This window comes from Macrobrachium rosenbergii, chromosome 25 (genome assembly GCF_040412425.1).
Source record: "Macrobrachium rosenbergii isolate ZJJX-2024 chromosome 25, ASM4041242v1, whole genome shotgun sequence".
Lineage (NCBI taxonomy): Eukaryota > Metazoa > Arthropoda > Malacostraca > Decapoda > Palaemonidae > Macrobrachium > Macrobrachium rosenbergii.
Genome location: NC_089765.1, coordinates 41188629 through 41452912, shown reverse-complemented (window position 1 = coordinate 41452912; position 264284 = coordinate 41188629). Strand labels below are relative to the sequence as shown.

The following is a 264284-nucleotide window of genomic DNA, read 5'->3' as shown; positions in this document are numbered from 1 at the left end:
ATCTAAATGGGCTCAGGATAAACCAGAGAGAATGCAGAAGCAAGAACTCCTAAACCTCTTATGTGGGTGGTAGCTTCAGCCAAGGAGGAAAATTATAACTACTATAAATTTTGCAGGTTTCTTCAGAAAAAGGTGGAAGGAATAAAGAGCGGTGATATTTCTCGTTCGGGGAAGAACACTGTTCTTATTCATGCCAAATCTACAATCCAAGCTTATATACTGACCTTGTTGGACATAAAAAATGAAGTGATTACGAGGATCAAGCCCCACTTAAGCTTTAGTTACGGGAGAGGAGTACTATTTGATAAAGACCTTTATGACATTACAGAAGAAGAAATTCTAGAAATGAGTCCCACTTCAGTTTGGAGAGTGAAAAAGGCAGCTATTGCCAACACGATCATTTTAACCTTTGTAGACGCTGAAGTACCTTCTCTTGTCATATTTCAAAATGAAAGGGTACGAGTGCGTCCTTTCCAGCAAAGACCAGTTCAGTGCAGTGCTATCATTGTTTCAGGTATGTCCACCCATCAAAAAACTGCAAAAATGCTAAAATTTGTATAAACTGCTCTGGTGTCCATCATGATGATAAATGTAATAGAAAAGTAAAATGTGTTAACTGTCAACTGGAACATAAATCCAATAGCAAAAATTGTGAAATTTACAAATATGAAATGTCTGCACTAAATAAAGCAATGCAGAGCATATAAGTATCAGTTTTGCAAGAAGACAATTAGGACAACAACCTAGGAACTATGCTCAAATTCTTAAGCCACAACCCCTATCTACCACTAGGGGTGCAGTGGCAGCACCCTCTAAATGTAGCAGGTGCATCAACCCCTGTGGTAGTGGCCCAGCCATTGGGGCCAGGTGCTCTGCCTGTTGAGGCTAGAGCACGAGCCTCCAAGGAGGATAGGATGGCACTTAACCCAACCACCTTGAAATTGTTTCAGGCAGAGTCTCTGCCTGATTTAATGGAGACTGAGGAGCAAAAGCACCAAAAGAGGAGACGCTCCCCCTCATCCTCTCCTCCAGTCAAACATGCATCACTTAGTAATAGATACGAAGTACTAAGCTAGATGCAAGAACCCCAGCCTGAATTTAAACAAATTGACAAGAAGGGAAACAAAATAACACCAGTAAATCAAGAGATAATAAACCAAGCCTGTCAAGACCATTCTTTTCCAAATCATCTCTTGATAATACTCATACACAAAAGGGCCTTCCATCAAGCCCAAAAAATATTTTTCACGTCAATACTACAATGGAACTGTAGACGACTTAGGGCTCGAAATGAAGAGCCGAAGGTACTGCTCCATGACCATAGCCCAGGTATTGTATGTCTCCAGGAAACTGAACTTGGAAGCACACAATATAATCTTGGGTTAAATTACAGCATATATAATTCTCCTCCACCAATTGGAGAGAGCACTAAGGGAGGTGGAGCAATTATTGTGCATAAATCATTCCAACACTCCTTGCTATCAGTTAATACTAACTTCAAGCTGTAGTAGTAACTTTCATTTTAGACAAGCAAAGTACAGTTTGCTCCATCTATCTTCCTCCTGCTTTGGATTTCACTTATAATGATATTCATTTACTGATCAATCAGCTTCCTACTCCTTTCCTCCTCCTTGGTGATTTTAATGCTCACAACCCTATATAGGGTGGGAACACGACAGATGCCAAGGGTAGGATGTTGGAGGGTATCATGGATGATCATAGTATCACTATACTCAATAATGGAGCCATGACTTACCATAACATCTACTCCAATACTTATTCGGCTATCGACCTGAGCTTTTGCTCATCTATTGTTCACATTAATTATGAGTGGTGAGTAGATGAATATCCAAATGGGAGTGACCACTTCCCAATTCATATAAAAACAGTTAAGAATCAGCCCCCTGAGTCACCTCCCAAATGGAAGGTAGATGAAATAGACTGGAAGAAATTTAGTGAGTCTGTTCTCATGGACAAGAGTGTAAAATCATTTCCATCCATCTCGGAGGCATATAATTACTTCAGTGACACCACCATCAACAGTGCAATTGCCTCTGTTCCAACAACAAAAGGGAAGCCCTCTAGACCAGCAGTTCCTTGGTGGAACAAAACCTGCAGTAGTATGAGAAAGATCACTAGAAAATGTTACAAAAAGTATAAGAGGTGTGGAACTGCCCAAGCCAAAGTTATTTATCAACATGCTGTGGCCAAGCAAAATAAATATTTTAAAAAAGCAAAAAGAGAGTCATGGATGTACTACATTAATGGTATTAGCTCAAAAACACCATCCAAAATGATTTGGAAGAAAATTAAGAAACTAAATGGCAAGTTTGTCCCTGAACCTCTGCCTACCCTTAAGATAAATGGTGACCTAATCACCCAACCAGAGGGCCGCAGAAAAATTAGAACATTTCTTGAGAATATCGAGTAGTGAAAACTATTCTCTAGAATTCGAAGACATTAGAAATGCCCAGATTTCTCTCAATTTAATTGAAAATAATTTTGAACCATATAATGCAAAATTTACACTGCAGGAACTCAAAGATGCCTTGCAGAATACCAAACCATCAGCCCCTGGTGAAGATAAAATACTCTATGAAATGCTGAAACATCTCCCAGAAAAGTCAAAGAAATTTCTTTTAGATATAATAAATGAAATCTGAGAAACTAGTATTATTCCTAAGAGATGGAAATTATCATTAATCCTCCCTATGAAGAAACCGAAAAAGGATCCTGCTTTACCCAGCAGCTACAGACCATTAGCTCTCACCAGTTGTGTTTGTAAGCTGATGGAAAAGGTGATTAAAACCCGACTTGTATGGCACCTAGAAACAAGTAAATTGCTTTCTCCATTCCAGTTTGTCTTTAGGACAACTAGATCTACTTAAGATCCTTGCTCAGGCTCTCAAACCAAATACAACAAGGTTTTGCTAAACAGCCACACAATAGGAGTTTTCTTTGATTTGGAAAAGACATATGACACCACATTGTGTTATGGTATTATAATAAAGTTGTATAAGATGGGCATTAAAGGAAAAATTATCAGATTTATAAATTCGTTTTTATCCGAAAAATATATTAAGGCAAGAGTTGGGAATCATGTATCACGGTCTTTCTTACAAGAAGAGGGAGTTCCCCAGGGTAGTGTCTTTAGTGTCACCCTCTTTGCCATTGCCATTAATGGAGTATTAGAAAAGATATCACCACCAGTAAAAGGCTCTTTATTTATAGATGATTTGGCTTTCTACTGCACAGGGTATGATGCAGCATCTACTAGCAGGTTCATGCAAAGAGCCATCGATAAAGTAAGCAAGTAGGCTAATGAGCAAGGGTTTCAATTTTCTGAATCTAAAACTGTCGCTGTTTGGTTCTGCAGACACCGAACTAAGGAAACCATTCCAGCTCTTACCTTAAATAGAATTACTTTACGTTACTCTACCAAAATAAAATTTTAAGGAATGGTCTTTGATGAAAAGCTCACTTGGAATGATCATATTGACCAGTTAAAAGTGAAAGTGAAGTGATCACTAAATATTTTAAAAGTAGTATCTAATTTTAATTGGGGTGCTGATAAGAAATCGTTGTTAAGCCTTTATAATGCAGTATTTTTATCTAAGTTAGACTATGGCTGCCAAGTATACTCTTCTGCGTCAAAGACTAAACTTAAGGAATTAGATGCTGTGCATAATATGGGTTAAGGATCTGCACTGGAGCTTTTAGAACTTCACACATTGAAAGTATTTATGTAGACTCCCATCAGCTACCACTGGACTTGAAGAGGCATGAGCTAGGTCTGAGACACACCATGCGGCTGAAAAGCTCGAAGGAGAATCATCCTTTTGAGATCTTAAAACAGTGTTACTCAAGTGTTTTTGGATCTAGATCTTCAATACAGTTTCATAGACAGCTGGGTGAACTGGAGGATAAAAGTATAAAAATGGAGAAGATCCTACAAGTTAAACATCCTGCTATCCCTCCATGGTTTATTTCAGCAATAGATGTCTGCATTAAAGAGACAAAGAAGAAAGCTTGTCTGGCAGAAGTCAGAAACAAGTTTTTTGGAGCATGATGAGAGGCATATAAATGACAGGAAAATCTATACTGACGGATCAAAATCGGAAGATGGAGTAGGATGTGCAGTGGTGTGTGAGGGGGAATCATATATGAAAAAGTTATGACTCCTCATCCATATTCACTGCTGAAGCAACAGCCATAGTTGATGCTTTAAATCTTGTATCTGATAAGAAATTTAAATCCACAGTAATACAGTATATAGTTTAACCCTACCCATCCCTTAATTCAAAAGGCTCAGGAATGGCTTTTTTATCACTCTGTTTGCCACAAATCATTTAAGTTTTGTTGGATTGTGGGGCACACTGGTCTAGAAGGGAACGAACTGGCTGATAGTAAAGCAAAGGACACTGCAAGATGTGATTTGTTAACTAATAAGGTGCTACATTTGGATATGCGTCCCGCTATCAGACAATGCATTCATACAAAATGGCAGCAGAGATGGACTTCCCCCATTTTATCTGCAAATAGGAAGTACAGAAACAATAGAAAAAGTATCGATTTTTGGAGTTTGGGTTTTAATCTTTACAGTAGATTTGAGATCATCCTAACACGGCTTAGGATTGTCCATACCTGCTTCACTCATAGTTATATTTTAGAGGGAGCCAGTGCCCCAGTTTGTGCTCACTGTGGTGGTCAGCTATCCGTTGAGCACATGTTGGTGGACTGTCCTAAATTTAATCGCCTTAGGGCAAAGTACTTGCTAACTGGGAAGACTATTTTAGAAATTTTAAATGATGACGTTGAGGTAGATAACCTTATGAGTTATCTGAAAGAATCTGATTATTTTCATGAGATATGATTTCAGTATATTTAATAAAGATTTTAGTCATATTTATTCTTATACTAAGTACAGTACTCTATATATTTTGAATATAAAAGTTTAATGTATACTTTTTTGTTGGTTCTATCTAATACCATTATTAATTTTTTACGTTCATATTTTAACACCATATTTTACTAGTACCTGTATATCATCATTCACCTATTCATTATTAATCATATCATTAATTTGTATATTTCATCGATCAATCGGTCAATTATTGGTTCTTGTTGTTGAAGAATATGTATGTTTCTTAGATGGATCTTGAATTCTTCTCACTTTTAATTCTAATTTACTTCTTTAATAGACATCCCAGTTCTTTCTTGTGAGATTTTCAATTCTGTGTTTTAGATATAGTACATACATTCTTTGGACCTTGCATGATGGTCTTGCCCACCGTTTATATACTTTGGCTCAATGCATTTCCATTGTGTGGCATGTTCTTCAGATCCACAATATGCTCACACAGGTTCATTTCTACAATATTTCTTTGCATGCCCATATTTACTACAAAATTTTGACACTGTAGTGGCTTTGGGATATAGAGTATGGTCTTATTTCTCTGTTGTAGCCTAATATTTTTATTTTTTTGAGGTAGATCTTGACCTTCATATTTTATTTTTGCGATTTTTAACATTTCCTTATTTCTTTGCATACTCGGTTATTATATACTTCACAATCTTGGACTCTGGGATATCTTTTTTTAAGAGAGTCCAAGAGAGTACTCTTTTCAATTAGTTCATCACTGTTCTCTGGAAGCACAATAGTACCCTGAATGGTATTCATAGAGTCATGGTTTTTAATTTTTACGTTCATATTATCTATTGTCGTTATAGACATATACAGTACAGTGGTCTTCAGACTGGCTCTTTGTTGTGGCTTTTATAAGCTACGTCTTTCCACTTATCTGTCTGAATGACATTTCTGCCATCGAATGTGTTTTAGGTAATTTTCTAATTTTAGGGCTGAAGTTTCCCATTCTGTTTCTAAGGTTAGAAACCTTGACCAACTTCCATTCCCAAAGAGGGAGTCGAAGTGAGTCAAAGACGATATTTACTTCCTTTGGGTTTGTTTTGTACTGGAGCATAAGGTTCCAGTGTAATTATATTAAGATTTTTTTCTTTTCTAAAGAAAGGTTGTTAGAGGAGAGAGGAGATTCCAGCAGTTGTCAACTGTGCCGAGTTGCTACCATCAAAGGGCCCAGGGGTAATTAAATCTTTATAACTACCACTCATAAAGATTGAAATAAAATAAAAAAAATTAAAATAAATAACCTGAAAACCTTAAAAAGATATCATCAGCCTCTCATGGAGTTTATTCTTCCATCAATGGCACAAGTGAGAATCAACTCCCAAATGTCCTTGTCCCTATCCTATCCAACAGGGGATGGCACAACATGATTAGAGTGGCCCAAGTGTAAGTAAAACCTACTTGCTAGGACCGAAGGTATTAGAATATTATTATCCCCACCCTAATCATATTATGGCCACACCAGCTAGAATGCCTGAGAGTCCTATCCCCAGAACCAGACCCACCCCATGGCATCCATGGTGACTCCAGCCCTGCAGAATAGTTCTGCCTTTGAGATGCCAATCTGATCAGGTCCAGACATTATCAGGCAGTTGATGGTCCCACCACAGTTCCCACTATTTAGTTTCAGATATAAACCCAATCCCAGCTGATATCTTTTCTTATTTATCAGGTCCAATAAATTTTAGCAAAAGTGGAAAATTCCACAAAAATTAATCCAAAGGAATATATAATCATATATGAGACTCTTGAACTTGAACCCGGGAGCAGATTCCTGGAGTTCAAGACCCCCCAACCACATCAAGGTGGTCTCAAGTCAAGGGGGATCAGTGAATTGAGATAAGTGCACACACCAGCTGAGAAAAAACTCACCAACTTGGGTGTTTACCATCTTATTTCTTAGTATTTTTGTTTTTATAATTTTGCTAGTCAAAAGTGGGTTTTTTTTGAGGTTGGAGTATCTGTAGTGCTAGGAAATAGGGTATATCCACAAAATATTAAAAAAAAAACAAATCTGGCTCAACTGCTTCGGGTTGCCTCCATTATGTATGGCACTGGAAAACCAGTGAGAGCTTTCAGCACTTAGGAAGTTAGGGCACGAATAAACACTTGCTTCACCTGAATTTTGTGATCTTGGGTTGGCTACAGAAGGACTTACTGTACATTGAGGTTGACCCTCAATATTCATAAATATTGTACTGTAAATGCTTTTTAAAATGGGAATGGACCTCCATCCACTGAAGAACAAATTAGTGTCATGGCAGTGATCACTTGAAAGTGTAAGTGGACATTCAAAAATACCACATAAACTGTTAGTTGTTCACTTGTAATAGACCTGAACTGGTTCAGACAGCTATGCAAGGCAGTGACTTGTACGTAAAACAAATTGATTTTAAAAATTAGGGGCGCATCTGCACTGGGATGACTGAATTTGGCTCTGGAGTGCCATTACAAAACTTGCAGGTACTTAGGGCCCATTCCAGTGTATGATTTTGTATTTAGATAAAGTCATTAGATAGAGTACCAAAATTTACTACAAATCCAGGTTGCCAGATTGGTTGATCCACAGTGGTTATCCTAAATTACCAACCTACTGTTCTCAGGAAAATAATGGCTCAGTAGATTCACTGGTAAAAGTTGTCATCTTTTACAGTTGCTACCAAGTATTACACCTGGAATCTTGGATAAAAAATTGACTGGGAAACAGGCACCTTAAGGATTTCTACATGAATTGGGGTAGTTGTTGACCAAGGGGTGGTGATTGCTCTCCTCATAATTCTAAGACTGGATGAGATTTACATTTCCTAGGGGTTGACATTATCACTTCTTTTGTGTTCTATTTGATTTGAAATATTGCTCTTCGTTTCAAGGTTCATCTTGTTAGAGCTCTGTTTTCCTTTCTTGATTTAGGGATATGTGTAAGATTAACTGGCAGAGGCTGAAAATGTTTATTACCATTTTTGTAGCATCTTGTCTGTATGTAAATATTTTGGGAATGTCACATGAATTAAAATTATATAGTTTGATACCTGAAATGAAAGAACAATTATGAATAAAATTTATTTCTAACAAAGACACTGAATTAGGTGAAACTTCATACTAAACATAGAAAAACTATATTTATACATACAATAGTTTCCTTTAATAAATAACAAACACCATTATATGGTGAAATGTATATGCATGCACTGAAATGAGGAACAAAGAAAAACAATTACAAGGATTGCAACAAAAGTAGTACTTGTCATCATTAGTAACATAACACACTGTATTTCATAAACCTTCATTACTATTTAAGGTGTCTTTTGATCTGTTGTAAAAAACATTACCTAATATTTATTCCCACAAAGCATGCCATTACATAGGATAAAGTAAAACACTGCAAACATCATTATTAATATACATTGTAAAGACTATTGCATTTCTTCTACACTAATTCCTTATATAATCTGGGGAGAGTTTAGTTTTGATTTGTTGATATTTCTCAGTCCAGTGTGATTTTAGATGTCTTATTTTATGAGATGAAATGTAATGAACTTTCTAACATCTAGCAAACAAGAACCATGGGAATACTGTGCTCCTGCTTTATTGAAAGCTATTAGTCACATCACAGTTTACTCATGCAGCAGAGTACACATATACAATCTTTCATAAGGTCTATACTTGGCCCATTTAAAGAGCCAGTAATAATTTCATGCATTAACCTTAAAACTTGAAAACCTGTGGGTTGCTCTTGTGTAGATGATATAAAAGAGCAACTCATTAAGAAGTGTACAAACAAAAGGCAGACATTTGCTAATCTCTAAATTTATGAGGTGATGTTCCTTCAGCATTCAATCAATAGCACAGTGATATCAGGGATTTGCTCTTTTATTAGAACCTCCAAAATAAATAATAAGTCAATACATGAGAAAATGTAACAAGTAAAATTTCATATTTTATTTTGCATACTATACACACTTTTATGACATGTTCTATCTTAAAAAGCACACAATAACACCCAAACCCAGAAGAATTTGTGGAATTGTAGAGAAACAGCAAATGAAACAAGGCAAAGATTTTACCTAATGACTGAAAACCGTACTACAGCACTGTAATTGTCAGAACTCATTAAAAAAAATTTATTTACTTTTAGATACAAAATGTATCAGCACTAAAACTCACATAAAGTACTAAATTGCATTTTTTTAACCTCCTTTGCAGGACTGAGTGCTGTAACATCAGTTTACTGTTAAGTTTTATTAAAAAAATTACCATGATCATCTGATCACGTAAATCATTGCATTACGTAATAACATACACATAACCACCAGAAAACTGTCATATTTGGAATTTATAATCAAAAGGCTGATGTAAGGTTACATTTTGGAATTTATTATCAAAAGGCTGATGTAAGGTTACATTAAAATGCAGTGGTGATCCTGTAAGGCAGCAAGGCCTACCTACCAAAATTAAGTCACTCTGTAGTGCAATTATCTTTATCATGAGCAATCTCTCAATTTGAAGGGTCACAGAACACAGTTTGAAACATACGGTACTTCAATTTACCTTAACCTATAGAAAATTTTCAATTAGTGATAAGTTCAAATTATTAAAAGAGTATCCAGATAAATAATTTCTACCTTATGGTTTATTAAGTGCTTATAACAAAAATATTTCTTTTATTAACTATTTTACAGTAGACTCACAATTTATGCAAAGGATACAAATTTTAGGCAAATACTATGCAATGGCCAGGGTTATTTAAGTGGAAACCACAATGAACCAAACCTTTTACTAAATTGTCCTATCAGTGTAAACTTTCTTGAACGCATTTCAAACTGACTTTTGGTGTTTTGTGTTTTGAAACATTTATGATAAAAAATACTCTGCTCTCAGACAATAATTTCTATTTTCTAAATTTCCAATAAAACCCTGTAAGAATTTATATATCTTCTTTCCTACTTCGGATCATACGTTAATAAGTACAAAACTGCTACTAAGCAGTATGAACTTATAATAGTAAAATTATATTTTAAAATAGCAAGCTTGTAATACAGTAAAGCACTGTACTAACATTTCATCCCAACCCTTGTAAACCCAAACCTTTGTATGAAAAGTTGCTTAAATTGCAAGTCTACTGGAACAGGAATGATTGAAAACTAATATAAAGCATAATTGATGCTTGCTCCCTAATGTGAAATCAGTTGTTTGACAATACTGTACATATAAAAACTTGATTGATGTTAGCCAACCTGGTTAAACTACCCTTACTAATCAACTGTGTTCCAACAATTACAGTTTTAACTCAAAAGTAGTTTACCAACAGCATGGATGACAAAATTCTTAAAAGTATGTAATATGATATACTGTAATATACTGTATAGCGCTTATAAACATCATGATCTACATCATATGATCTACATAGATGAAAAACATGTCAATGTAAGCCCATCGATCCCTTTTATTAAAACAGGATCACCACAAGACGATAAATCATGGAAACCCTTCTCATCTACAATATCACAACAACACACGCTCCAATATGTATCATAAATTCCCCATAACCTGAAATTACACACTCAAAAATAATTTCATCTCTGATAGTTAAAAACAATCCTATTAAATATTAGCTATACTAAAATTACCTCTCCCTTTATCCTGATATGAACCAGCTTTCCCCAAAATTTCAGATACAGTACAGTACTCCAAGCCCTGGATACCTTGTGTTGCACAGACGTGCAGTTTAACTATACAAGATAAGTTACACAAAACAGCTAGATAGCTCGTATAATGACAAACAATGGGTGTTCATTCCTTGCTAAACCAATACAAGTTAAGAATGCATAAATTCTTCTCATGATAAACATCTCAAGATTCGAGCTAGTTTTGAGTTTCACATTTTTTGATGATATTTACACTTTCCATTTCTTGAGGTTTCTTGAGGATAACAGCCAATAACAGTGGACAAAAATAAATTTCTTACAAATATCCATCTTAAAAATATACCCTTATACTTTCTATAACCTTCATAAACGTAATATACTGCATTCAAATTAATTTGAGGATTACTTTCATGTAAAAAAGTCCGTCATGTTAGCCATTTTATAACAATACTGAATAACCTAATTAGATCAGAAGTAATAACAGGGATAAATTAATATAACTCCACAAAGTCATAAACTAGGCATAATGTAGCAAAACTGACTCAACTATGGGAAACGAGGCGTTTCTTCTCATTAATAATGTAACTTGAATAAATAAGCAGATACATATACTGTATTGCTAATTTTTTAAGCATTACTTTTAAGCACAGTCCATTCAGCAACAATCACTACTTGCATGCAAATACCATTGGCATTATATTATAGAATGTACAAACAAAGAAATGGTTCTTTTACAAAGACCACACCACCAGTTACTAATCGCAAAAACTTAACAGTGTTATATATGAGAATATGAAAGATAATGAGACCTGAGAGAGTAAATCAAGCAGGTAGGTTAATATTAAACAGTATTTTTATGCTGATCTCTTGTGGTGTTGTTTGCAAGCTTAGCTATTAAAATGGGAAAACTGGAGTAAGAGAACCTGGGTAGTTCTTAAAGGTGGTAGGATACCAAAGGGGATAGACAAAAACCAAAAAGCAGAAAACAGTACTGCTAGGGGCTGAAGTGGTGCCACAACAAACCTTAAGTACTGTCTGTAGTGTGTTCTGTGGGGTATGCTGCATTTGGTCCACTACAGGCAAGGGAATATAAAGTTTTCAGAAGAAATGAAGGGGGTTTGAATGCCTAGCTATAAAGTTCCCCCTCCTGCAGTCCCTGCACTGCTAAGTCCCATTTAAATTAAATGTAAATATACATTATTTCACTAGCAAAGGGATTTGTTCCAGTTCATATGAAATGCATAAATGTGTATTACCCATGTACACCTGTTCAGTTTTATTATTTTCATTTATGTTTATTACTAGTAAATCAGGTGGTAAACTTTAATAATTAATGTATTTAGAATTATAATAAATATATTTTCTTTTTCAGATCATTAAAAAAATATGTTTGGTATGTGGTTAAACTAAGGCACAATGATGGAATGGCATTTAAATTATTGCAATTAATGTACCCCTTTTGCCGATTTTTGGGGCTCATTACTTTTGATTCTGTGATGAAAATTTGCTATCAAGGGGAGCTCAAAGAAGTCTGTAAGCCACTACCATGCCCTAATTCACAGCCTTCACATATTACCTGAATTTTTTTTTATTTCCCCCTGATCTTGTGTCTCTATAGGTTTGATTTTGTTAAATTGTTAACTTGGGCATTTCTGTTCCTTTCCTACTTTGCTTTCCCATATCCTTTTTTTTTTATTTTATAATCGGATATTATCCACAATATTCCTCACAAATAAAAAATAATTAGAAATATATTATATATTAATAATAGCCTGTTCTTTAAAAAATTAGGTTCAACTATTAAGGTAGAACCAAGAGGCCACAGAGGGTTAACATTGTAAAAATACCAAATACCTTACTAGCAGCATATATTCAGACAATGTGGGTAATTCAATGGGTGGGATTTTAATAATCATTAACTTAGCTATAATGTTTGTGTTCACTGGATGAACACAAACATTATGGCCACTGTTATAAATACAGCCATATATGTGACATGTGACAGAGAATTAATTCCAAAAAAATTTACTTATAAAAAATACATTAGACATTCTCTATGATGTTAAAAGCCATTCACCCATGACTCTTCCAAGTTATTTTTGTGGGGAGATCATTTTTCGTTGTAGAGCATAACTTGCGTGATTTTTTATTTCTAACAGTTATGAAATGAGCAGCATTCAGTTTTGAAATGTTGAACTGCCTCCATTTGTTGAGCATTCTCACTTCATGTGGCAAAAGTTCTTTTCTACCAGTTACATTACAATCTGCTATTTGTTACTACAGTAATACCCCGAAATTCGGCGATTCGAGTTGCAGAAATTCACAGACACAAACTTTTCATTGGAACCTAACTAATTGTCATACACGAGTTTTTCACAAACATGCAAGCATTTGTGAATACTGAGAAACCCTGCAAAAGTGTTTAATTTTTTATGTAATACGTTTTCAGGCCTTTATGTGTACATTAAATAACATTAAATGAAAATAATCTCTCTCTCTTACCGAGATGAGAGAATTTTTATGGTACACGTGTATGTTTGTTTATTTTATATGATAAATGAATTTTTTACTTAATAACAGTACTAATTTTCAAATATTAATAAGATTAAATAATAATAATATAACTGTAATTACAAAATTCGTATGTGATACATGTTTTAAACAAATATCTTTCCCTCATCTTTCGTAACTCGTTGAAGAGAAGCTCGAAGGCAAAGCTGTCAGATATGTTAATTTAACTTGACAAGAAGGGGGAGTGTGATAAGTGGGTCAAAAGTTTCGTGTAATTCTCTCTGTGTCCGTAATAATTCATAAAAAGTCTCTCTCTCAAAAAATTTCACTCCCCTAAGTAAGGACAACTTTTATCTCTCTCTCTCATTTGTAGTTAGTGCAACATACATATTTACCTGTACAGTAGATAATTTTAAATTGATTTAATTTTACCTGTACCGTCTACAAGCTGTAAATGAGTCGTTCTAAAACATGGAGACATAGAGCATTTCAGAACAAAGAGAAAAAGACTGAATAAAGAAGTTATTAAAAACGTGGTTGAGAGGACTTCTAAAAATAGATCGTTGAAATGTGGAGAGAGAGATATAGTATAGTAATCTTCACACTCTCCTATATTATTACATCAACCATTTATTTCTTTTTTTAAGGGTAATGTATTAAGCTAAGTTAAATGAACTTACAGTAGCTTTAATTTTAAAAGTTAGTTTAATACTTTGGGAGCACGGTTAGGGTCATATTTGATTTTTAAATTCTAGATATAAGCATTTATTAGCATTTGTAGAGACCGAGCCAAACTTACGCAGAAATTCCCCTGGCGTGAGGGGGTCTGGAACCTAACCTCGCATAAGTTCGTAGTATGTCTATATTGTACTGTGCAGTTTAAAAACTTGTCTTTTGAAAAGATAAAACAAGACATTATCCATTCACAATTGTATTTAAAATTCATTTGACTATGCACTACAGCAGTATTCAATATTTACATAACTTTGACTTTGTTCTTCACTCTTATTAAAGCTTTTCATTTTCAGATCTGCCCATAGGTGGTGCACCTTGCATGGTGGTGTGTAAGCATTACTAAAGGGTGTTTGCAGCATCACCTATCCCCTAGCCTCATCCACTTTTGCTAAACCTCCATTCCCCGCTTCTTTTCTTCCAGCTTACTATCCAACCATCCCAACTCCTCCTTTTCCTGTCTAAAGTTTTGAATGGCTGAAAGGGTCTCAGTGCTTGGCTTTAAAGCCAGATTTTCATAAAAATAAAATTAAATCATTTTCACATCTCTTTTTGACTAGCATGCACTACGTGGATTCAGTAGTACAAGAGTAAAACTTTGGCTCTCCTTCTTTTGTAGTGTTTATTTATATATACATGAGTTTGTGAAAGATAAGAGGTAAAAGAAATAACACATACAGTAAATACAGGGAAATTATCTGTACTAGACAAGCCTTTGTTACAAAGTACAGTACTGTATACTTAGCAGCAAATGATGCATATTTAATTATTCATTAATAATGCTACCCTAAAGACATGAAATTTTAAGAAATTACAAACCTAGATTTTGATTGTAACCCTTTTAAGATTCACAAAGTTAATACTTCTATATAATTATTAAAAAAAAATAAATCCGTAGAGATTACAATTACTTGGACTGCATTACACACAGTACAAGAAACTCCATAACCTTTTGGGAACTTTCATTTCAGTTACCTATTAACCCATTAAATCACAATTTTTTCTCTACACTGGGTAATATTTTGTGAAATTCTGCATGAATAGAAGCTAAATGAGAACAAGAATGAAACATTTTTTCATTGCATATATTAAGCTTGATATAAGCTGTCCCTCATATGAGGACAATGGAATAATAAGGAATATTTTGGAAAAATAATTATCTGAATCACTTATGATGGGTGAAAATAATTATTATTAGAGTAATTGGCAACATGGCCACATCCCATAACTCGAAACATTTTGCAACAAAAGGTGTCTATTTAGGAAAATGATGAAAAAATATATATATACATATATATTAGCAGTTTTGGTGGCAGGCAAAGCTTTTAATTTTAAGTTATATCTATTCAAACTTACATGACTGAAACGTGTTTAATTGCCAGCTGCAAATAACCAAGATTTTTTTATGGTATGGAACAAAGCATTTTAGGCAAAGGTAGTGTTGCATCACATTTAGAACAAAATGTTCTTGCTCTGTCTTGCAGGGTATGTTTTGGCACCTACGCTGCAACTCATTTCTGAACATGGCCTTTGCCATCATAGTGCACATCAGAAATTCTAGTATAAGGCCCCAAAGGTTTATGAGGTTGACCACTGCTACTGCCATGCATGCCACTTTCAGATATGGTACACATACCCATCTTTTAAAGGGTAACAAATCAGCTGTTTCCTTCCTATACACCAAGTCAAAAAATATCCAATCACAGCCATATTTAGTGAGTGAAAAAATGGAACCCAGAACTTTTTTTTTTTTTTTCCCTCTAACTGATGCAGAATATTTATCATCTAAACAGTCAAAAGTTATCTACCCCACCCATACTTTTTCTAAAGTTATAATGGCAAATGGTTGAGGAGTACTTTCCTGTGGTCCTAGAATCGTCTACCCAACATTTGACATTTTCAAGTGGTTCAATTGTATTGAAGTTTGATCCCACTGTTAAAAGTATTAACAAAACATTTAATTGTCAGTTTTTCATTTGTGTCAAATCTATAATCATAGGACTCTCTTTCTCTTTTTCAAATTTTGTCTTCAAGGGACAGTGTGTCAAGATTTTTTCCATAACTGTAGTTTGAAATCCTAAATTTCTCAAGTACTTAAGTAAGTCATAATCTAAATTAGTTGCCAAAATATACAGAATAAGTCATCAGCATTTGTTGAAAACTGCAACACAACTTTTGAACTAAATTATTATACTTTTCTATTGTAGCACTCCTACCACAATAAGGAAAAAATTGCAAGAATATTCTGAGGAACCATAAAGGGTCCAGATCTAATTATTTATCAGTGGGTAAACTGTTTAAATGAATTATGTCTATAGTGCTTTACCATCATTCATGTACTACTAGACATTCATAATATTTCTCACCCAAGTCTTTTATCTTGTTTCACTGGAATAAGCATCATCACAAAAATGAAGAATGTCTTATATTTTGAAAACATCTATACATAGCAGTTTTGACAACAGATACACCAAGATATCCTTCATTTGACAAGAAGTTGTCTCACTGAAGGTAATTTCTGGTAGCCTGCTAAAAGCAAGATCCCCCCATTACAGACAAATGTTCAACAACTACAACAAAGCACCTTTGCAATAACACAATAACAGCCAGTATCCCATTACACAGCTCCAACATGAGCATACCTCAATATCTTCATAGGAGGACACTAATTTATCCTACTTTTTGATAGAATACACTATTGCCAGTAACTTGATATATTATTCATAATACATATCAATTCTAATATTACATCACAAATTACATTATCAATTAATTACTTTGTATTGAATTTCATGTTTGAAAAGAAAATTTATCAAATATATTGTAGTTCATAAAATTTTTGTAGATGCATTATTAACTCTTAAAAAATTAGGTTGTTCAGATAGGTTAGGGATATGATAGACCCCCCAAAATTTGTGGAAAGACAAGGTGGAGACAGTTATAGAGGAAAAAATATATATTTAAGCTGTCCTCAAATGAGGATACTAAGGGATCTAATGGGTTAATATGCAATCTGCTCTACTAACTTGCATTTTTAATATCTACACACACCTGAACAATTGACAAAAATCAATTTCATTCAGCTGCATTGTGTTGTCCAAGGTAAAATAATGCCAAGGACCAAAGTCCCATCTTTTCTAATCTTTCCTAATCAAGCTTGGCCCCTGTGGGCTTGTTTCATATGAATAGGGTTCATCTTCTGAATAACAGTAATAATAAAAATGCTACCTTAAAGGTGTGAAGTTTTAGTTTTTAAGGAACTAAATAGTTACATTTTGACTATAACCTTTATAAACATTACAGACTAAACAGAGGTTTAATAATAATTAAAATCTAATAGTAGTTAGATTACCATTATTTGCACTGCATTACCTAAAAGATCAGAATCTTAATCTTCCATAATCCTTGGTGAACTTTACATATAACTTCCAATGACCAATGGCCCTTGAACACAGTTACCTGTTAATGTGCATTTACACAAACCTGAACAAATTAAAGAAATCAGTTCCACACAAACTTGAACAAATTAAAGAAATCAGTTCTACTGTGTTTTCCAGGTTAGAATAATGCCGGGGTAAAATTCTAACTTTAATAATCCTAATTATGCATACTTCAAAAATATTCCCCACACAGCAACAGTCACATATGACTAGAAAACAATATTCAAAACAGCCTCTTTCCTCATTAACTGAAAACAAAAACCCTACATCTGACACTTCACAGAAACATGACATGATACAATGGGGCAACCTCTTTAGCAACAAATTGTATTTAATGTAAAATTATTAATTTTCAAAGTGGGTAATAAAATACCTCCTAATATACTCATATAATGTACAGTAATTTCAAAATATTTACTCCTCGGCTCAAATCACTAATATTTGAAAAAGAAAACATTCCTTATAGTTTGCCATATTTGTGCCTACTCAGCAAAATTACCCATCACAAACTTCAACGTCTGTTGACCATAAAATGTGACAACTACACTTAAATCTAATCCCTCATTCTTTTACAAATTAAGAGATATATCCCAGAAGAACAAAAAGTACATAAAGTATATCCCGAAAAATAAAAAATACATGAAGTACGTTTGACGTGTCTTAATACTGACCTAACTGTACTGTATACTATAATTTTGTTTAGTCTGGAAGAAAAAAGCTTCATTTTTTCCAGATTAAAAAAGTAAACTATTATTATAGTGCTTTCAATCCTCTATTTAAGGGACACTAGACCCCGTATTTGTAGGTATTTATGGCCTCACACGAAAATTAGAAAATGATCCCCTAAGGTACTATGGTTATTATTCTACCAGTTTTCATGTATTTTGGCGCATTTGCGCACGTGCTAATTTAAGTACCATGGGCATTTAAATGGCAACTGACTCAAAGTGGCACCTGTCAAAAGATGAATGACCAGAAAATTTTTTTCTTTGATTTTTTCAATATTTTGTTTGAGATTCAATATTTTGTTTGTGAGGCTAAGCCTGCTGCAGGGCATTTGTCCTTGAAATGTTTCATACCCATTTTCTATGATCAGTAATTCATCTCTACTCAGTGACTTCATACCCATTTTCTATGATCAGTAATTCATCTCTACTCAGTAACATCACAATATTTTGTTTACATGTGGCTGGATGGAACTTGTCCCATAAAAAATAGTTATTTCTTGATTTTCCTTGCTATTATTGCTTAGAATATTATATATATAATTACATATGGCATTGTGAATATGCAGACCAAAAAACAGTTAAAAAGTAACTGTATTGTAAAGTGGCTTATATAAGAGGCTAGGCCAACATGGAAAAGCTCGAAGCTGAAGCTAAACAAAGATCATCCAGTGGAAACTCTGCTAAAAAAAAAGTCTTCAGCTGTTCATAAACCTCTTTTCATGGCAGATAGTGTGAATATTTCTAGTGCCAAATAAGAGAAGCTAGTTAACTATCCTGATTATGATGCTAGAGCTGGTTAATTAAGCAGAGTGTCTCCAAATACTGCCAAAATTTCACCAAAAAAACCATCTTGACTTTAGGTGTCTTTTTCTTAAAAGTAAAGTTTTACAACTTCAAATTTCTTAGGTGCCATTGATTTTGAACCTGGAGGCAAAATTCTTTTTGTTATTTGTTTCTGAAAGGTTCTAGTTTCTCTTTTGGCTTAGTTAAAGCTATGTTTGCATTACATATTTTTTTAAATGAATTTTCAGAATTTAATTTTCAATTTCTATGTCTATAATAGTCCGCCTAATCAGTTAGTATCAACAGCTAAGAATATAAGAGAATTTGAATAATTTAACCCATTTTACAAACTTGAATGTGTATACAATTTGTGATGGGGTTAGCAACTAATACTGATACGACAATATTTTGAAAGTTTTCAAATTTCACGTGCGACAGGCGCAGGCAGCAGTGTACAGTCAGGCTGTGAGAAAGACCAGATTACAATAGACTAACTTCGTTTCCTCCATCTCTTTATCCCATCTTCTAGTTAAAATAAGTACAAAAAAAAAAAAAAAAATTGTAAGAGAGAATTGTATAAGTATTGTTAATAACATTATACTCGTTGCGTAAATGTGTACAGCCATAAACAACTGAGTGAGAAATAGCTGTTTTGCTATGAACAACCAAATTGGATAACGGCAGCTATTTTGCTTGCATTTCAACCATCGTACGATAGTAAACGATTACTGTAGTTATGTTACAAGTGACATTAAGTAGAACATGACTCATATATTTTTACATTATACCCTTATGTGCTATGAAGAAAAGACTGGCAAGGAAATATACTGCTAAATTTAAACTATAAGTTGTAGCTGAAGCCGAGAAAACAATGTTCAAGCCGCTAATGACTAGAAATTATCAGGCATCAGCAACATGGATGTAACTCCCCTAAGCCATCAAACTCGACTGTAAATAAAACTGGAGAGAAAAGTATTTTAATCAAAACTACATTCCCCGGTTATCGGCAGGCTCAGTTATTGGTGATCCAGTTTTATGGGGGTTGTCTAGCGACAAAAATCGGCAATTTCGAAAATCACTGATTTCCGCTTATCAGTGCCGATACATACCTAACAAAGGCGTTGATTTTCGGTTATCATCACGCTGTCATAACAGAACCCCCACCGATAACCGGGAACTGCCTGTACTGGGCATGAAGGAACACATTTTACTGTTGTTTTCACATTGATAAAAGATAAATACATAAAGCTCATATTATGATGAAATCAAGTGAAAATAGTGAATGAAATCTGTTATTTTTTACACAAAAAACATGCCCCAACACCATTATTAATGAAAAAATAACTGAATTTAGTTCATAAGAAATTTTGACTTAAAAACACTTCTTATAACGAAAAATTACCTTGTCCCATATAAATAGAGTACAGTATCTATAGATTCATTTACACTAACTAGAAGCAAGAAAATTTGCTCTCATCTGAGTTAAATACAGCAAAATAAACTTACATCATCGCCCTCACCTGGTTTCCAAACCAAAACACTGATCACTATGTTTGTATTTTCTAATAAAATAATATGAGAATACATAGAATATTATTGGATACAGTGAAGTAAAGTATAACTTTTTAAAAGATCCATGGAAAAGATGCATATTCGTTATGTTTGTATTTCATAATATGATACTAATAAGTGAACATTACACACGCTAATTTTATCTGAATTAAAGTATAACTTCTTAAAAGACCCATGGAAAAGATGCATATTCGTTATGTTTGTATTTCATAATGGGTTACTAATAAGTAAACATTACATACACTAATTTTATATCTTGTGTATGATGTGGTAAACTCTTTTAATCAAATTTGCTACTTTAACATCTCCCTTCTCTTCCGGTTTTTAGTTATATGTAGCCATCAACAGCCTGACACCATTCAAGTATACTGACGACGAACTGAATCTTGGGAAGTACCCCTTACAGTACAAGTCTGATTCTTGTTTGTGTTATTCAATTTCTTTTTGTACTGAATTATCATATGTCAATCTGCACTGAACCTTCAGAATTAGCTGATATTAATAATTACTATACCACATATGTATCAAGTATACTGTATAGTGTAGGCTAGGCTACCATATATATACACACTACATATACAGTATACCATAGTGTATGCTAGGCTAATTCTTGTTTGTGTTATTCAATTTTCTCTTTGTACTGAATTATCATAAGTCAATCTGCATGAACCTCCAGAATTAGCTGATATTAATAATTACTATACAGTACTGTATATATATAGAGTATACTGTATAGCATAAGCTAGGCTACCATATATGTATAGATGGTACTGAATACCCTAGTGTAGGCTGGGCTAAATTTGGGACACGTTTTTTTTCAACAAACGGAGGGATTTTTGGAACCTAACACCATTGTAAATAGGACAATACCTGTAGTTTTCAATATTACTAACAAAAATGAGATTGATTTCAAAATATATCCTTAGCAGTTTAAAAAATGTAAAATTTTAATTAGAATTAAATGAAAAAAATAAACATATAGGGGTCATAAGTCCCTTATTATACAGGAAGAGCTGCTTTTTCATAGGTGGGGATAGATACTCCCATGTACATACACAGAACCATGTACATACACAGAATCTCCAATTATTACCCAGTTTCTAAAGTTGTGACTGTTGCCAATGCTGGACAAAATATACATGAAGATATTTATCACATCCAAATACAAAGGAAGAGCAGCAAATACATATTCCTTGGGTGAAATGGCATACTTGTGATTACAGGTCCTCTAATCATGAGTTTCGGGTCCACTATTAACTGTACAGGAAGAGCTGCTTTTTAAAGATGAGGATAGATACTCCCATGTATATACACAGAATTTCAACTTTACTACCCAGTTTCTTCAGTTGCGACTGTTGCCAATGATGGACAAAATGTACATGAAGATATTTATCACATCCAAATACAAAGTAAGAGCAGCAAATACATACTCTTCAGGTGAAATGGCATACTTGTGATTACCTCCAATCATGAGTTGTGTGTCAAAAACCAAATAAAAGGAGAAGAGCAGGGCACCTAAGCATGAATACACCAAGTTCAAGATCTGCAAATAGAAAATCATATATCAAAATTCGACTCTAAATAACTACTTTAGTAACTCACATCCTCCAATAAATGTAAAAGATTTGCACGACAAAATAAAAAATGTTATTCTTTATCAAAATTTCCTAATATTACTCACAATAGATAATGTTTAGAAATAAATGTTTTCCACGGAACTTCCATATTAAGGTTTTGATTACATATTAAGGGAGCTGGGCATTACATGAACAATGGAAATTGTGGTATCTTCCCTATAGCTAGGTATGGCATACAGTATATCAACATGAATACCTATATGTAGTATCATACAGTACCAATTTTTTTTTTTAATTTGGTAGTTTTGGGTGATTTCCCACAACCACTATCACAAACTGAAGAACCTGATTTATACTTGGTCAATACTATGTACATGTATCAAAATGATTGTATTTCTCGGTGATAAAGATGTCCTGACCTCAAAAACACACCCAATATGACGAGCTGAAGCTCTGTTTCGGTTGGTGTGGCTTCCACTGCTAGAGCAGTTTGATTATTGTAGATTTTTCTGTTCATCTTTTAAAGAATACTTTACGCTTTTGCTGTTCACTGACTTTAATACACTTTTCTGAAGTTGCCAAATCAGCAAACTGAAAGTTGAACTGATTACATTTTAACAGATGTGGTATAAACTGGCCAGGCAGGTTTCATAAAACTTTCCTTGGCCAACAGTGTCTCAATGCATGCAAATGGATGGAGGTAAAAATGGTACAGTATTCCAAGATTCTGATAGTATTGGATGTAGGCTTTTGCATAATTTTTTAAATTTCAGGTAAATGGATGTAGGTTTATGAATAATTTTTTCAATTTCAGTTAAATGAAAAATTGAACACTGAAATAGAAAATACCAGAAATATGGAATAGCATGGTATTGCATAGTCACTCAGTAAAAACCCCCATGAACATGATGTCACAAATAAAACAAAATAAGTGTTAAGATTAAAATCCATACAGAAATTACAAATAAATTATATTAGAATTTTCAAAACCTTAAAATACTTTTATCACTGTTACATTATGGTAAATTTTACTAATAAGGAAATGAATCTTTTAGACTTGAAAAACAACCTTTTCCAATGATACTTTTACTTGCTGTTTTTACTAAATATAACTGATACTCTTCATTCAGGGGTCACATACAGTAATTCTGGTTACTGTCCCGCAAAGATAACCTTCCTTTTGGGTTAGGATGGGCCTATGAAATTCATAAACATAACTTTTGTCTTCAAGGACACACAGTAATTTTCTGAGATTTCAACACCGGGGAATAAATTTTACTGCAAAAATGAAGCACAGTAAACTTCTGAGACTTCAACACCATGGAATAAATTTTACTGCAAAAAAAATTATCATCAAAAGTGACTATGATACCTTTTTAAGTAGACAGCCAATAACACTGGGGAGCAATCACACAATGTTCAGGCTCCTCCAACTTAAAAGCCAGTATCTCAAAACATTACTTATATTAAAAACTTATTTCTAAATTTTTCCACCAAGACTATTATATCTAAAACTGTCGAAAAGACTGTACAGGCAGTGCCTGGTTAACAGCGGGCTCGGTTAACAGCGATTCGGTTTTATGGGGCTTGTCTAGCGACAAAAATCGGCAATTTTCGGCGCCAAAAATCACTGATTTACCCTTATCGGCGCTGATAATTGGGTATTGGCGCCAATACACACCTAACAGAGGCAGTGATAACCGAAAATCGGCGCTTTTCGGCGCTGATAACCCCCGCAAATCGCCAAAAAAAAAGAGCCGAAATCGCTGATTTTCGGTTATCACCACACCCTCAGAAACGGAACCCCGCCGATAGCCGGGGACTGCCTGTACAGTATAAGTTTTGTTTCATACCTGTGTACAGTATAAGTTTTGTCTCATACCTGTGTACAGTATAAGTTTTGTTTCATACCTGAAAATATCAAATTTGGCAGATTTTCAGTGACATGAAAAATTGATTTTTTCCATAAGCCAAAGTTAAGATTTCAACAAACAGGTTCAAAGGTTATTACAGGGACTTTGTACTCTATCTCATTTGTGGAGCAATTAATATAAGGAGGGTAAGATTTTTTTTTTTTTTTTTGAAGTGGAATAAAGTGGCTGGGCCCTTAAAATGGCATTAAACCACCAGCATTCAATGGACCCAAGAGTATACTGTACAGGATAATACATTTTAATTCAAAATTTCAAGATTTCCCTGGGCTACACACAAACTTCTTTCATGCATGAATCCACGAGTGTAAGAATCTGGGCCCCACCCTGTTCACAGAATTATCTGACCAGAAAATCTAAGCAGCTGTCAAGTTACTGCAATTAGTTGCTTTTCTAATATATTTTGAACTCTGCATAAACCTATTTTGTTCTGCATTTGGATTTGGTGCATACTCTTTCTGATATGTCAATTATTTTTCAGATTTAAATTTGAGATTCTTTACATTTGCTTTGGACAGATGTACTATGTATAAGCAGTCCATTTTGTGTGCTGCTGGTTTATAATTACATTATATTTATAGATAATACAGTAATTTATTTGTTGGGAGGGGGATTTGATTTTTTTATAGAACATTTTTGACATCTACATTTATGGTTCTGGTGATACTGAGATTTCTGTTAGACATCAAATAAAAATCTTCAATATAGCTTGAAGAATTGCAAAATTTATCAATATTCTTTTGTGCAAATTTTCATCAGGTCTATTTTATTTCTTTCACTGTTGAATGTTGACGTTACGAGACACTGTTTTTCAGCACAGCATTGGATTTAAGATTACAGAGCACAGTATTGTATTTAAGATTATAGATATCATCATTGTTACTCTGATGGGGTTTTGTGATTCTCAACACTTGATATTTGAAGTTCTCTTTCCCCATATCATTTTATGACAGGGGTTCATGAAATTTCTCGTGGTTCTTTGGCTTAATATATACTTTACATCTTACAGATGGCCATGGCTTTGGCTTATTGGCATAACTTTTTTCTTTTGGTTTTGGTGAGGATGCTTCAACTGACCTTTTTGGATCTTATTGTTTTCGTTTATGGCCAATTTTTTTTAACATAATTATTACCCTCATATTGCATAGCAATGAGAAATTCATACCAATTTTTAGTTAATATTTCTCCTAGGTTACTGGTTTGCTAACACTACTAACTAATATTTAAAAAATAACAAAAACAGTACACTATTGTCAAACAAACCCATCAAGGGGTACTACTGTACAATATTAGCCTAGTTAAGCTAAACATAGCAAGCAATTGAAAGGAATGTAAATCTATCTTCTTCTCTCTTGTTGGTAGCTACGCTAAACACAGCAAACAGTTGAAAGGAATTTACTATAAATCTATCTTTTCTTCTCCTCTCCTGTTGGCCCCTGTGGGCTTTTCCATATGAATAAGGTTCATTTTCTGAATAATAATAATATGTTGTTACTGTAAAAACTAAATTTACATCAGAATGTTCCAAGTTCACTTGCCAATGACATTTCTGGTGTAGCAATTATATGAAAAAATGTTTCAATTTTTCAATTGTTCATTCCTCTCATAAGTACAGTACTGCTATTTCATTGCAAGTTTTTATGAAGGTTTATGGATCTTAATGAAGATTACACTTTAATATGCTGTCATTAATACTGTAATGTAAATCTTTGAATTTAACTGCAAATATTCTCTGTTTGCAGGCAATAACATATAAATTTTAGCTTCTATAAGTAATTGTACTAATGTGTGTGTTTGTTTCACTCTCTCTCTTTTGCATTGTGTACTATTTTACTCAGGTTTTGATAAAGTTAATACCCTATAATGACATCATTAATCTAATTATTTAATGAGTAAATAAGAGTACATTATATATTTCCACTATATTTTCAACATGATACAGTATGATTTCCAAAATTTAAGTGTAAATTGTGTTTTGGATGGCATAAAGGTTTCATAAATGTTCATAGGCTATACCACAAAAATAGTGTTGTATTACTGTATTATTTAAATGAATAAGCCCTGCATACACACACACACAAAGTTAACCCTTTCACTGTAAGCCTGTTATCACCACCAGTGACAAGATCAGTGTCCTGCTAATTGTGTAACTGACTAATTTTCTCCTTTTCATATTTAATATAAACTTTGATTCTCTGTTATTTCCATTATGGTTATAATATTACACTGGAGGTTCATGGGAGATGTGCAGTACTTTACAATAACAAGATGGTGGCCTCCATAGCGGCACCTAGAGATGAGCGACTGCCAGCATTTTTCAACTTTTGGCAATCAGACCCTGTTCCTGTTTCAAAAATGAGTTTGTGAATCAAACAGTATTTTTACGTGTATTTCTGTTCGTGGGTTAATGTGTTCATGAATCAAGGTCCTGCTGTACTTCATCATCGAGAGAAACCTCCCTCTATAGAATTTTGATGGTTACTGAGGGTCTAGCCCCGTACTTAGATTATCCTATAACCCTTAAACGCCGAGCCTCTATTTACAAAAGTGTCTGCCGTATGCCGATGGGGTTTGAGAGTTAGCGCTGAAGCGGAAAAAAAGTTTTTTTCAAAAAATCACAGCACGCTTAGTTTTTAAGATTAAGAGTTCATTTTTTGCTCCTTTTTTTCTCACTGCCTGAAGTTTACTATGCAACCATCAGAAATGAAAGAAATATCATTATCATACATAAATATTGGAATATATGACAGCGCAAAAAAAAATTTCATATACAATTGTATACAAATCGCCCTGTGAACAAAATGGTTAAAGCTAACGAGTTATTTTTTTTTTTCGTTGTATTGTACACTAAATTGCGATGATTTTGGTATATAACAAATTGTAAAACGATCAAAGCAACACAGAGAAAATATTATCACAAAATGATGCATGAATTCGTAACACACGGACATAAAAAAAAGTTTTTTTCAAAAATTCACCATAGATCGAAATATTGTGCTAGAGACTTAATGTTTGTTGCAAAATGAAGGTAAATAATTGAATATTGCTAGAATGTAAGACTTTTAGCTTATAATTGCATTTTTCGACATTTCGGTCGAGTCAAAGTTGACCGAAGGTTGAAATTGACCGAAGGTTGAAATTTCGGCACTGATCATGATTTAGATGAAAATATTTCAAAAACGATAAAAGCTACAACCATGGGTTATTTTTTTTTGTTTTCTACATGAAATTGTGCACATTTTCATATATAAAACTTTATGTAACGGCTAATATAAAACGGTGCAAAAATTACGACAAAGTGACTGAAGAAATTCTGAGATTTTCAGCTGAGTTACCGCGCGCGGACGTAAGGAAAATATTTTTTTCAAGAATTCACCATAAATCGAAATATTGTGCTAGAGACTTCTCGTTTGATGCAAAATGAAGGTAAATGATTGAATATTACTAGAATGTAAGAGTTTTAGCTTACAACTGCATTTTTCTACATTTCGGTCGAGTCAAAGTTGACCGAAGGTTGAAATTTTGGCACTTACCGTGATTTATATGAAAATATGTCAAAATTGATAAAAGCTACAACCACGAGTTATTTTTAGTTGTATTCTACATGAAATTGCGCATATTTTCATATATAAAACTTTATGTAACGGCTAATACAAAACTGTGCAAAAATTACGACAAAGTGACTAAAGAATTTCTGAGATTGTAAGAGCCTGAAGCCGTCTCTTCCAAATACGTGTTTGTGTGTTCGTCGTCCATCGGAGTGGCGAGACGTTTGGCGTCTTCACAAACAGACACATGCACACAGTTTGATACAGAAGTTTGATACAGAAGATTCGTTGGAACATTATGAGTTCATGATTAGAATGCTTGCATGGCAATGCAAGCAGTGGTGATTGTACATACATCAAGACAACAATGGTTAGGGAGAAACAGACGGAAATATTGTATGGTTGAAATCGCGTTCCTTTAGAGAAAGAAAACGAGACGCTCTCTTTGTCTTGTCCACTCCAATGGACGACGAACACACACGTTTGGAAGAGACGGCGTCAGGCTCTTACAAGATTTTCAGCAAAGTTAGCGCAGACGTAAGGAAAAAGTTTTTCAAGAATTCACCATAAATCGAAATATTGTGCTAGAGACTTCTTGTTTGTTGCAAAATGAAGGTAAATGATTGAATATTACTATAATGTAAGAGTTTTAGCTTACAATTGCATTTTTCGACCATTTCGGTTGAGTCAAATTTGACCAAAGGTTGAAATTTTGGCAGTTATCGTGATTTACATGAAAATATGTCAAAATTGATAAAAGCTACAACCATGAGTTATTTTTTGTTGTATTCTACATGAAATTGCGCACATTTTCACATATAAAACTTTATGTAACGGCTAATACAAAACTGTGCAAAAATTACGACAAAGTGACTAAAGAATTTCTGAGTTTTTCAGCAGAGTTAGTGCAGACGTAATGAAAAATTTTTTTTCAAAAATTCACCATAAATCGAAATATTGTGCTAGAGACTTCTCATTTGTTGCAAAATGAAGGTAAATGATTGAATATTACTAGAATGTAAGGTTTTTAGCTTACAATTGCATTTTTCGACCATTTCGGTCGAGTCAAAGTTGACCGAAGGTTGAAATTTTGGCACTTTTTGTGATTTATATGAAAATGTTAAAATTGATAAAAGCTACAACCATAAGTTATTTTTTGTTGTATTCTACATGAAACTGCGCACATTTTCATATATAAAACTTTATGTAAAGGCTAATAGAAAACGGTGCAAAAATTACGACAAAGTGACTAAAGAATTTCTGAGATTTTCAGCAGTTAGCTGATGCTTTCTTTTGGGATAAGAAAGAAATTCGCGCATGTGCAGCTAGGTCATGCTTGTAAACAAAACAGCAGCGTGATCCGTGAACTCCCAGCATCCCTCAAGACACAATTTAAAATTTTTGGCAAACGAGGCCTATCAGTATTTTTCTGTGAATATTTAAAAAAACTTTTTGTAGTCATCGTATTTTACGTCCACTTGGCACCTGACAGACAATTTTTGTCGACGTAAAATACGTCCAGTCGGCGTTAAAGGGATAAGTTGGAAATCAGATGTTGCTATTTGTCCCTAGATTTAGTTATAAATGATTTGTTTAACCAGACCTCTGAACTCTTTTAGGGTTCTTCTCGGGCTGGGAAAAGAATGGGGGAAAGAGTACATAAAAAATTAAGTAGTTAACTAAATAAATAAATAAATAAAAAAAAGGGGGAATTAGGAAAAAAAAAGGGGGAAATTATATTTCACTTATCAATCCAATTTTGTTTAAGAAGAGAATGATATTATTAATTGAAAAGTTATTACCCTCCGCTAGAATATCCCCTACTGATTTATTTTGTAAATAAGTCCCTCCTTCATGATGCCATCTGGGACAGTCAACCAAGATGCGCCCGATTGTTACTGGGATGTTACATCTCTCACAAGCTACCCGGGTTTGTGTGCGGAGCCGACATCAGATGACAACGTGCGAGTCTTGTTAAAATAACCTCACCGATTCTCCGCTTTTGGGCAGAAGAACGCCACTTTTTAACTTCGTTCTCAATTTGTTTTAGTTTGTTTTGTGGGGGGCACATTTGTCCAATCACTCTGCCAGTCCCCACAAATTAAGGGTCCAACCGATGCTAGCCAGTCTGATATGGGGGCCCCCACAGTAGTTGGGGGGACTGTACAAGCATACTGTAGACAAAAGCTTCTCAAAATGATAAGGGAAAAGTGTTATCTACTACGATCTGCCTAACTAGAACTAAAAGAATGATGATTGAGGAGAAAAGTCCCACATCATAGGATGAGGCCTTTTGACAACTACGGAGATCAGCCCGTGCAGCGATTCATTGGGTTTTTAATGTAGAGATCTCAGTGCTCAGTATAAAGTGGCAGTTATTCACTCAGTCCAAGATGAGTAGGCACTGCACATACAAAATCATATGCAGTGCATAGAGTACTTTTTATTATTATGCTGCATAGATTTTGTAAATTACAGAAACTGCATTAAAATGCAGCTTGCCTTTACCTACAAATTAAACAAAGGTGTGATTTCACAATTTTTGCACAAGTCTTTTGCCTATTCCAAAACATTTTGCAGCCTGCACTTATTTTTCCACCCACAGCTATATCCTGCTGCTTAAATTTAATGCTGTTACTTTCTCAAGACCACCTTCTCCATTGCGTAAAGTATGAATAAAAATCACTTTGAAGTCACCATTGAGAATTGGAAAGTTTTTAATACGTCAATAGCCGTAACTTCACTCTCAAACATACAATAATTTGGTAACTAGCATCAACAAACTGCTGTTCTTAATTCGGTTGTTTATGTCAGTGTATGCTGTTTATGCCAGTGTTTTGCATGAAATACCAATGAATAATTAGGCAAGCCATACGGTAAGCCTGCTTAAAATTATAACAATTTGCATTTAGTCTACTGAACCCTTTCTTGTAGGATTATTAATTAGTCAAACACTAAACATACACGTAATGTGCATTATCAGTGGAATCCACTGAAACTGTGACAGGCATAGTAAGCCTAGCCCGGTATAATTACAGTATATCAGAGATGAAACTTGCCCCACAGCCCACAAGGGGGAGCAAGCTTCAGTTCTGAACACTGAAACACATCTGATAAAGGTTCTGATAAAGGGATTTTGAATGTGTATTAAATAACATGTAGGGTCATTCAGGAATCTTAGGGTTAAAAAACAAAGCCATTTATTTGTGTTATGAGTATCATAATTCTAAACTTACTTCTTTTGGCAACTTCCTTTGGTACTTTCTGTTTTCATATTAGTCCTATGCTTGCATGAGATAGTATTTTGTTTGTTTTATGATGTTTTAGCTCTTGGTGTCAGAAATGATATTCATCATTTGTATCAAGCCTGATATTAATGCTTTAAAGGTTTAGGGATTTTATTATCATACTATTTTATTCCTAGTGTAAATAATGTAAATTTTCTGAGGTGCCATAATAACCATATTTGTCAATATTAGTTAGTTCTTCATTGTAGGGGTGGATAGAGCTCTCGGCTAGCACGCTGTTGGCCCAGCGTTCGACTCTCCGACTGGCCAATGAAGAATTAGAGGAATTCATTTCTGGTGATAGAAATTCACTTCTCGTCATAATGTGGTTCGGATTCAACAATAAGCTGTAGGTCCCGTTGCTAGGTAACCAGTTGGTTCTTAGCCACGTAAAATAAATCTAATCCTTCGGGCCAGCCCTAGGAGAGCTGTTAATCAGCTCAGTGGTCTCGTTAAACTAAGATATACTTAACTTGTTAATATTAGTTGACAGTTTAAATTTTCACCTAAGGTCGTTTCCTAGAAATTTCTTCTAAGTATTTTTCTATACTTGCTAAATACTGTATGTTAAAATTTCATACTTCTGAATTTGTTAAGACTTTCAAGTTCTTAAGCAAGTGTGTTAATGAAAACAACTGGGAAAGTTTAACTCAGTACTATGAAATTCCAGTTAAGAGACACTGAGGAAAAGCTAAAATCTGTAATGAAGTCCTTAGTCAATTGGTAGATTTGGACACATGTTGAATTTGCTTTTGATTTATTTGAGAAGGGTGAAATGAATGCTTCATCTCCACAGAAATTGCAACTGAAGCCTGAGTGTGAAAAAACTATATTAGAAACTAACATATGTGAGACTATGCATAAATTCAATTGTATTTGTTGCACAGACTGATCTTGGTTTGATTAACTCTCCAAATGATGATGAGGCTAAGTTGGATATTTACAAGAGTCAAAACTAGTGCCTTAATTTGATGAGTTATCTAGATTAATTTTTCCTTCCTCTGAGAAGATAACTGTAAGCAGAGGTTGGCCCAAAGAGTATTGGGCTGCACTGAACCAAGGAATTTTGAAAAGTAAGGGTCATTCTTATTAGTCCCAATGTCACTCAAATTTCTGACTATGACACTGTCAAGGACTCCCCAAGCACTATAAAACAAATTTGAGAAATATGATAAAAGGTAAAAAAAAAAAAAAAAAAAAAAAAAAAACAGTATTCAGAATATGCTTATTATATTAAAGCAAGATGTGTAGGAAGTGGATAAATTCTGCAAATAAGTTTCAAGTATTTGGGTTCTGTCATAAGCAAAGAGGGTGGACGTCAGCTTGAGGTGCTGAAGAGAATTAAAGCAGTTTGGGTGAAGTGGAGACAGGTTTCAGGGGTTATTCTTGACAAGATGCCTTTGAGACTTGGGATTAAGATCTACAAAACAGTAATCAGATCAGTGCTGCTGTACGGTGCAGAAATTTGGCCAATGCAAAGAAAAGACAGGGAGCCCCGGACAGGACAGAGATGATGATGTTGAGAAGGATCCTAGGAGTGTTATTGCCAGAGAGAATGAAAGTGAACAAATACATAAAAGTAACAAATAAAATCAGGGAAAGTAGGATGAGGTGGTATGGTCATGCAGATCACAGGGATGAGGATGTTCTGGTTAAGAAAGCATGTGATATGGCTGTGGGAGGTAGTAAAGATAAGCAGAAAATTGGATGGAGTGATGTCAAAGAGACATGAAATCGCTGGGCATGGAACACACAGATGCCCAAACCAGAATTCTGTGGAGAAGGAAGACTTGCGCAGTTGACCCACAGGAATATTGGATCAAGGTCATACAAAGGAGAAAAAGACTGTGATTTTGAATTTACTGTACTGTATTCATAAAGAGAAAATGTAGCACAGCAGAAAATCAAGCAAAGTCTAGTGCAGCAAAAAACATGCCTGGCCTGTGCTAGCCTAGCTTAGTCAGGTTGCTATTGAACTATGCTGTAACTGGGTTATATGGAGGTTTTAGTGTCACAGCAACTGTATTGCTGAACTTTCCTGTTGCTACCCAATTTACAATTTAGGTCAATAAAAGCAAGCACTGATGGAAAAAAAAAAAATGTATACGTAATTGCATGCATCTCTTCTCTTAATATGTTGTCTATGTCCACCAATGTTACTGATTCTACTAATATCCTTTTCCTCATTTGCACTACATTTTAAAGGCAGACCTACTACCTGGTTCTAATAGCCAATTTTAGAAGCACTTATTATTTCTTATATTTTTAAAAAATTATATGTAAGTTATATTCTTTGGTAATATAATTTTCTTGCTTTCCCTATACATACTCTTCTCTCTGTATGTCTACATAAGAATGGTGTAAATACCGTGACTGGAGGTGACATTTTATGTTGATCATATGCTAATCATATCCAGCATTTCTAACTTTTTCTATGGTCCTGATATTTCCTCCATACTGGATATATCTTATATAGATGTAAGTAATGCTTTGTGTATATATTTCCATATTAGAATGGTGTGAATATTGTGAGTAACTTGATCAAATGCTGATTAGAGCAGCAAAGTAGTGACTGTGAGAAGGCGTAATAAACTCACGTTACCTTATGCCATAAAGATGGCTCTTGAAATGTGTCAGCCTTGTTATTTCACCCCACCTTAAAGGTGGCAGCAATATTTTATTCAAATTGCTAATACCATAATACACTGAAATATCAAGTACAGAATGCCAGTACGAGCCTACCTTGTTCTGAATAATTACAGCCAGAAGACCAAACATGAGAAGAACAATAACACTCACAAAAACAAACATTCCACATGTTGTGAAGTCAAACCTGAAAAACAAAACAGCTTTTAGATTTACAATAACAGGAATAAATGACTTGCTAATTTTTCTTTAAGAATCCCTGTCCATTCATTTTTTTCAAATCAAATCTACTTATAATAATTATAAGGGAGGAGACACTTCAAACGCATTTGAAAAAAAAAAAAAAGTGCCGTTTCAGCAGCACTCTTTTCTACGGAACAGAAACTGAATAAGAGCTGCATAATAATCAAGACACTGGTGGTGATCATCTGAGGGACAAGAGAACAATCTGGAGTTTTTCTTTTAATAATGGGAATACAGTAATACCTCGATCTTATGTGCTTTGAGTTGCAGGAAGTCACAGACACATGAACTTTTCATTGGAACCTAACTAATTGGCATACGTGATTTCTTCAGATGCGACATTTGCAAAATCCTCGAGAAACCCTGCAGATGTGGTTGTTTCATATTTGAAGTAATTTATAAGTTTTCATCCTTTTATGTCTTAAATTGGTATAAAAAATTTGTATTTTTTTTATTTCCATACAGAAATACTGTATGACAGAAGCAAACTTCAAGTTAAAATATAGTAAAATCAATCAAAATCACAAAGCAGCTATGTAAATCACAAAGCAGCTATTTTTGTTCTCTCTTTCTCTCTCTGAGATAAGAGAGATTTTTTATGCATATGTAATATGTAACATGTGTAACATGCATGTTTATTTGTTTTGTACACTGTAGTTTTATAGATAAACGCTGACTTACTTTGTTATTAATTATTTCATATTTTCCATGATATAATTTAAAATTTTTGCACTTCTATAGTAAATTTTAAAAGAATAAAATAGATTCCCCAGTCTTTTCTCTGATCCTTTGGAGCAAGGGGGGTTTGTAACCTAACTGTCAATTATCTCGACACATTGACCAATTGACCGCGAAGGGTGGAAAATGTTGCCCACTGCTGCTCTCTCTCTCTCTCTCTATCTCTTTTTCCTTCATAATCATGAATTTTCATCTTTTGATATCTAACATAAATATATCAAACATAAACATAACCTCTCTCTCTCTCTCTCTCTCTCTCTCTCTCTCTCTCTCTCTCTCTCTCTCTCTCTCTCTCTCTCTCTCTCTCTCTCTCTCTCTCTCTCTCTCTCTCTCTCTCTCTTCCTTCCCAACCCAAGTTACTCTTTCTGTCATAATTCATGAATAATTTCTCTCTTGATACTGGCAATCCCCGGTTAACACTGCTCCAGTTTTATGGGGCTTGTCTAGCGACGAAAATAACAGATTTCTGTTTATTGGTACCGATACATACCTAACAGAGGCACCAATAACTGAAAATCGGAGCGTGCTCTCTCTCTCTCTCTCTCTCTCTCTCTCTCTCTCTCTCTCTCTCTCTCTCTCTCTCTCTCTCTCTCTCTCTCTCTCTCTCTCGTCATATTAGGGTTTAAACTATACTGTATATACTGTTGTGTATTAGCATTTGTAGTGACAGTACAGCACCAAACTTACACAGATCCTTGCCTTATGAGGGGTTCTGGAACTTAACCTCACTTGAGTTTGAAGTATTACTGTAATACACAATGGGAAAAAAAAACTATAAACGAAAAATATACACCGTTATTATTGTATCATCTTAATGCAGTAGGGTATAAAAATATATGGATCACAAGCAGGGATATGCTGTAGTTCACATTTATGTGCTGCTCACTGGCAGGAAAGTGGTCACTGTTGACTGGTCATTACATTTATTACCAAAAGGCTGGTGGTTTGCCTCTATGATCTGGTTAGACTTTTGGATATCACTGCTTGTGAGGCATGGTTGAACTTTGACAGCACCATCAGCAAGTGTGGTTCTCTAATAGTGGTAGGTACCTGTAATATGAAATTCTTAGGTGTAACTTTTAGAGATGATTAAAGTTCCAATACCTGCAGCACCTTGAAAATACCCAAACAGCCATTTCCCTTGGTACTGTGTTACAAACACCTGTCCTCATCACTGCTTACTTAAAAACCTATCTGAAATGCTAGAAACGGATCCATGACCCTAATTTCAATAGTTTCACTCAAACTGTACAACCAGCTAATGTCAGAAAAACTGTAGGCTCATCTGATACACTCCACAGCTGGAAATAGTAAGAGGCATTCTGAACACCTACTTTTGGCACCACCAAAAGGCCCAGAAGGAGGAAACAAAAAGGTTATCTCTCAAGCAGGTGATTCCAGAGTTTTGGAGTAAATGAACAAGTGTGTTTCCAATTTCCAAGTACAGGACAAAGTCATGATACTTGCCAAAACACTTCAATGAGGGAAATCAGTTTGGTGAGTGATGTCTTAGTCCAAATTCTGACTCCAGGGCCCAGCAGAGCCCAAGCAGACTATGGGGGACAAGATATTCTTCCCAGAAGCTGAAGCCCTAAGCAGGCAAGACTGATCACAGCTTTTAACTGGCTCTCAGATCTATGTCCTTTGGTCTGAAGGCCTGGTGCAAGGTAGTTAACCCTGTAGGGGAGCAGTGCCATCAGTGCACCTCATGTGGTGCACTGTAGGCATTACCTAAGGTTCTTTGGAGTATCCCTTTGGCTCGTAGCTGCAACCCCTTTCATTCCTTTTACTGTACTTCCATTTATATTCTCTTTTCTTGCATCTTACTTTCCACTCTCTCCTAACAATTGTTTCATAGCGCAACTGCGAGGTGCTCCTCCTCCCCCTCCTTCTCTTACACCTTTAAAAAAAATTTTTTATTCTCAATTTCCCTTTCAGTGATAAATGACCTCAAAGATCCCTGCACTTAGCCTTTCACCTAAATTTTATATTCCATTTCATTAAAGGCAGTCAACCTTACAAGGGCTACAAGGAGCTTTCTCTGACAAAGGTAGACAAGGAGGTCCATGACCCTCCAAAATGGAAGTTCTGAGTCCCATGTTCACACAGAAGACAGGCCAATTACCCTGGAAGGAAAAGGATCACAGGAAATCCTTCTGGGAGACTGCCAAGAGCCATTAGTTCGGGGAAAACCTAATTGACATGGGATCCATGAAGAGCTACCAAGGTGTCTAAGCCAAGGAATGATCCATACCCAGTTGGCAGTCTGGTGTGCCACAGTGGGGAAAAAGGTGTAGGAGTTCCAAATGGCCCAGGCTTACTGGAAGGCATCCTCCAGGGATGACTAGGTAACTAGCACTGGAAAACAGAACCCCCTGTTAGTCATGTGGCAAAACAAATTGATCACTGGTGATTTTGAGCTTAAACTGCCATTCCCCTCAAAAATAGAAGACTACTAGTCTTTACTACAAGCATCTGCACTTGGAGCTGATCAGGGGCACTTCATTCATCACCAAAGTGTGTGCAGAGGGAGTCACTCTTGCAGGACGAGCTTCTTCATGTAAGGGGAGGCTGAAGAGACCCACAAAATCCAAGGTGGCTGACAGCAGATCTGTCAACCACATGTACTGTAAAAGGAGGTCTGTCACACACTAACTCCCCCACCTATATGTGTACTGTCTGACAACCGTATTAACCCTTAAACGCCGAGCCTCTATTTAAAAAAATGTCTCCCGTATGCCGGCGGCGTTCGGGAGTTAGCGCCGAAGCGGAAAAAAAAGTTTTTTTAAAAAAACCACAGCACGCTTAGTTTTTAAGATTAAGAGTTCATTTTTGGCTCCTTTTTTTGTCATTGCCTGAAGTTTAGTATGCAACCATCAGAAATGAAAAAAAATATCATTATCATATATACATATTGAAATATATGACAGCGCAAAAAAAATTTTTATATAATTTTATACAAATCACGCTGTGAGCAAAACGGTTAAAGCTAACGGATTATTTTTTTTCTTTGTATTGTACACTAAATTGCAATGATTTTTGTATATAACAAATTAGAAAACGATCAAGGCAACACAGAGAAAATATTATCACAATATGATGCGTAAATCCGTAACGCGCGGACGTAAAAAATTTTTTTTTTCAAAAATTCACCATAAATCGAAATATTGTGCTAGAGACTTCCCGTTTGTTGAAAAATGAAGCTAATTGATTGAATATTACTAGACTGTAAGTGTTTTAGCTTACAATTGCAGTTTTCGACCATTTCAGTCAAGTTGAAGTTGACCCAGAAGGTCGAATTTTTCTATTTATCGTAATTTATATGAAAATATTTCAAAACTGATAAAAGCTACAACCATGAGTTATTTTCTGTTGTATTCTACATGAAATTGCGCACATTTTCATATATAAAAGTTTATGTAACGACTAATATAAAACGGTGCAAACATTACGACAACGTGACAAAAGAATTTCTGAGATGTTGGCCGAGTTACAGCGGACGTAAGGAAAATGTTTTTTCAAAAATTCACCATAAATCGAAATATTGTGCTAGAGACTTCTAATTTATTGCAAAATAAAGGTAAATGATTGAATATTACTAGAATGTAAGAGTTTTAGCTTACAATTGCGTTTTTCGACCATTTCGGTCGAGTTAAATTTGACCGAAGGTTGAAATTTTGGCAGTTATCATGATTTATGTGAAAATATTTCAAAACTGATAAAAGCTACAACCATGAATTATTTTCTGTTGTATTCTACATGAAATTGCGCACATTTTCATATATAAAACTTTATGTAACAACTAATCTAGAACGATGCAAACATTACGACAACGTGACGAAAGAATTTCCGAGATGTTCGGCCGAGTTACCGCGCGGACGTAAGGAGAAAGTTTTTTTTTTCAGAAATTCACCATAAATCGAAATATTATGCTAGAGACTTCCCGTTTGTTGCAAAATGAAGGTACATGATTGAATACTCCTAGAATGTAATAGTTTTAGCTTATAATTGCATTTTTTTACCATTTTGGTCGAGTTAAAGTTGACCAAAGGTTGAAATTTTGGCAGTTATCGTGATTTATATGAAAATATTTCAAAACTGATAAAAGCTACAACCATGAGTTATTTTCTGTTGTATTCTACATGAAACTGCGCACATTTCCATATATAAAACTTTATGTAACAACTAATATAAAACGGTGCAAACATTACGACAACGTGACGAAAGAATTTCTGGTGCGGACGTAAGGAAAAAGTTTTTTTTTTAAATTCATCATACACAGAAATATTGTGCTAGAGATTTCCAATTTGTTGCAAAATGAAGATAAATGATTGAATATTACTAGAATGTAAGAGTTTTAGCTTACAATTGCATTTTTTTACCATTTCAGTCGAGTCAAAGTTGACCGAAGGTTGAAATTTTGGCAGTTATCGAGATTTATATGAAAATATTTCCAAACTGATAAAAGCTACAACCATGGGTTGTATTTTATTGTATTTTACATGAAATTGCACACATTTTCATATATAAAACTTTATGTAACGGCTAATATAAAACAGTGCAAAAATTACGACAAAATGACGAAAGAATTTCTGAAATTTTCGGCAGAGTTACCGCGCGGACGTAAGGAAAAAGTTTTTTTCAAAAATTCACCATAACTCGAAATATTGTGCTAGAGACTTCCAATTTGTTGCAAAATGAAGGTAAATCATTGAATATTACTAGAATGTAAGAGTTTTAGCTTACAATTGCGTTTTTCGACCATTTCGGTCGCGTCAAAGTTGACCGAAGATTGAAATTTTTTGTAGTCGACGTACGGTACGTCCACCTGGCACCCAACAGACAATTTTAGTCGACGTATGATACGTCCAGTAGGTGTTTAAGGGTTAACACACTGGCAAAAGGTGGAGGCCCTGTGGAACATTTTGAAAGAGGCCCTCCGGACTTTCCCTTTTTCCTCCTACCAGGAGATGGTGAGGAAGACAAGGAGGAGGTAGTGGAAGGACAGCTCTTTCAATTCTCCTTTTAGCTCAGGTATTGCTCAGTTCTTCATTGGAAGGGTGGGTAGAGCTCTCGGCTAGCACACTGTTGGCCCAGTGTTCTACTCTCCGGCCAGCCAGTGAAGAATTAGAGGAATTTATTTCTGGTGATAGAAATTCATTTCTCATCATAACATGGTTTGAATTCCACAATAAGCTGTAGGTCCCGTTGCTAGGTAACCAGTTGATTCTTAGCCACGTAAAATAAATCTAATCCTTCAGGCCAGCCCTAGGAGAGCTGTTAATCAGCTCAGTGGTCTGGTTAAACTAAGATATACCTAACTTTCTAAGGACACTGTAGTGGTCAGTGTCCTGGGGCAACCATATAGTGTGGGTAGGTGAATGGTTGCCTGCCCTTCACTACACCAACCTCTTGCCCAAGGAAGGAGTAGGGAGGCGTTTGGCAGTGAAGAGGAAGTATACACTAACACTTCAAGACTATGTCATCAGTAAGTTCTTCCCTACAATGCCAACTCTCCTAATTCTTTAGCCCAACAGGGGTGCACTCAAGCATGGAGTAGGGAGTGTTCAGCAGTGAGGAGGAAGTGGTATGCTGTAAATTCTGCCTTACTATGGCAACTCTGCTGAATTGCCCAGAGGGGTAAACGTGAGGAAGGAGTAGGGAGGTGTTCAGCAGTGAGGAAGAAGTCTTAGGCTAACACTTCAAGGATACCTCCTCTACTGAAAACTTTCCAACAGCTGTAAAATCTATCCTACAATAGCATCACTGCTGATTCTGGAAAGAGAACAAAACTAATAAACTGAGGATTCACCAAAGAAAAAAGGAGATGGAGGTTCACTATACTCACTATCACCCTCCACTGCATCAAAAATGATTTCTTAAAAACCAAAACTGAAACGAAATACAGAACTTCAACTTGGCAGTCATGAGGAGCACAGCAAAGCATCCTCTTGTGACAAAGAAAATGTGCTTGAAAACAGAAAGTGAGTGAGGGGGTTTTTCAATGCTCAGTCCCCCCCCCATAACCACCAGTTAACCACTCTGAAATGAAATGGAATATAAAATTAAGGCTAAGGGCTGGGACCTTTTGAGGTAATGCAGTTCTGAAAGGAAAATGAGAGTAAAACTGTTTTAAAAGTGTACAAGGACGAAAACCTAGCAGTTGCAATGTGAAACAATTGTTAGGAGTGTGTGGAAAGTAAAATGGTAGAATATGAACAAAAGTAAAATAAAATGGATGAAATGGGTTGCAGCTGGGGGCCAAAGGGATGCGGCAAAGAACTTTACATACTGCCTACAGTGCACCACTTGGGGTGAATTGATGGCAATAACAAACCCTGCCCCCTGCTAAGGGGGTTAACCAGTTTGTTTCCAAGTTCAATAATTATCTCCAGATCACACTGAAGGACACTTCTGAAATAAAAGGCAATGGTGTGTACTTATTTCCATAGGAACAAATTAGAACTGAATTACAAAAAAAAAATGACAAATTAAACTTAACATCTTTCTATACCAATGAAGCATTTCCCTGAGATAATCCATGTATTTACCCTTTCATGAAACCCATATCATCTTCACAACTAGAACAGATCAGTCTTTCATGTATCATTATCAAAGACTTTGTAATGTATTTATGAGCAAGAATTAAACAAACTCATAATTAGAAATTCATATGCACAAACAATTTCAAATATATAATTAATCTATGATTATCTAAAATGTTAGCCAAAGTTTCTCTGTAACCAAGAAATTAATTGCTCTGCAAGTTTTCCTTGAGCCAAATGTAATGACACTACCAAATAGGGCACTGTTGATTGTCTTCTCATAATCTTTTTTATTAAACACAAAACTCCATTATGTGAACTCCACCCAAATAGTAAAAATTATGTGAAATGCACCCAAATAGATAGTAAAAATGTACTTTGCTCCCAATTACAGTTTAAAGAAAGAGATTTCCATTTTTGTATAGAGAATTCCAATCTTCACTACTTGTGGGTATAAAATACAAGACAGCTCAGATACTTACCTTGTTTGGAATGCAAAAATTGTTAAGGAGAGTGTCACTGCAATGCAGATGCCAACTGCTAATAAAATCTCATTACTTGTGAAGGAGGCTGATGCAGTTCCCAACAATACACCTTCACAAATCTACAAAAATCAATAGTATTCTGTGTAAGGATTTAGAATGAAGACACAGTATATTCATACACAATACAGTCTAATTCTAAGAAGTTTTATATTTAAGATAGAAATCACTAAATACAATACAAAGTGATAGGTATACATACAGTAAACCCTGTTCAATGAAAATTAAATATTCTTCAATTGAAAAATCCTGTGGTCAAATTAATGAATATCTTCTGTATAAAGCAATGGCAAAATCTAAGCCTAATATTGCAATTTTTCTTACTGTGAATATTCCAAGGAAGATGTAATTGTGTGGTGTTTTCCTTCTCAGGTTACCACAGCAAGACAACGCAATGATACAGACAAGTGTGCCTGCTAAAGCAACATAGAAGATCGCCACGTTGTTGAAGACGAACGATTTAACGCTTTCACTCAAGGTAAAAACTGCCACAAAGCCAAAAGTCACTGTCAGCTGGGCCATCAAAATCATATATACTTTCCTATGAAAAGAAAAAACAATTACACTATACAGAATCATAGGAAACTGCGACAAAGACAATGTCTTTTGTTATATGTCGTAAATAATGCCACTTCACGTCCTCGAGAAAAATACCATTGTGTCAAATGATATACAGCCAGCCCTAGATTACAAACTAACTAAATTCAATCCCAAGTTGCATCCAAGTCATATATGCATGGAAGCTGGAACAGGTAGAAACTGTTTGTACCTAGCGTCAGTTAAGTCTAATGTCCTTGGTGCATACTATAAAGTTTACCTTTTCATGTACATAAAAGACTTAAAAACTACCGTACGTATTCCCAAACAGTAAACATCTTGACCACAAAAAGAAAAGTAACCTGGTATATACAGTCATATCTGAATTTGTGCACCATATTTACAATGCTTGTATAATATTGTACTGAACTTCAAGTAATATTTAGCCCCTTTTCTTTCACACAAATTCATGATTTTCTCATATTTGCCATGTAAATTATGAGTTCAGAACTTCATGTGATATTCAGCCCTTTTTTCACATAAATTCATTTCCTCATATTCTCTTTGTAAGGTAAGAGTTCAGAATTTCTTGGCACTTGACGATTAGGCTGGGCTATGTTAGGCTACTCTCAAGGGACTTAGAAATCTGTAACAAAAGAAAAGATATATATATAAAAAAATAAGGATGAACAATAAACACTAACGATATTTACACTCTTTAAACACTAATAAAGGCATTCACACATTCTTCAAAGTGATAGATACCTTACAATGAAGCTTGTAACATGGGGCATAAACATTATGAATTTTCAGTGATTTGCAATTTCTTAGGTAAACAGAGCCTTTCTTGTAGAAGCATTCCTCTGTGTGAGATGGAATCGTCGGTGCATTCACAGTCCCTATACAGTTCACACACGACAGGTCCCTGCTCAGTACTCATGGTTACTAAGTTGATTTACTTGCAAACAGTCATGTTGCTCCCCCTCTCATGTGTGGCTCTCCACAACAATGGGTTGCATATGCATGACAATTTACCTTTTATCTGTACCTTCTCTTTGTTTGAGCATTCTTACGGGCACTGGACTGAACCTAGTGACCAAAAACACGAAAGATGACCGACCAGTACAATGGGAGTGCAATGGCATCCAAACCAGCATTCTCCTCTCTCAATAGCCCCTCCTTTTACCCACTCTCCATGCTGCTGTATTTCTGCGTCTTTTCGGCTTAATGGGAGTGGTGTGCACTGATGCCGCCATCTTGTGAAAGTTGCCCTGAGGCAATCCCACCCAGTCCAGAGAAGCATGGCCCAGGGAGACTATGCATTCTACTACTACGACCTGTTTCGAGTGGAAGCACACTCCCGCTCTACCTCACGGAGGCCGCCATTTGCCTCGTGCCACATGACACCACTTCTGGGACCCCAACTCATAAAGGAGTGATCATTTTGGATACCCAAGGTAAGTCTAAAATGTACACGGGAATTCGGCGGCCCATCTTCCTTCAACTATATTCTATTTTCCTTACTTTTTATCAAGAAACCTTCCCAAATTCCCCAGTGGATCTCTCTCTCCCTTTGTAACTATATGTCCCACCTTGGATCCCCTCTCTCTTTCTTCGGCACCAAAGACTCCCACCATTTGCATGTTTAGTTAATTTCAGCTTAGAGAGTGATACCAAGGTGTCTTTTGACTGGCTGTGCCATGATATTGCCGTGTGCTAGACAGACTAAATGATATATCATTAGGGCTTTAATGCATGCTATACCTTTAGTTAATTCAACACCACTCTCTTTCAGAGGGATGTTTTTATTGTGTGATGTAAGACCATCTTAGTTTGTACACCATCACCCATCTGTGCTCAACTGTGTGATAAAACAAAGGACTTTTATCTCTCTATGGCACCGCCAAATATTTATAATTTCACTTCATATACCGTTTTAACCGATGTGCCAGTTGCATAACTTTTTGTGGATTACTGTTATTGTCTGTTAAGTAAATGTAGTTACATTGCTCCACCACTTTTTCACGGGGATAGGTTCCAGACCCACAGAAATACAAAATCCCCTCTAAACATACTTATAACAGCCAAAAGCCCTGTACCCCTTAAACTAAAATGCTTATAACTCTCTACTTTAAAAGTTCACAGCCTAATCTACTTTTAAAAGTTCACAGCCTAATTTAATAGTTCAAACAAAAAATACCTTAAATTATCATACTAAAACAATTATTATCAATTCAAACAAAAATACACCCCAAACCATCATCCCAAAACACCCTAAGTCATCTTAGATTAGTATCCTTTTACAACTGTCACTCTCAAGTATACAGTATACCCCCTAAAATGCTTGTAACAATGATTTACTAATTTTAAAATATTTATATTAATGTAAACACAAAAAATCTATAAAATGTTTAATACATATTAAATAAACCTGTCTTATACAACGTTTGACAACTAATCAAGTTACCCCTGTACAGCCCTGCATAGCCGTTTTCTCTTACAGTATTGAAGTCATCCCGGTTTCCTTTTACATTGGTAAAAACAATTAAAATTATCACTAATTCACTTTTTTTTGTAGATTTCATATTGTGTTCATGACTAAATACAGATTTTTATAAAAATAATTACAGCATACTTACAATGTACTGTACTACTGTACCTGTTAAGCTCATTTCAGGTTGGGGCCCCAGACTGAGCATAACAGGTGTAAGACTCTCTCTCTCTCTCTCTCTCTCTCTCTCTCTCTCTCTCTCTCTCTCTCTCTCTCTCTCTCTCTCTCTAAGGGTATATATAAGATGTGACCTTCATGTCGAGTTAACGTAATATTCAGGTTTTAAAATTTATCCCACGGACAGTAATTCACGTAAATAAACACAGGCACATTCTCCTTACCATTATGTAAAAACACAGGCACATTCTCCTTCCCATTATGTAGTATTATTTTATGTAACTGAGAGAGAGTATTCTGTGATGGCCAGCCAGCCAAAAAATCTCCCCCTTTACCTTGTTTAAAGTCACACAGGTTAAGGCTTTCTTACAGAATTTCCATCCAGTCTAGGACGGAATCTCTGCTTAAATAGGGGCTATCTTACTGGCACTAGGCTTAACCTCTTGAACGAATTTACGTAAGATGGCTGACCAGTACAATGGGAGTGCAATGGCGTCCAAACCAGCTTTCCTCTCCTCTCTCTCAATAACCCCTCCTTGTACCCACTCTCTGTGCTGCCGTATTTCTGTGTCTTTTAGGCTTAATGGGAGTGGCGCACACGGACACCACCATCTTGTGAAAGTTGCCCTGAGGTAGTCTCTGCCCAGTTCAGAGAATCATAGCCCAGGGAGACTATGCATTCTGCTACTAGGAGCCGTTTTGAGCGGAAGCACACTCCCACTCTACCTCACAGAGGCCATCATTTGCCTCATGCCACATGCCACCAATTCTGGGACCCCAACTCATGAAGGAGTGATCATTTTAAGTCGAAAACGTACATGGGAATTTGGTGGCCCATTTTCCTTTGACTAATTTCTGTTTTCCTTATTTTTTATCAAGAAACCTTCCCACCTTCCCCCATGGTCTCCCATGCGTATCTCTATTTCCCTTTGTCACTATATGTTCCACCTTGGATCCCATACATCTCTTCAATGCCAAAGCCTCCCAGCGTTTGCATGTTTAGTTAATTTCAGCTTAGAGAAAGTGATACCACGGTGTCTTTTGATCGGCTGTGCTGTGACACTGCCGTGAGCTAGGATAGACAGATGATATATCGTTAGGGCCTTATGCATGTTATTCATTTAGTTAATCTGACAACTCCCTCTTTGGGATGTTTTTATTGTGTAATGTAAGACCATCTCGGCTCATACACTGTCACCCATCTGTGCTCCATGTGTGACAAGACAAGGTATTTTTACCTCTCTGCGGCACCACCGAATATTTATAATTTCATTTCATATATTGTTCTAACACTTGTGACAATTGCATAACTCTTTGTGGACTATTGTTATTATTTGTTAAGTAAATTTAGTTAACCGCTAACTGAGTACATGTATAATTACGCCTTACAGTAACTTGATGAAGGGAGAAATCAAGGTTAGTATTCCCTGTCTTTTCATTCTTCTCAGTTGTTTTATATTAATGTCAGCCATTTTCTAGCATCAATGAACATAGTAACCCCTTTTCCAGTGCTGGTCTTCCACTGCCAGGGTGTTGATTACATGCCAGTCCCATAAGTGGGCATGGAGCAACTGGCCTGGGTCCCAGGAAGTACACCAATTTGTAACGGGACAGTCAACTAGTAAAAGAGCTAAGCTTTAAAGTTGGCAAATAGCCACATTGTCCCCACATGAGCCTCCTCCCTTCTACCTGCTTAACAGCAGACAGTGGGATAGCAATAGAGAAGGGAGAAATAAGGAACCACAAGGATTTGGAGCTGTTGCTGGAGGTGTGTTTCCCCAACATGACTAACAAATGCCTTTTGTCCTCCTTCCTCCTACCAAACTTCTGCCACTGAGAAGGCAAACCAATAAACTCCTTGCATGGGGAAGAGCAAGTGCATCCCTTCCCCCTATGAAAGGAACAGTACTGTGATGGTCCACTGTTATAGGAGACATGACTAACAAATGCCTTTTGTCCTCCTTCCTCCTACCAAAACTTCTGCCACTGAGAAGGCCAACCAATAAACGCCTTGTATGGGGAAGAGTAAGTGCATGCCTTCCCCCTGCGAAAGGAACAGTGCCGTGAGGGTCCACTTATTATATTATTATTAAAGTAGTTTAACCAGACCACTGAGCTGACTTTCAACTCTCAGAGGGCTGGGCAGAAGGATTAGATTAAAATACTAGGTCTAGGCTTGAGGCCAAGCACTATGACTCAATAGGTCAATCAGTATGATGATGAAAGAATTAAAATGAAATTAAAAACTCCACATAGGCAAATGCTCTCATACTGGAACACATACCTACAATAAATACATTTACTCATACTTCCTTACATACATACTAAGGTAAATTCAAATTCAGAATGTAAGTAATATTTAAAATTTTTTTTTTTTTTTAAATTCGCCAAATGCTATAAGGGTTTTCGTGCTTTATTATTTAATTATTTTTGTATTTTATTAATTAAATCATAGTTCCTCATGAACATTAAAATTGGAATGACTGAAAATGTAAAAGATTCTGACAAAATTTCATTCACTGATTTATTCCCAAAAGTTGACGGTCGCTGTTGGTCATACTTTGGGCACTCACATAACACGTCTGATCATTATTATCACCTTGCACTCTGAACACTAGGGAGCCGGGCCACGTGGGCTGCTCATTAAGTGTCCATGTGTCAGATGAGTATGGCCTATTCTGAGACGTGTTAAAATTACTTGTGCGTGTCTGTCTGTCTCTCTCTCTCTCTCTCTCTCTCTCTCTCTCTCTCTCTCTCTCTCTCTGATATGATGAACTCCAATTTTTAACATTAGGTTTTATTTGTTTCAATTTATTACTTTCAAGTTCTTCACTCCATATATATTGCCATTTATTTATGATACCCATTTTTTTGTGTGTTATATAATCAGTAACAGGAATATTCACATTTGATCTTGTCATGTGAGTTGCTTCTTTGGCTAGTTCTTTGTTGGGCGAGTGGGTTCCGTTCTCAGCTAGCACTCTGCTGGCCGCCAGTTCGAATCTCCGACCGGCCAATGAAGAATTAGAGGAATCTATTTCTGGTGATAAAAGTTCATTTCTCGCTATAATGTGGTTCGGATTCCATAATAAGCTGTAGGTCCCGTTGCTAAATAACCAATTGGTTCTTAGCCACGCAAAATAAATCTAATCCTTCGGGCCAGCCCTAGGAGGGCTGTTAATCAGCTCAGTGGTCTGGCTAAACTAAGGTATACTTAACTTAGCTTCTTTGGCTGCTTTGTCTGCATCTTCATTTCCTTTGATCCCTACATGGGCAGGGATCCAAAATATTTCTACATTTTTTCCATTATTATATAAGTTATGGAGAAATTTAATTTGTTGTAAAATATTATTTTTTGATTTGTAACTGAATAGCTTCTACAGCGCTTCACGAGTCACCAAAACTCACAAAATTATTGAATGATATTTCTTTAACTATTTTTAGAGCTGATGCAATTCCACACAATTCTACTGTGAATAATAAGGCAATAGTAGGTAGAGAGAACTGATAAGTTTTGTCTTAGGACACTGCAGCATATCCCACTCCATGCTCTGATTTAGATCCATCTGTATATATTGCGTAATGTGGATCTTTTCAGTTTATATGCTCTACTGTATGTTGTCTATGGTGTTCTGGTGTATATGAGTAACTTTTTGATATTTCAGGTGTGTACAAATTCTCATTTTATTCATTGTCCAGGGAGGTGATTTTACGATTAAAGACACTTGTATATTTATATTCAGCGATTCAAACAATCTTCTAGTTCTAATTGGGAAAGGTGGAGGATGGTTATTTATAAATACATCTCTTAATTCAAATAATTTTTTTGTTGAAGAGTCACTTGTCTGAATTCTTAGAGCACTTTTCATTGTTACTAGCTCTCTATGGAGAGACAGAGGCAGTTCACCACATTCAACTTGTAAAGATGATTGTGGTGATGATATCAAGGGTCCTGAGTATATTCTAAGGCCTCATTGTGCACAGGGTCTAACATTTTCAATGCTGTGTCTGATGCTGAGCCATGTACTTTACTTCCATAATCAATGATGGACAGAACTGTTGCTTTATACAGTGAGTGTATGTCTATCGGCTCCCCAAGTAGTGTTCGATAGTTTTGTAATTAGATTTAATGCTCTTTTACATTTCGATTTCATGTAGGCTTTCCAGTTCAAGTGAGTATCGAATACTAATCCCAAAAATTTTGCTGTTTGGCCAATTGGTATACTGTGGTTTCTGATTTTTAAATCAAATTTCTTCACTTTTTTTCCACTTTTCATTTTTATATAACATGATTGCTAGGGTTTTATCTATGGAAAATTTACAGCCTACAGATGAGGAGGCCATTCATCTATATTTACTATGCTTTTATTAATGATTCGTTCTGCACGTTTTACTCGGGATGCTGAATAATATATGGCAAAATCATCCATATACAGGTTACTTTTAATGCCAATACGTAGATTATTACTGATATCATTAGTGTGCCACTAAGGACGCTTCCTTGTGGAACACCATTTTCAGGTGGAAATGTTCTATTTTTAATATAGCATACCTCCATGTAGTATCGTATACTACATGGCAAAATCATCCATATACAGGTTACTTTTAATGCCAATACGTAGATTATTACTGATATCATTAGTGTGCCACTAAGGACGCTTCCTTGTGGAACACCATTTTCAGGTGGAAATGTTCTATTTTTAATATAGCATACCTCCATGTAGTATCGTATACTTTTTCAATGTCAAAAAAGACAGCTACAGCAATCTGTCTTCATTCAAAACCTCTAGTTATATGGTCTTCTGAGTTAGAAAGAATACCTAACATAGATATGTTACACTGTGACCCGAACTAAGTGGGAGTCAAAATTTTATTTTCTTAAATGTGCCATTTTAATCAACCCTTTACCATTTTCTCTAGCAATTTGCATAAGCAGCTTGTTAAAGAAACTGGTCTGTAATTATTTACATTACTGGGATCCTTTCCAGGTTTGGGGATAGGAATTATTATAGCTTTACAACATTCACCTGGAAATATTTTTCGAAACCATAAATGATTATAAAACTCTAACAAGTATGTCTTTGCCCAAGGGGATAATTGGCAGAACATCTCAAAATAAATATTGTCACCTCCAGGAGCAGCTTTATTGCTGTTCGATAGAGCATATTCCAACTCTGACCTATTAAATTTTCTATTATAATATATATCTTCTATTTTTTCAAAATTTACTGTTAATAATTCTTTTATTTTTCTTTGTGCGGAAGTGTACATCTAAATTTTTATCACTACTTACACTTGCTAAATTTTCTCCTATTATAATGCTTATTTCTTTTGGATCAAGTGTTCTTTTCCCATCTTTTAATATGGCATGCATGTCTAGGTGGTTTAACATGGGTATCATTTATTTTCCTGAATTTTTCCCATATTTTTTGTATGGGAGTATTACAGTACTCGACAAAACTTTAGTCCGGCCACGGTTGAGTGGCCTAAATATATGGCCAAATTTGAAGGAACCAAAAGTGCAAGAAAAAATTCTGTCAAATCATTAGGCCGCTTACTGAGAGTAGCTAAGGGGAGGAGCTTATGGCTCGCTAAAAGAAAGCAGACAAGTAAGGTTTTGGCTGGCGATCTAGGTGCCAATGTGAATTTTTTGCTCCACGCTCCCGTGAAGTTTTGCCTACCCCGGGTCACATCCTGGGACCCTGTGACCTTACTATGGGGAAATTTAAGGATCTGAATGAACAGATCATAGCACAGATATGTGCATTAAAGGAATCAGGTCTTAAAACGAAGGAAATCGCCGCTCAGGTGGGTGTGAGCGAGCGATCTGTTAGACGCTGGGTTGCCAAGTTTCACCACGGTGGAAGGGGCGATATACCGTCGCAAGTAAAACGCTCTGGGAGGCCTAAGAAGACTTCTAATCGAAGTATGAATATTTTAAAGCGTCAATTAGAGGTTAATCCACACATGACATCAAGGAAATTGAAGGAATCCAACCCACAACTGCTTGGTGATGTTTCAGTTCGGACCGTCAATCGCCGTATCAATGAACTTGGATACACAAGCCACCGTCCACGGAAGAAGCCAATTTTGACCAAGTTACAGAGGGATAAAAGAGTCAAATTTGCTCGGAAGTACAGCGTTTGGGATGAGTCTCAATGGCTAAGCCTGCTTTGGTCAGATGAATCGACTTTTACGGTCCCTTGTAATAGAGGTCGTAATGTTTTTTTCGAGGTCCGGAAGTGACCCTCTTGACCCTAGGTACCTCGAAGGGACTGTCAAACACCCTGATTCTCTCATGGTTTGGGGAGCTTTTACTGGTCATGGTGTAGCCAAGCTTCATGTCTTTAAAAAGAATGAAAAAGTTAACCAGTATAATTATTTGGAGCTGATGTGTGACATTTTGCCAGATGCATTCGAGGATACGGGTGCCACATGTTTTCAGCAGGATGGCGCCAGGCTCACACGGCTAAATCTGTCACTCAGTGGCTTCAGGATTGCGAAGTTCCCTTCATCAATGATTGGCCTAGTAATAGCCCTGACATTAGCCCAATAGAAAACTTATGGGAGATCGTAAAGAGGGATCTACAAGACAAAGATGTGTCGTCTGTTCCAAAGCTGGAGGCAAAAATCCGCGCATCTTGGAACAACATACCGAAGGAAATGCTTCATAATTTGGCCTTGTCTGTACCAAAACGACTGAAGGAGGTGATTAAACGTAAGAGTTGTCCTACTAAATATTAGTGAATACTAATAAAGGTAATTTAGACTTAGAATTGTGTTGTTATTAGCCTAATTGTAGTTTAGTTATGTTGACATGTTTTGAGTTGAGTGAGGGCGGACTAAAATTTTGTCGAGTACTGTATTAGAGAGACCTGATATGTGTTTCCTCCATGAAATGATTCTTCCTTGAATTACTTTTTTTTTTTTATTTTGCAGATATTTTGTTGTATAGAGGTTTCAATGTATCAATTTCTAGTAATAATACAGTATAGTCATTTTTTGTACAGTTCCTTCTAATATCAGTAACGCTTCATTTATTTTACTGAACTTTCTATTCAAATTATCTAATCGTCTCCCTAATGAATGTTTTATATTTATTAATTCTGTTAACTTATCAGACCACCATGGAACTTTGTGTTTTTTTGGATGAGATTTTAATTTTGGTATTGCTTTATCAGCATTTTTAATGAAATCAACAAGAAATTTATTACTTTCATCATTACGGTCTTTTAAAATATTCAAATGGTGGGATATTCCTAGTGTGGAATTCATATTGTTCCCAATCTGCTTTATAAATGTTATACTGATGGACATGCTTGGTGGGATTATTTTGCAATAATGAAATTAATATTGGGAAATGATCACTTGTATGCAAGTCGTCAACTGTATTCCAATTCAATCTGTCTACTATGTTTGTTGTGCATAGAGTTAAGTCGATTGAGGAAAATGTTCCTTGTGTTTTAGAAAAATATGTGCTGACTTTGTTACCATCTATAGAGCACATGTCATATGAATCTATGAATTCTATTTTGGTCCCTGCTCTATTTGAGTCTGTACAATTACAGTCACACATCAGGTTGTGAGTATTAAAATCACCTACAATTAATGTAGGTTCCTTGGCATTATTAAGTAATTCTTTAAGTTTGTCAATGTCGTAACTTTTATTAGGTTGGTTGTATAAATTATAAAATGCATAATAATCATTTTTTATTCGAATTTTAATACCTGATATTTGCAAGTCAACGATGTTTAAAGGTACTTGTTATGTACATATATGGCTGTACCTAAATTTCCTTCTTCTTCTCGTGATGTTGATGCCAAGGTATATTTACTTATTGTTGATATTGTTCTGATGACATGTTGTAAACACAATACCATTGGTTCGTATTCTTTTAGTAATCTTTGTATTTCTCCTAGGTGTAACCTGGTCTGTAAACCATTTACATTCCATTGTATAACATAGCTATTGAAAATATTTTATTATAGCAGTCGAGTTTTGCTTTCATTTTTTGCATTATCAACTTGGAATTTTTCTAATAGTTTACTCAGAACAGCAATATCAACTTGGAATTTTTCTAATAGTTTACTCAGAACATTCATTTGTTTTTCTTTATAATATATTAAGTGCTCAATGCACATGCAACCTTTCTCATGGTTACTCAAATCTGTGGTTTCCTTTTTCCTATATTTCATCAAATTTCTTATAATGTTTGTTAAACCATCTTTTGTTATGTTTTTGTTATTATTGCACAATTCTACAAAACAATCATTACATCCACATGTTTTCATGTACATTCCTCGTTTCATTTGCTCTTGTACCAATCTCTTCTCCCTTGGCATAATCACTGTTATCTTCAACTTCAGTGTTTTGGTTATCTGTATCCATAAGTTTTACTATTATTTTAGGAGATAAAGGTATATTCTCAGCTTGTTTTTGTTCTTTCTTCATATCCTTCGTCTTTGGTTTAACCGATGTTGCTCTAATAATATTTTTTTTTTTTTGGGGGGGGGTGGTGTTCTCTCCAAAGGTCTCTTTTTATCTTTAATTTCCATTCATTCACAACTTTCCTTTGTCACATTCTATAGTAGTATCTTCTTGTGCTCCTATTTGTATTAACATCTCAAATGAATTTGATAAAAGGTTATCCATATCCTTTGTGCCAGTTTCTTGATTCTTTACCATATTTTTTTCTGTAAAGTATTAATTTCTTGAGATTTATTTAGCTGCATTTTATTACTTCTATCTGTATGTGTTTTTGTTTCATTGTTGGTTTTTGTTATCGAAGAATGTGTTGGTTTCTTAGCAGGATCTTGAATTCCTCTCACTTTTAATTCTAATTTGGCCTCTTTTATAGACATCCCTGTTCTTTCTTGTAACATTTTTAATTCCGTACTGTACAGGCAGTCGCCGGTTATCAGCAGGGTTCCGTTCTTAGGGCATGATGATAACCGAAAATTGCCGCTAACCGAAAATCAGCGATTTTCTATGCTTTTTCGGCGAATTTCAGAGCTTATCAGCGCCGATTTTCAGCTATCGGCGCCTCTGTTAGGTATGCATCAGCACCAATACCCAATTATCATCACCGATAAGCGGAAATCAGCGATTTTCGTCCCTAAACAAGTGCCATAAAACTGGATCACCATTAACCAAGCTCGCTGTTAACCGGGGACTGCCTGTGTATGTAATGCATGCATTCTTTGGACCTTGAATGATGATTCTGATTCTGTCCACAGTTTCCACACACTGGTTCATTGCACTTCCATTGTGTGCTATGTTCCGTAGATCCACAAGTGAATACTGGTTCATTTCTACAATTTTTCTTTGTGTGCCCATACTTACTGCAATTTTGGCACCGCAGTGGCTTTGGGACATAGGGTCTTAACTCTGTTTTGGTCGAAAATGTTTATTTTTTGGGTCAGATCTTCACCTTCAAATTTTATTTTTGCTACTATTTTTAATACTTGTTATTACTTTTTTTATTTGGTACAACATATACCTCACAATCCTGGACCTTGGGGTATCTCCTTTTGAGCGAACCTAATAGCATTTTCTTTTGGGCTGGTTTGTTGTTATTTTCTGGAAGTACAATGGTACCCTGAATGCTGTTCATAGTATTATGTTTTTCCACTTTTACTTTAATGTTATCTATATTTTTCAAAAATAAGTAGTCTTCGGATTGACTTTTTGTTGTGGCTTCTATAAGCCAGGTCTTCTCCTTTATTTGTCTGAACGACATTTCTGCCGTTGGATGACAATTTAATAGATAATTTTCTAATTTTAAGGCTGAAATATTTTGGTCAGCTTCCATGGTCAGGAATCTTGCCCAACTTCCACTCCCAAAGCGGGAGTCAAAGTGAGTCAAGGTTGGGTCAAGATGATTTTACTTCTGGGTTTTTTCTGCACTGGAGCATAGGGTTCCAGTGTAATCACACTAGTATATTTCTTGGATTTTTCCAAACAAAGGTTGTCAAAGGTGGTTCCAGCGGTTGTCAACTGTGCCGAGACTGTACCATCAAATGGACCAGGGGTACTAAATCCTTATGGTCACTATTCATAAAGATTGGAAAAAAAAAAAGAAACCTGAAAACCTTAAAAAGATATCATCAGCTTTTCATGGAGTTTATTCTTCCACCAGTGGCACAAGTGAGAACTGACTCCCAAATGTCCACCCCCTAAAACCCACCCCCCCCAAAGTGTAAGCCAAACCTGCTTGCTAGGACTGAGAGTATTACAAGAATAAAATCAGCCCCACCCTAATCACATCATGGGCAAACCGGATAGAATGCCAAGACCCCTATCCCTAGAACCAGACCCCCTGGAATCTGTGGTCCAGCCCTAAAGAATAGTTCCGCCCTTGAAATATCAATCTGATATCTCTCAGGTCCGAACATTACCGGGTAGTTGATGGTCCTACCACAGGTCCCACTATTTAGCTTCGGATATAAACCCAATCACAGCTATGTCTTTTTCCTATTTAACAGCTCCAATAAATTATAGCAAAGGTGGAAAATTCCACAAAAATTAATCCAAACAAATATATAATGGTATATGGGACATTTAGACTCAAACCCGGGAACAAATTCCAGGGGTTCAAGAGCCCCCTCACCACGTCAAGGTGGTCCCAAGTCGAGGGGTAAGGGTCCAATGTTATAGGAGACAAGAAGCACCAGCAAACCTTGCAATGATGATGTTTATGTTGTTTCTCTATTACCAAGGAAAACATTTTTTCGCCATTAGCCCTTAAACGCCTAATGGACGTACCATACGTCGACTAAAATTGTCTGTTGGATGTCAAGTGGACGTACCATACGTCGACTAAAAATGCTTTTTTTGAATATTCGCGGAAAAATAATTATAGGCCTAGTTTGCGGAAGGTTTCAAATCACGCGCCTTGAGGGATGCTGGGAGTTCACAGATCAAGCTGTTCTTTTGTTTATAAGCGTCACCCAGACGCACATGCCGAATTCCCTCCTTCGTACCAGACAGCATCAGCGCCGGACCGTCTGCGAGCGATTTTTTGACACATCCGTGTTTTGCAGAACTTTGGCAAGTGTTTGCGTATTTGTGCTGCAACAGGACGTTTGCAGAGATGTCTCAAAGCCGTCAGGACCGTGAAAGGCGCATACTGGCTGTCGGTAGTGAGCGTGTGAGACGAGTTTTAGACTGGGGTGCTGGAGAAGGACCCAGCAGCCAAAGTGACCCAGCTTCTCAGCGCCGTGTTGTTCGCCCACGTGTGACCGAAGGCGACCAAGGACTACATCCCGTGCCTTTTACGGCCCCTAGGAAGCATCGGGGTGTCCCGAGGGGCATCCGTGAATTTTTGAAAAAAAATTTTTCCTTCGCTGAAAATCCTGGCATTTCTTGAGTCACCTTGTCGTAATTTTTTCGCCGTTTTATATTATTCGTTACATAAAGTGTTATACATCAAAATGTGCGCAATTTCATGTAGAATACAACAAAAAATAAATCATTCTTTTAGCTTTTACCATTTTTGAAATATTTTCATTTAAATCACGATAACTGACAAAATTTTAACATTCGGTCAATTTTGACTCGACTGAAATGCTTGAAAAACGCAATCGTAAGCCAAAATTCTTACATTCTAGTAACAATCAATCATTTCCCTTTATTCTGCAACAAACGGAAAGCCTCCAGCACAATATTTCGATTTATGGTGAATTTTTGAAAAAAACTTTTTCCTTCGCTCCGCAAAAAATCCTAGCATTTCTTGAGTCACATTGTCGTAATTTTTTCGCCATTTTATATTATTCGTTACATAAAGTGTTATAAATCAAAATGTGCGCAATTTCATGTAGAATACAACAAAAAATAAATCATTCTTTTAGCTCTTACCATTTTTGAAATATTTTCATATAAATAACGATAAATAGAAAAAAATCAACCTTCGGTCAATTTTAACTCGATCGAAATGCTCAAAAAACGCAATCGTAAGCCAAAATTCTTACATTCTAGTAACAATCAATCCTTTACCTTCATTTTGCAACAAACGGAAAGTCTCTGGCACAATATTTCAATTTATGGTGAATTTTTGAAAAAAACTTTTTCCTTCCATCCGCGCGCGAACTCGCGTTAAAAATCCTAGCATTTCTTGAGTCACCTTGTCGTAATTTTTTCGCAGTTTTATATTATTCGTTACATAAAGTGTTATACATCAAAATGTGCGCAATTTCATGTAGAATACAACAAAAAGTAAATCATGCTTTTAGCTTTTACCATTTTTTAAATATTTTCATATGAATAACGATAAATAGAAAAAAATCAACCTTCAGTCAACTTTAACTCGATCGAAATGGTAAAAAAATGTAATTGTAAGCTAAAAAACTTACAGTCTAGTAATATTCAATCAATTTCCTTCATTTTAAAACAATTGGAAAGTCTCTAGCACAATATTTCGATTTATGGTGACTTTTTGAAAAAAACTTTTTTTTACGTCCACGCGTTACGAATTCATGCATCATTTTGTGATAATATTTTCTCTGTGTTGCTTTAATCGTTTTACAATCTGTTATATACCAAAATCATTGCAATTTAGTGTACAATACAACTAAAAAAAATTAACTCATTAGCTTTAACCGTTTTGCTTACGGCGCGATAGTATACAATTATATACGACTTTTTTTTTTTCGCTGTCATATATTCCAATATTTATATATGATAATGATATTTTTTTTCATTTCTGATGGTTGCATACTAAACTTCAGGCAATGAGAAAAAAAGGAGCCAAAAATGAACTCTTAATCTTAAAAACTAAGTGTGCTGTGATTTTTTTTTAAAAACTTTTTCCGCTTCGGCTCTAGCTCCCAAACGCCGTCGGCATACGGGAGACGTTTTTGTAAATAGGGCTTCGGCATTTAAGGGTTAGCAAGGAAAACGCAAAGTTGAGCAAAGAACATATAAGCAAAAGAAAATAATCCAAATACTCATCAACAATCATTTAACAAGAGGAAGAGCACGAGTGAAGTGAGATGTCCACTCTTCATGGCAGTCAATAAAAAATTCAATGGTGATGTAAGGCAAGTGAGAGGTATTCCCCACTCACCCCTAATAACCACCAGTTAACAACCATGTTACCATGTTCAACGGCACAGCCAGCTTGTGCTGAAGATACTCCTGTATAGATGTAAATGGTTTGTATTTCTTGGAAAAAAAAAAAAAAAAAAAAAATCCGGTATCCAGTTAGTTATCATCCCTAGAGCATCCAACATACAGGTAGGTGATGGTGGGGTACACATACATGCGTCAGAACATACATGCATCAGAGCCTCACCAGGGGAAGGTCCAGCATGTGAACCTGACTTACCACGAAATGAAGGAACATGTTGATCAGCCACCTTCCTACACAAAACCTCCCTGAACCAAACCAAGGGTGCACATGACAAAAAGGCAAAGATAGAAGGCTAGAAGGATGCAGCAGTGAGAAAGGGGACCAACCTGCACACACACACATCACAGGGAAGGTCAGGACTGCAGGTCGTACCTCAACAGAAGGGACAGTATTGGTAGGGATCCACAACCATGGAGGACTTTAAACAGCAGCACACACTCACATCCTTCACATCGTCCCTATTCATTCTTTATAGGCCTATCCCTTTCATAATAAAAATTCACCAACCATGCAAAAATGAAAACAATAAAAAATTACCAAACATGCAAAAATGAAAACAAGTTTCAATTTGGCAGTAGGTGGGAGCACAGCAACATGTCTTCACTTGACAGCAGCCAACGAAAAAGCGGTCAGTAACGGGGGCAAGTGGGGGATCTCAACCACATACCACTAAAGTTTAAACGTGGCAGTCAGCAAAGTGCAGCAAGATCTCTTCACATGACAGCAATCACAAGTGCTCAGTGATGAGGTGAGTTTGGTCTTTCCCCCACTTACCAACATACTGGCAAGTTAACTACTTTATTACCAAGTTGTATTCCCACAGGAACAAATAAGACAATCCTTTCTTTTCTCAAAGCTTATGTAATGTGTAGTGACCAACAGTCACTAGAGAACCTGACTTTCCCTATCCACAATGATTTATTTATGATTTACCATCAAAGAGGTCTTGAGAAACTGATTCCCTATTACTGTACTGTATTCTGGTTCTCACTTTCCCCAATCCACCTACATTAGGAGTTCTTGAAGAGATCTTTCACTTTCCTTTTTGTTCATGTGTACTAATCATCCTTCAATTTGGAAACCTATCTATATACTTAATGAACAAGCATTAAATGGACTAGGCTTAGTCATTCAATGGTTAACCATATATTTTCTGAGTGCTATCAACAACAACCAGCAGTATGTTTTACTGAAATTACCTTGCATTTTAACTTTTCAATACTTTCAACTGAGTGCAACATTGCGTCAGTCCCGCAGGACATGGGGTCCGCTACAGGGGAGAAGTAAACTGGAAGACGATGGTTCATCCTGGTGGCGAAAAGATCTACCGTCGCTGGCCATCTCTTGAGCAGCAGTTGCACCTCGTCTTGTACTAATGTCCATTTCCCTCCCAGAATTTCATGAGATTGACTCAGAGCGTCCACCAAGACATTGAGCTTTCCCGACACGAATTGGGGAATGAGCGAAACTTTGTGGTCCTTGCACCAATGGAGTCTCTGTGCTACCTCGTTCAACACCTGTGATCTCGCTCCCCCCTCCTTTTTGAGATATGATATTGCTGTAACGTTGTTGAAGAATAATGCTACGGTCTTGTTGCTTACTTGTTCTGCAAAGTAATTCTGAGCCTCTTCGACTGCTCTTAATTCTCTGTAATTTATGGACTCCTCCCGATCCAGATCCCTCCAAAGGCCCTGAGCCTGAGATTCCTCAAGGGTTGCACCCCAACCCTGATCCGAGGCATCTGTGTACAGATGTACGGCTGGAAGGGGGGGGTCCAACCTTATGCCGATGGTCAGATGATGTTCTTCTGACCACCACCGAAGATCCTTCAGGCAAGAATCGTCCCAAAATATTGACGCGTTTTCTTCCCAAAAGTCCCAGCAATTCCTGAGACACACGGGCAAAGAACACATCCGGAGACGAGACCCTGGAACAAGAAAGGATAGGGAGGCCATCCGGCCCAACAGGCTTTTCCATAAACTCACAGGTTGCACTTTGCTTGACATGAAAGTTTCCAGCTGGCTTAAAGTCGTTAGAACCCGCTCCTCTGTTGGGAAAGCCCTCAAAAGATGCGTCTGAATCGTCATTCCCAGGTACATCTTTACTTGTGTTGGAAATACAGAACTCTTTTTGAAGTTGATTCTTATTCCTAACTCCTGGCATAGGTTCAAAAGAAAGTCCCTCGCCTGCAGAGCCTCACCTTCCGACAAAGCTTGAACCAGCCAGTCGTCGAGGTATCTTCTCATCCTTAAGCCCCGACGATGCATGATGTCTGAGAACGGAGACATCACCCTCGTGAATACCGAGGTGCTGTGGTCAGACTGAAGCAGAGGACTTTGGACTGGAATGTTCCAGTTGGACCCGAGAAACGAAGGAACTTTGGAGATTCCTGATGAATTGGAATCTGGAGATAAGCGTCCTTGAGGTCCACTGAAATCATCCAATCTTCCCTCAGACCGACCACAGCACCGAGTGGGAAGTTTCCATATGAAACTATGTTGAGGTTACAAACTTGTTGAGACCTGAGAGGTCTATGATAAGTCTCCAAGATCCTCCCGCTTTGGGGGCCACAAAGATCTGGCTGTAGAACCCTGGAGAAGGAGGAGTGGGCTCTAAGGCTCCCTTCTCTAAAAGGGCTCGGATCTCTGCCGCCAAAGCTAATCCTCTGATGGAAGAAGGGGAGTAGCTGGGAAGATGTACTGGTGAGCTGGATAGCGGAGGATGAGAGTGAAAAGGGACTCTTTAACACCTCCTTAAGACCTCCACTACCCAACACTCCACGCCCCAACCCTTCCAGATGTCCCAGAGCAGGGCAAGGCAACCTCATACTGGTGCAAGTGAAGGGAATGTCTCCTATCTCCGAAAATCCTTCTTACGACTGGAAGGTTTCGGATCTGGGGCAGAACTAGAAGGCTTAGAAGCAAACCATACTCTTTTAGGAGAACTTCCCAGCAACTTAGAGTGAGAGCTTTTTGAAGAAGAAGACATTCTAGCACCCTTTGGGGATCTGGCACTCTGCACTGCAACTATGATCATTGCCTGTTGCACACCTCCTTAAGACCTCCACTACCCAACTCTCCACGCCCCAATCCTTCCAGATGTCCCAGAACGGGGCAAGACAACCTCCTACTGGTGCAAGCGAAGGGAATGTCTCCTATCTCCGAAAATCCTTCTTACGACTGGAAGGTTTCAGATCCGGGGCAGAACTAGAAGGCTTAGAAGCAAACCGTAATCTTTTAGAACTTCCCGGCGACTTAGAGCAAGAGCGCTTTGAAGGAGAAGACATTCTAGCACCCTTTGGTGATCTGGCACTCAGCGCTGCGACTCTGATCATTGCCTGTTGCAACTCCATTGCCAATGTAGACGACACAAAGTTGACCATAGTCAACACGTCTTCCACTCTGAACAAACTGCTGCTGAGCACCAACGGAGCCCTCAGCAGTGCCCTCTTATGGATGTCTGGAAAATGAGGCGGCAGGTGATTGAGGTAGAAGTCCCTCCTCTTCTTCCCTAAGAAAGTAGTACATCATGTGGCGAAGTTTGCCTGGTGTGCAAGCCCCATGGAAACTGACGTGATGAGGTTGTTGAAAAGTGTTGGGTCAGACGGAGAATAACCATCCTGTTTGAGGAACCCCATCAGACCGGATAGCATCCACATAGTAAGCAATACTGCCTCCGACTGATTGCGGAAGGAGTCTTCTAAGATACTGGCTTACCTGGCCGAGATAAATACCCGTAAGCACCCTAACACCCGCAGAAAGGTTACCCGCGACCTTATGAAAGCCCTTCCGAATAGGAAGCACGGCTCAATCCTGTTTACCCGATCCTATCACTACTGCCAACCTATTGTCAGCCTCTCTCAAAGCCTGTTCAACACTGCCAAACCAGACCAGATTCTTTGGTGACTGTGTTACCACTGGCTTAGTTGCATATAGCGACTCAAACATCGCTTGGTTCTGCTGTACCTGCTCCTCTTGAGCCTTGGACTGTGGATACAGTGAGTGGATAAAGTCCAACATCTGTCTACATTCAGACTCATTGGCCGAAGGAAGACTAGCCTCCGGTATCTGATCCTCTTCTTCGCAGGAACAGTCTTTGTCGAATTGGTCCGACTGAGCCGAAACCGAAAATGAGACAGACTGGCCCCTAACAAACATTGAACCTGATGATCCGGAACCTGACACCCCTGGGTGCGCAATACGGACACCTGACGAATCGTTCCCAAACATCTTGGGAGTCTCCGAAATAGGTTGGGCAAGACCCACACCTGTTAAAGATGATGACAGAACCCGATGAAAGAACACTTGGGTCGGTCACACCTGGGCGGACAACACTCACTCCTGAGAGCGGAGAGACCACAACACCTGCACCACGCAAACCCGGATGTAGCAGGGTCGCATGAGACTGGGGATCCGGAACAGAAGGCTCCCTACTTAAAGAAGACGAGGGAAAGGATCCCTGGTGACCCGAAATCAAACCCGAACCTACATAGACCACCTTAGCTGGAAGGACAGAAGAACCTGTTGGAAAATTTGAAAAAGGAGGAACTGAAGGAAGAAGAAAAGAAGAAGCCACACTCGAGTTACTACTGGAGCTCCTGTCAACAATGTTGGGCAGGTAAAGAACATTCCAGTTGGGCCCAAACCTGAAGGGGTTTCGAAGGGAAGATTACGAGGTACAAACCCAAAGAAACAGAAGACGAGACACCAGACATGTTAGGTACCGGGGAAATTGCGGAAACTATCAGAACCGCAGGATTAAATGCTGCGGCAGGTGCACCGCCAACTGATGGTACAGGATTCGCCATGGATGGCACCGAAGACAAACCCAGTATCAGCATAGATGCCAGATGAGCTACCAAAGCACATGGAATGTTCCCCGAAAGGTGGCTAGAGAGGGAAGGTTGAGAAAGAGTAGCGGAAGAAGGTTTGAGAGTCGTTGAGGATAGGGAGAAATCTGAGGTTACAGAAGAGGCCACAGATTTTAGAGAAAGAAAATATACAGATTCCGGTCCTCCCTGATAATCCTGCAATACATCATTTGTGAATTCCGGGAAATTCTTCATTACATGATCGTGAATATTCGAAAATCCTATACTGAAACACTGACCAATGACCAATACCCTTTAGAAATACCCAGTAAATTAGCATTATATTCTGCTACATTTAAAGTCCTATCATATTAAATCATCACCAACCAATGAGAATTTATCCCCAGAAGGAAAAGGAACTCTAGAAGAGGAAGGGAAATCCTCCGACCTTCCCGAACCTGGCAAACTTACTACTGCGTCTACATCCTCCTGAACCAATTTAGCAACATTTTGTTGCAAGGAGACTGCGGCTGGAAAAAGAACCGCTGCTGGATCTAACAGAGATCCCAGAGTCTTAATTACACCTGTCCCCAAAAAAGGTTGCACCTTCAACTTCTCTCCTACACACTTTGCTACCTCACTATCCCTACTCGTCTGTGTCAATCCTATTTCTAGATTCACCTCTGGACTTACATTATCCGAAGAAAGGGGTAAATCTACTGCTAACACTGCCTGCTCCGCGCTGGGGGCACCGGCAGATCCTACCTTCGCGGTTTGCGGTTCTCCATGATCCCCGGCACCCATTAGGGCTGGTTCTGGAACAGGCAGGGGAGCTGAAAAAGATTGGTTAGTTTCTATTTCCCTATTGCCTATATTTTGTTCCTTGAGTTCTGATAATTTAGTCATAAAGCTAGAAAATAATTTTGTCATACTAGCTGGTAATTTACCTTCCAATTTCCTGAATAACTCTGTTTCTATAGCCTCTTTATCTAAACTCTGAATTTCTGCAGCTGGTTCCCTACATTTGCTCTTGGAAGCTAGAGATTTTCTATGCTTAACATAATCCTCCATTTGATCTTCTGACCATGACCTACATTCGTCACATCCCAAAGTTAAGCTACATTGTACCTTCCTACAAGCTATACAAACTGAATGTCTATCATGTTTGAGGGTACTCATCCTCCGTTTGCAAGCTGTGCATGATCGGTGAGTTGCAGCGTCTCCAGCAGTTGCGGTGTCGGTCACCACTGTTGTAGCCGAGGTTGAAGCAGTTGTGCTATCCAAGGGGGGTGTCTTTTCACCCAATCTATCCATCGCGAGTCCAAAAACGAGCCAGAGTCTAGACGGGAGAGAAAATCCAAAGCCAGGCGCCAGAACAATCCAGGAGAAAAGGTGAAAAATCTGGTCCAAGTCGTTATCCAATATCAATAAAGTCAGTATATGGGGGTTGGGCTAATAACCAAAAGTTCACCTGAAGCAGGAAACATCCATGCAGCAAGGTGAACAGAAAGCAATTGGGGAACCCGGCCACATGTGGCTGGGACTTGCAGCAGCGTTGCCAACAGTACTTCAGGTAACTCATCTTGACACGATTTCCTGTAAGCGTTGGTAATGCTGACAGTTAACTACCCAATTAGTGGGTAAAAGTTACGGGGATATAGTTCAGGCTGGTGGGTAACCAGGGCTAATTCAGGTGTTCAGGGAGTGTATTGCAATACACTCATTATATTTTTTCTTAGCTAACAAACCTGCAATCTTAACTTTTGGATAATTCTTATAGTGCCAGCTGAAAACTGGTAAAAATAACAAACAAGGAGTTGGTGGCAAAGAGGTAGGCTAATAGGCCTAGGTGGCAACTGTCAAGTTCCTTCGTGCATGTATTGAAGGAATGACACCTCAGTTTCTTCCATCCCAGGAAACTTGATTGAGGGGTGGCTAGAGGTGGTCCTTATAAGTTAAGACCGTGGGTTGTTAGCTACAAAAAATACAAATTGAACAATAAATTTATCATTTGTTCATTTCATAACAAACCTGGGTCTTAGCTTAAAAAGAAAGTCTGGAACCGACTGGAGGTTCAGCATACCTGGTAACTCCTCCTGGCTTATAGAAGCCTATGGAAGGGAACCAAAGCCTCTGACATAATAAATAAGTGATTATTTAACAATCAGACTTCTGAGATTCCATACAATGTACCGAGACAATGTAGGAGGAAGTTAAAGAACTACAGTATATCTTAAATAACAAACCTTTGTAGCCACCAACAGTCTGCTATCAATCTTCTCTCTCTTTGCTAGAGAGAGGAGGGACTTGCTTTTGCCAAAGTTTTAGATTCATGTAGGAATAAGCAAAACTTAAACAAAAAGGCCGCATTCTCACCTGTATCAGACCTGATCCAGCACATGATGGAATAATTTTTCTGCCCACCAGGTAGAGAAGAAAAGAAAGGAAACTGAAAGACACCAGCCATCCCATTCATTCTCACTTTCATACCATCACCTTAGGTAAGATGCAAACTGTCCCACTAGGGGCACTGAATGAGTTGAACAACCTGCTGAGCAGCCACCACTGTGCCCAAGGAAAAGGTGTCCAAGGACCTGTGGGCAACATCCCGCAGACAAAAGGAAGTGAAGTTGGTCTGACGAAGCCATGTGCCAGCCTTCAAAATCCTTTGAACAGACAAGTTCTTTCTCAATGCCAGAGAAGGGCCTAGCCCAGTAACATCATGTGCTCTTGCATGCACTGTGTTAGGACTGGAGCATGAAGTCGAACCATACGGTTGTCTGATAGTTTCACAAAACCAAAGATCATATTCTTGGGCACTTCTTTCTTGGTCCAGCCAGTGCTAAGGAAAAGTCTTCGGCACCCCGTTCAGAGCTGGCATGTCCTTTTCACGTAGCAGAGTAGTGCTCTGACAGGGCAAAGGAGCAATTCATCCAGATCTTTATCAACAAAGTCATCAAGCGACAGAATTGAGAAGGAATCAAATCTGTCATAATGACAAGGGGTTTTGGGTCCTGGCAACGAATTCTGGGACAAATTCGAAGGCTACAGACATCCAACCCCTTGTGTGCTTGACATCATGGGGGAAGGGTGAGGCTGCCCATTAACAAAGTCAGGTCTCCACTGGGTGGTCTAAGCTCTTTTGGAGGACAAAACTGCTCAAAGCTCTTGAGAAGCACTGAGATCTCCCATGAAGAAGAAAGATCAACAACCTTCATTTATAAAGCTGCACTCAAGGCAGCTCTGTAACCCCTGATGGAAGACACGGAAAGTTGTTTTTCTCTACAGAAAAAACGAGGAAGTCTGCTTCCTGCTGAACAGAAGCTCTGATTGGAAAGAGACCCCATTGACGACGCCAACCACAGCAAAAGGCCCCCTTGCCTTGGTACATGGCTGAGGAAGATCTTCTGAGATAGCCAGACATCTCTGATGCTGCTCTGCAAGAAAAGCCTCTTGCTCAGAGGAGATACTGGACAGTCTCCAGCCGTGAAGAGATACGGACTCTACTGAGTGGTGGAACCTCTGGAGGTGGGGTTGACACAGAAGGTTGTGCCACGGAGGAATCTCTCTCGGAGCTTCTGACAGTAGGGTTAGAAGATCGGGGAGCCATTCCACGTGAGGCCACATGGAAGCAACTAGGGTCATTCTGAAGTTCTGAGAGGCCATTACCCTGTTCAGGATGTGACAGATTAGGCAAACTGGAGAAAAGGCACAGACGACCAGATTGTCCCAGGAGTGTTGCAGGGCATCCTCCACCACTGCAAATGGATCTGCAACCACGGAACAGAAGACCTCTAGTTTCCTGTTGAACCTCATTGTGAACAGGTCTATTGAGGGTCTTCCCCACAGATGAAAGAGCCTATTTGTAATGTCCCTATGACCTGACTCCGACGACTCAGATTGTCCGCCACTACGTTCCTCCTGCCCCGGATATACCTGGAAGAGAGATCCACTGAATAATCTGTTGCTCATTGATTAAGGAGCACCGTCAGGGAGTTTGATTAACGAGCACCGTCAAGGAGTGTAGTTGGCATTACACCAGCACCCCCTGCCTGTTTACACAGGTCACCACTGTGGTGTTGTCTGACATGAGCACCACGGAGTGCCCCATCACCTTCTCTTGAAATTCCTGAAGAGCTTGGAAGGCAGCCTTGAGCTCCAGAACGTTGATGTGAAGCTGCTTCTCTTCTGGAGTCCACACTCCAGATGTTACAAGACCTTCCAAATGTGCTCCCCAACCCTTTCACAAGGCATATGGGAACAACAGGATCTCTAGAGGAGGAGAATGAAGAGGAACCCCTACGGCCAAGTTCCTGTCGTCCAACCACCACGACAGGTCCTCTCTTACTTCCTGCGACAGCAGAGCTAGAAAATGAGAATGATCCCTTGCAGAGGACCAAAACTCTTTGGGCCACCACTGCAGAGACCGAAGATGTAGACGACCGTGAGGGACCAACTTCTCTAGAGAGGTTAACAGACTCAGCATCACTTGCCATTGACTAACTAGCTGGGACTGCTCCAAGAGAAAGGACCGAGCTACAGCTTTGAACTTTTCCATTCTCCGGTCTGACAGGAACACCCTCGATGAGACTGTGTCCATGACCATGCCCCAATAAAGAATCTTCTGACTGAGGACAAGATGCAATTTCTCCAAACTGACCAAGATGACAGAACTGAAGACAGTCCCTATCTTGGATTAACTTTCCCAGAGACCCTGCCAACACCAGCCAGTCATTGAGGCATCTGAGAAGGCAAATCCCTTGGGAGTGGGGGCCCAATGAAGCCAGGGTGAATACTCTCATAAAACCTTGAGGGGCTGTTGAGAGGCCGAAGCACAAGACTGAACGGGAAAACTGACTCCCCCCCCGGCTGAAGTTGAAAAGCTTCCTGGAGGAAGGATGAATCGGAATCTGGAAGTACACATCCTTCAGGTCTACTGAAAGCAAAAAGTCATCCCCCCTTGATGGCTGCTAACACCGTTCAAGGAGTCTCCATCCTGAATCGGGTCCTTCTGATGTAGAAGTTCAGGGCTGACAGGTCTATCACTGGCTGCTAATCACCTGTCGCCTTGGGAACGAGAAAGATCCGACTGTAAGATGTTCTATCATTTCCACTGCTCCTTCTCCACCAACTTCGCTACTTCACCTTGGCGAGCTTGATGTTTCAACGAGCCGAGAGGATACTTCAGGTTAAGAGGTTGAATGGAAAGAGGAGGAGGACAGTTGAAGGGTAGTAGGTACCCCACTTGAAACACATCTACTACCTATCCTTCTGCCCCGAAGGCCTGCCACGTAGCTCATTGGCTTGCCAGGCACCCTCCACCGGTGACTTGTGGGCGGGGCACCTACTTTAGCGCTTAGAACCTCTTGCCAGCTTAAAGGAACAGGAATGAAAGGGACGCTGCTGGGAACGCTTGCTGGTTGCTGCAGCAGGAGCCTGCCCAGACCTGCTGGATGAAGGGAAGACTGCAGTCTTCTTGGGCGGAGAAGAGGATCTGGGCTTCGAGGTACCAGGACGAGGGGGATTGGATGATTTAGAGACGGCTTGATGAACCAGCCAATCATTTTTATCAGCCCACCACCTACCTATGGCTAAGTCTAACTGATCTGTAGGGAAAATGGATGAAGTGTTGAAGATGTAACCATTTCTCAAGGGTAACACAGAATCCAAACTGATGAATCTAGAGACCGTGGCAAGTGCGGCATCCCTTCTCGAGCAAAATACTCACCCAAATAGTCATGGTTAAATAAGCCAAATACGAAATGGCTTTACTGTCCAACTGCAAAAGCCTAAGGCATGAATCATTAATTTTGGAATCACCAAGAGCAAAGGACGAAATCTTGACCACTGCCATCGACCACAAGTCTAACCAAGAAACTGCTTGAAAAGCAGAAGAGGCAGATGATTCCGAAGAGGCAGCTTCTTGAGAGGCGAAGGAAGGACCTTCTGCCAGAATCTGGTCCAAGGAAACTCTGGGAATCAATTGAGCCACATCTACATCTAGCTGTCGAGGTAAAAGTGCAACATTAGGAGTACAATGGACCCTGCCTTTTCGCGGTTCTGGAGTCGCAGCTTCACCTCTTCGCAGATTTCTCTGTGGAACATATCTACACATTATTTGCGGTATGAAAAATAAACATTATTCGTGGTATTTTTCATAGAAATATTCACAAATTACTGTATTTTCATATAGTTTCGTGACTAAATGTACTTTTTGTCATAAAATTATTAAAAAATATCTAGGTATAAGCATCTTTAAAGGTTTTTTTTTGTGTTTTGAATTATCAAAATGGGCAGTTATAAGCACTTTTGGGGGGGTTTTAAGTATTTGCAAATTTCAGCTATTCTCAGGGGGCAGTGGTACTCATCCCCCAAGCATATTGGCAGTCAACCGTAATGTAGAAATGTCATGCCGAGGGAGACGGGTAGGAAGAAGCTTCAAGGTTCTGCTAGAACACAAGGAAGTGTCCCGTCCAGAATGAGAGACCGATACACCACGCAAAAACTCAGTGGAAGGACTTGGGTTGGTGCAGGGACATGAGGGAGTAACTGAACGATTATAAGCCACTGACCTGGAAAGATGACCTTCATGTGCTCTGGAAGGATGAGAACAAGGAGACGGACGAGAACCTACACATGGACGTGTAGGGCTGACGCTGCACTCGTTCCCAGTAGGTGGTAAAGGAACCGGAGTAGGAGCAAAGGCCATGCTTTGTAACATGGACGTGTTCTTCTGTACGGGCATGGCCGTGCTCAGGAACAAGGGTGTGATCTTCTGCATGAGTGTGCCCAACCACCCAAAGATGAGAGCAGGAATGCCTACTACAGGTCTCATCAGGAGAACGGGAGGAACATCTAGGCCAGACAACAGGGCTCCTGGAATGGCGAATCCCAGAACATAAGTTCTGGACATCTTTAGAACGCGGATGTGAAGGATGATGCGGTGAAGGGGGTGCAGACGTGTACCAGAAGAGCCCTCTTCACGGAAGGGAACAGCAGGACGAGTCTTTTTAATAGGAGCAAAATCATCCATCCTACAACATTGGCAGAGGGAGGAACAACCGCAGACTTCTTCAATTTGTGTAAATCCCAGATGTCACTGCTAAGGAGGCCAAGAATGACACTCAGGGAATGGATTAGTGATATTACAAACATTAGCTCTACATCAGCTACATGCAGAATGGGGATCAGTCTCAGCCGATGCCAAAAAACGAGAACAAGGGTAGCCATCAACGCCAGGGCACATCTTCTGACTCTTGAAAGGCCTGGCAGAAACTGGAGCTTGGGATGATTCTTGAGGATGCTTGATCAACACAAAAGCACATAGCACACGAAAACACAGAATCACCTTAAAGCACAGGCAACTGCAAGCACAAAAAAAGTAAGCAAAAACACACCGGCTTCGGGGAGATGAGCGAAAGCACATCTTCCTAAGAGGGTGGTAAAGAAGAAACTGAGGCATCATTCCTTCGATGCATGCAAGAAGGAACTTGACGGTTGCCACCTAGGCCTATCAGTCTACCTCACTTTATTATTATTAAAATAGTTTAACCAGACCACTGAGCTGACCATCAGCTCTCATCCAGGGCTTAAGAAGGATTAGGATGGAATGACAAGTCTAGGCTAGAAGCCTAGCACTGGGACCTAATAGGTCACTTGTCAATGATGAATGAACAAAAATGAAAATGAAATTAAAAGCTGTAAAAAGGCATACGCTTTCATACTGGAACACACTCACACAATAAATACATTTAAACTCATGCTTCCATACATACTCACTAAAAAGGTATATCATGATCCAAAATAAATTAAGTAAAATCATAAAATTTACTTGTTTTAAAATTCATTATACTGATTGATTGTTTTTTTTATATTTTTCCAATTAATTTGCAGCTTCTCAAACATTAAAATGGGTGCTGTTGAGAATGTTGAAGATTCTGACAAAATTTCTTCTATTGGTTTATTTCCAAAATTTGATAATCGCTGCAGGTTATATTTTGGACATTCACACAGTATATGCTTAACTGTTATCAGCACATTGCAATCTGGGCATTTGGGAAGAGGGCCACATGGACTGTTCATTAAGTGTCCATGTGTCAAACGAGTATGGCCTATTCGAAGACGTGTCAGAATTACTTGTGCTTGTCTCTCTCTTTGATATGACGAACTCCATTTTCCAACACTGGATTTTATGTTTTAATTTATTATTTTCAGGTTCTTCGTTCCACATATTTTACCATTTTTTTACAGTGACTGTTTTTATATATCACTGCTACCAATTCCTTGTTTGTTACTTTTGCCGGTTTCCAGCTGGCACTTGAAGAATTATCCATAAGTTAAGACCCAGGTTTGTTCCGCATATGAACATCTTTGTACCTCATATCCTTACAACAATGGCAACCATAAACAAAAATTACATCACTTACACCTTTGATACAAAAAAAAAAGATAAAAACTTTAAAAACTAATCTTACCTGATGAAGCCCATCCGAATGGACTTGTCTGAAAACTCCATGTTACCAGCACCAGCCAGGGGCTCATTGTATGATTCATAGTCGTAAGACATTTTGAATGGTAGAGGTCAAAACAATCTGAAAATATTTCATGGTTAACAAAAAGTTTTCATACAACACTGCCTAACCTTTTACTTTACCCTAAACAATAAGTTTTTATTAGGTCAGCCTCAAATCACTTTTTTAAGTTATCAAAAAGGAACTGTAATTTTGATTAAAAAATAATTCACATTACATTAAACTCAGTAACTATTAGCCAAACAACCTGTCTCCATGTAAAGAAAAATTGCTGGTTACCATATTAGTCCTAATTACTAATTCAGCTATCATTTTCTCATTCTGCCTTCCAACATAATGTCCAAAACTTTGCAAAAGAAGTAACCACTGGTGCCATACAGTAAAGAGCTTTGGCTGAATCAAGTAGGAGTTGGACAAGACAGTATTTGCAGAATCATAAAGTCCAACAGTGGGAAAAAAGTTACAATTGGGGTAGGTTAATTAAATGAGTGGTGTTAAATATTTCAAAACATTCTCTTGAAAAGTATTCAAGATTTAAATTCACTTGATGACTTTAATCAAAAACACCCCTACAAATTCTTAAATGGATATTAGCTTCTGCAACAACTAGGTATGGTACTGACAAATATCAACATTTAAGTTTTCACTAGAATAACTTGGTAACTGTTATATTATGCTAAACATCCAGAATCCAAGCCTTTCAACTTTTTTATTTTGCAAACCTACAAATGGCTGTAAAGTATTTTCATGGCTTGTTTGTTCATGCATTGCTGAACAAACAAGATATATTTCCATAAACTGGTAAAAAAGGCACTTGTTCATTACTCAGTAAATGGTTGTCAAGTAAGACTTTCTCATACTGAACTCAACACCCAAAATTTGGCAACTTATATAAAAGGTTTCTGTGAACTACTGTTACAACAGAGGGCTCAGAGAAGTGGAGGGTAATTAAAACCATAATCTTCTATAAGACAACTTGTAAAATATTATCTGGGCAATTCAAGTCAAGTTCCAACACTGTATTGCACTTTCCTGAAATTTTTTGCCTGATCCAGAGTAATCTTTTCCTCTGGGGTAGGGTTAGTTACAACTGATTAAGACGGAAAGAGTGATCCATGTGGTGTATTAAGCAAAACCTTTTAAAACAATTATTCCAAAGGACCATACAGAGATAGTTAGTAGTACTGTACATTAGTTATATGCCTGACTGTTTGGCACATCCTACTTTCAAATCACATGGTGAATGAGACAATGTGCTTTATTCCCAGTATGACTGGTGAATATGACTGACAGGATGAACTGCCCTTCCAAAATTGGGCTCTAACATACTTACTAGTCAAACTTATCAATGTAATACTAAAGTTGTAGGGTTTTCATAATACCAGTACTGTGGGGTTTTTATAATACCAGTATTGTACAAGTAATTAGGCTGGTGAAGAATTTGCAATTCAACTACAGTACTGTACTGTAATTGGGGTAAAAATAGTTGGTGAGTTATACCTTTTTGGAGATGTATGTCAAACTGGTAAGTATATCATTTATAATGTCACTAGCTTGTTTTTTATTACACATACACCATACAGTAACAGTACTAGTGCATTACTATATTGTATTTGTCTTAAGTACTGTACTACCTTTTCATTAACAGCCAGTATGTTATGTACCAAAGTATTCAAGGATTCAATATGTTAGTTCACAGTACAGGCAGTCCCTGGTTATTGGCAGGGTCCTGTTCCAACAGCGTGGCGATAAACAAAATTCCACGATAACCAAAAATCGGCGATTTTCAGCAATAACCAGGTATCAGCACAAATAAATGGAGATAGGTGCCTCTGTTAGGCAAGTATCAGCACCAATACCCAATTACCAGTGCCAGTAAGTGGAAATCAGCGGTGAAAATCAGCAATTTTTGTCACTGGACAGGCGCCGTAAAACCAGATCACCAATAACCAGGGACTGCCTCTATACCCCATTACATTTATGTTGTACAGTGCATGGCGCAATGAAAATAAGACTGTGTCCAAACAAATAGTAAGCAAGTCACATGAGTATTCACTTAAACCAAAAAACCATTGGACTGGTTACTCTCGAGATATTTGGTAAATACATATGCAGTTAGGCCAATAACAGCCATTACTGATTAAGCTTTATTCATTTAACAGCTGAGTGACCAGCCAGTCTGAAAAGAAATTGTTTAGTGAAAGAGCTGTTTTTTGATATTTTATACATTAGACCTTTTGCCCCTACAGTATTGATTTTTACATTTCTGCATCTGCTATGTTTAATTTTCAGACTTGAGCACTCCTGCCAACGACATCTAACAGCAAGCTACTGTATTCTTTATTTTACTGCCATGCATGACCCACATGCATATCAAAATGAAACTCAGTACCATTCATGAAGCAATAATGCTGTAAGTTTTTGTTTAATACTTTACAGATATGAATAACAATCCTAGCACCTGAGTTCATGGATGAAAAATGCAGCTTACAATGCTGAAATTATACTTTTTTTTTTTCTTTTTCTTCATTTATGAGAAACAAGTACAGTATGACATTTCTATGATAAAATAAAGTTTTATATATGCTTACCAAGTAATTACATAGCTATTGGTTCCTAACCTACTGCAGCTTAAAAATTCAAAATTTGCACAGCGACACTTCTATTGTTTGTGTGCAGATATAGGTGACAAGGTCCAACCCACTATCCCGGACTCAAAGGAACAACTTAGCAAAGAGCTCAATTCGTTTCATGCTCTAATGTCCATGCAAGGGGAGGAGGGCGGGCTCCGATCATGTAATTACTTGGTAAGTATATATAAAACTTTATTTCATCACTAAAGTGTCATTTTTATATAAGTAACTTACCAGGTAATTACACAGCTGATTCCACATTATTAGGAGGTGGGAAAGAGCATGGACATACTCCACTCCATAGCATTAAGTAAGTAATGAATTTGAAATAGAAAGGTTGCTAACATTGAATAAATGTTTGTTGTTTCCTTACCTGCTGAGAGAGACCTGCTGCAGGTAGGTACTGCCTCTGGTCGGCGCTTCTCTCAACTTGCAGTGGGCATGGCAGTGTAGCTAAGGGTCGCCCCTACATTAGTGGGAACTTTGCAGCGGAGGAAGTACACCATATGCAGACAAAGTTTTAAAAGATGCCCTTGGCCTGGGTGAAGACCAGAATACAGAAAAACAACACTATCACCACACCATAGAATTAAAACCATACCCCAAACCATTAAAAAATAAAATGAAACTGGTGGGTACTCCAGGCACAAAGTACCCCCCGGCTTCCTATCAACTCAAAACCTTAAGTCAGGGCGAGTGGATAGCAAAGGAACAGAGAAGGCGAGTGGGTAGCAAAGGAACAGGGAGTTCCCTATGCTTCCTCTCCCAGCACCATGCCAGCCACGGATAAAGGTCCTAAAGTATTACAATTGAGGTAGTGTGAGGCGAAGATGGACTTTCATCTCCAGAACGTCGACTGCAAGATTGTAGAGAGAGACAAGTTATGTCTAAATGCGAGGGAAGTTGTGACTGCCCTTATTTCGTGAGCCTTAACCGTTACTAAAAGAAAGGCTTCCTCCAGGATCTGAGAGTGAGCTGCTGATATCAACTCTCTCCGAAAAAAGGATATGGCATTTTTGGAGAGCGGGGAACCGGGTTCCTTACAGAGCACCAGAGGTTGCTCGAAGGTCCTCTAATCTTTTCCATCCTGTGAAGGTAGTACCTGAGATACCCCACTGGACAGAGAAGTCTTTCTTCTTCCTCAGGTCCTAAGACATCCATAAGATTCTTGATGACGAAGGATCTAGGCCAGAGTTTGGAAGGGTCCTCGTTCTTTGCAAGGAAACCAAGAGAGAGAGAGAGAGAGCAGACTGTGTCCCCTTGCACAAATCCTACTCTCTCATCTATCGCTTGTAACTCGCTAACACGTTTGGCAGTAGCAAGAGCCACTAAAAAGAGAGTCTTCTTGGTGAGATTCCTGAGGGAAACAGAACAGAGAGGTTTGAATTGAGGTCCTGAAAGCCATTTCAGTACAAGGCCTGAGTTCCAAAAGATGCTGGAAGAACTTTCTTTTTTAGACGTATCAAAGGATTTGGTCAAGCCGCTGATATCTTGACTAGAAGACAGATCCATTCCTCTGTGTTTAGAGACTGAGCTGAGCATTGACCTATACCCTTTGATGGTAGAGGTCGATAACTTCCTGACAAGCTTCAGGAATATCAAAAAATCAACTATGTGACTTATAGATGTCTCAGAAGAAGAGACGTCATAGCGGCTGCACCCCCTCCTGAAGACTGCCCATTTTGATTGGTGGAGCTTTGTAGAAGACGCTCGTTTGCACCTTGCAATTGCCTCTGAAGCCTGTCTTGAAAAGCCTTTTGCTCTGACGAGGTACCTGACAGCCTGAAGCCTGTCAAGGCCAGAGCGGACAACCCTTGGTGGAATCTGAGAAAGTGAGGTTGTCTGAGCAGCGACTGTTTTTGTGGAAGGAGTCTTGGGTAATCCACCAGGAGTCGAATCAGGGCTGGGAACCATTCCTTGTTCGGCCAAAAGGGAGCGACTATGGTCATGGAGGTGCTCTGATGTGTAGACAACTTATTGATTACCTTTCTGATCATTCGAAGGGAGGGAAGGTGTATACATCCAAGCCTGTCCAGTCCAAAAGCACGGAGTCTGTGCCCCATGCTTGAGGATTCGGGACCGGAGAGCAAAAGAGTGGAAGACGGTGATTTCTCAATGTTGCGAAAAGATCCACTGTGGGCGTGCCCAATAGTTTCCACAGATTGTCGCAGACTAACGGGTCTAAGGTCCATTTGGTCGGAAGAACCTGTTTGAGGCGGCTCAATTCGTCCCAAAAACGTTCATTCTCCCTTGAATGAATCAGGTGACAAGGGTGACTTGATTCTCCTCTGCCCACAGAAGGAGATCCCTCGTATGGTGAGGAATGAGTGGGCCTTGTTTGCGAATGTGAGAAGTGTAGTGGTGTTGTCCGCATGCACTACTGTACTATCTTCTTGCTGCAGAATAGATCCGAGAAAGACTGAGGGCCAGATGAACTGCTCTCAGTTCCTTCACAGTGATGTGAGACTTCTGTTGTACCTTAGTCCATGTTCTAGGGACTTCCCGGCCATCCAGAAGAACGCCCCAGCCTAGGTCGGAGGCGTCTGAATAAAATTGAAGGTCTGGGTGCACTGGGAGAAGAGACTTCCCTTCCTTGAGTCTTTCTTTGCACGACCAACACTGGAGATCCTCTCTGATTTCCAACGTAATCAGGAAAACAAGAGAGTCTGGTTGGGTCTTTCTGTACCAGTTCACTTTCAGGAAAAACTGAAGGGGTCTCACGTGCAGCCTGCCTAATTTTACAAACTGCTCTACTGATGCGAGGGTCCCTAGAAGACTCATCCACTGTACTGCTGAGAAGGAAGGAAGAGCAAGGAACTGACTGACAGTCTGAAGGCAGTTGCCAACTCTTTTGGGTGACAGAAAAGCCCAAAAAGTCCAAGAGTTCAGTATCATCCCTAAATAGGGAATCTCTTGAGTTGGTGTCACAAGGGATTTCTTTTTGTTTATGAGAGTGCCTAACTCCTGTGTCAAGCGTAGAATTCTTCTCAAGTCCTCAGCGCACTTTTCCTCCGATGAGGAATAAGTTGATGTTGATTCCCATTCCCTAGAGAAGCAAGGATTCATGTGAAAAACTGCGGGGCTGTCGACAATCAGAAGCACCAGGCCTGGAACTGTAGTACTCTGCCCTGAAAAACAAAGTGTAGAAATTTTCGTGAGTCTGGATGAACGGAAATGTGAAAATACACATCCTGCATATCCAGGGTGACCATCCAGTCACCGTTGTACTGAGGACATGACGGAATGAACGGTCTCCACATGAAACTTCATCTTCAGTACGAACACATCCAAGGCACCGACGTCCAGAATGGGCCTCCAGCCCCCACCCCCGAGGCCTTCGGAACCACGACAAGGAGACACTAAAAACCTTGAGTGGAGATCTAGCACTTCTTCCATTGCTCCCTTGAAAAAAAGAAGAGATTCGACTTTCTGAGAGAGGGCCAAAAATTTTGTCAAACCTTTTAAATACACTGTCAAAGCGATTGGAGATGTAACTAAGGGAGGAGTCTTCATGAAAGGAATGGCGTAGCCCTCCTTGAGAACCTTGAACACCCAAGGATCTGCTCTCTGCATTCCCATTCCTTCCAATAAAGTAGAAGTCTGGCTCCTACTTGGGCGCAGAGGACTAACTTTTCACTTCTTGGGGTTGGTCTTGAAGGGAGACCTCTTAATGGACTTTGTTGGAGGTCGCAAGTTCGATCTGGTTCTAGACTGGGTTTTTGTCTTCCGTCCACGAAAGGGCTGAGGCTGTAGAGGGGAGAATGATCTCGACATGGAAGGCACAGGCTCCTTCGGACATCTAGTGGACTGTGCCAACAAGTCAGTGGTAGATTTCTTCTGCAAGTCCGAAAGAATCCCCTTTACAGTGACTTGTGGAAAGAGGTGAGACTTATCTAAAAGAGCGAAGAGTAGAGCTGACTTCTGTCTCAGCGAGACTCCTTTCGAGGTGAAAGAAGACCAGAGCTCCCTCTTTTTAAGGACGGCCATAGAAAAGAGGGAGGTGAGTTCCAAAGAGCCGTCTCTAACTGCCCTATCTGAGCACAAAAGAAATCCCAGCAATCGGAGACAAAGCCTTCAGTGAGTTCAGGACAGTCTTCAATCTTCCTCGCTAGAGCCCCGATGGCCCAATCAAAAAAACAAAAAATCTTGAACACCTTAAAAATGTTATTGATAAGGTGATCCAGTTCAGATGAGGAAAACATTATCTTGGCTGTAAAAAATGCCGTTCTATGAGCCGAATCCACCAGACCAGAGAAGTCCCCCTGGGAGGAGGTAGAAACTCACAAGGAAGGAGCTTCCCCGGTGACATAGAACAACTACCTCATCTTTAGCAATTTGCTGGGCAGAAAAGCGAATGTTGCTTTGCCCTCCTCTGTCTCTTAGCAGCCAGCCAGTTGTGAACTTCTCTGAGAGCCTTCTTCAAGGAGGAGGAGAGAACTAGCTTGGGTAACCTGGTACCCTCTGACGACTGCTTTCTCATGAGGAAGGTAGAAGCTGGAGAAGTAGGAGAAGCAGGAACGAAGAAATCTGGAAGACTATCCAGGAGGAAATGCAAAAGAGACAAGTAAGCTGAAGAGGGGACTGTCTTCTGAACAACCTCTTCCTCCTCTGAAGAGATAGGATACAAAGATTTATCCTTGGATTCTGGAACTGAAGAGGTTTTCTTCAAAAAACCCGTAAGTTCAGTCAACTGACACTTGAGTGGGGCTAACAAATCTTTTTGAATCGATGAGGATGACGGATTAACCCTCTGGTGATCTGATGACGTGAAAACCGCGTCAATAAATTTTTTGCCATAAGTGCTCTGATGACACAATTTCCGTGTCATCCACGAGTTATTTTTAGGGAAATTTCACCAAAAATAAAGGGGGGGGGGGGTCATCCGAAGAAAACGAGGACTGCGCCACTGCGTGGGCAGATCTTGGAACTACAAGAAAACATAAACAGGAAAGCTATAGGTATCGCGCATGCGCCGCAGTCCTCCCCCAACTCAGGCATTTCACCTCCTGTTTTGACCGAGTTCAGCATGTCTTTTTAGTGCTCTCACGTTTGTTGCTTTGTCATCCTTAATCTGGGTTTGTCAAGTGCTTTCGCTTTTGTTATTGTTATAAAAGTGTTTGCAAGTGATTGTGAGTATTTTGAATAATATTTCAAGTGTTTTTCGACAAGATAAATAGTGAAGAATTTGCTTTTTTTGCATATATTTGTCTTTCAACAACATTTCCGTCTTTCAGCTTCAATTGCTCACTTTTTCTGGGAACATGTATTGCTTTTACATGGGCTATTTATAGAAAATTTATTCAGTTTTCCATTGCAATTTTCACTTTTTTCTTAGCGTTATTCATTATCAAATAATTACGAAAAATGTAAGTGAATATGAGTGCTCAAGAACCCAGGCGAGCCGCGTAGTTCGGCCTAGGGTTTACGAGTGCAATAATAATCTTTTGTACGCCTGTTTGTGCACCTGTAAATAACTTCAATGCGCATGTATTATATATCATTTGAACGGCCATTCTTTGTACTTAATCAAGCTGAATGGCAAAATGTAAAAATATCAACGCTTCTATATAAAAATCTTTAGCGAACAAATGACTTTACGTGAAAAAACAAAACTTACGTCTTTGAGCTTCAATTGCTCAATTATTTACTGGGAACACCTATTGATTTTAGGTAATATATATGTAGGAAATTTATTCACCTTTCCATCACAGTTTTCACTTTTTTTCTAGCATTATTTATTACTGATTAATTGTGAAAAATGTCAGCGTATATATACACGCACTGAACGTTGCAGTTCGGCCGGAATTTATGCATGCGTAGATAGTTTTTTGTACGCCTATTTGTGCACCTGTAAATAACTTCAATGTGCATGTATTATATATCATTCGAACAGCCATTCTTTGTACTTTATCGTGCTGAACAGCAATGACATTTTTATGATAAAATATAAAGTTTTATATATACTTACCAAGTAATTACATAGCTATGGTTCCCTAACCTACGGCAGCTTAGAAATTCAAAATTCGCACGGTGGCGCTATTATCGTAAGTGTGTAGGTGGTAACATCCCGCCACCATCCGGGACTCGAGGAAACAAACCAGCGGAAAGCTCAATTCGTTTTATGCTCTTATGTCCATGCAAGGGGAGGAGGGTGGTCTCCGATCATGTAATTACTTGGTAAGTATATATAAAACTTTATTTTACCATAAAAATGTCATTTTTATACAAGTAACTTACCAAGTAATTACATAGCTGATTCCACATTGAAAGGAGGTGGGAAAGAGCATGACATATTCTACTCCAAAACATTAAGAAAGTAATGAATTTGGACCAGAAAGGTCGCTAACATTGAATAAATGTTTGTTGTTTCCTTACCTGTTGAGAGAGCTGCTGCAGGAAGATACTGCCTCTGGTCGGCGCTTCTCTCAACTTGTAGTGGACGTGGCAGTATAGCCAAGGGTTGCCACTACATTAGTGGGAAACTTTGCAGCGGAGGAAGTACACCGTATGCTGACAAAGTTTTAAAAGATGCCCTTGCCCTGGGCGAAGACCAGATTACAAAATGAAAACACTGTCACCTACACCACAGAATAAAACCATAACACCCAACCGTTATCAAAGATAAAGTACGAACTGGTGGGCACTCCAGGTACAATGTACCCCCAGGCTTCCCAACGACTCAAAACCTTAAGTCAAGGCGAGTGGATGGCAAAGGAACAGATAGATTCCTCATGCTTCCTCTCCCAGCACCATGCCAGCCACAGATCAGCCACAGATAAAGGTCCTAAAGTGCTACAATTTTCAAAAACAGTTTCTATGTCCTTGAGGTAGTGAGAGGCGAATATGGACTTGCATCTCCAGAACGTCGGCTGTAGGATTGAAGAAAAAGACAACTTGTGTTTAAAGGCAAGGGAAGTTGCTACTGCCCTAATTTTGTGAGCTTTAACCTTAAGTAGAGGAAAAGCTTCTTCCTGGATCTGAAAGTGGGCTTCTAATATTAATTCTCTCAGAAAAAAGGATATGGCATTTTTGGAGAGCTGGCGAACTGGGTTTTTAACGGAGCACAAGAGGTTGCTCGAAGGTCCTCTAATCGTCTCCGTCCTCTGAAGATAGTACCTGAGGGACCTCACTGGGCAAAGGAGTCTTTCTTCTTCCTCAGTTCCTAATATTTCCATACGGTTCTTGATGACGAAGGACCTAGGCCAGGGTTTAGAAGGGTCCTCGTTCTTTGCTAGGAAACTAAGAGAAAAGGAGCAGACTGCGTCTTCTTGTGCAAAGCCTATTTTTTTGTCTATTGCTTGTAATTCGCTAACACGTTTGGCAGTAGCGAGAGCCGTTAGAAAGAGAGTCTTTTTCGTAAGATTCCTGAGGGAAACGGAATGAAGAGGTTCGAATTGAGGACCTGAGAGCCACTTCAGTACAACGTCTAAGTTCCAAGAGACTTTGGTAGAACTATCTTTTTTGGACGTATTGAAGGATTTGATCAGGTCGTTGATATCTTGATTAGAAGATAGGTCCATTCCTCTGTGCTTAAAAACTGAGCTGAGCATCGACCTATACCCTTTGATGGTAGAGGTCGATAGTTTCTTGGTGGACTTCAAGAAAATAAAAAAATCAGCTATTTGGCTTATAGATGTTTCAGAAGAAGAGACGTTGTGGTGGCTGCACCACCTTCTGAAGACTGTCCATTTTGATTGGTAGAGCTTTGTAGAAGAAGCTCATCTGCATTTCACAATTGCCTCTGCAGCTTGTCTTGAAAATCCTTTTGCTCTGACAAGGCACTTGACAGTCTGAAGCGTGTCAGAGCCAGAGCGGATAATCTTTGGTGGAATCTGAGAAAGTGGGGTTGTCTGAGCAGAGACCGTTTTTGTGGAAGTAGTCTTGGGTAGTCTACCAAAAGGCGAATCAAGTCTGGAAACCACTCCTTGTTCGGCCAAAATGGGGCTACAAGGGTCATGGAGGTACAGTATTCTGATGCGTTGACAGCTTGTTGATTACTTCCCTGATCATTCCGAAGGGAGGGAAGGCGTACACATTTAAGCTTGTCCAATCCAAAAGCATTGCATCTGTGCTCCATGCTAGAGGATCCGGGACCAGAGAGCAAAAGAGGGGCAGACGGTGGTTTCTCGACATCGCAAAAAGATCCACTGTGGGTTTGCCCCACATTTTCCAAAGGTTGTCGCAGACTACTGGATTTAAGGTCCATTCTGTCGGAAGGACCTGTTTGAGGCGGCTTAATTCATCCGGAATCACGTTCATCCTTCCTTGAATGAACCGGGTGACAAGAGAGACTCTGTTCTCTTCCGCCCACAGGAGAGCCTTTGCTGTCTCGTACAGGGAAAAGGAATGAGTGCCCCCCTGTTTGCGAATATATGCAAGAGCTGTGGTGTTGTCCGCATGTACTACAATCTTCTTGCCGTGGACCAGACCCGAGAAGTATAGAAGGCCCAAGTGAATCGCTCGCAGTTCCTTCATGTTGATGTGAGCATTCTTTTGTTCTGTAGTCCAAGTTCCGGAGACTTCCCGACCTTCCAGAAGCGTGCCCCAGCCTAGGTCGGAGGCATTTGAATAAAATTGAGGGTCTGGATGTATTGGGAGAAGAGACTTCCCTTCCTGAAGTCTTTTTCCGCACGACCACCACTGGAGATCCTCTTTGATTTCCGACATAATCTGGAAGATGAAAGAGTCTGGTTGGGTTTTCCTGCACCAATTCGCTTTGAGGAAAACCTGAAGTGGTCTCATGTGCAGTTTGCCTAGATTTACAAACTGCTCTACTGAAGCAAGGGTCCCCAGAAGACTCATCCACTGCACTGCCGAGCAGGAAGGAAGAGCAAGGAACTGACTGACAGTCTGAAGGCAGTTCGCGACTCTTTTGGGCGACAGAAAAGCCCAAAAGGTCTGAGAGTTCAGTATCATCCCTAAATAGGGAATCTCCTGAGATGGAATCAGAAGGGATTTCTTTTTGTTTATTAGGATGCCTAACTCCTGTGTCAGGCAAAGAGTTCTTTTCAAGTCCTCCGCGCACTTTTCCTTTGACGACGAGCGGAGAAGCCAGTCGTCTAGATATAAGCTGATGTTGATTCCCAGAAGGTGAAGCCAATTCCACTGAGGAGCAAGGATTCGGGTGAAAACTTGAGGAGCCGTCGATAAGCTGAAGCATAGGGCTCGGAATTGAAGTATCCTATTCTGAAAAACGAAGCGTAGAAATTTCTGAGAGTCTGGATGAACAGGAACGTGAAAGTATGCATCCTGCATATCCAGGGTGACCATCCAGTCCCCCTGTTGTAATGAGGACATGACAGAGCAAACAGTCTCCATGTGAAACCTTGTCTTCAGTACAAAGAGATTCAGAGCGCTTACATCCAGAACGGGCCTCCAGCCCCCCAAGGCCTTCGGAACCACGAAAAGGCGATTGTAGAAACCTTCCGAGTGGGGCTCTAGGACTTCTTCCACCACTCATTTGGAAAGGAGGAGTTCGACTTCTTGACAGAGGGCCAAAAATTTTGTGGAACCTTTTGAGTACGCTGTCAAGGCAATAGGAGATGTAGTTAAGGGAGGAGTCTTCACGAAAGGAATGGAGTAGCCCTCTTTGAGAACCTTGATCACCCAGGGGTCTGCTCCTCTGTTCTCCCATTCCTTCCAGACAAGTAGAAGTCTGGCTCCTACCTGGCTATGGAGGACTAACTTCTTACTTCTTGGGGTTGGATTTGAAGGAAGACCTCTTGATGGACTTCGCAGGTCGCTTATTTAGACCAACACCAATTTAAAAAAAAAAAAGCAAGACGCTTGTGTATTTAGGCTCTGCATGATAAAACAAAAAAAGATGCACAGACTAAATGATTCAAGATCTTTCTAATGATATATAACTTAATATATCTTTTATCGGAGATATTAATTGCACACTTCAAAACTCCGGGAACTCAAATCTGTGGTGTCACCATTCATGCACGACACTCAACATGACCGAAAGGAGTCAAATCTGTACTGGTAAACATTTGGACAGTTAACTAGTGTGACATCATTTACCCCTCGAGAGCTAGCCAATCACTGGCGTGCAGTGGGCAGGGCTTAGCTGCAAAGAGCAGTGGACTCTGCTACAGTATAATTGTCTCGGTCACACACCTTCAAGACAAAGTCTTACTGGTGTGCGCATAATCCTCAATCGGTGAATCCATAAGTTGACACACAATGTGAGGGGAATATGCAAGCATATTCGAAGGTTCCTTCAATCAAGCATTAGCCTAACTCTTTCCTCATACTTCGAAGAGGAAAGAAGGACGGAGGAATGGAAGCAGACCTCCACTCTCCACTAAGGAGAAGCTTCTGCAAGATGACAGGATACCGAGACAATTAGCTCTAGTCGGGCTGGCATTTCCCGAATCGGGAGCATGGGAGAGTAAGCGGGATGGAAGTTTCATGAAAAGAATTGCCGAGACCTAAGGGAAAGATACTTCTCCTGAAGGAACCCATTCCCAGGTCTCGGCAATGTCGCTGCCAGCTTAAGAGACTCGATAAGTATCATTTAATCCGGGCATCAGCAGTAAGAGAACTTCTTTCCGATCGATACTTCTTTCTCTCTTCCCTTTTTCCCTCCTCCCTTATGGAAAAGAGGGTGGAAAGAGAGACAGTTATGAGCTTTTCCTACAAGCGAAAGAGGGCTAAGTGTTCTGCAATCTTCTTCCGAAACCTGGGACTTCTTAGGAGTTGAGGGGGCTGGCTTGAACTCAAGGTCGAGTCGTGACTAAGACCCAAAGGTCTTGTCCATTGTCCAAAGACAAGGCAGTGACCTGGTATGAACCTTAACTACAGAGGTACCTGGCCAATCTCTGAAAGAGAAAGGCAGAACCAAGTAGAGATTCCTTCCTAAGGGTCAAGCCAACTCGGGACTTACGAAACCGGAGATCCGAATTGGGACAAATTCCTTCTTCTTAGCACCAGAATTGCCCACAGAACTGCAGTTGGCAAGCCCCTCCAAGGCAAGAAGAATTCGTATTCTGTCGAGGCAGGGGAGAAGCTTGGTGTCTTGACCTGAATGAACTCCTTGTCTGAAGAAAATAATTCATCTGGTCGAGAATGCTCTCGGAAGCAAGGACTGCAGTGGTCCCCGAGACTCTCGGCCCCTTGGGAACTGCAAGGGTTGCGAGTGATGAAGGTTAATCATTGGGGAAGCCACGGTCCTGTCCCGGGGATCCTCGCACTGGAAAATCGGCGCAAAGTTCTCTGAAAAACAAGGGTGATCAACACCTAAATAGGAAGACCCTTGCTGTTTACGAAGCATGAAACTCTTGTACCTCTCCCCTTGGAGGAAGGCCTTGATAGATCCCATGAAACCCTCCTTGGCTACCTGGTTGTACTACAAGAGAATCGGGGGACCTACACCCAAAGCACGCCAGGCAGCCGAACTCCAAAGATAAATTCATCAGAGCTCTCTCTGTCCGTCTCACACCTCTCGGAACAACCGAGAGAGCAGAACAGGTGAGGAGAAAGAGTACCCCTACCTGTCCTGCCAGTAAGACCAGCAGGATAGGTGGACCGTGAGCGATAATCAACCGAAGGAGGTTACCGCCACATGGGGGAAGAAGAGTGCTTGTGCTGTGGCAAAGCGCTTTCCTGGGAAAAGCAGAAAGTTCATTCGAACAGAGCCAAGACCCCAACTCGGAAAAATCGAGTGGGGCCGAGCCGAGACGCACCGAACGCGATCCGACTGGGTGGTATGCAGTGGACTGGGAGGCAAGCGGGGCGGGGGGAGCGAGCCGAGCCAGTCTCACAAGCGCGACCAGGGATTGGGCAGGGGGGGCCAGCCATGCAAGCCAAGCCGATCGAGCGAACACAATCGGCACTGAACAGGGCGGAACTTATCTGCCATGAACTAGCAATAGTTTCCCGAACTCTAAACTCCTTCGAGGAGATTGTTCAAAGGGGAATTCTGTGTCTGCTATCCTGCATGCTCAAACCTAAGTTCAAGACACGAGGATTAAACCCAGGCAAGCAACTGAAGCAGCTGGTGGTCAGTATCAAGACACCTGGCATCTCGGCACCCAAACACCTGGGTGTCTTGGCACTTTCTCTCGTCCTGTGCCTCTTGTCAGGAAAGCCCTCGTGATTCATAGAATTCGAGCATCCCACGAGACTCCCAAAAATTGGGAGCGGCTGCTTTCAGTTTCCTTAGAAAACGAAAAGAGCCTGGCACGGAACCAGTCTTAGACGCAGACCTCCAAGATTGGCAACGAGGGCGCGGCTTCTTGAGGCAGAGGCCGCGCTCTCGCAGCCCCCAAAACACCAGTCCCCACAGGAGAATGCGAACTGGTTCCCACCCAAGGGTGAAAAGAGCCTACGAGAGAAACTTGTCTCCTGGAAGAGAGCAGTCCCTTAGAAGTCCTGCAGGACTTCCGAAGGGGATCTCTTCCCTGCTTCTTCTAGTGTTCGAACTGATAGGATCGAGACACCAGGTTGGGAACCTGACCGAGCACTGGTAAGCACTCAGGGACCGCTTGAGGTACTGGCAGGAAGAGCTGAGACACCTGGGTGCCTCAGCCCTTTCTCTCGCACTGCTCCCAAACTGGACCGGGGAGAGTACTCTCCAGACCAGATCGGGATACTCGATATTCCACTGAATCTTGAGCACTCGGAGCAGCTCGCGAACAAGCACTCGGAGTGGCTCGCAAACGAGCACTCGAAGCAGCCCTAGTCTTAGAAGCAGAACCTCTAGGACTGGGAATGGGATCGCAAACCAAGGTCTGCACACCTGCAGCTCCCGAAACACAAAACCCAGGGGTATGCGAATCGGTTTCCTAACCCGAAGGTCAGGAAGAGGCATGAGAGACCCACTGCCTCCTCAGAAGGAGGCAGTCCCTAGACGTCCAAGGGCATCAAGGGTAAAGAAGCACCCTTCTTCTCCTTCGGCCGATGGAGGTTTGTCCGGATTCCGGGACCCACGTGAACCTCGGGAGAGGAAGGGAAGAGGCAGCAGAGGGCTGAAGAAGACAGCAGCTACTTTCACAGGGCGGCTTCCTTCACCTTCACTCCGACACCTTCTACAGGATGGTGGACATGAAACATCGTAACCTCCAAGCCAGCTAGGCAGGAACAAAACGGAAGCATCCCAGGACACGACCACCAGGAGAAGCGGGCACGATCAGGACAGCCGATGCAGGAGCTACCGCAACCGCCAGGAACGTCGCTTCCACAGGGCGACTTCCTTCACCTTCACTCTTACAACTTCTACAGGATGGCGGACATCGTAACCTCCAGGGCTGTTAGGCAGGAACACAACAGAAGCTGGCCCGGGCACGACCACCAGGAGAAGCAGCAGGCATGATCAGGACAGCCGATGCAGGAGTTATGGAAGCAGTTCGGAAGGCAGGAGCTACAGCAACAGCCAGGAACATCACATGAAGTCTACAGCAGCGACAGGAATGATCAGGGCAGCTGCAGCAGGAGACCAGGAAGAGCCACCCAGAGACTGCTGTCGAGTTAGCAGGAGCATAACACAGGAAACAGCAGGAGCAGATGGACCACAGATACGCCAGGTACTGTGGTCAGTCCTAAAGCAACAATGAATGAACATCGGGACTCCATCATACAAGATATCCCGAGACATCCAGCCAACTAATGCTGCGTCTGCGATGCTCACTGTCAACCTGAAAGAAAAAGCAAAGATGATCAGTAGAGGGAGACTCCTCTCACTACGAGGGGAACTGCCCTATGCAGCAAGAGGAAGCCCCTAGAAGAGGTCGCCCGACTGCCCGCAGGGGGGGTCCCCCCCTCACGGTCTTTGCCTGACGAGCGAGCGAAGAGTGCAAAGGAGAGAAAGCTCTACCAAAGGAGAGATAAGGAAGAATCTACTGGGAGAGAGAAGGACGGAGGGGAGGCTACCAAGGGCACCGTGGAAGCGGAGCTTACGGACAACGCCCGCAACCTCCCCCCTATCGCAACTCTAAGCGCAGGCGGTGAAAACAACACTCAGCACAAGTAGGGAGGAAGTAGTCATGCCCCTTGTACACGGAGGGTGGGAGCCCAGGATGGGAAGCGAACTCTTACGTCCCGACCAATGTAGGGGAGTGAAGAAGTTACATCCCAATCTAATATCTCTGAACGTACAGGGGAATGCCTTCAGTATCTAAATAAAGGGCTTTTGGAAGAGAAGCATTACCACTCGGTTACGCTTCTCTAAATACGCCCTTGGCCGTCAAACCCGACACAGCGCAGGGGAATGACGGCTTATGCAAGGTTATCACAAATCGTGGATTTGTATTAATAAATATCAAACACACATAATATATATACAAAAATACATTAAGATCCCACCAGGATAATAAAGAGCTTAACGTCTGCAATGCATGACGGCCGAAAGCAAGCTGGAATGTTTACATCCGGGCAGGTGGGTATTCCTGCCTACCTGGCGGTAGTTACTGCCTAACCACCTTGCTCAAGAGTTTAACTGCCGTTTCCAGCCTACGCTGAAAGTAATTCCTAATGTAAAGGACAAACGGTTTGTATATCGTGTCGGAACAATTACCTCCCAAAAGAGAGGCAATCGTTTAGAAGTCCTGCAGGACTCCCGAAGGGAACCTCTTCCCTGCTTCTTCTGGTGTTCGAACTGATAGGGTCAAGACACCTGGCTGGGAACCCCACCATGCACTGGTAAGCACTCGGGGAGCACTTGCAGCACTGGCAGGAAGAGCTGAGACACCTGGGTGCCTCAGCCCTTTCTCTCGCACTGTTCCTGAACTGGGCTGGGGAGAATACTCTCCAGACCACAGATCGGGATACTTGATATTCTACAGAATCTCAAGCACTCGGAGCAGCTCATGAACTAGCGCCCGAACCTCTGTGACTGGGAACGAGCACACAAACTGAGGTCTGCGTGCCCCGGGGCATCCAAAACACAAAACCCAAGAGTACGCAAATCGGTTCCCAAACTCAAAGGTCGGGAAGAGCCAACGTGAGACCCACTGCCTCCCCGTAAGGAGGCAGTCCCTAGACGGCCAAAGGACTTCATGGGGGAAGGAGCAGCCTTCCTCTTCTTCGGCCCACGGAGGCCTATCCGGTTTCCTGGGACCCCCTCAAACCTCGGGAGAGGAAGGGAAGAGGCAGCACAAGACGAAATCGAAGATAAGCTGAAGAAGACGGCAGCTACCTCCACAGGGCAACTTCCTTCACCTTCACTCCGACATCTTCTACAGGATGGTGGACACGAAACATCGTAACCTCCAGGGTAGCTAGGCAAGATCACAACAGAAGCGGCCCAAGACACGACCACCAGGAGAAGCAGCAGGCACGATCAGGACAGCTGATGCAGGAGCTACGGAAGGCAGGAGTACAGCAACGGCCAGGATCATCACATGAATGTCACCAGCAACGACAGGAGTGATCAGGACGGGTGCAGCAGGAGACCTGGAGGAACCACCCAGAGACTTGTCGCCGAGTCAACAGGAGCAATAACACAAGAAGTACAGCAGGAGCAGACGGACCACAGATACGCCAAAGGCAGTGCCACAGCATGCATGAAGGCCAGCAACAACAGCGATCGATCCACATCGGAGGGAACAGAGTCAGAACAATCCCAACATGGATCTAGGCCATTCCAACCAGGTGCTGTGGTCGATCCCGAAGCAAAACACTGTATGAACGTCGGGACTCCTTCAGGCAAAGATATCCCAGCTGAGATATCCAGCTACCTACTGCTGTGCCTATGATACTCACTGTCAACCTGAAAGAAAAAAGCAAAGATGATTAGTAGAGAGAGACTCCTCTCCCTCCAAGGGGAACTACCCTATGAAGCAACAGGAGGCCCCTGAGGAGAGGTCGCCCGATCACCCCCGCCTCGTGGTCTTTGCTCGATGAGCGAGCGAAGAGCGCGAAGGAGAGAGATCTCTCCCAAAAGAGAGATAGAAGAACCTACAGGGAGAGAGAAGGAAGGAGGGGAGGCTACCAAGGGTGCTGTGGAAGCGAAACTTACCGACAACACCTGCAACCCCGCCCCCCCGCATCTCTTCACAGCGCAGGCAGTGAAAAACAACACTCAGCACAAGTAGAAGGGAGTAGTCATGCCCTTGTACAGGCAGTCACCGGTTAACAGCAGGCTCGGTTAATGGTGATCCGGTTTTATGGTGCTTGTCTAGCGACGAAAATCGCCAACTGGGTATTGGCACCAACACATACCCAACAGAGGCACTGATAACGAAAAATCAGCACTTTTCAGCGCCGGTAAGCCCGAAAATCGCCGATTTTCAGTTAGTGGCGATTTTCGGTTATCATCACAACCCCAGAATGGAACCCCAGCCGATAACCAAGGACTGACTGTACATGGAGGGCGTGAGCTCAAGAAGGGGAGCAAACTTGTTATGTCCTGATCAATGAAGGGGAGCGAAGTTATTACATCCTAATCTAATACAGTATATCTGACAGTAAAAGGGTATCCAACCGTACAGGGAAACACCTTCAATTTCTAATTAAAAGGCTATTGGAAGAAAAGCATTACCACTCGGTTACGCCTCTCTAAATACACCCTTGAAAATGCCTTTCCAACGGTATTTGTTGAAACATGGGAATCTGCAACAGGTGCGACCAACAGATCCCACCAACTCCCTTGGGCCCCTGGTACGACTTATCCCAGGTGCGGGGGAGTATGTCAGGGACCCTTGCCTAGGAGAGTCCGTGGGACGGACAGCCAGTGCCTCCACTAACGCTTCACTATGAGCACTACGCTCACAGTTCATAATTAGATGAACTGAATCACCCAACTGAGACACGGCATGCATTAATAATTCAAAATTCCAGTCAAACTTTGCTTCAAGAGTGGAAACGGCATTGGGGTCGCAAGTATGAGAGCTGGAAACAGGAACAGGTTGCAAAGCTGACGGACTGGGATTAGGAGACATAACAGAAATTACAGGAACATCAGACGAAGATTTTGAAGAATGCTGACTAGCTAAAGACTTGCCACTCCCAGCATTAGCTTTCCTAATGCTGTCTTTTTCCAATTGGGAAAGGTGAGAAGTTAAAATCTTCCACTGTCTAGGGTCCCAGTCAACACATTCAGCACAGGTAAGATCTATAGAGCACACTTGACCCCTGCAACTAGCACAAAGAATGTACAGTAAATCGTATTTGGCAAAAGTCAATCTTGTACTGCAGCCTTTACTGCAATAACAAGTGCTCACTGGAACTCACAACAGATATCGTTAACATAAGTGACAAAACTACCAAGTCCAAACAAGAGTCAAAAATCAGTAAACTGTCCAAATTAAGTCAACCTGACTAAATAAATGGCGAAGGGCAATCAAAAGAATCCAAAATGCTTCACTGATCTTCTAGGGAAAATAACCACAGGTCTACGAAAATCCAAATTACTATAGCTCCTGCTCACAACCTTTGTCGAAAGCCAGCAAAAATAAATTGAACTTTCTTGCTATGTTGTTCGTCTTCTTCCCCGAAAGTGGGCGGGGCTAGCTACTTACACCAAAATAATAAGAAGAATCGTTACCACAAACATTCACATTTTAGCTGCCAGTTATTAGAAATTGTTAGCCATGTAATTGCTTGGTAAATTACTTATATAGAAAGGTATTTTCAGCAGCCGACAAGTGAACTAATGTTTCATAGGAATGGGCCTTTGGTATCAAAATACTGTATGTACTTCTGAAAACGAAAATGTACAAGCCACTGAGCCTTCAAACAAATAGCCATAACAGGTAAAATATCTTTAACAGGTTCCACTTGACTCACCTGCACAAAATTATGAACAGCACCTAAAAATATGACATAATACACAGTTTACCTGAGAGCTATATGTCTAAATATAGACCTTAGCCGGGTATAATACTAGCCTGAATTTCTCAGCAAAAATTCCTGGCTACTGGAAAGTAAGGTCAACTTTCCACTGGAGGTCAAAATTACGGCAACATCCGGCTTACGCTCTCCAGGTCCACATGAATTAAGATTAGTCTCCTACTAAGCTATGCTTAAGCCTAGTCTCCTACTAAGCTATGCTTAATCAGGTAAGGGAACACTAAGTGTCTAGGCCTATGCTTACCCTAATAGCCTACCAGTGACAGAAAAAATTTAGCACAGGCTTAGTGGTTCCTTTGCTGATAAACCAGGTATGGTAAAAGAGCTGGTTTCACCATGTTATGCCTATTTCAGTTGGCCACAACCTACTTTAAAGCAGATCATAGACACGAAGCAGGGATGCGTCCTAGTCTAACCTACCCTACGGTACAATGCTCTTGACTTATTCCAGAGGGTCTTCAACCACCAGGACACCTGAATGCATAGAACGACATGAGCTCAACTATTCTGGAGGCTTACCCCTAACTTTAACTTGGGATGCCGTACCTTGACTTGGCCAAGGGTTAGCCTAAGGTCTATAGGCCTATAGTGTACGTGACATCTGCATTGCCTAGGCCTACCAAAACAAAGTGTATGCAAGTAGGCTTATGCAGTAATACCAAAAAGGGTTAAAAAGATTTATGCGGGAGCATAAAATTACCAAGTCATTGTTATTTATTAAGGGGAAAAACAGCCTTCTATCCAGGACTATAAACTACAGGTAAGCCTAAACTAGGCTTAGGTGTCTAGACCTAATAACCCTTACTTACCTTCTCCTTCCTAGGGGTACTGGGAAAAAATTGGCCTAAACCTGAAATTCCAAGAAAATCCAATAGCCTACTATGCCAACAACACGCCGACTACGCGACAATCTTTGGACTGGCCATTGTCCGACCGCAAAACCAAACATGACATTCAATAGGTAGGAGCTACTTAGGTATCGAATCATGTGACAGTCAATATACGTTACGCTGTCAGTCACTACGACTGACAAGGCCCAGAGTCATGCACCCCTCATAAGGATTGTTTACGTATTTCCTTAATATTAAGCTAATTCCGAGAATCCAGTGGCATTGCTTGCACTAAACAGAATGTTACTATTTGTTTAACAACTATACTAAAATATGTCAGTGGCTTTACCTTTAAATCTGAGGTATGTAAGAGATTCAGCGAGCTTTCTTTGGTTTACACTTGATACGTGTCTAAGTGTCTTCTGCAATAATACGAATCGGAATGGAAGTCTCGAATGATCTCGTACGCGTTCCGAACCACTTTCCGAGTCGGTGTACATCATTTCCCGATTTTGTCATTCGTAGGGAGGGCTAATCACATAATGAGTGGGATTCTCCTGTCACTTAATTTTGTTAGCGATATTTCAACAGTTCAACTGAATTCTTCCGAATACGATAATGCGAATCGGAATGGAAGTCTCGACTGATCTCGCAAGTTTTCCGAACCACTTCCCAAGTCGTTGTAAATCATTGCATAATTTTCTCGTTTAGAGAGAGAGAGGCATCTAATCACATAATGAGTGGAATTTCACTCATTCACTTAATTTTGTTAAGTATATAGCAATGGTTGTTCCGTTAAATTCTTCTAAATACGAACAACGCATTATCGGGGTCGGCGTTTCCTTTTCAACATGACGCAACTTCGAGACATCACTCGAAGCAGCGTTCGATTTTTGTACCCTTTTGACCTAGGCGCAACATTAAAGTTGTGCATCTGGACTGGTGAATTCTCGCCCACCCCAAAACAGTTTGATACTCATTATAAGTTTTTTTTTTTTTCTTTAAAGATTTGGTTATCGATCACTTACGAGGGCGACTTGCCAAGCTCTTGTCATAAGGTTTAGTTTCTTTGACAGGAAAACCTCAATTTGTTATTGCCTTACTGGCTGGTTTTTCAATACAAACATGAAAGACAAACTCGGTTTATCAGCGTTTTCCTCCTGTATTGCAATACTTGATGCAATAGATTTAACGCAGTGATGCAATACTTTCTCATCGTGGTCGCCCACTAGCAGTTAGAAGCTGAATGCAGAAGCAAGATTTAAATCTAGTCAAAATAAATAATCAGTAGGAAAGAGAGCACAACAGACAACTAAATCAAATGTAAAATGCGTTAGGTCTCCTTTAACGGGTTTTTCCACTTTCCGGTGAAAACTGATAATCATTCCTGAAACGCAGCAAACCATTACGTCATCAAATTTAGAAAGATGTGGAAAATTATTCTTGGCTATGTAGTCAAATTAGTGATACCTTATATTGGTGTCGAGTACAGTATAAATTCAAATTTTCAACTATATATATATATATATATATATATATATATATATATATATATATATAATGTTGAAAATTCTAATTTATTTATTTGTAAGCCAGATAAGGGCAAGGGAGTTGTTATTCTTAACCGTTGCGACTTTATCCAAAAAATGGAACATGTATCATCAGACTCTAGTAAGATTGTTGAAGCAGTTGATCCTCAGTACTGTATAGCCTAATCTTTAAAGACGATCGGGTAAACCGTACATTGAAGCAATTAAAAGAGAAAGGCCAGCTAAATTATCTGAGCGTCGTATCAATCACTGTATAGTCCTGGTTCAGCTTTTAGTGTCTTCAATGGACTGCCAAAGGTCCATAAGCCTAATAGACCACTCGGATCGATTTTAGCAACCTATAATTCATCAAATTACCCCATAGCCAAATTCCTATTCGTTCCTGAAATTCTTGAACAAGACAATAACGCATTCATGGTAAGTTTCGATGTTGAGTCGCTGTTTACAAACGTGCCCTTTAGAGAAACAATAGAAATTGTACCCCGTAAGGAATGCCGCCGTCATTGCACCTCGTGCGGTGTACTGCAGGCATTACTAAAGATTCTTTGCAGAGTGCCTTCTGCCCCTAGCTTCAACCTCTTTCATTCCTTTTACTGTCCATCCATTCAAATTATCTTTCTTCTATCTCGCTATCCACCCTCTCTTAACAAGTATTTCATAGTGCAACTGCAAGCTTTTCCTCCCGTTACACCTTCCAGACCTACCTACTCTCAATTTCCTTTCCAGCGCTGATTGACCACATAGGTCCCAGTGCTTAGCCTTTGGCCTAAACTCTATATTCAGTTCAGTTCAATAGAAATTGTACTTATGAAGCATTTCCCTACCGAAAATGCTATAATCAGTGGCTTGATTTATATAGTTTTAGAAGTCTCCTTGAACTTGCATTAATGATATCCATTTGCTTAAAAAAAATTGTATAAACAGGTTGATGGTATGGCAATGGGGTCATCACTGGATTCGCCAGTTATCTATGTGCCACCTTCAATGACTGTTTTTTAGACATTGTCCAGAATTATTTCCGCCCTTTTTTATAGACGATACGTCGATGACAAGTTTTTATTGTTTAAAAAAATCTCATGCCAATGTTTTTAGAGTTTATCAACACATTTCATCAGAACATCAGGTTTACTATGGAAGTAGCATCAAGTAACCATTGAACTTTCCCAGACATAAATATTTCGCGTTGTAATGGGAGGTTTCTTACTGGCGTTCTTAGAAAAAAGACGTATGCTGAACGCTGGTTTGGGTCTTAACTTTTTTAGTAACTCCCCTTTGATACCTTTATTCAGAACCTATTCCTTGTGTTCGCATTGGAATAATTTTTACAATGAAATATCATTTCTTGAAGCATCTTTTTAACAAATAACTGTTATCCTTCTAACCTCTTTTACAGAAATGTCAAAAAATATTTAAACAATATGTACCGTTTATTATGTCCTCTAGTTAAAAAAAAAAGTCAACGTTTTTCGTTGCCATATGTAAAAATGCAGCCTTTAGACGTGAACTTACAATAGCCCTAAGCACTTTGTACCCGCATGTTAATTTCAAGTTTGTGTTAAAAAACCAATAAGAATAGGCAGACTTTCCAGATCCAAAGACACCCTTCCGGAGTTGACGCGCTCTTTCGTTTTTTTTTTTTTTTTTTATAAATATACGTCAGATCTACCCAGCGTTTGCTGAAAGTCCACACCGACTCCCATGGAGGTTCAGTCATCGTACTGGTTGCATTTTAAAACAACAGAATTTTCAATCATAAGGAACCACCCTGACTCATGTAAAACTGATATTATGTATGCTCATTTCAAAATACTCTGCCAGACTACCGATTTCCTTCCGCTCCTTTTAGAATCTCTACTGTCGCCTTTCATAAACAACCACTACTTACACACCATTACACTTTGACTAACTGCCAATTACTCAAGCCTCTCTCTCTTTCCTTCTCTCTCCCTTTTTTGATGACATTGACTCTTCTGTTCCTTGTCAGTTAGCAGCCACTTCTATTAACACACACATATGTATAACTGATTCATGAAGATATGGAACGTGATGAATGTATAAAGAAATAGGCAAAAGCTTGCCTTGATTTACACACGCAATGTATATTTATATATATATATATATATATATATATATATATATATATATATATATATATATATATATATATATATATATATATATATATATATATATATATATATATATATATATATATATATATATATATATATATATATATATATATATATATAGTTATAAGTGTTGACTTATATATTACCCTCACCCTGGCGTCTCTGCAACTGACTGAAGAGATCAACATGTATATAACAGGAAATTGACCGCAAATGAGATTTTAGTTTGAGAAAGGACTCAGTAGAGAAATTCTGGGGTTAAGTTAATTACAAATATTTACATTAATCAGAAGAGTAAATTACTCAGAGCCAGCCATATACACAGGGCTCTTGGCACTTATCACGTTAACTGATGTAAGAACTTAATAAATAGAGGGCCAAATAGCAATACTGAGATAACCAAGGAGTTAATTGACGAGCTTGGTTTCTGGATGTGGGTACAGTGGAGCAGATGGTGAATACTGCGTTATACGACCTTTCTGCAAACGTGGAGAAATGGCACATTAATACTCGATAAATTACAACACAATCTAATATGTACAAAGGGAAATTGCCGAAGGCTCAAGGAGGGTGACGTCAATTTATGATCAAGTAATTTACTGATTAACACTGATGATTGATATCGACAATAAATCAACGGGTCTTAGCACATGGAAAAGAAAGGAACAGAAATGAGAATAAGAACAAAAGAATGGACTGAAGAACCTTCTAACAGGACTTTACCTTATATTCTGAGTGGAGATTGCATGAATCAACACCAATGGAGCCACTATCAATTTGGCTTCTTAAGGGATACTCAGATAGGCTCTTGGAATGGGTAAGGCTCTCGGCTAGAACAAAGGGAGTTGGGAGTCAAGAGCGATACATGCTCCTTCTATGGTGGTTCGTCTGAGTCTCTCTCGCTTGACCTCTGTCCTGGCCTTTATATGAACTGCTCCAAAATGCAAGCTTTCAGTGCCTCGGGCATGTCAGGTGAGAGGGTTGGCTGGTGCGCGAATACCGTTAGCTGGCGGTTTGCAAGTCTCCCAAGAACAAGGCATTATCTGGAATAGAGATCTTCGGTCAGCAGATCATAAAGATAAATTTAGAGTGACGCTTTGGCGAGGAGTAGGAGCACTACAATGGAAGGGTACTTTGGACCTTGATGAATCCATTGTCAGGTTCAAGCTTGAAAAACGAGTAGCAGAGGGCTCATCTCCTTGGGCTCAGAATATGACTTCTCAAGGGGAAAACATGGCAAAGTGAAAAGTATTAATAAATACCTCTAGCAACTTTCTATATATATAAAAATGGATGTATATATGTATGTGTGTGTATGTTCCACATACACTCTGCAAAGCACTGAGCAATTTCATCCAAACTTGGTATACATATGACTTACTATCTCGAAAAGAACACTGCGGGGTTAAGGCATCACTAGCACCAAAGGGCACCAAAGGCGGGTAGGGGTGGAAGGGCTTTCCTGAGTCAGGGTTGGCTCTGTCAGTGAAACGGGGCTGGTTATGCCCGTAGACTTAGTAACTCTACGAATTTATTATACCTGATTTCGGTACAAATATGACTTATTATTTGGTAAAGAATACTGTGGGGGTAAGACATCAATTGCACCAAAGGGGGTGGGGGTTGGGAAGGGGTGACAGAGAGAGGGAGAGAGAATGAGAGGGAGAGTGGAGGGGGTGTTAGGGAGAAGAAAGAGGGGAAAGAGACCGGAAGGGTTGGAGAGACAAAGAGGGAGAGAGTGAGAGAAAGAAAGAGGAAAGGAGGTGAGGGGGCGGGAAGTGAGAGTGAGAGCAGAAGGGATGTTAGGGAGAAGAAAGAGGGAAAGAGGCAGGGATGGTTGGAGAGAGAGAGAGAAAGAGCGAGAGGGAAAGGAAGTGAGAGAGTGAGAGGAAGAGAAGGTGAGAGAGTTGAGGGGGTGTTATGGAGAAGAAAGAGAGAGTAGAGGGTGTGTTAGGGAGGAGAAAGAAGGAAAAAGTGGGAGAGAGAGGAAGTGAGAGGGTAGAGGGTGTGCAAGGGAGGAGAAAGAGGGAAAAAATGAGAGAGAAAGAGAGAGAGTTTTTCGGTTGTCATTCAGAGTTTTCCCGGGCAGCGCCAGGTTGTCAGCTAGTATATATATAATTGTTGCTGGAGACTGATTCCTAGAGAATCGGATACTCTTCAGGAACAGACAAACACGCGCTATGGTGAATATCTTTAATACACAGGGCAGTTACCAGCCACACCTATTAACACACACACACACACACACACACACACACACACACATATATATATATATATATATATATATATATATATATATATATATATATATATATATATATATATATATATATATATATATAATCGTTACTAGTGATTGATACCTAGGCAATCTGATACTCATCAGGAACAGACAAACAAGCGCTATGGTGAACACCTTTAATCCATGGGGACGTATCGGCTTCAACACGTGTATGTATGTATATATATATATATATATATATATATATATATATATATATATATATATATATATATATACACATATACACACAGTATACCTTGTTGATCGATGCTACTTCCATCGCTTGAAACAATTATGGTGAACGTATTCTACATTGTGACATATGACTACAGCTAGGAATAATGCCCCATATCCTTCTAAATTTGGTGACGAAATGGCGTAGTGTGTTTCGGAAATGACTCCGAATCGTCTACACTTATCAGTAGTCACAGGTGGAAAGTGAAGCCATAGCGGAAACCTAACGTATTTTATGATATCTGATTTAGTTGTTTGGTTTGCTCTTTTCAGACTGTCAATCGATGGGCCGGAGTTCAATTCCCGCGGCCGGCTGATGAAGAGTTAGAGGAATTTATTTCTGGTGATAGAAATTCATTTCTCGCTATAATGTGGTTCGGATTCCACAATAAGCTGTAGGTCCCGTTGCTAAGTAACCAATTGGTTCTTAGCCACGTAAAAATAAATCTAATCCTTCGGGCCAGCCCTAGGAGAGCTGTTAATCAGCTCAGTGGTCTGGTAAAACTGAGGTATACTTAACTTTTTTTATTTTGCGTGCATTTCTTTTTATCAATTGTCTGCCCCACCATAATATGTAGAGCATTAAAATTTTCTGATTACAGGCTCTATTTCTTGCTGCTAGACTTTTATAAGGATAAATGGACATTTTTTTTTTAATATTACATTTCCATTTACAACTTCATGGCTAGGAAGTTACACAGGAAGCAGGGTAAGCAGCCCATGTGATCTGTTACGTCACTGTTATGTACGTAAGATGCCTCATGCTACGTGTCAGTAGACATGTTCAGTTCCAAGCTGATTGCAAGATGTTGCATCATGTTTAAGTGTGTGAGTATAATCAATTATTATTGTGTGTGATATCGAATCCGATACACAATCTTCGATCCTGTAAATTCTACCTCATGTATGTTGGATAAGATTCCTTATATTTGATGCTCATATATTTGTTACGATCCTATTTGATGCATTTTGTATTCTGCTTATCGCTCTCTTACTCAAGATGTCTGCTCAGCTAATAAAATACACAAAGAAGCAAATCGTCTAACTTACATGAAAACATCTTCAAACTAAAACTGCGAAAATGGGATCGTCGTACACACATTAAAAGACCATTTTTATTCTTCCACAAGTAGGAGTAAAATAACAGTACAGCGTGGATGTAAGGCAAATAGCATATACCACAGTCACGGTCTAGAAATCCAGACCGCGTGTTACGTATACACCAAACCTACTGTACACAGTATACTGTAGGCAAGGTACATTCTTACATCAACCTTGGGTATGGGCTATAAATTTTTACGCAAAGGTCTACACAGCCACCAGCTGCCATACATTAAAAATAAGTATATTTATTTTCAAATAACTTTACTTTTGTATGGTGCGTCTAAGCGTTTGTAGAGACAAGGGAAAATGTAACAAGCGAAAATATAACATTTGGTCGTCTAACGCGTTTTATTACAATTTTTTTAAGGGCATTGTCCAAGGATCAGTTAGGTTAAACGAAAACATTATCTTTCTGACATATATAGAAGTTTTTCTTCCCTTAAAACATATATTATGTGAACCACTATATGGCATAAGTTCTTTGCAATTTCTTAGTTTTTGAACATCCACTATTAATTTAGATATAATTATTTATTATTTATTAAGATTCTGAATACCATTTCGATATACACATCTGTAGATATACATGCAGATATATGACTAAATACCTTAGTGTTACCAGACCACCGAGCTGATTAACAGCTCTCCTAGGGCTGGCCCGAAGGATTAGACTTACTTTACGTGGCTAAGAACCAATTGGTTACTTAGCAACGGGGCCTACAGTTTATTGTGGAATCCGAACCACATTATGGCGAGAAATTAATTTCTATCACCAGAAATAAATTCCTCTAACTCATATATATATATATATATATATATATATATATATATATATATATATATATATATATATATATATATCTTGTAGGTTTTTAACACAAATGTCATGTCTGTTCACGATATTTTGATGCAACTTAATGTTATCAACTTATGTATGAAGTGACTGAAACTATAGTTACAGTTTTGAATTAGTGCAATGCGATTTGCTACTGCTGTTTAGAGTTAGTTTCCAGGGAGAGGAGATGAAGAAGAGGAAATGGGATAGGTTGACATTTTGAAGAGATTTTGGAGGGTCACAAGTCTTTCGTGTTATTGATGATATGCACTGTTTTGATATATTCACTTGACAAGTTGAAAATTAAAACTTGATAATAGAAGGTTGTGAAAAAAATTTACGTTACAGTGTTTGATACATTTACGTATAGTAAGAGTTGAAAATTGATTGATAATTGAGCACTATAATTTCAAATACAGGTTTACTATGTACCAATACTATTATTTTCCTTCATTCACATGGACATACACATTCGAGAATAGTATACTGTATTTTACCAATTACAGAAATGGAACATTAGTTTTGTGTAATTTTCTTTGGCACCCCCAAAAAATATCTTGGCCCCACCTATGCGCCCCCCACCCCCCACTGATGGAATGCCAGCTACGCCACTGCTTCTTAGTGATAAAGGCCAGCTTAATGTGATTTTAATTTCCATCTCAAGATGAGTGTTTGCCATGCTGTGCAGGAGAATGGCAGTCTGGGCAGAATGCACAATTTGAAGTACATGGGCTCACAAGAACTTTGGTGGGCTTAATGGAGCGAAAAGATTAAACGCGTACAAAGTAATTTGGATCTGCGATGTATGTGTGCGTGTGTGTGTGTGCATGCTGATGACTGGCTAGTGCCGAGAGATCGCTTGAAACATGAGTAGGAAACTTTGAAGGATAATCTAGTGCTTGCATTAGGGCAGATAGTTATCAGAATTCTTTAAAGTTGGATAAAGTGAAAGATGAGGTTATTAGTAAGATCAGAGATATATTAATTTCTAACGCACAGGATTCTTCGTATGATGTTGCCGTTAAAAAAAATGATGAGTGTTATGTAGAATCCTCTGATTGTTTAGTCTGCTGATAATGAACAGAGAGTTAAAAAAAATGAAAGTATTAGCTAACGATATGGGAGAAAATCTAGTAGCCGGCAGCAAATGTACAGAGATGAAAAGAAACTGATTGTGTTTTGAGACAGAGAGGAAAAGAATGGATTCTGCGCCTAAGATTTGTAGATGACGTTCGCCTAAGATTGGTAACTTTGACAATGCAACTATTATAAATGTAAAGAAGTTTTCTTCCAAAACTATAATAAGTCATATATCAAGTGAAAGGTTAAAGAAAGATAAATCATACCTGACTGCTAGCAATGAATATTTGCAGAACGTCGAGAATATTTACAAGATTTTAAGTTCAGTATTTTGATATCCCAGCTGCTGGGAATACAAACATTACCTACTAAAATATGTGTTCCAATTGCTAGACTTCATTCGTGAGAATCATGTTCAGATAAAGCCAGACTTGGGGACATAATGTGGGAGACAGATATGTCACCGCGTGCGTCTGTTGTTAAAGACATGATCATAGTCACAACAGAAATCCTCTGGTGGAGAAAGGGAGGACGATCAATGCTGCGGCAGTGCATGAGATTTCGCAAGACTTACATGAATCATGCTATGAATTAAGAGTCGAGCGAAATGCAAAACATTAGAGGAGGAAAATGAGAGGAATAGAAACAGAACTTGCCATGGCTTTTGATTCTGAGTGGCTGAAAATAATATGCGATTTTACAGATTTTACGTGGATGGAAATGGAGCAGTAGAAATTAAATGAAGATAGGACTGACTGTTTGAAACTCATCGTCGGAGGCGCTATTATTATTAAGGAGTTAAGCCCAGTAAAAGATATAAAAAAACATTTATATATTATAATCTTCTTAATGCTACTCCGGCGAAAACAAGATTAGTGATGTACAGAGGATATAAATTTTAAAAGACCGCATTTGAGGCGTGGCTCTGCAGAATGCATTTTTTTTTATGCAGTGGACCCGAGAATAAACAATTAAAAATGCTCCCTGAGCATTCAACCATTGTGGTAAAGGCCTAAGCATCTGCTCTTGGATCTACGCAATGTCTAGCATAAATGGTTCCTGTTAATTACAGGACTTTTTTGCATACAGTCACTAAACACTAACTAAACAGTAATGTACTTACTATACACTCACACTCACTAAACACACGCACTTACTATACACTCACACTCGCTAAACACTCGAACTTACTGCATTATACACTCACACTCAATAACACTAAACACTCACTGAATACTCAACACTCACTAGGCACTCATTATACACCAAACGCACACTAAACACTCACAAAACACTAAACACTCTCTAAATACCCCCTGTACCCTAAACACTCAGTAAAATTCACTAACACTCACTTCATCCTAAACACTCATTAAACACTAAACACTCACTAAACATTCACTAAGCTCACTATACACTAAACATTCATTAAGTACTCACCATACACTAAACACTCACTAAGCATTCATTAAGCACTCACTATACTCTAAACACTCACTAAACCCTAAACAACTCATTAAACACTAAATACTCAGTAAATCCTGAATGCTCATTAAACCTCTAAACACTCATTAAACACCAAACAGTCACTGAACATTCACTAATCACTCATTAAATACTTACCAAATGCTTACACACTAAACATTCACTAAACACTAACAATCACAAAACATTCACTGAACCCTAAACATTCACTGAATACTTACTAAACATTCACTGAATGTTTGCACCCTAAACATTCACTAAACCCTAAACACTCACTAAACATTCACTAAACCCTAAACACTCACTAAACATTCACTGAATACTTACACACTAAACATTCACTGAATACTTACACACTAAACATTCACTAAACACTAACATTCACTAAACTCTAAAAACTAACTAAACACTTACACACTAATCATTCACTAAACCCGAAACACTCACTAAACATTCACTGAATACTTACACACTAAACATACACTAAACCCTAAACAATCACTGAACATTCATTGAATACACACTAAAACATTCACTAAACATTTACTCACAAAACATTCATTAAACCCTTAACTCACTAAACACCTACTGAATATTCAGGATAAAAAAATTCACAATCGCACTAATCCTCTGTTCATTTTGCGCGGTTACCAGACCACCGAACTACGTGGTACTGGTATACAGATAGCATATCCAGATACGGTATAATGCTGTATGAGCCATGGCCCGTGAATCTTTAACCATGGCCTGGTGGTGGCCTGTCCTATATAGTTGTCAGATACACGATTATGGCTAACTTTAACCTTAAATAAAATAAAAACTACTGAGGCTAGAGTGTATGCAATTTGGTATGTTTGATGATTGGAGGGTGGATGTTCAACACACCAGTTTGCAGCCCTCTAGCCTCGTTAGTTTTTAAGATCTGAGGGCGGACGGACAAGCAAAGCCGCACGATGGTTTTCTTGAACAGAAAACTAAAAAAAAAAGTAGCCAGTATGTGAATTGGGACATAACCTACGTATTTCTAAGTAATAGCTCCGCATGGACTGCATGGAATGGTTCCGCAAATACGAGTCATTAGGGAGTCATGTTCAAGAAGGGATTGGCTAAGGAAATCTGTTGTAAAAGGAACCAAACTAACTTAACGTACCCTAACCTAACCTAGTAGGCTGTGCTACTTAGCCGGGGGGCTCGGCCCCCGGACACCCGGTAAAGAAAGCCATTTTTTACCAAAATTTCCCCTGCAACACTGCGTATGCGCGATAGCATTCCAGGATGGCCCGCATACAAAAACATAATGAGTTCTGAAGCTAATTACAGTCGACCAACAAAAAATAACTTTAAATTCTTGATAAGCAACAAAATACTGTAGGAAAAATCAATTTTAAAGGCAATACCCGACGCGGAGCTAATGCTTAGTTCTACCATCACGTATAAAGAACTAAACAATGGCAGTGGGAGCGATTCTGGAAGTAAAGAAGCGAAATAAAGTGAATGATTTGAGAGTCAGTCTCTCTGAGAGTCCTCCCAGACTGCGATTTAGGATGAGCCGGAACAGAGACAATTAACTGACGTGAATAAGAATACTACTACTACTGCTACCTGTCGCAACCCGCAACGCTCTCCAAATACGCAAAGATTATGACAATGTCCCAAAAAAAGTTGTTCAGCTGGCTTGAATCTCTTAGCAAATTGGGTAAGATGTCTGAGTGTTATTGGCTGATAATACGAAAACTACAGTTATATTCGGCTAGCCTGTCATTAAAGGCTAGGCCCGTGTTCGAGCGCTGATAGGGTGGTAGGCTAGTAGGTTATTGTGGTACTTCAATCTTAGCTAAATTCATGGACCATATTTTGTTCCAGTTTTTCTTTTTTTTTGGTTATATGCATTTCTAACCTCAATTACTGTTACTAAGCACATGCTCTTAAGTCTTTCCATCCCAGGATGTAGCTAACATAAGAGGACCCCTCACTAACCTAACCAAAGGCACCATTGGCTAGCCCAGACCTATAAGTCATAGAGTGCAATCCAGTTAAGCATCCTGACCTAACCAAGAGTGCCTGATCCTTACCTAGCCAAGGGTTGGGGGGGGGTTAAACTAACCACGAGCTCTGCATCGGGTATTACTTTGGAAATTGGATTTTCCTAGTGTTTTGGTTGTTTAGGGCCTGTTAAGAATTTAGTTATTTTTTGTTGGTCGACGATAATTAACCCGTAGGCTAATTGGTAGGTGTAAGTAGTAGCTCTGCAGCGGCGATTTCCTTCTAACTTTACTTTTCCTACAGTTTTTTGGTTGCTAATTATGGATTTACCTTCAGTTTTTGTCACACGAATGTGATTAACATGTAATTAACCCCTGAAGTCCATCCGACAAGGGGTTTCCATACGCTGTCTTCACAAGACAGAGCACAGGTACGTCTTTGTGGAATGGTTCATATCCCGTCCAGCAAGTGCAATAACTTGTCAACGTATGGGTACCTCCCCCCCAGGCCAGTACTAAACATAGCGAAGGGACATTCCATTTGGCCGACAACAAACAAATGCACCGCCAGTAACAGAAGCCCTAAAAGTGTAGAAAAAACCAGTTTTCAAGGTTAAAACAGGCGCGGAGCTAATACTTAGACTTACCGGCTAATTAACCTGCAGGGTCCGGGGGTGGAGCCCCGACAAAGTAACACGGCGTGCTAGGTTAGGTTAGGTTAGAGTATGCTTGGTTATTATAGTTCGTTTTATAATAGGTTTCCTTAGCTAGTCCCTTAATCATATGGCTCCCTGATGACTTGCACGTGCGTGGAACCTTTCCATAACAACAACATGGCAATCCGGTCTTTCTCTTAACGTTGCCAAACCCCCCCCCCCATCATTCCCAAAGGGTCCCCAACCATGTTGGGTAGACTTGAGGTTAATAATAATTGACCAACAATAAACCCCATGACCTCCTTCATCAGCAACACTGAAAGTACAGGAAAAATCAGTTTCCAAGGTAATAGTCCGTGCGGAGCTCTTGCTGAGAAATACCGGTTGGACTTCTTCCTTCGTGAACCCCTTCACTTAAACTTAATATAGAATACCATAAATCAGTAAAATGAAATACAGAAATTCATTTCAACTTAACCTTGCACACTAGGTCCTAGGCTATTGACAGTCCCGGTAATTGACTTCTTAATTAGCCAAACAGTTAGTTTTCAGTTATCAGTGAAAGGGATTACCTTACTTCCAGCTGGATAAAATGTCATTTTACATTGTGTGTGTAAGATATATTACTTAAGATCTCCGTTAACACTTTTGACATGAAGGCTGTCAATGTTATACATAGGAAAATGGTGTAAAAACTGGTAGGTGTAAGACAACACGTGAGTACTGTATCATAAATGTTCATGAAGTGATAATTTGTTGAAAAGCCAGATAATTATTACATAAAACAGCACTTGAAAGTTCCTGTAATTGCCCATGAATAGCACATGCTGCAGAAGCAGCTATCACCTTCCAGCAGCCAGTAACTCAGAAAGGAACATCCTCAAAACAGTAACATTGGACCTAGAAATTGATGCAGTCTTTCATATTTTTATTGGTAGATACCTACCCTGTTAATCATTTCATATTTTTATTGGTAGATACCTACCCTGTTAATCATTTCATATTTTTATTGGTAGATACCTACCCTGTTAATCATTTCATATTTTTATTGGTAGATACCTACCCTGTTAATCATTTACCCCATACAGTATACTTTCTTGAAAGTTGACTGATTCGACTATTTCTGATTTTTAATTTAGTGTTGGCTAGGAGTAAAAGTATCTTAGTATTACTAAAAGTGAAAGCATAGACTGGGCTAGGCCTTAAAACATCTGGTAGCTTAGCTCATGGTTATTGGCAGTGTTGTTATGATCCACATTAGTGTACATTAAGCAATGTCATCAAAATTGATACTGTACTTTAATTTCTCTTAGAATTTATGGACCAGAAATTCTTCTGACAGTCATTGTTGGTGCAGACATCTGGTCTTTGTTTTTTCAGCTCCTTTTATATACAGTTATGGGGAACTGCAGTGGAAAACTGGGGTTGATAGAGTGGGAAAACTAAAAACAAATTAATTGTGCCAACAAGAATGGTCTGAAATTCAAAGATGTTACAAGGCAAATTACAGGGATGCTTCTTATCTATACCTTCTGCAACTTAACCTAACCCAAGTGTGGTAAGTTAAAGAGTAGATTACAGAGATGCATCCTACCCTTACCTTCCTCATCTTAACAAAGCCTTTGATGTCTGGTTTTATCTTGGGGAGAGGGGTGTTTTTTTCCACCTGAGCTCCAGTGTCCAGACCTGACCTAGAGTGTCATAAATTACGAAAATGAAATATAGAATTTTATATAAGTGACTTACCAAGCAATTGCATAGCTACTAGCTTCCTACCAAGGCAGTCCAAAAATTCAAATTTCGCGGTGGCGCCACCATCGCTAGTGTAGGTGGCAGGGTCCTTCCCACTATCGGGACTGACAGGTACAACTCAACAGGAAACTTCAATTCGTTTTGTGCTAGCTCCCGATCAACATCAGTGATTTTTGGGCAAACCCTTTCATCATTTTTTGGCTTTTTTATTCCAGTATTGGTGAAGTATTTGAATTTTATGTGGCCTTTTTTTGATTAGTTATTTGTTGGCTCTTTGTTTATCCCGGTGGGATGTTAGTGTATTTTTGTATATATATTACATGTTTGTTATGTATTAATAAACAAACCCACGATTTGTGATAGCCTTGCGTAGGCCGTTGTTCCCCTGCCCAAGGGCATATTTTAGAGGGGTGTAACCGAGTGGATATGCTTCTCTTCCAGTAGCCCATTAATTAGATACTGAAGGCGTTCCCTTGTACGTTCAGATATATTAGATTGTGACGTAATAACTTCGCTCCCCCTCACTGATTGGGATGTAGCAAGTTCGCTCCCTTTCTTGGGCTCACACCCTCTGTGTACAATGGCATGACTGCTCCCTTTCTGCTTGTGCTGAGTGTTGTTCTTCGCCGCCTGTGCTGTGGAAGAGCTTTGGGGAGTTTCGGGGGCAGGTGGCGGGCGTCATTGGTAAGTTTCACTTCCACGGTGCCCTTGGTAGCCTTCCCTCCTTCCTTCTCTCTCCCTGTAGGTTCTTCTTCTATCTCTCCTTCAGGAGAGATCTCTCTCCTTCACCCTTTTCGCCTGCTCGTCAGATGAAGACCGTGGGAGGGGCGGCAGGCAGTCAGGCAACCTCTTCTCAGGGGCCTCCTGTCACTTTATAAGGCAGTTCCCCTTGGAGCGAGAGGAGTCTCCCTCTGCTAATCATCTTTGCTTTTTCTTTCAGATTGACAGTGAGCATTGTAGGCACAGCAGTAGTTGGCTGGATATCTCAGTTGGGATATCTTTGCCTGAATGAGTCCCGATGTTTGTACAGTGTTTGCTTTGGGATCGACCACAGTACCTGGTTGGAATGACATAGATCCACGTCGGAGTCGTTCCGACTGTGTCCTGCTGATGTGGATCGATCACTGTCATTGCTGGGCTTCATGTTTGCTGTGGCACTGCCTCTGGCATATCTGTGGTTCCATCTGCTCCTGTTGTGCTTCCTGTGTTATTGCTCTTGTTGACTCGGTGACAAGTCTCTGGGTGGCTCCTCTTGGTCTCCTGCTACAGCCCCCCCCCCACCCCCCCGATCGCTCCTGTCGCTGCTGGTGATGTTCATGTGACATTCCTGGCTGTTGCTGTGGCTCCTGCCTTCCGAACTGCTTCAGTAGCTCCTGCATCAGTTGTCCTGATTGTGCCTGCTACTTCTCTTGGTGGTCGTGTCCTGAGCAGCTTCTGTTGTGATCCTGCCTAGCTGCCCTGGAGGTTACGATGTTTCGTGTCCACCATCCTGTAGATGTCAGAGTGAAGGTGAAGGAAGTCACCCTGTGGAGGTAGCAGCCGTCTTCTTCAGCTTATCTATGATTTCGTCTTCTGCTGCCTCTTCCCATCCTCTCCCGAGGCTCGAGGGGGTCCCAGGAAACCGGATAGACTTCCGTCAGCCAAAGGAGATGAAGGCTGCTTCTTCCCCCTTGAAGTCCTTTGGACGTCTAGGGAGTGCCTCCTTCTGAAGAGGCAGTGGGTCTCTCATCGGCTCTTCCCAACCTTCAAGTTTGGGAACCGAATCACATACCCCTGCATTTTGTGTTTCGGGAGCCGCAGGCACACAGACCACGGTTTGCGCTCCTGTTACCAGTCCAAGAGGTTCCACCACTAAGACAGGTGCTGCTTTGGGCACTCGTTCGCGAGCCGCTCCGAGTGCTCGAGATTCTGTGGAATATCGAGTATCCCGCTCTGGTTCTGGAGAGTACTCTCCCTGGCCCTGTTCAGGAGCAGTGCGAGAGAAAGGGCCGAGGCACCCAGGCATCTCAGCCCTTCCTGCCAGCACTACAAGCGCTCCCCGAGTGCTTACCAGTGCTCAGTAGGGTTCCCAACCTGGTGTCTCGATCCTATCAGTTCGAACACCAGAAGAAGCAGGGAAGAGGTTACCTTTGGGAGTCCTGCGGGACTTCTAAGGGACTACCTCTCTTTTGGGAGGCAATTTTCTCTTGTTAACTCTTCCTGCCCTTGGGCTGGCCTTGAGAGGCCACGCCCTTGTTGCCAGTTTTAGAAGTCTGCGTCTAAGACTGGTTCTGTGCCTGTCTCTTTTCGATTTTTTAGGAAACTGGAAGCAGCCACATCCGATTTTTGGGAGTCTCATAGGTTGCTTGAATTCTATGAATCACGAGCGCTCTCCTAGTGATAGGCACAGGACAAGAGAAAGAGCCATGACCCAGGTGTCTCGGTGCCAAGACGCCCTGGTGTCTTGATACTGCCTGCCAGCTGCTTTGATTGCTTGGCTGGGTTTCATCCTCATGTCTTGAACCTTAGGGTTCGAGCATGCAGGATAGCAGACGCAGAATTCCCCTTTAAACCTTCTTCTTGAGGGGCCTCGGCATCGAAGGAGTTTAGAGTTTGGGAAGTTAGTGGTAGTTCACGGCAGACAACTTCCGCCCTGTCCAGTTTCTGGTTGCGTTTGCGTAATTGGCTCAGCTCGGCTCGGCTCGTTTGTCTTGCCCGGCTCGGCTCACCCCGCTGGCCTCCCAGTCCACTGCTTACCACCCGTTTGGATCGCATTCGCATGATCGACTCGGTTTGGTGCAGCTCACCTTGGCCCTGCTCAGTTTTTCCGAATCAGGTTCTCGGCACTGTTTGAGCAAACTTTCTGCTCTTACCAGGAAAGTGCTTTGCCATGGCACAAGCACCCTTCTTCCCCCATGTGGCAGTCATCTCCTTCAGTTGATTATCGCTCACAGCTCTCCTGATGGTCTTTCTGGCAGGACAGGTAGGGGTGCTCTTTCTCCTCATCTGTTCTCTTTTTCCTCTCGGTTATTCCGAGAGGCGCAAGACGGACAAAGAGAACTCCAATGAATTTGTCTTTCTTCAGAGTTTGGCTGCCTGGCATGTTTTTGGTGTTGGTCCCCCGATTGTCTTGTAGTACAACCAGGTAGCCAAGGATGGTTTCTTGGGGTCTGTCAAGGTTTCCCTCCAGGGAAAGAGGTACAGGAGTTTCACGCTTCGGAAGCAGGGAGGGTTTTCCTCTTCAAGTTGCGATCACCCTCATTTCTCGGAGAACTTCGCACCAATTCGTCAGCGCAGGGATCTCTGGAACAGGACCGCGGGTCCCCCAATGAATAATCTTCATCACACGCAACCCTTGCAGTTCCTGAAGGGGCCGAGAGTTTCTGGGGCTGCTGCGGTCTTTGCTTGCAAGAGCAATCTTGACCAGATGAATACTTTTCTTTGGACAAGGAGTTCATTCAGATCAAGACACCAAGCTCCTCCCCTGCCTCGACAGAGTACGAATTCTTCTTGCCTCGGAGGGGTCTTGCTGACTGTAGGTTGTTCTGACTAGTCTTCATCCGGACTGGGTTCTCTCTCTGCTTCTCCTTGCCATGAAAGGTATTCTCTTCTGCAACGAGAGGCAGCTATCTTGTATGACACCTCTTGGTTTCCTCCAGGCAGTCTCCTGATGGATCCATGATCCTTCACTTTTAGGCTTACTCTCCTCAGATACAACCATTCCTGGAGAGAACCCTGCCTTCTGGAGACTGGTCTTGTCCGGGGGTGGGTCTTCCTACACCATGCGTCAATCTGTGGGCAACTCTGGTGCTAAGGACTTTGTCCTAATTCGGATCTCCAGTTTCGTAAGTCCCGAGTTGGCTTGACCCTTAGGAACGAACCTTCCCTATGGTGAAGAATGAAGGAGGTCAGTTTCCAGTCCTCCATTCTTCTTTCCTCTTCAAAGTATAAGGAAAGAGTTAGGCTAATGCTTGATTGAAGGAACCTTCGAATATGCTTGCATATTCTCTTCACGTCGTGTGTCTACTCTCGGATTCATCAATCCAGGAATAGGCGCAGACCTGTAAGACTTTGTCTTGAAGGTGTGTGACCGAGACGATTAATACCTTCTCATCAAATCCTGAACTCATGGCAGCCTTTTGGCCTTCTGAGAATTTCAGGATGAGTTTTGCGACACTCGGTGGTTTCGCTGAACAACACCATAGTAGTAGCATACGTCAACAAACAAGAGGGAATCGTTTTTTCCTCGTTTCATCTGTTGACATTTGCATGTACTCGAGTGTTCTATAGCAAACTCGATAGCTCAATTAGCCAGATACATTCCCGGTAGGGATGTATTGGTAGGTGAGCTCGGCCTCGGGTTTGAGTGATCGGGACAGAGCGTGCTCTCTTTTCTTCACGAAGAGACTGCTCGACTGAGAGATCCCTGCCGTCTTTCTGTTTGCCTCCCGGCACAACAAAGTCGGTAGTTTTCTCACTCCTTCGTACCAGACCCATGGGCCACTACGGTGAGGCATACCGTCTTTATAGGAAACATTGATATCTACATTTTTCCCGCTGTATATGTCTTTCACATGGGTTTCAACAAACATTGCTCACCCGAGTTACAGACAAATGCTGGAAGACTTCGCCTTTCGCCTAACCTGATAGCTCTGCTTCCCAGGCATCAAGAAGTGTTCTCCTTGACCCAACCTCCTGTAGCAGCTACAAAAGAAGCGGTTCTTCAGGTAATACATCCCTGTGTGTTCAAGACTAGGAGACTTTCCAACTTCCCTTGCAAGCATAGGTTTTCTCGTCCAGCGGCAACAGACATAGCTGGATATCTCTTGAAGTCGTCTGCAACACTGGATCCGTCTTCGCTGGTTTGTGTCCTTGACGGAACGTCTTCTCGGGTCAGAGTCGCTCTTCAAGTCTGGACTTCCTCGTCTTCTCCGCCGAGAGTTGCCTCTCTCCATTTCAGTTGTGAAGATTGTAGGCCCTTGCAACCTAGTTTTCTATCTGAAGTAGCCTTTTTCTCCTCAGTTGAGATTTAGCCACTGATGAGAAGCTTCTTTGGTCTTGCTGTCCCAGGGAACTGATCCCTGGGTGGCATATGACTCTTGTTTAGGGTTCCTGTCCTGTGCTCTGCAGGCGCCCTTATGAGAGTCATCAGACAGAGATGTGCCCTCTTAGGACCATCTCTCACTTTGCTCTGGCCTTGGCATAGAAGATGGAAGAACAGGTGAAGGGGATCAATACCTAGACTCCTTCTCAGATGTCATAGTGGACTCCGAATCCATCTTCTCCATTATCAGGTTCGAGTCCTTCTTGTTCCCCTCCTCCTTGGACTTTGTATCGATGATCCAGATCAACCATTACTTTGTCCTATTAGGGAGCTGCGGTACTTTCCGAAAAGGCTCGATATTCCTAACTTGGATGTCATCGACATTTTTGCTAGTACTATCTCTCCAAGGAAGAAGTGTCTAAGGACACATCTTTCTCCTGGCTTCGTGAAGCAGTCGAAAGAGGTACTCGGCAGCTGGCGACGGCGATACTGATGCTTTCCACCCGAGAGCTCACGAAGTCAATGGCTTGGTCCATCCCTCGCATTCTGGAAGTTTCTGTTGGTCTAGAAGCAAGATGTGGTCTCATACACCACACTCTTGTCCTCTACCATCGGTCTTGCCCACAGGCCCTTGGAACCTTTTTTCCTTGGTCCTGTGGTGGCTGGTCAACAAGTTGTGTTTTCTTACCCAGCTCCTAAGGTGTTGGTTCTGGAAGTGAGAAGGATCCCGAGAGTGACTGGGCTCTCCTCCTCCTCGTTCCTCATCCTCCTGCTTCTCCTCCTTCGGGATGAGAATAGGACTCGAACCGACACTTGCTAGATCTGGCATCTGATGAGGTAAGACTACACATCGAGCACCCGTTCTATTTCTCTTCTAGAATCATAGAAGCAATTCCGCTCCTTCCTGTAGCAAGGGAAGGAAGGAGACTGGCAACCAGGAAAGCCCTATCTCAGGTTTTCCTTACTGCCTCCAACTCGTAGATTCTTCCCAGCCTGTTTTGAACGAGTTACTTTTCCTTACTCATGCGAAAAGGTCCATTATCTGACATTTGATCTTGCAGTTCTTACACTCCGATCAATATGTCAGAGGCACAGTACTCCTCCTTGCTCTTTTGACCAGGAGGAGTAGCCCAGATGTGCAGAACTCCAGTCAGTTCAAGAGACTCACTCACATTCCTCCCTCCAACCAGTGAGTCTTCCTAATGTAAAGGACCGATGGTTTGTATATCGTGTCAGAACAAATCACAATTTTTAAAAGTAAATTATATTTTTCGTAACTATACAAACCTTAGGTTCTTTACATTACATTTTTATGCCTGCCTCATGCCACCCCTCAATCTGAACGTGATTTGGTGACTATTATTCGAAAAACAATTATTCGAAAAACAATTATTCGAAAGACAATTATTCGAAAGCAATTGTTAGAATGTGTAATTGTTCGAATTCACAACTGATCGAATTACAAGATATTCGAATAAGCAGTTCTTCGAAATGAATATTGTTCGAATGAGTAGTTATAGGAGAAAAAGCTCAATTGCATTGTTTGTTTTTTTTAAAGTTCATTTCTAAAGAATTCATAACATACTTTACCTAACCATAAAGGAAAATAGGATTAATGTTAATTAACAATATTTAAAAATAATTAAAGTTTTATTTACATGTCTTTGCACATTAATGGCGAATACAAAAATATTTTAAAAGCAATTTAACAAATATTTTAAAATAATTAAAGCTTTATTTACATGCCTTTGCACATTAATGACAAAACAAAAATATTTTAAAAGCAATTTAAAATAATACTACCAATATAAAAAGGAAATCAGACATTTTATTACAGCCTTAAATTATGGGCTATTGTGCGAAGATACTTGATCACGTCTTCATATTCTTCAAAGCTATCGGCTATTTTCTTGAGACGTTTTGCGCTTTCTTTATATTTCCGGTGCTTTCTCACATTCTTCACCTCTATTTAATTTTGCAATTTTAATTTCAGTGAGAGACTGTTCTCTTTTCAGGGCGTCGATGAATTTCCATAATGATGGGTGAGCAGCGCCGACTTGCTGAGAAAATGCTCAATGCCAACCCTCAATCAAGTTATTGGTCTTTGGGAAATCATTCTTAACTCTTTCAAAGCAAGACCAAATATTTATAGCAAACAAAGGTGCACGGCGCGCATTACGTCTACCTGGTCGACCAAGCCACGTATCTTCAAAATAATCTAGTACCGGAAGTAATTCGGGTGAAGATAGCTCCTGTTCTGCTAACTGTTCAAAAGTTTCAACAAGGCTTTCTTCTGGTATAAATGCCAGTGCTAATAGCATTCGAATTTTCATTGAAAACTCGACGTCAGTATCATACTTTATTTTTAAACCAACATTGCATACTTTTCTATATAAACATTGACATAGATGGAAAAAACTACTATAAAGCTTGACTGAGGAAAATTCATTGTTGGAAGCATTTATCATGGCCTGTTCAAAATCAGTAGTGATTGAATCAATATTTGATAGTCGTGTCAATTCTTTGACGCTTCGCAAAAATCTATCATAAGTTTGTTCTTTTTTATTAGGCAGCAACACAAAAATCAAAGGTATACAAAACCCATTCTTTGAGCCATGTATAGTATAAAGTTGTTCAAACAGTGTCGGTACAGTTTTGAAAGTACCATCGCAGAACAAATGTTGACACGAAGTTAAAACATCAAGATTTGCGTGTGTGGAAAATATTAATATTCTTTCTTCCTCCATGTCCGAGTCAAAAAGAAGAAAATCGTCATTCTTGAATGTCTTCATATATTCGATTGAAAACACTATATCCATCCTATCACTTGGTGTTGATAGTCCACAATTTTCTTTCGCGCGAACCTTTCTAATCGAACGCTTAATACTGTTTACAGTTGGCAATCCTTGAGCTCCATATTCGCTAAGATTTGAAGCTGCGGTTGAAATTATATAATGAGGGGAGTCACGTGTATGCTGCGTCGTCTTTAACTTTTTCCATAAATTTTCAAGCACTTCTATATCAGCTGGATCAGCTGAATGATTATGTTCTTTAGAAATAGTAACATCTTCGTTTACTGTTATAGCACGACATTTACAGTAACTTGAAAATTTATGCCACTTCCAATATGTTTTATCTTGTATTTTCTTGTCTTTAACAAATAAATGTCCATCCACTAATAACATTGGTTTTCCTTTTTCACTCTTAACGAATTCAGCCATCATAAGGTCTAAGAGATTTCTTCTAGATAGGAAAACGTCAAAAATAACACTAAAGTTTTGCCGGTGGTTTATTTAGCAAAGCAAGTTTTTTAAGTATTTTGAAAAATGTTTTTAAAAAACAAACAATGCAATTGAGTTGTTTATCGTAAAACTACTCATTCGAATAATATTCATTTCGAAGAATTGCTTATTCGAATATCTTGTAATTCGATCAGTTGTGAATTCGAACAATTACACATTCTAACAATTGTTTTCGAATAATTGAATTTCGAACAATTGTCTTTCGAATAATTGTTTTTCGAATAATTATTTTTCGAAAAATAGTCCGCACACGATCTGAACGTGGGCCGAAAGGCAAACTGGAATCTTTACATCCGGGCAGGTGGGTATTCCTGCCTACCTGACGGTAGTTACTGCCTAACCACCTTGTTCAAGAATTTAACTGCCGTTTCCAGCTTCGCCATAAGTAATTCCTAATTTAAAGGACCTCAGGTTTGTATAGTTAGGAAAAATATAATTTACTTTTCAAAATTGTGATTTCTACACTCCATCCAATTTGTCAGAGGCACAGTACTCTTCCCTGATCTACTCGGTCAGGAAGAGGACTCAGGTGTGGTGAGATTTACTCGGAATCCTCCATCCAAGGAAGTAAATCTTCCTTATGTAAAGACTGACGGTTTGTTTATTTGTGTAGGAATAAATGACAGATTTTCAAAGTAGTATGCATTTTTCCCAACTATACAAACTTGAGGTCTTGACACTTTAATGCCCACCTCATACCACCCCTCATTCTGATACCTGGGCCGAAAGGCAAAGTGATTGCTTTCCGTCCGGGTGGGCGAGACGCCCGCTAGTCGGACAGTAGTTAACTACCTAACCACCTTGTTGGAAAGTTAAATGGCTGATTCCAGCTGCACTGATGCATATTCCTTATGTAAAGACCTCAGGTTTCTATAGTTAGGATAAATGCAAATTACTTTTAAAATTTTTCATTTTTTGCATGTCAAAACCTGTTTTTTCTTTGTAAGGGAGTTTGTAAACTTGTAATAGTAGTGTGAAGCTTGTGGATGGAGAGACAGATGTGAAAACTGCAGTTTTCACTCTCATATTATGTATTTTGTCTTCATTTTCTTCAAAATGCAGACTAATATTGAGGGGTGGTCAAAACAATCTTTTTTTTCTCTTAATTCAGTCTTTAACTTTCAGTTGTCTATTATCCTAATTCTGTCTTTAACATTTCAGGTTCACCTGGAAATAATTCTTTAGAACATGCTGAAAAACTTTTATCTAGCTTGAAAGAGGAGGGTTTTGAATGTCTAAGACCTTCAGAGTCATCTCATGAGGACAGTGATGTGGAACTAGAAATAAAAAATTCAATTCAGGCATCAGTCGTAAAACTGCTCTCTAATGTTGATGATGTCACCAAATCTGATATACGGTAAGTACAGTATTGCAATTTCTTATATTTGAAAGTTTTTGACCCTTAGCATTGATTGCTTAGAATTCACAAAATGCAGCCTTTTCTTGTACTCTGTATTTCAATCAGTATTATTCTACTTTTTGGTGGTGTTATTGAAAATTTCATATTCCTAAACCAAAGTACAGTACAGCTTGAAATTATTGGTTTATTTCAGTCATTGGAGAATGATTTCTGGTCATGTGGGTTACAAATGAACTGTTTTTATTTGATTAATGTTACCTTCCAAAAACATGCATATTTCCTTTTCTGTGCATTTCTTAAACTGTTAGCACACTGCAGACTGCATATAGTAGATCTGATTTTACACATGACTAAGTAAAGTGGAGTAGAAACATGGACCTCAATGCTAATCCATTCCAGAAGAAGCTTTGACATGCGATTCAGTTGAGATCTTAATAAATTTTTCCCGTAAGAAATAACTGAAAACGGATTCATCCATTCTCGACCACCAGTTATTACCCTAACCTTGCCTTTTTATTCAAAAGATTACACATAAATTACATTTAAATAAGTCTAGAGTTAGATAACATACTGTATTAGATGCACTTTTTTTATTTTTTGAATGTATATATACTGTATAAAATCTGCCATACGTCCAATGCTGCTGTATTACTGATGGGAGACCGAGCGCTGTAGTCCAGGCCAGGTACTGTACTGTACTGGGTAGGCACAAAAATTTTTGGTTAATAATATAACATTGAAAAACAAGCCTAATTATTACAGTCAATTAATAAAATATTGAAAACGAGCTAAATTATGTTTGTTATCACAAACTATGAAAAATTGTTTATGATACATCTGCTGTTTGCCTTTCAACCATTTGCCATGAGTGGATGTAAACAAACCATAGCACCGCCCTTGTGGCTTGTCACAGTAACACATAAGCATTTACATACAGTAGTATTTGTGGTAAATTTCATACAAAGTCTACTGAAATACTGTACGTATATTACTCTCACAATAAGGTACACAATCCTTTATCTGAAATCCTTGGGGCCAGATGTGTTTTGGTTTTTGGAATTTTTCAGATTTCGGAACTGTGGGGTGAGTAGCATGTTTTTTCATTATAGTTATTTATTCATTATACAGTAAACCCCCTGGATTCATAGGCACACAGTTTGCAGACTCACTGATTCATGGATTTCTCTATGGAATGTATATACATGGTATTTGTCGAAAATTCGCCTTTGTTCCGACACAATATACAAACCCTCGGTCCTTTACATTAGCAGATACATTCAGGCGTAGGCTGGAAAACGGCCGTTGAACTTCAACAAGGTGGTTAGGCAGTTACTGTCCGGGAGGCGGGGGTACCGCCTGCCCGGATGTAAACATTCCAATTTGCTTTCGGCCGTCGTAGCGCACGGACGTTGTTCTTCGCTCTCTGCCTGACTGCATCTTTTCCTTTCATCATTCTTGGTGGGAATTTTCCTGTTATTTTGTTATGGATAAATCATCTAAATCCTCCCATCCCCAGCGTGTGTGTCCTGGGGTGGGAGGAAAAAAGTGTAATTCGTTTAGATCTAGAGTCGATGTGGACCCACACGCTCTCTGCACATCTTGCAGGGGGCGGGTGTGTTCACGCGACTCTACTTGTGATGAGTGTTGTTTGTGGTCCTCCGAGCAATGGGGCAAGTTCGAAGGGAGGAGAACTTACCGTCGTAAGCCTACCAAGGAGTCGTCCGAGGGAAATATCGCCCCGACGACCCGTTGGTGGCGATGTTTCGGGTTGTTTCTACCTCCCAGCGAACTTGCTCTTCTTGCTCCCTCTCCCTCGGGTGAGGATTCCCCCTCCCCTTCCTCTTACATTTCTTCGTTTGTGGAAGGGCACGGGGGAGAGTTGGACCGCGCCATCCTCTCGGAAGTCTCTTCCCGTTCCGGAGGGGAGTTTTTCCCTTCGGAGCGAGTGGAGACTTCTTCTATTAACCCGACTTTTGCTTCAGGTACCGGGCTCGATAGCCAGACGATGATCCCAAGCTCACCCTGGCTGCACCTGGGCCTACCTGGCTCGGCTCTGGAAGGTTTGGCTCCCATGGCCCCCCCTCCAGTCACGACCCACACGGCAGCAACAGCCACTACCACGACTGTCACCTTCTCGCGGTTTGTCCAGATGCTGATTTCAGTTGCTTCGCATCTGGACACCCAGGTATTGGCGTCATCCGTGGGCCAGCGCGCTGTTCCTCTGCCACCTGGCTTTCTGGCACCATTCTCGCGCACTGGCCCCTCCTACATGGTGACGTCATCGTACCCGTATGTGACTGTTGCTGCCCCCATTGCTGAATATGGCCTGGCCTTGGATACGGTTCCTCGTCTGTCTCTCCAGCCCGGCCCTTCGTCTGCCTCAGTTCCCTTCCCAGCAACCTTGGCGCGGCCCGTACCAGATCTACACGCGGGAGGGGCGGCGCTTGCATCCCTGGCCCCGCCCACTTCGGTTCCTGGCCGACACGCGGCTCTTGCTGCCCAGGCAATTGCTGGTCCGAGCTCCGCCGTCTCTGCCCGGGTTGCACCTTCTGCTGTTGTGGCCCCTCCCGCTGTTCCTGTTCCTGCTGTTCCTGAGTCCGCGGCCTCGCTTTCCTGGATTGGTGATCTGACTGCTTTCCTGAAGCAGATGGTGAAGAAGAAGAAGAAGAAGAGGTCTAGGAAGGTGTCGTCGTCGTCTTCATCTTCGTCTTCGTCGTCGTCGTCTGCTGCTTCTTCCGAGGCTTCACGGCCGAAGAAGAAGAAGTCTGTCTCTCCCCCCCCCCTAAGAAACCTCGTACTGAGATTTCTAAGGGTCTGCCTCCTTCCACACAGAAGGCAGTGGGTTCTCTCGTTGGTTCTTCCCGATCTTCGGATCAGGGAACCGCTCTTCCGGCCTCCGGGCCACGGGCAGCGGGAGCCAAGGGCGTGCAGACCAAGGTCGGCACTCTCCCCGCTGCGCCTAAGAAACCTCCTGCTTCTAAGGCCAGCGAGACTGCGTCAGACTCTCGTTCGCGAGTTGCTCCGAGTACCCGGGTCTCCAAGGAGACCAGGATACCCCAGTCTGTTACGGTGGACACTTCTCGCCATACAGACCAGGGCGTGGGACGAGAGAAAGAGCCGGGGCATGCAGGTGCCCCTCCTCTTCCTTCTGGCACTCCATCTAGTGCCAGGTCAGGTTCCCGGGATAATGCTTCAGCCCCGCGGGGCCGAGTGCATGGAGAAACAGGGAAGAAGTCCCCTGCTCAGTCTTCCCGAGAGGCTTTGGCCTCGAAGAAGTCTGGGGCGCGTCTAGAGGACAGTGCAAGCTCGCGCCAGCCAGCCGCGCGTTCGACTCCTCCCAGTCCCAGGCCACGCCCACGCGGCCAGACTGGCTCAGGGGAGGCGAATGCGCGGCTCGACTCTCGCGAGCCGCTCCGCTCTCCTCGGGAGACCGTTTCACCTGGGATGAAACGTTCTCCTCGACCTGAGGGCCCGTCATCACCGCGGGTTGGTGACCGCCCTCGGCCTGCTGCCTCTACTGGTTCTGCCAGTAAGGGCAGTGGGAGCGCCGATCTTCCTCGCCTGTCCCCTCCGCTCCTTCGGTCTCCTCCAAAGGGCGTGAGTCGGGAGAGGAGGAACTCTGGGGATTGTTCTCCTCAGAGTTCAACTGCATGGGGTATGTACCTGGCTCGGTCCTTGGCTCGACCAGGTCCTACGCCCGTGTAGTTCAGGAAGATCCTCGGGGTCTGCCGAGGTTCTCCCTCCCTGCGGGAGAGTAGTTCGGGAGGACCGCACCCTGGAAGGACTTGAAGGTCCTCTGCCCCAGGATGCGGACACCCCAAAATACAGAGGACTTTTTCGGAGGTTATCGCGCTGATTCGTCAGCACAATGACCTCGGGAAGGGACCACGGCTTCGTCTGTGGATTGTCCTTCACGCCTCGAATCCTTCTGGGGACCTAAGAAGGAACCCAAGGCTTCGGTGGGGCTGCCGTGGTCCACGCTTGCCGAGGGGGTACTCGATCAAGTGAACGGTCTTGTGTCTGGGCAAGACAGTTCCCTTCGATTGAGCCGCTCGGAGAAGCTTTGTCCTCCCCCTCTACCTCGTCAGAAGCGTTTCTACTCACCAGCGGAAGGAGCGTTGCTGACTAAACAGGTTGACCCGGACCTGACTCATCTGGATCCGGGTCTTTCGTTGCAGCAATTGTTGGCAGAGAATGTTTCTCTCTCCCAACAAGAAGCTGCAACCCTGGAAGCCACCGCCATGGCGGCCTTTCAGGCAGTCTCCTGGCTCGATCTGTGGTCCTTCGCAGTATCAAGGTAGCCGCCTCCTCAGGCGCCATCGTGCCTGGGAGGACTCTGCTTTTGGGAGACTGTGCCAGTCTGGAGGTAGGGCTATTTTCTACCTTGCCCACCAGACTGCAAACCTGTGGGCAAACTTGGTGTTAAAGCGAAGAGACGCCGTTCTCTCTCACTTTGCCAAGTCTGTAGGTCCCAGTCGGCAATCGCTCTGCGGAATGGACTGTTGCTGGGTTCCTCCTCTCTCTTCCCTAGAGAGTTGGTGGATGCCGATGCAGACAAACGCCGCGTGCCGATGAGAACGACTGGCTTGTCCACCAGGCAGTGGTTAAGACCTCCGGTCTTCGTTCCACTGCAGCCAGGCCTTCGGGCCAGGCTGGCTCTTCCTCGGCCCCTAAGAAGTCCCAGTCTTCGAAGGGGTCCTGAGGAAACACCCAGCCTTCTTCTTCCTCGAAAAGGGGGTTACTCCCATCCCTTTCAGCCCCCTTTCCAATCCGGTAAAGGGGGCAAGGGTAAGAAGAAGAAGGGGAAACGCTAGGGGCGGCGTTCCCCCCCCCGCCCCCAAAAGCTGCCAAAGGTCGGTGGGTGCCTGTCGAGCCATTGGGCAACGTGGCAGCGACACGGAGCCGAGACCTGGATAGTGGATGTCCTTCAGGAGGGATATCTCCTACCCTTCGAGTCTCGGCCTCCCCTCACCTACACTCCGGTCCATCTCCAAACTTATCTTTCAGGTTCGTTGAAGGACATCGCACTACAGCAAGAAGTGCAAGCCATGCTGAGCAAGAATGCTGTAGAAGTCGTGTCGGACCAGTCTCCAGGCTTTTACAGCCGGATCTTTCTCGTAGAGAAGGCATCAGGGGGATGGAGACCAGTCATAGTCCTCTCTCCTTTGAACCGTTTCCTTCGCCAGACTCGGTTCACGATGGAAACAGCACGATCGGTGCTGGCCTCCATCAGGGAGAACGACTTCATGCTTACGGTGGACTTGAGGGATGCGTATTTTCAAATACCCATCCATCCGTCCTCGCGCAAGTACCTCCGCTTCGTCCTCGGGGAGTCGGTCTTCCAATTCAGGGCACTTTGTTTCGGGCTCTCGACCGCTCCCCAGGTGTTCACGAGTGTTCTCTCTCGTGTCAGCTTGGGCCCACTCGCACGGGATACGTCTTCTGAGGTATCTTGACGACTGGTTAGTCCTGGCGAGCTCTCGCTCGCAGTTGCTACAGGACAGGGATCGTCTCCTCGAGTTTTGCCAGGATCTAGGGATCGTGGTAAATCTGGAGAAGTCAGATCTCACCCCCAAGCAGAGGACGAAATACCTGGGCATGCTGATAGACACGGTGGCAGCAAAAGTCTTTCCCTCGGACTCTCGTATCAGCAAGTTCAGGGAGGCAGCACAGTTGTTCCTGTCTCGACAAGAGCAACAAGCTCGGCAATGGCAAGTCGTCATCGGTCACCTGTCGTCATTAGAAAAGCTAGTTCCTCACGGGCGTCTTCACTTGCAGTCTCTCCAGTGGAGACTAAAGGAGCTCTGGTCCCAGTCCCGAGACCCCAGTCCTTCCTCATTCCTCTTTCCGAGGAAGTGAGAAAGGACCTCCACTGGTGGTTGGACGACAGGAACCTCTTAATAGGAGTATCCCTGCATACTCCCCCTCCGACATGCTTCTGTTCTCGGATGCATCGACCGAGGGGATGGGGCGCACACCTGGAGGAGTTGCTGACTTCGGGAGTGTGGCACCGAGACGACAAGCACCTTCACATCAATATCCTGGAGCTCAAGGCGGCCTTCCTGGCTCTCCAGGAGTTCCGGGATCGAGTGATGGGACACTCCGTGGTATTGATGAGCGACAATACCACGGTAGTGGCATATGTCAACAAGCAGGGGGGACTGGTGTCCCATCAGCTTCATCAGTTGGCAATGCAGGTGCACGAGTGGGCAGTAGCTCACTCGGTAGAACTGTCAGCCAGGTACATTCCAGGCAAGAGGAATGTCGTGGCGGACAAGCTCAGCCGCCAGAGCCACGTGCTAGGGACCGAATGGTCCCTCCATCAGGAAGTAGCAGAAAGGCTGTTCGACCTGTGGGGGCGTCCAGTGATAGATCTGTTCGCCACCCGGCACAACAGAAAACTTCAGGTCTTCTGTTGGTCGTGCGGACCCATGGGCCGCTGCGGAGGACGCATTCCAACACCCGTGGGACAACCTCGACACGCACGCCTTTCCTCCATTCTGTCTGATTCGCGGGTGATCAGCCGAGTGATGATCACCCCGAATCTCAGAATGACTCTGGTGGCACCCAAATGGCCACAGGCCAATTGGTACCCGGACCTGCTAGCTCTCCTCTCTGAGGCACCGAGAGATTCCCCTGGCCCAACCTTCTGCGTCAACCTCACGCACAGCGGTTCCACCTGGCAGTGCATTCCCTGTGTCTTCACGGCTGGAGGTTATCCACCATCTCTTGCGGCGAGAGGCTTTTCGCGCCGGCGCAGCAACAGAGATGGCAGGATACCTCAGAAGATCCTCCGCAGCAGTATACCAGGGAAAGTGGTCCGTCTTCTGTGGTTGGTGTCGTCGAAGGGGTATCTCTCGGTCAGAGCTACTGTTCAGCAGGTCGCGGACTTCCCTCGTCTTCCTTCGCCGAGAGAAGCTTCTCTCCATTTCAGCAGTAAAGGCTACCGCACGCACTCGGCCTAGTCTTGCGGCTGAAAGGAGTAGACATCTCTTCCTCTTTCGAGATTTCTCTACTCATTAGAAGCTTCGAACGGTCTTGCCCACCCAGGGATCTCAGGCCCCCTGCGTGGGATGTGACTCTTGTATTAAGGAGCCTGACTCGTGCACCTTACGAGCCTTTAAGAGAGTCGTCAGACAGGGATCTGACCCTCAAGACTGTTTTCTTGCTTGCCCTGGCGTCGGCGAAGAGAGTTGGCGAGCTTCACGGACTTTCCTTTGATGTAAAACAGATGTAAAACACTCGAGGGGATGGGGATCAGTTACGCTCGATTTCATCCTGGATTTCGTAGCGAAGACTCAGAATCCTTCGGTCCCTGATGCACGGTTCGAGTCCTTCACGATCCCCTCCCTAGAGGACTTCGTAGATAATGATCCAGACGAGATGCTACTGTGTCCTGTTAGGGTGCTGCGGCGCTATCTGAAGAAGACTCGGCACCTCCGGCCTGAGTGTCGGCGACTCTTCGTTAGCACTGGCTCGACCAAGAAAGAAGTGTCCAAGAACACCATCTCTTTTTGGCTTCGTGAGACAATAAGGAGAGCGTGCTCTGCTGCAGGAGAAGACGACACCATGCACGCTTCGTCCGAGCTCACGAGGTCCGCAGCATTGGTCCATCCCTCGCATTCGGAAGAATATGTCGGTACCACAGGTACTGAAGGAGGTGTGTGGTCCCGACAGACTACCTTCACTTCCTTCTACCTCCGGGATGTTGCACACAAGTCCTTGGACACTTTTTCCTTGGGTCCTGTGGTGGCTGCTCAACAAGTTGTGTAGCTTATCCAGCTCCCCTAACGGGACAGGTTGCATCTCGCCTATGTTGTACGGTAGGGATTGGGAGATGTTTGTTGAGTGACTGGCCTCTTTTCCTTCTCCCTATCCTAAGCTCTCTTCCCACGGGCAGGGAGCGGACGTGCCGTTACAAGCTGGACTGGGCGATCGAGGCAGGTAAGCACATAACGTGAGCTTCCGTTCTATTCCCTTTCAGGTTATAGAAGCAACCCCCACTCCTTTCTCTTGCAAGGGGAGGAAGGAGTAAATGACTTTGAGACAAACCCAATGCTTGTATTTGCCTTATTGTCATCCGACGTCAATTCTTCCTAGCCTACTTCGCATGAACTGACGATTCCCTCTTTCATGCAAAGGGTCCCAGAAGTCTGACAATAGATCTTGCGTTTCTTACAACCCGATCTTTTGTCAGAGGCGGGTTTTCCCTTCCTCGCTCTTACGACCAGGAAGGGAAGACAAGGTGGTGAACTCCAGTCAGTTCAGAGAGACTTTTTCAGATTCCTCCCTCCAATCAGTAAGTCTCCTAATGTAAAGGACCAAGGGTTTGTATATTGTGTCGGAACAAATAACAATTTTTGAAAGTAAATTGTATTTTTCCTAACTATACAAACCCGAGGTCCTTTACAATTATGCCCACCTCATGCCACCCCTCAATCTGTACATGGGCCGAAAGGCAAATTGGAATGTTTACATCCGGGCAGGCGGTACTCCCGCCTCCCGGACAGTAACTGCCTAACCACCTTGTTGAAGTTCAACGGCCGTTTTCCAGCCTACGCCTGAAAGTATCTCCTAATGTAAAGGACCTCGGGTTTGTATAGTTAGGAAAAATACAATTTACTTTCAAAAATTGTTATATTTGCTGTATTTTTCACTGAGAAATATTCATTAATTACTAATTCACTAATTACTAATTCACTAATAATTTTCATGACTAAATGCACTTTTTGTGGTAAAACTATTAAGATGCTCGGGCATAAGCAGTTTTAGAGGGTTTTGTGTTTTGAACTATCAAAATAGGCAGTTCTAAGCATTTTTGGGTGTTGTGGTACACATCCCCTGCAAATCCGGGGCGTCCACAATAGTTTATTATTATTTATATTAATATACTGTTAAATGAATGTGAGATAATTAAAATCATCGATAATAAAATACGTAATGGGACAGTTAAGGTCATATGTTCACTAACACATTTTTTCAACAAAAACATTCCATAAAATGCAAAAATATACATGATTAAAATGCAGGCAGTCCACAGTTATTAGGGGGGGGTTTCCGTTCTAATGGCGTGACGATAAGCGAAAATTGCAATAACCGAAAATCTGCAATTTTCAGTGCTTATTGTCACTGATAACCGGAGATCAACACCTCTCATCCAATTATCAGTGCTGATAAATGGAAATAGGCGCATATTGGCATCGAAAATAGCTGATTTTCATCGCTAGACAAGCCCGGAAAACCAGATCGCAGATAACCATGGACTGCCTGTAATTGTAATTCAACTTGTGAATTTTAATGATAAGTAAGGCTATAAAATACATTTCATCATATCGATTTTGGAGAGAGTTGTTCTTTATTGCTACTAATGCCATCATCAGTTTACAGTCATACATTTGAGGACAGTCAGGGAACAGGATTCGTAGTGATGATGCATCACTACGACAGTTGTGTGGGATTTTTCCTACCACTATATTGAAGTTAAAATTATTGTTAAATTCTTGTTTTTATGAAGAAATAATTATATAAAGCAAATTATTGAGTAATTTTTGCAAGCAGCAGTCAAATAGTCGTGATCATGGCAATGTTCAAACTTAGTGCTGTACACAATTTGTGATCCAAATGTCTATGAATAAAACAGAAGTAGATGGCTGTCAGTCGCTAACAGCTCTCCATGGCAGTCAGCCAGCCAATCAGGCTTTAGCTGTATTCTGTCTGAGAAGGAATATTTTGCTCACATGAAGCTGACGATGACATAGGTGTGTGTGTTTTAAATACAGTACGTAGTTTTTAATAGTGTATGTATTGTATTGATCACATGAAGAATAGAATGAATTCTCTCTCATTACTTTGAGTGCAAAGTTGTTGGTTCAGTTCAGAGATTCCTCAGCAACAAAATATTTATTTTTTTTTTCTTGCTTCAGAAGATATTTACTAATGCTGCGTTGACATATCATCAAAACAAAATTCATCTCTTTAATCTCTTGAGGAATGTTAATCCATTTCTGTTTACCTGCGGTCACACCCTTTATAGTCCATGTGACTGACAACAAAATTTGTTTGTTTTTTGTCTTTCAAAGATGTATTATGTGTACTGCACATTTTTAAAACATGAATACACACACACAGACACACAGTGTGTGCATATGTGCTAATACCAATTGGTTAAAGAGACTCAAATTGGCAGTATCTTTTCCTGAGAGAGAGAGAGAGAGAGAGAGAGAGAGAGAGAGAGAGAGAGAGAGAGAGAGAGAGAGAGAGAGAGAGAGAGAGTTCATCTCTATAATTTCTCAAGGATTGTTACTGTTTTGCAATTCTGTTTCCTGTTTCCACGCGACTGACAACAAAATTTATATATTTTTTTTTTTTTTTTGTCTTCTAAAGATGTATTACATGTACAGCACTATACATTTTTAAAGATGTATTACATGTACAGCACTATACATTTTTAAAGATGTTTTACATGTACAGCACTGTACATTTTTAAACCTAATGAATACACACTCAGTGTACATATATGCTAATACCCATTGGTTAAAGAGACTCAAATTAGCAGTATCTTTTCCAGAGAGAGACAGAGATTATTTAGGACTCTAAGGTATTTAGGACTCTAAGGCTTGGCAGAGGTACAGTTATTTTATCTTGGGATTTTCTAAGATCAGTTCTTGGGATTTCGTAAGAAAAATAATTTGAGTAGCAGCACACACCCAAATGACTCAGGTCAGCCATTAGCATGCTAAACCACCAACCTTATGAATTGACGGTCTACTTTCAACAAAATGTTTTTGGTTTTTAGAGCTTTTCTGTTTTTAGAATTTTGGACAAAGGATTGTGTACCTGTATTTTATTTCATGCTCAGATTCATAGATTTTTTCTATACAGAATCACTTTAAAATATCTTTCAATGAATGTTATGATACTAAAGATGTTTTTTCCAAAAAATATCCTTGCAAAATAGCGGTGTGTTGTTTGCGAGGGTGCATCTTCTATGACGGCAAATACGTTACTGCGTCCGAAACACTATCACCGGCAATCTGTTTTTCATTTATTCGTACTAACAACAATTTTTCTATTTCAACTATTGGCAAAAAACCTCCACTGCTCAGGAGGCCAAGAATGACATTCAGAGAGGGGAAGGGAGCGAGCCTTTGACTCTCCCTGCCCCCTGCCCCCAAGAGACAGGGCAAAAAACAAGACAGGAACCGTAGACAGGAACTTCCATTGGTCCTGGAGAGCACGTCTGGGCCAAACGCACTGTCAAAGATCTTGCGACATTGACCTCTGTGTTGAGGGAGAAGGGAAACTTGCAAGGTTTAAGCAAGAAGTATCTTTGTATGAACTGATTATAAAACCCTCACCTGGAAACACGAAAAACTTTCCTTGCCTCTATCCTCTCAATCTACACAACATCTAAAAGACTAATACATTACAACATTCCAAGTAATTGCATAGTCAAAAATAAAAAAATTGTTGATGAAAATGACATTTTTATAATAAAAAGTTTTAGATATACTCACCAAGTAATTACATAGCCTGTGTTTCTAACTCGCACGGCAGCTAAAAATTTGAAATTCGCAGTAGCGCTCAGTTGTTTTAGTGTAGGTGACAAGGTCCCACCCGCTATTGGGGAAGGATAGGTACAACACCGCTGAAGAGCTCAGTTCATTTGTACCCTCAGTGTCCATGAGAGGGGAGGAAGGAGGGCTCTAATTTTGCAATTACTTGGTAAGTATATATAAAACTTTATTTAATTATAAAAATGTCATTTTTATATATGTAATTTACCAAGTAATTACCTAACTGAATCCCATAGTGACAGGAGGTGGGGTGCATGGATATATGTAAGCCTAAAATTTCAGTGAAAAAATGAATTTGAGGAAAAAATTCTAGCTAGCATTGGTTAGAATGGTTGTTGTACCCTTAGCTGTTAAGAGAGCTGCTGCAGACTGATACTGCCTCTGGTTGGCGCTCATCTTAACAATAGTGGTGCAGCAGTGAAGCTGTAGAGCACCCCTAAATCAGTGGGAAGCCTTGTAGCAAAGGAGTATTCCTTATGCTACAAAGCATCCATAGAGGTTATGCAGCTCATGGCGTAGTCCAAAGGCTAACACAGTACCATAAAGAAAGACAACCAGACAACACTGTCACCTACACACAATAAAAATCCCATAAAAAAGGACTGGTAGGTACATAGTACCCCCAGGTTCCCCAAGAACTCAACAGCCTATATAAAGGCAAAAGAGGTAGAATAGGAGCAGACTCCTATGCTTCCTCCCCTAACACTATGCCAGCTGCAGGCAACGGACCCAGGGTACTGCAGTTTTCGTAAATAGTCTATAATGTGTCACAAACACAGATTTACATTTCCAAAAGGTTGATTGAAGAATTGCAGACAAAGATGTGTTTAAAAGCCAATGAGGTGGCGACAGCTCTAACTTTGTCGGCTTTGACTTTCAAGACTGGTAAAAGATCCTCTCGAATTTTTGAGTGTGTTTCCAGGATGATGTCTCTCGAAGAGAATGATATTGCGTTCTTGGAAAGGGGTCTAGAAGGGCACCAGAGCTTACTCGAGGGACCTCTGACTTTTTCAGTTCTATGAAAGTAGTACCTTAGTGCCGTAATGGGGTGAAGAGTCCTCTCTTCCTCCTCCGGTCCAAGAATTTCCATCAAATTCTTAATGATGAAAGAACGAGGCCATGGCTTAGAAGGGGTCTCATTCTTGGCCAAGAAGTCCAGCATGAAAGAGCAGACTGCATCTCCTTGTGAAAAGCCGACTCTTCTGTCAGTGACCTGTAACTCGCTGACTCTTAGCCGTAGCTTAGGTGACTAGAAGAAGAGTTTTCCTTGTTAAGTCCCTTATGGAAATTGTGCAAAGAGGTTCAAAAGGAGGACCTGACAACCATTTAAGGATGATGTCTAAATTCCATGCGACCGAATTAGTCTTGCTCTCCTTGGTTGTGTCGAATGGCTTGGTCAAGTTGCTGAGGTCAAGGCCTGTGTGCTGAAAAACAGAGCCTAGCATTGCTCTGTACCCTTTGATCGTTGATGAAGACAAACCTCTGTTAGTCCTCGGGAAAATAAGGAAGACTACGATGTCCATCACAGAGGTTTCAGAAGAAGAGATGTTATTTCCTCTGCACCAGCTGCAGGATACTGCCCACTTTGCTTGGTAGACTGGAAGAAGACTGCCGTCTACAGTTACCAATTGCTTCCACAGCTGGTTTTGAAAGACCCTTCACTCTGACGAGTCTCCTGACAGTCCGAACGCTGTCAGAGCAAAAGCGGATAGGATGCGATGGAACTGGTGGAAATGCGGTTGTTTGAGAAGCTTTGGCTTCTGTGGAAGGAGCCTGGGGTAGTCAACTAACAGTTTGAGGGGGTCTGGGAATCACTCTCTTTGTGGCCAAAAAGGGGCTACCTGTCATCGTCGTGTCCTGATGGGACAAGAACATGTTGATCACTTCCCCTACCAATCACTTTCCTCACTGTGTTGAATGGTGGGAAGGTGCACAGGTCTAGGGATGACCAATTCTGGAGCATGGCATCTGTCACCTATGCCAGAGGGTCCTGTGCAGAGAGCAAAATAATGGGAGGCAATGGTTCTTCGACGTTGCAAACAGATCTATAGACGGCTTTCCCCACAACTTCCACAGGTTGGTGCACACTTGTGGGTCTAGTGCCCATTCCTTGGGTAGGACCTGTCTGCCCCGACCTAGTGCGTCCTCCGCTATTACATTTAGCTTTCCTTGGTTGAATCTTGTCACCAGAACGGTGCGGTTCTTCTTTGCCCACAAAAGATCTTTGGTGTCTCGTAAAGGAGAAGGAGTGGGTGCCCGCTTTGTTCTTTATGTAGGCCAAAGCAGGTGTTGTCTGACATCACTGCTACTGTCTTGTTGAAGGTCACTTCTGCGAATGATTGACAGCCTAGGTGTGTCGCCTTCAGCTCTCTCACATTGATGTGTAGGTCCTTCTCTTCTGGAAACCAAATCCCCAACACTTCCATGTCTCCCAGAAGAGCTCCCCAACCCAGATCTGAAGCGTCTGAGTACAAGGAAAGGCTGGGGCTCAAGGGAAGGAGTGACTTCCCTTCCAAAAATCTTCTTTCTGAAAGCCGCCACCTCAAGTCTTCTTTGATTTCCTGTGTAAATGGGAAGACAGACGAGACTGGATGGATCTTCCTGCTCCAGCTGGCCTTCAGGAAGAACTGCAGTACCCTCATATGAAGCCTCCCCAGGCTTACAAACTTCTCAATCGATGCGAGGGTTCCCTAAAGGCTCATCCAACTGTTGGCCGAGCAGGACTTGAGTGCGAGGAAGTCGTGGACTGTTTGTGGACACGATTGTACTCTTTTCGGGGATGGGAAAACCTGAAAATTCAGAGAGTCTATCGTCATCCCCAAATATAGAATCACTTGAGATGGAGACAATTGCGATTTCTTCTCGATGATGAGTAAGCTCAGATCTTGGGCAAGAAGTAGGGTTTTTTGAAGGTCCTATGTGCACTGTTTCTTTGATAGAGAATGTAGGAACCAGTCGTCTAGATAGAGGGATGTACTGATCCCCTTGAGGTGAAGTCACTTCGCAAGAGGGGCGAGAATGCGGTGAAGATTTGGGGAGCTGTAGTGAGGCTGAAACACAGAGCTCATAATTGGAAGACTGCCCTGGAACACAAATCTGAGGTACTTCCTGCTGTCTGGGTGTACTGGGATATGGAAGGAGGCATCCTCCATATCGATGGTCACCATCCAATCCCCCTGTTGGATGGACGAGAGGACTGAATGATTTGTTTCCATCTTGAATTTTGCCTTCGGAACAAAGACATTCAGGGCGCTGACGTTCAGGACAGGTCTCCTTTCCCCGGATGACTTGGGGACCACATAAAGACAGTTGTAAAATCCAGGAGTGTTGACATCTTCGACCGGCTCTACAGCTCTTTTCGCAAGAAGAGCTGACATCTGTCCCTCAAGTGCCGAAAATCTCTTAAAGCCTACCTAATAGGCTGTCAGTGCGATGGGCATTGGCACTGAGGGAGGTTTCTCTCTAAACAGGATAGAGTATCCCCCTCTTTGAGAACTAGCGAGACCCACTGGTCTACTCCTCTGGCTTCCCTTTTCTCCCAAAAGTGCAGGAGTCTTGCACCCACTGGCACACGGAGAACTGGACTCTCACTTATGAGAGGAAGGCTTTGAGGGAGCCTTTTTGGCTGGGCGTGTTGCATGCAGATTTGAGCATGGTCTAGTGTGGAATCTTGTTTTACTACCCGGAAAGGACTACTGCTGCAAAGGAGAGGCTGACTTAGGAGTGAAAGAGGGTAGATCCTTGGAGCGCTTGGCTGACTGGGCTAATAAATCCTGCGTTGGGTAGATCCTTGGAGCGCTTGGCTGACTGGGCTAATAAATCCTGCGTTGATTTTTTCTGTAGCTCGACACTGTCTCTTGGACCGTGGCTTGAGGGAAGAGGTGCATGCATTCCAAAGGAGAAAAGAGAAGTGCCGACTTCTGGGACATGGCCACACCTTAGTTGGTGAAAGAGCACCAAAGTTCACATTTCTTCAAGACACCCATTGTGAATAAAGAAGCCAGTTCCATCAAGCCATCCCTGATGGCTTTATCTGCGCAGGATGAAACCCCCAGCCAGTCTGCAGACAAGTCCTCTGCCATATCCTCACAGTCTTCAATTGTCTTTGCTAGTGCTCCCACGGTCCAGTCCAAAAACCTTAGGACCTCAAAAACCTTAAACATATTTCCAATGATGTGGTCAAGTTCAGTGGCCGAAAACATAATTTTGGCTGAAGCAAGGGCTGACTGTCTATTAGAGTTGGTCAGACAGGAGAAGTTCCCTTGGGAGGAGGCAGCAACTCCCAAGGAAGGAACTTCTCCTGTAGTGTACACTTGGTATCTCTTAGCAGCGAAACAGACCGGGGAGTGCAGAAGGCTTCTTTGCCTTGTTCTCTCTTGTTCAAGAGCCAAAAGTCCATTTCCCGCGAGGCTTTCCTGGATGAGGAAGACAAAACCATCTTGGGGAGCCTGGAAATGTCGACAGACTGTTCCTCATATAAACGGCGGAGGTAGGAGAAACAGGCAGCTGACGAGAGGAAGGATGGAAATGTGACCAAAAACTACCTAAGCAGGTTGGAGAAGGGCGATGAAGATGAAGGCTGGTTTAAAACTTCCTTTTCTGAAGAAATCGGTGAAGTCAGGAGGATCTTGAGTTATGGCTGGGTGCTTCTGCAGAAGGCCCATAACCTTGTCCAAACGGTGTTGAATATGAGGATTTATCAACGAAACGTGTTGCATGGGGCCGGTACCAGCGAAGAAGTCAACTGTAGAGAGGGCACTGGGCATTCGACTGATCGCTCAGGGAGTGGTGCTGGGTGATCTGAACTTGGCGCCGGGCAATCAGAACTTGGCAGTAGAGGAGCAAAAGTTGGCACCGGGAGCTGGGTGCTCGGGAGCTGTTGGGTATTCGGAATCCGTTGGGCGCTTAGCAGAGGAAGTTGGGTGCTTGTGTGAGAAAGACGGGTGCTTGGGTGACAAATACTGGTGTACAGGCGAAACTCGTTCTGGACTCGCCCAAAAACTACGGGTCAGCCGAGCACTACGGTCAGGATCCTTCGCACGCTTGCAGGGAGGCGGGAAGAGCGGTCCGTAACTGCTACATGCCTCTTCAGAGGACAAGATACCTTGTAAAAGCGCCCTCAGCGCCTTTTGTTCAAACTGGAGTCTGAAGAACTTTAAGAAAGGTCGTGCACTTCCTTACAAATGTCTTTCCAACAGCTGTCCACCGAGTCCTGGGACCGCTCTCAACAGGCTCGGTTGAGGGGGCCACCTACCCGTGGGCAAACCCTGCTGACCTCCCTTGGACTACCAGTATGCCTCCTCCCTGGTGCATGGGAGTTTGACAGTAACCTTGTTCTGGGAGTGCCTGCAGGATGGGTGGACACCTCCACTAACACTTCACTAGCAATTGCACTTTTAGCACTGACTTGATCCATAAGCACTTTAACCGAGCACTTAACTGTTTCATAGTAGACACTATGATCCCAAACTTCTGGTCAACATGGGCTTCTAGGCTGGCAATGGTGTTAGGCTCAGAATCATGGGGGCCAGGTGAAGGAGTAGGTTGAATAGGTAGAGGGCTGGTTAAAGGGGAAACAGGAGTAGAGAAGAAGACAGAACAGGTAAATCAGTATTAGCCTCAGCTCTAATGGTCACTTTCCTCTTTCTGTCTCATTCTAATTTATCTAAGTGAGATTTTAAAGTTTTCCATTTACCTTGATCCCAGTCCCTACATTTGGTACGTATCAAATCAATGGAACAAGTTTGTCCCCTATAATGGCTGCAGATTGTGTGGGCGTCATCAGACACTTTTGTCAGCTTAGTTTTGCAGCCTTTGCTACAAAACAAGATACTAAAAGCACTAGTGTGATATTGTCGGGAAAAGTAAAAATCATGAAAAAACAGGTCTGATAATCTTAAGCTATTTGAACATAGCGTAAATGCTATCAAAGGAAACTAAGAAAAACCATCCGGCGACCGATTTGAAACCAAAGCTGCTTGTAACAACTGAAGTACAGTTGTTAACCAGTAGAAATGAACTGAGCTGTTCAACTGTGTTATACCTATCCTTCCCCGTTAGTGGGTGGAGCCTTGTCACTTGCACTAAAACAATTGAGCTCTACCACGAATTTCAAATTTTTAGCTGCCTCTTGAGTTAGAAACATAGGCTATGTAATTACTTGGTAAGTTACATACTGTATATAAAAACAGGATACACAAAATAAACACCAAGGAGATAGGTGTTGGGTTTGCACAGATAAGAAAAGGCAACACAAAAAAATAAATAAAATGATATATAAGGAGAAAGTCTCCCAAAACTTATGCAGATTTCATGGCAAGAATAAGTGAATACAGTCAGCCCAGCTATTCACTGTCTCACAATTCACGGACTCACCGATTCACAGATTTTTATGTGGAACTTATCCCCAAATTATTCGCGAAAAATTAGGCAATCCGCAGACTTTTTCATCAAGAAATATTTGCAGATTAGTGTATTTTGGTGTTATTTTCATGACTAAATACATTTTTTATGATAAAAAATGATTTACTAATTTTAAATATTAAGATTAATTAAATAATAATAATAATACTGTAATAATAATAAGAATAATAATACTGTACCTGTAATAATACAGGTAGTAATAAGTACTAATTTTCAAATAATAATAACAATAATAATAATAATAGCAGCAGCAGCTATGGACTCCTAAGGAGGCAGGATGCAACCTGGAACCCCACACTATAAAAACCACCCAGCCAAATAGGATGACTGTGATAGACAAAAAAAAATAATATAACAATATAATAATAATAATAATGTACCTATAATAATAGTACAGCAATATAAGATTAAATAATAATAATATTAAATGCTGCAATAACTCACAGAGAGAGAGAGAAACTTATGTGGAAAGATAGAGATTTTTAGCTTTGGTTGGTAAAAAACTGGTTCTCTCCCTTCTATAGATTCAGGAGAGACCCCTTTACCCAAGGGACCTCCTTATAGAAAGCCCTGTTGGCAGCTGGTGCTTAAACTGGTTTTTTCACCCGTTATAGATACAATGCTCAGAACTGATACTATGAAATTATATTAAAGTGACTGAAATTATATTAAAATTATATTAAAGTAATATTGAAATTATATTAAAATGATATATTAATGTTTCAGGATGATAGTATAAGCATTTTTAGAGGGTACTGTTTATGATAAAATAACGATTTACAGTACTAATTTTCAAATAATGTTAAGTTTAATAAGATTAAATAATAACATTAAATAATAAAAATAATAATTCTCTCTCCCTCTCTTCTCTCTCCCTCTCTCTCTCTCTCTTACTGAGATGAGAGAATTTTTATGCCAATGTAATATGTATATTTATTTGTTTTGTATGATAAATAAATGATTTACTGATTTTCAGATATTAATATTAATGTAAACACAGCAAATTATCAATCCTTTAAAGAAAATATAGTGAATTAGTAAGATTTTAGCCAAACAAATTGTTTCCCTCGTCTTTTTCCCCAGTCTCCTCGAGCAAGGGGGGAGGGTGTAACCTGTCAAATATGTCAAATATCTTGACATATTGACCTCAAGGGTGGAAAGTGTTGCCCTCTTGGTGGTGTATGATGGTGCCCATTCAGTGCTCTCTCTCTCTCTCTCTCTCTCTCTCTCTCTCTCTCTCTCTCTCTCTCTCTCTCTCTCTCTCTCTCTCTCTCTCATGTCAAAGGTGAGAGATGGATAGACAGAAAGGGAGAGTGGTTGATAGAAAGACATATACATAATATATACAGTACTGTGTTAATGACATTTTTAATTGTTTAACCATGCAACTCAGTTCATTCTCTCTCTCTCTCTCTCTCTCTCTCTCTCTCTCTCTCTCTCTCTCTCTCTCTCTCTCTCTCTCTCTCTCTCTCTGTTATTGGCTACACATGTTCCTCATTGGACGGGTGGGTATCGTTCTCAGCTAGCACTCTGCTGGTCCTGCGTTCAATTCTCCAACCAGCCAATGAAGAATTAGAGGAATTTACTTCTGGTGATAGAAATTCATTTCTCGTTAAAATAATAAGCTGTAGGTCCTGTTGCTAGGTAACCAATAGGTTCTTAGCCACAGCCACGTAAAATCTAATCCTTCGGGCCAGCCCTAGGTGAGCTGAAAGTGAGCTCAGTGGTCTGGTTAAACTACTTTAATAATAATAATAATAATATTTATCCTCCGCGAATACGGGCAGTTTATTGTACATCATTATAGACATAGAAAAACATATTGGAATGTTGCAATATATCAATATAAGCAAAGTATAAACAAAATATAAACAGTATATTATAAATTCAAGCACAGAAGAGACAGCTGAACAGCAGAACAGAGAAAGGAATGTACATCTCATCGAGACTGCAGCCAAAAGTAAAACTACGTAGGACTGAATGTATACTGATTGGGTGGGAGGTGCTTCTGCCCCTACTATTGGTAACTGTTACCATAACCAGCCTTGCAAAAGTTTAACGGCCAGACTTCCAGCTGGCTGAAAGTTAATCCCATATATAAAGACCTCAGGCTTGTGTGTTAGAAAAATACAGATTACTTCAAAAAAATTTGTCATGTTATGGGAGGCCTCTGTTTTGTCAAACTCGTAATTCCCTTAGCAGCACTATTACTTTTTATTTCCTCTTTGTGCTTTAAAAATGTACTTATGGTGGATCTCTGTGCTTTAAAAATGTACTTATGGTGGATCTCGGTAGCTTAAACTGAAACACTAAATCAGCCACACGAATGCCTCTCTCATACTTTTCAATAATCTTTGTAAGTTCAGTTGTGGTTCTTACCATTTTCCTTTTCTGCTTGTCTGCAGTGGCTCTCTTGGGACCCATGTTTTTATCAAAATACAGTACAAAAAGCCACAAAAACCAAGGAAATACATCAAAACACAGTTAAGCAGGGTTTGAGTGCCCGGGAGCAACGCCAACTAGCGTCGACTGACTGAAACACAAAACACTTTGTTTACAAAAATCACATGGTTTATCAGGTCAGATTCTGATTTTTTGTTCGGGCTCCGATGCAAAATTTACTTGAAATTTCACGTTGAAATCTGGTTATGTCGAGTTCTGATACGGACGAGGATGGTGTTTTACTGTATAGGGATTATTTTAGTTGAGAAAAGGCTATACAGTAAACCCCCCTTATTCACGTTCTCATCGTTCACAGACTCACGCATTTGCGGGTTTCTTTGTGGAACATATCTAGCCATTTTTCGTGGAAAATTCGCCCATTCGCGGTATTTTTCACAGAAATATTCACTAATTACTGTATTTTCATATAATTTTCATGAATAAATGCACTTTTTGTGATAAAACTAAAAAAATACTCAGGTATAAGCATTTTTACAGGGTTTTTCTTGGTTTAAGCTATCAAAATGGGCAGTTCTAAGTGTTTAAAAGGGGTTTTAAGCATTCGCGGATTTGACCTATTCGCGGGGGTGTGTGGAACACATCCCCCGCGAATACGGGGTTTCACTGTATCCCCTGGGAGAGGAATCCTTTCTGTTGTATGATCATAGGATATTATTCATTCTTCTTTGGTTGTTTTTGGCACACATGGGTACTGAATTATGACCCTTGAAATTACTTCATCACATTAGAATTGATATGTACTATTGAGGGGTAAGCTTCTTGTACTTGGAGTACTTTGCATTTTTAGCATTAATGTACTGTACTTTAAGAAATAAAGATTTTTAGCATTAATGTACTGTACTTTAAGAAATAAAGATTCATTATTGAAAAATTTTCTTGAGTTATTTTTTATTTTATTTGGGTCTTTACATGCAGTTGTCTGTCATCAGCAATGATTTTAATATCAATAGGGGAATTCATTATCATTCATATAATTAATTTATATATTTCACCTTCATTACAGCGCTGAATAATCCTGATGGGTTCTGGCGCTTGGTCTTCAAGACCTAAATTTCATAATGAATGAATCAATCAGATATATTCCTTTGATTTGAGATAACTAAACTCTCATATACCACAAGTGTTGTGACATGGGAATCCATTTTATTTCTAATATAACCACCAAAGTAGATAAACCTCTTGACTAGCTATAAGGGGTGTGGATATGGAAAACTTAGATTTGCCAAAGATAAAATAAATACTAGAAACTTATTCTCTGCACCAAAGAACATTTATAAAGATAGATATTACAGGTCATTTTAGCATTTATGTAAATAGATGTAATATTTGCATATCACAGTGAAGCCACCTGAGGTTTTTGTCTCATATAAAGCACAACGAGAATATTTTGGTGTCTTTGGTGATTTTGTTACAGTTGAACATCAAAGTATCAGCTGAGCATCAGCATTATTTTTTACTTGGGTGATTTTGACTCAATTTGCTTCAAAATATCTGCTGATTTTTAGCCATCAGTATTTTTTCTGAGTTGAACCATAATGCTCCTGGGTTATCCTTTTTAAGCAGTTAAAATCACTAAATGGATGGATAAGTCTCTGTTCACCAGACAATTTCTTAAAACTATGAATCAAACTAGACAAAGTCATCCTCATTTCTTGCTCCTTATTGATTTTCTCTCACCTGCTGCTGAAAACTCTGACAATTGTTTTTTAGTTTTCTGCAAAAGAAAACTATTGTGACAGCTTTGTCTGTCCATCTGCACTTTTTCTGTCCACCCTCAGATCTTAAAAACTAATGAGGCTAGAGGGCTGCAAATTAGTATGTTGATCATCCACCCTCCAGTCATCAAACATACCAAATTGCAACCCTCTAGCCTCAGTAGTTTTTATTTTGTTTAAGGTTAAAGTTAGCCATAATTGTACTTCTGGCACTGCTATAGCCTAGTACCAACAACACAGGCCACCACCGTACCGTGGCTGAGTTACATGAGCCACAGCTAAGAGTTTCATGGGCCATGGCTGAAAGTTTTATACAGCATTATATACTGTACAGAAAACTCGATTGTGCCGGAGAAACTTCAGGACATTTTGTACTTGTTTTTTAATTCTTACATCTCCCCTTTTAGCTGCCATGTTTTGCAGCTTGGATACCACTGAATTAAACAAAACAAAAAGGAAGTCAAAGCTCAGGAGCCAGTTTGTTGGCAAATTCCTAAGGGATCCTGCAAGAATCATAAAGTATTTTGGAATTTTTAAACTTTCAGAAGTCAGTTTTGTGCATTAACAAGATATTTATTATTATAGTGAATTGTTATATACGCTGATGGATATCCCTGGCAATTGGTTTGCTGTGCATTGTGAAAAGTTCTATCTTTTCTTGGCAGTTCAAAACTCACTTTCTGAATACTACAAAGATTGTGTTTTAAATTAGGATTTCAGTGATTCTAGACTATGTTCAAGTTCATATTAGCTTGATTCAGTAGGGCTGTGTACCACACTTATTATAATTTTTTTTCAGTATTGTCTATGGATGCTATGTGATTGCTGTCCTTCATGAAATTCATAAAGTGTTAAGTAAAGTGATATCATCTGTTGATGTAGAAAGCCATAAAGAATCGGTACGAAAAACTGGCAATAACCCACAGCCATCACCTGGTCTTATAAGTGTCCAGCAGATTAAGGTAATTTATTTCTGGTAATGATTGCTATTGATATATATGTAATTGAACATGAAATTGTTGTTGTAAGTTGTAAGTTCTCTATAATTGGTGACAGAAACTCATATACAAAAATTTGCTGTACTTTAGCCTATTATTTGGTGCTCTGAAGGGTGGATGGCATCATTTCTTATCTTCTTATTCATCTAAATTATTGTAATTTTTGTCTTTTAGTGTTTCCTCAAGTTATTCATGGCTATTACCCAAAGTGCAGTGTAAGGTGTTATGTTTGTGAAACATTTGAAAAGAAAGAGTGACATTGTTGTGAGCAAACCAGTTGCATCACAGAGATGATTTCTGTTTTCTGTATTAAGGAGTAATTTAGATAACTTTACAGGAAATACTAACTTTGTTATTAAGTTTATAGGATTTTCTACTCTGCCATCATGACAAAATAGAGAAGTGTCCTTGGTCAAGTAACTGCATCTGTAATGAGTTGATATCCTCTTTAGATTCTGGTCCGAATGAGGTTCTGATAAGAATCATGGTCAAAAGATTTAATTAACTGTAATGTCATTTGTTTCATTACATCCCCATCAGTCATATGCATATATAACAATTCTCATAGTCATTGAATGCCCCCAGACCCAGCAGTCTTTTGCCTAACTGACAGGAAAAAAAATGGTAGTTTTTTCAGTGTGCTCAAATTCTTTCCAGAAAGGCACAGTATGATAGCATACAGTCAGTTATTGAGTGTCCACTAAATCTAGAGATCAGTATAGTGGGCACATACTTGGTACATCTGTTTGCAACATGCCTGACTCTCAAAGCTGCCCATTACAGTTCAGCTCAGTCAGACTCAGTACCCTGGACGACTGACAAAATGTTTCATCCCTTTCTTGGCTCTAAGCCTCGGGAGACAGGTTTTGACCAAGCCTCAGGAGACAGGCTTTGACCAAGCCTCAGGAGACAGGCTTTGACCAAGCCTCAGGAGACAGGCTTTGACCAAGTCCGAGCATCCAAGAACGCAATAAGAAATTGATAGCTGCCCTCTGGTTACAGAAGAAATGTTTGCAGACCTATTAGCTATATTGATTGGTAAATCCAGAAACTTCCTGACTTGGAGGAAGCTACAGGCAGCAGCACTTTTTGAGGTTCTACTGTCAACATCATGGTTGGAGGTGATCTAACTAGCTTTCATAGGTAGAGGATTTTTTTTTTTTTTTTTGTGGAAGCAGCTGCAGCCATCATAGGATCCTGTAGGATTTAAACCAATAACTTCTACCAGGCCAGGTTGAGCCAGTTCTGTAGTTGGTCCAGTGAAAGGGACATGGCTCTTGTCTATGGTCCTATTCCAGTCTGTGACTTCAGGTTTTCCTCTCTTTCTTCCATAGTGCAAAGTTGTCTCTCTCTGCTGCATAGGTCCACCCTCTCACAAATATTTGAGCTTCATAGACTGGACATACCTGAACTTCTGAATAGGAATCTCTATTTGGTCATCAAGAGTTGCACCAAGCCTCCATATGAACCACTTCAAGAGACTTCATTGCTGGATCTCACACTAAAGACATTAAATATCAAAAATTTTTCAACATTGGTTTCAGTTAGTTTTCCCTTTCTCTCTGGTAAGGAAGCACTCTTGTTGTGAGCTTAATATCTCTTTTCATGACACAATTTTCTGATTATAAAGTGCTCCCTTTGTGTATATAGTCTATCTGTCTGCTTTACTGGGAAGACACCAGTAATCAATAGGAATGACATTGTTTCATTACGTCAGCTGTATATATATATATATATATATATATATATATATATATATATATATATATATATATATATATATATATATATATATATATATATATATATAATATATATATATATATCACTTCTGTATAGATAGTCCTTCAGATAAGCTTTATACTATATCTCCACATGTATATCTCCACTACACCCTAAAGTTAATACTTATCCATTAGAAGATTTGTTCTAGATTCTGGTTCCATGCAATGTGGATATGCTCTTCAATCCATAAGTTTATGGTTATGAGACTAGATAATGTTACACATTATTAAGACTGAGAGAAGAAGAGATTAATTTTCTTTCATGATAATGCATCCATTTTTTTTGTTGGATTCAAAATGCCCTAATATGGGCACATATATGACCACAGGCAAGATGGCAAAGACTGCCTATCCTGAATAAAAAAGTGGAGCTAGATTTGTTTAGCTTTGTAGGCTTTGGGGAAAAACTGACACATTTTGCTGTATTGATTGTTCCTATGATAATAGAAACCTTCATCTTTTATATGAATTACATTCAGTAAAAGCTGGTCTTGTCATTGAAGCTTGATAAGAAGATAGTTAAATAGTTGGGGCCTGCCCACTTACTCGAATAATAACTTAACTTTTTCTTTGACTGTTTTGCTGAATAGATATCTTGCACTCATTTCCACATGGACAGTACTGATATTTTACCAGACTTTCTCAGAATAATTGAATATTTTTCCTTGTTTGCTTTCGTTACATTTCTCACAGGTGTAAGTTTCTTTGGGATTAGTGAAGTGCACTGCAGCCAAGCCTTTGGGAGTGCCTATGCCATTAACATTGGTCATATGATAAAACCATGTTTCCTACAAAGTTCAGTCAGGTGCTCAGCTTTCTTCCAATTGATAAGAGCCGAAAGGTTTGTCAGCCCTTTCTGTCCTTTCGTCTGGCTTCAGCACAAAAAGGAGGCAAGCAGAGGAAGAAGGGAACGAGGATTTTCCCAGTGCCATGTGTTGTTGGATGCCTTTCACACATTGTGGAAGTGGTAGGGGGCAGAGTCTTTGGTAGTCTGTATCTTTTGGGATGCTTATAAACTGTATTTCTGGGACTAGTGCCTTCCCACCCCCCTTTCACCTTCATAAGGAGGTAGTGCCATCAGTGCACCTCATGCAGTGCACTGTAGGCATTACTAAAGGTTCTTTACAGCATTCCTTTGTCCCCTAGCTGCAACACTTTTCATTCCTTTTACTGTATCTCCATTCATATTCTCTTCCGTTTTCCTTTCCACCCTTTCGTTTTCCTTTCCACCCTTTCCTAACAGTTTATACTTAGTGCAACTGCAAGTTTTTCCTCCTGTTACACCTTTCAAACGTTTTTACTGCCAGTTTCACTTCAGCACTGGATGACCTCAGGTCCCAGTGCTTGGCCACTGGCCTAAATCCTCTATTCTATTTTATTTTATTATTCCCCTTTTCAGAGACCAATCTCATTTCCTGCCTATTCCCCCTGATCATCCAAATGTCTTTAACTCTTTTGTATAGGTTACTACTTTTTAGGCTTCTACAGTCATCTCTTCATAGTGGAAAGGACAGCTTTTTGCTGAAGACCTGTCAAATTCAGTTCAGAAAGGATACCTCATATTCTGTATTGGCTTCTGTTAGAGAGGGAGACTTCATGCTGTCAGTAGATCTGGAGGGTGCTTATTTCCAAAAATCCATCTATCGTGACTCTCGAAAGTATCTCTGCTTAGTCTGCAACTGAACTATGTTGAAGACTTGTGCTTTTGACTGTCAGCTGCCCCACAGGTGTTCATACAGGGTTCAATCAAGGAATCAGTCATTTTGGGACTTCTTTTATTATATGATACTTTTATCTGTTATCTTCAGTATACACATTTTGCTTCAATATCCCTCAAGTAATGTGTGTAAATCACCCAACTTGATGCTATTCACTTTCAGAATGTGGCATTCTCAGCTGTTAGTGTTTCCAGAACCTTTGAATTTGTTTTCAGAGTTGCAGTTGTGTCATTTAAAGGGTGAAGTTCACTGATATGCTTATTCTTTTTCTGAACTTTTATCAAATGTGTCAGAGTACTATGTATTTGTTATAGTCACCACCCTACTTATGAACATTCAGAGATATGAACATACAGGGTGACAAGTTAAAATTGTGTTTGGAGCGCTCCCCTTTGCCACCCGCAAGTTAAAATTTCAGAAGCTGCTCCTGCAAAATCCTCTCCAAGTTCATAACTTTCAAAGCATGGAAAAATACAAAATTTTGAATGTTGCATGAATCAAAATTTTATTTTCATCTTGTTACCTCTCCAACATCCAAAGTAATTCTTTATGATTGGAAAATACAGTGAAAATAGTATAATCTGACTTCCAAATTAACTTTGGAATGTAAACATCAATAAAAATTTTGCACTACACATTAAAAACATATGAACATTTCAAGATGCAAGCAGTCATCCGGAACGTAACCCATTCATAAGTTGGGTAGTAACTGTACTGATTGCTACAGATGAAGTGCGGAATTTACAGACCAAGCAATATATTTTTTCTTTTTAGATTGTTGAGGATGCCTTTCGACTTTTGATTTACACAGTTGTGCTGGGATGCCTAAGTCAGGAGGCTTCTCAGTATATAAAAGTGATGATAGCTCGGAAAAAATTTGTGGTTGGGCCAAATCTTGTGACTGTTACACCAAGTTGTCATCATAGTTTGTTAGCTTCTCTGATGAAGATCATGTTGAACTTCTTTGAGGTATAGTATGAAATAAACTTTTAGCATTTTTCAACCTCTCTACTCCTTAATTATATTTCTTTTAATTCATAAACTTAATTTTTCCTTGTCAGTTTCCCATTTGCTGCTGTAACCTTTTGTGTACATTCAATGGACAATCACCTTATTTTACTTGCCTATTATTTCTTGTAATTATGACTGTCTGATCAAAGACAGTGATTCTCTGTTCAGTAGTGTTGATGCCCATAGATATTTATATACCAGAATACAGAAACAAATCAAGCAGTCAATTCTTCACTTAACTTCAGTTCTGAGATATTTAGATAAAAGAACCAAAATAGCTAAGAGCTACTGTGCTCACATGTGCTATTGATTCACCGAGATAAGTAATAACTGTCAACCTCATGGCATCTTTTTAGAGTAATGTGACCTAGTCAGAGCAAGGGCAAGGGAATTGGAGTAGGTGATTCTTATATGATTCGTGGGTTTGAATGAAAAACATGATTTCATATAAGTAACTTACCAAGTAATTACATAGCTATAGTTTCAACTTGCGCGGCAGCCTTTATTTAAAAAGTCATGGTAGCACTTTGATAGTTTAGTGTAAATGACAAGCCATGCTCACTAATGGGAGTACTGTACTGGAAACAACTTAGCAGAAAACCTCATTCTGTTTCTGCTGGCTCTAGAGTGACATTGGGGGTTTGCTGCAACTTTTGTTTGCTGATTTTCAGTTGTATGGCTGGATTCGGTGACGTATTATGGCTTATTTTGAGTAGCCTTCAAGCTTTGATAGCTTTCAGGATCAGTTTTCCAGTTTTTGTTGTTATTCTGTCTGATTCAAGTTCATCTAGTTTTTGCTATTGTAGTGAAGATTGCAAAATAGATTGATCTGATCTTCATATGACCTTTGTAATAAGGAGACATATAATTTGTAGTAAATGTAGGGTGCAGTAATGTAGTAAGGAGGAACTGGTGCTGAATATAATAATTGCCAGAGCACCCAGTGCCAGCTCCCAAGCGTCTGGCACCCACTCTGAAGCGTCCGGCACCAAGTGAGCTTAAGTGGAAAGTTAGTGAAAGGAAGAAGAATGCAGCCTCTAGCGCCAAGAAACGGGCTTCTCTTAGCTAAGCCTAGGTTAAAAGATAACCCTGCTATTCCTTCTTCCCCCTTCCTGCTTTTTCTCCTGCTACTAGCCCTCCTTTTAGTCCACCTACTGTGCTCCCGTGCCTGGCTCCCTTGCTTCCGACCCTTCCCATTGCCAGTCTCGAGTCTTGGTTTAACAAGATTTTAACCTAGTAGTGAATACAGGTATTGCCCTACTTACAATGGGGTTAGGTTCCAAAAAACCCATCATTTGTTGAAAAAATCGTATCTGGAATATAGCCTAGCCTACACTAGGGTAATCAGTACCATCTCTACACATATGGTAGCCTAGCCTACACTACACAGTATACTCAGTACATATACGGTATAGTAATTATTAGTGTCAGCTAATTCTGCAGGTTCATTGCAGACTGACTTATGATAATTCAATACAAAGAGAAATTGAATAACAAACAAAGCTTAGCCCACACTATGGTATATCGTAAACTTATACGGTAGCCTAGCCTACATTATACTGTACTCTATATTCACATATTAACGTTGTATTATACAAACATCAACGTAATGAATGTGCATCTTTTCTCTGGATCTTTTAAAAAGTTATGCTTTACTACACTGTATCTAATAGTACCATATATGTTCTCATATTACTTTTGTATTATAAATTGCAGTCAGTGTTTTGGATTGGAAATCGATTACGCGGTAAGTTTATTTCGCTGCATTTAACTCAGTTAAGAGTGCTTTTCGTGCTTCTAGTTAGCATAAATGAATTTCTAGATACTTTATTTAAATGGGACAAGGTTATTTTCTGTTATACGAAGTGGTTTTAAGTCGAAATATAACTTAAATACATCTCGTTGTGAAATTGATATAGCTATTTTTTTCATTAATAGGTGACGTTGGCAGCTGGCCATTTGGGGGCATGTTCGTTTTGTGTAAAAAAAAAAAATCAAGATTCCGTTCGCTATTTTCTCTTGATTTCATCATAATACGAGCTTTATGTATTTATCTTTTATCCATGTGAAAACAGCAGTAATATGTGTTCTTTCATGCCCAGTAGTTTTGATTAAAATAATTTCTCTCCAATTTTTTTTACAGTAGAGTTTCATCCATGTTGCTGATGCACGATAATTTATAGTCATTAGCAGCTTGAACATTGTTTTTTCAGCTTCAGCTACAACTTGCAGCATAAATTTAGCAGTATATTTCCTTGCAGATCTTTTCTCCAAAGCTAATAGGGGTATAATGTAAAAATATATTGGTCCTATTGCATTTAACATCATTTGTAACATAATTACGGTAATTGTTTAACCGTACAATGGTTGAAATACAAGCAAAACGGCTGTTGTTATCCAATTCGGTTATTAGCAAATCAACAGATTTTTGGTCAGTTGTTTATGGCTGTACCCTTTTACGCAAGAGTATAATGTTACTAACAATACTTTTATCATTCTCTTTTAGTTTTTTAACAAGAAGATGGAAGAAAAGAAGTTGGTCTCTCTCGCTGCCTGATTGTACGCTGCTGCCTGCGCCCACGCGAAATTTAAAAATATTTTCTAAATACTGTCACATCAGTATTAATTGCTAACCCCATCGCAAAATCGAATTATCGTAAGGCGAATTATCGTAACTTGAGCACTGCCTGTACAGTGAAGCCGAGGAGGTGGCAACTCATCCCTTCGGTTCTCCTAGACCAAGGTCACTGTCATATTCCTGTAATTCTGGGAGAAGACATACCGAAAGTCCAGTGGAGACCGATGGGGTTGGCCCATGGGCAGCTGCCCCCTCAGTCAAACCTGTTGCTTGTTCCCACTTATCGGCAGACAGCCACTTGAAAGGCATCTTGGAGGAGGTGGCTTCTCATCCCGCCGGTTCTCCTAGATGTAGGTCTGTCCTGCTCCCCTAAACCTGGGAGAAGACATGCTGAAAGCCCAAGGGAGGCCGATGGGGTTTCCCCACAGATTGCTGGCCCCTCAGTCAAACCTGTTGCACGTATATCCCAGGTTTCGACAGACAGCTGCAGGAAAGGCTTCTTGGATGTGCACCAGTTGTCATCCAACTCTCTAGACTCCAGCTTGGACTTGAAAGCTCCACAAGCACTTTGTAGATTTATCTTGTCCATTGAAGAGGCACACAGTCGATGTTGGTCACTCTTTTCTGCTGGCCAGTTAGCAGTTTAAGGACCCGGGTGCAGTCCTCAACCTTCCTGCAGCGCATGGGACAGCCAGAGTATTTCTCTCCTGAGTGTACAGGCAGTCCCCATTTACTGGCGGCATTGATTAATGGCGTTTTGGTGTTACGGTGCTTGGCTAGCGACTACAACAACCGGATTTTCGGCGCCAATCTCCGGTTAAAGGTGCTGTTAAGTGGTGATTTTGGCACCAGTCTCTGGTTACAGCACTATTAAGTCAGGATTTCGGCGCCAATCTCTGGATAACAGCGCTGTGAAGCACGGTTTTCAGCGCAACTTTTGCCGATTTTCAGTTAGTGGCACTCGGGCAGGGACTGAACCCCCTCCGTTAACCTGGGACTGGCTGTACTTCTATTGGGCGCCAGTACTTGGCTCCCAAGTCCCCAACGATCCCTCTCAGGCACCCATTGTCTTCATTCAAGCCCCCATCTCACGAGCGCAAGACGCCAGCTCCTGAGTGTCTGCCCTCCAGCTCCTGAGTGCTCAGCTTTCTTTCAATGTTTGCAGGCGAGCTCCCCTACCCTGCTTTGCTCTAGCTAGCCCTGGTCTCGCCTACCTTGACCTTCCTGTTGAGGGGCCATCCAGATGACAGACCTAGGCTCCCCATAATGGTGCTTTCCTCATCTCCTAGGAAGGCGCTCAGGGAGATTGAAGTTTGGTTTTCGGATAAGAGAGAGCAAGGTATGGCTTCGTTCATCTTTCCTCCCTCTCATTTCCTTCCCGATGCTCAGCGTTTTCGTTGGCAAAAATGATGTTTTTCATCAGCAGAACTTGACCTCCATGTCAAAGACTTCTTTGAGTTGCTTGAAGCTTTCAGTTTCTTGGACTGGATGGTGAGAGTGCTAGCCAAGAAGATTAAAGATGGCAATGATTTAGTTGGAGACTTCACCTCTGACTGGGTAGGAGTCGTTTCTCATGCAGACAAGACCATCAGGGATGGTCTTGTCTGCATGAGGGATGGCTCTCTTGAACTTGCGGCTCTTTTCTCTCTGAGGATTTTGAAGAAAAGAGGTTTATGGTGCTTCCTTTCCACTAAAGGAGTCACTCAGGCCCTGAAGTCGGGCTTCCAATAGAAGTGGACCTCTGTTGCATTCTTCCAAACGCTCCAAGGATTCATCCACGTTTTTCCTAAGACGATCTTTCCTGGGAGTAAGCCCAAGTACAGTCTAGGACCTATTCCAATGTGCGCTTCTCGGCCAGAACTATCAAGAGGAGCTGAAGTCCTTGCCCAAGAACTGAGGAAGAATTCCTCCGTGCACAAGTGGGAGCTAGTCTTCTCAAGTTTTGGGAGAAGTGGAGTATCAGAGGAACAGAACAGTGGATTGTCAAAGTTCTGAGGGAGGACTACTCCATTCCACTCATGGAGAACCCTCCTTTAGTCCCTTCTCCCATCATTTTGACAGCCTAGTCAAGAGGCTTGAAAAACATTCGGACCTTTTGGAAGAGGTCTCCTCTCTCCTTCAAAAGAGAGCCATAGAAGAAGTCGAGGACATCAACTCAGAGGGCTTCTACTTCCATCTGATTGTGGTCCCCAAATCATTGGGGTTTGAAGACCAGTCCTCAACATAAGCGCCCTCAGTCTCTTCGTCCGGAAGACGAAGTTCAAGGTGGAAGCAAACCAGTCAGTCCTTTCATCCATTCACCAGGGCAATTGGGTGATAACCTTGGATATGCAGGATGCATACTTCCACTTCCCCATCCATCTGGACTACAGGAAGTGTCTAAGGTTCATCTTTCAGGACACTCTCTCAGGTGCCCCGCATCAGCGTCTAAACACCTGTCTTCTCTTGGATCGCCCAGTGCCAGCTGAAATTTTTCAGTTTCATGCTCTTTGCTTCAGCCTCTCTACAGCACTTCAAGTGTCCACTCAAATCCTCACTCCTCTAACAAATGACTTCATTTGATAGGCATAAACGTCGGTCTATATCTGGACGACTTGCCTCTTCGATCCCCTTCGAGGGAAAAATGCACAATGGACTTGAACATCTCTCTCAGGAACTGGGAATTATCATCTACCTTCAGAAGTCCCAGTTGACCCCATTGCAAGAGTTCCTCTATGTGGGGGATGAATCTCAACTCTCGGACTTTTCGGGCTTTTCCGTCTGCCAAGATAATTGCCAGCTGCCATCAGACGGTCCACAAGTTTCTAGCCCTTTCGTTTTGCTCAGCCCATCAGTGGATGATCCTACTGGGGACTGTCGTCCCTCAAGACATTCACCAACTTAGGCAAACCTCACATGGAAGTTAGGCAGTCCTACCTCAAGGCCTAGTGAGAACAGGGAAACATAGCTGGACACCTACACATTTCCCATAAACCCAGAGATTAAGTTGGACCGGCAGTGCTGGCTGTCCAAACGTAGACTTTCGGAAGGAAAGCCCTTCATCCTCTGAGCACAGACCTAGACTTCTGTTCAGACTCCTTGGTTCTAGGTTGGGAGTCCTTTTGGGGAGCCGGGAAGTTTCCGGGACGTGGTTGCTGGAAAAACAAAACCTTCACATCAACGTCAGAGAATTGAAAGCAATTCACTTAGGGTTTCAGTGCTTCTTGACCCTAATTCACAACAAGACTGTGGTAGTCCACTCAGACAATACCACAGCCCTAACGTACATACGGAAGCAAGGTGGCACTCACTTATTTTCTCTCTGCCAGATCTGTGGACCGATCAAAATCGAGTGAGTCTAGTCACTCAATTTATTAGGGGAAACTAAATATTCTGGCAGATGAGCTGAGCTGTCGAAAGCAAGCAGGTCCTTCCCACCGAGTGGACCTTGGATCCCCTGGTCTATCAGAGTTTGCTAAACTATGGGGCAGGCCAACATTGGACCTGTTTGCCACCTCAAGGAACCATCGCCTTCCTCTTTTATTCTCCAGCCCCGGACCCCCTAGCATGGGGAACAGATGCCATCCTGCAAGATTGGTCCTACTTGGACCTCTATGCCTTTCTGCCCTTCAACATGGTCAGGGAAGTGCTGAACAAGTCTTGGGCTCACCGCAACATTACCATGACTCTCATAGCCCTGTTCTGGCCCATGAAAGAATGGTTCCAGGACCTGCTACGGTTGTGGGTGGACTTTGCAAGACTCCTCCCCCAAAAACTGTCTACTCAGACAATCTCACTTTAAGAGATACCAAAGGGTTGTCTGCTCTTGCCCTGACAGGCTTCAGTCTGTCCGAAAGCTTGTCAGAGCATAAGGGTTACACGCTGCAGAGGCTATTGCAAGATGCAGGCATCACGTTCCTGGCTGCGTCTCCCAGGCTAAGGGACGATTTTCCGAAGTTGGTGTCTCAGACTCAGCGTCTCATCTTCTGAGACGTCTGTGACCCAATTGCAGATTTCCTTCTGTATCCGAGGAGATCTAAGAATCTCTTGTCCTCCACCATTTAGGGGTATTGAGCTGTGTTTAGCTCAGTGTTGAAACACTGGTCTTGAATCTTGCATCAATCCCAGATCTTAACGACCTCGTCAAATCCTTTGATATGTCCAAGCAAGAAAGGAAGAGCCGGTCTCCTGGAACCTGGACGTAGTGCTGAAGTGGTTGACAGGTCCCTCTTTTGAACCACTTGGTTCCTTTTCCCGGAGAAACCTTCCTTGGAAGACTCTCTTCCTCATGGCCTTGGATACAGTACTGCTAACATATTAGTGAGTTCCAAGCCATTCGATAAAGGGTAGGGTTTTTCACAAGGAGACGCAGTTTGCTTCTTTACCCTTGGATTTTCAGTCAAGGAAGAGGACCCTTCCAAGCCCTGGCCCCATTTTTTCTCCATTAAGACCTTAATGGATACCTTGGCTCTGAAGAAGAAGAGAGAGTTCTTTTCTTGCTAGGGTTTTAAGTTATTACCTGAGCAGGACTGAGAAGATCGGAGGACCATCCAGTAACCTCTGGTGCTCTGTCAAGAACCTGTCGTGCCATCTGACTAAGAACGCATTGTCCCTCTTCGTCAAAGACTTAATTTCTGAGGCGCACTCTCAGATTCAGGAGGACGTTTTTGCTTACTTTTAAAGTGAAAGCTCATGATGTCAAGGCAGTCTCTACCTTATTAGCTTTTAGGCACATATGTCCCTCACTTCTATTCTGCAGTTGGCCTACTGGAAGTGCAAACCAATCTTTGAATCTCAGTATTTGAAATAAGTTGAAACAGTGTTTGAAAATTGCAGTACCTTTGGGGCCGTTTTCAGTGGCTGGCATGGTATTGGAGGAGGAAGCATAGCAATCTCTTTTTCTCCTATTATCTCTTTGCCCTAAAGTAGGGTGTTGAATTTTCAGTGAGCCAGGGGGTACAGTGTACCTGGAGTACCCACCAGTCTCAGTGGATGGGTTGTGGTGTTTTCAGTGTAGGTGAAAGCATTGTCTATTTGCTTTTTTTTTATATTAGTATTGCGGCCAGGGCAAGGCCACTTATGTAAGCTTTGCTAGCCATCGGTCCTATCCCTTGTGGCAAAGCTCCCACTTAAGTAGAGGCACCCCATGGCTTTATCACCACGCCACGACAGGTTAAGATGAGAACTTGCAGTAGCTCTCTTACCATGTAAGGAAATAACAAGTATTGTTGTAATGCTAGCAGTTTCTGTTTCAAAGTCATTACCATGCCCTAATGTTTTGGTATAGAATATGTCCATGTATCCCACCACCATTCACTGTGGGATTCAGCTATGTAGTTACTTGGTAAGTTACTTATATGAAAAGGATATTTTTTCATAATAAAATTAAGTGTCATATATACTAACCAAGTGATTACAGAATCGGAGCCCACCTTCCTCCCCTCTCATGGACATAAGGGCACAAACAGAATGAGGTTTTCTGCTAAGTCGTTTCCACTACTCCCATTAGTGGGAGGGGCTTGTCACCTATACTAAACTATCAAAGTGCTACTGCGATTTGTTCCTACACAATATACAAACCATCAGTCCTTTACATTTGAAATTACTCACAGCGCAGCTGGAAATGGCTGTTGAACTTTCAAACAAGGTGGTTAGGCAGTTAACTGTCCATTAGGCGGGAGTCCCACCTGCCCGGAAGTAAACATTCCAATTTGCTTTCTGCCCTGACTTCCGTTGAGCTGTTTTTTCCTGGTTGGATCTTTCCTTCTTTCTTATGTTTGATTATGTGTTTGTTTGTGATTTTTAAGATATGCAAACCCACGAATCAGACAAGCCTGTGCACAAAGCTGCCTACCCCCAGTATGTGTGTCCTGGGGTTGGCGGTAAGAGATGCTGGAGTATCCGCTCCTATGTTGATGTTTATCCACCTGCCCTCTGTTCCTCATGCAGGGGGCGTTTGTGTTCTAGAGACTCTACTTGTACTGAGTGTTGTTCCTAGTCAGCTGAGCAGTGCGTGAAGTTTGAAGGGGGGAAATGGTATCAGAGGAAGGCTGCCAAGGCGTGGTCTGAGGGTTATACGCCCCTGACTACACCTTTGGTGGCTAACCCTTCCTCATTTCTCTCTCCTGGCAAGCTTTCCCTTCTGGCTGTCTCTCCTTCAGGAGAGAACTCTCTTTTGTCTTCCTCGCTCGCTTTGTCGAGCGTGGAACGATGGGGGAGCGGACGATCAGGACAACCTCCTTTTGAGGGCCTCTCCTTGCTCAGGGTGGCGGGGGGGATATTTTTCCCTCGGAGCGAGAAGAGTTTCCCTCCAATACCTGACTGTTCCTTCTTCTAGCTTTGCGGTTAAAGCTTTCCTCAGTCATCAGGTGAGTGATCTGCAGGCAGCTTGGTGCTCCCTTGGTCTCTCAGGCTCTCCGTCCCTGCAGGGTCTCCTGTCCCACCTGGCAAATGTCCTGGTGGTGATCCACGCTGCCGCTACCGCTACAACATCGACGGTGACCATGACACCATTCGTTAAGATGCTGGGCACCATCTCTACTCACATCAGACCCCACATGACGGCTGTCCTGGCGTCCTAGGATGCGGTGCCCCTGCCTCCAGGTTTTGCAATCTGCCTCCAGGTTTTGCAATGGCTCTGCCATCCCAAGCCATACCATCTATGATGGTAACCTCCACCGTGTTCCATATGATCGTTCCAGCTCCTACTGCTCCTGTGGTCTCTGGTGTCTGGGCTGCTGTTGCTGTTCCACCTGGCCTGGCTGTCCCGACTGTTGCTGTCACCTCTCCCATCACTGTTGTTCCAGCTGCCCGGGCTGCTCCTGCCTCTCCAGTTGCCCTGGTTGTCCTGGATGCTCCTGTGTTGCCTGCTGATCCCTCTTGATGGGGGATTTGACTGCCATCCTGAGGATGACAAAGAGGAAGGCGAAGAAGAGATCTCCTAAGGTGTCGTCGTGTTCTTCATTGTCTTCATCTTCATCATTTGTTTATTTTTAATTTCTAGGGATACAGTAAGGAAAACAGCATTTGTAATAACATCATCTGTACAAAACAAGTATTTCATAAGATACCTGTTGTTGCAGAAGCTAGCTATACAGTAAACCCTCCGTATTCGCATTCTCATGATTTGCGGACTCCCCAATTCGCGGGATTTTGAACAAATCTATAAATTATTCACAAAAAATTCGGCAATTTGCAGACTTTATCGTCTGGAAATATTCACTAACTAGTGTATTATGATGTTATTTTCCTGACTAAATACATTTTTTATGATGAAAAAATTATTTACTAATTTTCAAATATTAAAATTAATAATAATAATAATAATAATGATAATGATATTAATGATAATAATAATATTAAGCAACTCAAAGAGAGAGAGAGAAACTGGTTTTCTCCCCTCCATTCAGGACAGACCCGACCTCATTAAAGCGAAGATAGATGCTTGGAATTGAAATATTAAAATTATATTAAAGTACTATTGGAAATATATTAACCCTTAAATGCCGAGCCTCTATTTACAAAAGTGTCTGCCATATGCCGACGGGGTTTGAGAGTTAGCGCCGAAGCGGAAAGAAAGTTTTTTTCAAAAAATCACAGCATGCTTAGTTTTTAAGATTAATAGTTCATTTTTGGCTCCTTTTTTTCTCATTCCCTGAAGTTTAGTATGTAACCATCAGAAATTAAAAAAAAATCATCATATATAAATATTGGAATATATGACAGCGCAAAAAAAATTTCATATATAATTGTATACAAATCGCGCTATGAGCAAAACGGTTAAAGCTAATGAGTTATTTTTTTTTTTGTTGTGTTGTACACTAAATTGTGATGAATTTGGTGTATAAAAAATGGTAAAACGATCAAAGCAACACAGAGAAAATAAAAAATGGTAAAACAATCAAAGCAACACAGAGAAAATATTATCACAAAATGATGCATGAATTCGTAACGAGCGGACGTAAAAATATTTTTTTTTTCAAAAATTCACCATAAATCGAAATATTGTGCTAGAGACTTCCCGTTTGTTGCAAAGTGAAGGTAAATGATTGACTATTACTAGAATGTAAGAGTTTTAGGTTACAATTGCATTTTTCGACCATTTTGGTCGAGTCAAAGTTGATCGAAGGTTGAAATTTTGGCACTTATCGTGATTTATATGAAAATATTTCAAAACTGATAAAAGCTACAACCATGATTTAGTTTTTGTTGTATTCTGCATGAAATTGAGCACATTTTCATATATAAAACTTTATGTAACAGCTAATAGAAAATGGTGCAAAAATTAAGACAAAGTGACTAAAGAAATTCTGAGATTTTCAGCAGAGTTAGCGCGCGCGGACATAAGGAAAAAGTTTTTTCAAAAATTCACCATAAATCGAAATATTTTGCTAGAGACTTCTTGTTTGTTGGAAAATGAAGGTAAATGATTGAATATTACTAGAATGTAAGAGTTTTAGCTTACAATTGCATTTTTCGACCATTTCGGTAGAGTCAAAGTTGACCAAAGGTTGAAATTTTGGTACTTACCATGATTTATATGAAAATATTTCAAAACTGATGAAAGCTACAACCATGAGGTATTTTTTGTTGTATTCTACATGAAATTGTGCACATTTTCATATATAAAACTTTATGTAACGGCTAATATAAAATGGTGCAAAAATTATGACAAAGTGACTAAAGAATTTTGAGATTTTCAGCAGAGTTAGCGCGCATGGATGCAAGGAAAAAGTTTTTTTCAAAAATTCACCATAAATCGATATATTGTGCTAGAGACTTCTCATTTGTTGCAAAATGAAGGTAAATGATTGAATATTACTAGAATGTAAGAGTTTTAGCTTACAATTGCATATTTCGACCATTTCGGTCAAGTCAAAGTTGACCAAAGGTTGAAATTTTGGCACTTATCGTGATTTATATAAAAATATGTCAAAATTGGTAAAAGCTACAACCATGAGTTATTTTTTGTTGTATTCTACATGAAATTGTGCACATTTTCATGTATAAAACTTTATGTAACGGCTAATATAAAATGGTGCAAAAATTACGACAAAGTGACTAAAGAATTTCTGAGATTGTAAGAGCCTGACGCCCTCTCTTCCAAACACGTGTGTGTTCGTGTGTTCTTCGTCCATCGGAGTGGCGAGACGTTTGGCGTCTTCACAAACAGAAACATACACACAGGTTGATACAGAAGATTTGTTGGAACATTATGAGTACATGATTAGAGTGCTTGCATGGCAATGCAAGTAGTGGTGATTGAACATACATCAAGACAACAATGGTTAGGGAGAAACAGACGGAAATATTGTATGGTTGAAATCGCGTTCCTTTAGAGAAAGAAAATGAGATGCTCTTGTTGTCTTGTCCACTCCGATGGACAACGAACACACGAACACACACGTGTTTGGAAGAGAGGGCGTCAGGCTCTTACAAGATTTTCAGCAGAGTTAGCATGGACGTAAGGAAAAAGTTTTTTTCAAAAATTCACCATAAATCGAAATATTGTGCTAGAGACTTCTCGTTTGTTGCAAAATGAAGGTAAATGATTGAATATTACTAGAATGTAAGAGTTTTAGCTTACAATTACATTTTTCAACCATTTCGGTCAAGTCAAAGTTGACCAAAGGTTGAAATTTTGGCACTTATCGTGATTTATATGATAATATGTCAAAATTGATAAAAGCTACAACCATGAGGTATTTTTTTTGTATTCTACATGAAATTGCGCACATTTTCATATATAAAACTTTTTGTAATGGCTAATAGAAATTGGTGCAAAAATTACGACAAAGTGACTAAAGAAATTCTGAGATTTTCAGCAAAGTTAGTGTGCGCGAACGTAAGGAAAAATTTTTTTAAAATTTACCGTAAATCGAAATATTGTGCTAGAGACTTCTCGTTTGTTGCAAAATGAAGGTAAATGATTGAATATTACTAGAATGTAAGAGTTTTAGATTACAATTGCATTTTTTTACCATTTTGGTCGAGTCAGAGTTGACCGAAGGTTGAAATTTTGGCACTTATCGTGATTTATATGAAAATATGTCAAAATTGATAAAAGCTACAACCATGAGGTATTTTTTTGTATTCTACATGAAATTGCGCACATTTTCGTATATAAAACTTTATGTAAACGCTAATAGAAAACGGTGCAAAAATTACGACAAAGTGACTAAAGAATTTCTGAGATTTTCAGCAGAGTTAGCTGATGCTTTCTTTTGTGATAAGAAAGAAATTCGCGCATGCGCAGCTAGGTCACGCTTGTAAACAAAACAACAGCGTGATCCATGAACTCCCAGCATCCCTCAAGGTGCGTGATAAAAAATTTTTCGCAAACTAGGCCTATAAGTATTTTTCCACGAATATTTTAAAAAACTTTTTGTAGTCGACGTATTTTACGTCTACTTGGCACCTGACAGACAATTTTTTTCGACGTAAAATACGTCCAGTCGGCGTTAAAGGGTTAAAATGATATACAGTATAAGAATTTCTGGATGATAGTATAAGCATTTTTAGAGGGTACATTTTACAATGAAATAATGATTGACGGTACATACTAATTTTCAAATACTAATATTAAGTTTAATAAGTTTGAATAATAACATTAAATAAAATAATAATTCTCTCTCTCTCTCTCTCTCTCTCTCTCTCTCTCTCTCTCTCTCTCTCTCTCTCTCTCTCTCTCTCTCTCTCTCTTAGATGAGAGAAATTTTATGTATATGCGTATGTTTCTTTTGTATGATAAATAAATGATTTACCTAATAAGTACTAATTTTCAAATATTAAGATTAATAATAATTTTAATATAATATTTTACATGCATTTGTGTAGTAAATTTTTTAATATTTTAAACAAGCAAATAGTGGTTCCCAGTCTTTTTTATCCTCGGCTTGAGAAAGGAGCAGGGAGGGTAAATGTCAGTTTACTTGATAATTAAACATATGGGCTGGAGGGGAAAGAGTGTTCCCCTCAGAAGCTCTAAGTATTTCAGTCTTTCGATATCTTCTTCTTCTTCTTCTTCTTCTTCTTCTTTTAACGTGCTTTTATTCCCATTTTGTATGGGGTAAAGCACGATGCCTTCTTTGAAGGACTTTTTGATTTGGCTTTGGGGTAGACCTGTGGTCTCGATCGGCTGCCCTGCCTGACATCGCTTAGACCCCGGCACGTGTATGTTTCATGTATCATACCCGACCCAACGCCCTTTCTTCCCAGCAGTGAGAAGTTATTGCGCGGATATGGCGAGAGTTCGAGACGTGTGAGATGTTTGTTATGTTTTTAGAAGGTGTTGTAGTGGCTTTGTTTTGTGTGTGTATTTAGTCTGTAACATCCATTTGCTTTTTAAGCAAACCTATCCGTTGATTACATATATAATCCCGGGATGTCTACACAGATAGCAAAGTGTCTGCCTCTTTGATCAGTCGGCTGCGGGATTGAACCCGCGCCACAGACCTCTACGAAGTCCGAAGCTGCTGCTGTAACCGACTGAGCCATCGAGGCTCTTTCAGTCTTTCGATATGTAAGGAGTTATTCTCTCTCTCTCTCTCTCTCTCTCTCTCTCTCTCTCTCTCTCTTACTGTTTGTGTGTGTGTGTGTTCATAGTGTTTTAAAAATGTGTAGTAAAGGTATTACATCTTTGGAAGACAAAAACAAACGTAAATTATTTTGTTGTCAGAGAGATTAAATAGTTAAACTCTCTCTCTCTCTCTCTCTCTCTCTCTCTCTCTCTCTCTCTCTCTCTCTCTCTCTCTCTCCAGCCTTATTAAATACAAGTCAGAGTGGCAACTCTCTTTCTCTCTGCTTTAGCTGAAAGGCTTAGAAGTACATATGTATATATTTTTAAGGGTACTGTTTAAGATGACCTTGAAATTATATTTAATGATATAATTTCAAAAATTAATAAAGTAATGGGATAATAATTTAATGTATATTTGGTGTAGGATGATACTTTAAGTATACGTTTGGTATTTGAACTTTCGAGATGGGGAGGTAGTAAGCATTTGCGGACTTTTAACTATTCGCAGGGGGGTCTGGAATGCATCCCCAGCGAATATGGCGGGGTTACTACATAGATGGTTTTGTAATTTAGCAGTTTTCTTATACTGTCGTCCTACACTACAGATATAAGAGAAATTTGTGAAAATTTGCCATAATTTTTGACCCTGTCTTATCTAAAGGTTGTCTTATATACACAGAAATACACAGTAAGTTCCAATTTCACACCAGTGCTGAGGTTAATGCACGAGTAAATGCAAACAACAATATCCACTACCCTTGGCCAGATTTTGTCTGTTAAATCCAATGTCCGTTGGTTCCGGGTCCGTTAAAGAAAGGTTTTACTGTATTTACCTTGCTGTCTCCAAAAGCGAGGTTTTACTGTATTTGCCTTACTGTCTCCAACCTTTTAGGTTCATCCTAGCCCTTTTTTGTATGAGGCTACATTTACCTCCCTCATGCAAAAAGGCCCAGAAGTCTGACAACTGATCTTGCATTACCACACCCTGATCAGTTTGTCAGAGGCAGGTTTCTCTTCCTCGCTTTATTGACCAGGAAGAGAATCTCAGGTGTGACAAACTCCAGTCAGTCCAACCAGTGAGCCTTCCTAATATAAAGGACCAATGGTTTGTATATCGTGTAGGAACAAATCACAATTTTTAAAAATAAATTTTATTTTTCCTAACTATACAAAACTAAGGTACTTTACGTTACATTTTGTTCATGAGACTTACCTGTCAGATATATATATAGCTGTAATCTCCGAAGTCCAACAGAATTTCAAAATTCGCGGCACACGCAGTGGCCGATTAGGTGGTTAGTACACATTCCCGCCGCTGGGAGGCGGCATCAGGAACCATTCCCATTTTCTATTCAGATTTTTTCTCTGTCGCCGGACTGTCAACACTCGTTGTCAGTTCCCCCGCCATTTGGATTTCGAAATTTGTTGCCACTTAAGTATTTTGGTTGTTTTTTGGTTTCGACTTGGATCTGTGACTTGGCATAAGCTTTTCTGGACCGTTTTTTATTTTGCTTTTGACTTTTCTTTAAATAAGATGTCTTCCTCTAGCTATCGTGTCTGTAGCTTGGGTGATTGTAAGGTGAGGCTATCGAAGGCTTCTGTAGATCCTCACACTTTATGTATGAAATGCAGGGGTATGGAATGTTCTATGGATAATCGTTGTAATGAATGTGAGGATTATCTGAAGGGAGTGGAAGAAGTATGAATCCTATATGCGCAAATTGGAGCGTGATAGGTTGAGGAGGTCTTCCTCCAGGAGTGCTTCTGTAGACGGACAGTCAGGGATTTCTCATGTTAGTAACCCTGTAGTTTTTAGTCCTAACCCCGTAGTGTTGCCTTCGGGCCCTGAGGTTGTTGCTGCAGAGAATAATACCTTGGCTCTCGTTTTAGAGTCAATTCGCGCTCTTGAAAACAAAGTGAATGCCCTGCAAGCGCAAAGTGTTGTTTGTGTTAATGCCCCTAGTGTTGTGGAGGGGGCGTCAGTTCGGCCCTATAATGCTTCTAGGCCTGGACCTCTGCCGAACTCCCAGGATACAGGGAGGGGGCATGTCGAAAGCCGCATGAAGGTTACGGGGACTTCCCACCGATCTGACGTCCCTTCGGCAGGTCCTGATGACCCTACCCAGGCTGCTAAGGATCGTGCACTGGCACGTATCCATAAGGATTGCTTCTCATCCTCCGACACGTCCTCCCCAAGTAGGGGTTGGAGCGCTCGGTTGGACTCTTGCCCTCTTAAGAGAAGCTTGAGAGGAGAGGACGCTTCACGTCCTCTTCCTCTAGATGTTTTGTGCTCTTCCCCTGAAAGTTTCGGGGATGTTCCTCATCGGAAGAAGTTTCGTTGTGCAACGGATGATGACGCTGCTCGACCCCCCAGCTGCGCTAAGGCAAGGGCTGTTGCTTATTCACCGGTGAGAAAGAAGAAGACGTCCCTTCTCCCCTCTCCTTCTCGCAGGTTCAGCCCTTCTCCCGAGAGAGCTGTTTCTCCAACACGTCAGATTTTGTTGGGCTTGCAACAGCAGCTGGATACTCTCATGGACCGTAGAAAGGACAAGCCTCGTCGTAAGGATCTGCATCTGCCTGTTAAGAAGTCCAGGCCTTCTCCTTCGTCTCCTGCTTCGTCGTCTTCGTCTGCTAGATCGCATGAAGCTTCTTGTCTTTCACCTAAAGAAGGTATAGTTAGTTATAAATGATTTGTTTAACCAGACCTCTGAACTCTTTTAGGGTTCTTCTCGGGCTGGGATAAAGAAGGTATAAAGAAGCTTCCTTCTCGTCTCCCCCGTTTTGAAGAGTTGGACGTTTCTCTCGATACGCGCCAGGAGCGCGTGTCTCGCGCTTCGCGTGCTTCTCACGCTTCTCGCGCGCCTCACCTTGAGTCTCGGCGCGCTCCCAACCTGGACGCTTCGCGCGCGCCACAACGTGAAGCTCTTTCCGTATCCAGCCTTGGAGCTGTGCGCGCTCCCCACCAGGACGCTCCTCGCTCACCTCGCGTTATATCTTCACGCCCTTCTTTCGTTGACGCCACGCCTGCAGTGCTTCTTGATGCTCAACTTCCCGCTTCGACTTCTGTCGTTCTTCAGGATTTAGCCACGACTTCTTCTAAATACGACAGGTCCCGCTTACGTATCAGCGAGTCGGGTCTCCTTCCTCCTCGCTCTCTTGACCCTCCAGCGGAGGAAGAAGAACCCCTTCCGTCAGAGCCTTCAGACGAAGAGAAAGAGAAACCAGCTTCTTCTTCTACTGATTATCAAACTCTGACTGTTTTGTTTAAGGATCTTTTTCCTGATACTTTTCTAGCTTCAGCTCCTCGCTCTCCCCCTTCACAGTTGGCTTCATCTCAAGCGAGAAGAACTCCTGGTTTTCTTAAGATGAAGAAGTCCTTCTCTACCAAGAGGGCATTCAAGAAGGTTCAGGACTGGATGACTACGAGAAAAAACCAAGGAAAGTCTTCTTTTGCTTTGCCTCCTCGTTTGTCCGGCAAAGCAGGCATGTGGTATGAGACAGGTGAAGATATTGGCTTGACAGTTCCCTCGACTTCTCAAGGAGACTTTGCGAGTCTTGTTGACTCCTCCAGAAGATCTCATTTGTCCTCTTCTAAGGTTTCTTGGACTCTTACGGAAATAGACCACCATCTTAAAGGACTCTTCAGGACTGTGGAAGTCTTTAACTTCTTGGACTGGTGTCTGGGAGTTTTACACACCAAGGCTACTAGCCCGAGTTCCATTAGTCTGGGGGAGCTGTCCAGTGTACTGCAGTGCATGGGCAGGGCCGTCAGGGATGGCTCTGAAGAACTTGCTTCGCAGTTTTCGTCGGCCCTTTTAAAGAAGAGGGCATTGTTTTGCTCTTTCTCGGCGAAGTCGGTTTCCCCTACTCAGAAGGGAGAGCTACAGTTCGCTCCTTTCTCAAGCCATCTCTTTCCCCAGACCTTGGTTAAAGATATTGCTGCCAGCCTTCAAGAGAAGGCGACTCAAGACCTCCTTTCCAGGTCTTCTAAGCGTCCTTCAGCTCCATCATCGTCCTCTTCTTTTCCACAACAGGCTAAGAAGAAGCAGCCCTTTCGTGGAGGAGCTTCCATGGGGAGCTTCTCGAAACCCGCGCCTCGAGGGAGAGGTTTCCCTAGAGGCAAAGTCGCCTCCAAGAGAGGTGGCAAGTGACTCCTTCCACCTCCAGACACCAGTAGGAGCCAGGCTTCTTCATTTTGCCCAAGCCTGGAGAGAGAGAGGGGCAGACGCTTGGTCCCTTCAAGTAGTAGAGAGGCTACCTAATTCCTTTTCTGACTCTTCCTCCTTTGTCTTCAACCCCCAGAGATCTGTCTCCACATTACCATCCTGCCAAGCAGAAAATTCTGTTCGAACTTCTCGAACAGATGATCGAGAAGAGAGCAGTGGAGCAGGTCTTAGACACAAAATCACTGGGATTTTACAACAGACTGTTTCTAGTCCCGAAGCATTCAGGAGGTTGGAGACCCGTCTTGGACGTCAGCAGGCTGAACGACTTTGTCCTGAAGGACAAGTTCAAGATGGAGACGTCTCAGTCAATATTAGGAGCCCTTCGTCCCGGGGATTGGATGGTATCGTTGGATATCCAAGATGCCTACTTCCACGTTCCTATTCATCCGCGTTCGATGAAGTATCTCCGGTTTGTCTTGGGGGGCAAGACTTACCAGTTCAGGGCTCTCTGCTTTGGACTCAGCACAGCCCCGAGGGTGTTTACGCTTCTTATGAAGAACGTAGCGATGTGGTTGCACCTCTCGGGCGTCAGGATCTCTCTTTACCTGGACGACTGGTTGATTCGTGCGTCGTCAAAACAAAGGTGTCTGGAGGACCTTCAGTTAACTCTGGAACTCGTGAAGTCCCTGGGACTTCTAGTCAATCTTGGAAAAGTCGCAGCTGATCCCCTCGCAGTCCATTGTTTATCTGGGGATTCAGATGAATTCAGCGGCTTTTCTAGCGTCTCCATTGCAAGAACAGCAGTTTCAATGTTACGAAAAAGTCTCGGTCTTCTTGGAGAAGGAAACATGCTCGGTAAGGGAATGGATGAGTCTGCTGGGGACCATTTCCTCGCTGGAGAAGTTTGTTTCTCTGGGAAGACTGCATCTCAGGCCTCTTCAGTTCTTTCTATTGGAGAACTGGCAAAACAAGGAAGACTTGGAAGAGGAATTGAGGATCCTTCCTTCCATCAAGAAGTGCCTAAAGTGGTGGCTCGATCCTGCAAAGTTGGGAAAAGGGATCTCCCTCAAGCTTCTGAGCCCCGACCTAGTGTTGTTTTCCGACGCATCATCAGCGGGTTGGGGGGCAACACTGGGGGGAAAAGAAGTGTCAGGAACCTGGAAAGGGGAACAGGTGTCCTGGCACATCAACATCAAAGAGTTGGCGGCGATCTTCTTAGCCCTCCAATTCTTCGAGGTCCAAGTTTCCAATCGTGTTGTTCAAGTGAACTCGGACAACACTACGGCGTTAGCTTACCTCAAGAAACAAGGCGGAACACACTCTCGTTCCCTGTTCAGCCTTGCAAGAGAGATTCTCCTTTGGGCTCATGCTCGCAACATTTCAGTCCTCACAAGATTTGTTGCAGGGGTCGAAAATGTTCGAGCAGACCTGCCCAGTCGGCACCATCAACTTCTGCCGACGGAATGGACCCTTCATCAGGAGGTTTGCCAAGATCTCTGGAAACTTTGGGGTCGCCTCTCGTGGATCTCTTCGCGACCTCAAGAACGGCGAGGCTCCCCTCTACTGCTCCCTGTACTCGATCCGGGGCAGTGGCGATAGACGCTCTTCTCTGGGATTGGACGGGATGGACGATATGCCTTTCCCCGTTCAAGATTCTGGGAGAAGTGATTCGCAAGTTCTCGGCCTCACAAGGAACAAGGATGACTCTCATCGCCCGTTTTGGCCTTGAACCACTGGTTCTCGGAGATTCTCGTCTGGTTGGTAGACGTTCCGAGGACCCTACCTATGAGAGCAGATCTGCTCAGACAACCCCACTTCATGAGATATCATCAAAACCTCCCCGCTCTGAACCTGACTGCATTCAGACTATCGAAAAATTGGTCAGAGCGAGGGGTTTTCTGGCAGTGGCACGGGCCATCGCTAGAGCCAGAAGAGCTTCCTCTATTGGAGTTTATCAAGCGAAGTGGGCAACCTTCAGAAGTTGGTGCAGCAAGAAGGGAATTTCCTCTTCCTCGACCACTGTGAGCCAGATCGCTGATTTCCTCCTTTATTTGAGAGAAAAACTCAAGTTAGCAGTTCCGACAATCAAAGGTTATCGGAGCATGCTTTCTTCTGTTTTCAGACACAGAGGTCTGGATTTGTCTGACAATAAGGACCTCCACGATCTCTTGAGGTCTTTCGAGACGTCTAAGGTTCCTCGGCCAATTCCTCCTACTTGGAATTTGGACGTTGTGCTCAAGTTTTTAATGTCCAGTCCTTTTGAGCCTCTCCAATCTGCATCTTTTAGGGATGTTACTAGGAAGACGGTCTTCCTCACTGCTCTGGCGACGGCGAAGAGAGTGAGCGAAGTTCAAGCTATCAGCCGTCATGTGGGCTTCAAGGGACACAATGCCGTCTGCTCTTTAACCCCTACGTTCTTGGCTAAGAACGAAAGGCCTTCTAATCCTTGGCCTAGATTTTTTTAAATTAAAGGTTTGACGGACCTTATTGGACAGGAACCTGAGAGAGTTCTATGTCCTGTTAGAGCTCTCAAGTATTACCTTAAAAGAACTCAGGACATTCGTGGTCCCTCGGATAACTTATGGTGCTCTGTGAGACAGCCAGTTAATCCCATGTCGAAGAATGCACTGGCATTCTTCATTAGGAATGTCATCAAGGAGGCACATTCTTGTTGTGACGACTCCAACTTCAAGTTGTTGAGAGTCAGCGCCCACGAGGTGAGGGCGGTCGCTACCTCCATGGCGTTCCAGAAAAATATGGCACTCAGTGACATTCTCAGTGCCACATTTTGGCGAAGCGATTCGGTGTTTTCCTCACACTACTTGAGAGATGTTAAGGTAGCATACGAAAATTGCTTTTCGCTGGGACCATACATTGCTGCTTCAACAACCTTGGGGTCAGGGTGTAGCTCTGCTCCTATCCTTTAATCCTGCTTAGGAAGGGATTTTTAATTGTGTTTTTATGGTTGTTGGGTCGATTGAAGGAGTCAGTCTTCCCAATCCATTGCAGACTAATGTCTTAGTGTTGGTTAGGTGGTTGGTATGCTCTTTTGTCCTTGTTGTATGGTCTATGATCTAGTCACATTGTGGTCACGCCCCCGTTGACAGATCATCTAGCAGTCGCCAGCTTTATAGGTCACTACCTCGCTGGGGTCTCTAGAAAAGCAGAAGCAGACTAGGGTGGCAGTAACCATGCAGTCAGCTATGCTATCAGGTAAGGAACCAAAATAATTTTACCTTTAAATTTGTTTTCCCTAATTCTTGGCTGTCTCTACCCCCCTCCAAAGGTGTTATTCAGCTATATATATATCTGACAGGTAAGTCTCATGAACAAAATGATATTTTAATGATAAAATAAAGTTTGTTCATACTTACCTGGCAGATATATATATTCTTATTGACCTCCCTCCTCCCCTCAGGAGACAGTGGCGTTAGAAAATCTGAATAGAAAATGGGAATGGTTGTTATATCCCAATTGTACTTGGTGGAATAATCAGAGATAATACCGATGTCCTTAATCCTTCTTTATTTGTCTTCAGCCGAAGTTACAATAATCCTGTTATTCCAATAGCTATATACAGACTCTCGAGAAAAGTATTTACGAAGCCAGAGGTAAATGTTAACTGCTCTTTGGTAAATGATCACCAACCCAATATAACAACATATTTATAAAACTGCTGTACTTTAAACAAGCACCTTGTTATATTACTAATAACAACCAGTTATACTCTCTCGTTCTAACATAAATAAATATAAATGTAAGGTATATCATATTTCCGGGGGGGAATTTTTTTTTTTTTTTTTTTTCCAAAAATCATACACTAGAAAAAAAAATCAATAGTTTTTAACAAATACTCTTGTATCAGACAACATAGGTATGTATTTACATTCTATCCAAAATCTGAATAGTGCTCTATTTAAGAAAAAAAAAAAAAACTATTTTCCCTCTATATAAAAACTTACTAAAGAGTATTACAAATTAATATTTAAAAGCAAAGTCTGGTACTCAAACAGGCATAACATAAGATACTTCACAAAGACATGTTATGACATTATTACATAATTTTGTACTGCACCAGACATCAGGCAAAACCAATTCTGAATAGCTAATGCAGGTATGATCTAAGCAGTAAAAGTGTTACTACTTCTTTCCCTGCTTTTCAGTCTTGTTAATTAACATGATCTCTCCATCTTTGTATTTCACAAGATTATCCTCGTTACTTGCAAACTTAAATTTATTTTCTTGCATTATCATTTCAAGATCTTCATTCCATTTGCATTCTTTTGTTAGAACATCTGCAATCATGTCTTTCTCTCCATCCAGCCAACTGTAAGACTCAATACAGCCCTCAGTCAACATGTCCTTCATCTCCTGTATGCTGTTCCTGAGAAGCCGTTCCTCAACCTGCTTGGTACTCCCAGCAGATTCTAGCATGGGTATTGAATCTGTGAACAATTTGATTGGAATTTTCTTTCCATACTGACCAAATAATAACTGTTCAATCTGACTCGCAAAAAACTGACTGTTATCAATAATCTTAGTCATACTTCTGGTTTCAGCTGCCTTTGCAGAATGACATACCTTCTGGATAGTCTTTGACTTCCAGTAAATAGGGACCACACGTCCATTTCTCTTACTTCCTAGTAAAATCAGATTGCCACTTATGCTTCTCTCATGTGTATTAAAGGAAGCATCTGTAAATCCATATATCTTCAAGTATTCTTTTTATCAACTCTTGTAAATTCTACTTTATTTGGTCTCTCATTTATCTTATCAATCACAAAATTTACCTTTTAAGATCTTTCAACGTAGCACTACTATTTTTCTTGGACATCTGCAATGCTGTGATAGAAAGTTCAGGTCTTGTATTGGCTGCTAACCAGCTAAACTTTCCTACATACTTGCGAAATACTTTCAGTTCCTGACTAGTCAAAAGTTCACTAGCTTTTCCTTTCCTGATATCTTCCACTTTCTCAAGACTCCTCGCATAATCATCCATTGAGATTGTTATTCCAGTTTCTGTTTTGATGATATCTATCCCTGTGAACCGAAATTTATTCTTTTCTATTTTTGAAACTTGTAATTTTTCTTTACACAAGTCTGTTACTTTCTTTACAAATCCTTTTGTACCAGCTATCGAAAAATCATCTACATGAGTAAGTATCATACCAATCAGATTTCCTTCACTCTGCTGATAGTAGTATGCCTCATCTCCACTCACGGTCTTCAGACCTTCTTCCTTGAAAATCTGCTGAACTTTCAGCCAAAATTTTCTACTGGCATCATCCAATCCATATAATGGTTTTCTGAGTTTCCAAATAATGTTTTCTTTTTTTAAATCCTTTGGAGGTTCTACAAATACATTCCTGTTAAGTATGTTTGACTGTAAAAATGCTGCTCTGATGTCAATAGACTGAAGCTCAAAATTCTCATTTGCAGCCAAGGACAAGAAGACTTTCATGCTTTCACGCATAGCTGTTGGTGAATCAGCTTGGGGTTTTCTTTTCATGAAATCCCTTGGCGACAATTCTCCCTTTGTAATCAGTTTTTTGTCCGTCATGCTTCTCCTTTTTCGTGATCACCCATCTGCTGCCTATCTTTTCTTGCCCTACATCTTCCACTTCTTCAAAAGTGTCAAAATGTAACAAATTTTCATATTCTTTCTTCTTTGCTTCTAACACTTCTGGCATCTTGTGATATTTAACAGGTAATTCCACTACATAACTTGTTATTTCCTCACAAAAACACTCGGTTTTTTCTGAAGTCAACCAGAATGCTCCAATGAAATCCTTCTCTGTCTCCTCTTTATTATCTTGAGATCTTGTCTTCATTCTTAGATTACTGGCTGGAGGATCCACTGATACTTTCTCTTCTCCTGCCATTTTTGGAGTAGAATCCACTGCTTTTTGCTTCGTTGTTTACTTCTCTTTGAAATTTCCAAAGGAATATTTCTTTGAGAGCAAGTTGTACTTTGCAACTGGCTACTTTCTTTAAATCGCCATTCGCCCAAATGTAAACATCTCTTCCTCTGTGTGTGAAAACCTTTACTGGACCACACCAGCTTTTTTTTCATTTTATCTTGGTAAAATACCATATCCCCCTCTTTGTAAATGATGTTATTAAATTTATTGTTTTGCTGTTGTGAAGCCCTTTTCAGCTTTGAAGAATATTCAGCTTCCTGAATTGCTTGGTGATCATGTGATGTCTCTCGATCATTAACTTCACATTCTCACTGTCAAACATCGACTCAGTGGCGACATTTCCTGTAGAAATTCCAGGTATTGTTACAGCCTTTCCTGTCACCAACTGCATAGGGTTATATCCTAAAATACTGGTGTTTGTATTATGAGTCCAAGCAGCCATCTCTACAGCCTTCTTTAAATCAATCTTCTTATCTGCCTCTCGAATTTTTCTTCACCGTCATATCTGCAGAATAATGGTTACGTTCGTTTATTCCATTGCTCCAGGGTGAGTAATTTGGACCAAATTTTACTTCAAAACCAAGTTTTGAAGCAAACTCTTTAACTTCGTGGTTTTAAACTCTGGTCCGTTATCTGCCCAGTATCCTTGAGAAGGGAACCCAAACCTCCAGTTCCATGCTGTGTTGAGAGATTCAACCACTGACTCGGCGGTTTTATCCTTCAAAACAGCTCCTTGAATAAATCTGGTGAAGGAACAGATCATCCATAATACATAAGTCTCTCCTTATTGTTTTAAGTCCATGGTTACAATCTGATTAAAATCAGAAACTATTGGTAATGCAACTTTAGGAGTGCCCTGGGATCTCTTGCATTTTTTACATATATTGCAGTTTTCACACACTTCTTTTATTGTTTCTCGCATTTTCTCATTAAGTTTTCCTGCATTCCTATATGCATGAAGTAGTTGATTTTCATTCTTGTGGTTGGTTACTTCATGAATCTTCTTCACCTTCTCATAACTCTCTACATCTACTTCCTTCTTCAAGTAAAATACAGTGGCGTCTGTAGTCCAAAATGCTCTATCCTCATACAGCTGAAGAACCATATGACCTCCTGCAGTATACATACATTCGAACTCACGGGTTGTGTCGACGTTGATTGTCACTTTATCTCTATGCATACTTAGATCCATTTTCCATTTCTTCATAGTATTTCTACCACACAACAATGGCACATTTTCAGCATCCAACACAAAAGCTCCAAGCAAAATCCTTCTGAAAGTATCAGATTTTTCAGATTCCTTTATTGTTATTGGTATTTCTATAATTTCCTTACTTTCATATATTCTACTTGGACCAAATCTAAATTTTTGGAAACATCTCCTTTTATGCAAATTTTCTTTCTTAATACCATTCTTCTTCAGATATTTTTCTAGCCAACTTTTTCCAACTAAGCTACTTGGACAACTAGTATCCAAAATCAGAGCTCCTACTTGGTAACTTCTTTAGCAAACATTACATCGCTGATATCTACATCAATGATCTCTGATACTTCTTCCATACTTACAAAATTCACATTCTTTCCTTTCTTCAACATTTCTTCAATCTTTTCCAAGATTTTTGCTACATTTTCTTCGACCATAATCACTCTTTCAGTCAAATTTTGCTGCTGTTTCCGATCATTTGACACAGGCCTACTATTAGATGATCTTCCATTTGCAAATGGCCTACCATTGGAGTATGGTCTAAAACTGGACGACTGCCTCGAAGATGATCCTGGTCTTGATGGTGTCCGCGAGGGAGCTCTCCTATATGTTCCAGACTGAGTCCTCCAAAATCCTGGATTAGACTCTGATCTACGAAATCTATGAAAATCAGGCCTTTGCTTAAAATTTTGCCATCTTTGCCATCTACTTCTATTTTCGCCATAGTGAACCGAAGACAAATTCTCAGATGATCCTGAAAATTTAGTTCTAATATTTCTATTATTTTCGATTTTTAACTTTCTGTATTCGATCTTCAGAAGATTAAAAACTTCATTGTCTTCTCGCGGTCTCCTATCAGTTCCATCATGTGTCTCCATGGCATCCATCAGTCTTCTTTTCTCTTCTGCATTAATATTCCCCCGATCATATGCTTTTTCTACCATCATAACACCCAACAAGTAATACAAATGTACAGTAACTTCCTCTCTCATACAATCACAGATCAAGACTTCAAACTTGTCCCAGTAAGTTTCATTAGTGTCCTCTTCCTTTACGGAAAATTCCAAGATTGACTTGAGAACATCAATACACTTCTCTGCTGTAGTTTTTGCATACTTTTGCTTAAGAATTTCCAAAACTGCTGCTACATTTTTGTTTCGAGCCTCAGATGTTTTGTCCAATAGCACAGAAACAACATAATCTTTGACATTATTATTTTTCTTCAGGCTCTCTACTAAATCAGTATACTTCAGTAAAATCATCATCCTTGTTCGAGGTATTCCACGCTTCTACTTCTTGGAAAACTTTTCAAAAGTTTGACCAACCCAGATTGGAGGAGGTTTCGCTTTAGTAATCTGTGTTGATCTTTTCGCTTCCAATCCTTTGGCAATTTCTTCACCAATAGTTTTTCCCATTGCAATGATTGCTGTTAAATCATAAGCACCTTCCTTTACCACACTTGTCGAAATATCTTTATGCATAATTCTGATATGCTGTTCCTTTTCCATCCTGTTCATGAAATTCTTTTTACATATATCACATTTAATAGCTGTTTTTCTTGTGTCCATACGTGCCACATTTACAGAAAACATTCCATGTGCAGATAAAATATCTTCTATCATATCTACTTCATCCTGGGTCCATTTCCTATCTGAGTCACAATCCTTTTCATCCTTTATGTGGCCAAGCAAAGGTCCTCCACAATTTTTACAATGATGAAAGACAAAACTACCATCGGTTCTCTGAATATGACCAAATTTTTCAAGTTCACAAATCTCTTTGTTCAAGTCCATTCTTTCTCTGTACAAACCTTGCATAACATCCATTTTAATTTAATTTTTCTTAAACACCAGAGGGATTTTCAGGGTAACCTTCAGCTTAAATTTTCGAAATGTTTAAATTTGAAAAATATTAACTTAAAAATTAAAAGAAAAATACACACATACTAGAGGTCTCGTAAATTTTCTTGGGTGTAAAACTTCTCACTCAGAATTTTCTTTGAAGCGTCAACCACGTCAACCAGCGTCAACTTTTCAATAGAAGAAGTAATACTGGTAATATAAGTAATACCTCTTGTTGTCTTCTTCCTACATGAGGAACCTTACACTCCGCATATCATCTTAGGGGAGCTTTTTGGCGGAAAAGTTCAAGTTCCTTTGTTCTTCTAAACATAGCTGATGGTTGACCCCTCCACCCCCTTGGTAAGGGTGTTTTACTCCATGTTTTCTGGCGTTTTAGACTTCACAAAAATTTTCACAAAACTTTCGGAACCCATTAATCACAAGAAAACACTTGTTAATCTCGATGTCATCTCTGACTTGTATACCAGGTCCGAGATTCAAGACGTCTCTGCTACCAACTGTTATATCCCAATTGTACTTGGTGGAATAATCAGAGATAATACCGATGTCCTTAATCCTTCTTTATTTGTCTTCAGCCGAAGTTACAATAATCCTGTTATTCCAATAGCTATATACAGACTCTCGAGAAAAGTATTTACGAAGCCAGAGGTAAATGTTAACTGCTCTTTGGTAAATGATCACCAACCCAATATAACAACATATTTATAAAACTGCTGTACTTTAAACAAGCACCTTGTTATATTACTAATAACAACCAGTTATACTCTCTCGTTCTAACATAAATAAATATAAATGTAAGGTATATCAATGGTTCCTGATGCCCGCCTCCCAGCGGCGGGAATGTGTACTAACCACCTAATCGGCCACTGCGTGTGCCGCGAATTTTGACATTCTGTCGGACTTCGGAGATTACAGCTATATATATATCTGCCAGGTAAGTATGAACAAACTTTATTTTATCATTAAAATATCATTTTCAAGCCAACCTCATGCCACCTCTCAGTCTGACACCTGGGTCGAAAGGCAAATTGGAATGTTTATGTCTGGGAGGGCGGGACTCCTGCCTAACAAACAAGAGTTAACTGCCTAACCACCTTGTTCGAAAGTTCACCAACCGTTTCCAGGTGCGCTGTAAGTAATTCCTAATGTAAAGGACCTCAGGTTTGTATAGTTAGGAAAAATACAATTTACCTTAAAAAATTCTTATTTTTTTTAATAAAGGGTTCCACACAAGTTAAAACTATAGCTATGTAATTACTTGGTAAGTATATACAGTATGAAACTTAATTGTATTATGAAAATATTTTATTTTATAAAAGACTTAATCTATTCGTATCAAATCTATCAGTCATATAGAGTCTGAATTGCTATTTAGGTAGAGGTCAAGTGTGGAAAGTCCCAGCCTTTGCAAGGGCCTTATGGATCTAGTTGGTTGCTTGGGGGATAGATTTGGTCATAAACCAACTGTGAAGGGATGGCATATCTCATGGGTAGCTGTAAGTACCTGAGTAGCTAGAGAGTATAGCTGATGATTTGGAATTTTGACATTAAAGAAGTGTACAGAGATTAAATTTCCATTCAGGTGAGGCATAGATGCTTGTAGTCTGGAAAGCTATGCCTCCTGAGAGTTAATGAGGGATGAGCAATGGAGATGGCTGAGGGGAGGGAAGGGAGAATGCGTCACATTTTCTGCCATGTGTAAAACTTGATCTGCCACAGCACAATCATATCCCCTTTTATATAAAGTGAGGGCCATATCTCAGTGTTTTTCTTGAAGGCTATAGAAATTAAAAATGGTACTTGTCTCATGCATAGTCACTGGTGCACTTCCTGTCAACAATACGATCGCCTATTTTCTGATCATCAACTCCACTTTGTTGTCCAAAGTTTTGGCCCTCTCCAGGTAAGTAACTAACATGAATTACCTCTATCAGCTGTGAATCAGCTCTTATATCTAGTCCCAAGCTCTAGACTGTGTGGAGACAAGCCTCCACTAGTGGAAGATATGTGCTTGGCTGGATGACATTTATATTTCTGTTGTCTTTCTTAAGCTGGAGACTTGGTTGTCGATTGCTGCTTGCTGCCTTTTCCACAGTTGAAAAGGCAATCACTGCCGCCTGCCAGAGGAGATGCACCTTGTCTAGTGGGTAGATAGCATCATGTGCTTAGTCTGCTTGAGGATGGGTAACTTTGCCTGTACCCATTACTTCCCATCAGCCAGATCTGATGCTTATGTGGGAGCCCTCCTTGTTTCCTCCCACATAGCTGTCTAACATCTCATGCATTACCGTGCTGTAATTTCACCTGTTACTTAAGAGCAAATCCTTTTTGCCTACCTACATGGGCATCTAGAAAGTAAAGTGAAGTCCTGTGAAACTACTTTATGGCCATAATTTTTTTACAGCTAGTGCCAGTTGTCTGGCAACAACAGAATTTATTTTTAAAGTGTTGTCATTATGTTAGGTGCACATAAAAATAGCATATATGTTAGATGATGATAATTAATTATAGTTTTATTTAACCATAGTTAATGGTGGAATGGATGTTTGGTTTGAGATCAGCAGATTATTATTATTAATATTACTAGAAAGTAGTTTAATGAGGCAGTTGATTGTAGATGTGTGACCAGACTCCTGAGACAAAAGTCTTAGCTCTTATATGGCTAGTTTTTAAATCTGAAATCATTTACTGTTTTATAAATCTCTGTTAATAGATAGCATATAAAGCACAAAGAGGTGGAGTGAAGCATAAGGATTTAGCTGATTGCTTCATTAAGATTGAGGGTTCCCATTTTTGTTTCTTATATATATGATTGTTTTTAAAACTAATTTCCTTTTGCAGAATCCTTCAGTTTTTAAAATCAGTTACCTTTTGCAGAATCCTTCACTTGCCACTTCACTAAGAGGTTCTTTGTTTCCTGAAACTTTAAGTGTATTGTTAGAGCTTTGTTTTGCTCCGGGAAAGGTGAAGGACCACCCAGAAGACACAGCATACTTCAGAGAGCAATTAGAAAAAATCCTGTCTGCTATGGATGCTAATCAGACACTTCAGCATTTATTGTTGCTAAAGGGTATAGCAAAGGTAAATATCTGTCTATTCTTTTCTTATTGTTGTTGGATTTGTGATAAAAAAGTGTATCCTACGTCCTCTCCTAAATGGGATTCTCCAAACATTCATCCTGCAAAAGATATTTACTCATATCAAACCCATCAGTCACATAGAGCACAATTCACAGTCTACAGTGTTCTGAGACCCATCAGTTTTGAAGTCTTATAGACAAAAGTAATGGAATAGCCAAGAGGAACTGTTCACACATGCACATTTGATCCATTGATAAGCAATAATTGTCCACCTGATTGCATCATGTGTCTCATAACTGCAAACATCAGTGTTAGATCATTCCCATTACAGGTTTATAATCCTTTATCTGAAATTCTGAAAACAAAACAGCTCTAAAATCATAATTTTTTGTGTGGAGGGTAGAGCATCATCATAAGGTGTTAATTCTGTGAAGTGTAATGCTGTTTATGGTCCCACTTAGAAAAATTCTTGTGTTTACTGTTTATACTCTTGTATCATGACTTTCTGAAAAAATTTTTAACCTGTGTGTGTGTGTGTGTGTGTGTGTGAGAGAGAGAGAGAGAGAGAGAGAGAGAGAGAGAGAGAGAGAGAGAGAGAGAGAGAGAGAGAGAGAGAGAGAGAGAAAAACTATTGGCCCCGGTTGGGTTGTTATACCAATAGATAACCATTTGCTGAAGTCAGATAATACAGTTGTATTGAGAATAATGATAATTTGCATAAAACTTTTATTTTCTGTATCCAGTCATATTTCATGCATCATTATTATATTATAAAAGATATGAACATAGCAGTCATGCACCATTTGCATTCTGGTAATACAAAGCAGACTGTGTTTTATGGACATCATCAGTGGCATTAGTTGCTAAATGAACATTATTTGGAGATACTTTATTTTTGGTAAATGATCAAAGTTTGATTTAAAATTGCAACTTAGTTTATATATAAATACAGTAAATTAAACAACGTAATGGTGTGATTTTGCCAGTGTTAGATGTTGCTTTTGGTTCTTCCAAAACATTTTTCAGCCTGCATGTTATTTGTAGAAAAAAGTGATTTGTAGAAAAAAATGATAAAAATGTTGTTATAAGTACTGCAGCAATATTACGCAAAGGTTCCTTTCTAATATTGTTAGTAAGGATCAGTGACTGTAAAAACCTTTTCTGTTAAGTTTTTGTTCATAAGTTTGCTCTTTATGAAAATTAAAGAAAAATGTTTTTTTAAAAAACAGAATTAATTACAGAATGGTGGTTGGCTGCAGAAAGTCTGTGGCTCATTCATTGTACGACGATACATGATGCAACCGAATGGTGTTGCAGCTGTCATTGGTGCTGGTCTTGTTATTTGCGATGGACAAGACTGGAAACGCTGTGAAGCTGTGGCTGCTCTGATTTCCCATGCTAAATACCCAAACATGGATGAGTTTTATTCTGCAATTGGCCCACAGGTATGTCATAAAGTAATAGCATTATATTCTAGCACAAATGCAAAACTTCCAGTTCATCTCGCACCCATTACTTTTTTTTAACTGTTGTGTGTATGCAGTTATCCCAGATACTTCAGTCTCTCTTAATCAGGAAGAAAGCTGATATCAGTCACTTTGTAATATTTTTATAGGTGAGCTGATCTTGGCGTTTACAGCAGCTCTCTGACTTATCATTCATATATCAGCAGTAATCTTTACCATTATCACTAACTTCCAAGATACCCATATACAGACTGAAAATTTATGTATGTCACACTATATAACTGTATTAAGTAAGCCTAAAATAAATAAATGTCACTAAAATAGTGTATGAGAGAGAGAGAGAGAGAGAGAGGGGTACATTTTGCGCAACTTGTTAGCATACGCAGTAGGTAGGTAAATACTGTAACTGGCTACGTTTTTGTTAGGCTAAACTGCATAGTTCTGTATTGTACGTATTTTTAGAAATTCAGTATGCAGATATTTCTCTGAAATTAAATAATAAGAAAATTAGTATTTTAAACAAGAAAAATTACAAAATACCAGTAAGGATAGGGTATTAATTCCTTTGTATTTAACTTAAGTGAGTTGCTCCAGGGTTTTGTGTTGGGTGTTTACCAATCTTCATTACTTAAGTTGAGGTGCCACTGTTTTGATAATACAGTAAACCCCCGGGATTCATGTTCTCACAATTCTCAGACTCTGCGATTTGTGGATTACTCTGTGGAACATATATACACATTATTCGTGGAAAATTCTCCTATTCGCAGTATTTTTTACTGAGAAATATTCACTAATTACTGTATTTTATGACCAAATGCAGTTTTTGTGATAAAAATATTAAAATACTTGGGTATAAGCATTTTTAGAGGGTTTTTTTTTGTGTTTGAACTGTCACAATAGGCAGTTTTAAGCATTTTTAGAGGGGTTTTAAGTATTAGTGGATTCCAGCTATTCACGGGGGTTTGTGGAGTGTGGTATACATCCCCCGCGAATAACGGCGGGTCTACTGTAATACTTTTGGTGTATATTTTGACAGTTATATTTTCATTTCTCATAGCTAAACACTGCTGACCTCTCCATGTACACTTGTGGTAATGTTCATGACTTTTTAGTGATCTGTATGATAAGGTTGTAATAATTTTTAATGCTTTAATTTCAATGAGTTCCGTGAAATGTGTAGCCTCCATTGTTATACTGTCTTTAAAAGTCTAATATTTTGCTATTAGCTCTAACTTATCAGATCTTTTCATGGTCAGTTACGTGAAAGTTTGTACTTATTGTGCTCTTGTTTACTGGTAAATTGCTTTTTGGATATTCTCGTTACTAATTAGTAATTTGTTATATAACAAACCCATTATATAACAGACCCTTAACTTATATGGCCACTTGATTTGTCAAACTGTTCCTGGACAAACCTTTTCAGAAAAGAAGATGAGCACCAGTCTGATAGTTGAGCAGTACATGTGTCATAAGGCCCAGGTCAAAGATTTTTCCTCTTAATTTTTGCTCATTTATATTAAATTATTTCTTATGATTAGTTTTCGTAGTCTTGTGATATTCTGACCTACTTAGTGGGCTCTAGTGTCTACTGATATTGGTGTTTTCTCTTTGATGGTAGCACTGGATGAAGTAAGTACTACTAGATTTTTCTCTGTGAAACTATCATCACGCTAAGTCTCTTAACATTTAGGAATATTTAGGAACATTTTATTCCTAAAAGAAGATAAACCTTCATCCTTTGAGTTGGAGTATTCTAGTACTCTTGGTACAAGGTGGTTAGGTTGTTAGAGTTTCGGCACAACAGTTGATTCACCTCAATAACTGGATAATTACTCAACCATCTGACTTGAAATCCTGAAAAACTGGATCACACTCAAAAACCCATAAAAGCTAACTGTTTGCCATGATTATAGATGCTTAGAACCCTGTGCAAGCAACCTTCAGGGATATATCAAATCATCCCCACTTGCATTGAAATTTGGTACGATATGATTTTGGGCATGCTATGTAAAAGTTTTCTATATAAAAACATTGTAGTAAAATTAGATTTAATACAGACATGTAATGTAGTAAAATTAGATTTAATACAGACATGTAACATGCATAAAGGCCCTCCTCTGTGCCCCTTATTCCAGTTGTTAGATATACAACACTAAGAATGAACAGAGTTGTCAGTTTAGATCCTGGACCTTATGGAATGTGCATTGCTTACCTGTGAGTCTTATGCTTTTTCTCCTTCCTTTGCAGAAGGTTGGTTTGGAAACATTTCCGGGCAAATGAAATGGTTGTGTAAGTAATGGGCATGTATTGAAAAAATAACATACTTTGTTAAAAAATTGCTGAATTCTTTATAGATTTCAACATTAATGATGGAACCCAGCCTGAAACCTGAGATTTTAAGAGTAGTGATGCTTGTTGTTTCTGAATTGGCTCGGAGATCAGCTACCTTAACAGCCCTTCATGTAACAAATGCTCTGCTACAACCATTAATGGACACCACAAATGATCATAAGACAAGGTAGGAACTTTTGTAAGTTATACCTTTTTAACTATTTACAAATATTTTTATGTACCCATTTTATTTTGGGAATTAAGTGAACATTTTAGTTTTATTTTGTAATGTCATAAATCTTGGACAAGTGATTGAAGAGTAGCTACTTATATTAGGGTAAGTTGTTAGTTATGGATGAGTCATCACCATGCTAGGAATAGTCGCTTTTTTCACGTATAAGTGGCCCTTGTTTTCAAATATATTTGTCTCCCAGACTCTTAGTCCCTCATGGTGGGTAGTGGGCTTTGGAGAGCTACTACCTGTGTTCTTACTTTTCATAACTCAGCTGTGTGTGGGTGCTTTGTACTAAGTAATCTAGAGCTGTGCTGGAATTTTACATCATCTTTATTTCTTGGTGTAAATTTATTTCTCATAATATTGTGCTCGTTTTGGTTACATTTTGAAGCTGAATGATAGTATGGCTATGCTCTTAAGTGATGCGACACGATTGCATAGGATTTCATTCAAAATTCACGAGCTGGCAACTAACATGCTCCATATTAATCAATTATTTCAATGTGAAAACATAATTATTTCATACAATAAGGCCATAGTATATTTCATAAGGGTGAAATCTGTCATATTTTTCAAAACTGTAAGAAAATATCACGTTTAGCAAAATTTCGGAAGAGCAGTTACAAAACATTTTCAAAACTTTTAATCACTCATCGCCGATGCATTTGACAAAAAAAAGTCATCATCAAGCCTCAGTTCAAATGTTAAATAAAAAAACAAAAAAATTGTCACAACATTAATATTGCTTCCAATACAACCATAAAATTTGAAATAGTCCAATTTGAATGTTTTTATGCCTCAATGCTGAAAAAATGTAAATACGCAATTACAAAAGTAGAATGCTTCAAACGATATCGACGGGTGAGCAGAGTGTGTGTGATGCAACTTTTAGAGCGGCGGTGCAAGTTGGTGTAACATCGGTCTACACTACAGTGAGCAACGACAATGAAATTATCTTGAAACCATTTATTTGATATTTGTTAGAGGAATGTTTTGATTTTTATAAAAATAAAATGATTTAAGTTATATGTCTTAACCACTTCAAAAATTATGGCTTACTGGCAAATATTCACCTATGCAATTATTCTTTTGTTAAAGCCAAGATTTTGCTCCTAGGCTTAGGTGTGTTAGATTTCTTTGCTTCCTATAAATACATTGCACTTAGCAGTCACATCTCTATACAGTAAACACCCCGTATTCGTGGGGATGCGTACCACACCCCCCCCTCGAATAGCTAAAATCCACGAATATTTAAAACCCTTCGAAAAACCAGTTAGAACTGCCTGTTTTGATAGTTCAAACTCTAAAATTGCTTATACAGGTATTATCCTACTTACGATAGGGTAGGTTCCAAAAAACCCATTGTTTGTTGGAAAAAACGTATCTCAAATATAGCCTAGCCTACACTTGGGTATTCAGTACCATCATATATACATATATGGTAGCCTAGCCTACAATTATAAAGCATACTCTATACAAACATGGTATAGTAATTATTAGTATCAGGTAATTCTGGAGGTTCATGCAGAGTGACTTATGATAATTCAATGCAAAGAAGAATTGTATAACAAACAAAAATTAACTTAGCCTACACTATGGTGTATCATACATATACAGTAGCCTAGCCTACATTATGCTGTACACTATATTCACCTACAGTATTAATAGTGTATTATACAAACATCAACAAAATGAATATGTATCTTTTCCATGGATCTTTAAAAAATGTTATGCTTTAATTCACTGTATCCAATAATATTGTATATATTCTTATATTGCTTTTGTATTATAAATTGCGATCATAGCAATCAATGTTTTGGTTTGGAAATCGATTACGCGGCAAGTTTATTTCACTGTATTTAACTCAGTTCATAGTACTTTTCTTGCTTCTAGTTAGCGTAAATGAATCTCGAGATATTTTATTTATATGGGGAAGGTTATTTCTCGTTATACGAAGTGTTTTTAAGTCGAAGTATAACTTAAATATGTCTCATTATGAAATTAATTTAGCTGTTTTTTCATTAATAATGACATTGGCTGTTTGGGGGGCATGTTTGTTTTGTGAAAAAAAAAATCAAGATTCCGTTTGCTATTTTCACTTGATTTCATCGTAATACAAGTTTTATGTATTTATTGTTTATCGGCGTAAAAACAGCAGTACTGTAATGTATTCTTTCATGCCCAGTAGTTTTGATTAAAATACTGTACTTTCTCTGCAATTTTAATTATGGTCGAGCTTCATCCATGTTGCCGATGCACAATAATTTATAGTCATTAGCAGCTTGAACATTGTTTTCTCAGCTTCAGCTACAACTTGCAGCTTAAATTTAGCAGTATATTTCCTTGCTGATCTTTTATCTATAGCGAATGAGGGTATACAGTAATGTAAAAATATAACAATCCTATTCTACGTAATGTCATTTGTACTATAACTACGGTTGAAATACAAGCAAAACGGCTGCTGTTATGTTATCTGATTTTGTTATAAGCAAAACAACAGTTTCTCGTTTGGTTGTTTATGGCTGTAAGCATTTACGCAGGAGTATAATGTTACTAACAATACTTTTATCATTCTCTTTTACTTTTTTGACTAGAAGATGCGATAAAGAGATGGAGGAAAAGAAGCTAGTCTATTGAGATTTGTTCTCTCTCGCTGCCTGATTGTACGCTGCTGCCTGGCCCCCGCGAAATTTTAAAATATTTTATAAGTATTGTCGTATCGGTATTAATTGCTTAACCCATCGCAAAATTGAATAGTAAGGCGAATTATCGTAAGTTGAACACTACCTGGGTACCTGAGTATTTTAATAGTTTTATCACAAAAAGTGCATTTAGTCATGAAAATGACATGAAAATACAGTAATTAGTGAATATTTCTCAGTGAAAAATACCTCGAATGAGAGAATTTTCAGCGAATAATGTGTATATATGTTCCATAGAGAAGTCCGCAAATCGTGAGACCGCGAATACAGGGTGTTTACTGTAGTACTATATTTTAATTTGTCTTCCCCCTCGATATGGTACCACCTTGATGTGGTGAGGGGGTTCTTGAAACCCAGGATTCTGTTCTTGGGTTTGAGTCCAAGAGTCTCATATATTAATACATACTTGTTTGGATTAATTTTTGTAGAATTTTCGACTTTTGCCGAAATTTATTGGACCCGTTAAATAGGAAAAGATATCATAGCTGGGATTGGGTTTATATCCAAAGCTAAATAGTGAGAAATGTGGTAGGACCATCAATTGCCAGATAATGTTTGGACCTGAGAGTTATCAGTTCGATAGCTCAAAGGCAGAATTGTTCTTTAGGGCTGGACCACGGATTCCAGGGGGTTCCGGTTCTGGGGAGGCATTCTAGCCGGTTTGCCCATAATGTGATTAGGGTGGGGATGATGGTATTCTCGTAATACCTTTGGTCCTAGCAAGCGGGTCTGGCTTACACTTTGGCCACTCTAATCATGTTGTGCCATCCCCTGTGGGGTAGGGTAGAAATGTGGACATTTGGGAGTTGGCTCTCATGTGTGCCATTGGTGGAAGGATAAACTTCATGAAAGGCTAATGATATCTTTTTAAAGTTTTCAGGTTAAATTTTTCCTTTTTTTTTTTTTTACCTCAAATCTTTATAACAAGTACAGTAGAAATAAAGATTTGAGTATCCCTGGGCCCTTTGATGGTAGTGACTCGGCACAGTTGACAAACGCTGGAACTTCCTCTGACAACCTTTTTCTGGAAAAATCACCTAAAATTCCTAATGTAATTACACTAGAACCCTATGCTCCAGTGCAAAGCAAACCAAAAAAAAAAAGCAAATATCTTGACCCAACCTTGACTCACTTCGACTCCTGCTTTGGAAGTGGAAGTTGGTCGTGATTCCTGACCTTAGAAACAAGAAAATATTGGCATTGAAGTTAGAAAACTTCCCGTTGAATCGACATTCAACTACTGAAATGTCATTCAGACAAATAAAAGATCAGATGTGGTTGATAGAAACCACAACAAAAAATCAGTCAGAAAATTACTTAACTATAAAGACTATGGACAATATAAAGGTACATATAAAAAAACATGGTAATATGAACAGTGTACAGGGTACCATAGTACTCCTTGATATTGATGAAGAGCCAATAGAAAAGATCTTTGGATATTGCTGGATTCCCTTAAAAAAAGGTACAACAATGTACAAGATTGCGAAATATACAACATAGCCAGTAGACGGAGTAATGGAAAAACACTGAGAATAGCAAAGATAAAATTTGAAGGCTATGAATACCCTTAAAAATTAAAACCATGGGCCAAAGCAGAGAACTGAGACCATATGTTCTAAAACCACTGCAGTGCCAAAACTGTAGTATGTATGGACATACAAGGAAAATTTGCCGTAATAAATCTATATGTGCATATTGTGGATCTGACAAACATACCACACAGTGGAGGTGTGGTGAACCGAAATGCTCTAACTGTGGACAAAATCACCAAGCAAGATCTAAGGAGTGTATGTATTATATATACAATACAGAATTAAAATTACTTCAGGAAAGGACAGGAATGCCTATAAAAGGGGCCAAATTAGAAGTAAAAGTTAGAGGAATGCATGATCCGCTAGGAAATGAACGTTTTCTATTGTAACTAGATCAAACAATGAAATAAAAATGGAAATAGATAAGAGTAACAAAACCCTGATAGATCAGTCTCAAAGAAAAATAACCACTTTGCAAGAAGAAACTAATTAAGCAAAGAACCAAGAAATGTATACAGATATTTGTTCATTTTCATTTGAGATATTAAGAGAAATGGAAACAGTAGAAGATAATACAAGTCCACAGAAATATTAGAAGATAGTTATGATGAATTAGAAGCTAAAGAAAAAAAGAGGCGTTTAGAGAGAACTCCATTAAAATAAAGGCGGGAGACCCGAAGAAAGAACAAAAGCCAAAAGTAATAGTAAAACCAGTGGAAACAGATATCCAGAACATCAAAGAAATGGTAGAGGAACAAACCATTAACAAGAATGATTATGTGATGGGAGAAGAGATTACTCCATCACCAATAATAGGTGCAGCAAGAGTAAATGAAAAAACGACACATGAAAACACATGTGGATGTAATGAATGTTTCATTGAACTGTGTAACAAAAAACAAAAGCATAACAAAGGACAGTTTATCAAACACTATACAAAATTTTATAAGATACAGAAATAAAGAAACTAATAGTTTAGACACACAAAAAGGGCTGTATGTGCATTGGACACACAATGTCTTATAAAGAAAAACAAAATAAATGTTGTAAATAGGATTTTAGAAAAAATGCAAATTGATGATCCACAAAAAGAAAATAACACTTGAACACACTAACGTGATACTTTCAATAATTATACTGTATTATACAATGGAACGTAAATGGTCCACAGATGATCCACAAAAAGAAAATAACACTTGAACACACTAACGTAATACTTTCAGTAATTATATTACACAGTGGAGTGTAAATGGTCTACAGACCAGATTACATTTGGGAGAAATACAACAATTACTAAGGGAATATGAACAATGATACTATGTTTACAACATGTCAACAAAACAGTATCAACAATAGGTAAATCTACCTTATTATCTACGTCTTCCAAATATCAAGTATTAAAATACGAATAAAAAACGATAATTGCATAGTTTATAGTTTATACAACCAAGCTAATAAAAATTACGACATTGATAAACTTGAAGATTTACTTAACAATACCAAGGAACCTACATTAATAGTAGCTGATTTTAATGCTCACAACCCAATATGGGACTGTAATTGTATAAACTCAGATAGAACAGGTAGTAAAATAGAAGAATTCGTGGATTCAGACGACATGTGATGTAAATGATGACGAAATTAAGAAATATTTTTCAAAAGCACATGGAACATTTTCCTCAGTAGACTTAACTCTACGTACAACAAGTATAGTTGACAGATTAGATTGGAATACAGTTGATGAATTGCACACCAGTGATCATTTCCCAGTATTAATTTCCTTGTTACAAAATAATCCTGCAAAACATGTCCCTCACTATAAAATTTATAAAGCAGATTGGGAGTGATAGGAATTGCACACTAGAAATATCCCACCATTTGAATATTTGAAAGACTATAATGAAACTAATAAATTTCTTGTTGATTTCATTAAAAATGCTGCTGATAAAGCAATACCAAAATCAAAACCCCATCCAACAAAACAAAAAGTTCCATGGTGGTCCAGTAAGTTAACAGAATAAATAAATATAAAGCACTCAATAGGGAGACAATAAATAAAACATTAACAATATTAGGAGCTGTACAAAAAATGACCATATTATTACTAGAAATTGATACATTAAAACCTCTCTACAAAAAAAAAATCTGCAAAATTTCAAAAAGAAGTAATTCAAGGAAGAATTATTTCACGGAGGAAATGCGTATCAGATCTCTCTAATAATAAAACATAAAACATCTACCAAAACAAATTGTAAAGAAAATCTTTTCAATGAATGTAATAAGCACCTGGAAAAGGCTGTCAGAAACCAGGACAGGGCCCTAACTAGGGATTAATCATAAAAGATGATTTATCACAGTGTCATATTTCTTTGAACAGCCCCTACTTTCATGGAAATTAGTATATAACCATTCCCCAACACCCTCCTGATATCTGTCCAGTGCTACCTGACCTCAAAGTATTCAAGGTTAATTTTTTCGAAGGATGAAATATCCATGACATCATTGGTCATTACCAGAATGTCCAAGCATTAAGAGCAAATCCTTCAGGAGAACCTTGTGAATGTCTAGCAGTGTGATCAGTGGTTTTGTTAAATTTTATTTTTGCATAGGCTAATTTCCTTTTCTATGGCACTTTATTTGCAAGATTTTGAACTGTTAAGCTTTTCCTATGTGAATTTTTACAATTTTAATTATGGAAGTAATAATGATGATGGCATATTGCAATTGCCAAATTAATGTTTAAATTTTTTTATCTTTATTTCCTAGAAATTTATATATTGATTGTGTCCTCAATACCATTTCAGTTTTCTTTTACTCCATGATGATTAATGTTCACATATTTTATTACAGCCAGATGATTAATAGCAGTCTTACATTGTGCGTCAGTCGTATTCACAAACTTTTTGTGGAAATTGGTATTCCAAGTGCTTCATTAATGGGCCTCCTCCAACCTGTGATTGATCCACTAGTGGTTGTTGCAGCATTTCCTACATCCCATCTTCGTAGCTTAGCACAGCAGTGCATTACCAGGCAAGTAAAACTCACTCTTAGCTTTGGTTTCATAGCAAACATACCAATTCTGTTGCTGTATACAGTAACATTTTCTTTTCACCTAATTTCTATCACTAATAACTCACTAGCCTCATCTTTGGTTGACCAAATGAAAAAGTACTATTCCTCACTTATTAGGTAACAATGAGGAATTATTAATTAACCCTTAAACGCCGACTGGACATATCGTAAGTTGACTAAAATTGTCTGTCGGGTGACGAGCAGACGTACCGTACGTCGACTTCAAAAAACTTCAACCTTCGGTCAACTTTGACTCGACCGAAATGGTCAAAAAACGCAATTGTAAGCTAAAACTCTTACATTCTAGTAATATTCAATCATTTATCTTCATTTTGCAACAAATTGGAAGTCTCTAGCACAATATTTCGATTTATGGTGAATATTTGAAAAAAACTTTTTCCTTACGTCCGCGCAGTAACTCTGCTGAAAATTTCAGAAATTCCTTCGTCATTTTGATGTAATTTTTGAACCGTTTTATATTAGCCGTTACATAAAGTTTTATATATGAAAATGTGCGCAATTTCATTTAAAATACAAAAAAAACAACCCATGGTTGTAGCTTTTATCAGTTTGGAAATATTTTCATATAAATCACGATAAGTGCCAAAATTTCAACCTTCAGTCAACTTTGACTCGACTGAAATGGTAGAAAAACACAATTGTAAGCTAAAACTCTTACGTTCTAGTAATATTCAATCATTTACCTTAAGTTTGCAACAAATTGGAAGTGTAGCACAATATTTCGATTCATGATGAATTTTTGAAAAAACTTTTTCCTTACGTCCGTGCGCGGTAACTCGGCCGAGCATCTCAGAAATTCTTTAGTCACTGTCATAATGTTTGCACCGTTTTATATTAGTCGTTACATAAAGTTTTATATATGAAAATGTGTGCAATTTCATGTAGAATACAACAAAAAACAACCCATGGTTGTAGCTTTTATCAGTTTGGAAATATTTTCATATAAATCACGATAAGTGCCAAAATTTCAACCTTCGGTCAACTTTGACTTGACCGAAATGGTCGAAAAACGCAATTGTTAGCTAAAACTCTTACATTCTAGTAATATTCAATCATTTACCTTCATTTTGTAACAAATTGGAAGTCTCTAGCACAATATTTCGATTTATGGTGAATTTTTTAAAAAAACTTTTTCCTTACGTCTGCGCGGTAACTCGGCCGAACATCTCAGAAATTCTTTTGTCACTTTGTCATAATGTTTGCACCATTTTATATTAGTCGTTACATAAAGTTTTATATATGAAAATATGCGCAATTTCATGTAGAATACAACAGAAAATAACTCATGGTTGTAGCTTTTATAAATTTTGAAATATTTTCATATAAATCACGATGTCCCAAAATTTCAACCTTCGGTCAACTTTGACTTGACCGAAATGGTCGAAAAATGCAATTGTAAGCTAAAACTCTTACATTCTAGTAATATTCAATCATTTACCTCCATTTTGCATCAAATTGAAAGTCTCAAGCACAATATTTCGATTTATGGTGAATTTTTGAAAAAAGTTTTTTCCTTACGCTCTCTATTTATTATGTAACTCGGCCGAACATCTCAGAAATTCTTTCGTCACTTTGTCGTAATGTTTGCAGCATTTTATATTAGTCATTACATAAAGTTTTATGTATGAAAATGTGCGCAATTTCATGTAGAATACAACAAAAAATAACTCATGGTTGTAGCTTTTATCAGTTTTGAAATATTTTCATATAAATCACGATGTGCCAAAATTTCAACCTTTGGTCAACTTTGACTCGACCGAAATGGTCGAAAAACGCAATTGTAAGCTAAAACTCTTACATTCTTGTAATATTCAATCATTTACCTTAATTTTGCAACAGATTGGAAGTCTCAAGCACAATATTTCGATTTATGGTGAATTTTTGAAAAAACTTTTCCTTACGTCCCATGTAACTCTGGCCGAACATCTCAGAAATTCTTTCGTCACTTTGTCGTAATGTTTGCACCGTTTTATATTAGTCATTACATAAAGTTTTATATATGAAAATGTGCGCAGTTTCGTGTAGAATACAACAAAAAATAACTCATGGTTGTAGCTTTTATCAGTTTTGAAATATTTTCATATAAATCACGATAAATAGAAAAAATTCAACCTTCGGTCAACTTTGACTCGACCGAAATGGTCGAGAACTGCAATTGCAAGCTAAAACACTTACTGTCTAGTAATATCCAATCAATTACCTTCATTTTGCAACAAATGGGAAGTCTCTAGCACAATATTTCGATTTGTGGTGAATTTTTAAAAAAAACTTTTTTTTACGTCCGTGTGTTACGAATTCATGCATCATTTTGTGATAATATTTTCTCTGTGTTGCTTTGATCGTTTTACAATTTGTTATATACCAAAATCATCGCAATTTAGTGTACAGTACAAAGAAAAAAAAATAACTCATTAGCGCTAACCGTTTTGCTCAAAGCGTAATTTGCATACAATCATATATGAAATTTTTTTTCACGCTGTCATATATTTCAATATTTATATATGATAATGATATTTTTTTAATTTCTGATGGTTGCATACTAAACTTCAGGCAATGTAAAAAAAAGGAGCCAAAAATGAACTCTTAATCTTAAAAACTAAGCGTGCTGTGAGTTTTTAAAAAAACTTTTTTTCCGCTTCGGCGCTAACTCCCGAATGCCGCCGGCATACGGCAGACACTTTTGTAAATAGAGGCTCGGCGTTTAAGGGTTAACTGTAAGTAAAGCAGAGTTGGTTGTTGATGTTCTTTCTGATACCTGTAATCTTGAACCAAATTTTAAGAAATATGTGATATTTTCTGGGAACTCTATAAAAATATTTTAAATATAGCTGTTATAAAGATGAAGATAAATTTGTTTCATTGTAAAATTCATTTAGATATAGATGCTGTATCCCTTTTCTTGTATACAATTTTTTTAGATGCTTTAGTCCCTCTTAGAGAGAGAGAGAGAAAGAAAACAGCAATCAGGTGATCTAATTGCACGTATGTGGGCAGACCTGAGGATCTAAGGCCCTCTTCGTCAGTCTGTGCCATTGTTTGTGATGGAAATATCACCACTATATCACCACTAAGGACATCAGATATTAAGTCCTAGAAATTCTGCATTCAGACAAAGATATAGGAACTTTACTGTCAGAATTTTTATTTTAGAAAAATCCAAAGTGCTCTATCTATCTAACAGAATAAGGATTTCTTAATTCAAAATAACAAACAAATATGAAACAGTCCCTGGATTTTACATTGCACTTATACCTAAGCTTATTTATACTGTTGCATTGTGAAGACTGGATGCAAACACTTTCACCCTATGAGATTCTTTTTGGGTGGGTCTCAGTGGAAGGCCTGGGTGAAGCATATAACTGGACAATAACTGATTCCTAAATGCAGATGAGAGGGAGGAATATATAGGATTATCTGTATTCCAGATTTTGCTGCCAAGAATGATAGCTTCCTCCCTGTCTCATGTGTCACCTCTTTTTTTCATTATTTATTTTGCTTCACAAACAAGAAATGGAGAAGACCATCTTTGTGTAATCAGAGCCTTTAGGGAGTATTGTAGGAAGAAGGTCTAAGAAAGGGGTTTCTGATATAAGTCTGTCAACTAAGGCACTTATAAAAGAAGTGACTAAAATACTTTACCTTTTTGTAGTTGAAACAGTAATTTTTGAAAGCAAAGAATTCTCGTACATCTGGTCTCAGGGTCGAGTACGGTATTGTGTTTGTGTTATAGTGGTAAACACTGTAACACTTGGTGGAGTATAAAATAGACTCAAAGATAAGGGGGCCACTTTCCCAAATCTTTACAGCAAGGCTGTATACTCAGGTTCCTCCATTGTCAAAACCTGCTTAGAAGAGGAAGTGATTATTGCGCATGCGCAGTCTGCCGTAGTGTCAACAACAGACCCGATGCGGAGACCAAAGACCATTACTGTACTCTTTTTGGTCAATGCATTTGAAGTTTATTATTACCATTGCTCCGAAATAATTCTAAATTTTTCTCCAATTTCATTAGCGAGGATGATGGAAACATCAAAAATAGCAAGATAAATTCTTAATATTAAGTTCCAGTTAAAATTTTAGTTTTAAACTTTTGGAATTAATAATTAGTTTGTGTTTGAAAAGCCGGAACTTGGTGTTTCTTGCCATCAATGGTCGGCGCTTGCTCATTGTTGGTTGCTAGTTCGTGAAGCGCAAATTTTTTAAAGAATTTGTCATTTTAACTAAATGTTTTAACTAAAAGAATTGTTCCATAATTTATCACTAATATAGAAAATCCTTTTAGATTATATTATGTCTACAATAATCTAAGCAGTAAGTGAGAATAATTTAGACTAGATTAATAGTGGATGTTGTCTGTAGCCTATGACCTAGGATTACGTATCCTTAAGTGGCCTAGCTTAGACCAAGGATCCTAGGATCAGATAATAACAGTATGTGGGCAAGATAAATCGGCAGCCTAGCTATAAGGCTGCATATTAGTAAAATTTTATTCTTTTATATAAGCCTGTACACTTAACCCCTTCGCCACCGGCCTGTTGCACTGCTGATAACGCTTGCATACCGCATGAGACCCCCGTCGACCGCGAGTATATCAGTCATCATTTGCTCCCACTAAACTTTCTGTTATTTATATTTTTCATTTATATTCTTATGTGAAAACATTGTTTATATATCAGTGAATATTTTTTACCATATATATATATATATATATATATATATATATATATATATATATATATATATATATATATATATAATATATATATATATATAATATATATATATATATATATATATATATATATATATATATATATATATATATATATATATATATATATATATATATATATATATATATATATATATATATAGTAAAGTAGTAGAAATAAAGTAGCAGAAAAAGTAGTAAAGTATTAGTAAAATAGTACTATAGTACATTCACATCAGCCGTGCATTTGGTGCCTAGCATCGTCCCTTACGATGCTCCTGACTGGCTAGTGGTCAGCCAATCACAGTGCTGGAAAATGGCCAGTGTGCAGTCTCTCTCAAAGCCCAGGAGAGTTAACATCGCTCCAAGACCTGAGCAACATGTCTTTCAAAAGTTATAACCTTCATTAAACCTCAGTTTTACCCAAAGGATAATAGTGTTTCCCAATTTCATCACTAAACATGTCAAGCCAATGGTTGAAGCATTATAATGATATATGAATTATTTACTTCATTAAACTTAATGGTAAGATATTTGGTAGGGAAATAAACAAGAAATTTTTAAAGATAAAATGTATTCTTTCATTCCTTACATGGCATCGCAGTGCATTCATCATTTATCGTCTTGTGTCTCATACAATTTCGTAGCTTAAATGTCATGGATGGCAATGCTTCCTAAAAAGTATGGGTAGGGCTATCAATCAGTATGGAAATAACAAGCAAGCAATTAAGAATATTCAAAATGTGCGGGGATGCACGCAGACTATAGCATATATCCTGGGCAACCAGCCAGCTCTTTACACATTCCTTAGGCCTACTTCTAGAGGAATCTCTTGCTTTTGCTTGTTGTTATTTGGGGCCACACTTGAATGATGCTTGTATGTCAGATCTTGCATTTAAGTTCAATAAACGAGCCTAGGATTATGTAATGACTCGTCTATGGCCGTCTGCAATCAGCTACACTTCTAATATTGTGAGCCTCCTCGCTTCCCTTCAAAAAAAGTTACATACACATACCATAATATTGTGAGCCTCCTCACTCCCCTTCAAAAAGTTACTTACACATACCATACTTTTCTATGTATCTACGTATGTATGTAGTCTATAATTACTCATTTTAATTGTTTTCCGTATCGCGGCCCCTGATAGGGCGCTACCGTAGGCCTACTGTCAAGTGCAGCTGGTTGTACCCTTGTAGAGAAGTTACCTCTTTATTCGGACGGACATAGACGAGTCATTACATAATCCTAGGCTCGTTTATTGAACTAGAATGCAAGATCTGACATACAAGCGTCATTCAAGTATGGCCCCAAATAACAAGCAAAAGTAAGAGATTCCTCTAGAAGTAGGCCTACGGAATGTTTAAAGAGCTGGCTGGTTGCCCGGGATACAGTCTGCGTGCGTCCCCGCACATTTTATTATTCTTAATATCTTGCTCGTTATTTGCATATGGATTGATAGCCCTACCTATACTCTTTAGGTAGCATTGCCATCCATGACATTTAAGCTACGAAATTTTGAGACACAAGACGATAAATGATGAATGCACTGCGATGCCATGTAAGGAATGAAAGAATACATTTTATCTTTAAAAATTTCTTGTTTATTTCACTACCAAATATCTTACCATTAAGTTTATTGAAGTAAATAATTCATATATCATTATAATCCTTCAACCATTGGCATGACATGTTTAATGATGAAATTGGGAAACTACTATTCTCTGGGTAAAACTGAGGTTTAATGAAAGTTACAACTTTTGAAAGACATGTTCCTCAGGTCTCGAAGCGACGCTCATTCTCCTGAGATTTGAGAGAGACTGCAGTGCACTGGCCATTTTCCAGCACTGTGATTGGCTGACCACTAGCCAATCAGGAACGTTGTAAGGGATGGCGCTAGGCACCAAATGCACGGCTGATGTGAATGTACTATAGTAGTAATAGCAGTATATACTAGTTTTCTTACGGAAACAGTTAGTCTAGGTTCATACGGAAACAGCGTATACATCAGTGAATGTTTATGGCATTGGTAATAATAATAATAATAATAATAATCATAATCATAATAATGATAATAACAATAATAATAATAAAAAGTTCAACAGTAATACCACTACTACTACAACTTGTAGTAGAAAAAATAATGATAATAAAAATTACATGTTAGTGTAAAAAAAATGAAAGAAGTTTTCAAAAAACATAGTACGTATGTAACACCAAAAATATATCCTCTGCTGTGCTTGGGTTGGAAGGGTTGATTATTACTGCCTCGAAGACCCAGCCCTTGGGGCTTCGGAACCTCGTGTTTTATGTGCATGAGAGTGCCAAGCTATCCTTCGAGCATAGTCCAGGCTCCCCGGGGCATCCAGGGCAGTGGTAAGTGGTATCCTTCCTCTTCTTGAAGTCCCTGGTGCAGATGCGACATTTCTTCTGTTTCTTGGGTTGAAATCGAACCCAGGAATGTATGATGTCCATATTAGGCATCTTTGTGGGTTCTTATCCACTTGGTGTAATGGAGCAAACCTCAGGAATTTCAGCAAGCAAAGAAATCTTGCTCGAGACATCACTTCTTTACAAAAGATCCTTGGACCCCCTACCATGGCATCTCATGACCAATACATATACATACGGGGCATTTTATTCACCCCCATTATCATCAGCAAGCTCTGAAAAACATACATCTCATCACGAGTGACAGCCCTCCATAGAAGTCCATTTACCTTCCGCTTTCCTGTTGACCGAAAATACTCCTCTGCCCGAGCATTCATCCATTCACACAGTCTGTCAATAACATCATCACAAAAATGAAACAAAATGCATCTCGTGGGCAGGTGAAGTCTGGTGTGCAAACAGAGATCCCATTGTCACCCTCCGTGAAATCAGGGGGTGGGTCTGGGCGCACGTCACAAAATGGATCTGTTATGAACCGCCAACCTTCATTGACAATGGGTTCAGTGTCTTCTAAATACTCGGTGTCGCTGTCATCCTCTAAGCAACTATCACCACTATCACTATAATCATCTGACAGATCTGGTAGGTATTCAGACCCAGAATCTGAAATTCTATCATCCGACATCATGATACTGAAAAATAAAAAAAAACCTGTAAAATAACTGCAATCAAAAGGGAAAAAAGTTTAGCATTCGAATCCAAATGGTTTACTCACAAGATCGTGACAATGTTTCATACATAACAGCTTGAGGCGCACTAGCATGTGCTGCTGGACGATACCCCTTATAATATCCCATATGAATATGATGCCACGACAACCATCGGACACTCATTGGCTAGAATGAATAGTGGGTGGAGCTTCTGCACCTCTCTTGTACACAATACTACTCCTGAAACCCATCCAAGCTGAAAAAAACAGCTTTGCTTTTCGAGGAGGGATGAAAGACGTATAGGCGTACGTCGCGGTCTTTTATTACTGTACTGTAAAAGACGTACATGTGTACGTCCCGGTGGCGAAGGGGTTAAGCATGATCTAAATAATCCAGGACTAGGCAGTACCTTATATTAAGTTAAGTGATAATTTTTGTACGAAACGTTCCATTATTGGACTAAATCGTTAGCCTTGGCCATGTAACCAAGGACTAGATGAAATAGTAATCAGTGCTGGACAAGATGGTAGCTTAGCTTTTAGGCTACGTTTTATGTAACCCATTCCCTTAAGTGGGAATTAGATAATCCAGATTAGGCAGTACCCTAGATTAGAATAAGTGATAGCCTAGCTATAAGGTTACACATTAGTGAGTTACTGTTTTATATAGTAGACCAAATAGCCTAGGATTGGATATAAACAACAACCTGGGTTAGACAAAAATAGTAGCCTAACCATAAGGTTACATATTACAGTAGTAAGTTTCTGTTTTTATATAGTGTATACAATTAAGAATGATCTATAATAATCTGGATTAGGCAATACCCTATACTAGGCTAAGAAAGAACCAACAAGCCTAGGATTATATATAAACAGTATTCTAGGCTCAGTAAAATAACCTAGTTTTTACGACTCGGGAGCATATCTGTAACGCTACATACTAGTAGGATCTTAGGTAGCCTATATCCTTAAAGTCTATATAAACCTAGAACAGACAGTAGCCTAACCAGATTAAGTAGGAATCCCTTTTTAGGGAAATACATCCTACTATTAGCCTAAAACAGCGGTGGTCGATTATCAGATAAAAAGGTTAGTCTTAGCCACATAAAACAAAAAACCAGATTATAAGGGGGTTATTTTCTTTATAGTTTATATCTTTAAGTTTTAAATAAGCCTAGAATAGGCAGTGGCCTAGAATAGGTTAAGCAAGAACCCTCTAAGAAATCCTCTATTATTAGCCTAATGTAGATTATAGTAGAAGTATTAACCTAAGCCATATAAAACAGTAGTTTGGGTTAGTTAAACAAATTACAGTAGTTCACAGCAGTTAGTCTGAATGATATGACAGTTAGAATTAAAATTTCACATAGCCATTGCAAAAGGACTAGCAGTGTTTAAGTAATACAGCCATATACAGGTATGAAAACTAACCTAAACCTTAGAGGGTTTAAGTTAACATAGATATTTAATTAAATGTATTACAACTACACACTTGTAATCAAGTTAACCTGTAATATGGTTGCCATTATGCAGGACTCTCAGCTCAGTGTTCTGTAGCAAATTACTCAGTTCGCTTTTTGCCAGTGGGTACGGCCCATACCACCTGCCATGATCATAGCCCTAGTAAAAAACAAAGAAAATTTGCTTGGTCACCAGGTATATGCAAAATCTGTAGTATGCTAATATCAGTAAGTTGTAAAGACGAAACAGCTCGTTTTAAGCTGTCTCAATGGTCCTAGGGTTCAGTAGGGGTGAGGAAGGGGGAGATTATATCTTTCTGGCAGAACTCTGGCAGCAAATATTTAACTCTTTCTCCAAACAAGGGCTGTGTTTGGGCCAAAATCCAGTAACATCAGTTCCCAGTACCTCCCAGGTTAACCTCACGGAGAAAGTAGAGGAATCTTTACATGGGGGTGACACTCTTTCTAAGGAATATGAAGTGAGCATTGCCACTGAAATGTCCCTGCTGAACCCAGAAGGGTCGGGGAACATAAATTTCACTTAGCCATGGGAGAAACCTTCCAGAAGGAATTCTACTCCCCATGCAGCTAACGTTGCTGAAGAGGATCTTTACCCCAAAATGGATACTAGGATCCACCTAACTCCAACTGAAATGACTACATTTTCAGAGGGGTATAGTAACTTACCCAAGACTTCTGCCCCTTGGTTAACAGGCAGTTACAGTTCAGTTGTTAAAGCTCAGTCAGATTGTGCAAGCCCCCCCCCCAAAGGGATACATGGTTTGCAGCATTTGATCAGTTCTGTAAGGAAATTATGAGTAATATCAAAGATGTCCTTGCCACAGAACGGCAAGGGACATGATGCATAATTCCAAAAGGGAAATGAAAGAAATTACGTCAGTCATGTACACCCCAAGTGTAAAAGTACTGCATCTTGTAACCAAAAAGTGAGAGTAGATACAAATTCTGTTCAAACAATGATAGAATTCCAACTGGAAACAACAAAATGGTCAGTTCAGAATACAAAACTTCAGATCAGGACAATAGGGGCTCTAATACTCACCCCTTGAGATACTGACGATCCTTGGCGAGGCACCTCAATGTGCATTCTCTCACCTGATGGTAAGTATCTAATTAATGAGAGGAAAAACTATGATCGAAGTTGAACATGTAGAATTTAGAGACAGGGCAGCATTTCCCAACACAGAATGGTGCCTGGCACTACCTTCACCAGACATGGAGAAACCACTAAAAGAAGCAGTTCTCTTACCTGTGCCTCTAGTATTAAAAGCAATAAAAGACACTGTTTACTAGGTCAACAAAAAATGGATCTCTACCTCCTTGTTGAATAAGACCCAAGTTGCCCACCAAGTAGCCCCAGCCTTCTGTCTCTTCACTTTCAAAATTATTAATAATGTGAAGGCAGAATCAAAACCATTTGCCATGCTCATCCCGGTTTCGGGAAATTCCACCAAGGAATGTGCAGCGCTACAGCTCCCCTCAGTGGGGACAGCCTTGGCAGAATTTCATGCTAGGATCCACCTCCTTAGTATTATAACCGCTACCACCTTGATGGAAGTTGCCACCAAAAGGCTTCCAGAAGATTCCAGAACAGTGTTGCTGTTGTGGCCAAAAGTTATATGAGAACCCTATGGGAAGCACTCTATGACTTTCTAGAGTGGCACTTAAAAGCACAAATGGAAACATTGTAGGGCTCCAACAAGTCACTTCCCAATGTAATTTCATTATTACATTCTAACCCCTTCTGTAAGGACCTGTTTGAAGAGTCTGTTGTAGCTAAACTTAATAAGCAAGTCTGCCAACAGAGTCAGTCACCCTGAAAATTTTTTCCTCAAAGACAGGTAGTTGGTCAGAAGAGACAACTCCCTACAAAGGGACAACAACAGCAGCAACAAGGAAATCTTTTTCACAAGGTCCAAAGACCCCCCTTATAGGGGAAAAGGAAAAGCAACACCTGGAATGCCTATCAAGGGCAAAGGCAAAGGAAGAGGTGGATACCAATAAGAATTGTATGGTCGGGGGTTGACTTCAGCGACACCACAGGCAATGGAAGTCTTTCCCTTGGGGAAAAAGCATTATTTTATGGGCTGGGGTGGAAACAGTCTCATCCCTCCCCCTCCTTTAAAGGGGTTCTTCCAAAAACCAGGCCCCTCTCTGGAAGATTATGTGCAGAAAGGCCCTGTTAATGGGAGCCATAGAGAAACACGAGTATATTCGCCACCAAGGAAGTCTCTTCAGTGTCCCCAAAAAGGATTCCTCCAAACGAAGAGTGATCCTCAACCAATCAACATTAATCTAGCACAATGTTTGCCAAAAATTTCAGATCACTACTGTTGCCCAAGTACGTTCAGTCATTCCAAAAGGGACTTAGACAGTTTCTATATATCTGAAAGATGCATACTGGCATGTTGGCATGTCCCTATCGCCATTCCCTTCTGCCCCTTCCTAAGGTTCCAGATAGGGAAAGATATGTACAGGTTCAAAGTCATGCCCTTTGGGCTAAACATTACCCCCAAAATTTTTTTACAAAATTAGCAATGGTAGTTATTCAAGAACTCAAACGAGGGAATACAACTAATAGCCTACCTAGATGACTGGTTGATCTGGGGGCCCACAAGAAAAGAGTGCTGAGAAAACCTAATAGCAGTGGTCAACAAACTAAGTCAAAAGGTTTTATAATAAATTGGAAAAAATCCCACTTCACGCCAGCAGATGCTTTCAGTGGCTGGGACTGTGTTGGGATACTTTTCACGCCCTGTTGTTTCTCCCCATCATACTTAAAACAGAATAAGGCAAGTCCTCAAAAGGTTCCTTGCACAGCCCAGAGTTGCCAGACAGCAATTAGAACATACTATAGGTCTGCTGCAGTTCGCATCAGTAATAGATCCAATACTCAAATTGAAACTAAAAATGTGAACAAATTCTGGCTATCGCATGCAAGAAAAAGATGCGAGACCGACCTCATCAAAAGATTCAAGAAGTTGGGGAGATACTTTGGCCTTGGACCCAGAAGGAATCTGTGGTGAAATAGGTCACCTCGAATCCTCCATCTGTACTTGACAATACACAGATGCCTTGTTGACAGGCTGGGAGGATCATTAGGTGGCAGGGAGGTGGTCAGCCACTCTGAGGAATTGTCATATCAATTTCCTGGAGCTGATGGCTGTCTTTTGTCTCTCAAAAAACTCATAAGCCTCCAGAGGAGAGAGACATTTTGTGGGGTCTAGACAACATGATTGCAATGTCCTGCATCAAGAGGTCAGAATCACATACACCTCCTATCAATATGATAATGCTAGCCATCCTTTGGATGGCACAAGCAAGGAAGTGGTACCTGTCTGCTATTCACCTCACAGGGTTTCTCAGCGTAATAGCAGACTCTCTACCAAGGAAAATGACAGCCTCAGCAGAGTGGATGTTGGACAACCACTCATTTCAAACAATAGCCAACATGCTTACACAACCGGAAGTGGATCTGTTCGCCACATACAAGAATCACAAATTCCCAGCACTGTACATGTCTCCAAACTTGGACAGTCAAGCAACAACAAGAGTGGCCTTCCCACAAGAGTGGAACAAATGGAGGACAACATATCATTTTCCTCCTTTGTCCCAGATTTTGAAGGTTTTGAGCAAACTTCTAACCTTCAAAGGAACAGCTTACTTAATAGCCACAAATTTGTTACTTCAACAACGGCCGGAGAGATCGATTCCACTACCGCCCACTGTTCTATCCCAGACAGTAGGAGGGAAAGTCATCTGCGCATCCTCCTTTCTGAGCCGAGAGACCTTCACGTATGGATTTTTAAAATATTATCTACTGTGAAAATTACTAACCCAACATTGCTAGGTACCTAGTGCAAAACTTACGGACATCAACTGTCTGATAATACTGTACCAGTCTGTGTGAAGATGTGGTTAGATTATATCCATACTGAGAGCCCAGTTGAGATTTCTATGGAAACACTTTTAAATTTTGTTATGTACCTTTTTGAAGTCAAATGCCTTGCAGTTATAACAATCATGGCATACAAGGCAGCATCAACGGAACCCTTGCTTTATGGATTCGGGATTGACACTAGTGTAGAAATTGTCACTTCCCTTCTGCGGTCTTTTGCTCTACAAAGACCTGCTCCTGAAAGGCTTCCAATTACTTGGTCCTTTAACAAGGCGCTTAGACCTTTACCAACCCCTCAGTTCAGCGGACCCAATACAACTACAACTCACACGCTACAAAAGGTGATCTTCTTGATTGCATGAGCATCAGGAGCTCGTATTAGTGAACTGGGCTCTCTTAGACGGGGATGATCCATCACACAAACAGCTATCAATTATTATTGTCCCCTGGCTCATCATTCCTGGACAAGAATGAGGATCCTTTAAGAAGGGAATCTCCTATTCTGATAAGAAAACTCAGTTTAGCAGACAAGACATTATGCCCGGGGTCCAGCATAGGAAAGTGAGTACATCTTTGGCCTTCTTCAGAAATGTCTCTGTCGGAAAGCCTCCGAATGTACAGGGTGGTCATCAGAGATAGTATTTTTAAAAAAACATTATTGCCACGATCTTAAACAAATTTGGCTACACTGTATATCAGTAGATGGCCTGGTTAATCCTAACCCCTAGGTGCTACAGCAGAAAACCAGGGGTCCTATTGGCGGTGAGTATGCTAAGTATCGCTGTGAGAAGGGCAGTAGTATTGCAACCAAACCCAGCATGCTTAGGTAAGCCGCTGTAGAACTACACTAAAAACATAAGTTCATGTATAGTTTCTTGTTCTTTGGCACCAAAACCTGAAAAGAATTTAGAATAAAGAATGGGGCTTGAAATTTGTATTGACTTCAGACCAGAAATGTGTTTCCTTTGGGTTGTTGGGATTAAGAATTGAGAGCTTAAGCCTTTTTCGTCACCTGTCAGTTTCTTTGTAAAACTCCTTGAGGACAAAACAAGTGACTATGCTATAAAAAAACAGGTTTTGATGTAAGAAAAACTTACTTTTGGTAGTCGCTGAGTCCTCAAAACCCTCCCACTTCCAGATGAAAAGGCATGGGATTTGGGCAAAGGATCATCCTGCACTGACCAACAGAAAGTAATGCTTCTTGGTCTTCGCATCGTGTCTGTTGTTGACACTACAGCAGACTGTGCATGTGCATTAATCACTTCCTCTTCCAAGCAGGTTTTAACGATGGAAGAACCTGGGTATACAGCCTCACTGTAAAGACTTGGGAAAGTGGCCCCCTTATCTTTGAGTCCGTTATATACTCCATCAAGTGTTATAGTGTTTATCACTATGACACAATACTGGGCCACGAGACCAGCTATGAGAGAATTCTTTGACATCAGGTTTGGTCTCCCATGGAGCTCTGGTAGTCCATGAAGGGTAACTTCTTGAGGACTCAACAGCAACTACCAAAAATAGGTTTTTCCTACGTCAAAACCTGTTTTTTAAGGTGAAACTTACCCTCTTATCATTAAGCTTAACCTGTGACTACTTGGTGCGGGTTCGACAAGTGCTAAAATTGAAACAGTCATTAATGAATGCTCCCAGCAGTTATTCCCCCACCTTTTGTAGGGTGGGGTAAAACAGTGAATGTTTCGGTTGCTCATTCTACTCTTGTCGGCGAAATCAGACGGCTTTGTAGACAAGTGCTCTGAATTTTTGGTTTGTTTTCATGATTATCAAACTGGATGGCCTAGACTGTGGTTTGTTGTTTCACTATAGATTTGTCTTCTCAATGTTCCGTATCAAAATCTCTGAGATTTTGCAAGGTAAGCAGTTCCAAGACCAGGTTGGTTTCTTTGAAGTATGATACACACGAATTATGCATTGATCATCTTGGGGTAACTTGTGATTCGGACAACCGTTGTTGATCATTGCAGGGAATGATCTTTGCAAGAGATAGAAAAGATGGTAGAGTGTCATATTAGAAGAGAGGAGAGACTTAGGAAGAGTGTAAAGAGAACAGCTAGTCTTGCATCTAAGTCTTCCTTATAATTAACTTGCGATCAACAGATAGAGAGGTCTATTGATTCTTCTTTAATAGATTCACATCCTTCCACACCCACTAAGTCAACTCAGGGTAGTAGGTTAGAATCATTGCAGTTTGATATTGATTCTGTAAAACCTAAGATTGAATTTTTATGTAACAAGCTTGAATCTTTTGCATCTAATGTATCTAGTGCATTGGCAGGGACAGTGTCCCCTCATTCTATTGGCAACTCCAAATGCTGACAGGCCTGGTAGTCCCAGAATTCCCAAAAGAGGATTAACATCCCAGGATGCTCATGGACTGTCCCCTCTGTCTCCTGCCTTTGCTTTTCAGTCCTCAGTGGACAAATGCAAATTGCACTCACCTAAAGACATTCATGGTAGGGTGAAAAGGTCTAGGCCTTCACTTTTGAATACATTGTCCCAAGGTTATTATAGCAATTCATCTGAACCAGGTAATTGATCGTGTTCAGCAGTGAACGATGCCGCTGTGCCTTCAGCTGCCTCAAGGAGTCCGGAGTCCTTAGTTAGGCATTTGGGTAGTAAGTATCTGTGCCTAGACTCCCTTTCTATAGACGATAGTCCGAGTTTTTATTTCATCAAGGCCTCAAGTACGTCTGCTTCTGAGGCTTTTGCGGCTTTTATGGTCTGCCTTTCTGAAACTAAGACTAAACATGTCAGATATTCGATGTCACGGGAAGTGTTGAGTCCAAGTGAGCCTCCGCATGCGTCTTTGTCGATGCCACACCAGATGTATTCTAGGCTGCGGGAAGCTTCATCGAGTGTGCTCGCTGCCTCAGCAAGGCCACATGCTGCCTCAGCGAGTCCGCATGCTGCTTCATTAAGTCTGAGGGAAGAGTCAGCGAATCCTCAAGACACATTAGGCTGTAGAGTTTCTTTGGGGCCACAGTTAGTGCCTGTGATACATGAGTCTTTGTATAGTAAGAGAAGTGAGGAAGTAAGTGCAAGCGAACGAGTTCTTAGCGACATCAAGGGAACAGGTTGCTTCTCCTGTGTTGGATGGTAAATTACTGTGGTTAAAGGGTTCGTGCCCTCCTGTGTCAGCCAGATTTTCTCAGTTGGATCTTGAGGGAGACTGTTCTCAGTTCAAGTATTTACCAAAGTGGATTAGTAGAATTCTAACACCAGGTCTTACAAGACCATCTGGTTCTGAGGCTTCTTCAGTTGTCACAGATGAGGAAGACTTGTTTAGGCCCAGCTCTTCCTCTCAGTGTTCTCCTTCTCCTACTTTACCTCGGATAAGGAAGAGGAACACACAGAATCGGTCACTTCAGGTTTTAACCCTTAAGGGACGGATTGAGCCTCAGTGTGAAGTAAAACAGGTTTGGGGAGGTGGACGGATTGAGCCTCAGTGTGAAACAGAATTACGCACCACTGTTATGGTAATAATGATTCAAAACAGAGGTGCCAGTAATTCTATATGCTGTAAATTCACTAATGGCAACTTTGATACAGACATGAGAGTTAGGCCAGTATCAGTAATGCTTGTGACTTCAAGGGGGTACTGCATCTCTCTCTCTCACATGAGTCTTTTTTGTAAATTTCCTTGTAAATATACGAAGGGGTTACTGTTGTTTTTTGTTTTTGTCTTTTACGATAGTATGTCGGTTGTAAATGTAATTTTACAAAGAAAATTGCAAAGAAATATTAAAAAAAGCATATAAAAGTAAAAAAAAAGTTACTGAATCTTCCTTAAAAAAGCATATAAAAGTAAAAAAAAAGTTACTGAATCTTCCTTCTCATAAATTTACTTGAATATTTTGAAAAAATATTCAACAAATTTTTTACTGCTTTTATTTCTTATCTGTTTTGATATTGTGTGAGCAGTAATAATAATTTTACAAAATACAATAAATTTATTTATTAGAAAAAACATATAAGTTGGTAAAATTTACGACCGTCTTGTAAATGAGGCCCCACAAGGGGTTGTAAATAGTCATTTTCAACCTCTCGTGGAAAGTAGGGAAAATTTTTTGAATTTTTTTATTTATACAGCGTAAATGTACGTGTTAGTCTCTTTCCATTGATGTGATTTTTTTTTTATTTTGCCGACCTCAAAGTTTCCCCGGTGTAAGGTGCTGCACACTGATAAATTATTCTATCCCTTAAGGGTTAAGGAACTGGTTCAGTTGTTTGGACAGATATTCTCAGTTCTTTTCAGTGGAGCATTCTAATACTGCTCACTCTCTAAGAGCTTCCAGGTTGGGGTCTGATTATTCTTCTCTCTCTTCCTGTAGTCTATCAGATTCTGTACATGGGAGATTTGACTCTATTGCTAAGGCTTTGCCTAAGAAGATCTTCTTTAAAGGATCCTTTCTTTTGCCTCCTTTCCTTTATGCTAGGAAGTCACTAGTATGTTGGACAGGGAAGTTTCTCCCCTTTTTCTCCTGATCTGGCAGTGGACGCCACTTTTTTGTCCGTGATTTTTCTGACTAAGAAAGGCGCTATTGTGTCAGGCAGGTTGCATTTTTCTATTCCCAAGGCTGGGAATATGTATAAGAGTTTGACCAACACTATCGAAGCTGTGTCCTTCAGTGAAATTGTTCTCAACACTTGAACAGTGTTTGAAGGAGTTTTGTGAACTTTTTCCTCCTTTGGCCAAGGATCTTTTTGTTAAGGCCTTAGGGTTTTTCGCTTGCCTAGACAAGACGTTTCTTGATGTGTTGGGGGAGCTATCCCCTGTCGTGAGCAACCTTAAAGTTTGCAGAAGAGAGTAGCTTTACTCTGCTGGTTCCCTCTGTTTCCCCCCTTAGTAAACAGTCTTTAATTTCAGCACATCCTTATGGGAAGATTAGTAAAGAAAAACTGTCTGCGTCTATAGCCATGGAGACTGAGCTAAAGGGAAGTCTCCTGCGTCTTCCTTCTCTTCTTTTAAACGTCCTTTGGGTAATGCTACCTTCTTTGCTAGGTCTTCCTTTCCAAGTGCCAGAAGGAGGAAGGTATCCTTTCTCAAGCAAAGTTCCAAATCGTGTTCTGCAAGGGAAGGGAAGTTTATCTCCTACTCTTATAAAAAGAATCCTAAGTTTAATAAAGAATAGCTCCTTGAGCCCTCAGGTACCTGTGGGGGCCAGGTTAGGCCTCTTCACTCAAGTGTGGGAATGCTTAGGGGTAGATGCTTGGGTAGCGAAAGTACTTTTGGAAGGCTATTGCATCCTTTCAGGGGTTTGCCTCCTCTATCAAACCAGCCCATAGCCTTTCGGTCTTACAAAGGCAACCTCGAGAAGAGAAGGGTCTTGAGTCAGGAAGTCTCTTCTCTGTTAGAGAAGGCAGCTATAGAGGAAGTAGCGGCTACTTTGCCAGGTTTTTACAACAGGCTATTCCTAGTTCCAAAGGCAATGGGAGGTTGGAGGCTTGTTTTGGACGTATCCAAGCTCAACCTCTATGTCTAACTGTCCCCTTTTTCCATGGAGGGGGGCCTCCATGGTCTTAGCTGTCTTGGATAAAGAAGCATGGATTTTATGGTGGACATGAAGGACGCGTACTTTCGTGTCCCCATTCACCAACGTTCAAGAAAGACTTACCAATTTCGAACTCTTTGTTTCAGACTAACTTCCGCATCTCAGGTTTTCACCAGGGTCTTATCCCCCGTTCGCTAAATGGCTTCTCTTACTAGGAGTAAAGATACTTATGTACCTGGACAATGGGATTATCATTGTGAAGTCGAAGGAGTATTGCCTGAGGGCAGGAGAACTAGTTCTGGGCTTAGCAAATGCCCAAGGGTTACTGTTAAACATAGTGAAGTCTTCACTGGAACCATCTCAAAGAGTGACCTACCTGGGCATGGTGATAGATTATGTTCTTTTCAAGGTTTTCCTACACTTGCTCGAGTAGGCAATCTCTTGTCATCGCAAACGAATTTGTCTCTTCAGAAAGCATGCCAGCTAAATGCTGGCTGTCTCTGTTAGGTCGCATATCTTCTCTGGAGAAGTCAGTCCCAGGTGCTCGACTGCGGATGAGATTGTTTCACTTGCACTTAAGGAGGCACTGGCACAGAGAGTCACAGCCAATCCATGAGATAGTCCCATGGAACCCAGATCTGTTCCTTACCTTTGTTGGTGGATGTCTGAAGATATGTTGCTTGCAGGGAAGTCTCTAGAGTCCCGGAGCCCAGACCTCTCACTGTATTCAGGGCTGGGGTATAGTTTTGGGGAATCAGGTCACTTCTGGAGCATGGTCCCCAGTCGAGAAGAATCTGCACATAAACTGCAAGGAGTTGTTGGTTATCCAGAAGGGGCTGCAGAAGTTGGAAAGTGCAGTGACCTTCAAAGCAATTTCTGTCTTCTCTGACAACTCAACGTCCGTGTTGTACCTAAGAAGATAAGGGGGCACGAAGTCATAAATGTTAGTAGCCATTACCATGGATTTACTCCTCTGGATGGAGGAGAAGAACATTGTCCTAATACCCCAATTTGTACCCGGTCGATTGACTGTTCTGGCAGACATGCAAAGTCGTTCAGGACAGGTACTCTCCCATGAATGGACGTTAAACCCAACTGTGTGAGAGGCAATTTGGAAAGAGTTCGGCCAACTTCCCATCTGTCTCTTCACAATGAAGTTGAATCATTGTCTCCAGTTGTACGTCTCACAAGTTCTGGACCCTCAAGCCTGAGCAGTAGATGCTATAACTTTAAACTAGGCAGACCTATTTGTATATGCTTTCCCTCCGTTTCCACTGTTGGAGGAAGTGCCCAAGAAATTGAGAGAGTCCCGGAACACCACCATAATTCTAATTGCGCCTTGGTGGCCAAGGAGGCATTGGTTCACAGACCTTCTAGAAATGTTGATAGAAGTTCCAAGACAGTTACCTTTTTGGACAAATCTACTTCGACAGACAGGGACAGGGAAGCTACACAGAAATATCAGAATGCTTCATCTAACCACTTGGAAACTGTCGACAAGCTCCTCAGAGGTTGAGGCTTTTCAAAGTCTTGTAGGGGCTCTATCCTTGCTATAAGGAGAAAGTCCACTAATATCTTATATCAGAAACAGTGAGAAGTATATAGATCATGGTGCAAGTCCGGGAGTATTTCATGTCTTCGCAACAGCATTGATAATGTAATCAAGTTTCTACGATTCTTAAGATATGCTAAAGGTTTGTCTGTTGCCTCCATCGAAAGCTATAAATCCGTGCTGGCTTCAGTTTTAAGGCATACTGGATTGGATATTTCTAAGGATGTTTACTTATGTGAAGCTGTTCGCTCTTTTCAACTGGAAATGCTGAAGGTTCTTCAGAAACCTCTTTTATGGAACCTAGATATTGTCTTACACACCTTAGAGACCCTCCTTTTGAGCCCCTGAGAGAGGCTTCTCTCAGGGCTCTTTCTTTAAAAGCCCTGTTTCTGGTGGCCTTGGCTTCAGCCAAAAGAATAAGTGAATTGCAAGGGTTTTCATGTACTGGAACAGAATTATCTTTTCTAGCTTCCTTTTGTGCCAAGAATGATGTTAAGGCCAAAGCTTTTCCTAGAGTTTTCTCTATCCCTTCGCTAGAAACTCTAGTCCCTGAGGAAGGAGAGCTGCTTTTATACCCTGCTAGGAACCTATTTTGTTTGATCAGGAAGCCTGAGGTTCCTATGTCTAAAACTGTCATGGCTTTTTTGATTAAGTCTTTAGTTCTGAAGGCACACTATGCAGTCTCTCCAGAGGTCTGTCCCCTTTTGAAGGTGAAAGCACATGACATCAGAGCAGTGGCTACATCTGTTAGTTTTCACCAGCACCCCTCTCTAGACCATCTAGTCTTGGCAGAACAGTGGTGTAACTCTGTATTCGCTTCCAACTACTTGAGGGACATAGAAATCCAGTATGAAGACTGCTGTACAGTAGCACCTCTGATTTTGGCAGGGGAGATTATCTCCTAGTCTTCCCTTTATGTGTCACGAACAGATAAGGGTTCCCTTTAGCTACCTCCTTCCTGGGTAAAGGGGAACTGTATGTGATGAGTTTGTACACAGTATAGTTTACTCTACAGTAAACCCCTGTATTCACGGGGATATATTCCAGACCCCCATGAATAGTTAAAATCTGCGAATGCATGCTGAACCCCCTCTTCTAAAGATGCTTATAACTGCCTATCTTGAAAGTTCAGATACCAAATGTATACTTAAAGTATTATCCTACGTCAATATACCTAAATTATTATTGTATTACTGTATTAATCTTTGAAATTATATTATTAATATCATTTCAAAGTCATCTTGAACATTAGTACCCTAACAGGTTTTGACGTAGGAAAAACCTGTTTTTGGTAGTCGCTGTTTCGTCCTCAAAGGAGTTACCTTCCATGGTCTACCAGGGCTCCATGGTGACCAAACTAATATCAAAGAATTCTCTTCTAATTTAATCGGTCTTCTGGCCAGGTATTGTGTCATAATGATTAACATTATAACACATGATGGAGTATATAATGGACTCAAAGATAAGAGGGCACTTTCCCTTATCTTCAGTGAAGCTGAACCCAGTTTTTCCAACGTCAGTTAACCTGCAAGAAAGAGAAGTGACTATTGCGCATGCGCATCCGCCCTCTTGTTTACAACCGGGCCGTTAAAAGACCAAGGAGCCATTACTCTCTGTTGGTCAATGTAGGTTGATCCCTTTGCCCAAATCCCATGCCTTTTCGTCAGGGAAGTGGGAGGGTTTTGAGGACTCAACAGCAACTACCAAAAATAAGTTTTCCCTACATCAAAACCTGTTTTTTGATAGCGTAGTGGCTGTTAAGTCCTCAAAGGAGCTTTACAAAAGAATTGACAGGTGACGAAAAAAGGCTTAAGCTCTCGCTTTTTAATCTCAACACCCCCAAAGGAAATAACATTTCCAGTCCAAGGTCAAGCCACAGAGTTCAAGTCCCATTCTTTATTCCAAATACTTTTCATGTTTTGATACCAAGGAACAAGAAACTATGCACGAACTTACATTTTAGGATGTAGTTCTACAGTGGCTTACCTAGGCATGCTGGGTTTTGTTGTAGTACTGTCACCCATCTCCAAGCGATAAGTTAGCACACTCACCGTCAATATGACCCCTGGTTTTCTGCCGCAGCACCTAGGGGTTAAGACTAACTATGCCACCTACTGATAATATATACATACATACTTCTAAACCTTCCAGCCAAAGCAGAGAGAAAGAGTTACCACTTTGACATATATTCAACAAGGCTGGCTGGGGCAAAAGAAAGAAAGAGAGAGAGAGAGTTTAAAATATTATTATTATTATTATTATTATTATTATTATTATTATTATTATTATTATTATTATTATTATTATTATTATTAACCTTAATATTTGAAAATTAGTACTTTATTAGGCAAATATTTTATTTATCATACAAAAGAAACATACAAATATATTACATGTTGAAAAATTCTCTCATCTAAATAAGAGAGAGAGAGAGAGAGAGAATTATTTTATATAATATTATTTAATCTTATTAAATTTAATATTAATATTTGAAAATTAGTACGTACTGTAAATCATTATTTTATCATAAAATGTACCCTCTAAAAATGCTTATACTATCATCCTGAAACACTTATATATTTTAATATAATTTCAATAGTACTTTAATATTTTAATATTTCAATAGTATCAGTTCTGAGCATCTATCTTCGCTTTAATGAGGTTGGGTCGATCCTTAATGGAGGGAAGAAAACCAGAGTCTCTCTCTCTCTCTCTCTCTCTCTCTCTCTCTCTCTCTCTGAGTTCACGTATTATTTAATCTTAGAGTGTTGTTGTTGTTATTATTATTATTATTATTATTATTATTATTATTATTATTATTATTATTATTATTATTATTATTATTATTATATTATTATTATTATTATTATTAGTATTATTATTATTATTAATCTTAATAATATTTGAAAATTAGTAAATCATTTTTTCATCATAAAAAATGTATTTAGTCATAAAAATAACATCAAAATACACTAATTAGTGAATATTTCCTGTTGAAAAAGTCTGCAAATTGCTGAATTTTCACAAATAATTTATAGATATATTCCACAGAAAATCCCACAAATCATGAGAACGCAAATACATGGGGTTTACTACTTGATTTGGATCATTTTGTATACTGTAGTTGTCCTTTGCTTTGTTTGTTCTTAGATGAGAGCAAACAAAGTTTTTATTTTGAGTAAATTTTCTTTTATCTTTATGCAGCAGAGCCATTGCTCTCTCATCAGAGAAAGCTACCCTGAGCTGATTAAGTACCACTTTTCTTCCAATTTGGGCTTGTTGTTTTGGTGTGTGAGGTACCACAACAACTGGATTAGGTAGGTGGTAACTCTTGAGAGATCATAGTTTAGTTGTGGTTGTAGCTCCCATCAGCTCTGCAGGCCTGAGGGACAAGGGTCAATAAATTGCCATTCTGCGTTGCACATCTTCAACCAATGACTACATTTGGGGTTCACGTTCCACCTCCTAAGATGGTGGACCTCGCTTAATGAAGATCCTCATCCGAAAAGTACTTGCCAGGGATCATATTCATCCGGTACGCAGCAATAAGGACATCTATGATATCTGATAATTCAGTTATAGGGGAAAGTTTTGTCTGCTTCCAGGACACAATGTTGGAGTCAGCTAAATGATAGAGGGTAAGTTTCACCTCAAAAATAATTATTTTTATGATAAAATCAATTTTTTAGGTACTTGTCCTCTTTTATTGAAACCCTCCTTCCTCCCCTCACAAGAGATTAAGAGTAGAATGAGCAACCAAAACATTCACTGTTTTACTCCCACACTACAAAAGGTGGGGGAGTAACTACTTGGAGCGTTTGTTAACGATTGTTTCAATTTTCACACTAGTCGAACCTGTGCCAAGTAGTCGTGGATAAAGCTAAATGATACAGGGCAAGTACCTAAAAAATTGATTTTATCACAAAAATCATTATGTTGCAGGCTTATGAAAATTTTTCATAGAAACAAGCCTCTTAGGATTGTCCAATAGATAACTTGGTAATGGTTTTATTTTAAACCTGCTTCTTGGATGTCTGTTGACTTTCACTAACTTTTATTTATGAAATTTAACTCAGATCTTTTAACTTGTTCTCCATTGGACCTGTGGTGGTGGCATGTCAAGTTTTATTTTATAAATTTCTGAGTGGATGGAGCAAGTGGGGAATCTATTCTGGGCTACCAGTCCATACACCTTGATGGTGTGGTAATTGTGTTTATTACTATTATCAGAAGCCATTTTCATGAGACCCTAGTCCTCAGAGCTTTTGAATAGCAAACAGTCTTCGTCCCAGGAGTTTGTCTCTTATCCAGCAGCTCCTGGCTTCCCTCATCAAAGCAGATCTAGAATCCTCGATCTAAGTAGCATTCAAGTTTCGTAAAAGTGATGGGTTTGTGGAAAAATATATATAGTTTTTAAAGATGAAATTAATTTTTTAATAAAAACCTATTTTGTTTACAAGTTGTGCCTCCTCCCAACCCCCTCTGGTCCAGGCAGTTGTTTCAGACATCAGTAAGTGGTTCAGTTTACCATCTGCTGGAGCTGGACTATCTGGCAACTTTTCACAGATGCACAAAAGGCTTTAAGTATTGTGTTTTATCGAAAAAATTAATATTTCCAAAAATCACAATTTTTTAAAGTACATTGTATTTTTCCCAACTATACAAACCTGAAGTCTTATACATTAGGAATTACTTTCAGCGAAGTTGGAAACGGCTGTTAAACTTTCGAACAAGGTGGTTAGGCAGTTAACTACCGTCTGGGCGGCGGGAGTCCCTCCTGCCCGGATGTAAACATTCCAAATTGCCTTTCTACCGAGGTGTCAGATTGAGGGGTGGCATGAGGTGGGCATGAAGTGTAATGTAAAGGACCTCAGGTTTGTATAGTTAGGAAAAATACAGTTTACTTTAATAAAAAATTATGATTTGTTCCGACACAATATACAAACCATAGGTCCTTAACATTAGGAAGACTCACTGGTTGGGTGGAGGAATCTAAGTGAGTCTCTATGAACTGACTGGAGTTCGCTACACATTGTGTTCCCTTCCTGGTTGATAGAGCAAGGAAGGGAAAACTGTCTCTGACAAAATGATCGGGTTGTAAGAAACGTGAGATCAATTGTGAGACTTCTGGGTCCCTTTGCATGAATGAGGAAACGTCAGTTCAAGCAAAGTAGGCTAGGATGAACCTTGATAGTCGGTGACAGGAAGGCAAATACAAGCATTGGGTTTGTCTTATTGTCTTGATCTCCTTCCTCCCCTTGCTAGAGGAAGAAGCGGATTTGCTTCTATGATCCTGAAAGGAAATAGAACAAAAGCTCTAGTTGTGTGCTTACCTGCATCGACCACCAGATCCAGCATGTAACGGCATGCCTGCTCCCTGCCTATGGGAAGAGAGCTGAGATGAAGAGAAGGAAGAGAGGCCAGTCACTCCACATTCATTCTCCCATCCACAACCGTACATCTTAGGCAAGACGCAATCTGTCCTGTTAGAGGAGTCTGGTAAGCTACACAGCTTGTTGAGCAGCCACCACAGAACCCAAGGAAAAAGTGTCCAAGGACTTGTGGGCAATATCCCGAAGGTAGAAGGAAGTGAAGGTATCTGTTGGGACCACACCCCGCCTTCAAAACCTGTGGGACTGACAGGTTCGTCTGGAATGCGAAGGACGGACCTGGGTGGGCAAGACCTCTCGAAACTTCTCATCAGTAGAGATATCTCGAAGGATGAGGAGATATCTACCCCTTCCAGCTGCAAGACTAGGCTGAGTGCAGCCCGATAGCCTTTTACTGCTGAAACCGAGAGAAGCTTCTCTTGGCGAAGAAAGACGAGGAGGTCCGCTACTTGCTGAACAGTAGCTCCGACCAGTAGAGATACCCTGTCCATGTCACCAACCACAGCAGACGGACCACTTTCCCTGGTATACCGCTATAGAGGATCGTCTGAGGTATCCAACCATCTCCGTTGCTGCACGACGCGAAAAGCCTCTCACTCGTAGGAGATGGTGGATAACTGCCAGCCGTGAAGACACAGGGACTGGACTTGACGTGGGGTTGACACAGCAGGTTGGGCCAGGGGGAGATCTCTCTCGGCACTTCAGAATAGAGTGCTAGCAGGTCAGGATACCAAATGGCCTGAGGCCATTTGGGAGCAACCAGAATCATCCTGAGATTCGAGGTGATCATCACTTGGCTGATCACCCTGTGAATCAGACAGAACGGAGGAAAGGCATAGACGTAGAGATTGTCCCACGGATGTTGGAACGGGTCATCCGCAGCGGCCCATAGGTCTGGCATGACTGAGCAGAAGACCTGAAGCTTTCTGTTGTGCCAGGTGGTGAACAGATCGATGACTGGACACCTCCACAGGTCGAACAACCTTTCTGCGACTTCCGAGTGAAAGGACCACTCTGTTCCAATCACCTGATTCTGGCAGCTGAGCTTGTCTGCCACTACATTCCCTTGTCTGGAACGTACCTGGCCGACAGCTCTACCGAGTGAGCCAGTGCCCACTCGTGCACCTGCATTGTCAACTGGTGAAGCGGAAGGGACACTAAACCCCCCCCAGCTTGTTGACGTATGCCACTACTGTGGTATTGTCGCCCATCAGTACCACGGAGTGTCCCATCACTCGATCCTGAAACTCTTGGAGAGCCAGGAAGGCTGCCTTGAGCTCCATGATGTTTATGTGAAGGTGCTTGTCCTCTCGGTGCCACACTCCTGAAGTCAGCAACTCCTCCAGGTGTGCTTCCCATCCCTTGGTCGATGTATCTGAGAACAGAAGCATGCAGACATACTCCTATTAAGAGGTTCCTGTCATCCATCCACCAGTCTAGGTCCTCTCTGACCTCCTCGGAAAGAGGAACGAGAAAGGACTTGGGGTCTTGAGACTGGGACCAAAACTCCTTCAGTCTCCACTGCAGAGACCGAAGGTGAAGACGCCCATGAGGGACCAGCTTCTCCAACAATGAGAGGTTACTGATGACAACTTGCCATTGCCGAGCTGGCTGTTCCTGCCAAGACAGAAACAGCTGTGCCATCTTCCTGAACCTGCTGGTACAAGAGTCTGAGAGAAAGACTTTCGCTGCTACCGTATCTGTCAGCATGCCCAGGTACTTTATCCTCTGCTTGGGGTTGAGATCCGACTTCTCGAGATTTACTACGACCCCAAGATTGCGGCAGAACTCAAGGAGCTGATCCCTGTTCTGTAGAACAGTGAGCGGGAGCTTGTGAGGACTAGCCAATCGTTGAGATACCTCAACAGATGTATCCCACATCAATGGGCCCAAGCTGACACCAGAGTGAACTCTTGTGAACACCTGGGGAGCGGTTGAGAACCCGAAACAGAGTGCCTTGAATTGGAAGACCATCTCCCCGAGGATAAAGCAAAGGTACTTGCTGGAGGACGGATGAATGGGTATTTGAAAATATGCATCCTTCAAGTCCACCATAAACATGAAGTCATTCTCCCTGATGGAGGCGAGCACGGATCGCGCCGTCTCCATCTTGAACCGAGTCTGGCGAATGAAAGAGTTCAGGGGAGAGAGGTCTATGACCAGTCTCCAACCCCCCGTGGCTTTCTCTATGAGAAAGATGTGGCTGTAAAAGCCTGGCAACCGATCCGACATGACTTCTATAGCACCCTTGCTCAGCATGGCCTGCACTTTCTGCATTAAAGCGATTTCCTTCAGAGATCCAGGAACATAAGTGCAGAGATGGACCGGTGTGACAGTGAGGGGTGGCTGAGACTCGAAGGGTAATAAATATCGCTCCTGAAAGACATCCACTATCCAGGTCTCAGCTCCCTATCGCTACCATGTTGCCCAATGGCTCGATAGGCACCCCCCCCACCTTCGGCAGCAGTCAGGAAAGAACGCCGCCCCTAGCGTTTCCCCTTCTTCTTCTTCCCCTTGCCCCCTTTACCAGATTGGAAAGTGGGCTGAAAGGGGCACAACTGCCCACCCTCTACAGAGGAAGAAGGCTGGATGTTCCCATGGGATCCCTTCGAAGTCTGGGACTTCTTAGGGGCCGAGGAGGTGCTAGCCTGACCCAAAGGCCAGGCTGCAGTGGAGTGTGAAGACCCAGAGGTCTTAGCCACTGCAGGATGGACAAGGCGGTCGCTGTCATCGGCCTGATGCTTATCCACTGCAGCATTAACCAACTCTAGGGAAGAGAGAGTCAGAACCCAGCAACAGTCCGTTCCGCAAGGTCATTGCCACTTGGGTCCCACAGACCTGGTGAAGCAAGAAAGAACAGCATCTCTTTGCTTAAGAGCCAGGTTGTCCCACGGGTTTACCGTCTGGTGGGTGAGGTGGGAGATGGCTCTACCTCCAGACTGGCACAGTCTCCCGAAAGCAGAGTCCTCCTCGGGTACGATAGTGCCCAAGGCACCCACTTTGGATACTGTGAGTGACCATAGACCCAACCAGGAGTCTGCCTGGAGAGCTGCTATGGTGGTGGCTTCCAGGGTTGCTGCCTCTTGCTGCGAAAGGGAGATACTCTCCGCAGTAAGTTGCTGCAAAGAAAGGCCGAGGCCTAGATGGACCAGGTCGGGGTCAACCTGCTTAGGCAGCAATGCCCCTTCGGAGGGCGTGTAGAACCGCTGCTGTTGAGGCAGAGGAGGGGGAAGCAACTTGTCCAAGCGGTTCGAACGAAGCTTATTGTCTTGCGCAGACACAAGATTATTCACTTGGTCGAGAACCCCCTCGGCATCTGTGGACCACGGCAGCCCCACCAAAACCCTGGGTTCCTTCTTCGGACTCCAGAAGGATTCGAGGTACAAAGGATGATCCACAGACGAGGCCGTGGTCCCTTCCCCGAGGTTGTTGTGCTGACAAATCAGTGCAATAACCTCTGCAAAGGTCCTCTGTATCTCGGGGGTGTCCTTGTCCTGGGGAAGAGGACCCTCGAGTCCTTCCAGGGCACTGTCCTCCTGATCTACTCTCCCTGCAGGAGGGAGAGCCTCGGCAGACCCCTGGGATCCTTCCTGCACTGTGCGGGCATAAAATCTGGTCAATCCAAGAACCGAGCCAGGAGCATAAGCCATTGTAGTCAAACTCCGGGGAGACGACTCACCAGAGTTCCTCCTGTCTGACTGGCACCTCCTAGGGGAAGCCCAGGAGGTTGAGGGGACAGGCGAGGAGGATCAGGCACCTGTGCCGGTCTTGCTGGCAGAACCAGCAGGAGCAGCGGGCTGAGAGTGGTCACCAACCCGAGTGATGATGGCAACTCGGGTAGAGGAGAACACTTTCGCCTCAGCGAAGCGTTGTCCCGAGGAGAACGGAGCGGTTCATGCGAGTCGAGCCTGGTGCTTGACTTCACCAAGCCAGGCGCTTGACTTCACCAAGCCAGGCTGGCCACGTGAACGTGGCTGGGGACTGGGCTGAGTTGAATGCGCAGCTGGCTGACAAGAACTTGCGCTGTCCTCTAGACAGTCCCTAGTCTTCTGCGAGGCTGAAACCTCACGAGAAGACTGAGCAGGGGACCTCTTTTTCGTCTCGCCAGGTGTTCGGACTCAAGAGGCCGAAGCACCTTCCCGGGAACCTTGCTTGGCACTTGTGGAAGTGCCAACAGGAAGAGCTGAGACACCTGCATGTCCGGGCTCTTTCTCTCGTCCTGTGCCTGTGTCGGTACGGAGAGAGGTCTCTCTAGTACCAGTCCGGGGTATCGGAGTCTCCTTAGAGACCCGGATTCTCGGTGCAGCTCATGAGCAAGTGTCCGACATAGTGCCAGCCTTAGAAGCGGACTTCTTTGGCCTGACAATGTGAGTGCAAACCAAGGTCTGAACACCCTCGTCTCCCGAGAAGACTGACCCTGGGGTCAACGAATCGGTTCCCTGGCCTGCAGGCCGGGAAGAGCCAACGAGAGATCCCAGTGCCTTCCCTGTGGAAGGAGGCAATCCCCTAGAAGTCTCAGGGCGAGACTTCTGTGGGCGTGGGGGAGACATCCTTCTTCCTCGGCCTACGAGCCTCGGAAGAATAAGAGGAAGTAGCAGCAGATGACGATGACAATGAAGACGAAGACGATGAAGACAACACCTTCGAGACCTCTTCTAATTCTCCTTCATCATCTTCTTCAGGATGGTGGTCAGGTCCCCCATCCAGGAGGTAGCAGCAGAAGATGCAGGAGCAGCCAGGGGGACCAGGGAAGCAGGAGCAACCCAGGCAACAGAAACGTCAACAATTGGACCAGTAGCGACTGAGGCAGACGGAGCAGCACAGGAGCCAGGGAAGCCGAGAGCCAGGTAAGCCACAAGCCAGGATCGGAGTGGGGAACGAGCGTAGGTTGGCAACAGGAGGAGCAGGAACCGTGATGTAGGGTACAGATGAGGTTACCATACTGGAGGAGCCAGGCACGGTTAGTGGGGCCAGGAAGCCAGGCAGCAGCGGCACGGCATGGTGAGAGGCAGGCATGGCTGATACCTGGGTACCCAGGTGCAAGGTGACAGTCACCGGCAATTTAGTGAATGAAGTCAAGGTGACTGTAGACGTGGTGTCAGTAGCCACGGTGTGGGTGATCACAGGAGCGCCAGACATGAAAAAGCAGGTCCTCCAATGACGGGATGCCAGGTATGGGAAGGTCTGGAACCTGCCCACCAAGAGAAGCCTTCACCGCCAAACCTGGAGACAAACCGGGTCAAGAGAGGGAGTCTCTGCTCGCTCTGGGGAGGGGGGAGAGTTCCCCCCTTGAGCGAGGAGAGGCCCCCGAGAGGCTGTCCTGATCGTCCGCTCCCCCATGGCCTTCCACACCCAGTGAAGCGAGTGAAGAAGACGAGGGGAGTCCTCACTCAAAGGAGAGGCAGCAAGAAGGGGAAACTTGCTGGGAGGGAGAAACAATCCCGACGGGTCAGCCACCAAGGGAGTCATCAGGGGCGTATAACCCTTAGATGACCCCTTTTCGGGCTTCCTTCGGTACTGTCTCCTCCCCTAAAACTTCACCCATTGCTCGGCAGACCAGAAACAACACTCCGTTTCCAGCTTCGCTGAAAGTAATTCTTAATGTAAAGGAACAACAGTTTGTATATCTTGTCGGAACAAAATAAATTTTTCTTCAATCCATTGATTACACTGTCTAGAAATACACCAGGTTATTAGAAATGAAGCAATGCTTGTTTGTACTGATACAAATCTTATTTTACTTTTTTTATTTTTTGCAGATTTCTGTCACAGCAGTCATCACTTGAGGCAATAAGAATTTTACTTCACGTGTGCCGAATTAATCTATTACTTGAACTTCCAACAGTTAATCCACATATATTGTTATGTCTAGATGATGAAGGTGGTGTGAGGCTAGATGTTGCTGAATCTGTCTGTCAGCAGAAGGTGCTGGAAAATGATGAACATCTGGCAAAAGTAGTGGTAATAATTCTAGAAGATCTGAAGAACCCCGAGATTGTACGTACTTTTTATGAAAGCTTGGTATCATACATAGACTTCAGTGTCCTGAACAGAAAAGAAACTTCCTCAACACTTCTTGTAACTGATTGTGATATCAGGGCAGAACAGTTTGAGGCAGTAAGAAGGATTTATATATGCTGTAGCCTTTTAAGTAATTTGGCTGATAATGGAAAATTGACAGATGATCTCTTTCAGAATTTATCTACAGCTGTCCCAATTGTTGTTTCATTATTAAAGACATGTTGTCAGAAGTGTGAGGATGAAGCATTAGATAAAACTAGGTTGTCTTTTATGCTGCATGTTGTAATGATGGTATCATGCTATGTAAGTGAAAAGTTTTTGAGAAAAAAAATGAGTAGTGAGGACTGGAAAGGTTTGAAATTGCTTCTTCCTTCATTAGAGGAAATAAAGAACACTGTAACTGATGAAGCAGTTTTAATGTTTGTGGAACAACTCAGGAACACTGTTGTTACTCATGGTGTTATTACATCTACATCAAATAAAAGTGATCAGGCTGCTACAACAAAGGATCCCCATTTATCAAATCAAACGAGTTCGAAAAGCACTCATGGAAAAGTAAGTAATCCTGTGAATATGGTGAAAACTGAAGATGATTCATCACACAAGAGGTCAAGCTACAGTGAAGCAATGAAAGATGTTGTTAGTCATATGTTACCCATAAGAGGTCATGGGCTCCTAGCCTTGAGCAAGCTCATAGAAGAAAGAGATGATGAAACACTTTCCCACAAAGAACAGTTGTTAGCTTTATTCCAGCATAGTTTGAAAGAAGAGGACTCTTACATTTATCTCATGGCAGTTCAAGGCTTAGCTGTGCTGTGTGATGCTTTTCCAGAGAAGGTGGGTAATTTCAGTAATAATGAGTTTTGCATGAAATTAAAGGATGTTAAGAATGTATTCATTACTCATGGTCATGAAAAAACAGGTTTTGACATAGGAAAAACCTGTTTTTGGTAGTTGCTGTTGAGTCCTCAAGGAGTTACCTTCCATGGGTCTTCCAGAGCTCCACGGTGACCAAACTAATACCAAAGAATTCTCTTTTAGTTGGTCTTGTGGCCAGGTATTGTGTCGTAATGATAAAACACTATGACAGGTGATGGAGTATGTAATAAACTCAAAGATATTTAGACTCTTTCCCTAATCTTACAGTGAAACTGTACCTAGGTCCTTTTCTTCATCAAGCCTGCTAGAAGAGGAAGTGATTATCACACATGCGCAGTCCGTCATATTGTCGACAACCAGATTGGCAAGAGACCAGGACGCCATTACTTTCTGTTGGTCAATGCAGGATGATCCCTCACCCAAATCCCATGCCTTTTCGTCAGGGAGGTGGGTGGGTTTTGAGGACTCGACAGCAACTACCAAAAATAGGTTTTTCCTATGTTAAAACCTGTTTTTTATAGCATATTCACTTGTTTCATCCTCAAGGAGCTTTAAAAAGAAATTGACAGGTGATGAAATGGCTTAAGCTCTCAAATTTTAATCCCAACAACCCAAAGAAAAAACATTTCTGTCCAAGGTCAAGCCACAAATTTCAAGTCCCATTCTTTGTTCCAAATATCCCTTATGTTTTGGTAACAAAGAACAAGAAACTAAACACGAACTTGTTTTAGGATATAGTTCTACGGTGACTTACCTAAGCATGCTGGGTTTGGTTGCAGCATTGTCACACCTTCCCCCAATGATAGTTAGCATACCCTCCCATCAGGAAGACCCTGGTTTTCTGCTGTAGCGCCTATGGGGTCAGGACTCACCATACCACCTATTGATACACAGTGTACTCGAATTTGTTCGAGCTTGTGGCGGTAATGTTTTAAGAATACTGTCTCTGATGACCACCCTGTACATTTGGAGGCTTCTTCAAAAGAGTCATTTTTGAAGAAGGCCAGTGACATACTTTCCTAATATCATGTGACCTAGGAAAGAAGTGTGGCTTTGCCATCTTAATGAGGGACACTAAAATTATTCTCATCTCTTGTAGAGAGATTGGTTTGTTAGTGCTAGGGTGTAAGAAAGTCGGACCCTCTGGGATGTTTGCCGTGACCTCTAGGTAAACCTTAAGTGCTGGAACCAGGCATAATGTCTTGTCTGCTAAATTGAGTTTTCGCATCGAAATAGGTTTCCTTCTTAAAGGATTCTCATTCTTGGCCAGGTATGATGGGCCAGGGGACAATAATAACTGATGGTCAGCTGTTTGCGTGATGTATTTCCCCCTCTAAGAGAACCCAGTTCACTAATACAAGCTCCTGATACTAGAGCAATTGAGAAGATTGCCTTTTACAGCACATGAGTTGTGATGGTATTGGGTCCGCTGAATTGAGGGATTGACAGAAGCCTAAGCACCTTATTCAAGGACCAAGTAATTGGAAGCCTTTTGGGAGTGTCTTTGTAGTGCAAAAAATCAGAGAAGGGAAGTTATAATTTCTACACTAGAGTCAATATTGAATCCATAAAGCAAGGGTTCCATTAATGCTGCCTTGTATGCCATGATTGTTGTAACAGCAAAGCATATGTCTTTGAAAAGGTATGTGAGAAAATTTAAGTGTTTCCATAGAGATCTCAACTGGGCTCTCAGCATGGATGTAATCTAACCATATCTTCCATTCGGACTGGTATTGTCGGATAGATGATAACCATAGATTTTGCACTAGGTACCTAGCAGTGTTGGGTGAGTAATTTTCATGGCAGATAATATTTAAAAAATCCACACGTGAAGGTCTTGGCTCAGAAAGGAGGATGCATAGACGACTTTCCCTCCTACTGTCTGGGATAGAACAGCGGACGGTGGTGGAATTGATCTCCTTGCCCATTGTTGGAGTAATAGGAACCAATGCCTGTTTGGCAAATTTGGGGCTGTTAAGCAATCTGTTCCTTTGAAGGTTAGAAGCTTGCTCCGAATCTTCAAAACCGGGGATAATGAAGGAGAAAGTTATGTTGTCTTCCATTTGTTCCAGTCTTGTAGGAAGGCATCTCTTGCTGTTGCTTGATTGTCTAGGTTGAGAGACATACACTGGAAGTTTGTGATTCTCGTACGTGGCAAACAGTCCACTTCCGGTTGTGTAAGCATGTTGGCTGTTGTTTTAAAAGTGGTTGTCCAACACCCACTCTGTTGAGGCTGTTGTTTTCTGTGATAGAGAGTCTGCTATTACACTGAGAGACCCTGTGAGGTGAATTGCAGACAAGTACAGTACCCTTTCTTTGCTTGTGCCATCCAAAGGATGGTTAGTATTACCATATCAAGAGGAGGTCAACATGATACTGACCTCTTGATGCAGGACATTGCAGTCATGTTGTCTAGAACCAACAAAATGTGTGTCTCTTTTGGAGGTTTGAGATTTTTGAGAGACAAACAGACAGCCATCAGCTCTAGGAAATTGATATGACAATTCCTCAGAGTAGCTGACCACCTCCTTGCCACCTGATGATCCTCCCAGTGTCCTCCCCAACCTGTCAACGAGGCATCTGTACGTATTGTCACTCATATGGACGATGGAGTCAGGGTGACCTGTTTCACCAGAGACTCCTTCTGGGTCCAAGGCCGAAGTATCTCCCCAACTTTTTTAATCTTTTGATGAGGTCAGTCTTGCATCTTTTTTCTTGCATGCGATAGCCAGAATTTGTTCACAATTTTTACTTGCAATCTGAGTATTGGATCTGTTGCTGATGCAAACTGCAGCGGGCCCATTGTATGTTCTAATTGCCATCTGGAAACTGGGCTGTGCAAGGAATGTTTTGAGGTCTTCCCTTATTCTGTTTTGAGTATTGATGGGGAGAGACAGCTGGCCTTGAAAAGTATCCCAACACAGTGCCAGCCACTAAAAATGTCTGCTGGGTGTGATGCAGGATTTTTTCCAATTTATTAGAAAACCTTGCAACTGGAGTTTGTTGACCACTGCTCTTAGATTTCTCAAACACTTTTCTTGTGGGTCCCCAGATTAACCAATTGTCTAGGTAGGCTATTAGTTGTATTCCTCCTTGTTTGACTTCTCGAACAACTATCATTCCTAATTTTGTAAAAATTCTTGGGGCAACGTTTATCCCAAAGGGCGTGACTTTGAAACTGTACATATCCTTCCCTATTCAGAACCCTAGGAAGGGGCACTAGGGAAAGGCGATAGGGACATGCCAGTATGATTCTCGGGGTCTATAGAAGCTGTCCAGGTCCCTTGTGGAATGATTGAATGTACTTGGGCAATGGTAGTCATTCAAAACTTTTGGTAAACAGTGTGCTTGTTCAGTGTTGATAGGTCGAGGATCACTTTTCGTATGAAGGAAGCCTTTTTGGGAACACTGAAGAGACATGCTTGGTGGCGAATATATGCAGGTTTCTCTATGGATCCCTTTAACAGGGCCTTCTGCCCGTAATCTTCCAGAAAGGAACCTGGTTTTTGGAGGAACCCCTTTAAAGGAGGGGTGGATGAGACCATTTCCACCCCAACCCTGTGAAAATAATGCTGCGTCCCCAAGGGGAAGACTTCCATTGCCTGAGGTGTCATTGAAGCCAACCCCCGACCATACAATTCTTATTGGGATCCACCTTTTCCTCTGCCTTTGCCCTTGATAGGCATTCCAGGTGTTGCTTTTCCTTTTCCCTTGTAGGATTGTCTTTGGACCCTGTGAAAAGTATGTCTTTGCTTTTGTTGTTGTCCCTTTGTATGGAGTTGTCCCTTCTACCACTTATCTGTTTTTGAGGAAAACTTTTGGGGGTGACTGAAGACTTACATGATTTTTGGTCATAGCGAGCCTTTTTTGGGTTGGGTAAAGGGAGGTTTCGGATTTTTTGTTTCCTGAATTCCCCTTTTCCAAGGAGAGCGTACACTGTACAATTCTGTTGGCAGACTTGCTCGTTACGTTGAGCCACAACAGACTCCTCAAACAGGTCCTTACAGAAGGGGTTAGAGTGTAATAATGAAGTCACATTGGGGAGTGACTTGTTGGAGCCTCCCAGTGTTTCCATTTGCACTTTTATGCGCCATTCTAGAAAGTCATGGAGTGCTTCCTATAAAGTTCTCATAAGATTTTTGGCCACAACAGCAAAAATTGTTCTGGAATCTTCTGGAAGCCTTTTGGTGGCAACTTCCATCAAGGTGGTAGAGGTTACAATACTAAGGAGTTGGATCCTAGCATGAAATTCTGCCAAGGCTGGCCCCTCTAAGATTCTTCTCATAGGGGTCCCAAAATGTTGAGCAGCTATATCTAGAGGGAGCTTTTTCCTTTCAATAGGGAGTTGAAGCATTGCCCATTCCATGGTGGAATCATTCGCAACTGGGATGACTGTGGCAAACGGTTTTAATTCCGTTATTGTCTCTCATTTTCTGGTCATTACAGAATTCTGAAAATCTGCCTTCACATGATTAATTACTTTTAAAGTGAAGAGACAGATGGCTTCGGCTACTTGGGCAGTTTGGGTCTTAGCCAAAATAGCAGTAAAGTCCATTTTCCGTTGACCTGGTAAAGGGTGTCTTCTATAGCTTTTAATGCTGTAGACACAGGTAGGAGAACTGTTTCTTTTAGTGGTTTCTCAGTGTCTGCTGAAGGTGGTACCAGGTGCCATTCTGTATTAGGGAAAGCTGCCGTCTCTAAACTCTACATGTACAACTTCTATCATGGTTTTTCTCACATTAATTAGATACTTACCACCAGGAGAGAAAATGTACATTGAGGCATCTTGCCAAGGATTATCAGTATCATCAGGGTTGAACATTGGACCACTATTGTCTTTTGATCTGAAGTTTTAGTCTGAGCTGGCCATTTTGTTGTTTCCAGTTGGAATTCTAACCTGGTTGGGGCAGAATTTGTATCCACTCTCACTTTTTAGTTACAGGATGAAGTACAGTATTCTTACACTTTGGAGTGTACAGGACTGACTTAATTTCCTGCTCGGAATTATGTATCATGTCCCTTAATATTGCCGTTCTGTGGCAAGGACATCTTTAATGTTACAGGCAGTCCCCAGTTATCGGCAGGGGTTCCATTCTGATGGTGTGATGATAAGTGAAAATCGCTGATACTGTAACCAAAAATCGGTGATTTTTGGTTATCGGCGCCTCTGTTAGGTATGTATCAGTGCCAATACGTGATTATTGGCGCATATCAGTGCCGAAAATCACCGATTTTTGTCGCTAGACAAGCACTGAAAAACCAGATCACCGACAACCGGGGACTTCCTGTTCTCATAATTTCTTTATGGAATTAATCAAACGTCACAAAATGTGTATCCCTTTTTGGGGAGCTTGCACAATCTGACCAAGCTTCAACAACTGAAGTGTAACTGAATGTTAACCAAGGGGCAGAAGTCCTGGGTGAATTACTGCACCCCTCCAAGAATGCAGTAATAGTATCCCTTTTTGGGGAAAGATCCTCTTTAGCATTTGATAGCTGCATGGGGGATAGATTTCCTTCTGGAAAGTTTCTCCCATGTACATACAGCTAAAATTTGTGTCCCTGATCCTTCGGGTTTCAGTGGCAGTGTCCACTTCATGTCCCCAGCCTTCTCCCTCCTCTGCCAAGAGGGAGGCATTGCTGCGCCCCTTTCTCCCCTCTTTCCAGCCTAGAAAAGGGGCCAAAGGAAAGAAGAAGAGGGGAGGACACTAGGGGTGGCATTCCCCTCCAGATACTGCCATTGGTTGGGGGGGGGGCGGTTGTTGCCTGTCGAGCCATTGGGCAACATGGCAGCATGGGTAGTGGATGTCCTTCAGAAGGGCTATCTACTCCCCTTCGAGTCGCAACCACCCATCACCAACGACCCAGTCCATCTCCTAACTTATGTACCTGGCTCACCGAAGGATCTCACCCTCCAGGAGGAGGTGCAGGTATACTGAAGAAAGGCACTGTGGAAGTTGTGACAGATCAGTCCCCTGGCTTTTACAGCTGTATCTCTCATAGAGAAAGCCTCGGGGGCTTGGAGACCAGTCATAGATCTCTCTCCCTTGAGCCTATTCTTTCTCCAGACTCAGTTCACGATGGAAACGGCACGTTTTGTGCTTGCATTCATCAGGGAGAATGACTTAATGCTAATGGTGGACTTGAGGGATGCGTATTTTCAAATACCCATCCATCCGTCCTGTCACAAGTACCTATGCTTTATTCTAAGGGAACAGTACTCCAGTTCAGGGTGCTCTGCTTCGGTTTCTCAACTGCTCCCCAGGTGTTCACACAAGTGTTCACCCTTGTCTCAGCTTGGGCTCATTTGCACGGGATATGTCTGTTAGGTATCTCAACAATTGGCTTGTCCTGGCGAGCTCCCACTTGCAGTAGCTCCAGGACAGTGAGTGGCTCCTTGAGCTTTTCCACAACCTAGGGGTTGTGGTGAATCTCGAGAAGTCTGATCTCATCCCCAAGTAGAGGATAATGTACCTGGGCATGCTGATAGATAGCGCAGCAGCAAGAGTCTTCCCTTCAGACTGGAGTGTCAGCAGGTTCAGAAAAACAGTGCAGTTGTTCTTGGCTCGACAGGAGCAACCAGCTCGGCAGTGGCAAGTCATCCTCAGTCACCTGTCATCCTTGGAGAAGCTGGTCCCTCATGGGTGGCTTCACCTTTGTTCTCTCCAGTGGAGAATGAAGGACTTCTGGTCTCAGGCTTGAGATCCCCAGTCCTCTTGGAGGAAATGAGAGAGGATTTAGACTGGTGGATGGATGACAGGAGCCTCGTAATGGAGTATCTCTGCATACTCCCCCTCCCAACATGCTTTTGTTCTCAGACTCATGGAGCGAGGGATGGGGCTCACACCTGGAAGAGTTGCTGGTTTCAGGTGTGTGGGACCGAAACGACAAGCACCTTCACATCAACATCCTGGAACTCAAGGTGGCCTTCCTGGCTCTCCAAGAGTTTCAGGATTGAGTGATGGGACACTCAGTGGTGTTGATGAGCGACAACACCATGGTATTGGCATATGTCAACAAGTAAGGGGGTCTAGTATCCGTTCCGCTTCATCGGTTGACAATGCAGGTGCACAAGTGGGCAGTAAGTGATAGAGACAGAGTGATATCTTCACAGACATTATGGAAAGGCTGTTCGAGGTGTAGGGTCACCCTCCCATTGATTTTTTTGCCACCCGGCACAACAGAAAGCTCCAGGTATTCTGCTCCATCATACCAGACCCATGGGATGCTGCAGAGGACGCCTTTCAACACCCATGGGACAACCTCGACACCTACGCCTTCCTTCTGTTTTGTCTGATTCGCAGGGTGATTAACAGGATGTTGATCACCCTGAATCTCAGAATGACCCAGGTGGCTCCCAAGTGGCCACATGCCATTTGGCATCTGGACCTGCTAGCTCTACTTCCTGAGGCACCAAGAGAGATTCCTCTCAGACACGGAACAGTTCTATCAGGCAGTGCAGTGCCTCTGTCTTCACTGCTGGAGACTATTCAGCATCTCCTGCAAGTGAAAGGCTTTTCTCGCCGCACAGCAACGGAGATGGCTGGGTATCTGACAGTCCTTTGCAGCAGCATACCAGGGAAAATGGGCTGTGTTCTGTGGTTGGTGTTGTAGATGGGGTCTCTCTCCGGTCGGAGCCACTATTCAGCAGGTAGCGGACTTCCTCGTCTTTCTTCACCTAGAGAAGCTTCTCTCCATCTCAGCTGTGAAAGGTTATAAGGCCTCCCTAGGCCTAGCTCTACGCCTGAGATGAGTAGATATCTCCTCCTCACTGGAGATTTTGCTGCTGATGAGAAGCTTCAAAAGGTCTTGCCCACCTAGGTACCTCAGGCCTCCTGAATGGGATGTGACTCTCATTTAGAGGAGCCTGACTTGTCCACCATACGAGCCTACACGAGAGTCAGTCACCAGACAGGGATCTGACCCTCAAGATTGTTTCCTGGCATGGGCGAAGAGAGTAGGTGAACTTCATGGACTTTCCTTCAATGTTAAACACTCGAGGAGATGGGGATCAGTTATGCTTGACTTCATCCCAGAATTCTTAGCAAAGACTCAAAATCTGTCGGTCCTTGAAGCCAGATTTGAGTCCTTCACGATCCCCTCCCTAGATGACTTTGTTGCTAATGATCCAGACGAGATGCTACTATGTCCTGTTAGAGTGCTGCAGTGCTCTCGTAAGAGGACTCGACATCTTTGGCTTGAGTGTCGACAGCGCTTCATTAGCACCGGCTTGTCCAAGAAAGAGATGTCCAAGAACACAGTCTCTTTCTGGCTTTGTGAGAGGGCGTACTCTGCTGCTGGTGAAGACAGCACCAGTATGTTCCGTCCAAGAGCTCACGAAGTCAGGGGCATTGGTCCACCCCTTGCATTCTGGAAGAATCTGTTGGTTCCTCAGGCACTGAACGTGGGGATGTGGTCACGCCAGACCACCTTCACGTTCTTTTACCTTCGGGACATTGCCCACAAGTCCTTGGACACTTTTTCCTTGGGTCCTGTGGTGGCTGCTCAGCAAGTTGTGTAGCTTACCCAGCTCCTCTAAGAGGACAGGTTGCATCTTGCCCAAGGTGTTCAGTTGTGGAAAGAAGAGTTTATGTGTGAGTGACTGGCCTCTCCTCCTCACCCTTTTTCATCATCCTTCACTCTCTCTCTGTACGGGCAGAGAGAAGGATAGTGAGCTGTCCTGTGCTGGAACTAGTGACCGATGCAAGTAAGTGTTGCATCAAGTACTTGTTCTATTCTCTATGTTTAGACTTATAGAAGCAGTCCTTCGCCTTTCTCTAGCAGGGGAGAAAGTGGACCATGACAATGAAACAAACCCAGTATTTATACAGTATTTGTTTGTTGTCTCTGACTCATAGATTCATCCTAGCCTTTTTTGAATGATGTCATGTTTTTCCTACTCATTTGAAAAGACCCAGAAGTCTGACAATTGAACATGCAGTTCTTAAACTCCATTCAGTATGCTAGAGGCACGGAATTCTTCCTCACTCTTTTTGACGAGGAAGAGAATCCAGGCGTGGTGAACTCCAGTCAGTACAGAGACTCACTCAGATTCCTCCATCCAAGAAGTGAATCTTCCTCATGTAAAGGACCGATGGTTTGTATATTGTTTAGGAACAAATGACAAATTTTTATTTTAAAGTAATTTGTATTTTTCCTAACTATACAAACCTGAGGTCCTTTATATTTTTATGCCCACTTCATGCCACCCCTCAATTTGTTACCTGGACCGAAAGGCAAATTGGAATGTTTTCAAACGGGTTGGTAGGACTCCCGCCAACCGGACGCTTGATAACTGCCTAACCACCTTGTTTGAAAGTTAAACGGCCGTTCGAGCTTTGCTGAAAGTAATTCCTAATGTAAAGGACCTCAGGTTTGTATAGTTAGGAAAAATACAAATTACTTTAAAGATTTGTCATTTTAAGATTGGGTATACAGTATGTACTTCACATTTGCTTCAAAGATACATATGAATGCCATAGAAATCTGCATAATATTTTCAATTGGAAATATAATTTCTAATGTATATGATGTAATTGGCATATGACAAAAATGAATCCATCACCATTTATTTCAAAATCAAAAGGAAATTTGGAATACAGTATTATTTATTAAGGATGTTTTTTATTTGCCACCTTACATAACATTTTCATAAACATTTCTGCTCTTAAAAATAATGTTTATATTATATTACATTTCAGGTTGTAGATATACTGACCCAAGAATTTGCTGTTGGGAATCGTAGCCCTGAAGATCGGGCAAAATTAGCTGAAGCTTTAGTTCGGGCTAGTAGACACTTGGGTCCCATTCTTCCTCATTACAAATCCCATTTCATCAATTGCCTCTTGTCAGGTTTGTATACTTTAATTGTGTTACTGTATTTACAATTTTTATTTTGAAAGGTAACATCTTATGCTTGTATAGATTTTATTAGGTTAACAACATTTATTGGATCGCAACAAGTGTCCCATGGAGTTTGCTAATATTAACCCCCCCCATACTTATGACCCCTCATAGTGGATTGAAGCATTGGGTTTGTGTCTTTCCCAACAAAAGAAGTCAGGCCTGTTCTTTTCTCCCACTCACTCCTTCACTTTTATCAGGATTGATTTAATGTTGGACTGGTGAGAAGTTTGACTTGGTTTACAGCTGTTTTAGGGTCTAAAGTAATATTGTATGATGTGCTAAGAGTTTGGCAAATGAGTACTTGGAGCAATATGATAAGAATTGTATTGTCAGAAGTTGAATGCCATCATCTTATGACAGACTTCAGTGGTTGTTGATCTTTGATCTGTTTACAGTCAGGTGCTGATATGAAAGAACATCAAAGTCTGAATAAAATGGAGTATTAGTCAGTTTATATATGGTGGATTGCTGCTTTGTAAGATGTAAATGAAAACCATGCAATAGGAGTGCATATTGCTGCTCTATAAGATGTAAATGAAAACAGCACAATATGAGTGCATATTGTAGTGTGCTATGCACCAACAAATCTCAGAAGTTCCCTATGTAGATGAGATAGTATTGAAGGGGATATGGAGATAGCTTGAACATGCCCTCTGCACAACCCTAGAGAGAATAGTACTTGCTAGTGCCAGCTGTGCTTGTGTGGGCACCAGGAGAGTTGGAGGACCCAGACGCACTTGGACTGGAGCCATGAGAAGGGCGGTTGGAGAAGAGTAGAGATCTGTGGAAGGTAAAGTATAGGAAAGACATGGGTGGAAGAATTTCACAGGGTCCCTTTGCATCACATGGCATTGCAGAAAATGATGATGATGATGTAATGCAAAAGTGGGTGAGAACAACTAAGGCATGAGGATGCAGTGAGGCTAGGGAGAGACTGCAAGGGAAGATTTGATGCAATGTATTAGTTTTTATTAAGGAAATGATGGAGTATTTGGAGGTATTTTTTTGACATTTATAAAGTTACCTATACACCTCTAGATGACATTCACAGAAGCCAAATAGCTGCCGCAGCTGTTAATCAAGAAAGCAAAAGAACACTGAGGAATATTAGGAGCTGCAGAAAAGCAGGTGCCAGCAGTGATCACCTTGTTATTGCCACACTAATGTTGAAATAAAATTGCCCAACAAAAGAGTTGACAGGTTTAATACAATAAAACTTCTGGAAGATGAACATTAAGAGGCTTCTGAAACTGAATGTTGAAACAGATTTGCAGTCTAGAAGCTGTATCTAAGGCAGTGCTGTCAGTCATTGAGGACTGGTCTAACATCAGGAATGGATCTCAGTCTGTAGGAAGGAAAAGTAGTACCAGGTTACATGTTAACAAGGTGAAAACATTTGACATGAGATGAGACCTTGGATAGAATAAGAAATAGTCAAAAGCAAAAGGTTCTTGTACAAAAAATTCAAAGGGGCGGAAGAATGCAGCGTATATTGTATTAACTACTCGAGTCCAGATCATGAAGTTGAACAAAGCTTGGGAGGATAAAACAATATCTTGACAAAGAAGTTTATGGTGTTAACAAAGCCCTGTATCCAGGCTGTGCACTATTCCCATAACCTCATTTTGGATGTAACTACACCTGCCTTAGACAATAATTCAGTTAAACAAGGGGTTACTGTATCTGTTTTGTAGGTTTTATGATTGAATAGTTAGTGATTTGATTTGATGGTAACGCTTTTCTTATTTTTTAGGTGTTCGTGATACTGAACCTATAGTGAGAGCATCAAGTCTCTCCAGCCTAGGAGATGTTTGCAAGATTCTGAGATTCAGTTTAGGATCAATTTTGTTTGAGGTAAATGAAGATCTGGTTGTTTGTTCTCTTATGTTAGAAAAAATTTGTTTATTTGTTCTGTCATGTAATAACAAAATGGGAGTGTGCTGTGTTATATATTTTCACATATGATTGTAACCTATTAATAAAGTAAATCTTCATTTCCAGATTTTTGGAGTCTTACAAAGTGTTATAGATACTGATAAAACAGTAGAAGTTCGTCGAGCTGCAGTTTTGGTGGTAACTTTAATATTGCAAGGTCTTGGTCGTGATTCGTTTTCGGTAAGTATCTGGCTGCTTTTCAGGGTAGTGATTAATTACATCATTTATTCAGTAGTCTCAGGCTTATTAGTATACTATAGAGGTGAGGCTGTCCATTTTGCAGTTATTTCCTCCCATTAAAATGCAAAATGGAATTGCTGTGAGCTTCAATAAAGATCTAGAAGGAACTAGGTGATGTAGTCAGTCATTGGGATATAAGACAGAACTTAGGCAAAACCTAGAATTATGATGTGCTGATCTTGCACCATTCCGACTTTGCACAGTCATATTGCACTTCATGATGCAAAATACTGGACGTTAAAGGGTGTTAATCCATTTTCCATAATGACACCATAATAATGTACATGGAAAGTTGAACCAAGTAGTGTGACAATATTCACTACTGTTCTGATATCCGTGATGTTTTGGTCTGATATCTTTAATGCCTTTCCATTGCAGTAATATGTATTTTACTCAGAGTATAATTATTATCATAATTTTCCTCACTTTTGGCAGACTTAGGGATGGTTTTTATCCTTTATGGATTGTAGTTAGCTAGGTATTGTTGTAAGTATTGTACTGTTCTTTCTTATTTGTTGGCAGTCCATGCTTCACTCCAGTATGTGATTACTGTATTTTGTGCAAAATTGTACAATCCTTCATCATTAGTTATTATTATGGTGAAGGCTTTATAGGTTAAGATATGCTGCTTAGAGTTCTTGTTTGCACTAACAACTTTTTTCCTTTATTCACTGTACTGCAACAAGAAACAAATGTAGTGTTTTTTGATACTTTTGTTTTGTGTGTATAAGTCAGTTATTGGGGTGACTGTATTTTGGTAATTAGCTTTTTACCTTATTTAAAGTATATTTTCTGGGCTTTCCTTCAGAGCTTTAACAGTCTGTCTCAATATATAGGTAGTGTTGTTTGTATTTCTGTACTTTTTGCCATGAATTAGTGTATCAGGTACATCTGTTGCCATCCATAATTGTTCATTTTATTGACTTTTGCCTTTTTACTCTATAGTGAGAATAATTTTTTTTATAGCTAATCAATTTAGCATTTATATTTATTTATATTATTTTACTTCTTTATGTTTTGTGTACTAGTGGCCTTTGTGCAGATATGACTGTTGTGCTCTGCTAGTGCTGTGATTTTGTGCTTTATGTTGTGGGCTTATGCTGTCTCATAATTTAGCTGTCATGGCCAGATAAGTTTGCCATCTCTCACCAATGAAACCTGTCACAAGTGGTTCCACTGTGTTCAGAGGAAGACTTAGAAGGTGAGACAGCCATTTTGTGATTATGTGCTCTATATTGTGGGCTCTCGCTGTCTCATCATGCTGCTGTCATGGCCAGATGTGTTTGCCATATCTCAGCAATGAGATCTGTTTGAGGAGGACGTACAAGGTGAGACAATCAAGAAGTGCCATTAATGGTGTGTCTGCTTCTCCAGCTTTGGAGTTTTCTGTCTGTAGGTTGTCAATGGAGTTGTTTTCATTTCTGATAAGAGTAAATGAGTGTCAGGGCTTGGAAGATGTCTCATTCTGGTTCTCACACACTGTGGTCTTTGACTGCTGTACCTGCACCCTCACCTTGCCACTATTCTTCTTTCTTGTTTGCTGCTGCTGCCTGTCATGCTTCCAGCAAGCCTGTTCTTTGAACCAGCCACACCTGCCACAAACCTGTCTTGCTCAACAACTGGCCTGCCTGCTACTTTGCCCTCGCATTTGACTTCTGTGTTGCCTGATGAGTTCCTACCTGTTTGCCTCCCTCTCTGTCTATTTTCTACCCTACACAAGTACCTACTGATGGGGACTTGTGCTTGGCCTAACAGAAGGATATTTGTTGCTACACGATATATAAACCATCGGTCTTTTACATTAGGAATTACTTACAGTGCAGCCAGAAATGGCCATTAAACTTTCAAACTAAGGTGGTTAGACAGTTAACTACTGTCCGTTAGGTGGGAGTCCCGCCAGCCCGGACGTAAACATTCCAATTTGCCTTTCGGCCCAGGTATCAGATTGAGGCGTGGCATGAGTTGGGCATGAAAAGTAATGTAAAGGACCTCATGTTTGTATAGTTAGGCAAAGTACAATTTAAAAAACTGTGATTTGTTCCTACATGATTTACAAACCATTGGTACTTTAACTAGGAAGACTCATTGGTTGGAGGGAGGAACCTGAGTGAGTCTCATGAGCTGACTGGAGTTCACCACACCTGAGATTCTCTTCCTGTCGATAGAGCGAGGAAGAGAAACCTGTCTCTGACAATTGATCGGGATATGATAAAGCATGATCAATTATCAGACTTCTGTGCCTGTTTGTATGAGGGAGGTAAAGGTAGCCTCATATAAAAAAGGGCTAGGATGAACCTAAAAGGTTGAAGACAGTAAGGCAAATATAAGCATTGGGTTTGTCTTATTGTCAGGTTCCCCATCCTCCCCTTGTAGAGGGAGGAGTGGTCTTGCTTCTATAATCCTGGAAGCGAAAAATAGAATGGAAGCTCAAAGTATAGGCTTACCTGCATTGACCGCCAGATCCAGCATGTAACGGCCCATCCACTCTCAGTCCAAAGGATGAGAGGGAAGGAGAGGCCAGTCACTCTCGCATTCATTCCCACATCCACAACCAAACATCTTAGGCGAGATGCAACCTTGTCCTGTTAGAGGAGTAGGGCAAGCTACACAACTTGTTGAGCACGCACCACAGGTCGCAATGTCCCAAAGGTAGAATGAGGTGAAAGTGGTCTGTCGAGACCATACCCCTGCTTTCAGTACCTGAGAAACTGACAGGTTCTTCCTGAATGCAAAGGTTGGACCAATGCCCCTGACTTCGTGAGCTCTCGAGCAGAAGGTACAGGTGTCGTCTTCATCAGCAGCAGAGTACGCTCTCCTGATCGTCTCACAAAGACAGAAAGGAATGGTGTTCTTGGACAGTTCTTTCTTGGACGAGCCAGTGCTAACAAAAAGTCGTTGACACACAGGCCAGAGATGACGAGTCCTCTTCAGATAGCTCCACAGCACTCTAATGGGATAAAGTAGCATCTTGTGTGGGTCATTATCTACAATGTCCTCTAGGGAGGGGATTATGAAGGACTCAAACCTAGCATCAGAGACCGATGGGTTCTGAGTCTTTGCCTCGAAATCTGGGACGAAATCGAGCCTAATCGATCCAAATTCCCTCGAGTGTTTGACGTTGAAGGAAACTCCATGCAGTTCTTCTTTTCTCTTCGCTGATGCCAGGACAAGCAGGAAGACAGTTTTGAGGGTCAGATCCCTGTCTGATGACTCTTGTAAAGGCTCGTTAGGTGCAAAAATCAAGCTCCTTAACATGAGGGTCACATACATGCAGGGGGTCTGAGGTCCCTGGGTGGGTAAGACCTTTCGAAGCTTCTCATTAGTAGTGAAATATCGAAGGAGGATGAGATATCTACCCCTTTCAGCTGCAAGACTAGATCGAGTGCAGCCCTATACAATAAACCCCCCCGTATTCGCGGACTCACCTATTCATGGATTTCTCTGTGGAATGTATGTACAGGCGGTCCCCGGTTTACGACGGGGGTTCCGTTCTTGCGCCGCGTCGTAACCCGAAAATCGTCGTAAGCCGGAAAATTGTCGAAAATCGTCAAAAATCATGAGAAAACCTTACTTTTAATGCTCTGGGTGCATTGAAAACGATGTAAACTGCATTATTATTGAGTTTTACATAAAAAAAAACCTTCAAATTATGATTATTCTGCCGTTTTGGGGCCATATTTCTTCCGTTGGATCGGCGTACGACGCGTCGTAACCCCGGAACATGCGTCGTAAGCCGGGAAATAATTTCTGATGAATATATTTGAAAAGCGTCGTAACCTTGGAACGTCGTAAGCCGGAACCGTCGTAAACCGGGGACTGCCTGTACACATTATTCACGGAAAGTTCGCCCATTCGCAGTATTTTTCACTAAGAAATATTCACTAATTACTGTATTTTCACATCATTTTCATGACCAAATGCACTTTTTGTGATAAAACTATTAAAATACTCAGGTATAAACATTTTTAGAGATTTCTTTTGTGTATGAACTATCAAAATAGGCAGTTCTAAGTGTTTTTAGAGGGGTTTTAAGTATTTGCAGATTTTAGTTATTCATGGGGGGGTGTGGTATGCATCCCTCGCAAACACGTGGGGTTTACTGTAGGCTTTTACAGCTGAAACAGAGAGAAGCTTCTCTTGGCGAAGGAAGATGAGGAAATCTGTGACCTGCTGAATAGAAGTTCCGACCAGGTTGTGAATGTGTGCGGCCCACCCCTCCTGCTGGTTCCGCTGGCAGGACTGGTGGGAGCACCCAATCCTCCTCACCTGTCCCCTCAACCTCCTGGGGTTTTACCGGGAGGCGAGAATCGGACAGGGGGAACTCTGGAGAGCTCTCTCCCCAGAGTTCCACTACAAAGGCTTACATTCCTGGCTCGGTTCCCGGATCGAGCCGATCATACTCTCGAGTAGTGCAGGAAGGACCTAAGGGGTCCGCCGAGGTTCTCCCTTCTGCGGTGAGAGTAGATCAGGAGGACCGCACCCTAGAAGGACTCAGGGGTCCTCTTCATCAGGATGCAGACACCCCAGAGATACAGAGGGCCTTTGCAGAGATCATTGCACTGATTTGCCAGCATGGTGACCTCGGGGAAGGGGCCATGGCCTCTTCTGTGGATCGTCCTTCGCGCCTCTAATCCTTCTGGGGTCCTAAGAAGGAACCCAAGGTTTTGGTGGGGCTGCCATGGTCCTCGCTTGCCAAGGGGGTTCTCGATCAAGTTAATAATCTTGTCTCTGGGCAGGAGAATTCAGTTCAGTTGAACCGCTCTGACAAGCTTCTTCCCCCTCCTCTGCCTCGACAGAAGCACTTCTATACGTTCTTGGAGAGGTTCTTACCGACCAAGCAGGTTGACCCGGACCTGGTTCGCCTGAGTCTGGGTCTCTCACTGCAGCACCTTACTTTAGAAGGGGTCTCCCTTTCGCAGTAAGAGGCAGCAAGCTTGGAGACTACTGCCGTGGCAGCCCTCCAGGCAGTCTCCTGGCTGGATCTGTGGTCGTTCACAATATCCAAAGTGGCTGCCTCCTCATGTGCTCTCGTTCCCGGGAGGACTCCGCTTGCCCACCAGATGGCAAACCTGGTGCTGAAGAGAAGGTATGCTGTCCTGTCTTGGATCGCCAGGTCTGTTGTTCCTGAGTAGGCAATGACCCTAAGGAATGGACTGTTTCTGGGATCTGCCTCTCTCTTCCTTAGGGAGTTGGTAGATGCTGCGGTGGACAAGTGTCAGGTCGAAGATAGCAACTGCCTTGTCCATCAGGCAGTGGCCAAGACCTCCGGGTCTCCACACACCACTGCAGCGTGACCTTTGGGTCAGGCTAGCACTTCCTCGGCCCCTAAGAAAACCCGGGCTACGAAGGGCACCCACGGGAACACCCAGCCTTCTTCTTCTGCTGGAAATGACATGTATTCGTGCTCCTTTCAGCCTTCTTTTCAGTCCAGAAAAGGGGGCAAGAGGAAGAAAAAAAAAAGTATACCTTAGTTTTACCAGACCACTGAGCTGATTAACAGCTCTCCTAAGGCTGGTCTGAAGGATTAGACTTATTTTACGTGGCTAAGAACCAATTGGTTACTTAGCAACGGGACCTACAGCTTATTGTGGAATCCGAACCACATTATAGCGAGTGCCAGTCCAAAGCTCTACCGACTCGGCCAACGAAGAGCTTGGCAAGAGGAAGAAGAAGAAGGGGAAATGCTAGGGCCAGCATTCCTCTCCAGCTGCTGCCATTGGTTGGGGGGAGGGGGGGGGGGTTGCCTGTCAAGCCATTGGGCAACATGGCGGCGATATGGAGCCGAGACCTGGATAGTGTATGTCCTTCGGGAGGGATATCTACTCTCCCAGTTCACCAAATATTCTTGCACTCAGGCAAGAAGTGCAGGCCATGCTGAGCAAGGGTGCTGTGGAAGTAATGCCGGATCAGCCCCCAGGCTTGTACAGCCGTGCCTTTCTTTTAGAGAAAGCCTCGGTGGGGTTGGAGACATATCATAGATCTCTCTCCCTTGAATTGATTCATTCGCCAGACTGTTCACGATGGAGACGGCACACTCCGTGCTTGCCCCCATCAGGGAGAACGACTTCATGCGTATGGTGGATTTGAAGGATTCGTATTTTCAAATATCCCTCCACCCATCCTCCCCCTTCGCTTTATCCTTGGGGAGACAGTGTTCCAGTTCAGGGCACTCTTTTTCAGGCTCTTGACTGCTTCTCAGGTGTTCACCCTAGTGTCAGCCTGGGCCCATTCACCCAAGATACGTCTATTGACGTATCTCAACGATCGGCTTACCCTGGCAAGCTCCCGCTTGTAGTTGCTTCAAGACATGGATCGACTCCTTGAGTTTTGCTGCAATCTAGGGATTGTGGTAAATCTCAAGAGGTCCGTCCTCAACCCCAAGCAGAGGATAAAGTACCTGGGCATGCTGATCAATACAGTAGCAGCAAGAGTCTTCCCTTCGTACTCTCGTATCAGCAGGTTCGGAAAGGCAGCATGGCTGTTCATGTCTCAGCAGGAGCAGCCAGCTCGGCAATAGCAAGTTGTCATCAGTTACCTGTCATCGTTAGAGAAGCTGGTCCCTCATGGGCATCTCCACCTTCTTTCCCTTCATTGGAAACTGAAGGAGTACTGGTCCCAGTCTCAAGACCCTCGATCCTTTCTCGTTCCTCTTTCGGGGAAAGTGAGAGAGGATCTAGACTGGTGGCTAGATGACAGGAAAAATAGGAGTATGCCTGCATACTCCCCCTCCGGACATGCTTCTGTTCTTGGACGCTTCAACCGAGGGATGGGGCGCACACCTGGAGAAGTTGCTGACTTCGGGAGTATGGAACGAGATGACAAGCACCTTCACCTTCAACATCCTGGAACTCAAGGCAGCCTTCCTCGCCCTCCAAGAGTTTCAGGACCGAGTGATGGGACACTCCCTGGTTTCAATGAGCGACAACACCACGGCAGTGGCATATATCAACAAGCAGGGTGGTCTCATATCCCTTCCACTTCACCAATTGACAATACAGGGGCACAAGTGGGCTGTGGCTCACTTGGTAGAGCTGTCAGCCAGATACATTCCAGGCAAGAGGAATGTAGTGAGGGACTGAGTGGTCCCTTCACTCGGACATCACAGAGGTTGTTCAATCTGTGGGGGTGTCCAGTTATAGATTTGTTTGCCACCCAGCACAACAGAAAACTTCAGGTCTTCTGTTCAGTCGTGCTGGACCCATGGGACAGCCTCGATGTCTACACCTTCCCTCCATTTTGCCTGATTCACAGAGTGTTCAGCTAGGTGTTGATCACCCTGAATCTCAGGATGATTCTGGTCGCTCCCAAATGGCCGCAGGTTATTTGGTATCCCGATCTGCTAGCTCTGCTCTCTGAGGCACCAAGAGAGATTCCCCTTTCCCCCTTGCTCAACCTGCTGAGTCAACACCTTGTAGAGTGGTACCACCAGGCAGTGCAGTCCCTGTATCTTCACTGCTGGCAGTTATCCAGTATCTCTTGTGAATGAGAGGCTGTTCGTGCCTCGCAACAACAGAGATGGCGGGATACCTCAGACAGTCCTCTGCAGCGGTATATCAGGGAAAGTGGGCCGTCTTATGTGGTTAGTGTCATTGATGCAGTCTCTCTCCAGCCGGAGCTTCTATTCAGGAGGTCGCGGACTTCCTCATCTTCCTTCACTGAGAGAAGTTTCTCTTAGTTTCAGCTCTAAAAGGTTATAGGGCTGCACTGGTCTAGTCTTGCAGCTGAAAGGGGTAGACATCTCATCCTCCTTTGAGATTTTGCTACTGATGAAAAGCTTCGAAAGGTCTTACCCACCCAGGGACCTCAGACCCCCTGCGTGGGATGTGACTCTCGTGCTGAGGAACCTGACTCATGCACCTTACGAGGCTTTATGAGAGTCATCTGACAGGGATCTGACCCTCAAGACCGTCTTCCTGCTTGCCCTGGCATCAGCAAAGAGAATAGAAGTGCAAGGACTTTCCTTTGATGTTAATCACTTAAGGAGATGGGGATCGTTTAGGCTCGATTTCATCCCAGATTTTGCAGTGAAGACTCAGAACTCATCGGTCCCTGATGCTAGGTTTGAGTCCTTCATGATCCCCACCTTAGAGGACTTTTTAGATAATGACCCAGACAAGATGCTACTTTATCCCGTTAGAGTGCTGTGGCACTATCTGAAGAGGATTCATCATCTCTGACCTGAGTGTCGATGACTCTTCATTAGCACTGGCTCGTCCAAGAAAGAATTGTCCAAAAACACGATTTCTTTCTGGCTTCATGAGATGATCAGGAGAGCGTACTCTGCTGCTAACAAAGACGACACCTGTACCCTCCGCTCGAGAGCTCACAAAGTCAGGGGCATTGGTCCAACCCTCGCAATCTGGAAGAACCTGTCAGTTTCTCAGGTATTGAAAGCAGGGGTGTGGTCTTGACAGACCACTTTCACCTCGTTCTACCTTTGGGACATTACCCACAAATCCATGGACACTTTTTTCCTTGGGATCTGTGGTGGGTGCTCAACAAGTTGTGTAGCTTACCCAGCTCCTCTAACAGGACAGGGTTACATCTCGCCTAAGATGTTGGGTTGTGGATGTGGGAATAAATGCGAGAGTGACTGGCCTCTAATTCTTCTCCTTCCCTTTCATCCTTCATCTCTTCCTTCGGGCAGAGTGAGGACGGGCCATTACATGCTGGATCTGGCGGCCGATGCAGGTAAGCCTGTACTTTGAGCTTCAGTTTTCTCCTCCTCGCTCTGTCGACCAGGAAGAGCATCCCAGGTGTAGCAAACTCATCAGTTCATGATCCTCACTCAGATTCCTCCCTCCAACCAATGAGTCTTCCTAATTTAAAGGACCAATGTTTGTATATTGTGTGGGAATAAATCACAGTTTTTTAAAGTAAATTGTATTTTTCCTAACTATACAAACCTGAGGTCCTTTACATTACCTTTTCATGCCCACCTCATGCCACCTCTTAATCTGACACCTGGGCCGAAAGGCAAATTGGGATGTTTACATCTGGGTGGAGGGACTCCCGCCTAACGGATGGTAGTAAACTGCCTAACCACCTTGTTTGAAAGTTCAGTGGCTGTTTCCAGCTGCACTGTAAGTAATTCCTAATGGAAAGGACCTCAGGTTTGTATAGTTAGGAAAAATACGATTTACTTTTAAAAATTGTGATTTTTTTTTTACTTTCATGACTGACTTTACTTCCATGACTGACCTTATTGTAAATTTCTCTGTGACTGGTAGCTGCCAAGGCTACGTTTCACCTTTACGGGGAAGAAATCAGGGACACATTTTCCACTTAATCATACCTCATCTTCATCTCTTGTTCATGATGCCGTCAAGAGATGTAGATTTCAGGGTTATTGGCTAGCGTTGCATGTTGATGGTCAGTATATTTTCTTTCATATTCTGAAAGACTACCTAATACAAGCATCTTGCCTTGTACATCATGGTTCATGACTTATATTTCCTGAGTACCCTACTGATTCAATAGGCGTAAACAAACACTTTTGAGTATTATTTTGCTCACTCCTAAATAGTGATTTAGATATGTATGATTAATAGGGTTGTTATGAGATAAACTTTCATTATTATGACAAAAAAATTGTTTTCATACAAGCATAATAGCCATGAATTTATGCCATTGTTCCAGACTTATTAGTCTCACTGCTTTACACAGTTTAAAAGCTAAATGTGGTTATTGATCAAGACATAATTATTCATGAATTCAGGTAGTACATGGTTGGAAAAACTACCTTCATTTGTTTGATGACAAGACTGGTGATCTTGGGAACATTCTGTACATGAAAATAGGCATAAACAGTATATGGTTATTGGGTTTGTAGAAAAAACTTTTTGTTTTATAAATTAGCCTTCATAAGAAAGGAAAAATGATATAAGGCATTATATTTGAATACTATATGAGCATCATAATGGTGACAGTTTTACTAGAAGAGTTACTGTCTTTTATTGCCTCTAAAGCTGGGCTGTTATTTATTTAACTTCATTTCATTACAGGTTCTAAAGGATTTAATTCGTGATCTTTATAGAGTTCTGAGGTTAGTTCATGCCCGAGATCCTGATGATGTGGTTAGGCTGCATACTCAGCTTGCCATAGAAGAGATTGACAACATTACAAAAGAATTCCTACTTCCTAAACTCAATCTCACAAAGAGAATATACGTAGCTGATATTCCACCGAGAGACTTTTAGTATATATATTTTTTATGTCATTTCACGTAATGCTTTTATATTTTACAAACTAGAGTTTATTTGTAAACATTTTGAGTTCTGAAGTGTTACATTTGATCATTGATAAATTGTCTTTCGGTAAGACAAAATGCCTTTCAAACTAAATGGCTGTGATATTTTACTATTTTGTGAGTTGTTTCTTCCTCACATAAAATGTATTAAGTCCATATTAATTGGGAAGTGTAATCATACTTAAGATTGTAAGATAATGTTATATAAAGTAGTTTTTTTTATATTAGTCTTACTAACCCTTTAATGCTGAGTTACAGAATTGCTGCCCTTTTAATCCATGGTTTTTAGTTTGGATCACAAGGTGTACTAATGAGGCTCATAGACACTTCAGTACTGTTATTATGTCTTTCAATAGAATTTGTTTACAAGAAATGTGGATGAAATTACAGACAAAATAGACTGGTGTGTTTTCGGTACAAAACACAAAGGATATATATTTATTCTTATTAAGATGTTGTAACAAGTGGATTCCAAAAGATTTTTAAACTTTTCCAAAGGTCATAATATGAGGACATTAAAATTTATCAAAATGTATAGAAAATAGAGGTTTAAAGTCACTAAAGCATAGAGTTTGATAAGGGGGTGACTGTGAGTGTATAATAGTACTGTATGTACATATACCTTCTCCTCATTAGGCTAATTTAAAATGGGAAATTTTGGGGGATAGTGTTTTGTCTTCCAGCTGTACATAAAATAAAGAGTTGCCATGTAAGTTGAAGTTTTGCAAAACAACTATTCTGTTCCATACATGATGGACATACTTGAGAGTTGTAGTTTGTTTGGAGTGTTGTGATATGTAGTGATTAACCCCTCTTTTGGCTTTCTATCCTTCTCTGGTCATTATGATCATTACATTGGGTGTCATGTATGTTTTCTACTGTACAGTGATCTACCATTCTTTTGCCATTCCACTGGCTGTTTTGCAGGAGTTCCACTCTTTCCCTGGCTTTTGTGCTAGCCATTCTGCTATTCTTCTTTTTTCGTGGCTTCTCCAGTGGTATTTAATTATTCTACTGTTTCACTAGCATTCCATTTTTCTCTTGATGTTTTACCATTCTTCTGATGCTCCTCCAGGCTGTTTTTCTAAGGCTGCTTGGTGAAATGATGGCCAGACATAGGCTAAGATGAGATAATATTTATCATCATTTTATACCAGTTCTTCTATCTATGGGGTTAGATGTTCAATTAGTTCTCACTGTTCTCTTCATATGTGGGATCATACCTAGTGCAGTAGATCACAGTATTTTTCACTTTTAAAATGTGAAGTACAATGAACAAACTTGCTATTAAGCTTTCTGATCCTTTTCTATACAGCTTTAACTGAGAGTCTTAGAATTGATTCCATTAATATATTACAGCCATGAGTCTCCCAGATTTTTGAAAGATACTTTTGATGTTTGGCAAGGAAACATTTATATGTCATTTTCCCCTTGATCTTTGATCCACTTCCATCATTGGGTCCATATAGGATCGCACCTGAGGAGCTGTGTACTAGTGCTTAGATGATGACATTAGATAACAAGTGCCTGGAAGCCTTGCACCTCAAGCAGCTAACCTAACAACTTGTAGTCAGGCCTTTTTTTCAACATTCTTTTCCTTTGCTGTCAAAACGGGCTTTACAGTGAAGATTTAAATTATTTGGATTAGGGAAAATTCTCCTCTTGAAACTTTGATGGAGGGTGGAGTTGGACAGCATTCCTCTCCAACTGTATTACTGGAGTACCTGATGTGGCCAAGCAAAGGAAACTTTAGTGTCAAACCATGTCTTTGGTACTAGGTCCAATCCCAATGGACTAACGACTCTTTAGGCACTGAAGGTAAGGTGTATATCCAGGTGGGTCTCCCAGAGTCGCTACCCTTTTAAATTTAAGGTAGCAATATCACTTCTCCCCTTGTAGGGCCCTTATTGATGGAGTGAACTTGTTGTGAATGAATTTTGTATTTTCGTTTTTTTTGTGAATTCTCAACCTTCGACCTCGGGTGTGCATTAATTGTCCCTTTGGATTCTTCCAGTCAACCTTTAAGGTAACAAAAACAAAAATAAAAACTAAATTCATGCACGAATCAACCTTGACCCTTTTTCAATCCGTGGAAACAAGAATTGATCAAGATTCCTAATACAGGCAGTCCCCAGTTATTGGCAGGGGTTCCGTTCCTTATGGCATGATGATAACCGAAAATCAACGATAACTGAATATCAGCAATAACAGCGCTTATTGGTGCCAACAACTGGGGATCGGCGCCGTTGTTAAGTGTGGATCAATGCCAATAACCGGAGATAGGTGCCAATAAGCGGAGATCGGCTCATATCAGTGCCAAAAATCCAGTTACTGTAACAACAAAACATGGATTTTAATGCCCTTAACCCAATTTGGGATTATATGTTTATATCACCAGATCTTGCAGGAAATGTAGTAGACAGATCAAGATTTTGAATAATGATGAAAGAGGTACATATTCCTCAAAAAAAAAAAAAGAAGTTTTTTATCAGTGGATGTCGCATGTTATTCATCCAACATAGAAAACTTTGAAAGGAGTACGTGATGATCTATATGCTAGCAATCAATTTCCAATTTTAGTTCCACTCCTGCAAAATAATCCCACTGAATATATTCCTCATTACAGTAAACCCCCTGTATTCGTGGGGGATGTGTTCCAGACACACCCCCGCGAATATTTAAAATCTGCGAATCCTAGGACCCCCCCTCTTAAAACTCTTATTACTGCATATCTTGAAAGTTCAAATACCAAATGTATACTTAAAGTATCATCCTACATCAAATATGCCTTAAATTATTATCCTATTACTGTATTAATCTTTGAAATTACATTATTAATATCATTTCAAAGTCATCTTGAACATTAATACCCTTAAAAATATATACATACGTACTTCTAACCCTCCCAGCCAAATCAGAAAGAGAGAGAGAGTTACCACTATGACAAATTCAGCCAGCCTTGTACTGGCAGGGCAAGAAAGAAATAGAGAGAGAGTTTATATCTTTCATCTCTTGAGGTTAATCCATTTCTTTTTACAAAATTTACTTGTTATCTTTTCCTGAGAGAGAGAGAGAGAGAGAGGAGGGCTGAACTAAGTATCTATTTATTTATCTCTCTATTTATTTTTCACATTCTACCCTTTGGCGAGAGAGAGAGAGAGAGAAAGGAAGGAAGAAAGAAAAAAAAGAGGAATTGATTTGATCATGTGGCAACATCTAGTAATTTGACATATTTGACAGGTTCACCCTCCCCCGTGAGCGTAAAGACTCGGGAAAAAGGCTGAGGGTGGAATTTGTTTAAGTTTTTATTTAGTATAGAAATGCATAAATGTTGTAATTTCAGTATATATTATTATTATTATTATTATTATTATTATTATTATTATTATTATTATTATTATTATTATTATATTTATTTGAAAATTAGTACTTATTATTAGGTACGTCATTTATGTATCATACAAAACAAATAAACATACCATAAAAATTCTCTCGTCTCAGTAAGAGAAAGAGAGAGAGAGAGAGAACTGAAATAGGAAGGGAGAAAGAACAAGAGAAATGTTAAGTATTATTTCATCATATTACATACTATTTAATCTTACAGTATTATTATTTATATATTTATTTATTTATTTATTTATTTATTTATTTTTTTTTTTTTTTTTTGTCTATCACAGTCATCCTGTTCGACTGGGTCTTTTTTATAGTGTGGGGTTCCGGGTTGCATCCTGCCTCCCTAGGAGTCCATCATTTTTCTTACTATGTGCACTGTTTCTAGTAGCACACTCTTCTGCATGAGTCCTGGAGCTACTTCAGCATCTAGTTTTTCCAGATTCCTTTTCAAAGATCTTGGGATCGTGCCTAGTGTTCCTATGATTATGGGTACAATTTCCACGGCATATTCCATATCTCTCTTATTTTGATTTCCAGGTCTTGATACTTATCAATTTTTTCTCTCTTTCTCATATACTCTGGTGTCCCATGGTATTGCCACATCAATGAGTGATACTTTCTTCTTGATTTTGTCAATCAACGTCACTTCTGGTCTATTGGCACGTATCACCCTATCTGTTCTGATACCGTAGTCCCAGAGGATCTTTGCTGATAGTTTTCTATCACTCCCTCAGGTTGGTGTTCGTACTACTTATTACTGCAAGCTAGCTGGTATTTGTTGCACAGGCTCCAGTGGAGGGCTTTTGCTGCTGAATCATGCCTCTTTTTGTACTGGTTCTGTGCAAGCGCCGGACATTCGCTTGCTATGTGGTTTATGGTCTCATCTGTCATATTGCACTAACTGCATATGGGTGAGATGTTATTTTCATCTATTGTTCTTTTGACATATCTGGTTCTTAGGGCCTGATCTAGTGCTGCTGTTACCATTCCTTCTGTTTCCTTCTTGAGTTTCCACTCTGTAGCTATTGCCATGTTTCATCGCTGGCCAGTTCTTTTGTCTGTCTCATGTACTATCCGTGCAAGGTTTGTTGTACCATTCTTCTTTTCTGTTTTTCATTCTCCTGTCTTTATATTTCTGAGTTTTCATCTAATTTTATCAGTCCTTCTTCCCATGCACTCCTTAGCCACTTGTCTTCACTGTTTTTCAGATATTGCCCCAGTGCTCTGCTCTCGATGTTGACGCAGTCCTCTATGCTTAGTAGCCCTCTCCCCACCTCCTTTCATGTTATGTATACAGTAGTCTGTCTGTATTTGCTACGGAGGTCAGTCTTTGTCCACTCCACTACTCCTGCGCTGTATCTGATTACTGGTACTGCCCATGTGTTTATGGCTTTCATCATATTCCCAACATTGGGTTATTCTTTTCTGATCATGTCTTTCATCTCTTTGTGTTTTATATCCTCTCCTTCCATTATTTCCAGGTATTTGTATCCTGTTTCATGTATATGATTGATGCCATTCCTATCTGGTAGCTTTATCCCTTCAGCCCTTGTCACTTTGCCTTTTTGTGTGTTGACCAAGGCACATTTTTCTATTCCAAACTCCATCCTTATGTCCCCAGATACAATCCTTACTGTCTGGATTAGGGTATCTATTTCCTTGATGCTCATGCCATACAGCTTGATGTCATCCATGAACATCAGGTGGTTAATTCTGTTGCTTCCTTTCTTGAGTTGGTACCCAGCATCCATCATCAGCATCTTTTATGGCTGCTATGAAGAGTAGTGGTGACAGTGAGTCGCCTTGAAAGATCCCTCTCGTGATGTTAACCTCAGCTAGTCTTATCCCGGAGCTTGTAAGTACTGTACTCCAGTTGCGCATTGTATTTTTTAGGAAGCTGATGGTGCTTTCCTCTGCCCCATATATTTTCAGGCATTCTGTTAGCCACTTGTGCGGTATCATGTCGAAGGCTTTCTTGTAGTCAGTCCATGCTATGCTTAGGTTGGTTCTCCTTCTCTTACTATTCTTCATTACCATTTTGTCTATCAGGAGCTGGTCTTTTATGCCCCTACACTTCCTTCTCTAGCCTTTCTGTTGGTGAGGGATGATGTTTGTGTCTTCTGTTATTATTATTATTATTATTATTATTACTATTATTATTATTATTATTATTATTATTATTATTAATCTTGATATTTAAAAATTAGTAAATCATTATTTTATCATAAAAAATTTATTTACTGTAGTCATGAAAATAGCATCAAAATACACTAGTGAATATTTCTTAACGAAAAAGTCCGCGCGAGAGATTTTTCAGTGTATTCGGTAACACTGACCACCCAACCCTTGCTGTCTGGTTACTTGACAAATTTGACAGGTTCACCCTCCCCCATTTGCTCCAAGACTTAAGGAAAAAAGTTTTTTGAAGGTGAAATTTGTTTGTTTAAATTTTTTCATTTACTTACTATAGAAATGCTGTGAGGCTTCAAGAAAAGTCAGAAGTGAAAGACTGATCCTTTATTATTCTCGACAGGTGTTTACAGTGAACCCTCGTTATCGCAGTAGATAGGTTCCAGAACTGGCCGCGATAGCTGAAAATCCGCGAAGTAGGGACACCATATTTACAGTATTTATTTAACATGTATTCAGACTTTTAAAACCCTCCCTTTACATAGTACTGTTAACAAACCACCCTTTACAGTAATGTACAGATATCTACAATACGTACATACAGTACACAGGCACAAATGATAAGCAATAAAACAGTAAGTGAACATAAAAAAATAGAAAGATTGTTATGGTGCGTACTGTACAAATTGTACAGTATTTTACTCACCACGATAGAGTTGGAAGTTACAATAAAGCCCTCCTCGTATGTACTGTTAACAAACCACCCTTTAATGTACAGAACACTTAATGCATGTACAGTACCCTAATCTAAAACAGGCACTAATATTAAAATGTTAAAATATTAAAGTATATAAAGAAATAAAGATTGTTACTGTACCCACCATGAAAGAAGTTGAAGAAAAACTTGAATGATGATGGCGATGAATTTGCTGCACAGTAGAAATGATGATGATGAAGATGATGATGTCTTCTACTGTGCAGCCAATGATTGTATTTTACGTCTCTTCAGGCTGAGGTGTCTTTTCCTGGGACACCTCTTCAACTTCTTCCTGGGACACTTCTTCAATTTCTTCCGAAGGCATAGTAGCAGGAGGAACTGGCTCTTTTTTGCGAGGCTGGAAGAACATTGTGATCGGAAGTTGCTGCCGCTGCTTCTTTTTTCCATTGAAGAGCATCCTGTAGGGAGTCATGTCTTCATCGATTTTGTTGCAGAACTGCAGAGAACGAACCATATCCTCGTCCCATTCTTGTGACAATTCTTTCAGCTCCTTCGCTAGGTTGCAGAGCTTGGCAAGCCGTTCTAATGTTAAGCCTGTTTCTTCTACAACTTCGGTGTGCGTCAGTTAGCGGCTGGGAATGGCAGTCCAACAACTCGTCAACGTCTTCCGTCGTCATGTCGCCAAACCCGTCACCTCCAATTATCGCAGCCAACTGCACAGATTTCCGTACTGCAGCGTGTTGAATCTCAGCAGGCGTAAATCCCCCGTCGTCGTAAACAATCTCGGACCACAACTTCCTCCAGCTCGCGTTAACGGTAGCAGGTTTCATTTCTTGCAGTGCCTTCTGGATGTTCTGAAGGCACGTGGCAATTGTGTACTGCCGCCAGTACGCCTTCAAATTGAATGTTTCATCCTCATCTTCTTGGCGGCATCCACACACGCAACGAGGTCCACCAAGGTATTCTTCGTGTAGAGGGCCTTGAACGCCCTGATAACCCCCTGGTCCATCGGTTGAATTAAGGACGTTGTGTTGGGTGGCAGGAACTCAACCTGAATGCCCTCATGCGAAAGATCAGTCGCGTGTCCACCAGCGTTATCCAACAGGAGAAGGATCTTAAATGGCAAGCCCTTCTCTAAGAGATATTTACTGACTTGTGGGATAAAACACTGGTGGAACCAGTTGAGGTCAACATCTTCGTAATCCATGCTTTTGGATTATGCATCCAATACACGGGAAGGGGAGATTCTTATTTTTATTTTTCAAAGCACGAGGGTTTTTCGACTTATAAATAAGCCCTGGCTTTAGCAAAAATCCCGCAGCATTGCCACACATCACGAGGGTAACACGATCTTTGAATACTTTAAAGCCAGAGGCTTTGGCTTCTTCTTTGAACAGGAAAGTTCGCGATGGCATTCTCTTCCAAAACAAACCCGTCTCGTCCATATTAAAGACTTGTTCGGGCTTGTATCCACCTTCAGCAATAATATTCTTGAACGTCTCATTGGCGTAAGTTTCAGCAGCGACCGTGTCAGCGGAAGCAGCCTCGCCATGCAGGGAAACGCTTTTCAGGCGAGCGTTTCTGAAACTTGGCGAACCATCCTTTGCTGGCGGTAAAACGTCGTGTCTGAGGCTGGGAATCAGTGGATGTCCCTGCTTGAGGTTCATCTACATCATCTTCGTCGTCTTCTCTCTTCTTCTTCAGCGTGGTCGCCATCATCTTGAGGTTCCTTTGCGCGAAATTCTCATACAACCTCAAAGCCTTGGTTGGATGGTGTTCGTATCCAAGGCTATTTTCTTCTTCTGGCAGTCGGCAATCCAGATTGACAAAGCACCTTCCATACGGACGATCGTTTTATTACGAGCCGTAACAACTCGCTTTGCTGACTTGCTAAAGGTGATGGCAGCCGTCTTCCTAATCTTCGCCTCATCCTTCTTAATGTAGCGAACGGTGGATTCGTTCACTCCAAAATGGTGGGCCACGGCCGCATAACTTCTCCCTTCCTTCAACATATCGAGAAGTGTCACCTTCTCAGCAATTGTCATCATTTTCCGTTGGCGTTTAGGCTCAGTACCAGCCTTAGCAGAAGCAGAACGCTTGGGAGCCATTGTAGGGGTTAAACAAAGTTAAAAAAAAAGTTCAGCTTCAAACACACACTGTCACGCACAGCACTGGTAATGTAAACAGCATCTATCTACCGAGAGGGCGGGAAACGAAGTGGCCGCGAGAAGATGCTGCGGGTCAGAGACAAGGGAAGCTGCTGCGGGTCGGAGAAACGGTCAAAACACCAATCACAGGCGAGATTACAAAACTTGGGAGCTGATTCGTCATCTATCACCAATGGAACCAATCACAGCCCATCTTACATGCTAGTTTCAAATTCAAATATAATACTTTACGCTATTTTATGCTTTTTTTGTTGTAGTAGTATAGGTTTATTCGAGATGTGATTTTTGCAACAAACAATATTATTGGATGCAGTACAAAAGATTCATGGAAAAGATGCACATTCATTACATTTGTATTTTATAATTAGTATATATGTAGCCATCAGCAGCCTTACACCATTCAAATATGACAATGTCAGACTGCATCTGATTAGCGTTTCATGTTCAGTTTAATTTTACTAGTACTATAATGAATTATCGTATGATCACATTCTCTTTTTGTTTAATTTCATTTTGTACTGAATTATATGTCATAATGCAATGAACCAACAGTACTAGCAGATATTAATAATTATTAATGGAATTAATGAAATATTTGGGTCTTCATATATCGTGACTATTTTTGAAATTTCCGGAAAATCCGCTATATATTTTCTCTTATACATACGTAATGGAAAAAATCCGCGAAGTCGTGAATCCGCAATAGTCGAACCACGAAGTAGCGAGGGTTCACTGTATAAGACAAAAAGCAGACGGAAAGGTAGTGGGCGACCCGAGGGCCCCTGTTGCGTCCATACACGATTTGTGTTTCTTAGCAAGCTTAAAAATACGTACAACATTTGTTACATGACATAAAAGGTAGATATACATATCGGCAGAAAGGCCGTACAATGATGCATAAGATGAGGTACACAAAGAATCTGAAATAAAGACAGGTAAAATACATGACATGATTAATGTACATCTGAAAGGAGAAACACAAGGAAAGAGAGGCACGATTTGTTACCCTTACAAATACTCCCCCACTAAGACAATAATTAGAGAAGAATTATTGGATGAATCAACATTAATCATGGAGGCGCTGAGGCAATCGGAGTGGGCCCCTGCTTCTGGAGAACTGTGGGCGTGGGGTGGAGCTGACACCTGGGGATGGCAGGATGAGTTTTCTGGGCCATTCCGGGCCTCGCTTTGGTGGGGAGGGGGGGTGCGCCTTCAGGCAGGTATTGTGGGGGAACTCTGGGGTGCCTGCCTACTTCTTCGCAAATTTCGCTGTCTAACAGGAATGCGGGTTTCAGTCTGTCAATGGTGATCCAGTCCTCCCGCCCGTGGATGTCGAGGAGGAATGCTTTGCTGGCCTGCCTGATGACTTGTTGGGGCCCCATATAGAGCCTGGTTAAGGGCGGGTGGTGAGCATCCACCCTGACGAAGACGTAGGCGCAGGAGTGTAAGGCAGGTGGGCTGTAGGTGACGGTTCTGTCGGTGAAGGTCTTGTGGCAGGGCGCAAACCTTTGTGCAAGTTCCCTCAACCTCGGGAGGGGGGTGTCGGCGCTGATGACGGGAAGAACTCTCCAGGTACAGCCAGTGTTTCCCCGTAGACTTTCTCAGCAGGGGAAGCATCACCATTTGCTTTCGGTGCGGTGCAGAGACCCAGCAGGACCCAGGGCAGCTGTTCCTTCCATTTCTCGTTGGTGCAGCGTGCCATGAGAGCTGCTTTCAGAGAGCGGTGCACCCTCTCGACCATGCCATTTGCTGCGGGGTTGTATGTTGTTGTGCTGTGTAGAGTTGTACCCATCAGGCATGCCAAGGAGACCCAGAGCTCTGACAGGAAGGCAGGTCTTCTGTCTGTAGTGATGCTGTCTGGCACTCTGACGCAGCTTTATCCAACTGGAGAGGAAAGTCTCAAGTGCTTAATGCCGTTGATGCCTCATCCATGGGGGTTGCTTCGGGCCAGAAGGTGGAGCGGTCTGTGATCGTCAGGAGGTATCTGGCTCCCCCTGACGACGTCAATATGGATGTGGCCGAACTGCCGACAAAGCTGAGGAAAATCGCCGATCCCGGATTCAGTGTGCCAGGATGTTTTGCTCGTCTGGCATGGGATGCAGCTCCTTGCCCACTGGCGGACGTCTTTGTTGATGCTGTGCCAGACGAACTTGTCAGTCACGAGGCATGCTGATGTGCGCCCCGATGGATGGGAGAGGCCATGGACGATGTTGAACACTTGTCTCCTCCTCAATGCGGGCACCAGGGGGCATGGGCAGCCTGTGCTGGTGTCGCTGAGGAGAGTTGTGTCCAAGTTTGCTAAGGGGACGTCTTCCCATTTGAGAGCCGTCACTGCTGTCCTGTAGTCCGCCGTCTCCGGATCCGCTGCTTGTTCCCTTACGAGGTCTTCGTAGTCAATGCCGAGGTGAAGGGAATTGGTCCCTATTCTTAACAGAAGCTATCTGTGAATCATGCTGAAAACAAGTGCTTGCTATTGAGTTATTGACTGAAACAACAAGACAAACAGTATGGTTCCTTGGTGTCATTCTCGAAGTCAGTTAAGTCACTGAATTTATAAATAAATACTGCAGGAAATGAACTTTGCATACTGTAATGTTATAAGAGAATGTATAACTATAATATAAATTCAAAAAGCACAGCAAGTTAACTTGAGTGCCATTCTGTTTTCCAGAAAACAATTTTTTCCCTGGAAATTTAAAGTTGGGGGAAGGGACTGTTGTGTATTAAGCCTTGCATAGTATACTGCGCATGTTGAAGCTATGCTTATGACTGGTGCATTGATGTTCAGGTCCACCATAGTTTTCTTGTCTGAAGGATGTCCAGATAGAGAGTAACATACCATATTTTCACAGAATTGCAGTTAATACTTTTTTCATGGGTGTGCCATACAATTCTCGACCTGCTGAAAGGTGTTTTAAGATAGATGAATCAATGGGCTTGTAATCCTTGAGTGAAGATTCTGAACAAGTGAGATATTGGACAGGGATTTTTGGCGAATGAACTGAAGGAATAGCTTCACTATTTTTTCTCTAACCTTCAAACTATACCCACTCCATATATTAGAAAAATAGAAGACCCAGCTTCTACTGATGAACCGCAAACTTCAACCTACCAAACTGAAGGTAAGCAATATGCTAAATGTATGTATATGCATTACATACTAAGCAGTTTCAGGGAAGAGGGAGGCAAAGCTGCCTCCTGCCAGTAGGACAGGGCATCCTAGATTAGGTTATTCTGTAGCCTTGTAGATGCAACTACCACGCCCTCTGGGCTATGGTTTGTGGTTGTGACCAGGTAGGACCTGCCATCCTGCTAGGATACAACCCTGTGAAAGCTCTCCATCTGCTCCCATTTATTGTACGTGGTTGTGCTTGGTGAGGCATCATAGTTTACCATTTCTCTTAATACTGCTTACTCATTTTTTACTTTCGTGTAAAAAAAACCACAGGACGTCATCAGTCACCCAGTAATTGACGTAAGGATAGGAAAAACACAAAAACAAGTGGTCGTACCCAGTGCCGGCTCTAAGTCATTAGGTGCCCTAGGCAAGGGTGGACTTTGCTCCCCCACCCCCCAACAAAAAAAACAGCCTGTACATATTTATTATTTATTTTAAATGCAACACTGTAACACAACAACCTATAGAAAAATACAAACTATTTTAATAATTATACTGTAGTAATAATATTATAATAAAAAAGAACACCTCCAGGTGTAGTGCAAATGTTCTGGAAACAAGGTGCAAAATCCAAAAAGCAAAATAACAGTGCAATCAAAAGTAAAAATCAAATATAAAAGTTTCAGAGCAAGGAAATTTTGCACTTTCCTGTTTGGTTATTGCATTCAGTAACAAAACTCTTTAAAACAATGAACACTATGTGCAAGCAAGGCAATCTTAAATGATAAATCTCTTTAAAACTTCACATGTTTGGACTTTGTAGCAGAGAAGGCATCTGTGGTTTCATCAAATGAAATTTGTTTAGACACTTCCTTATTAATACTTATTAATGCCAGTCCATTGAGGCATTCCTGAGACATTGTAGATCTCAAATAAGTTTTTATCAGCTTGAGTTTGGAGAAGCTTCTCTCAGCAGATGCCAGTCACTGGAGTGGTGACAGCAATTCTCAGTGCTATCCACATATTGGAATATATTTTCTTTAGAATTTTCTCCTCCAGAAAAACCAAAAGTTCAAGTGTTGTCATCTTGTATTTAGGCCAAATTGGAAAAGATTGCATTTTCACACTCAGTTCTTCCACAAATAAGTCCAACCTATCTCCAAAGGTCAGGGTTCTGGTCAGCTCTTTAGTTTGCTTCCCAGGCTCATCAGGTGGCAGATCAGGGAAGCGTATGAGAACACTAAATTTATTGGCCATGTCACTCATCATTTCTGTTCTCTCTCTTAGTGATGAAATGCACACATCAACAATTACATAAAAAAAAAAAAAATAAACTTCTATTCTCTTCAGTGCAGCAATGAGCTGCTTATCCGGAGCCTCATGTGAAAGCTGCCTTTCAGTAGTTTAGAGTCTCTTCTGTTCTAGGGCAGCAACCATAATCATCTCCTCACACATTTCTTTTGCAGAGGACTGGGCATCACCAAAGCCAGTGTTTCTGTAGCTAGCTAGGGAGACCTCAGCTTATGTGCATGCTTACTGACTAGAAGTTTATTAACACCTGAACTTTTGTTAGAATGTCATACCAGACAACAGTGCAAACGCAGAAACGGTATGAACCAACCTCTTCAGCTAAACAGAAAATGCATCAAGTAGCCTTAGTGTAAAGGGTGTGTTTCAAGTTTATTATATATGTATTTTATATATTTATTTGTTAATGTTTATTTTATTTTATTTTATTTTATTTTAATCTGTAATTTGCCCAGAATTTGATTAACAAAGAATTATGCCAAACAATTACAGTATTAAGATATACTTGTTGGTATTTGAAATAACTGAATGCCTATGTCAAGCACAGGACCTCAGCAGCAGCAAATCTCTTAGGCTAAAGGCCATTTCACACTGAACGCGATGCTGTGTATGCCAAGCTATGGTAGCCAAGCTGCGGCACGTGGCTTTTAATTGCTGGCATTGTTTTAAGGAGGCCGTTCACACTGGGTGTGTAGCTATGCTACTGATGTCTGAGACAAATTGTTCATAGCTTCCAAGATTGCTGGGCGCGCAATTTTTGTGGACGTAGGTCGCTTTGCACATTCGCACTTGGGTCTCACAGCAGATGTTCCCGCCTTTAGCGTAGTTGGTGTCAATATCTTGTTCTGTGAATGATAGAACTTCAGAGAACTGGGCTGGAAGCAATCTGAAATATTGTCTAAATTTATCCTCATCCATTTGCAGCTCTAGAACAAGATGATATTTACCAAATTCTAGTCTTTTCTTATTTGTGTTCTGCACCCACTCCTTTTTTCTCTTATTCATTGCCAGGGGCGTCATTTCAGATTTTTGTTCGGAGGGGGTGTACAAAGATGGTTTGGTGAGCAGCGAGCCTAACCAACTGGGGGTTCTTTGATTTTGAGCTATTTTATGAGCTTTTTGAAGGCACATGAGCAAGGTATTTCAGCAAAATAGGCGGACAAACAAACTTTGTGTGTGATAGAGAAATATAGATAGATAGATAGATACACAGACATACAGATAGACAGATAGATAGGTAGGTAGATAGACAGATAGATAGATAGATAGATATAACTTAATGTGGTGACACATTTGAATTTCGGTTAGGAATAATGGAAAACCCGCTGCTGTTACTTCTTGGGGCTTGGGGGTGTGAGGGGGGAAGTTGAGGCTTAGGGGCAGCAACTTGAGTCTTGGGGGGCAGTTGCCCCCCCTAAATGATGCCCCTGTTCAGTGCTAAATTAACAGTAATAGCTGCTCCTCCTCCTCCTCCACCATCTCAAGGGACCACAGTGTACCATCTCCCATTGCTGCAGCAAAGGAACTGTGTGTTTGCAGACATTCATAGCTTTCAGTGTGAACACACACATAGTGAGTATAGCTAGCATGGCTACATAGCATAGAATAGTGCGGTTAACATTGTATCCGGTGTGAAACTGCCTTAAGGCACTTATTTAGTGTCGTGAAAAAAAAGATTGGATCCGTTTTTTTTTCGCCACAATCCTTCACAACGTTCAGGATTAGCGAGAGGAAGTAGGAAGCAGGCAGCCAAGACTGTGGTTCCCCTTTCTGTGAAAATACCAAAGGAAAATTCTTGGCATCAAGATTGCTTACACAGACAGTATCACAAATACTAATGAAGCTCTCCTTTTGATAAATAGAGATTGATTTGAACAACGTAAACAATGTAAAGAATTTGAGTTGCAATATGAAGTAATGAGAGACCATGTAAGGGTGCACTCCCCGTCTTTTTCCAGGGGCACCACGAGAAGCAAACCACAGGTAAAAGTCTTGTACCCATCTCGCTTTCCTCAGCCAAAAGCCGACATTGTAATCCCTGTGTATTTTCACCATCCATGGTTTGATGTGGTCAAAGTTCATCTAAAGTATTGTTTGATTATTCAGATGTAAGATTAGTGTGAGACTGTAGCTGTTTCAGGTCGATGTTGTGAGTTTTTCTCAGGTTAAGTGAAATTTTCTTCTGTTGGGTTTATGCACTTTGTTTTAGACTCATGGTCCATTAGTTCAATACCGGTATTAAAACCTTTCATGAGTAGAGTTATTTCCTTTTGGCTTGATGTCTTTGTTAAATTTAGAGTATTTATTTTTGTGATAAAATAAAACAAAAAAATACCAACCTTCTTTAATAACTTGATGTTTGTTGGTTTTGCCCTTCAGGTCAGACTATCTTAAGTTGAACACCATCTTATGACTCAGAACTAGTGCGTCTGAGGTTAAAATCCCAACATCTAGCATTCTATCACTCTTGACAAATGTAAAAAAACTCACTTAATTGCTTATTACAGAAGGGTAGAAGAGCAGCAAAATATACGAGTATTATGCTAAAATACTAGACATGAGCGAACTCCGATTAATTTTATCGAAGGTATATTTACAAAATCTGATGTCTACTTCAAACGTAACGCGAAGTCACTATGCGCAGGGAAAAATTACTTATATTCAGGTAATGATTACTTTGGTACAGCTATGCTCAGAACTGATGCTACATGACTGTGTAGGATTTTTTTTCAAAATTCACTAATTGGCAACTAACATGCTCCATATTTATCTATTATTTCAATGCGAAAACACGATCATAAGGCAATAATATATTTCATAAGAGTGAAATATGTCATATATTTCAAAACTGTAAAAAAATATCATGTGTATCCAAATTTCTTAAAAACAGTTACGAAACATTTCCAAATTTTCGTTCACTCATTGCCGATGCATTTGACAAAAAAAGTCATCATTAAACCTCAGTTCAGTGTTAAATAAAAAGCAAAAAAAAAATGTTATAACATTAATATTGATTCCAATGCAACCATAAAATTTGAAATTGTTGTATTTGATTGATTTTATGCCTCAACGTTGAAAAAAAGTAAATAAGTAAATAAAAAAGTAGAATGCATCCATTGATATCAATGGGTGAGCATAATGTGTAACGCAACCATCAGAGTGGTGGGGCGACATGAACCACCTGGTGTAACATAGGTCTACAATGAGTAGCGACAATTAAATTATCTTGAAACCATTTATTTTATATTTGTTAGAGGAATATTTGGATTTTCATAAAAATTAAATGATTCAAGTTATATTTCTTAACCACTTCAAAAATTATGTCTTAATAGTGTGTGGTTTAAGAAGACAGGTCTGGTTATGACTGAATTATTTCTCGGAAACCAGGTATGCATTGAGGAATGCAGATGGAAAGGAAGTGACCAACCTGCGGATTCCCACGTCAAGAATTTGCGTTTGTTAGATGACATATAAATGAGTATAATTTGCGTTACAATAAACGTACAAAGTAGTTACAGACATTGGCAGAAAGGCCGGACAATGATGCGTATGGAGAGATACATAAAAAATATGAAATAATAACGGGTAATATACATGGCGTGATTAACGCAGAAATGAAGAAGCGTTTGACGCCCTTACAATAGCAAATATTTCCCTATGCAATTATTATTTTCTTAAAGCCAAGATTTTGTTCCTAGGCCTAGGTGTGTTAGATTTCTTTACTTTACACTTAGCATTCACATCTCTATATTAATTTCTGGCCAGGGAGCAGATGAAGTTATCTGCACATTCTTGCACTTCAAGTTACTTTATGAATGAATTATACAACAAAAAGCGAGCAGAGGGACTTTTAAGAAAATAGTATTTTAAGCCCGTTAAAAGACAAGTGTTTCATAGGCCCTGACATTAATACCAATAGGTATTTCAATTAATATCCATCTTCTCCTTATAACTAAAATCGTCATCTTTTATTCCTCAAAGAACAGGTAATCTCTACAAATAAATTCTTTAGTAATAGAGATTATATCTCAGAAGGCTTAAATTACCTTTTAGGCCTATAAATCATTTTGCAACATATAGGCAGCTTGAACACAGCCTAAAACTTCAACATTCAAAGAAAATTTCTTTTAATTCATATTCCTATTTTGAAAACGTTGTTATGACTGTTGAGCTCATTAGGTCTACTATTATAATGTTGCATAGATATTTACGTTAACCAGCCTGAGGAGCATGTTAAGCGGCCTGTCATTGCCGGCACCGCTAACCTTATCACGCCATGCTTTGATCAAAGAGTATAGAGAAGTAAAGAGAGGACACTCGCGCCTTCCCTTTGTAACAGCGGGCTACAGTGGCACCTCTACCGGCGGCCGCGTAATTGGAGTTGGAAGATTTCAACAACATGACGGGGACACAGTTCTGCGCTGCAGTTAATTACCGTAATTCAGGAAAGAAAAGGCCTGAGTTATAATTTTTTTTCGATTCCTCAAAGACAAGGAAAGGTGAGTGATATGTTTTCAGTTACACTTTATCAAAACTAAGTTCACACTTACGAAATTATGAGATACACTGATGGTGTGAGGACAAAAAGGTCGAGCTGAGTATTAACTGATTTATTCACTTGGGCTCAGGTATACATGACAGAGTGCGGGCGGAAACGTAGTGCCCGACCTCCGATTGCTGTGACTTGCGCTCTGAACAATTTGTGTTTGGTGACAGTCAAATGGCAGTTTTAAGGGACATAACATACATATGATAAAATATATATCGGCGGAAAGGCCAGGAAATTCTACATATGAATATTTACATGAGATTCCTGACATGTTAATAAGTGTAATGCATGAAAGTGATTGGTGCAAAATGAAGAGACGTCTGACGTCTTTACAAGTACCCCCCCCCAAAGCAATTATTATGAAATAATGATTGGAAGACGTCTTGAAAATCAATCACGGAACCTCTTTGGGAGCAGGAGCCGGCCCCGAGTTCTTGATACCTGCAGACGTGGGGCGGCTTCGACTGCTGAATCGCCCGGAGGTTTTGCCAAGCATATGACTTCCTCAGTGCGGCCCTTGGGACGTCCTCGACTACGTTTCGGGATGCTGATGGGTTCATCCGAGGCCTTGTTTTGTGGAGGAATTCTGGGACGCCTGCTGGTTTCCTTGTGAGAGGTGTTAAAGAGCAGGAAGACAAGTACTGCTAGTTTATTATATTGTTGTTTTTTTTTTTTAGATTTAGCTGGCCTTGTGCCAGCACAGGCTCTTGCTCCTAGAGCAACCTGCTTATAAAGCGGTGTGCGGACGTCTGCGTATACGCAGAGACCGCAAGTTACAAAAATTTTACATGTGACCTGAGGTCAAACTATTTCTCTACAAAACAGGAGAGGTGCATACAGAAAACATCATGATTAACAATAATTGGTTGCACATAAAAATACTCTGTTACACATACATGGTACAAGGGCATATGAATAGATAATAAATAAACAATTCACAATAATGATAATAAGGTTGCGACTGTTCGATCTTAGGTCGCATGTGAAGGCAAAGTAGAAAACAGGATGTCTACCATAGAGAACCTGTTGAGCCAGGTCTTTACGATACTCCCCCCCAAAAAGTAGGTAATGTCTGATCGCAGTGGGTATCTGCTGGGGCGGCAGAGGGGGCCCCGCCTCCCGGATGCCAGCTGGGGGGATGGTCGTCCTCCACGGTGTCCTGTGGATGGTTGTGTTGAGCTGTTCTGCTGCCGGGTCCCTGGACCTTCCGGGGGCGTCCACGAGGCCTTCTTGCTGACGGGGAGGGCTGGGCGGGCGCCACCCCCAGCGGGAGGTTTTGGGAAGTGCCCCTGACGTCCTCCTCCAGAAATGTAAGCTTGAGATGGTCATTTGAAACCCAGTCTTCCTTCCCGTGGATGGCTAGCCAGAATGCCTTCTTGTTCCGCCCAAGCATGAGGAAAGGCCCCCTGTAGGGCCTAGTCAAGGGTGGGCGTATGGCATCGTCCCTGACGATGACGTGGGTGGCGGAGAACAGACCGGGAGGCATGAAGGGGGACGTCCTGTCGGTATACGTCCGCCGGCAGGGGGGCGAACTTCCCAACCCTGTCACAGAGCCTCTGCAATGATAAGTTGTCCCGCTGTCCTGTGATGAGTTCTCCCGGGACTACGAGGGTCTCCCTGAAGACCTTTTCTGCTGCAGACGGATCGCCATTGGCTCTGGGGGCGGTCCTCAACCCAAGGAGGACCCCAAAGGTGCAACGAGCCATGAGGGACGACTTCAGGGACCTGTGGAACCTTTCCACCATTCCATTGGCTGTGGGGTTGTAGGCAGTGGTGGTGTGGTGAGTGGTCCCCAGCAGGCGTGCCAGGGTGGTCTATAGCTCCGACACGAAGGCAGGGCCCCTGTCCGAGGTTTATGGTCCAGGGCACCAAAACGTCTGATCCAGCTGGAGAGGAGGGCCTCTGCGCATGCACTGGAGGTGGCTTCTTCCATGGGCGTAGCTGCGGGCCACCTGGTGGAGCAGTCGACGACTGTTAGAAGGTACCTTGCTCCTCCTGATGGGGGAAAAGGACCCATGACGTTGACGTGGATGTGCCCAAAATGTCTCCTTGGCTGGGGAAACTCGCCCACCCCGGATTCGGTGTGCCGCCCTATCTTGCTGGCCTGGCACTGAATGCACTGTCCTGCCCAGGCCGTCACGTCCTTCCGTATGCTGTACCAGACGAACTTCTCCACCAGCAGCCTGGCTGTTGTCCTTCCGGAAGGGTGGGACAGTCCATGGATGATGTCGAAGACCAGCCGACGGCAGGAGGCGGGCACTTGACGTGATGGCAGTGCGGTAGGCTGGAGTCTCTGGGTCGGCAGCTTGTTCACAGGCGAGATCCTCGTAGTCGATCCCTAGCTGCACTGCGTCGACTTCGATCCTCGAGAGGGCGTTGGCTACTGGGTTCTTCTTGCCGGGAAGGTACTTGATGGTGCAGGTAAACTCCGCGAGGTGCCACTGCTGCCTGGAGGACCATGCATCCCCCAACTTTGTGAAGGCGTGGACCAGCGGCTGGTGATCCGTCCAAACTGTGAAGGGCATACCCTCCAGGAGGAACTTGAAGTGGCACGCCACCTGGTACACCGCGAAGAGTTCCCTGTCGAAGGTGCTGTAGCGGGACTCGGTGTGGCTGAGCTTCCTGCTGAAGAAGGCGATGGGTGGAGGGGCTCCGTTGATGACCTGTTCCAGGACAGCCCCACAAGCGACGTTGCTGGCATCCGTTGTTAGCTGGAGGGGGTCACTGGGGTCCTGGTGGGCCAAAGCGGTTGCCTTGGTGAGGGCAGCCTTCGTCAGGGAGAAGGCCCGCTGCTGCTCGGGGCCCCACACTAAGGTCTTTGGACGGCCCTTGAGGATCTCCGTCAGGGGGGCCATGGTGTGCGCGATCCCTGGGATGAACCTCCTGTAGTAGTTGACCATCCCAAGGAATTCTTGTACGGCCTTGACGGAGGTAGGGGTGGGGAACCTGATGACGCCCTCAACTTTTGATGCAACTGGGCGGACGCCTCCCGGGGATATCTCATGGCCCAGGAATTCCACCTTATTGACGCCGAAGGTGCACTTTGTCGAACCTGACGACGAGGTCATTCTCCTGCAGGCGCTGCAGGACCTTCCGGATGTGCCGAAGGTGTTCCCTGTGGGACCTGGAAAAAATTAGGATATCATCGACGTAGCAGACGCAGAAGTTCAGGTTTCAGTCTCTGAAAGGTCGCCCCTGCGTTCCTCAGGCCGAAGGTGGAGAAGGCAAAGACATAGGACCCGAAGGGCGTGATGATGGCAGTTTTGGGGATGTCTTCTGGAGCTACTGGTACCTGGAAAAGTGATTTTAAAAGATCCAGTTTTGAGAATATTTTGGCCCCTTGGAAGGAGGCCGTTAGGTCTTGCATGTTTGGTAGAGGGTAGTGGTTGGGTTCTGTAGTGAGGTTGAGCCGCCTGTAGCAGCCACAGGGTCTCCAGGAGCCGTCCGTTTTCTGCACCATGTGAAGGGGGTAAAGGGGGGAGGCCCATGGGCTGGGGGCCTTCCTGCATATGCCCATACGCTCCATCTCGGCAAAGGCCTTCTTGGCCTCCTGAAGGTGCTGTGGGGGAAGCCTCCGGAACTTTGCATGCGTCGGGGGCCCCTATGTCTTGATGTGATGATATATCCCGTGTTTGGCAGGGGCACCAGGCACCTGACAAAGGTCGGGTCTGAATACCTCCAGGAATTCCCTCAGGAGGGAGGCGTACTGGTGGTGAGCGACGGAACAGATTGTGGGCACTGTAGGGCCTGGCGACAGGGGCAGGGACTGGCAGGACTTGGTGTCCAGCAGGTGCTTGCGGCCGACGTCGACTACCAGTCCTAAGTGGGCGAGGAAGTCTGCACCCAGGAGCGGGGTCCTAATGTCTGCGACGATGAAGTTCCACGTGTATCTCCGGCCCAGGATGGAGACCGACAGGAGCCTGGTGCCGTAGGAGAGGATGGGGGACCTGTTGGCTGCCGTCAGGGAGGCAGCTGGGTCCGGCGGGCACCTGCGGTCCTCTTTGGAAGGCGGGAACACTGACCGCATGGCCCCAGTGTCGGTCAGCATCATTCTGCTGGAGATAGTGTCTCGGACGTAGAAGCCTACTGGTGCGGGGCTCCTGGGTGTTTTGGATGCTGCTGCCATGGCGGCCTATGAGGGTGGCCACCGCCTCCCCCATTTTTTGGATGGGTGAAGTTGCAATTCCGGGCAGCTTTACCAAATCTCTGGTGGTAGTAGCAAAGCCCCGGCCTTTCCTTCTTCTGGTGGTGGGGTGGCTGCCTCCTGTCGATGACGTTAATGCACTCTGTGGTGGTATTCTCTGGCTTGAGGCAGTTGATGGGGGTATGCGGGTGTGGACACCCGCTTTGCCACCCTCGTGGAGTCCATCAGCTGCTGTGCCACCCTTATCAGGTCCTCGACCAGCAGGGTGTATGGCTCCGTGATCTGCCCATGGACCTCTGGGAGCAGCTGCCTTGGGAGGATCTCCCTTGACAGGCTAATCTCTTTGTGCCTGCTGCTGCTGTCAGTCTTGGGGAGGAGGAGGTCCTGGAGGGCATGCCACGTTTCCAAGAGGTTTGTGTCCTGCCGGGGGTTGAGTTGGCTCATCGGGCCAAGACTAAGTCGCCGTTTGGGTCTGTTAATGGCTCCGGGAACCACTCTGGGGGTCACCACTGTGAGAGGTGCTAAAGAAAGACCAGGAAGACAAGTACTGCTAGTTTATTATTGAAGCGACCCGCTTATAAAGCGGCGTGCAAACGTTTGCGTATACACAGAGACCGCGAGTACAAAAATTTTACGTGTGACCTGAGGTCAAACTATTTCTCTGCAAAACAGGACAGGTACATACAGAAAACATCATGATTAACAATAACTGGTTGGACATAAAAATACTCTGTCACACATACATGGTACAAGGGCAAATGAATTGATAATAAATAAACAGTTCACAATAATGATAATAAGGTTGCCACCGTTCGATCCTAGGTCACATGTGAAGGCAAAGTAGAAAACAGGATGTCTACCATAGAGAACCCATAGAGTGGGGACTTTGCATCCTCCCGAGTTCCGCTGTCCATCAGGAAGGCTGGCTTTAGCCTGTCGACAGAAACCCAGTCTTCCCGCCCTTGGATGTTGACGAGGTAGGCCTTGGATGCCCCACTGACGACACGGTATGGGCCTCTGCATGGTCTGGTCAAGGGTGGGCGGTGGGAGTCGATCCTGATCAAGACATGCGTGCAGGAATGCAGGCCTTTTGGGCGTGAACCTCTTTGCTATTTCCCTCAGCATTGAAAGGATGTATCTTTTTAGCTTGTTCTGTGTGCAACTGCAGGTTCTTCATTGTCAACCTCTTTATATGCAACCGCCTTCATCATACGTTGAAAGATGCAGGTCAAAAGAGCCGAAAACTCATGAAGTTCAGTCATCTGTAATACTGAAAATGTATACTTGCAGTGTAGGGCCCAGATGTACTAAACATACTTGCGATGTCTTAAGTTACGATGGTGATTGTATCCTCATGTTTTTGGCTTTCCCTGTGATAACATTCCTGTTTTCCATTTAATTTCTGAATAATATGGTTAGAAA

At 40.9% G+C, this 264284-nt stretch overlaps 2 protein-coding genes across 7 annotated transcripts; one reads left to right on the top strand and one right to left on the bottom strand.

Annotated features, from left to right (window-relative positions):
- Positions 1-15824: 15824 nt before the first annotated feature.
- Positions 15825-93003, bottom strand: LOC136852603 (protein lifeguard 1-like). Of its 2 annotated transcripts, none has more exons than XM_067127480.1 (6): positions 92674-93003; positions 71012-71128; positions 41717-41933; positions 41333-41454; positions 33421-33511; positions 15825-21878 (listed from the first exon to the last, which is right to left on the bottom strand). In XM_067127480.1, exons 2-6 carry the CDS (start codon positions 71101-71103, stop codon positions 21678-21680), a joined length of 723 nt encoding a protein of 240 aa, XP_066983581.1. In that variant the 5' UTR covers positions 71104-71128; positions 92674-93003; the 3' UTR covers positions 15825-21677. The 2 variants fall into 2 exon arrangements, with proteins under 2 accessions (XP_066983581.1, XP_066983582.1); XM_067127481.1 differs by lacking the exon at positions 92674-93003 and adding an exon at positions 92304-92652.
- An 11536-nt stretch (positions 93004-104539) lies between these two features.
- Tango6 (transport and golgi organization 6) lies at positions 104540-241556 on the top strand. 5 transcript variants are annotated; one of them, XM_067127475.1, is made up of 13 exons: positions 104540-104727; positions 116908-117103; positions 140083-140245; positions 144558-144752; positions 174900-175103; positions 176344-176547; positions 178923-179086; positions 186222-186401; positions 217864-218962; positions 228706-228856; positions 230664-230764; positions 230912-231025; positions 241090-241556. In XM_067127475.1, exons 1-13 carry the CDS (start codon positions 104673-104675, stop codon positions 241282-241284), a joined length of 3021 nt encoding a protein of 1006 aa, XP_066983576.1. In that variant the 5' UTR covers positions 104540-104672; the 3' UTR covers positions 241285-241556. The 5 variants fall into 5 exon arrangements, with proteins under 5 accessions (XP_066983576.1, XP_066983578.1, XP_066983575.1 ...); XM_067127474.1 differs by having other exon boundaries at positions 104571-104727; positions 174864-175103; XM_067127477.1 differs by lacking the exon at positions 140083-140245 and having other exon boundaries at positions 104545-104727.
- The last annotated feature ends 22728 nt before the right edge of the window (positions 241557-264284 follow it).

Coding starts and splice junctions, on each gene's coding strand:
- LOC136852603 (XM_067127480.1), bottom strand. CDS start 71,103: ATGTCTTACGACTATGAATCATACAATGAGCCCCTGGCTGGTGCTGGT. Junction 41,934..71,011: donor ATTCGGATGGGCTTCATCAG/GTAAGATTAGTT, acceptor TTCTTTTCATAG/GAAAGTATATATGATTTTGA. Junction 33,512..41,332: donor ATTTTTGCATTCCAAACAAG/GTAAGTATCTGA, acceptor TTTGTTTTTCAG/GTTTGACTTCACAACATGTG.
- Tango6 (XM_067127474.1), top strand. CDS start 104,673: ATGACAATGTCCCAAAAAAAGTTGTTCAGCTGGCTTGAATCTCTTAGC. Junction 175,104..176,343: donor TGCTAAAGGGTATAGCAAAG/GTAAATATCTGT, acceptor AATTAATTACAG/AATGGTGGTTGGCTGCAGAA. Junction 230,765..230,911: donor TAGGATCAATTTTGTTTGAG/GTAAATGAAGAT, acceptor CTTCATTTCCAG/ATTTTTGGAGTCTTACAAAG.